This window comes from Amphiprion ocellaris, chromosome 12, assembly GCF_022539595.1.
Source record: "Amphiprion ocellaris isolate individual 3 ecotype Okinawa chromosome 12, ASM2253959v1, whole genome shotgun sequence".
Taxonomy (NCBI): domain Eukaryota; kingdom Metazoa; phylum Chordata; class Actinopteri; family Pomacentridae; genus Amphiprion; species Amphiprion ocellaris.
The window spans coordinates 23,512,946-23,801,303 of NC_072777.1; the positions used below are offsets into that span (position 1 = coordinate 23,512,946).

Below are 288,358 nucleotides of genomic sequence, written 5' to 3' on the forward strand. Positions count from 1 at the left end.
AAAAAAAGGTAGTAAGTTATTACTGTATCATTAAAAGGCTTTGGCCATTACAGTTCTTTCATTGAAAGCCTTACAAAATCTCTGAATAACTCCAGAAAAGCAGAATTGTAACCAAATTATCGCTGCTTCTATTCATTCGACAGAGAATGTTTCTCAATAGAGTATGATTATTGAAGAAAGCTGAAACCATTTATGTCCACCATTAGGTTGCATCAGGTTTTAGTACCACTGTGGTGCTGCTGGACCAGGAACTTAGCATCCTGGGAGTCTTTGATGCTTTGAACATTTAGTTGCACAACCATTAACTGTAGCAGCCAAAGTTTGAATTCTGTCCAGGATCTTTACTGGGTCTCTTCAAGCTATCTCTTAAATCTGTTCTTTATCCTTCTGTCATGTCTTAAATAAGTCAAATGAAAACTTGAATTATTAAACTTGAACTATTCTAAATCAATGCATTGTTACAAGATGGTACTAGGTTGCACAGACCAGCAAAGGGAGTGTCTTGAATAACCTCCAGGGTTATTCAAGACGGGATCAGAGGAAGGCAGCCAGAGGTATCAGTGAACTGTTTTCTTTGACCTTTGCTTATCTACTTTTGTTTTACAAAAAATTGTAACACCTTGTAAAAACAGAGAAAGCAAAGAAAGCATTATGCTGCAGTCAAATGATCGGAAATTTAAAATCCTAACAGATTTTAAAATTGTGTTGCATCACACACACAGAGAAACTATACAGATAATTCATCTGTCTGATCTAAGACATGCTCACACTACAGGATTCGAAAATAAAGACGCATCACACACTACAGGATATTATTCAAATTATAGTGCCAGAGGGAGCAGTCAGGAAGCAGCGCACCACTTCATGGGGAAACAGATACAAACAAAATGGAGATTGTAGTACAACAGCTCACTGTAACAATAATAGCTATTTGCAGTGAAGAAAGCTCAGTACATCTAGATGAGAAAATAGTTGGGAAAATGTGGTCAGCACAGGTTGTGTATTCTTCAGTAAGAACTGAAGGTGAAATTCTAACTATTAGTTTTATTATCTGCAGCTAACGTTAGCTTCAAGGTCTATAATATGGAGCGCTGCTTGGAAACAGTGTTGACTGCTCTGGTGCTAGCATGACAATCCATCCAGATTTTAAATACTAAATCTCAAATGTGATAAATGATATCATAGTAGCCCAATGAGTCTGAACAGTGCGGGAGGTTTCAGACTCGATCTGTAAACCCCTCACATGACCAAATAATTGATTAAGACCAAGATTCCAGGTAAATGGGAAATGAAATGGGAAATTTGGTCCAAAACTCCTCGAGCGTGAGGTTTGTTAGACCACCTGTTTCTCGAATGTTTTGCTTTCTTTCCAAATGAAAGCAACACCTACTTGTGTGATTACAATGCAATCATCAATGTAAAATTTTCTATTGTTTTCAGTGACACCACAGGACATCCTTTCTAGGTATAAAATGAACATTTGTTTTTTCTGTTACATCTTGCTGCCAAATAGAGCAACCAATATATAATGTTAACAAGTCTGCTATTAATCAACATTTTATTTCTGTATTGAATGCTCCAATACAACTTGGCTGAATTTTGCGACGGTCACACTTTAGAGAGAAAAAGAAATGTAAACATTGCTGTGATATGGGAAAACATTCGAACTGGAAGGATCTTTTTGAGTTCACAAGAGCTATTGAGCTAAGCTAATGAAAAACATGACAGATGACATTAGTAAGCAAAGCCATGCATGATGCAAAATCGAGTTCAAATTAAATAACCTCATATGCCTGTTTCAGTTCTTCAGGACTTTTTCAAAAGTTGACAGTCCAGTGAAGTTTGGTTTCGTGACTTGTGGTATACTGCACAACAAAATGGCAAAATTCCAACCAAGAAGTATAAGAAAACAATATAGTCAGGTCAACTGCTTTTACAGTCTTGTGTGCGTGACTGAAGACTTTTCTGAACAGCTCAGTAACCTTGGTATTTTGTAATGGTCCCTAATTCATAGTTGCTTCTTTTGTATCCCTCTTCAACATTGTTCACGTGCCCATTGATGCCTTTATCCCTCCAGACAAATCCCAAGCAACTGTGACCACATCCTCGCCATTCTTCCCCTGAAAACTCCAACTACAGCAATTAGCGTAGTAGCGTATGCAGAAGGCTTGGGAACATAACATTCATAGACCTCAGAAGAACTTTCGAAAGAAGACAACAATGCCTTCCCGGCATTCCTCAGAGAATATGTACATATGCCCTGGAGCAAGAAGGGGGGAGCTCACATTCCCGGTTGTACAGGGCCCACAATTAGCCACTGATGGAGTGCGACAGAAAGAGGTCTAAGAGGTCTTGTCGGGGATGAAAAAGCCCAATTGAGATTAACTGTTTAATTCTAGTCAACTGAATGAGTTCCGGTGATGTGTAGAGCATGGGGCACATGTTCAGCCTGTTTCCCATAAACCCAATGGAGAATAAGTAGCTCCAGACGTGGGATTAAATCCAGGCATGGGCAGCAGTGCATGTGTGTCACATAACGAAGAATTTCCTTCTATCCGTCAAAGAGAATTACAAGCGTGACGGGACATAATGTGCTCATTGTGCTCTACAGCATCACTTCTTATCTGCAGCGAGAGGAATGCCAAAGAGGAGTTTAGGGAGCTACAGCAACCGGGTCTACAGTTGTTTGAGCGAAAGACAAAAAAGTTGGTACAGACGCATCTTGTAACAAATCAACACAAGGAAAGTGTCTTGAGTGTGATGAAATCTGGGGAAAAAAATCAATTATAACTCTATAACGTATGGTCCCTCAAGAGACAATGCACTACTTTATCTTTCCAGCTGTTGTCCACATCGGTAAAACCTTTTTGCACTCTATCAAGATCAACAGAAATTTATCGTTTTAGTTTGTTCATAACTACAGACTGCATCATGAAAAAAATAAGTTGGACATCTTTCCTGATATTTCTGTCCACACCTAAAATGATACGTTTATCTATTTGTCACTCATCTCTGTTTTATATCAAATAATGTTTTGATTATATTTCATTTTTGTGACTATCTTTAGGTTTTGGACACAATAAGACAGACATTATAAACTGACCCAAAAAAGAACTTTCTCTAAATTCTGTTCAGACTTGCTCTGAGGTGAGCTGCTGATATTCTTGTAAACTCAAGAGGAGTTCAGAGAACTACATCTAAAACCCAGACACGTACAGTACACAGCATGATTTATAGCCCAGAGCGCAGCCTAAAGAAGCCGTCTATATTCATCTGCTTATGAGCGTCATAACTCACGATAAAGTCACAACCATTACGTGCAATTTTGATGTCGTAGATGTAGACAGATGTATCAAATCAGAGATCTGAGAGGAAAATGTCTTCTTCCAAATTTGAATATGCTGCACATTTGTAACCACATGTCAGATTGAAATTTGGGAGCATCATCCAAATTGTAATCTTATACTCTATGCCTCTGCTAAATTTATATTCAACTGAGAGCACTGTCATACTAAATATCCATTATTTACAAATCAGTCTTCAGGCCAATACCACATTGGCACTTTTGAGTGTTGAGTTTGGAAGGATTACCGAAAATCCAAACAAAGACACACAAAAGCATGTATGGCGCTGCAGTAAACACCATAATAATTACATACTGTGTGAATCACTGCATTCAGGTGTCGTGAATATAATTAAAAGCCTAAGCACAACAAATATTTGTTTGGCATGCAGCGTGATAACATGATGGACTTGTTAAGGCAGACACTACATGTTTTATTGAATAAATGAGCTTACATCACATCAAAACAGGAGAAACCTACAATGTTCCTACACCCAGACAAACAGGAGTGCATCATGGGCTAATTTGCCTTTAAAGTTTTCCAGTATGAATACTAGTGACCAGAGACAGCTTTAAATTTCAATTTTTATATATATATATATATATATATATATATATATATATATATATATATATATATATATATATATATATATATATATATATATATATACATACATATATAATTTCTTTAAGAGTGGATGATGATCTTACGTAATAGTTCTTAAGTGTCTTATTGTTCCCCTCTTCCTCGCAATAGTAATTTTTGCTTTGTGAAAGAGGACATCAGTTCATCTGTTTGTGAGTTGAATCTCGAACACAACTGGGTCACACAGCAATATAATGATCACAAAGAGGGAAGCATGGTGTTGGCATCATCACCAGTATCAGCCAATAAAGACTATGAAATATTGGCATCCACCCAAAGTAAACACCGACAGCCAGATAATGCCTGCCAGGCTAAACATTAACAGTTTTATTTGAAAATGTGGCGTTAAAAAAGGCACAATGGCCATGTAAGGTGAAGTAGTTCCCACTCATTGAAGGTGTTTATTTGAAAAGCATTGAATTTTATGGCTGCCCCTGCCACTGGGGGCACCATGATAAGATAATGTGTTAACTCCACTAAAGCAGAGACTTAATGTTTTCTGCAGTTTGGTGGGAAAAGTATGTGTATATATATATCCAAAATGAGGTGAAATAGTCCACCTCTGAATTGCTCAAAATGAGATGAATAAAGGTTTGAAGTGGCCTGAACACCATTGATGTACTTTGGTGGGACATGAACAGAGCAGGTCATGCTTGCAAACTCTCTGATGTGGCTGCAATAAAGCTGCTCTGCAAAAAAGAGTGGGCCAAAATTGCAGCCCACTGGTGTCAGAGACTGAACTCCAGTTATCAGATGTGTTTGGGGGCAGTTGTTGCTGCTAAAGGTGGCACAACTAGCTTTGATGTTCATTAGGTCAATTACTTTTTTCTTTGGTATAAGGTGGGAAGTCTTAGCTTTCCAAAATTATCCCTGAAGGAAAAGGTTTCTTGTGAATGAATCCATTGGTTACGGAGATCCTGTTGGATTAAATTGATTCCAAAAGTTTCTTGATTTATATTCTAAGGACATTTTGTCATCTGCAGCACATGTAGCAAAGCATGTTTCACAGCTGAACGTCAGTGGTGCGGAGTCATAGTGGGCTACTAACTAGTCTTTAAAATACACTGCTGGAGAGTCAAAAAACAATGACCCAACAATTTCCTTTTTCAATGTGACATACAGGTTGTATATGTATATATAAAGAATAGTGGCCAATGTGTCAAATTCAGAAGTTTTTAGCCCATAAAAATTAGAACTGTACTGGCATCAGCCTCAAAAGTACAGCATCGGTTGTAATATTGGATTCCAGTCTTCAACCTGCACTTGATTCCTTTACAACAGAAAAAATTCATTATTGAAAATTCAACAGAATGTCTAAACACAAAATACAACAAGGTGCAAGAGCAGTCTAAAGTAGTGCTCATCAGTTATGTCTTCAATCATGTTTGTTCACCTGCAAACAAAACCTCTCTACAGAATCTAATGCAGAGAAACACATTGATTTCAGTCTGAGGAAGGAAATCATTTCCTCCGGTGCCTACTGTTATCTAAAATTCTACTTAATCTTGGTTTTGTATTCATTATTTATGGTATCGACAGGCGCTCTGCTGGTGAGCTCTGTACATCCTGAATGTATGTCCTGGCTTGTTAAAATGTGTTGAACAGAACATGAATATACAGTATGCTGTGCTGTCAGAGCCTCTTTGATCCCTCCCTGTATATCTTCATAGATTAAGTCTTAAAAAACACTAATCAGGAAACATGCTGTGAATCACTGTGCAGGCAGTCAGTGCTTTTACGCTGCTTTTTTTGGAGTTAGATGAAGTTGCATTTGCCTGTCTGCGTGATAGCAATGGCATCAACATGAGTACTTGTCGTTAATGGAGACTAAAATCACATGTCCAAAGCAATTTATGCAATCTTGAATATGTATTGTGACCAACATCACAGAAATAAATGGAACAGTTTGAATAACGGGAGTCAGAAAATGGTTTTAAATTACATATTTTATTTAATTTGGTATACTTGCTGGTCACTGTATGTATAAAAGATGCAATCGACTGTCTGCTGGTGTGATGCCTAATGTGCACTTCATGCCCTGTGTCTTATGCAGTATCTTAAGGGTTTGCCATGGTTATTTTAGGTTGGAGATACTGGTGCCTCCTGGAAAACATGTAATAATCCCAGTTGTATATTTTTCACACAAAAGTGGACACTTGGATGGTAACATTCAAAGAAATTAGTCAAAAAAAAAAAAAAAACAGTGCCAGGTTCAGTTCATATATGCATTTATGGTGCTGAGAAGTGCTTTGGATAAAAGCCCCAATTGAATAGTATAGGGTTGGATAAATACAGAAAAATCCAATTAATTATGATTATTATTTAAAGGGAGCAAGATCAGTTCTAAATATCCAGAGATAAATTTGTGCAATTGTGACTTTTTGTGTTAAATCTCGTTTAAATGTTGGGTTAGACAGTAGAATCTTGTTGTAAGTGGGTCAGAGAAGGCTGCATGATGTTTGAAATGTCTACACTAAGGAAACCACATCATGAAAATGTGCTCACCAAACCTGACTATATTGCTCACCTTGAATCACAACAATCCTATAAACTGAGGTTAATAGTTACAGTCTGCGTGGACTGACTGCAGTTTACGGCAGTGTCAGCCAACTCTATGTATCATGTAGTTGATCCAGAGGTTGCATTTATAAGATAAATGAACTGAAGAAAGACTCGCGCTGATCTGAACTGTTTGTTTTTGTTGTTGAGATATCATCTCTGGCTCAGAGATAAGAAGTTGTGGAATTCGAGTAAACAATGGGTGCTTTCTATTTCAACAAACAGCCGTGACTGCATAGCTGGTGTTGTTTGCACCTTGTGTCTGTCTATGAGTGTGTGTCATCATCCACAAAGTTATGCAATTTAGAATGCAGTGTAGTTGGCTAAGAAATACAATTAAACTGAATTCTAAAATACGATTTGAGGGGAACGGTTTACTTTGGTTTCTAACGTATCACAAAAACATCTCGAATCAAAATACTTTTGCCATTTTTTATGGCCTTATTGTAGCTCCTTTCCAGCTAACCAATCATATATTAGATGGGGCGTGACTCATCACCCTGGTAACCCTAATAATAAAGGAGAAGCTTCAAACATGTTGTAGTAGGGCTGTATTTTAACCCAAACTATGCCATTTTCCTGACCCTAATCTAGTGGTTTTGATGCCCCATTAACCAAGCTTCTAACAAAAAGTTATTGTTGTGAAAGAATCACCCAAAGTGTGACATCTTGCTGAACCTAACAACATAGTTTTGGTGCCTAAACCCAATAGTGACTCAAAACGAAGCCTAAATGTAAGAATGATGGTCGCTGGTCTCCAGGGTGAAAGTCTAAATGTTGAGCTATGCCGACATCTGCACCTCCTACCTCTGTATGAGGATTTTATGGCTCTTTGACACTGAAAACATTTATTTCTTCCATGTATGGTGAGAAATCCATTTAGTTCAAAACAAAATCAGGTTGTACAGGAATTAAATTCTGTGGAGACAGGGTTGTTGTGGTAACACCTACTGTAGCAGGAACTATCACTAAGATGTAAAGATTTAGTCAAAACTATAGCGTTGCAACTGTGCAAAACATGCAGCCATGTAACTTTACAGTTGTGTAGTTGGCACTAAAATGAAGCCCAGGTTAAAAGATTGGTGTGGTCTGACCCATGACTTCTGAATACTCATGCAATCATGTAATAATGTACTAATAACTACCGGGTCAGCACATCAACACGTTGTTGGTTTTTGGGTGTTTCACATCATTTTTTACATGTTTTGCTACATATTTATATGAGGAGGTCAGTCGAATTTCTCCAATATTTATAAGTCAATCGCTACTGTTCACCACATCCTGAAAGACAGAGAGCAACACCAGAGAGTTATGAGCAGACAGCATATCTTATGAAGAGTTGCTGCAGCAGCCACAAAGACACAGATGTTAAATGAGACCCTCTCCAGGCTCTTTAAAGCCGTCGCTCTGTGATGAAGAAGAAGCTCTCAGCTCAGAAGCCAAGTACGCCACAAATGAAGCAGGTTGTTTCATAATGAAGTCACGACATGAACCAAGCACACAGATCTGTAAAAGTCGGCGCTATACACTATCAGCACAAGCAATTATGAAATGCAGCCCATTTTGATGAGAACTCAGATTTGTGCTGCGTACTTTGTCATTTTTATACGAAACTCGGGTTCAAGCACATGAAAGTAGAATGTAGTGGGGTTTTTATAGATCCCTAGTTTTTACTCACAATTTAAAATCATATGCCACCCAGCAGGATCCTTTATTTCAACTTAAAGCCTCAGAAACTGAATGTGCAGTCTGTCATAGATTCATGGCAGAAACAATGATTTTTATTATGACAGTGATGAAGAAAGCACATGAATCAATTTATTAAGCTCAAAACCAATTCAGTGGACTGGATTAGAGCATCTTATTTACTGTATTTGTCAGCCTAGTCTGCATTCTTGGCCTGTTCCAATTGCAAAACAGTTTTTCCTCTGGGATATCCCTTTGTTTAGACAAAAACACTTGTGTTTAGATCTGTCATACTTTAGCTCCTTATAAAACTTTTCCATATGGAGGACACTCCTAGCTTGCAGCTGATGTCATCCAGAAAAATACAGGATAAAACCGTATTGACTTACTGCCTCTCATATCATCTATCTCCACAAGTAATTGTAAGACGGGAAGAAAATATTCATATTGAAGAGCCTCCTTGTAATGTACACCAGAACTTAAAGGCACTCCCAACATATGGAATAAATAGGTCCCACACGGGCTGGATATGATTTAGCTAAAACACATGTACACCTGGGATCTTGTTTCTGGGTGTGACACAAAAATGTCGTGTCTTTCCCCAAATGACTTCTTGTCTTATTTTCTTTCCATTGCAACTGACAACAGATTTATAATCTCACTTGTTGTCCTGCACATGTTTACTGTGACAGTCCTGCTTGTGGTTTGGGTGGCTGGATCTTCATTTGGTTTTGTTAAATGTTCCAAACAATTTTTCACCCAGTCTGGCAGTTGTAAAGAGAAATCATGGAAATTCATCTCACTTCATTTTGTTCAAGGTCCATACCTGAAAAACTGGATTTACACCGTTAATATTCGTTGAGCTACACATAAGAAATGTGTCTCTTTGTACTGTGCAACAGGCTTCGGAGCGACTAGCTTGACTTCTTTCAGTTTCTATGGTGACGAAGTTCAGAAGAAAAGAGAAGCTGCTCTGATTTGCCCTGACCTTTCCCACTGTCTATAGACATTGTCCCTATTTCCACTTTTCATTGTAACCTGCATCATTCAACCCAAGCCACTAGCACAGAACAGTTTTTCAATTTGGATTTGCTCTCTGAGATGAGATTTATGTAGAATTTCTTTGAAAATCTCTAAAAATATGCCCTATCCCCAACAATCTGCCAACAGATAGCAGCTCAAATGATCTACAAGATTTTTATTACATCATTTTCCTCTTAATCATTTTACCTAAGACAGGACTAACAACATGGTGGGCTGTAAATGCGGTGTAGGTTGAGCTGAATTACAGCCACAATCACTGTTGGTGTAAAAATACCAGGTGCAGCAGGGCAGTGCTGAGGCCTGGAGCAGATATCCAGGAACTGCTGCCTCCAACACCCAAAACAACCCCTCCAAGGTTAGCACGCTGCCAGCTGGCCCACAGCCACACAGCCAAACAGCCTTCCCTTCCCTCTCAGATCCCCCAGCTGGCCTCTCTGTGATTATCTGCAGCCGATGAAAAAACACACGGACCTGCTCAGGAGCTCCGACACCCACCGCTCTGACCTACCTGGATCACGTCAACCCACTCAGCTGCCTCCCCAGCCGCCCCCAGCAGACAGGCCGGCCTAACAGAGGGCAGCGGCAGAGGATGTACAAGATCATGCCTTTGGTTGGCTTTGAATATTGGCTCTGAGTGCATAGTAGCAAAATAAGGTGACTGAAAAACAACCGTTGCAAAGACTCTGCATTGCGGATTGTGATTCTTTAATGTTTCTGAATCAATTCACTGTTTCCAAAAATGTATCTTTGTATACAGTTAATAGTGTTTTTTTTTTTTTTTTTTAATTTAACCAAAACAGTTTTACAGAATGAAAAGTCAGGAAGTGAAGCACACGGGATGTTTCAAGCGGAATTGTTGCACCTTTATTCCACATTGCTGTTCTTCTATACAGGACAGACAGTATAGACAGCATTGTTGTTACACCGTTAAACCGGTAGCGGACGTAGTCACAGTGCCAAATCAACGTCTGTGTAAAAGGGAGAGCTGGCGTGCTGGTACATGGCACACTATACACTATTGTGTTGCATGTCAAACCTCTGACTCTGGCATGCTACATGAAAGCACACACTGGAGTGGCACAACGCCAGCTTGTCTGGTTCAGTTTGAACATGAATACACAAGCAACGGCAGCATAATGAGGGGGTCTTCTTAGTGGCATTGGGTCTTACTTTCCAACAAGCAGTGTCTTAAATAAAGACAAGCATTGAATTTAATGGTGTCCGTTAGAAGATGGAGCTTAATGTGACTCATGTGACATGCAAACTTTGCAAAACGAAGCTTGAATATAGTACTCTTCTCAGACGTTAACATAAGCAGAAGAGTACTAAACTCTAAATGCACAGGAAATTTCCAGCCAACTGCAATCCGCTTTTCAAAAAAATCAGTGCTTCTACAACGTTGTGGATAACTGCGGAATTCTCAGTCCACATAACTGAGCACAGATACTATATATCATATCATCCTGCCAGCTTTTTACAGAGAAAGTAGTACCTCAGCTACATTGGGAGATGAAAGAAATGGTCAGCTTTTAGTGAGTAACCACAGCCATCTTCGCTGCTCACTACATTACAGATAATTGACAGGTTTACAGGCTAGAGTCACTTGTCAGTGTCATCCCAGTAAAAATGTGAATGCGTTGTTTCCAAATGTGGCACAAATTTTAAACAAATTCACAGAAAATATGTAAAAATCTGACAAATATGTTCAAATGACTAATTTGAGAAAGATTACAGATTCCTCACCACTACACACAGATCTGAAGTTTGTATCTAAAGATCAATTTGGTAATTCATGGTCTACTGGGCATCTTTTTCAAAGTCTTCTCCATTTTACAACATTTAGATTTTTAAAACGTTTCGGTCATTTTTATCCAGCTGCTTTATTGTGCAAATTAAAAAGGGACATTAAAAAAAGTTGCAGCTGCCTCGTCACTCTTAAATACCAGATGGAATACTCTTTGATATGTTGTCTAAAAAACATTTGAATCCAATCCTCCAAAGCAGAAGATGAGACAGAAGGTTCGTAGGCCAATGGAAGCTGCGATCAAAACCCAATCAATCTTACAAATACCCATTAAAATGAAATTGATCATTTTCCAAATACTGATCTGAGAATTAAAAAAAAACAAAAAAAAACAAGTTCTTCTGGTCCTCCATTTTTCAACAGAAGCATCACATGGAATGAAGACTGCCAACATCAGATGATTAAATTAAACCAAGCCTCATATTTCCTTGGAGAAACCTTGAAAACAATTTCTGTGTTTTGTAAGACTTGAGCATACTTGTTACTTCCTCATCTCCTCCTCCATTTGGAGCTGGCAGTGAAGAAAAATCAGATGGCCTCAATTTTTTTATCTACTTAGTGTAGTTGTCCGTGTGGGAGGATATGAAACACAAAACTATCAGTGAACATTTTCATGTTGGTGCTGAAATAAAAACCTAAGGCCACTTCCCTCTACATAACAAAAAGATGATCTGCTTTCTGTAATCGGCTCTGCTGTCTCCACACAAAGACAAACACAATGACAGAGCCGCTGGTCTCCTCTCCCCACATCATGATGAAGACAGCCATTAGATATCATTACAACATTTGTAGTTTTCTGCTATAAGGGAAAAACAGAGTCACTTTTCAACTCCAATTACCTACCTTTGCACCACTGCTCAAAAATTATTCTCAACGAGAAAGAGACTCTTTCCCAGCACAATCTAAGCAGTAGTTGCACTTTGTAGGAGGACCGTTGCTCTCTCCAGCTGTGCATCCACTGTAAACAGATGCAGGGATGGGTAATGGGTGATGCCAGCATGCATTAAGCTTTAATAGTGAAACAGGTTGTTCTTTTTGTGTCAATGCTTTGGGGTAGACTGCTGGGATGAAAACTGAAAGTGTGAAAATGAATCACACTTCATCTTCAAGAAAATCATAGACCAGACAGGAGGGGCCTGGGGTGGCCAGTTGGAGTGAATATAAATTTAAAATTACTCATTGTTTTAGAATCTTGAGTTCTAATTTAGACATCGGCCTTTGTTGCATGTCATTTTAATTCTTGTTTTCTGTTCAATAAAGGCAAAAATGCAAAACAAGCACAATAAAAAAGACATGGATTATCAATTACAAAGTTCTTCTGTGGTGAAATAAATCTAGAATCCTGAAAGTCCAATCTATTATTTTCCTCCCTGAGGGGTTTACCCCATGGAAACTGGTCAGTGAGCTTTGTTAACACTTTATTATCTATTTCTCTTGGTGAAAGTGGGCATGGTTTTTCTTTCTGGGTTGGCAGGCTGCCTCCATGGATCAATTTCACTGGTATTGTAAAATAGCCACTGCTGGCCAACTGTTAAAGATCCAAACATCCCTATGAATGGATCAAAGTTCTTACTCTTTTATGCCGCTTGCCATATCGTGTCTGTGTGCTATTATATGCCATGTACAGTTTGCCAGTTAATGATCCACTACATTATATTGTAGGTAGCTTAATATTCTCACAAGCTGCGCAAAGTGTTGGATCACTACCAATTACAAAGTACACAAAGCAAGAGATAATCGTTGATCCAGTCATGCCAATGTTTGTGGTAAAACAGTTCAGTTCAGTTGTTTTCAATGTAACAGTCGAACAATGACTACACCAGCAGTTAAATATTTGAACTTTCTAAAATATTCAAGAGAATAAATATTCCTTTTGTACTATTAAAGCCCAGATTTGGACACTGTGCCTTCACCTGCTGCATGTTTACTCAGAGCTTTTGTGTCTCACATAAATAAAAGAAGTAGAAGACTTCAAGCACCAAAACACAACAGCTGAGTAAACAGCATATTTTACTGAGAACAAACTAAATCTGAGAGTCCCATTTCTGATTTTTCCAGCCTCTGACACTACCATCATACAAACTTATCCACGTGAATCACGAAAAACTGCAGGAAGCCACAATTTTTAACAATGATGCAAATGAATATGTGTGACAGATCTGAATCCTAACACCTGCAAAAACACTACAACAATCCCATATTATCCACCTGAAAACATTGCATAAACCTCAGTTAGCATAGAGAATCTGAAATACAGTGGATCAAATTGCTTTGGAGCCTGTTACTCGCTTGAGTCAAACAGTTCAGGTATATTCGAGGGGATAAGTAAAGGTAAGAGGGAATGTGAGATTGAAAAGGGAACTGGTGTGGTACTGGACTTTCACGTTGGATTTTACATTAAAACCTAAATGAAAAATACAAGAAATTGAAATGAGGTTATGCCATTCTGAAAGTAGCAGAGGTCTTTAAAGGTTTTGAGATTGGTGGAAACCTACCTGAAAATACATAAATAAACTCTTTAAAAGACGTAATATGGCAAATTGTAGCTGCAGCGCCATGCACAGAGAAGCTTCTGGTCTCCGACTCAAGTTATGCAGCGTACTCAGACAGGCATGTAACCTTAAATGACTTCAAAAGACTGAAATAAGGCGTTTCATTGTCAGACTTATCCAAGTAGAGTGATTTTTTTCATATGGGCTGTTTTTTATGAGCAGAGTTTTCTATGAGAAGAGCATTTTAAACATCAATGCCGCAGTTGTTCAGGTTCATTTTAACTGTGGGAAGCCAAAATCATTACTGTTGTTAATATCTATCAATTTTGCAGTTTTACCACTACTATTAGAACTTTTTCTGCTTCACAGGCACCTGCACTCTCCTTATCAGAAGAAGAAAAAGCACTACTTTAAGCCCTAATGGCTAACAGTGCTGGTTGGAGGGGCACCAAATCAGCCTAATTATCATCATTTACTCTCATGAAACCAACAAACTTCATATGTTTTGAGACCCATGGCAAAATTCTACACATCCTATCCGAAGAGCTTAACAATGTACTCATGCATGGAAATACACCAATGGCAGCAAACTACTATCGTTATTCACCTGCTTTGGGGGTGCCACATCAGTAGGGGTCAAGCAAACAACTCCGCAATCAGTTGGCTTCCTGCTCTGTCTGCTGAGCTCCAGCCACTTCCTACATGTAACCTAGCTAAATTCCTCAACCCAGGCTGTGTCTCAGATATTGAAAATCGCATGGATTCTTAGAGACTTTTTCCATGATTAAAACCACTACTAGTCCATGGGCCAGACCAGATATTGGTACCACTTCAGGTGACCAAACCTAAGTGGTACTAAAATGTACATTGGGTTAATGTAAGTACATTAAGATGTGATAGCCTTTCCACACGGGCAGCTTTATCACTTATTTGTGAAACGGTCACATTCACCATAACCGCGACATTACACAATTCATTTAAATCTCACCATATGCAAAGATCAAATCTAATATAAGTCTATAATCAAATAAAACTGTTTGAGAAAGGATCGGTCCCAGATGAATGCATTCCTTGTTTGTCTGTACTTTCTTTTCATGCTTATTTGTTTTGGTCAATTTGTGTGTTGTTTTGTTATTTTGTGTCTCGTTTCTGTCAATTTGTGTCATGTTTTTATATTTTTGTGTATTGTTTGGTTACTTTGTGTCTTGCGTTTGTTGTTTTGTGTCTTGTTTTTGTCATTTTGTGTCTTGTTTTTGTCATTTTGTGTCTTGTTTTTGTCTTTTTGTGTCTGGTTTTTGTTGTTTTGTGTATCGTTTGTCGTTTTGTGTCTTGTTTTTGTATTTTTGTGTATTGTTTGGTTATTTTGTGTCTTGCTTTTGTCGTGTGTCTTGTTTTTGTCATTTTGTGTCTTGCTCTGTCATTTTGTCTCGCTTTTGTCATTTTGTGTCTTGCTTTGTCATTCTGTTTCTTGTTTTTGTCATTTTGTGTCTTGTTTTGTTATTTTGTGTCTTGCTTCTGTCGTTTTGTGTCTTGTTTTTGTAATTTTGTGTCTTGTTTTTGTCGCTTTGCGCCTAGCTTTGTCATTGTGTTTCTTATTTTTGTCACAGACAATCTTGTTACCATAGCAACAAAATCTTTCTCAGACTCAAGTTTTTCATAGTATTTTTCTGTGTTGGAAAGTTATTAACACAGATGATGATGTGTGGCGCTTCTTATTTTTTCATAACGAGGAATAATCCTATCGAATTCGACTTTTGGCTCAGACCCTTTCACTGTGTCCATTAAACAAGTGATAACATTTGTTAAGCTGTGAGTCAGCAAGGGCTATCATATCAAAATGCAAACTAGAGACATATAGCTAGTTAAAAATACCAAAAAGAATTGGTCACCTTGAGTGGTACACCGATACTGGACATTTTGGGTCCGGGCCCATGGACTATACATGTTCAAATTGAAAGGCAGATGAGGTGGTAAGGCAATCTAATTAGGATGCGCCACTGAAATAAGACTTTGAGGTTGAAGCAGTAAGCACTGCAGGATTTACAGAACCCATCTAGTCCAAGATCAGCATTGGTTATCTTAGAAGGAATTGAATGGAACTGTGAGATAGTGTTTGTTGAGCCTGATACCACAAGAATCCACACCTGAAGAGTGTCAACGAGACAAATGAAACTGGAAACGCCACACAAATGATTCCCCATTAGTGCAGCAACTCTGAATATTTGTTGCATGATTTTATAATATGCCGTCCCCACACAGCACACAGGCCGGCATGCCTCCTATTACCCTCAGACAAACGTAATACATCAGTAAAATGAATGTGATCATTAACAGTGATGGACGAGGCATATTTAGATCAATCAGAAGAGCCATTAAAGGGAAACAGGCCCTTAAGGAATCTAATAACAGCTCTAACTGATGGCCTGATGCTGTAGGAATGCCTTGTAGTTAAAATGAACCGTTGGGTGCTTCACAGTTGCGATGCTGGTCCGGTTCCTGTTGGCCCTTAAATTCCTGCTTTTAAACACAGCCGATCTGACGCAACACACTCAGCGGCAGTCCTGTTTACTGAAGCCAGGAGTCAGAGATTCTCACCATGCATTTGTCATTAATTGGGAGCAACTGGCCGAAAGGATGATCAAAGGGCCGGCTGCAGACATTTAAACAGTGTCCAGGCCTTTGAGGAGGGAAACTGCATGAGGTTGGAACACAACACTGACAATTTAAGGACTTCATATCAAATCAAGGACTATATCAAGACTCAGAATTGCTGGATTTCATTCCATAATGCCTTTTAGACAAGTCCCACCAAGTTTTTTTTTCATTTTTTAGAGTGTTTTGGCAAACAGGCGCCTATTTCTGTCAATTGTTCCTGGACATGTAGTCAACAGTGGGTTTATTTTAGCTGAAAACAGCTGAACTCAACACAGCGCAGATGACAGCAGCGTTTGCAGGCTACAGTGAGATTTAACAGGCTAAAAAGCTCAGTGAAGCTAAGCGTGAATGAGGACTCAGGTGATAACGCTGTATGGATTTACTGCTACGTGTAAACTCAGTAATCTGATCTTCAGGATGTCTTAGGTTTAATCTGATTGAAGTGCTATCAGGACTGGACACGTTGAAAGCAAATTTGTATTGCAGCCATGCAATTATTTCATAATTACAAGGGTACCCAAGAACTATGGTTTAAAGGGTTTTGAAGGTTCATATAGCAAATATTTGCAAAGAAAACTGGCTGGACTAATGCGACATCCAAGAATTGACTTCATGCATCCAGCACATTTTCTTGCTTTTCTCATTATCTGTTTTGTTTCTTACCTTTTGGCTTTTAGTGCTGGCTTTAGTAACCACAAGCAAAACATGTAAATCCTGACTGGTTCACACACCCTACAATACAAATCTCAACATTTATGAGGTCTTATGACCTGACAACACCACAGACAGAATGGAGAGACCAGTTCTGGATTACAGTTAATAAATGTAGGTTGGTGCAGCTGTTTTTTGATCAAGAGCTGTGATGTTATCCACAAACTTGTCAATACCCTTGTCAATACACTTACGCTTTTCTAAATACGCACTGATTCACTGTGACTGAAGGCAGCTAATCCAGACATCCTGAGTCACTGCAAACTGCGATATGGACGGTTAACTGATTCTGGTCATCTCGTAGGTGATCCAAGGAACACATGTACAAGAGGGACGGACTGAAGAAAAATTCTGCACATTGATTTCAGTCCTGTTTGTGTTTGTGTTTTTAGTGAAATGGAAACATTTGAGAGAAGTGTATGAAATTTACTTGTTTCAGTTTGTTGCTGCAAGCTAATGGTAGTTACCCAGTCATCTTATCGCTAAAGTAATCATCTGTATGTAGCTGAAGAATCTGGTACTGACAGTATATTCATAAATTAATGGGGCAACATTCTTTTTATTTTAAAATATGCATAATCATGTGATCTTTGCAAATGGTGAACCTTTTTTTTAAATTCAGATTTGCTAGGCTGTTTTGCATGTGTGGCCTAACAGAATACAGATGTATCCCATTTTAGACTTCTTGTGTATACCCACGAAAAAATCCACTTTAATTAAGATAAATTTATTTACAATTCAGTCTATAATGTGCATGGATATGATTATATGCTTTAGGAAATAGCTGAAGTTGCTAAACACAGAAGGAATTCAAGTTTTCAGGACAAAGTTTTGGGTGCACTTTGTGCTATTTGGCTGATGTAACGCAACAGTTTAGAAGTGAATGGAAATTGTATTGAATCATGAAATCAGCGCCAATATCCACTTCCATAAAGCAACTCTGTGATTAATGCATGACCCACCCCAATAAATAAATGTTATTTTACATTTTACCGCTGTATAAAAGCTGTAAAACTAATTGAAATCGGCCCTTTTTCTTCTACAAAGTGCCAAGTACTTACAATACAAATCAGATTCATGAATACAGAGCTGATGTACAGTATATTTGATCTGATAATGCTGGTTAAGTCACGAAATTCAGGGTTCACTTCGATAAAAATCTTGGTGATTATTATTATTCCATCTAATGAGTCAGAGACGAAAATGCCTTTAAAAGAGACGCAGTTCCAAATGAGTCATTTAGCCACACTGTCCTGTTAGACTCGTGCCAGAAGTAAAGAGCATCAATCTGTGAAGCATGTGGGATAACTTCTCTACAGCAAGCGCAACAAGGGGATTGTATTTTATGAATGGAATAGTGAGAAGCAAAATTTTATTTGCTTTAAATAATAAAAAACAAGATGCTGTCGAAATGTGGGGCCGACAGATTGATTTATTTTTGCAGCGTACGTGCTCGGCATGTGGTTCACTGGCAGACTAAAGATCCACTCTGCGAGACACATGCTGCTCCTGCTGCATCTGTCAGCCAGTGGCATCCCTTTGGCTACAGCCTGTGCTGAGACAGCAATCTGCCCAAACAAAAGTCTTATCAACGAGCACAAACAACAGTCTGACCGTCCCCCACCACCCCCACCGCCCTTCGAAACCGAGCAGAACGCAGACACAAGCCGCCATTCACTGTCTGTCTCTGCCTATCGGCCTGCTTTCAATCAAACCCTGAATAAAGGGAATCAACATGCAAACTTATCAGAACACGTGATGACCTCAGCATCTTTTGCATCAGCCGAATGTTTACTCTCGCTGCTTTTAATCGCTTCTTCAAAGCCCGGGTGTCCTCAATCAAGTGAAGCGCAACATGGAGGGTTTTTCACAAATCTCTGACCTGCTGTTGGGATGATAATGCCGTTAGATGGAAGGTTCAGAGGGAGGCCGTGCACCGCAGGTGGAAAAAATATATAAAAAAGCGGAGTAGGTGTTTAGCCTGAGGATGGGCTGAAGGAATGCAGCCGTGCCCACTCTCAAAACATGAGGGACTTTTCCCCTCACTAATGAGAAACACTTAACAGCAGTGTTGGAATGTGGGGCTACTATTACTTCCAACTGATACACTCGAGCTCACGAACACATTCACAGAATAGATTGAGGAGGTATACAGTATCTGCGGTAAACTGACATAGCTGCTCCAACTCACAGATGCAGGAAAAGTTGGCTTTGTTTGATGTTCAGAGACCGCTTGTTAAAGGAAATTTGCAGTTTATTACATTTTGGCTCTTATTCCGGCAGTTTTGGCATTCACCTTCGGTTTGTCTTCCAAAGACGCTTGGCTGACCTGAAGGTGTGCTTTAAGGAGATTTCTGGTTTATCGCATCTTGGGTCTTAGTTGTGTAGTTTGGGCTATAATTCCTAGTGACAGGTTTTAAGGCAAAAATGATGCTTCACATAAAATCAGACATTTACTTGTTTGGAAGAGAAAGCAAAAACCAGCCAGTCCGAATTCACTTTATTGGGGTTATTCCATCTCAAATCATCAGGGGTCTTCTGCTGGATCATCTTTGATTTGCTCTAAAAAAAAATTACCAACAAACTATGGATATTTAAAATGGTATTTGTGAAAATTTAGATTAATGTATCAAGTACTTTCTATGATGAATGCTGTATTTACCAACAACTCATTTTATTCACACATTGAAATTTCCGGCCATGTTTGAATAACAATATCTGAGGAACTATTAAAGCCTGAAATCTTCACTGTTGTTTCTCATCTTGCTATTGACTCTGGATCTCCAATATTGGACAAGTAGGTAAAATACTCTCTGAATAATAGTGAGTTGAAAAAGTCTCACCTTACAGCACACATTTACAAAACAAATTATGATGCGGAAATCAACTAGAGACATTTCCTGAACCATATGCAGCTGCATATCACAATAATACCGAAAAAAAACATACAGTATACTTTTTAATTTGGTCACAGAAATGAAAAAAAATGATGAGCTTTCATAACTGATTGAGCAAGTATGACAAGTTGTACCACAAAAAGAAAAATGGTTCTCCAAATATAACTAAGAAAATGCACCAAAATTAGACCGACAAGCAACTTAAAAATGAAAAACAAAAACTTGTAAAATGTTTGATATATCAAACTAAAAATTCCCAAACATCTTTATAAAACATCCATATATTATGTTGTAAAGATTTCAGGTGACTGCAAAAAGTAGGTTGGCACAGTTTCACATAAAGACTGAAAATAGGGGGAAACAGCACGTCTCCATTAAAAGTAACAAAATCTGGCTACCAGCTCCCCCAACACGTACTAATTTATTCGTGATGTCTTGTTTGTTTAATCCACAGAAATATGAAGTGTAAATGCTGTTTTGCGAGGGTTATATGCCAGGCGATTTCTTGGCATTGACTCCAGGAAGTTTCTGGTTACAGCCAAGAAATAGTCTGAGTCATTACCCCCTGTAAAACAGCGTTTTGTCTTTGTAATACTTTTTTTTTTTTGCAGGTTAAGCAAGGGACATATAAAATGTTGATGAGCTTTAGAGTGAATAACAAAAGCTTGTGATTACGTCACAGAAAACCATCAAATCTTGAGACACTGAATGCGTTTCAATTTTGCTTGATAAATTATTAATAATCATTTATTGCAACTAATGACATTTTATGAGTTGATCAATAAATCAAGTGACTACACATTTCAGGATTACTACAACATATGCTTGGACTATTTCTACTACAACAACCCTTGAAGACGAGACAAGACTTTCTGTTCTGAGGAAGCCTAAAACAAGAAGTCCAATCATCTTTTATTGAAGCTGAATTGAACTTCAGATTACAAAGACCGAAGTGACTGAGAATCTACATAGACTTGAACTGAGGTTCTTCTTCACTCAACTTCCGATCATCTGAGAGAGGCAAAGTATTAAAAAAAAATGTGCCAAAAACACCTCACCAGCTGACTATTTGCTTATAGACACTCCAGTTCATTGATGTTCCTGTCAGCTTTGCTCAGAGAAGCCTCTAGTCTCCACTTAATTATTGCAGTGCAGACAGATGTGTGACCAAAATAATTTCAATAAGAGTGAAATAAACCATTCAAATGTCTTTTACGAAAGTTCAAACTCATTTTTGTCTGTTTTCTATGAACAGAACTCATTTTAAACATCACTATCAACGTCAATAATGTTCCTAGAATACTGTGATTGGGATTAATATTCAACTAATTGTACAGCACCAGTTTACATTGTTTATATGGGAAGGTACGTGTCCTGAAAAGGCCAGAAAGGAGAAAAATAAATTCAGAGTTTGTCTGAGATCCTTGATAGAGAGGCACACAGAACTGTAGAGTCTATTGAGGGAACTAGAGGAGAGTGAACTTTGTAAAACGTTTTGTAAGAGCAACTTTATCTGCAAACTAAATGATCTGGATGGGAGCAGACACAGTGAGACTTGTTCCATCAGAGGTCATCATGTTCATGATTATTAATACTGTGTGTCGCTGCCTTTAAAAGATCTAAACTTATGGTTATAGGTGGTGATTCTGAAAGTGAGAAATAGATCATTTGATCTGATCTGACATGAAACTTATGTTATTACTGAAAGAAAAAGGATGAGCTAATTAAATTTAACTGATCATGGGTTTTTACTGAGTACAGATTTGGTATTTTGCACTGACAGATGTGGTGAGAGCAGGCTTGGTTTGGTACATGTGTGAGTATTGAGAGGCAGCTTGTTAGCTGGTTAATCATGAGTGAACAGCCACAGCAGAGAGGTAGAGCGGGAACACAAACCCTCCTGTTTCTTATCAGATTCTCCCCCCCTTTGGCAAAACAGCCTCTGTTCTGTTCAAACACATGGTATATGCAAATAAAAAACCTGCTGTGTGGAGCATGAAGTCACTGCCAGTGAAGTCACCACTAGCGATAAGCCCGGTGTGGTGTTTGACATGCAGGGTGCCTGAATCGCCATCTGTGTGGGTACAGAGGCACACCCAAAACAGAAGGAGATATTCCCTCAACGCTCCCAGCAAGGGTGGGGGACCTGAGCAGAGGAAGAAACAAAGCGACGGGAGCAGGAACAGGGGCCAGATCCACAGTGGGGAGTGGAGACCTGCAATTATCCAAGCCAGCGGAAGCAGCTACCTCTCCCCTCTCACACAAAACTCAGCCTTATGAAAAAGAAGATCACGTTTCCGCAGCTTTTGTGCGGCTCCGAGTGTTTGGTTCCTATACCTTTTGTATAGAAAGCACACAGACAAATCTCCAGTCTTAGCAGCCAGGTTGAGTCAGACTATTCCCACAAGGCACAATGGACCTGGCTAATAGCATTCCTGTAATGGCAGTAGAAAAAGCTGTGGACAAACATTTACGCTTGGCCAGATTGAGTTTTAAAGAGCCTCTTTTCTCCCCCTGTCCTTGTCCCATTCAGGCAGGTCAGGGGGCTCCTCCCTGGTGTTTTGTGCGATGCCATTCACAGCGTTCCATCACTCAGTACCTCCAACTCTCTCCCCTGTCCTCTGCTCAGTGAGTCGGACAGCCCTGACCCTGGGCAAATGCACTCTGGCATTCCTCAGCAAGGGAAAGTGTTTGGAGCAAAGCTTCTGGGCTGCAACTGAGGACTGAAATGTAAAAAACAATAGCAAGAGGGAAAGAAACAATGTCCATGTCAACGTTTTTAACGAGTCCAACGAAATCTTGCCACCAGTTCCAACTGCCTGTGGCCTAAAAGTGAATTTTGTGTTAAACTAATTTGCATCAGCAACCAAGTGGTGCCACTTGTCTCCCAGATTGAGAGAACAAAAAGGGAACATTCATTTCTGTTTGCAAATTGATGACATGTTTAGGAAAAATGTCAACATAGGTCATTTGTTTTCTCTAGTTGCAGCATGATTTAAGTTTTTATGGATATGATAGAGACATTTCAAAGCACCTGACTTAAAGACTACAAGATGGCGGCCTTGGCCAAGTACAAAAAATGTTTCAAAATAAAACCACCACATATGTGTTTTGTCGTTTCTCTCTAGAGGAACACATACAAATGTTTTCTTGTGACAGGGTAACACCATTTATCTGGTCCTCTAAAAATTGATACAAACACTGATCACTGAAAAACATTCTGACAAAGGTTTAGGAAAAAGTTTGGTTAAAGTAAGCAGCTTTGCAGAGACTAGGGGACCTTTATCGTCACAGTCTGACTTGTTCAACAGAAATTCCAATCATTTCCTGAACTTAAAGTCTTTTATTTGGTCAGAAGGTGTGCTATCATCAATTCTGATTATTGACAAATTGAAACTCGAGGCTTCTTGTGCTGTTCTATCAGGTCAAACATATTCTGTGTGGAAGTGAAATGCTCACCATATCAGATGAGCTGCAACATGAAGGTACAAGGGAGGCAGTGCACATAAATAGCAGAGTGATACTGCCTGGGGAAACAAATCCTGAAGAAAAGGACTGGGATGGGCTGTCAGAATTGACAACATGCTGTCTGCTGCTGGTGACAAAACAGAGGAGTGATCACAATACAAAGTCAGCACCAGTGTGCTGTTTATGTCATCTAAGGACACAAGACACAGGTCAGCTCCTGCTCCATGTGTTTGCCGATATCACAGATCACGTATCAGCTGAAGCTGATCAGGGATAGTGGTGTTTGTAGTCAGAGACATAGGACAAATACATCTTTTTTGTTTATCCATTGCTACTTCTTTGTGACTACCACTAGTTCCTAGAGACTTTCAACAGAGTCCAAAGCAAGCAGGTTCCCACTGATGCTTTCAATTAAAAGGTGCACATAAAACTTAAATCCTCTTGTGATTCACAGGCATTTAGTCTTGGATCACAGCAGGACTGCTTACTCAAAACACAGCTCAGTATTTTGTTGCATCGAGGCAGCTGCTCTAGAGAGGTTTGTACCTCTCCCACAATGCACTACACCCTGTTTGAATGCAACTCCAGAACAGGGTGTGTCACTGGTTATTGGATAACCAACGCAGATTAAATGGGCTTACAACAAAAACAACCTGTGGAAAAAAAAAAAAAAAAAACAGGTGGATGTGTTCTAACACCAAGACCTCAAAACTGTAGCAGCTACATGGAATTTAGCCCATTTTATTAGTTACATCTGGGCTTTTCTTACGGTTTCTCATACGCAAACTGTAAAAGAAAAAAGCATCAGTAAAGCATCAAAAGTAAAAGTATTCCTAAGTAGGCAACAATTCAGTTGTATAAAGGAAAAGCAGCATATTAGCCTCATCATGGCTCCAGAATGACTACTCCATTTACAGCACACAACATATAACGTATGTGCACCCAAAAGCATTGAGCCTTTTGGGTGCATTTAAATGACACAGTTGATATAAGATGTCTTGGAGGTTGGAATCTTTGATTTATTCTGACAATAACAAATGATAAAGAAAAAACACTATGTAACGAGTTATCCCGCTCGAGCTCCTCTTTCACAGGAGAATAGTTAAAAAAAAAAAAAAGACTTAAAATGTAGGAGCAGAGCTAGCAACAGGAGTTGATGGTGGGTTTATTACTGACTGGTCAACAGTACAATCATGATATTATAAATGTCATCATGACTCCAGATGAACTATTTCATTTAATTAGGTGTACCAGAACATAACTGAGGAGCATCCAAAAGCATCGAGCCTTTTGGTTGCACCTAAATGAAAAAGCTGATGTCAAGATGTCTTGGATTTGATCTCCATTTATTCTGACAATAACAAAAGATAAAGAAAAAACACTATGTCATCAGTTAGTCTGCTCCAGCTCCTCTTTCATGGGAGAATGCTAAAAAATAGGAGTTAAAATGCAGGTGTGGAGCTAGCAGCAAGGGTTAATGGTGGATTTACTAGTGACTGGTCAACAGAGCATTCACAATTACTGGAGGCTACTCGTGTATCCCACCCAAATGAACCAATCTGCTGTGCTAACAACAAACATAGCATGAAACCAGCACAGCACAAGAGCTAAGTAAATATAAGTAAATCCCATTTCCAATGTGTAAACACAACACCAAAGATCATAAATGAGAATAAAACATCAAAAAAAGACACTCTTTGCAATGCACTATTGACTCTATTAAGCCAAACAGAAAAAGAAAAATGTTTCTGCCAAACCAGCATGAACGAACATCACTAATATATGCAGTGCTCAACTTGCACACGCAGCATCACGCAGCTAAAATAGAACACAAACTGCAGTGATTTAATCTTGTGGGCCAACCACAAACTCCAGACACACCTGTGAGTCAAATCACAGGACACCATAGCGTAGATTAACGAAGCCGCCAGCAGGAGCTTCACAGCACCCAGAGGAGGAATCAGCTGCTACAACTCTCAGAGCAGATCTGCAACGTAGCGCAGAGTGCAGGTGGAAAAAAAACATAATGCTACACATATAGATGCATGCGGTGACAGAGCTGCTAAATGTCTGGAGCACTGGTGCGACTAATAAAAATGTTTAGTAGTTGACATAGTTTTGGTTAGCGAAATGGTTGCACTCTGGAGCCCTCATACAGGAGACAGTTGCAGTGCCACTATTTTATAAATTATGGGGTAGTTTCTTCTATAATGACATTAAATGATGACACTGGAAAGTAACTGATAACAACCTCTCAGTGAAGAGATAAAGCCAAGGAAAAAGGTACAATTTTTGTCTAAAAAAATCTAACCAACTTCAAGTATAAAGTGGCATCAAAATGTACTTTAGAATTATTTAATGACCACAAAAACTTAAATGCACTACCAAAAGTTATGATTTATATTCAGTTCCTTATCAATTTCCACATCCCCAACACTCACACTCATATCAAGCTGGTTAAATTTCTGAACGCATCCTTGTCTCTCACTGTTCCAGGTGTGTCCATATGAAAGTTTGGCATTTTTTATCCCACAATGGAGCCTTTCCAAAACAGAGTCAAAGCCTGAGTGGCAGAAAAGTTAAGATAATAACTTTTAGTCGCCTTGAGCAATTATATTGAATGTCAACAGTGTTGATGAAGAATCCCAGCTGTTGTCATTAACCTGTATTTATGCTGATTTTGTCCAACTTTTTCCCAGCCATGAAATAGAATTTGCCTTGCCAGCTGTCTGTCTGACTCCACAAGATGTTGAGTGTAATGCAGATTCATTGTTTGCCAACTTTAAAAAGTAGCCTTTTTTATGTTGTTCAGGTGTTTCAGGGTGGAGAGAGCGCTCTACTAAAATACTGTGGAAACACTGAAGCAGACTGATGTTGTCTGCAAAGTGTACTGAAATCAGGTGTTGACAGGTAAATAGTGTGTTTTGTTAATACATCGTCATAATTGTGATGCTGAAAGCATGGCTGCTTGTGAGAGATAGCACCAATAACTGCTCCAGACATGCTTATTTGTTTATTCATTAAACTGTCTGTCACTACAAATTAGAAACAAATAGTCTATTTTCTGTGTAACCATTTTCCATTATCGAGAAAAGGAAAATTTAAATTACATGAAGGAATAGTTTCTGAGAAATCACAATAAAAGCAATGTAGCAAAATCTCTGACAACTAATAACATTTTTTTCGTCCTACTTCACTTTAAAGCAGGGGTGTCAAACATAGGGTCCGTGGGCCAAAATCGGCCCATCAGAGGGTCCAATCTTGCCCGCGGGATGACTTTGCAAAGTGTAAAAATTACAGAGGTGAAAATGAATACTTACTGTATTGAAGACACTGAATATTGTGCAATATAATGTCAGTCAGCAGCTTCAATATGACTGGTAAGTCTGGTTTGGTGGAAGCCTGTTGTTCATACACAGCCATGACTTTTATATATTTATTGTATGTATAAATTTTATTCATTTACAAGGCAGGGGAACAACTTAACTTTTTCCTTAATAGTTCCCACTTTAGTTTGTGTGGTGGGTCAGTTCAGGTGGTCAGGATTAGAACACAGATGTGGAAATGAATGTAAATTTTTTTTTTAAATTCTAGATATTGACAAGTCGTAAAATACTATATTGTTGAGTTCCAGATACATGTGACTAAATGTTTTGTACCTTTGTAGATACACTGTGATATGTAACTTGTAGTACACAAATCATAAACTGAGGCAAAATATTGCTAAGTTTCACCTATTTTTCTTGAGAAATTTTAGGTTGTTCACAATGTTCTGCAAAAAGATTGTTCATTAAATGTGAAAATTTTCAGAATGTACTTTTTTGCACTAAAACAAAAACAAAAATATTGGAGTTGATGTTACTTGTTGGTTATTATGCTATGATTTTACTGGTCCAGCCCACTTGAGATGAAATTGGGCTGTATATGGGCCCTGAACTAAAATGAGTGCAATACCCCTGCTTTAAAGTATAAGAGGATGATTTCAGTTTATTTTAACCCTTTGATGCACAACATGGGTCAAAAGTGATCCAAATCCAATGGAAAATGGGTACCTCTTGACTATCACTGCGCATCAAAGGGTTTACCTGTTGTGGTTCCCATTAATTTAGCTATTTCAACTCTATGGGTCATGCTAACTTTGCAATCTGCAGTCGCTCAACACAGTGTATATCAGAGCAAAAAACATACACTTTCTGTTGCTTTCCCAGAAAAAAAACCCCATATGAACCATTTTTAATATTAATTTCCAGTCTGACTAAAAGTATACACAGTCTTGAACACTCATTCTGCAAACTACATTTGGGACTTTTCGCCTGAGTCAGTGAAGGTTATGGAATGGTGGACAATCTGCATGCCGACCACATCAGAAAGGCAGTAGTTTGCATACATAGAATACAAAGACATTGATCCACTGCGCATGAATGCAATGCATCTTCTAAATGGACAAGAAAGTAGCATATACTGTAGTAAAGTAGTATCTTCATTCAGACACAACAGTTTCTGGAAACTCAACAGCTAAATGCAAAAGTGGATCACTCTGTGGACCATTATGAGGATGTTTTCTTACAAAGTTCATACAATTTTAACCAAAGGAAAGGAAATCTACAAAAAAATGTGAATTAATTTTCATCTACTAGTGCTATGTGAACACCATTAGGACGAACAGATGGTGGCACTGATTTGGCAGTCAGCTGAAGAAGATAATGAAACTGAAAGAGCTTCAAGCAAAACTCAAATGGTGAAAATGAATGACAAAAACATGATGGCATTTCTGTTAGTTTCATGTGTTAATGTGAGGAAGGTTGCAGTCTTGTCAGTGCTCCACACAGATCTGACATTTTCATCTACTTTTGAGTTGCACCTTGATTTCCATTCCTTTGCACTTTGTCACATTTTACTTTTAGAAATACATCAACTTTTTCACCTCAACCAAGCCTAAATATGTTGGGATTTTTCCACATTTCCATCAACTCCTTTCAGCGTTCTTTTTTAAATGAATAATGCTCAGAAAAACAGGTGGATCGAAGCGTATCTGATGTGGATTTGTTGAGTCTCATCATCTGCTGTCGCTGATTGCTGCTCACCATTTCAGGATCGTCGGTGCACAATGACAGCCAGGTGTCAGAGCATCACAGAGCTTGTTAAGCAGCTGAACAGCAGCTCATCTCCTTTCTATCTGAAACTGAATATCCTCTAATTAGCACAACAATAAGTCATTATCCACACATTCCCTTTGAAAACTGCACCTCCTCGCTTACATCGCGAGTTCAGCTTGTAAGAAAATTGTAATTGCTCTGAAACTCTGGAATCACAACAGAAACGTCACATGAAGATCAATGAGAGCGAAACTGCCCCGGAGAAAGCGACTGAACGTGCTCCTCAAACATCGTGTTACTGTGGAAGTAAAAGAAAGTGCGTACAGCAAACATGAATCAGCTGAACCGCTGCTGCAGGCTGTTATTCTTGCCTGGGTCAAGCTAATACTGTTATTGTAGTGCATCTCTGTCTCCAAGGCCAGTTTTTTCTTAAGTTCCAACCCAACATCCTGTTAAGAAAAAAAATTGTTGGATCACAACCATCCACAAAAACATCTCATGACTTTGTAAGGTTGGAGAATGCTCACAGATGTCGAACTTCTCTGAGTTTTTGTGCCTGTAATCATCAATTTTGGATTAATTTGACTGTAACTACTGAAAATCAAAACACACTATTTTTTGTCTGGTTTTACAGACTACAGACTAACTGATGATTGTAAACTCTCTGATCTGCGTCTTATAACAGAGACAATACTGACAGGAAGTATCAAAGTGTTGGCCCGGATACTAGTTCTATTAAGGCATCTAGTCACATAAGGTTACAAGCCATGTTGCTAGCCACATTGTGGTTATTAATTCCATTAAGGTGACAGCAAGCCTCAATAAGGTTACTAGCTAAGTTACTAGTCACATTATAGTTGTCATCCAAGGTACCAGTCAGTTTAAGGTTAGTACTAGGCTACTAGTCACATTAGGGTTATTAACCAGTTTGCTATCCTGGTCAAGTTTATTAGTCCAGTTATTGTCTAGGTTATTCCTATTAGTCAGCTTACTATGTTAATGTTAGTGGTCACGTTACTCATTCCATTAAGATTACTAGTCACGTTAAGATTATTAGCTGAGTTACTAGCTACATTACCATTATTAACCAAGGTGCCAGTCAGTTTCATGTCAGTACTAGGTTACTAGTCACATTAGGGCTATTAACTAGGTTACTATACTGGTTAAGCTTTTTAGCCAGGTTGCTATCTAATGTTACTAGTCAGGTTACTATGTTAATGTTAGTAGCCAGGTTACCGTTTCCATTAAGGTTGGTAGCCACATTAATGTTATTAGCTAGGTCATTAGCCACATCATGGTTATTAGTCCAGTTTTTGGATTCTGATGTTTTTTTTTCTTTGCTTTGTCTTACACAAAGATCAGTGATAGGGACACTTTCAATTACTAATACATCTATCAGAGTTCTATACGTGAACTACTGTCAGTCCATCTATGGCACTGAACGCTCAGGAAATAGTGAGTGGACAGTGATTTCAGATTATTTTGTAAAAAGAGCAAAATCAAGGCATGAGTCACCGTGGCTGCACAACTTCAGACAATACTTTGGAACAGAAGCAGTTCCTGTTTCAGGGAATCCTTCATGAAGTTATTTATCAGGCAGACTATGAATGTATCTCACATCCTTTCGAACTCCTTGTGATTCCCCTTTATAGTGCAAATGTTTCCACAGAAAGAGAGTGTGATAGTCCCCTAACCACTGTCAGCATTGTCTTTTTTTGTAGGTTTCTACAGAACGCATCTGATGATTATTTATTTAATAATAAATAATCATTATTTGTAACCCTACATTACACTACCAAGTAATTTCCCTGTGATACCAGTTCACGGACCATCTAAATGACTGCCAGAATGCTGTAATTTACATTGTAGGTGAGAGTGGCCCAGCACTGCTGTTTTGCATTACTTCTGATAACATCTGAAAGCGAGAGACTGAAACTCCTGCAGGAAGCCCACCTGTGCCTGTACAGAAGTGGTTCTGTTGGCTCTGCTGCTGTCTCTGTGCAGCGGAGGACAGTTGACTCTGCCTCTGTGATGGATTTGCATTGCAAATGTGGGCTGAGGGACCTGTTTGAACGCTCCAACCTTCCCCATGGGGCACATCACATGGTCGTCAACAAGGCTGCACCGGGTTTGCTTCCCCCACCTCCACACAACCCCCGCTACTACCGCTACACACACTCACACCAGTACAGCAGCTGTTTTGTTAGATAAGTTTCTGAAACCACCCAAACCAGATTGTCATCTTTTAACAGACGCTACGTTTTCGTGAACACTTTGCGTTCCTGTCTCTTTTTAGACTTTAAGACATCACATGTGTATGCAAGTGATGCTAAACAAATGTGAGGCAAACAGTAGATTCTGATGTTAGCCATTGAAACTAACTACATTGAACGTCTATCTTAGAAAACATGCCGAGATGAATCACTAGAACAGCACCCAGAGAATTGTATTCCTGGGCAAATACAAGAGTTATTGTAATCAACACATTGAAAGCATTAAAATACATTTCAAATGCTGACAAATTCATGAATTTCACTCAAATACGTGGTTTGTAAATCAGAACTGTGGTGACCACAACAAACTGACTCTACATCTTTACTGCTGCATTCAAGGCACACTAAGAAAAGTTGTAGATACAAGTATCTGACTGGGAATAAGGATCATAAGACCTTTCAAATGGGAAAAAGACTTTAGTGTCACTCACTAAAGTGCTGATTTGGCACACAAAACCACAAGATAAATTATTTCATCACAGAAAGTATTTGTGACCAGCAACTTTTAGAAAATGTGATGTGAAACTACATTTTTGCTGTATTTGGAGAATTGTGATTACACAATATAACAGGTTTAATATAGCTAAACTCGCATCTAGTTCATGGGTCTTCATTGGCTCCTATTTAGAATTTCCCAAACCGCAATTCAAACTGAACCAGCTCAAATAACTGTGGAATCATTCTAATTGCAAACAAGAACGGTCCCAATATCTTAAATTCAGTAACCTTGAATAAAACCTGAACTGATGTAGTGACAAATCTTAACCTAACTCATATCACTTAACACACATCGCCTCAAGTCTAAAATTGCTACCATCTCAAAATGAGATTTACTTTAATTTTTTTTAACGTTTACGCGAATCTCCGCTAACTGTTGTGATAAAATTCAAAAATATTGAAACATTTTTCTACAAAACAAAGTATCAACTACATTAAATGTATTTTTAAAAAAAAACAAAACACTGATCTAAGTACAGTTTTGGAGCCACTCAAGTCCTGGAAAGTATATTTTCTTAATCCTACTTGGCATCTATCGTACAGAATCTGTATCTTGAGTGCAAAAACACATTTCAATGCAGTATTTCTTCATTTAAATTGAATTCAAACATTTTCCATTTAACTGCAAAACAAATGGGTCTTTGAGCTCTGGAAGATGTCACCCCGTGGATTAAGACGAATGTCGCTAATTTCAATTATTCCTACACACCTTAAACGCGGCGTTACAATCTATTGTTCACTCCCTTCTCTAAGCCCCGCCCACGCCTCGAGCGGAGGCTGTGATTGGCTGAATCTGAGTGCGGTGCCGTCATCGCTCGGAGCGCCCATTCATCGCTGCACTTGGGCGTTGGACTCCGCATCTTATTAGCAACAAGGGGAATTTCTCCATTTTGCAGCCTGTCTACGGCGACACGACCACCAATCTGGGATTTTATTACTTCTCCTTCACCTGCCAGCTTTTTCCCTGCTATTCTGAAAAATCCTCTTCACTCTTGCTGGACTTTGCTTTTCCATTTTCCCTGTGAACTTTTTCTTTGTGCACACACAGAGAGAGAGAGAGTGAGAGAGAGCGAGCGAGAGAGAGAGGGGCCAGCAGCGAAGAGCTTTGCGTTTCAACAAAGAGGCTTGTGGGTCTTTGTTCGTTTTTTGGATCGGTTGAGTTTCTTTGTTGGAGCGAAAAGCATGGGAGCGCAATTGACCAAGACAGCTGGAAAGGCTGAAACCGCGGCTGAAAAGCCCGGGGAGGCTGCTGCTTCACCCACCAAGACCAACGGACAGGTAAATGATATTTTAACATCCAGCTCTTTGCATCCATCAGGGGGAGAGAAGCTGCTCGTTGTGGAGGCGGCTGCGCTCTGAGGGCGCAATCCGTGCGTAATTGTGGATAGACTGAATGGAGATGCGCTGTGTGAGATTAAATTTAAATGGAAAATCTAATTTTTAAAATTCTGTATAGATTACACTTCACGAGCAACAGTTGATGATTTGATAATTCATTTTTTTCATGTAAAAACAGGGCGCAATATTGAGAGGATTTTGGTAGATAACCAAACAAAATACGCATTTTGCCAGGAGAAAATGGGTTTGGTTGGAGCTTTTGGTGATAAAGTGAATTAAAAGATTGGAATGAAGTGATTTGTTGAGGGGCACGTTGGTTGATTTAGCTTCAACTGGTGATTTTAGGATGATAATGAGCTGCTTTGGCTCATTTTGGAAGTTGCTGAATAAGACGAGATGCACGACGACCAACAAAGGCAGTGTGCGCTCGGAACACCACGCCTTTTGTTACAGATGCTCGACTAGAAAGAGGAGATGGCAGCGTGCTATCACACAGGAGAGGAGACAGAGGTTTGGGAAGCCAGCGGTGCGCCCCGGAGAGAAACTGGCTTCTGCTGCTCCTATAGTGGCTCCTGATTTCAGAGTTTGGGTTTGCGGTTGAGGAGAAGGGCCACCATAAGTCAGAACCTGGTTTAGTTGTGTGTATTTAGGAAATGCATCTGAACTCCGCTCTCAGTGATCTTCGGAACTAATGAGCATCTGCTGTTTTAATGAGCAGCTGCTTTGCTCCGGAGCGGACAAGCACCGACCCCTTGCGATCCAGTTGAGGCACTGCGCTCACTCAGATTCAGGATGTGAATGAAAATCCACGGCGACAAGATGTGGAAGCGTGTTGCTGTTTTTAGTCGAATGCATGGCTGTTATTATGCGTGTCCCTATTTGCTGTAGAAAGTAGAAAGTGAGCTCATTCTCAAGCGAGAGTCAGCTGCTGTGATCTGATGGTGTCTGCTGCCCCTGGTGTCCACCGGCGGCACTGTCCGGATCCTGTGTTGAAACCATGCCAGCTCTGTGCATGGCATTAACAAGCCCCTGTTTCTCTTTTTAGGAAAACGGACACGTTAAAGCGAACGGGGACGCCTCTCCTGCAGCAGCTGAGAACGGCAAAGAGGAGGTGCAGGCTAACGGCAGCGCCACCGCCGAGGAGACCCCCAAGGAGGAGGCAGAGAAGGCCGAGGACGCTCCTGCTGAGAAGGAGGCTGCAGATGGGGAGAAGGTAGAGGCAGCATCTCCAGCTCCAGCTGAGGGAGAGGCTGCAGCCAAGGCCGAGGACGCCGCCACACCTTCCACCAGCAACGAGACCCCCAAGAAGAAGAAGAAGAGGTTCTCCTTCAAGAAGTCCTTCAAGCTCAGCGGCTTTTCCTTCAAGAAGACCAAAAAGGAGACGGGCGATGGTGCCGAGAACGAGGAAGGCACTGCTGCTGCTGCACCCGCAGAGGAGGCCAAGGCTGAGGGCGCAGAGGAAGCACCGGCGGCTGCTGGAGAGGAGGCCAAACCCGCCGAGGGGGAGGCTGCACCTGCTGCAGAGCAGGCCAAGGAGGAAGTAGAGGCCAAACCAGAGGAGGCAGCACCAGCAGCAGCACCAGCAGCAGAGAAACCAGCTGAGGAGGCCAAGGAGGCTCCAGCTGCAGAGGAGCCGAAGGCCGAGGAGAAGCCGGTCGAACCTGCAGCCGAGGAGGCGCCCAAAACAGAGGAGGCCGCCCCGGCTTCACAGGAGGCAGCGTCAGCGGAGGCTCCAGCTGCTGCCACAGAGGCTGCAGAGTAAGGTCTGGAAGAGGAAGAAATTTTTAAAAAGGAGAGAAAAAGATAATCAAAGAACATTTCCCTGTTTGTACGTTGGAGTGACGCCAGGTCCTGGCTTTGAAGAACTTGTCTACGACCAGGGATATTTTAAAGCTTTTCTTTGTTTTTTATTTTTGGTTTCCATTCCCCCCTTACACAAAACCCATCTCAGTCCATTGTTACTAGCATTCCAACGGGCTAGGGAGGTGGGTGGCTTCAATATGTACAAGTGATTAAATACATCCACACTCTGCCATATATTTTTACATCAGTATTAAGTTTTTTTTTTTGTTAATTTTTATACAAAATGTAAACAAAAATAGTATGGACATGCCCATGGTATGAAGGAGACGGGGGTTGAGCTGTAAATGAAGGGTAAGGGAGGGGGTGAGGTCAGGGAGGGCGGGGGGGAGGGGAGCCTGGGAAATATGCCACAGACTATTATGGAAAAGAGTAGTCTTAAAAAAAAAACTATGAGACCAATAACTATACACACCATACGGTTTACAACACTAAGTCATTTTTACCAGAAGACAGCAACGAGTCCCAGAGTTAGATTTTTAGGAAGTCATATAAACTCATAGGAGCTTTTCACTTCTCATTAGCTGTACCAGTCGGTGATTCAGTAGAAATACAAGTTGTATAGGCTTTATTGTTTATTGTTGATTTTATGACCTTAATAAAAATGTAAGTATGTATAGGCGGGGTGTTTTTAACTGTGATTATTGTACAAAATGAAATCTTGATCTCAAGAAGCACATGAAGTTTGCAGCTCTTTTTTCCACCCGCTCATTTTTGTAAGATACCAACACAAACACACACAGAGAAAGAAAAAAAGTCATCCTGGAAGACCTTCTCAAGCAATTTTGAACTCAACAACCAAGCTGTGATAAGTGGAATGGTTAACTGTTTATATACTGTGGTATGTTTTTTGATTCCAGCAGGCAGTTCTTTTACCAGTGGTCTTTGACTAAATTTAAAGGAATCTATCCGATGCAAATGTTTGTGTAGCATCTTGTCTCTCTCTATCTCTCTCTCTCTTTCTTTTCCTTTTGTAAATACTGGAGAAGCTTTGACCAATTTGACTTAGAGATGGAATGTAACTTTGCTTACAAAACAATTGCTATTAAACTCCTCTGCTTAAGGTGTTCTAATTTTCTGTGAGCACACTAAAAGCAAAAATAAATGTGAATAAAATTTGAGCTGCATCTGTCATTTTTTGTGCATCTACGATGGTTTGGCTAGAAAAGGACTAATGTAGTTTATGTCATCTGCGCCTTCAAGACCAAACTCAAGGTACAATCATTTATTTTAACCCACAAGGACAAAAGTAACTACGAAAAACAATAAATATCTAGGAAACAGATCACATAAAAGCTTAACATAACGCTAGACTAGGGGCCAAAAGTATGGAGACACTGCAACACAGCACCTATATTTGATAGCTGTCAGTGTAAAGCCACGTTCACTAATGTGCTGCTCAGGGTTTTAACCAGAACCTGGCTGCAGGAATTTCTTCTGAGTCATTATAAAGGTTGTGCATGGGGTTGAGGTCAGGACTTTGTGCAGAACAGGCAGTTTCTTCCACATCAAAGTGGGAAAAGCAAATGATTGTGGTGCCAGTACACGGAAAAGAGACGAAAACAAACCACTGACCCATTAGCAAATGAACTCTATCTAAAATCTCATAAGTGTGATGTAACACTGGAATTAAAAGGTGACAAAGCTAAACAGACCAGATGTACACAAAAGTATGCAGATGTCATTATTTCATACTGACTGACGCCGAGCTTTAAACGCACTATTGCGTTTTAGATGTCTGTGCCTTCAAGACAAAACTCAGGGTGCACAGCATTAATTTCAACTACATTATTAAACATGGATTAAAGCTTAACTTTGAGCTAGTGCACTTAACTAAAACGATGTGGACACACTAACATGACATCAATATGTGATAACTGATGATGTTAGTCCAAAATTGCTGATACACATGCCTGGTTTCAGGTTTTCAGTGTGTTGAATGTGGTTTAGAAAAAAGATTAATTACAGACAAGCCAGGTTCTTACACTACAAACTGGGAAAACAATGTTTTTATGGAGCTGACTTGTGCACAATGGCAGTCATGTTGAAACAGGAAAGAAACAAATGCAAAACTAGAAGACCAGTGAGGCACAAAAGTATGTTTACAATATTTTCCATGCATTTGCTGTAAAGTCAAATTTATATTTACAAGAGCAAAGTGGAATGTGACCGTCCCTTTATGTCTTCCTTCTTTCACTACATGTCATCTGCTGCCAAGCCTGACTCATCCTCAGTGATAACAGGTTCAAAAGGGGGGAGTTTCCTCTCTTGAAAGAGACTTGACTGCAGTATTTTTTCATGCTGACTGCCAGATGGGATCAAAACAAAGCTTTGTTTCAAGCTGAGCAGTGTATAAAGAGACTCTGCTTAATATGCTTCATGGGTACAACACAAAGCAGACACAACCTGAGCCTAACATGCAAATAATTAGTCACAGAAGCTCAGGTAAGAGGGATATCTCTGATGGTTTCAAGTGAGCTAACACATCCCAGTCACTGGATTCACAATGCATCATTGCATGTTACTTTACTTACGTTTCTAAACATTATCCTACCTGAGTCATGGCTGCTGTTCATCTCATGTGGCTTCAAGGCTGACTGAGCAGAAATCTCTGCAGCTGCAAACAACAACAATAAAAAAAAAAAACATAAACAACATTACGCTGAAGGTTACAACTAAAAGTTCTTGGATTTTAGGCTGGTTAGCTTACCTCTTAGTGTGTGGATGTTTTTAGCGGCCTCAAGAAGGAGAACCCTTCCTGAGGCCGCGTCATACGCAGACAAAAAATCCCCGGAATTCAAACTTTGGAAGATACAGGGAAATTATTTCACATATTGCTTGATATATAGATAAGTGCAATTCACTTAGACATTCTTGTTAATTCGGCATGTATTAAAAGTACAAAAATGGCATAATCTCAAGCTAATCTCGACATTAAGTCATTGAAATTGTAGTTGCACTCGGAGGTGCTTCCATCGCAAAAGCGATGGTGAACGGTGAAAGCGAGGAGCATTCAGACCAATAAATTTAATTTTATTACATTTCAGTCGTCCCTGCAGGGCTTTTTGTATGCCGAATTAACCCAAATAAGCATTCATGCTGGAAGTACCGTAAATTACGCTGATAAGGCTGTTAGCGTTTTAACTAGTTAGCTTACCTTTCAGTTAGTGCACGTCTGAACGGGCTGCCTGCTACTCAGAGCAAACTCCATTGAAACATCCAACAAGTAAAAGTTTGTTTCATAGCCACGCAGGCAATATCCGTGATACAGCCTCTAAAACGGATATTTGCAAATAAAAAGGGCTTACGGGTAATTCGGCGTATCTAAAACGAATAAAGAAGCCGTTACCTGAGGCTAATTTTAATATTTATTCCCGTTAGTTCCGAGGTCTGCCTCCATCATACCAGCGATAGTGGACGGTCTAAACGATAAACGCCAACTGAGAGGTAATTTCTTAGCTTTTAATATGCCGAATTAACCAGAAGTAAATATTCTTATTGGACCCTATTTATATTATGCTTCAAAGTATACTGAAGCGCATTAAAAAACAGACTCTCAGCACTTTTATTTATGCTAACACGCTTATTTGCACCTGCGTGAGTCGCCATTCATTAGGTCACACCGCCCCCATGTGGCTGACCACTGTCATTACACAAACGCAACACAACAGTATAAAAGCTTTTTTTTATTAAATGTAAAATATCAAAAAATTTAACCTTGACATCATTATAGGTTCATCTACGGCTTCACCCACAGTATTTATCAGTATTTATTTATTTTTATCTCAAAACAAAACACGCTGATGTTTCCTTCAGAAGATCGAGCACATTGGAATCACATGATTTCAAAGAGTATCAAAGGAATGCAAGTCTGGCAAAATTCAAGTGGTGGATTCAAGATAGCCACTGATGCACTACACAAAAGAGACAGTTCACAAGAGATTTACAAGTAGAAAATGGAGAGTTGTAATAAATATAATGCTTCTGATGGCGTTTCAGTGAAGACCCTTGAGGGCGACAGCACCAGTTGAAGTTGATAAAGAAGATTTCAGGCACTGCTGGTCTGCTCAGTCTTCACACTGCTGGGAAAATGAGTTTAAAATGATAAAATTAATCATCTTAAATGTATTTCTGATGCAGTTATCATTAAAGAATAACACTTTCATACATTTTGAATTGCTATTTTCAATATTATTACATACTGAGCAGCATCCCACGGTTACTGTTCATTGTAACAGTAAACACACCACATTGTCTTTAAAAAAAAAAAAATCAATATTACTGTAAGTGTACACTCACTGTGTTAACCTAATTTGCTGTAAAACCTGCCTTTATGTGCAGCAAGTCAGATATTTCCTTGTTTCTTCATTCTAACTGGATGAGTATCTGATTTATTGTTCTTTACAATACCTCCTTCTCATTTCAAAAGTACTGTTTAACATATTTCACACCCAAAAATATTCATTTAGTCCAGACACATTTTGTTGAGCGGCTATAACACCTGTTGCACTGCAATCCTTGCACAAAATGTACAAGTTTTTGCAAACATGAATTTGCATTACTTTGATATAATTTGGCACAAAAGACTGAAAATATCATGACAGAAGCCTGAAGTTAAAAGCTTGAGCTGTAGTGGGATCTCTTTACTTAAAACGTTTCAAGTGCTGGGATTTCTTTTCTTTTTACCTTTTGGCCTGTAATGAGTTAAGACCTTTAAATGTACAGTAGTAGTTTCTTGAGGCCTCTGAAGGTTTTCAAGTACTGGGTACTGTCTGTGCAGATCATGCTAATAGCATATACTGGTATTGAGTGCAAGTGAAATAAAATCCTTCATGAGCTGCAGGCTACATAAAGCTGGAAATGTTTTTACTGAAATTACTGTGATGGAATTGTGTTATTTTCACAGTAAATTCTGTACATCTTAACACAACAGTAACAGAATTACAAAATGACTTGAAACAAAGGAAGCATCTACATAAAAAACCAAACCGTTATTGACCCTAACATGCATCAAAAGTTAAGTAAGTTAACTGATAAGCACACATTCAGACTTTTCCTGCTATTACAAGACAGCACCTAAGAGAAATGATTGGAAAATACTATGGTGAAGGCTCTTTACTGCTCTCATTTTATATTTGGTGACTAGATAATTATAGATATTCTTTTTGAATGGAGAGATTTTAGTTATTTTAGCATTAACCAGTGATAGAAGTGCTTGGTTAGCCTAGTTTACTTTCCAACTATCTGAAGGTATCTGAATGAAGGTATGCAATGTGTTTTGCTGCTGTGGACGAAATAATTTCATGGTAAGTGTACACAAGCTCAACAAAGTCTATTTTCCTGCAGAATCAAAAAGAAATTGCCAACTGTTTGATGAACTGAATTAGAGGCTGTAACAGGTGAGCTGCTTTTATAGAAACCTTAGTGTGTAGCCAAACACTACTACACAATTAAATAGCTTTTAGAAGGATGAGAAAGGTTTGGTAATCACGCTTGACTTTAGAACGTGAGCATATGGCTATTTCCTGGATGCAACGAGCAACAGTGTAAACTAGATTCATATCAAACCTGCAAAAATACCCATTGAAGCTACTCATTTGTTCATTTTTGGCTAGTACGAGTAAATTAAAGCTGGAGTTTGGGACTTCTGAAGTCAGTTACATTCAAGCCCTTGCCAAATAAGTTCACACACAGCCCATCAGTGGTAAATCTGTCTGTATTTTGCAGTACACTGGAGTTCTTAATGTGCTTTCTGTGGAAACAATCCCAAGCTGGTGCACTGATAACATCAGCCAGTAATGACTGGTTTGCCAGAGCTGAAAACTGCAGCAATGGAGACTAGTAGTAGTAGTATGGAGGAGCCCTTGATGGGAAAGCAGGGAGAGTATCCAAGAAAGGTTTCTGATGCTACCAGTCAAAAAGAAACTCAGATTACAGTCTGAAAAAGAAAAGATTCGACAGACATGACTTGTGTCATAAGCACACATTAACAGTGTTTAATTACTTTAACAAAGGGAGACCAAAGTTCCACACTGACTTGGAAATTGGATTTTTTTTTTGTCCAATTATGGTTTCCATGATAAAGAGTAAACTTTAACACTCCGGACACCCAGATAGCTCAACTGGTTGAGCAGGCGACCCATGATGCAGAAATCTTTAAAAAATCCGTGGATCCAGACTATAAGCTGCATCACTGCCAAAATTTAATCATTTGGTCCTTGTGTCATTTCTGACCTTCCCTGACAATTTCATCCAAATCTGTTAGTCTGTTTTTGACTAATGGTGCAAACAGACAAACGTACGCCGATTGTCACACAACTCCGTGGAGTTCATTGGCGGAGTAACTATCTCAGTACTAAATATATTAAAGCAGTTGTTAAACAATAAAGACGAATCACCTTTTTGAGTCAGTCTTCTCAGTGCTGCTGTCCTTCGTCTTCTCTTCTTCTTTTATATCTGGAGTGACAAGAAGGAAACAAAGACCATATTAATCACATCCAGCATCATTCCATTATTGCTGATAAAATGCTGAGTTTCCAGGTTCAGATCAACCAACCGGCTTTCTTCTCCTCGCCTTCCTTCTTGTCCTCGTCCACTCTGGGTCTCTTGGCTCCCTTCTTGTGATTGGCTGCGTTCCTCCGGCCTCCCTCCCCCTCGTCCTCGGAGTCGGAGAACTCCTCATCACAGGCTATCCTCTTATCTGTGGCGCGAACTGCAATCACACATCAAAGTGCTCTAATGAGTGACACTCCTTAAGGACAGCCTGGAGATACCCTCTGTCTCTGATGCCTGAGGACGCGCTCAGAGGATTTGTATTTGAAGGGACCTGACATACCATCATTCTTTCAATTTACTGCACAGTTGTAGGATTGTCAGTCCACTTTATAGCTGGTAATTGTTGCTTGACTGTTACATTATTATGTCATGTAATACAGTAGAAATGTTTTATCCAGCTTGTCTTGGAATGTCATATATTATTATTTCAAATTGTATTAGAGATGTTATATATTTTCTTGGCATTGTGTAGTAAAAACAACACTCATTTATAGCAGAACTGTTGCATCATTCAAACAACAGACTTTGCAGCAGATTTGGGTCAGCGAAAACCAAACAAGATGCTGTTTACCTGCAAGCTTTCAGCATCTTATTGTAAATATTTACTTCAATTCAATTCAGCAAAGGTACCAAAGACACTTGCTGATATTGTGCAGACATAGCTGGGAACATGAAAGACAAATACTATGTTAAATGTTTTCATTTCAAATAAGATACGCATACAGATGGCAGTGTCATAGCTGGTGCTATGATTCCTGACAAAAACCACATTTTCCAGTAACAAACACGCTGCACGGTTCAAATTTAAGCTTGTAGAAAGATAAAAGAACAAGTTCTGTGTTGGTAGAAATGCCCATCAGGAAGGTAATGTTGTCATGGTCTCAGTGAATTAGCAGTAAACCTTTTCATACTCCTGTTTACTGCATACAAAGTAAGTGATGTTGGGTCTTACTGGACAAGCGTTTGTCAGGATCCTCCGTGTCCTCGTCCACCGTGTCTTCTGGGATGGCGTCCTCTGGGATGGCCTGCATCTGAACTCCAGGAGCATGAGGAAGCATTCGAAGGTTCTCAAACAGCCGCTGCCTGAAAAGTCACATGCAGACAGTTTTGGCATATTAAACTACGTCGCATTTTTTTCAACAACCTCCTAAACTTTATTGGTACAGAACCTTTTTTAAATGTTAGAGCTAATCAGAAAGGTACATACATAAAGTTACAGTGCATTTATCTGCGTTTCATTTTCTTCATCAGTGACTTAATCACTCTGTTAATACAGCACATTTCGTACAGCTGAGGGCAATTCAAAGTGCTTTACAGATGGCTGACAGGTTAAGAAGACCCTTTAAATGTAAAAGTAATCAGGAAAGTGAAAGATTCTTAGATCAAAGCACATAAGAAATAAAAATGTTGGACAGGTAACTGATAAGCCAGTAGTAATAAGAAGTTGTACTATTATTATATCAACATTAGCAATAAACAAAAAATGTAAAACCAAAAAAAAAACTAAAGATAGACAATGTCAAATACAACTAATAAGAGGAAACAGGACATTTTCTGAAATTGATTGAAACAAAATATGTTTGCGTTTGTTGAATTTTCTTTTTTTTCACATACAAAATCCTTTTCATTGATGTATATTCAACATCTTACAGTCACCAACACTTATCTACACAGCCTGCATGTCACGTGTCATGTTTCACTATGCAGTTGCTTTGTTTAACTTTAGGAAGTGTAACTGAAATCTAGATCTGTTTTGCTTTAGAGCCCTGAGAAAAAACTAGAATGAGATGGATTTCACAGCCACACTACGTAATTAAAACTGTCCCAAATGGTACAAATGACCTTTGATAGCTTTTAGGAATACAGCTAGAAAGTCTCTCTAAAGAATGAGCATCTATAATGTCAGCTAATTCCAGTAGTGAATTTAAAAGTACTGGCTTTACCAGTTTGGAGTTAAGATACTTTCAGAGCTCCTCTGTGATCTGATGTGGTTACTAACACTGCACTCAGCTAGGAACAGTCAGTATCTGTGCAGCTTAGACAGCAAGACTTTATAAATGAGGACACAGGTATTCTGAAGCTCACTAGATGTCAGTGATTACGTCCAGCCTCTGACAGATGTCTGCAGTAATGAATCCAACTGCACTGTCACAAGAGGTGTAAGCAGCAGCAGCAGCAGCAGCAGCAAACAGACTATCTCCATAATCCAATTTAGACTGAATAGTTCTGTTTCCAAAGGAGCAACAAGCTGCTGTTTGGCTATAAAATCCAAATGCCCAACATGAGTGTTTTTTGGACAATCTGTCATCTAGCCAGATTTTAAGTATTTATAATGATGTTGATATAAATAGAACCATATGTTTGCATCCATAAAGACAATAATCATCCGTCACACTTCTGAACTACACTGGAATTTAGTTAGGAGCTATATTTTACATACTTGATCTTGTCCATGTACTCGTGAGTGTTCTGGTTGGTCATGTTGGAGGGACTGATGTGCAGCTTGAAGTCCGGACCGAAGTACTCGAAGTAGTCGTTGTATGGCAGCTCTGCAATAGAAACATCATTGGATAGAGTAAGCAAACCGTAACAAAGTGAGCCGAGATGAACACAGCTGGAGAAGATTTACGCTCCGGAGATAAAACTAAGTGTCAAATTATCAGTCGTTTGGAATGAAAAAGCAGCACTAACACACCTGTTAATATGATTTACTTGGGCTTTATAACCTGCACTGATCCTCACTGAAAGGCAGGATGAATTGAAATGAGTGGGGAGTTCAGTTAATGTCCTGAAATCCCATTAAGAGAACTGCTGGCCCATTCGACAGCCTCTGATTACATCCCCTCTCTTTATGTTGCACACACTCAGTGGAACAGACAGTCTGCTGATTCAGCTCCCTGGAAGGGAAGGTAGGAAAGCAGGCCGCTCCTTTCCAGAGGTGAAGTCATAAAAGATTAACCAGATACCTCATCACCTCCACCCTCCATCTACCCAAGGCTGCACACACACACACACACACATTATACATTCAATCACCGGCTTCGCTGTTTGAAATGCTCCACCTGTTCTACACCAGGATGCGGTCGACTGAATATCAAACACTGATGATCATTTCTAAGGGTCAGGGGTTTAAAACTTTTTACTAGTTTCCATATGGTTTTATTACATCTATGAAGACACTATGCACAAAGAATGAATTATCTCAGTTTAAGGGCTCCAAATTGGATAAACATGACCATTAAATATGATTTTGTTCTATGAGTTAACATTTCCACTTACAGATAAGATGTAGTGTGTTAAACATATGGCCTTGTGTATACCTACTCCAGGTTCAGACTAAATGATATCAGTCCGCAGAAAAGATATTAGGTATTGGGACCTACAGCTGGTGTTGGGCACAACAATTGATGATTTTACCCCCTGGCACCCAACATGTAGTCTTTCACATCTCTTGACCAAGTTATGGCAAAAATGTTTGACTTGATAATCAATTGCCCAATTTGACAAAGGGACCATCTAGTGTTGTTGGCACCTGGATTACATATGAGTGATTCCAGTAAGGTCAGTGGATTCTCTCTCTATCACATCTCTAGCCTCTTGGTCAGTTGCAAACCTAGAGGTCAGATTTCATCAGAGACTTTCAAGGCATCATCGCCAGAGTTTTTAGGTTGTAAAATGGGGTGACATGCCATCTGCTTTTCAGAGGAATCATACAGATTGTGTCATTAAATAAATAACAGCACTGTCAAAACTTTCCTTCTTCACCCCAACTAAGCAAAAGCTAATTGGTTGTGATACAGTTAGGATGACAATCATCGGATGTACTACACATTTCAAGGTGTAACAGCATAGCGGTGAGCTAGACACTGCAGACTGCAAATGTAGATAGTTAATGCTAATGCTACGTAAATTGTGTGTGCTCTGTCACCACTGAAAAGTTTACACCACCATACTGAATTAATAGTTTCTGTCCAAGTTGTTTTCACTTTATACATTGACAAATATAACTAATCTAGCCTGAGGCGCAATGTAGTGCATTTTAAGACTCTCATTGAAGCAATGTGTGGGATTAGTTGTGGCTGCGCATTTGAAAGTAGTCATTTAATTATGTCCGGAAGTACATTACCAGAGTTATGTTTATCCATAAATGATGCAGCTTAAGAGGAGGCAGTTCTCATTTCCATTTTCTGAGTGTTTTGATTTGACAAACCACCACTAGTATTCAAGCATTTGGGCAGCTAACAACTGTCTGGAATTATGTTATTGTTCTCTTTCTCTCAAGTAAAGACAAAGAACATAATTTGGTAATCATGTAGTTTGGTAATTTTCTAGTTGGTCTTAAAGGGTGAAAACTCAACAAGCATCGAAGGAGCAGAGATACGAATCACCACCTCTGGTCAGAACTCTCAGAATAAAATCAAAAAGCGAAAACAGGATGAAGAGCTTTGAGAGATGAGCCTAGTGAGACACAGTCATGTGATCAGGAGTTCAACTACACCTATTAAAAGAACTGTGATTCTTCTTTCACACATGGAGAAGTTCTCCCAAACAGTGGAAGTTTGTGTGTGTTTACTTTGGTTGTCTTGATTTTCACTTTTTACTTTGCTCCTATAAAATACATTTTTTAGCAATGCTACCTGTGGGGAAAAAAATGAAGAAAAAGACAAAAATATGTAAAACATAGTGTGGAGGACTCATCTACTGCCTGGGAAGAAAAGTGCTCTCTAAAATTCTCCTAAATCAACAAGACTTGCGACTCTGGTCACCATTCAGCTTCACAACAACATGATTAATTTTGCCTTTGTTTACATTGTTAGACTTCTGGGCCACTGTGTTCCTTCCCCTCCTTGTGTGTTTAAACATGTTGGGATTTTTTGGTGGCTGCGCTCAGACGATCTGCCCTTGCTTTTCGTCCTGCCTCCTCCTCTCCTGTCTCATTTGATTGGAAGAGCACCCAAACTAAGGTCCAATGCAGCCACATCAATCATCTTCTCATCTATTTAAAAGTGCTGTCAAATTGTCATCGGTTGGCAGCTGGTGTGTGTGGTACACAGCTTGCCTACATTTCTCTTTGTTTGCTACATAGGTTTACCATTTTGTGAGACATTTGGGTTAGTTTTAGAGACTGTTCTTTGATTTGAGGGAATCTGTAGCTTGGAAAACAGACACTAGATAGGGGTACTACTCGCATTTACATCTTTAATTTTGGACAGAGAGTCTTGGCAAGGCTAAGTAGGATTACAGTAGGAACTTTTGTTTTATTAAAACAGATTAGTTAAGAGGGGTCCTAACTTCTGGTAGAAATTCTCCTTTTGTTCATATTCATTTCTTCTTTATGTAGCATCCTCCACCTTCAGTTCCTTCATTTGTATAATCTGTGCTGTTTAATTTTGTTAGCCACCTTCTTTTATTAAATTCCAGATTTTGTTCACCATTTGGCTGTTTCATTTGTTACTTCCCTTGAAGTGACTAACCATCAGGGATGTCTGTGTCCAGAGCCACAGCTGTCTCATAGGTCCAGCAGCGGGCCACGTTACGGATGGTGTATCCTCCCCCACCCAGCATGAGCAGCGGGAGGTTGAAGGACTTCATGTACTCCACACATTTGGCATGCCCTGGTGGGAACAAGAAGCACAATTCAACACTCGCTGTATGATTTATGACTCCCATTCATCATTCATTTAGTATCATGTATTGTGTATCTGTACCGCGGATGGTGAGGTTAAAACAGCCGAGTCGATCTCCTGAGAGAGAGTCTGCGCCGCACTGAAGAACCACAGCGCTGGGCTGGTACATCTCCATCACTTTGGCCATTACCTGCAGGACCACAGCAGCAGAAAAGCACACTCAGGAATTGCTGAAAAATAGTGTGTATCACTGCTATCAACTCACTGACATCATATTGTACTTGCCTATGCCCACTGTGACATGAAGATAATCCCTATAACAGAGAAAAACAACTACCAACTTGTGGTATAGTCACATTTTTGTGCTTGTGTGTTGCTCTAAAGAAGTTTTGAATACATATGCAAATGTTTTTCAGTACTACAAGCATGTCCCTGTGTCAGTGTCTTAAAGGGCTCTGTCAGAACTGCTTGTCAGCTACTTGGTTGGATTGTCTTGGACACTCTGAAAGCTGCATTTATAGATTTTCTGGCCCATTTGAGGCAGCAAATAAACCTTCAATACAATATCTGAATTGTTATGGTGAACATGTTAGCAAACAGTTATCTACTTCCAGCAAACTTGGAGCAATATCAGCAATCACTTGGATTTGTGTTTCTGAACCGCCTGTAAATTAAAGTCCAATATTCACTCTCGGTTTAGTTTTGTTTTTGGTCTCCTCCATCTTCTAAGAAAAATCTGGCTCTAGCTGCTTACTGCTCAGTAGGTTTCTCAGCTAATTGCTAATTTTGACTGTCTGCTGTTTGGTGCTGAGCAAGTATTGTATGGTGGCCTTATTAAGGCCTGTTGGTTGAAAACTTCTTGTTGCTGCTGGAAATAGAAGCCAGGTTTGTGTACCAGAAAACGAAAACAGTGAGCTCAAAGATGCTAAAAGCTCATCTTAGCTGAGAGACAATAACTGTCTGTGGGTTTCTTGTGACAATATCTTTAAAAAGCAGATAGCAATGTTAAAAGAAATGTACTGCATAGCGCAACTTGAAGTCTCCAGACTAAGCCTACATATAATTATAAATATATAAGATATAAACAGTAAAGTGCAGTTGAAGTTTTCATCGAGGTCATTCAGGTATGAAAGTTTAAGCTTCTGACCAAACGTAACAGCTGTCTTTGCTGAGAAATGTATAAACCAGCTTCTGTGCATTTTGAAAAGGTCAATAATACATGCCGTGGAATAATAAAATAAGTTTCGACATATTCGTGATCACGGTTTATACTCACAGGCTTGAAGATTTGCTCATATGACTCATCATCAATGCCATCCCGCAGCGGGAAGTTGACAGCATAATATTTGCCTTTTCCAGCACCAATATCCTAAAGTAGAACACAGAATATTAGATCACTGAATAATGCAACAGATACACAGACTTCATCAGTTCATGAATCCAAACGTTGGTTGCAGCAAATGAACAAGACCGCTGTGCATTTTCATGAATAAAAAAAGTAAATCAATATTCAGACAAATGCAGAATGTGTTGTTTTATTACATTCATATCATTTGCTTCTACTTCAATGCATAAGAACTTCCCACTCGAACAATCTGACGTTTGTCTGTTTAAAAATTATGACTTTGGCAAGTAAGAGTGAGGATAAAGGTTGAGACTTACCCTGAGGTCTCCAGTTCCAGGGAAGTACTCCCCATATTTATGGAAGGACACAGTCATGACTCTGTCTGTGGTGTAGAAGGCCTCCTCCACTCCATCTCCATGGTGGATGTCTATGTCAATGTACAGCACCCTCTGGTGGTACCTGGAAGAAAGGGACACCAAACAGAGTGGGGATAAATACAAAAAAAACAGTAGGAAAACCGCTTAGAAATCAGGGCTCAGAGACTATATTTCTGCTCTGATAGAGAATGTCTTTTGCTAACATTCCTTTACTGCATTTTCATACAAAATGATGGGAATTAAAATGGAAAACTCTCTCACTTGAGTAGCTCCAGGATGGCCAGCACAATGTCGTTGACGTAACAAAACCCAGAGGCTTCAGACTTCTTTGCGTGGTGGAGTCCTCCTGCCCAGTTCACTGCGATGTCAGTCTGCTGTCGGTTGAGTTTCACAGAACCAGCTGTGCACAATCAAAACAAATTTGATTTGGTTGCATTTTTTAAAAAAAGCATACATTTGACTAATATTAATAATGTGGCTGAACTGTCCGAGCCTGATAAGTTGGCTATAATTGCAACAACTGTACAAATATGACAGGGCTCGTTCTTATTGTGAGTCCAGCCAGCCACAGGTTAGATTACAAAATATTAACAGAGCAATCAGATTCTGCACTAGGCATGCGCATTACAGCATCAAAAGTGGAAGTGAGCGCACTGTATGGAATACGGGCAGACATCTGCGGTGTGTTGTACATATATAGAATAGTACAGGTGTATTTTACACATGTAGTAGTACAGGGGTATTGTACATATATAATATGGTACAAGGATATTGTACATATATAGTATAGTACGGGTGTATTGTACATATATAGTAGCAGAGGGGTATCGTACATATATAGTACAGGTGTATTGTACATGCATAGCGTAGTGCAGGGGTATTGCACATGTATAGTATACATGTTCAACTAAAACTCAAAGCCATGGGAACAGGACATGTATTTAGTTGGTGCAGAAATCACATAAATATGTTTCTATGTTTGGTCCGTTTAAACTGCTGCTACTGCAGTTGCTAGAACACAAATAAGAAGCATTTTCGCCTTGCAGCTAGAACATCCCTGGTTCGCGTCCCGGCTTTCCCAGGATCTTTCTGCATGGAGTTTGCATGTTCTCCCTGTGCATGCGTGGGTTTTCTCTGGGTACTCCGGCTTCCTCCCACAGTCCAAAAATATGCTGAGATTAATTGATTATTCTAAATTGCCCGTAGGTGTAAATGCAAGTGTGAGTGTTTGCATATGTATCCCTGTGATAGACTGGTGACCTGTCCAGGGTGTCCCCTGTCTTCACCCCAAGTCAGCTGGGATAGACTCCAGCCACCCTGCGACCCTAATGAGGATTGATCAGTGTCTAGATAATGGATGGATGGATTTATTATAGGGAATATTCAATCAGTAAAATTAGTTTCACTTTGATTTGGCCACAAATTAAAGTGATGAGACACTGTCAGACCTACATGCACTTCAGTAAAATATCATGTTTGAATATATGAAGTTTTATTGTGCAGGTGTCTGTTAGAACTACTCAGCGGCATTGATCGGTAAAATGAATATATTACGCACGTTTAACAGTTTTCTACCAGCATTCTTGTCTTGCATAATTTCCAGTTGCAGCTTTTTACCGTCATAAATTTTTATGTTCCTCATTGTTCTCCAGTAAAACAACCTGTTCATGATGGGTTCATTTTGTGTGGAAAACCAGTCAAATGAAGCGTAAAATGCCTCCGTTTGTGTGGACGAGTTTTAAGCAGAAAGTCTGAGTTAACTAAGAAAGTTGGTAAACACTTTCATACCTGTTAGCTGTGACTGAGGTTTTAGTTTTTGTCAAGCTGACTTACACAAAGAAAGCCTGACTATGTCGAACTGCCTTTGTAGTTCAGCCTCCGATCTGCGAAACCAATGTATAAACACGAGAAAAGCTACGCCGGTTAAAACAGAGGCGTTCCATCAAATTTAATCTATATATGTCCCAGTCCATATTGGAGTAGTACGTAGTGGATTAAACAAAGCCTCGATTCAGATAATTTTGTCTCGAGGAATTTTAGTAATCAAATTACTGGAACTTGAGGAATCGTTTCAGCCCCTGTTAATGTAAAGCTACAGCATCTAAATTACAAATATGTGGTTTAAGAAGGGAGAAATTTTCTCTGTACAGAGAATGTAATGCAACACAGCAGAGTTTTCTTCCATTAGGACAAGAACATGCATGGTAGATGAAGCAGGGACTCTAAACCATCCATAGAGTTCAATCTGTGACCCATTTCTAACTTGTATCAACATGTGATCTGCATCTGAATAATGACATCTGATACATGGATATTTGCACTCTCATTAGCGTGAGTGTGGCCACAACTGGATGCAACTGAGCCTGTCTCAATATAGAAATTAGTCAGACAGACTTGTCAACAACCACAAAGTATCCACGTCAAAGGAGGCAATGCTGCTGTATTTTGTTCCATTGGCGAGCAAACATCACTTCTACTACCTGGAGATATTTGTACAGGTTTGCTTGCGTTCTCCAGAAGAGACAGAGTTAGTGTTGGGCAGGTATTTTTCTAGCAAAGTTTTTCAATTTTTTTATCTATGTAACCCATCTCCTTCTAACTTACCAGCAGAGCCTCCAGCGGACAGTTGGCAGAACTCAAACAAGCCATCAAACACAGGACAGTCCTCCCCAACGTTGACTGTAAAATTATAAAAACAACAAATAATAATCACCTTCAAATTCCGACAATGAACAAAGCAGGAAATGTACCTTGTTTTCGGTGTCCTAAGTAGTGTCCTTTTCCTAACCAGATAGGATGTTTTAACAACCTAAAAGTTGACTGCCTCCTGATTTGACAGGGTTATTTTGCAGGAATTTCAAATAGAGCAGCTTAGCAATTAGTTTCAGTAGGATCAATAAAAATTGGATGATTGAGGAGCTTCTCACACTATCCAAGACACAAATTTAGAAATTCTTTCATTTCCTAAATAAGGCACGACAACTTACACCGCTGCATCTGCTTGCTGAACTCGGACATGTTGTCTGGTCGTATGGATCTGAGGAACTTGATGTAGTCGTCGCTGTGGTATTTTGTCATCTCCTCTGCAGTGGCTTTGTGTGGTCTCTGAAAAACAAAACAAACTAGTTAGATGGAAACTGGGTCAGAAAATGAGATTAACTAACTTAAAGTTGCTGAAAACATACATAGATCTCCATTTTCCTGTACAGTCCATAGTTGAGAAGCAGGTTGTGAGTCATCCGGATGCGGTGAGGTTTCATCGGATGCCCTTGTCCATAGTAGTAATTTCCGACATCTCCTGCAAAGTCAAATGGCATGAGTTAAAGAACACATTTCCAGGGTTGACGACACAAATAAAAGACAATTTTACAATACGCTTGACTGAATATCTACACAAATTGGGGATGTGACATTTCAGTTCCTAAATGTGTTAAAGTTTTAAGCAACAATAATCAGCAATGTGGATATGTTAGACTGAGGGGAGCAACATTGTTTTTACTTCAGCTTCATGAGAAAGAAAATAAAACATATCCTGCCACATTTTTTATGTTTGGTTTGACATGAGACGTCCTTGGTACAGCACTCCCAAGTGAGTCGGGAGTCGATTTCTGTCTACCTACTCTCACTATTCGAACAAAACTTTATGAGCTTTAGATACACCCAGAATGTCGCTGAATGTCATTTTCTCTGTTGTACCGCTCTGCAAACTTTATGTACTGTAACAACCTGAAAATTCTGGTGGCACCTAGTTTAATGACAATATAATGATGTTATACCACTATATCATCATTATTGTGATATCCCATACTTTCATTGCATTTGCTATGCATTCCCATGGCTTCAAGGTGGGTAATAAGTGATCAGTACGTCATAAAATTGTGTACTAGCAGACAAAATATCAACTGGATTCATTCAGTTGCAAATCCAAAGCATTCATGTTTCACAAAAAGGAATATCTACACAGTTCTGGTTTCTGTACTCCTCTATAACAGTAAACTTGGCTTCTGAACAACACAAGACAGCTGAGGGCACCATTTTTGGTGTTGGGAGACACAATAGTGAATTTTTAAAAAACTTTTTCTGGCATATTATTAATCAAAGAACTCATCAATTAATCAAGAAATAATCTACAGATTAGTCATCAATGAAAATAATAGCTTCAACTCTAATAACACTGTAGCTAAATGATGTGTTTTTAATAGTTTTTGGAGCATCAATAAGATATCTACGACTATGACACAAACACACACAAACAACACTTGTTAGTAGGGTGCAGTCAATATTGGTTAGTCTTTCCATAGCTTCTGTTTAGAAATTATTTAGAACATTGTAGGGCTGAAACATTTCAATCTATTCCAAAATGAAATTCAAAACAATGCAATTAGCAAATTGCAATGGTTGAAATCTAGTGCGACTCTAAAAAAATGATATTACACTTCAATTTAATTTAAGCAGACTTTCATGGGCTGTTTGTGCTTGCCCATTGAGTAATGTATACTATGTGGCTGAGGCATTAATGCTGTAGTTCAACTGTCATTAGCCTGGTCTCATTTTTAAATAGCCACACCATTTTGTATTTTGCAGCACACCTGACCCAGAATTGGAACTTTTGTGTCAATAATTTTACAAATTCATATCTCCTCCTTATGAGATGGTCACGCTTTTGACGGTATCTTGTGTAAAAAAATGCTCTCTCTCGCGTGTAAAATATTGAACAAAAGCTTGACCTCGTAAATGACAACGCAAGTCACATTACAATATCTGTCAGAAAAATTGCAATTAAAGATATTTTCCCCATATCAGCCATAGAATAATCTTTTTCTTAAAGGCATTAAAATAGGTTGTTGTGACTGGTGAAAAACACACATGTAAAATAAAAACAATAAAATATGGCAGTTTTTAGTCATCCATTAAAACATAAAGAAAGAAAGTGACTGTGTACAGAGTTGTGTTGCAGTGCATGCCAGATGAATGAGGGACTATGTGCCAACGAACATGCAGCTCTGAGTTCCTGAAAAACTCACTATTAAGTGTATATAAACAACTCTATCCGTGCCAGCCCATTGTGATGCCATCAAGTGACACTTTCTGGCGCTGCTTCACGTTAAATTAAGAGAAGAAGCCTACTCAGCAGATAATTTGATTAATTAAGTCCTCACTGACCTGAAGTGCTGAGTGTAAAAATAAGGAACCCTCGGGGACAGACACCGTTTGTGGGTCAGGACGGAGAAACTGCTCATCTGGGCTCAAACACTAACCAAGCAATTAGGCCTGGAGCACATCGTGAGCGAAATAGTTGCACATTTTGAGTTTCACTATTGATTTTGGATTATAGTTTAACATAAATATTTCACATTTATTGAGTCACGTTCACAGAAATATCTCGGTGCCTTGTTCGCAGCTTGAATTAAGGCCCAAACAATGATGATAATGAGTGGTGGGGGTGTTCGGTTCATTAGTTTTGCTAATTAACGTTGATATTAATGTAACCGGAGCATGTTTGCGTTCTTTTGTTAGATGTAATACGCTAAGAATGGTAGCTACACACGTATTTAACAGTTAACAAACAGGCTGGGAAGAGTTAATCAGTCAATCAGTCATTCAAACGATGGTTATTAACGCTAGCGGCGGTTAGCTAGCTGGTGTTTAACGCCACACGTCCACCACCAGCAGCGGTGGAGCTAACGGCTAACGCTAGCCGGACGGATGCTTTCAGTTCGGGCTCACACACTCAGGATGTTCCGTACCGTCGTAGTAGTAGCAGACCTTCTTCTTGGTCCCACCCGCTGTCGTGTAAGCCATGTTCGGAGCAGCTTCGCCCTCAAAAAGTCGGTCTGGATGTTTTATCTTCGGCAGGCGAGGACGGGATAGACGGCATCAACACAGCGGAGTACGCGGCGGAGGGTTTGTGGAGATGGGAGGCGCAACGGCACCGGGGCGGGGCGGAGAGATGAACCAAGGTGGCCCCTCCGGTAGAGTCAACTTTACTGTCACTGCACAGAGTACAAGTATTATATGTTATTAATGTTAAGCAGCAAAGAGCATTACACAAGTATATCGAGTAAACCAGGATAACCATATTTACCCTCCTGACCATTATGCAAAGTCAACTGTCACTTTCGATCTTTTCTTGGAAGACTTCACCAAATCTTTAAATAGGATTAAAATTATTTTTATTGGTCTGAGGAAATGGTTTGAGGTAAACATGATGTGACATTCTTTTAGAAAATAAAAAAAATTATTATTTTACATATGTTTGTCAGATATTTGAAAGAAAAATATTCATATTAAGGATTAAAAATGCTAAAGTGAAATTTTATTATACAATAGAGTTTTATTATTATCATTATTATTATTATTAGCATTAGCATTAGCGGTAGTATTATTATCATAGTAGTAGAACTGTTGTTGTTTATTACTATTAGTAGTAGTAATATTGGTGTTGTTGTTGTTTTACTACTATTATTATTAATAATAGTTGTAGTAGTTGTAGTAACAGTAGTAGTTTTGTTATTATTTGAACAAATTTACTTCAAAATTATCCAAAGAAAACGTTTTGAGGTTTTTATTTTTATGTCATGAATTTAAATGTCAATGCAAACAACAAAAGGGTATGACTTTTATCTCGTTGGCCTCTTAATTGTAAATTAATTGTCAATAATCAAAGAATTTAACAAAGATAACATTAAAAATTCTTTTCATATGTGCTATTTAACATTCATTTAACAATTTTATACTGCAAAAAATATTTTTGGCAAATTAAATTTGACAAAATGTGAGAATATTTAAATGTACAGAGAAGTGAATTGGGATGAGAGATAATTCGTGATTAATTCATTTGTTTCTTTCTTTTTTTAATAAATTAATAAATATGCCTGTCATGGTTTATGCACATATCTTCATGATACAATTACTTCCAAAACAGCTCCAATTAACAGAAGGCATGAATCCATTGCTTTTAATTTACTGCTCTGATAAAACACTAGATGTCAGCATCATCTTTGTTACTTTCTGCTCTGCCTGCAACAAGTGAAACAGAAAAACACCATATGGCAAATATGACTGAATGTCACATTCAGTCTGTGTGAAACGTGTAGCTTGTGGTGATATGACTTACCTCATGTGCAAGGGACACCTTTCTCCATTTTTCATTTAGAGAAATTTGAAGAGGTCAAGTGTCGCTACCAAACAAAGCAGGTAGAGTTTTGCTAATGGAAATGGCCATAAACCTGCAAGGTTGTATTAAGGTTGAAATAAGGTTTAAGCCCCCAATGACACAGTTCCTCCGCACCTGTACAGTGTTCATTTATACTGTTGCTTCATCCATCAGGTACAGTGTGCTCTGCAGATTACAAATTATACTGAACTCCTACAGTGTCTCAGCATTAATTTGTGTTAGTAAATATGTCATAATTTGATTACACAGAAATATATCGTGCACAAGTCAGCCAATCAGCCATGTTTTTTGACTGCATCAATATACAGATTGATCCAAACAAGACAGAAGCAAGTTTGCTATTCACAGGGGAAAAAAGCAGTACTTTACTGCTTAATCATACAAAAAGAGGGCAAAACTGTAAATAAAGGTTACATTAAATCACTATTTTCACAAATAGTCTATTCTTTTAAAGCATTTGACTGGAAAATTTATTTATTTTTTTACTGCATTTAAATCAGCAAAAATATTATTTTGCAGATATTTGCCATTATTTTAAAAAAGAAAAATATGTATATTAAGGACTGAAATGTGATGAATGACTTTTAATCTGTTATTTTATGGATTTTTAAATAAGTTTACAATAGTTTTTTTTAAATAATATGCAACTGTAAAATCACACAGTTTTACTCCATTTAAACAGCTAAAAATATCATTATTTTAGATATAGCTGCCATTATTTTCCAAATTTTTTCAGTTTGTGAATGTTACATTATTTCACTATTCACCATTTCATAAAACATATTTTTCTGGCATCTTTTCTTCCAGGTTTTCAGGATTTGTTTGTATGTTGTTGTTTTTTTTTTAACATATTATCTGCTTCTCAAAATGTTAAAGTCTCCCCTTTAATAGTGACAGTGAAACCACAATACACAATAAGAGATCTAACGAATGTTTACATGTTCTTTTAATTCAACTTTTTTTTAACAACACACTTATGATACAGAATGAATATTTGCACAGAAACAGACAAATTTTGCTAATCATCGTAGAATAAACAATTGGCTTGACAGGAATCATCAGAGGATGACTTTTTTTCTTTTTTTTTTGTCTCACTATGGCTTTTTTGCTGGGTGTTCGGCAAACCAATGAGACAGCTGTAGGGGAAAGAAACCGCATAGTTACATTTAAAAAAACACAAGCTCAAGTCTTAAATGCTTTAAAGCTTTGGGATATGGTGACAGTCAAGCTTGAAACACTAGATCTATTCTGATAAGCCTCGTCTGTTCGTCAGACTCGGTGCTGTGTGGAGAATTAAAGGAGGCCACCTTCTAATGGACTGATCACAGCAGGTATTAAATAAAAGACCATGAACAAACAGAAGACAACTAACACAAGAGTCTACTATGTTATAATGGCATCTGGATTGCACATGCAATTTTGGTCAAGTAAACAACATGATGGCAAACAAATGAACATTTTTGTTGTTTATCAGATGTCATTTTGTCGTCTTTGAAGGTGTTTTATCATGAATAAAAGCGCCACACTTAAAGCTTATCTTAACAGCATGAATGTCAGTGTTTGATAGTCCTTTAAAAATAATCTCTTTAGTTAATCACACAGCTCAGTTTTTTTTTCTTCACGGGGAAAACATTGACAGACAGATGAATTAATTTGCGAGATCAAGTGCTTTGAACTGAATCTTTTAGTCAAACCATCAAACTATTTTGTATTTTTCACACACGTAAAAACAAACTTACATCAAGTTCCTTTGATATTTGGTCACACTGTCATTCTTGTATTAAATTCAATCAAAGTGCTATTAATATCGTTTGAGATCTTGTAACTTGGCGTTTATTTCTTTAACAAAACACCAATCCAAAGAATCTCATTGGAGGAGTTCAGACTGATCATGGCCAGTTGAATGTCCTACCAGTGATCTGGTAAAACTTCTGATTGAAGGGGTGAAAGAACTTCTGCAGTTTAGTCACTACTGACGGGTCCACGTCTGGGTGAATCCGGCCCTTGCTGCCTGCCAGGCACTTGTTGAAGACAATGTTAAATCGCAGACAGTAAAATCCCCTGGTGGCATTGAAGTACAGGTTATACTGGCTGATTCTGGAGGGGAGGTTGAGGAAGCGCTCGACAAGCTGCAGCTCCGGCAGCGGGTCCGTAATCAGACGATCCCCGTCCACGATATGGAACTGCTCCACGGGAAAATACTTCAACCAACGCTCCAGGTGTTTGGTGTAGATGCTGGTCCGCACGGCTTTGTACTTTGTGTTCACCTCACAGGTGTTGGTGTCGATGGCCAGCTTCTCAAACTTGTGGTAGGTCTTGTTTTTGCGCTCCTTGCCCTCCAGCACTTGGGTGTAGTCGGACACAGCTCTGGTGGTGGGCTCGCGGACGATGATGAGCAGCTTGATGGAAGAGTTCATCTTGAAGATGCGTTCGGGGACCTCCTCCGTGATGAAATAGGCGGGGCTTTTCTCAATGGTGATCTGATGAGGGAAGGAGAAGGGCATCTTGCCCCTGTACCAGTCGATGCCCCGGGCGTAGTTTTGGTCGTTGTCGAAGAAGTGGATCTCCTGCGAGGCCTTGACCACTGCTGGATGCAGGTTGAGCATTTCCAGCAACGCCCGGGTTCCCCCTTTACGCACCCCAATGATGATGGCCCGAGGCAGCTGCTGGACCAGGTTGTGCAGGCGGATTTGCTCTTTGGTGGCATTGCCCTTACGTAGTTCATGGAGCAGGCCACGCTTAAACTGCAGGGTGCGGAGAGGGATTTGCTCTGGGTCTGGAGGGGGCAGTCGGCTCTCAATGGGACAAATGGGCTGTAGCCTGAAAGAAAAGAAAAAAAAACAGACATCCTCAGTCTCAACACATGTAGAGAAGAAAGACTTCTCTTTTAATGAGCTACATTTTGGGAGGTTAAATGTTCAGAAAGTGATGAGTGAAAACATATGATTCTGTAGTTGGTGCTGTGCCTATTGAGCCCTAATGGCCATTAAAGTCCAAAATACATGTCATTTTTTTCCATCTGATTTGCACAATGATGAGTCAAAACATTACGACCACCCTGTCGAATAGGCTGCTGGTCTTTCGTGTGCTGCCAAAACACCTCTGACCTACAGAGACATGGGCTCTGAAGTTGTGATATTTGGCTCCAAGAGGTTAGCAGCAGATCCTTTAAATCCCTTAAGTTGAGAGTCGGAGCTGCTGCAGATCCGATTCGTTCCAGCACATCTCCCAACACTTTTTCACTGGTTTATGGTTGGTCCATCCTCGTACTGCTGTTGGTAGGAACTCACTACTGTTAACTGGTAACACCCCACAACCATCCCATCTCAGGGACGCTTTTATGGAAGTCACTCAGCTCTTAAACATGTCAATTTATCCCACATCCAACACCACACACATTGACTGTTAGCTAAAGGTCGATTCATGGTTTCCACATCCGTAGTTGCAGATTTAAACTCAAATGGTGACTTCCTGATGGCAAGAGGAAGAGTTGCTTCATTTATTGTGATTGGCTGGAAAAACGGAGAACATCAAAAAGACAAAACAAGAACAAGAAAGACAATGTGAAATATGATACATACATGACATACATGGAGTCCATGAAATGAGCGTCTGGTTTAGTTTTCTGGCAAATTCTCACTTGGCATGCCGCCCTCGCAGATATAAGTGCATGTTGAAGTTTACTTCACACTCAGCCATGTGGAAACCATCAACTGGCCTTTACTGTTCAATATAATGTATACCAGACGTTGGCTTGTGTTATTCCCTTCATCTGTAACTGGACATTAAGCTTTGGTTCATCTGTGTAACACCACAATAAGTTGACATTGTATCAAAAATGTTTGAAAGTAGGGTTTGCTGTAGTGCAGAGAGATTAATTTATATCAAGAATTTAGCCGAAATTAGGAACCAAAAAGATAAGGCATAGAAAAGCAAAATGACAGTGATTTTTTGTAAATTCTTGATTTGTATTAAAAATATGTTGAAATTGTTTAAGGATCAAAGGTGTTTCCAGTGCATGGGAAGTGCACCATATAGTCTCACTGAGGGTGTTTCTGAAATAGAAAGATAAGCACCAACCAAGGTGAAATCTCTCCCTGATTCATTTACTGCTTCTTATATAACAGACACTCTGCAGTCCACTCTGTAGTGAGCAGTAAATAGATTCCCGAGACTCACTGATTCAATATTCTTTTCCATCATCCCTGACAAGTGTTATGTTACACAGCAATACTTTTCATCTATAAAATGCAGCACATGGCAATACTGATTTCTTATCATTACTATTTGTTCTGTTCCACTAAATCATAGGTTTGCACATTTTTTGAGAACATTATGAAATTGAAAACTTTACCTTAAAAATTCACTCAAAGAAAACAGTACAAGATGATATATAATGGAGGGAAAAAGGGAGTGAGAGCAAGATTTACCAGAAGTGTAAAGGTATAATTTGACATTTTAGAAATGGCACAAAGCAAAGCAAATTAGACTTTTCTGTTATGTTTGTTTATCAGGAATAGCATTGATGTTCCTGGGTCATGCTTAATTATCCGAAAGTGTCAGAAACCAAAAAACCTCAATAAACATTGTTTATATCTCATTATTAACAATGGTGTTCTTTACCTCTCACAGATCATGGTTCAATGGGGATAATTGACTCGTTTTTCATAAAAAATGCATGTGAAAACTTTTTGTAATGTACAATGGAAAGACCCACATATAAAATACAGTGGTTTTACATGACATTGATTTTAAAAAAGAAATGTAATTTACATTTTGAAATGTTTTCTTTTTTTGGAATGATGTTGACAAATTAACATGAGACACCTCTTCTGTTCAGGGTTTGCAAATATGTGAAATGAACCATTTTCATTTTATAAGCCATTTAAACTTATTAAGCCAAGCAGAAGAAATGTCATACGGAGAAAATACTTGTAATTGCTTTTTTTTTCTTTTTAAAATGGGTCAGTTTGTCCCCCAATATGACAGGAGGGTTAATTAGTTAGCATTGAGGTCTTGGATTAATTGGTTATTTGGATTTCTGTTGTTGCGTATTTAATTGTTCATACAGAAAAGTATTTTTGTATAAAAACTGTCCAAAAGTATTGTTTTTTTTTCCAGTTTTTTTCTGCTCTTTCCAAACAAACTGCTATGGCTGCTCCTCCCATGGGAAAATTTTTGCCCCAAGTGCAGTCTCTTCGGAAGATTTTTTTTGTTTGTTTATGCACAGTAAACCTCATTCAGGACAAAAATGCAGAATTTAAGCTTCAGGGTAAATGTCAGTTTACAGCAAAAATATGTCTTAACCTCTGGCTGCCAAATCTGAAAACACATATTGAAAAGTTACACGTGTATGGAGGAGCACATTTAAAAAGTTTCACTAAGTGGAGGGTTACGTAGATTAAAAAGTTACAGACTAAATTTAAAAGAGCTGCTTGATGCCAGATCACGACTTCAGCTGCTTTAAATAAAAGTTATGTATGTCTTGAAATTCACCGGTGATGACTTACCTATCCAAAGTCCCAACCCTGGCCACAAGATAGAGGACACTTCCGATAGCGAGGCTGCCCAAAACGAAGAGCTTCTGTCTCAGCAATGCCTGCTGTTTGAATAGCATGGCCCTCCATCAATCTTCAGGACTGCGTCTTCAGCCTGCAGAGAGCCGAGCACATAAACCACTAATCACCAGGGGAAGAGAGACAGCCTAATGTTTATTAACACACACTCAATCAAGGCTTACAAGTGATTAAGCCACACTCACGCATGCCTGCAAAGTGCTGCAGTGCCATTAGAAGGAATGCTCACCCACCAACTGCCACTTTGTCGCATTTATTTATTTATCTGCTTTGGACAAGTTGAGACTCAGATCTAAGCTAATGTATGGGCAGGGGGCCTGCTGCGAGGGGCCGCAAATTAGGGCATCAGAAGAAAAAGCTGTTCAACTCTAAGTGAAGTTCTCTTGAAGTTCTGCAACAAGTTAAAGCTGCACTAATCAATATTTCTACATCAAGAATCGATCAGATGACAGTTTGCTTTCTGACCCACATCAAACTATAAGCCAACTCCACATTGATCCTGAACTCTATGTAGCCTTTTAGCCATTTTAAGCTAACTGCTGGGTTTTTCACCCTGCAACTTTAATATCTATTTCCTGATAAAAACCCACTGGATGTTGCTAGACGCAGTTAGAGACTAGCTGGTGAATACAGAAAATCATTTAGCACCTAGACAGAAAGAAAGTTTCTCAGATAGATGGAGGAGAAAATAACAAAAACAAATGAGCACGGAACTGAAGTGCATCAGGTAGGAAGAAACATGAATTCAAATGATTTACATTGTTTGCTAAAACATTCAGCACATTAACTTTAGAAGGTAAATATTCAAGAGATGTTTTGTTTACATCTTGTGCTGCTTCCTCGTTGCCAAATATTAAATGCAGCTTTAAAATGCATAAAAGAAAGACATTCAAATGATGGAATAATATCAATAATATAATAATAATATACAGTTATGAGCTTATAATTATTCCATTTTGTTCCCCAGCTTGTTGATAACTGTAGGCAGGTAGTGTGAAGTCAGTTGATCTCATGAATCAATTTAAACAAGTGAGTTGAGTGTTGTGAAAACCAAAACAATCAGCTGAAAGATGTTAATATATAGTTCAGGACTGCAGTTTTTATGTTACTGAAAGTGAAATGGTGGAAGTTAATTTCCAAATAAGAGAGAATCGCTGTCTCAGTAGTAAAAAAATGCAAAAATATGCCCTTTAATGTATAGTAAATAAAAAATAATTGTAAGAAGAATTACAGTGCCGGCTGTTCTCATTCTTGCAGCTTCATATCTTCTTTCATACTGTTTTTTTTTTTTTTTTTTAATTTTCAGTTAAAAGTGTTCAGATAAAAGGAACAAAAAGGGCCTAAAGAAAGGTTATGTGAATGGCCACATTAAATTGATGCTTTTTTGACCTTGAAAGAAAAGGAAATAATTCTGCTCTGCATTCAGGAGAGGCCACTACGTCTTCAAACAGATGGAGCACAGAAATTTCAGTCTCTGTAATTAAAGAAAAGACTATTTTTTTCCAGATCGATATATGAACCCTTTCTGCATCTGCAAGCTTAGCACAGTGTGACTTAGTAAATCACATTATGGAGTAACAGTTCCATACAGAAGTCGTAGGACTATTACAAAAGGCCAAGTGCACTCTAATCCAGCCTTTAAAACTGCCCACCATTACCAGCAGAGAAGATCTCCCTCAGCGTCTCATAACACAGAGAGCTTCTGACCCCACTGTGACTGGAAAACATTTCGCTCATATTGCCTCATGGTGACTTCTGAAGAGAGACCAGCAGAGCAATTGCAATTTCATCCGTCTGACAAAGCAGAAGAATAAAGCCAGTTAGCCAGGGGCCAGCCCCGTTTTTGTGGAGTCCCATTTAGAAAAGAAATGTTTTTCATTACAGCCTGTATCACTGAAACAAGTGGGAGCCATAAATTGAATGGATTCCAATGAAAATAAAGTCTGCTCAATATTTTTAGTGGCTACATACGACATTGCAAATCATCAGCAAAGTAATCCAACTTCTTTCAGAGTGTCACTCAGTTCAAGAAAATCCTATAAAACAGTAACTGTTGCACCAGTAAAGAGAAAAGACAACTGAGATGATCCAGACTTTGTATTTCTTATTGTGGAGTCAAAACAAGTAAGTTTTTGGTCTTTATTTATCTGCCTAATGCCTAGTGCCCAATGTTTCTGTAAAGTTAGCCAATGCTAGCCTTCAAAGATAGAACGACACAACTGTACAACTGACATTACTAAGTCAGTTTGGTTAAACCTCTCCAATGAATATCAAGTTTTCAACCTTTAACATGTCCTACAGGTGTTTTTTTTTTTTTTAATATGAAAGTAGACACATCATGAGTTGAACAAACAGTCAGTGTCATAGCATGTCCGCCTTGGAACTGCAGTGTGACAAAAGCAGTCACAAAAACACTGATTCAGTTAGATAACCAGGGTTTCATATGTAACAAACCTAAGGAGCCTGAGGAACCTGAGACCTTGTGGGGTTGGATTTTCCATATCAGAGGAGAAGCAAAGTAAAAGCCATATATATATATATATATATATATATATATATATATATATATATATATATATATATATATATATATATATATATATATATATATATATATATATATATATATATATATTAGTATAATATTAGTATAATAAAATATGGCACAATCATCAAAAATGTTCAGGTACCAAGGAACACTTTAAATCCACATGAACACCAAGCCCCATTTGCTAGATTATGATGGTACAATCATTGCTTATTTTGCTACTTAAGGCCACAGTTCCTACTGTTCAGCAGAGGTCACATAAGCTTGCTTTGAAGACTAACTAGTTAAACCCATTAAAATAGATTCTGGAATGTTAGACAGTTTGCAATCTGCAGATTCTGCAACCTGCACAGACTCATAGCAGCTCTGAGCAGATAGTATGGTACTAGCTGCACTAATGAATAGAAAGCAAACACTGGCTGCATGTTCTTTATGACTTATTTATAAGCATGCATGGAAATTGTTTGTCCTGTCAAGGAGTTACAGCTACAACACCTGTGCCTGGCAGTGAGCACAAGAGGGGGCCTGTACAGAATTATCTATTATGGAGCAGTTTATTTCCAGAAACTACACTCTGGGCCAGAGCCACTGCTTTTATTTAGAGAGCTGAGTGAATTTACAGTGGCCCTGGCTGCCTGCATTGTACCTTACAGTTACAAAGAATTCCACGCTTTACAGGAAATATAACTCCACTTTTCCTCACGCACGTTGATGTAAACTTCTCGGTGAGGGTGTAGTTCCGATCTACAGTTCTGGTAAAACGCCTCACGCTGCTCCCTTCTGAAATGACACCTGTGATCCCGTCACTCACGGTTATTTATGTTGTCTATAAAGGAGATTCTCATGCAGCGTGACCTAAATAAACTCTGCTGTTTCTCTCCTTGAAGGCTGAGGAATGTTTTGATAGAACAACCAGAGGGTGACAAACATCACTGGGAGAGAAAAGACAAGATGGTGACAATCTTCTTCACAGATACTGGGCTTGATGCAGCGAGCACTAAAATGCTCCACACAGGGAATAAAATTTGTGTTGCATACACTGAACTCAGGGGGAGTTGGTCAATTAAATACATGCCGACGTTTTGAAGCGACTTGGTCTGGTATGAACTTCATCATTTGTTGACAATGTCCAGTAAATTTTAGTGAAATAAGCAAATGTTATCTTTAGGATGGATAGATATTACTATATAAGTCACATTACTGTCAGTTTGGTGAGTTTTCTTTACTTGTATTACTTCACTGTGTTTTTGCTATTATTTTATAATTGACATTTGCTAATGTTAATGTTGCATTCATGTCATGTAGTATGGGTAGAAGAGATGGGAAAGCCCTGTATATATAAGATTGATGTAGCCAACACTGCGTCAACCATTGCTTTGAAGCCAACTGTTATGAAGCCTTTATTTTAGAATTTGCCCGATGTCATGTTACTCTTGTGAAAGCGAATGTACATAGTGGTTTGTGGATTTGACTGTAGTGATCCGTCAACCACGAGGAAGCCTCGTCCTAAAGCACATCCTGCTTTATTGTCTATTTTCCTCTAAATGGGACATTAATTTAAAAAGTGAACATAACGCTATCTTTAAAAAGTCTTTAAACTAGAAATTGAGACCATGAATTCATTAGAAAAATGTTCACTGAGGTAACAAATCAAAGGACAAGGAGGGTAATTTTCTCATAGAGTTCAATACGATTGGAGTCTCCTTCTGCTATCCATTAGGGAGAATGCAGGGCTAAAGCATTTCTATGTTGACTTCACCTTTCAAACCTGGAGGATATGTCCATCTTTTATATACACTCTGTGGCACCCAGCCTCATATAGAAATACAGCTGAGATGTTGTACATCATATGTAATAAAATATATTTTGGCTGATGCCACAACTGTTCAGCAAAAGTTACACAGGCTTGCCTTACATCTATTGCAAGATGGAATGTACAGTATTTACCCTAACTGGATCATTTTCTTTTGTTTTTGTAGTTATTAATTTATTTTTGGAATGATATAATTCAAGTGTTTGACCAAAAAAAAGGTTCTTCCTCTGGGGACCATAAAAAACCAATTTGTTTTGGAATTATCCTCTGGAGACTATGAATCTTTATCCAAATATGGTCTGTTATTGTCGTCAAACATTACACATCTTGAAAATCTTGAAAAGCACTATGACATTTCTGACACAAAGTTGACAAATATTGGACCTGATTGAGCAAAGATCAGGAGGAAATAACCACAGAAAGGATTACTCCTCTGAGGACCACAAACATACTTAGTAAGCTGGTATAAAACATTTTGAAAAAAGGGAGAATTTTGGTAGCAGGAGACAAAAATCTTGGAGAACAGAGAAATTAACATTATATTTTATTTCTTCTGCTTCCCCGAGAGACCTCAATTGAATAATTCAGTCCAATGCATTGTATCATAACGTCCCTTTCAGTCACTCAGTTTGTCTGATCATAATTTGTTGCGTAGCAATTAAAATAATGAGTACCAGCTGGATGATTCTGTCAAGAAGCGCCACATTAGGGTAGAAATGCCAAACATGCAGCCTTAAGACTTTGATATTCTGGTCCACACCAACACAGATCACACACCTCTGTCGGTTCTCTTCATTTTCTCTCATCTCGACCTTTCCAGTCATGCTGCTTTAATCCACGTTTTCCACACGCAAAACAAGGACGAAATGAAAAACAGGTAATGTACTTTTTCCCCCCAGACCCACGCACTTCTGAGTGACACGTGTCACGAGCAATCACTCATACATGAACTCACAGCCTTCTGGGCTAATGGGGCTGAGTAAGAGCGCAGCAGAAAATGCTTTTATATATAAAAAAAAAAACAACAACACATTGAGCGATTAGAGAAATGCTGACTGGCCTTTGCGTGTGTAATTAAAACACTGAAAAGCGTTGCTGCTTACAGCCTCGATAACAACTATAATTAGTTTCCAAATACTGGAACGTGGAATATATGAGCTTGATAAAAAAAAAAAAAAAAGAAAAAAGTGCTTATTTACGGTGACACTGCACAAAAACCTGTTAAGTTATCAAGTCACTTGCTGTGCTGTGCTAATAATTTGCACTCTGGTTTCATTTTTAGTGGAGCGCACGAGGGCGACGGCAAAAATAGAGCTCTGAATCTGAGCTCACATTAGAGCCTGTTCTGTCCATTCATTGTGTTAGTGTAGGATTAAGACCACCGGTCCCTTCAGTATAACCTGAGGGGCCCTGGGACTGACTCATCAGGTTGGCAGCAGCAGGAACAGCAGCAGGAACAGCTGGATTGTGTCACAGGAGAACCTTCTCGGGGACTCGTGCCATATTGCACCAAGATCTATCAAGTCAGATCAACGCCATTTTCTACACTTCACACAATTCACTGAGGGTCTGCTGGTGCGTTCTCCCTTTTCAGTGGGCTGCTGCTGCTTTTTTAATGTTGACAGAGGCACGAAACATTGAGACAGATGGACAGAGACACCAGAGACCTGACAAACTGTGTGACTATTTTCATGCCCAAGGCGTAAAAACAGTTTTAATATTGATCCACTTCAATTCCGTTCATTTTTTCTCCTGTATTGTGTTAAGTTAAAGGGATTTTTCCAATCTCACTAAAACAATACTCATGCGCCCACATGCACATAAGTCTCACTAAGCCTAATTAAGTCATATTTAAATGTTACAGCACATTTAGTACAGTTTATCTCATTTTTATTCCCTGCAGAGCTGTGGCAGAAGGATACCCTCTAAAAGTTGCATGTAGGTTTGTTGAATTCAGCTCTGACTCAACTTTAAGTGACTTTGTACTTTGCCGATTGTACAGCCGGAGTATTTTTGGAAGATTGTGATTCTGGGACACAAATTATCTGACAAAACCCCACTTTGAGTCTGTGTTTGGAGAATATTTGCGACATCTCAGAGTAGAGGCAGTTTTTTCTCGTTTTGTGTGTGAGGTATGCGGATACTCTACTCGCTTATGCAGTTTCCAGGGCTTATAGAGCATGTATCATAATGTCCCTTTCAGTCAAGTTGATACAGAAAATACGCAACCAAGGCCTGCCTGCTGACTTCCTGTTAGCTACCTGCATGAATTTCTTTGAAAAAGTAAAATAATCCTTTGACTTCTCTAGATTTTGCATATGTTATTAGGTCAAGTGAATCATCTTCTGATGATACAAAGAGTTATTTTCAGAGGGTTTTAATGCTTAGAAAACTGTGTACCTCTTTTACAATGGCTGTGTGTAGGGCAAAATGCCCTTTGGGCTACTGGGCATCACATGATGAATGTGAAAGTTGTAGTACTGCACTTTGGAAAGTACACCAGAAAGGCCCAGAATTATTCTTGCAGGTTTGGTTTATCCAAGGAGTAACTTCTTCTAGTTTAAACAGTGCTCTACAGCGTCTATGCCCACCAAGATCAGACCAGCTTCGGTCAAACTTCTGCAAATCTGGTGCACCCGCTGCTCTGCAGAAATCTGCAAAAAGTTGTCACAACACACCACAATAATGCATGCAAAAGCTGTTATAAGACACTATTTTTGATGTTTTCCTTCAGTCACCCTCAGATATTGCAGTTCCAGATGATTTGTGCTCAAGTTTATTGTAAAGCTGTAAGGAGGCTGTGCAAAATTCTTGCCCTGAGTGACCAAAGTTTGCTTTTCCTACTTATCTACAACAGAGGAGTCGAGTACACTGATATTATGACTTGTAGGCGTAACAGATAAAATTACAAAACATAAGACCCTGGCTGAAAAATATCCCAATTTTCCTTTAACTTTATTACTGAGTTTTTGCGGATAGGGCATTCATCTGACTGCTCATCTTTTATTTGAGGAGGGCGCCAGGGGGCCGACTATAAATGGCAGTCACCACAGTCTACTTCACACAGCCTCACAAATGTTATCCAGTGACAGAACTGGTGCACACTACTCACGCTGTCTGCGATCACAAGATTAGGTTATCCATTCATCAAGTCATTTACATGTAAGGAGAAACAAAGCTAATAATATGCATTCGGCTCCTTTGGTGGTGGAAATAAATTCTCCAAAGTTTGACGGAGACAGACAACAGCAGCAGCAGCAGTGTTGAGTCAGCTGAGGACATTGTGGAGGGAGAGGAGAGAGGGCAGAGCGTTGATGAATTATTCACCACTATGAGCTTTATTATTGTTATTGATCTTTGCTTATGCACAAGGGAATGATTACTGCTGTTCAGCTTCGAGCTCCGCCCTCCTCCGACCTCCACTCCGCTCCTCTAAACCAGACGTCCATTTTGTGATATTACACCTACATTATTTATCACCCATAGCAGCAGATCTCCTTGTCTACAACTCTGCCCTGCCAACGTCTTGTCCTCGTTGTGACTTTGTGTATTTTGTCAGAAGCATCCAGTTAAGAAATACATGGCAAATATCAAGTATATCGGCACATGTACACATAAACTTATATAATCAACCTGCAACCAAAGCCTTCACTATTCAAGCTTTAACATTTCAAAATAACGTGAGCCACACAACAAAGCTTCTCTTACCTTTGGCATGTGTGAAAGGCATCATATCTTTAAAAAAATGACCAAATTTATCGGTCAGAAAATCCAAAAACTGAAAGAATTGTCAGATTTTTACTTCTAGTCCTTGAACTAATAATCCAAAAATCCTGTTCTGTTGGTGAAAACAACTAAATCTAAGCTTAGAATTGCAACATTTTGTCAAAATCACTTTATTCTACATGTTTTATTCAAAAATGTGTCAAAAATAAACAGGTAGGAGGACCCAGATTCTGGAAAAACAAAAAAAGTTTGCATTCTTGTCAACAATTGCAAAGCCATTACTGATTCAGCTGCGACCAACAGCCACATGACAAAAATTCAGGGACATTTTGGCTCAACTGAAGGCTGTGTTTATGCAGAGCAAACAGGAGAGAAGTATATAAATACATTAAAAATGTAAGTAGTTAAATGTCTATAGTATGCAGAACCAGGTGTTTGATATTTACTATTGGTAGCACCACTGGACACTGGAAAAAGGCTGTACATATTGATTTAAGTTTTTCAATGTCAATTTCAAGTAGTTGTAATTTCAAGTACTTAAAGAAATTCAACATTTTAAAAAAAATGACTTATGGCATTATGAATGTGTTTCACAAGACATTTCTGAGTCCTCTTTCTTTCTAGTCATAGTTGTGGTGTTTCCATAAAGGTGCAGGAGTTTATAGTGCAGTGAAAAATGAGCCCACAGTGAATAAAAATGTGACCAGAGCAAAAAAACACCCAAAAAGTGCTTGGAGGTCAGAGGGTTAAGAACAAAAACACATAAAAGAGCCAACAGTTTGAGTCCAAGTACCAGCACACTACATGAGTCACACAGCTCTACCCAATATAACATAATGTATTTCCAAAACGTTTTCCTTCCAATAGGAAGTCAACAGCTGAAGGCCAAAGGAAAAGACCATCTTGTTGTATAGTGGGATGTATGCTTGATGGTATCACTGCATGAAACCACTGTGGCAGAGACCTAAACTTATTTGCTTTGGAAATGCTTTTCCAAGTTTTCAACGCAGCTGCTTTTAGTTCATGTTTGTTAGAAGGTAAAATATTTCACAGAGTTTAAATCTGGTCAGACGTGTCCAGTCTAAGACTTCTCTATCACTGATGAAAGCTTTGCTTGAGGGACAGTGTGTTTGAGCTTACTGTCTTATTGCAGACTGGAAGAGAACTGCTTTGTACAAACCCAGACAAAATGTCACAATTGGTCCAATGCATGAATTACACGTCAGCCAGTCATTTACTTACATTTGCACAAATGGAAGTGGAGAAAATCAACTTAGCACAGCCCTTGTTGTGATTTTTTTTTTTAAATTTCAAATCAAGTCTTCACACCAAATGTTACTCTCTTGTTAATATACTTTTGGAAGGCCAGTACAGCGCCATCAGACTGGCGTCTTCTCTGTAATTTCATTTTTTTCTTCCCTTAACCATAGTGGAGAAACTTCAATACCTTTCACAAGGACACACCATTACACTGTAACTTTGCCGTTCCACTTCCTGGTGACATGAAGTCTTTTTTAAGTGCCAGATTGAGAAATCCAAACTGAGTTTCCTTGACGATTGAGCGGGGAAGTTGAAAAGATGAGATTCTGGCAGATTCGAATCATGAAAGTCCAGAGCTCCAATGATCAAGTCGGCCCTACTGAAAAGTGCCCTGAAATCCACAGACCAATGCAGTCCACCTTATCGTTCTCAACTGCAGGGTGAGGTGGTGGTTGTTTCCCTCATCCCTGGAGTACAAATGAAAGCACAAGCCTCTGCAGTTAGGAACAAAGAGTGGGAAGACGAGTCAAGTTCTGGGAAGTCAGGACAGCAGCATTTATCAGCAACAGACTCTTGGACTTCTTATGAACTAAGGTACAGAAAAATGTAGAGAAAGAGGATTAATGTGAGGCAATTGGTCTTGGGGAGTACAAGAGGGGAGCAGTTACCAAGCGGAGAAGCTAAATTTAGAACACATGCAGGTCCAGAAGACTTATCATCCCAGCACTTTGCTATTCGGGGTCGTCATCATCAAGCTCTGGGTCCAAGACTGGTTTGAAACTATCCTTAATTTACTGTTTTGATGCTTAGCTACTTGTGATAAATTATACATACATAGAATGACCACAAAATAAGGAGCATTAGTGTTTGATTCGGTGGCTTTTTAAGGAAATTCCTTTGAAATTACGGTTGCTGCGGTCAGTGAAAGAATTCCGGTTTGATAGTTGTGCAATTATGACTTCTTCTTCACCTACATGCTGAATTACAAAAGAATAACTAATGCATAGAAAAATAATACCAGACTTGAATTTGGTATCATCTTGATTGTTCATTATTTCATCCATTTGTTTTAATTTTACCAGTCTTCCTTCTGTTCAATAATTATTACTGCTTATTGTTTACTTCAACTGATTTTATTGATCTTTTATCGGCCGTCTGACTTGATCTTTGCCAAAGCCTGACATTGCTGGTTTTTGATATTCACTTATTGAGATTGTTTGGCATTGTTTGAGCTGAAAATGATTACCGAAGCTTTGACCTGAGATTTAATTCCTGATTGTTATTCAGCTCTGAATCTGAATTGCTAAATTCCGACTGATCTATTGATTGTGGGTAAGTCTTGCATTTTAATGGCTCATTCTGTTTTACTGACACAGATCTTGGTTTTGGTCCATAAATCGCTATTCAGCTCACGAATGATGAGCTACAGAATGAATTTGGGATGATTTTCATTCCAACACTCCATGCTTAGTGAAACAATTTTAATTCCTCAAATCCTCTTGTTTTCATTCTTGTCTCTTGTAATTATTTTTGTATCGGTGAAGATTTGCTGAGTTAGATAGTACCAGTCGGTTTCATTGCATGTTCTCCTACAAGGATTTTCTTAGTTATTTTAAGCGTAGGACCAAATTGAGGACATTAAAACTATAAAATAACACATGGAATTGGGTAGTAAACAAAAAAGTGTTAAACAAACCAAAATTGGTTTTATATTCTAAATTTCTCAAAATAACCACTGTTTGGCTTGATGGCACCTTTGCACAATTAATTATATGTTAAACAACATCATGAGGTCGTCATCTTTAATGGCTTCCTTGTGGTCCTTGTCTAAAGTTAACTAGTGGAGTTTCTTACTTCTTAATGAGACCACAGTTGTGTTGTGCCAAGGTATAGCGTCAGTATGCAGCAAACAACCTTATTTTACGACTAAAATTTTCTTTATTATGGCAAGAACTGTTCAACTACGTAAAGAAAAACAATAGTCTGTCATTACTTTAACACATGAAGGTCAGTGGGTTTGAAAATTTCTTCAATTGCAGTTGCAAAAACTATGAAACGCTGTGACCAAACTGGTTTTCATGACAACTGCCTCAGGAAATGAAGACCAAAACTTTGTTCTGCTGCAGAGGAGTTCATTAGAGTTATCAGCCTCAAAAACCAACCTCAGATTAGAGCCCTCATCAGTGCTTCACAAAATTCGGCTGCAGACATATCTCAACATCATACAGTGAGAATCATGGTTGAACTGCTGCAAAGAAACAACTACTGAAGGAGACCAACAAGAGGAGAACTAGAACCCGGACAACAACGTTGTCTAACAGACGTTAGACCAGTGGAAATCTGTGAGATTTCTGGTTTCAGCTGCTTGTCTTTGTGAAACCTTTGTGAGAAGGTGAACAGATGGTATTTGCATGATGTGATTCCCACTGTGAAACAAGGATGAGGGGCTGTGATAGAGTTGGGAGCTTTGCTGGTGTCACTGTTGGAAATGTATTCAGAATTCAAGGCAAAATTTAACGAGCATGGCTGCCACAGTATTGTGCAGCAACACACCAGCTCATCTGGTTTAAGCTTTGCGGGACCATCATTTGTTTATCAGTAGGACAATGAGCCAAAACACCACCTCCAGGCTCTGTACGCACTGTTTGATCAAGAACAAAGTGATGCTGTCCCGCATGAGATGATCTAAACCCAACTGAAATGGTTTTGGATGAATTGGACTGAAGGAAAAGTAGCAAACAAGTGTACAGCATATGTAGGAATTCCCACAAGATTGTTGGAAAAGCTCCAAAGTACGACCTCATGGAGCTGGCTGGAGAAAAAATAAAAAAATAGAAAAAATCTGATTACTTTGAAGAGTCATTGCTTAAACTTTTTTTTCACTACATAATTCCAAAAGTTTAGAATGACAATTTTAAGATTCTGTCCATAACAACCAGTCAATGGGGATATCGGCTATTCAGCTAGTATTAAAGAATATAAGATACCCCATATAGAAACAGAGCATCAAGCTGACATGATGGGGATTTATGATGATACTAAACCGACTTATGTTGTACTGTTAAAATCAGGGTATTAAGACACCCCTATTAGGGCCTAAATTGTGTTCACATGTAGGTTTTGTTGGACTGAATCCCTGTGCCAAACTCAAGGATCTCTTTTATGTCCCTGTCCATCCCCGAAAGAGAGAACAACAAGTTGTAGGCGCTCCAGCTCCGAGTGTAGTTGACTTTGTGTGTAAACCCTAAAAAATCAGCAAAGCTAAATTTCATCCCCAATCATCCATCAGCTATAAACTGCTTAATATTCATTAGGGCCACAGGTGGGCTGGAGTCTATCCCAGCTGACTTAGGGTGAAGGCAGGGGACACCCTAGACAGGTCACCAGTCTATCACAGGGCTACATATAGAGACAAACAATCACTCTCACATTCACACCTACAGACAATTTAGAATCACTAATTAAACTCAGCATGTTTTTGGACTGTGGTAGGAAGGCAGAGAACACGTGAAAACCCACGCATTCACAGGGAGAACATGCAAACTCCACACAGAAAGATCCCAATCCAGGAAATTTCTAGCTGTGAGGTGATGGTGCTAACCACTGAGCTACTGTAATTAGTTTTTTTAAGGACCTAAAACACGACAATGCAAAGCTGACACTAAAAGACTGAAACATTTCTTTGCAGTTTTTTCAAAAACTCTTGTCCTCTTCCAGAATCTTCTATTGAACCTCAACAATAAACAGAACAACTAAATTTGGATGATTAAACGTTCAGTCTCTCTTGTTGACAACTAATCATCAAATCAGTTTATTTTTCCTTTATTGAAACTTCATTGCAGCCGGAAGAATATGTCAGCCTAATTGAAGGGTGTTTTATTTGAAATCTGATTTATTATCTGATTTAGTGTTTAGTGCAGATAAAGCAATTATAGTGAGTGACATTCATCATTCATGTCAGTGTACTAACGACAGCTTTAACATTGCATTTATTCAGTATTAGACTCTATTGATTTCTCTCAAACTGTAAATGAACCCACTCGCTGTTTCAATCACAGCCTCGATCTTGTTCTGACATATGGCATAAAAATTTAACATCTAATAGTTTTTAAACTTATTTGGCAAAAGATTTAACAACAGTAGATGTCAATCTGATGATGCTGAAACCAAAGTGGAGGAAATGATTTCATTACTATTTACTTCAATGCCATGTGTCGATACACTGGAAGGCAGCTACCTACATTTTACACCCACATATGTCCATTATCTTGTTAATAGCACTGCAGTCTCATTACGAATGACACTCGAAACTGGAAAAGCAAAAAAAAAAAAAAAAAAATCAAAGTTGGCAGGAAAGTGGTGTTCCTCTAATACTTAAGAATTACGCCTATGGCCAGAAAAATCTGATATCATACAAAGAAATCTCTCCATGATGACAGAACAAGATATTATTCAACCTCAATAATAAAACAAGATCAACTCCATGTTTGGTTTCAGCTCTGTAGAGCCATGTATGCATTTATCTCTCATTCATAACGACTTTGAGCGCTTCTTAAATAAAATTGCAAAAATTTGAGGAAAAAAATCATCACCCCCTTTCCACAATTGTTAAAGATGCATCATTAAGTACAGTGGTTTTATAAGTGTTTGTAACACCTGACATATTATTATTGTTATATGACTTCTCTCCTTTAGATCCTACTGGACTGACCTCAACAACTGTGCCATCTAAACCATCAGCGTGTGATTGACTACATCCCAACCACATTGCTCAAGGATGTTTTACTCTTAATTAACACGTCCATATTAAATTTGACGTACAGTATCTGTCTTTATTAACAGGCCACTTACCATAGCATTTAAAAGCTGCTGTCATTAAATCTTACTTTGAAAAGCCTGCCCTTGATCCAAGTGTTTCAGACTTTCAGTATAACCAACCTCCTCTTTATTTAGAAAGTTCATCAAAAATTGTTGCAAATCAAATATGCAGCATTTGTACAAAAAATGGCTTATTTGAAGAGTTTCAGTCGGGATTTATAGCACATTTTAGCACAGAAACAGCACTAGTGAAAGTCACCAACAATCCTTTAATGGACCTGGCTTTGTTCAGCTGGATCTGAGTGCTGCATGTGACACCACTGATCACAACATTTTACTATGGAAGCAGAACGTGTCGTTGGGATTAAAGGAACTGTACCAGGCTGTGCATTACTCATTTTTGTGAAAACTGGGTTGGTGGAACCAGCTCCCAGTTTTGGGAGGGAGACACTTGGTATGCTTTCCTCTTTGATTAAGCTTGTAGTTAGGACTGACTCAGGTGACCATGAACCATCCCTTAGCTATGCCACTAAAGGCCGAGGCTTCTTTCCAAGATGCACTGAGCACTTCTGCCCTCCTATCTTTCAATCTCCATGCATATATCTGCCACCATCGTTTTGTCTTCTCTCTCCCTTGAAAGTTTCAGCTTCGTCCTCTCTGTCTTGTCCCTCCTTATACCTTCCTGCAGGTATCTCTGTCTCTGGAGGTGCATGTTTCTGATCTGCACTTACTGGCTCCACCAACCTACCCGCTGCTTATTGCTATATTGTTTGTTCACCCCAACTGATCGAGTCATACAGCCGCCCACCCTGAGTCTGCTTCTGTCTGAGGGAAGCTGTTCCTCTCCCCTGTCTCCAAGTGCTGCTAAATGGGAAGCTACTGGCTCTGTGATATTGTAAGGTCTTGACATTACCAGGTAAAGTGCCCCGAGATGTCTTACGTTATGATTTAGCAAATAAAACTGAATTGAATGTCGGAATATAGCAGAGGGAGTGAATGTTGTGGATCAGAAAGCAATATCCAACTGCTGTGTGACCTTCAAACACCAAATAAGACAGCAATCATAAACTTTGAGCCTGGTGACAAACAAGAGGAGATATACCCACAAGTTTGTTTTTTTGCTGTTTTATCTCACTCCCATTTCAAGCAACTACACACAAATACACACAACCACAAAAAAGAGGCTCCTTTGAGACGTTCAGATGAATGACAAGATATATCCTTTCAAGAGGTGTGACAGCATACAGCTGAGTACATATCACTTCAAACATTTAACTGTCATCATAATCTTCTCCCCTCTTTACTCTGTGTTTTTGAGCACATGCCAAAAGGGAATTTAATAGCGTTCCCAAAATAGGCCAGGGCTGAGCGGAAACCAGAAAAGTGCTCGAAACAGCTTCAGGAGTTCATACATTCTGCACAGGCAAAATTAGCAGACTGTATATTAAAATATGAACCTTTTTACCCTCATTACTACTGATATAGACTTAATCTGAATGTGAAAAGAACTTGCTCTGCTATCTGTAAAGTTCAGAGACGTTATTAAGGCAGTAGATGTTATTAAGGCAGTAGTAGTCAGCTAAAAATGAATGAAATGACTACGCATGATGTGAAAGGTGGCACTCATACTGACAAACCTGCAGAAAATTATCACCAGCTCTACAGTTTCACTCAACTTTTCAAGTCACTTTCAGTTCATTGTTTTGGTTTATCAGCCTGTAGCTTCATTTTTCTTGTGAATTTAAGCCATTTAGAACATTACTTACTATGGCTAGCTGATCATCTGTAGAATAGAAATATGGAAGGAAGTATTTCAAAGCTTGGATGATTGAAGATACAAAACCTTTATACTTCGATGTGAAAGAGGTTGTTTGTAGCAGTAAACCTCAGCTTTACAGAGCATTTAGGTCATTTTTTTGCCATCAGGCCCTAAACTTTACAGTTTTGGTTCACTGTCACTGCTCTCAAAGCACTAATAAGTCACTGAATGTTAACTTCCCAACACCAAACAGTTCATAAACAAAGATGATCGCTATCTGGTAGCAGCTCCCTCAGTGGTTGGTATAAAAAAGTACTTCTAAATGCCTTGGACCACATCTGGAGTGAATGGTAAGTCAATAAGAACCTGGCCCATACCTTGAATTTTCTTTTAAATATACAACTATAGTGTCTGAAGATGATTGTGGTTTTCACCCTCTGATAATGTGCCACCTTGTCATAGTGTCCCTAAATGGCCCAAAAAATCAATTAATGCAGGCAAAATGGAATTTAGACCAATATATGATTCCACTGACTTAATTTCACATTAGTTGCAATGCTATAAACTCTTGCTCACTAATTTCCCCCTAAAAATTTCATATGTGATTCAAAAACAACTGTACCCAATTCAAATTAAGCAGAAAGTGAAATTTCAAATTATACTGATGAGCACAAAGTAAGCAACGATCTTTCCTAAATCATGATAAAAACGGCGATGTGAAAATGGGCGATTCACACTGAAACATGTATTGGAAAGAATTTTCTTTGAAAAAATGGCACGAATAAATGAATTATAGTGTAAACTATCAGGGATCGACCGATTATTGTGGCCAATATTTGGCACCTTTCTGTCTACTGGTATCGGTACATTATTGAACAGTTATTGATCAAATAAATGTGCTACTTCAGGTGTGATGCAGCCACCTCTCTGTGTCTGTCATCAATAATTAATGCTGCTTTAAGATGTAGGCCTTAGTGCGCAATAAAAGTGACAGAACAATGAAAGACGAAGAAAACAGAGAAGAACAGCAGACATAACTGCAGGAGACAAACTGATCAATCTCAGTTGATCTCACATAAATGGAGAAGAGCATCCTACTTTAGTCACTCCTATTTCTATTTCACATATTCAGTTATGGTCACAATTATTACAGAAGAAGCCTAGTTATGAATGACAGGCTCTCTGCTATATCGTGCAGTTAAAACATTTTAGCAACTTTTTTTTGTTTTTTTTTTAGAACTATAAACTCCAAACTACAGCAAAGCAAAGGTAAAATTGTTGCTATGTTGTGATGTTGATCTGTTTGTCCTCAATTGACCTACTTTTGGGTGTGGGCGGGGCTACACACCGGTGCGCAATTTTCAAAAAATGGCTGCAGCTCATTCACGAAATCGTAGCATGCAGGCCGAAAGTAATATCGGCTTAGTGTGATGTTTTTCCTCCGTTTTACCGGCCACTCCAGCTCTTACACAAGGCATGGCTGCGCCAACAGGTTATGGGCCCAGTAAAGAGTTCGGGAGCCGATGGAATCGTTTATGTTTTGACGGAGATGAAAAGCATTATGAACTGTGGGAAACAAAGTTCCTGGCACATTTGCGTCTGCTGGACCTGAAAGCCACCATCCTGGGTGCAGCCCCCGTTGCAGATGCAGACGGTGCTGAAGAAGACGCCAGGAAAAATGAAGAGGCGTACGCAGTTCTACTAATTCAGCTGTTGGATGGCAAAAGTTTATCTCTTGTAATGAGAGACGCTGCCGATGATGGCAGGAAAGCGCTGCAGATCCTGCGCGATCATTACGCAGGGAAGGGGAAGCCGCGCGTAATCAGTTTGTACACGGAGCTGACTTCTCTCCAAAAAGATGTGAATGAGAGCGTCACAGACTATATAATCCGTGCAGAGACTGTCATCACAGCGCTGCGTAATGCAGGAGAGACACTGAGTGACGGTTTGTTGACCGCAATGATTTTAAAAGGCCTGCCTGATGTATTTAAACCATTCTCTGTTCACGTTACGCAGAGTGATGAAACACTGACATTTGCCGAGTTTAAAACCAAACTCAGGAGCTATGAAAGTACAGAGAAGTTTGGTGCTTCTAGCTCAGGAGAAGACAGTGTGATGAAGGTGAAAGGAAGAGACAATTGGAGCGCGAAACTCACCTGTTTCACCTGCGGGCTGAAGGGGCACAAAGCCGCTGAGTGCGCGTCAGCTGGAGAGCCCAGGGAGCAGAGACAGTGGTGTAGCCTCTGTAAAAGCGTCACGCACAAGGACGCAAACTGTCGGCGGAGAAAGCGGGACAAGGTGAAGCAAGCGGTTGAAGATGAGAGTAGCCGTAGTGCTCGTTACCCAAAAAGAGAGAGGAAACCCCCACAGTATTATACTGATTGTGATTATGAAGTGAAATTTGAGGAAGACCAATCATTGACTAATATTGACTACTGCTATCGTTTGACTTGTGATGTTCCCCTGACACTGCAGGAAGCTTTGAGCTCTTCAAAATCAGAGCAGTGGGCTAAAGCTATGAAGGACGAGATTGACTCTCTGATAGAGAATGATACCTTCATATTAACACCCTTACCTGAAGGGCAAGCATGCAGTGGGGGGCAGATGGGTCTACGCAGTCAAAGAAAATCCAGTTGAGACAATTTACAAAGCAAGATATGTGGCAAAAGGTTATAGTCAAGTGGCTGGTATTGATTATAATGAAACTTTCTCACCTACAGCTGATATGACTTCTGTACGTATACTAATGCAGCTTGCAGCTCAGTACGATTTAGAGCTACATCAGATGGATGTTAAAAGTGCATATTTACATGCTCCTATAGATTGTGAAATTTATATGGAGCAGCCTGAAGGGTTTGAGATGAAGTTGAAAACAGGAGAGAAATTGGTGTGTAGGCTCAACAAGTCACTATATGGTCTGAAGCAGTCAGGACGAAACTGGAATAAGATGCTCCATGATTTCCTAATTGAAAATGGTTTTGTCCAGAATATAGCAGACTATTGTGTTTACAGTAAGCATTCAGAAAGTGAAAGCATCATATTGATCATTTGGGTTGATGACCTCATTCTTGCAGCGAGTCATGGTCAAATACTCAAAAGTGTGAAGGAAATGTTGGGTGCAAAATTCAAAATTAAAGATCTTGGGAAACTAAGGCATTTCCTTGGCATTGATTTTGCCCAGACAAAAGGGGAATTAATAATGAATCAAAAGAGATACATAACCAAAATTTTGGAAAGATTTGAAATGACTCATTGCAAACCAAGAGTGACACCATGTGAAATGAAAATGAAATTTGACAGCGAGGGTGAATCTACTGATCTGAAGAAGTATCGTGAAGTGGTTGGCAGTTTAATCTATCTAATGACATCAACTCGACCAGATTTGAGTTTTGTTGTTAGTAAATTGTCACAGTACCTTTCTGAACCGAAACAACAACATTGGGTTGCAGCTAAGCATGTGTTAAGATATTTAAAAGGCACTGTGGACCAGGAATTGTGTTACAGGAAACAAGAAAATCTTGCACTTTTGGCTTATTCCGATGCAGACTGGGCAGCTGACCAGAATGACCGGCGCAGTGTGACTGGTTACCGCTTTACTTTGTCTGAGAGTGGGCCTGTTATTTCCTGGAAGTCAAAGAAGCAGCCCACAGTAGCTTTATCCACATGTGAAGCTGAATACATGGCTTTGTCAGCTACAGCACAGGAGAGTCTATACCTTGTACATTTGTTGGCAGGAATGGACAATGAGACAGACTATACTCCTGTTACTGTTTTTGAAGACAATCAAGGTGCTATTGCCCTTTCAAAGAACCCGGTATGTCGCCAACGTTGCAAGCACATTGATATTCGATATCATTTTGTCAGATCTGTTGTTGGTGATGGCAAAATTACTCTTCAATACTGTCCTACAGATAGAATGGTGGCAGACATTTTTACGAAACCTGTAACTAAAATAAGAATGGATAAATTTGTACCTTTTCTATTTGGTGTATAAAGATGTGGTATTGTAAACGGAATTTGTATTGTATATGGATTTGATGCACTGTGATGTACCCTAGTCAATTAAGGAACAAGTGGGGGTGTTGTGATGTTGATCTGTTTGTCCTCAATTGACCTACTTTTGGGTGTGGGCGGGGCTACACACCGGTGCGCAATTTTCAATAAATGGCTGCAGCTCATTCACGAAATCGTAGCATGCAGGCCGAAAGTAATGTCGGCTTAGTGTGATGTTTTTCCTCCGTTTTACCGGCTACTCCAGCTCTTACACAAGGCATGGCTGCACCAACATGCTATTTCCAATATTTTCATCATGTTGTTGCTGGGTCTAACACAGAGTTACAGACATTTGTTCTACACTTCTGCAGGATGAAACTGTGCCTGAATTCCACTTTGAACAGAACCTATTAACCAGGTTCAAGACAGACTAACACATGTCAGATTCCATCCAGGAGGCTTGAATCTGTCTCTTTTGAGGCTGACGTGAGAATGCTTCATGCCACATCTTTGCCTGTATCACTGTACGTGGTGACAACTAACAAGATTAAGAAAGAAGGCCTCTTTCCAGCTTTAAGTTTAGCGCACTAATGAGATTTGCCGATGCATAAAAGGAGGCGCTGAGGAGTGTGAGTGTGTTATGGGAGGGGTTCTCTCCACCTCTGGGAGAATCCTCAGTCACATCAGGTACAAACACCTGCCAGCACAGAGGCCTCCACAGCAGCTGTCTGCCTGCTGCTGCTGCTGCTGAACCTCCAACCCCCCCCAGAGGAGACGCCGAGTGCAAACAGCCATCCAGCTCCGGGTTGCAGGAGGAGCAGGGAGCTGCTGGTGCCTGTGTTGTGGCCCTACAGGCAGACAGACGGACGCCTGTCGTGTCTCCGCTCAATTCCCACAACTCTCTGCAGCAGCCTGCCTCTGCGGTTTCACATTTTTTTGATTTCCTTCTGCTACCCTGACATGCCGTTCCCAAGCCTCCCCTCACCATGTACAGGCAGGATGAGCTCAAAAAATGGGCATCCTTCCAAATGCTAGCTTGTCAGCTGAAAACATCTCTATCCAAATATCCACAAGTCTGATTTACTCAGGAAGACAAGTTCAGAAAGGGTCAGTACACTCATTGAGCTTCCACACTGTGGTCTCGATGCTGAGTGCTGTTTTGATGAAGCCTGTGAAGTGTTGTAAGCACTCAAAACCTGGAAAGTCTGCCACCCACACAGATACATGTTTCTTCAGCTAAGAGTAAAACGATCCAATGGATGTTTGACTCTTTTTTTCTGCACAAGTGGTTCTTCACTTTAAAAAAGGCTCCATTACAGGAGCTGTAACATTTATCATTGTGATTTTCAGTGTGGCACAGCAGTAAACACTATTGCCTCACAGTGATAAAGTTCTGGGTTAAAACCTACTGTTCGACTGGGGCCTTTGCAGTTCACCTCTTGCCTACCTGGGTTTTCTTCCTCCTAAACACATGCATGGCAGGTTAACTGGTTCTAAATTGGTCCTATGACCCTCAACTGGATAAAGCACATGGATAGATAGATTTAGGGTAGGGATGTCAAGATACAAATCCAAAGATCAAAACTGGGGCTGATCTGGGGACATTCAACTGAAATTTATTCTGCAGAAAGACAATGAGCTTGAACAATCAGCCAGAGTCATAAAAAAAGTATGTTCAGCCTAAAGTACAGTCCCTACAGAGCTCTGATCTCAGCATCATGTGGAGTCAGTCTGGCATTACACGAACAGACAGAAGACACAGATGGACTAAATCCACAGAAGAACTCTGACAAGGTTTTCAAGAGGCCTGGATAAATCTGCCAAGTAGCTCAAAAAACTTTGAACAAGGGTTCTACACTATTCAAGGTTTGGCCTTATAATGTTTCCCAGCAAGGCTTACACAGGACTAACTGAGAAGCATTCAACGCAAAGTACAGATAGAAGTGATGGGGATATTACTGGCTAAAACCAGAATATTTACCAAGTTAAAATTTTGACCTGATGATGGTTCTTTAAAATGATTGTAGTTCACTAAGTCGATGAATGTTAAGACAATTTACTCAAAAAATACAAAGTTCACCTCATGGTTTTGTTAGGTGTGAAGATGATGTTATGGGCTCACGAAAGACAGCGGGATGATTATCTGGAGACCATGAATGTCATTACCAACTTTAATGACAATGTATCCAGTAGATATCAGTCTGCATTCTGTACAGCTATGCAGGTAGTATGACTACAATGGGCTCTACAAAACCCAAGAACTACCAATAGGTGCCATACAGTTCCGCTGATCTACAGATTGCAGTGTCATGCCAAGATACACAGCAATGAAGGATTGAAGAAAGGAGGCTGCAAGCTAGAAAACATGGATGCTGATGTTGGGTTAAAAGCCCTTTAAAATTTGGCTTTGCAATTGTTGTTTGAGGAGGAATGTGCTTGCATTTTAGTGATAGCAACAGGGTACCTACAAAGGAGCAATTATAGATTTTTTGGCCACTTGAAGGCAAGAGCAACAGGTGGTCAAAACAACTCTAAAATACACCAATCAGCTACAACATGAAAACCACTAACAGGTGAAGTGAACACTGATCATCTCCTTACAATGCAATGCTCTGCTGAGAAATTTGAGATCCCGGCGTTCATGTGGATGTTACATTGACACTTATCACCCAACTAATGATTGTTGCAGACCCGACACGTGTTTCCAAACAGCAGTGTCAGGAAAATACACCCTGCCACACCACAAAAACTGCTCAGGAATGGCCCAAGACATTTACTTGGCCTCCAAACTCCCCAGATAATAATCTGATCAAGCATGGACCCAAAGGATCCGCTGCCAGACACAAGACCCCTCCGAAAGTCTTGTGTCCAGCTGGTCAGAGCTGTTTTGGTGGCATGCTGGGGACCTACACAATATCCAGCAAGTGGTTTTATGTCATGGCCGATTGGTGTGTTGTCACCTAATAGTGTTAATATGGCCAAAGTTTACACACCCACCAGTGACTGAAGAACATTAGTATTCATCCTGAATCATACTCTGGGTTTATTAGAGCCTTTTTCACTGAAGACAGCTGCCCGCCGCTCCTGGAAATAAGGCCAACGAGGGTGAGGACACGCAACTAAAAGAGTTGCAAAGACATGATACACATCACACATTATAATCAGATCTTTTGTCAATATTAAAATATTGATTAGTGCAGCATAGAGATAATTCACATAATAAAGAGGTTATTTTTACACCAACACTTTACCTTTAAAACTAATCAGAGGACACAGCTAGCTGAAGAAGCCAAGCTGCCCTTTTAAGAACTTTTAAGAGATAAAAGAAACCGTGTCTCATCTAGAATATCTTTCTGTGAATCTGTTTCAGTCAGCACACCAACACCTGATCATCTAGCCGAGCAGTGACGCTCTTTTTTTCCCCCAAGATCCAGCAAGAGATAGAAAAACACACCGGGTGCTTTTCTTTAATTCATAGAGATGAAAGAATGGGACCAGATACTCATATGCAAATTATGAACACATACACACAAATAGCAACATCAGGGGTAAACAAACACCATTGTCCCCTTAAGGCTGAACAAGCTCTGTCCACACAGGAAAAACTTTGTCATGTCATTTCATCGCTGGAAAAGCAGAGGCCCTAGAGGCAGAATAAGGTGGCAGGCAGAGGTTAAAGCTGAGTAATGTGTAAGTGATGAGCGTCTGAGTCATGAAAACACTGCAGGGATTTGCTGAGGTATCTCCCTGCTGAACCACCAGCTCGCACCGCTCACCTCCTCAACCGTCAGCTCGGCTTCTGATCACCTCCTCTTTGTTGACTCGGAGAGCAGCAACCTTGGGCCATCCTTGCAGTGTACTTTAAATCAGGTGGATGCTTTATGCGTGCGTCCTTCGGAAAAAAATAAAAAAAATTGCACCAAGAGCCAAGGTGCATCCATCCGCCGCGCTCAACTGTAAGTGACGCAGAGAGGATGTTAGCGGGGGTTTGACAGCCTTCGTGAACGTCCTGGGGATTGTTGAAGATGAAGGCATAGGGGAGGTGGGGGGGACTCGAGGAGGCTCTAGGTGTTGGGGCAGCCCTGCAGCGGGAGTCGACATATGCGTGGAGCTAATTAGCCACGCAGCGTTTGTGGAGAAACCTTTTAACTGTTTCCACCCATCAAGCACCTTGTGATTCCCTCTGACAGCCCCCCCGGTCCTCTTTGCATAAAGACACCGGCGTGGGTGTTTAAAATTTCATCCGCCTCCCTCAGCAGAGGCCTATCATCGCTGCCTGGGATCATTCCTCCATCAGGCTGTCAGGAAGCAGCGCAGCTCAGCAGGACATACTCATCATCATGTGTTGCATTAACCCTTGGACACATTGTTCGGCTGCTCCGACACACTTCTTTTCCACTTTTACACAAAAAAAAAACTACATGAGGACTTGTGCTATTTCTATAAATCATCACACACTGAGAGCACTGTTCCCTCTAAGCTGCTCGCGTGCGCAATTGCGCACTGCTGACACGGTCTCCGTGCACAGAAAATCTGCGCTGCGCACAAAAAAAAAAAAATCAACCTAAATTGTAAATAAAATAAACACGTAACAATTCATTCTGTGCTATTTTTCAATGTGAGTCAGTGAGTGACCGGTGACTGGCTGCTGCAGCCAATGATACGATTCACGTACATATTTACCATAGACTGTATATAATGGTATTTACGCAGCTAATCAACGTCAGGCGTCCTCATGTGCAGTCACCGTTGTCATAGATATGAATGAGTAGATAGGACACGCCCCTTTGAGCTGCGTGCTACTGCGAGGCTAAGCTAGTGCGGGCAAAGTTTCAGTGCATTCAGGTGATGTAGACGGCATGAAAACGGAAACAAGTATGCCGTCTCACTGTGCTGCATACAATTGCACACTGCGTCGTACGATTGAGACAAGGAAACTTGGAATGACTTTTCATAGGTAAGAATAGTTTTTGACTCTTTTTTCATTACGAAATCTTGTTGAAATCCAGTCTATGAGAGCTAACTAGTTAGCCACTAGCAAAACGCTAAGGCGAGCTAGCAGTAGGGCTGGGCGATAAATCGATTTTATCGATTAATTCGAGTTTGTACTTAATGTCGATTTGTTTTTATGAAAATCGATTTTCTCATCAGCATCCGCCACGAGCGCCTGCCTAATGGGCTCCCGTAGTTCAGAGTGCGCGGCCCCTTCCCCCCGCGCTTTATACACAAACAACATGGCGGCGAGCGGTGCAAATGTAAAGGTACGTGTCCACTAGATGCTATTTTCCCGCACAGCAACGCACCGCATCTGAAAATCGCACGGACGGCGGTCACGAGCGAACCACAACATGGTCACATGACAGCGCTGAGCAACAGCAGGCCGCTACATGGTGACGTCACCGAGCTTTCAGCTGGACAGTCCGGCAGACAAGTCGGATAAACACAGCGGCTCGGCCGCAAACTTTCCCTTTTATTTCAAAAAACACGTCAGCGAAAAGTATTTCTGAAAGCATTTGAGGTGAGAAATAATCTGCAGCAGCTGAATCTGTCCTCGTTTTATGTCACCGACGCCTAGTTTAGAAGTTTGAGGACAGTTTCACGATGCGTGAAATCTCCGCACGCTGCATGCAATTTGAATAAAGTGGAAGTCAGTCTACTGTATGCAAATGAGCTGCAGCCCTCTCCAGGTAAACACACCGGATCACACCTGGAAACGCACTGCAACCGGACCAGCATGCCACATGCGGCGCATTTCCAGCTGCGATCCGGTGTGTTTACCTGGAGAGGGCTGCAGCTCATTTGCATAAAATAGACTGGACTCCGGCGTGAGGAGATTAGGTAGGGGGTAAAAAAAAAAAAAAATCGGATAACTCGTGAATCGGGATTTTTTGTGAAAAAATCTGAGATTTTTTTTTAGGCCATATCGCCCAGCCCTAACTCATGTCTATCCAGATTACCATCTATGTTCTTCCTCCAAACCTATTTTATGATTGGGATTACAGGCTGTTCTTTAGGACTGCTCTCAAATAATTGAAATGTTACTAAACAACGTTATACTTATCAAATTAAATAGCTCTGGTCTCCAGTATATTGGCAAATTCGGTTCTTTGTGCTTAATTTATTAGCATGATTTCTTTTTTAATATGTTGTGTACAGACTTAATTACTTCTCTGTCTACTTTTCTTACTCCATGTAGGTTTCCCAGAGACTATGGGTTGAGGAGGAATTGGAAGTTTGTCGGCTTAGACCTGGTGTCATTCCATCAGTGTTAAACTTCCCGGCTCATCTTGGAAGAGTACGTGCCAGAAAGACCACGACCAAGCAGCCTTGAGATCTTAGGCAGCGTCTCCCTCAGGTGGGTGTCAACGGTGTTCACGGTCAGGTCTGTGGTAATCCCGTCAAAAAACAAAACAGAAAAAAATCTAGATTATAAATCAACATGTAACTAAAGCACTCTGTGTATAATGCCATAGTATAGGATGTAGTTCAGAAAATGTCAAAGTATAGTATGCTTTACTCAAGAATAACATAGTATGGCCTGTAGTTCATAGTACAGCATGTTGGCAAGAAAAAAAACAAAACATAGATTATTATGTGGTTCAAAAAGCGCAAAATGATAGCATGTTGCCTAAAATTGTCATGTATGATTTGTGGTTCAAAAAATGTCATAGTGCAGTATATTGTCAAAATAGTATGTAATTCAAGAAAACATCAGAGTATAATATGTCATCTAAAAAATGCCATAAGATAATAATTTCATTGCACAAGTAAAAGTATAGTAACTTTTAAAACTGTTCAAATTCTTATATGTTGCTAAAAAAAAAATAAAAAAACTAAAACAAAAAAAAGTCACAGTAATATGTCAATTAAAAAAGCCTATAGTATAGCGTGTCGTCCAACAAACATCATAGTGTAGCATGTCGCTCTAAAAACGTCACAGTATAGCCTTTAGTCCACAGCTGTCAGTAGGTGAGGAGCAACACAAAAACAGTCCAAACGCTGGTTTCCAGAGGGTTAGACGAGAATTTATTTGAAAGAGTAAGTTTACAACAGCACACCATGTGAGGGGGTTAAAAAAAATGGGTGTTAGTAAAATAAAAATAAATTAACAGAACTAAAAGTGAACTTCATGTTGACATTGATGGGCATTCCAACCAGGAACAAACTAAAAGATAATCAATATGAAAAAAACCTCTTCCTGTTCACCTCTTAAAACCCAAAAACACACCGCAGTAGCACCCTAAACTAAAACTACCAATGGGTTCCCTGTTTTCCTTTCTGAACAATTCAAAGGTCCCTCTCTATCTCCCCACACATCCACCAACCACTGGAACACATCTCCAAAGTTCTGACGGGCCAGCTCAGCTTCCCCTCAGAAGAAGTGGCGCCACCTGCCAGATGAAGGAGCCTTTTGAGAGGCAGCTGGCATCGTGATTGGACTGTACTTTGGTCTGTTCCAATCCAGCTTCAGCTCCAGAGACGGCAGGCGGGACGAGTCAACGGAGGCCGGATGGACGAAGGCATGCAGCTGAGAACAATCCAGAAAAAAAAAGAGGAGGAGTGCAGTAGCCCAGGACCAGAACAAACAGAGTAGCATCGTATGTTTCTTAGAAAATATTATAGTATAGCCTTTGGTATGAAAAAACGCCATCATATACATCATATATTGTACAAATAACAATTCAAAGGAAAGAGACATACATTGTAGAATTGTAGTAATTGTGGGCTGACTGATTTACTGATTATCAGTATTTTATTTTTTACTGATTTGCAGTAATAAATACATTTAAAAATGGTGCTACTTTGGCTCTGAACCTTTATCTACCTGTGGTCGCTCTGTCTTCTGGAGTGATTTGATTGGTTATACGTAACAAATAAAACTCCTTTAACTTAACATCTGTAAACAAAACAAAAACGTATCAACAAAGTTTTCTGTTAGTTTGTGTTCTTCTAAGTTTAACTCCAAGATTTTAAATACTTTCATTTACTGCAAATGAATATCTACTCCAAATATCTCACGAATAATCATTATCAGCCTTAAAAACCCACAAAACACCCCTCTATACTCAACCACACTTAGTACAGTCTGGTTCCCCCTTCTATAAATCTGCTTGGAATCTTCCACTTCCTGTTTGTCAAAGTGGACTTCTACCTGGACAGGTTTTGTTGGAGCTCATGCAACAAACATTTTGGGTAACTGCACTTTAATATGGATGGATGACACTGAATTAGAGTCTGTTTTAATGAGATTGAGTTAAGATGTGTAGCTCTGTCATTAAACAGGAAATTATTTCTCAGAATTCACAGAGAAAAGTCTGAAATGTTTGCTAGGTTAGCATCCCACATGTTCCTTGGCTCAGCTAAAGCTAACTCTCTCCAACTTCTGGATCTCTTGAGTTGCTTGTTGTTAAAATATCTTGCTAGAGGTGCTGAAGGTCAGAAAGTCTGAGATGTTTGTTCAAAATAAGCTCATTCTCAAATCTTATCTGAACTGTTCTCTTTTGTTTGAACTTTCCCTAAACTCACAAGTTAATGACAGAGCAGCACATCCAGACTCAGTCTCATTTATGTAGAGGTTAAACTTCAGTGTCATTCCTTGATGTTAAAGTGCAGTTTTCCAAATGTTTGTTGCACATGCTCCTGACCAAACCAGTCCAGGTGGAAGACGATGTGAAGAGAAAGCTCCAGAGGATGAATATCACACATTTACATTGGAAATTAATGTCCTTTAATTAGACATTGTCATGCAAAAGTTGGATTTTCCTTTGTTGATGTTGGTTTCTAACTGTTTTCTGACACTCGGCCCCAAAGATTAAAACCTTCTACGGCTCACAAGCTGCACCAGTTCACACATTATCAACTATCTTTCTGATTAAACTAAGATAAAAAGTGAAAACTGCCTGATTCCTGCATCATGAATGTAAATCTTTTTGGTTTTTATGACCGTAAACTGAATATATTTGGGTTTGACATTTTATAAACCAAAACAAGAAATGAAATACTGGAGAAAATGACACATTAATGGACAAAGAAAATGTGTTTTATAACATACATGGCTGAATTACTCCAACATTACAGGATACATACAATTTTAATTCAATTTTATTTATATAATGCCAATTACAGGTCAAATTGTCTCAAGATGCTTTATTTTTATATTTTTTTGTCATATTTAAAATATGACAAAGTAAGAAATTCAAACCTCTTGAGTAATCCAATTTATTATTTAGTTTTTAAGAGACTAATTGACAATTCAAACTTTCTCCACTAAAACTAATAAACATGAGGTCAAATAGAAGGAAGAGTTTTAAATACTGCAGTCCCACGGCGACAAGAATAAAGTTTCTCAACAAAAACTAAATCTGCTGGTGGATTCCATGAAAGTCCTAATAAAGGATAATAAAGTGTGATACTAAAGGTTTGTGGGGCTAAAAATCTCAAAGTAAAGATATGAAGTTGAACATCTGGATGGAGGCTGATAAAAGTTGACCTCCCTTCATTTCTCTGGAGCGACTCCATGGATTTTATGGATGCTGGTTAAAGACCTGCTCTTCTAGTCGTCTTTCTTCTAGTCGCTGTAAAAAGTCAGTCCATCCTGGCCGACTCCAACACCTCTTCATGACAACTTGTTCTGCCTCCGACCTCGTGGAAACTCGGGAAAACCTGTCGAGACTTGAGGAACACATCGAGACTCGAAGAACTCGTCGGGCGGGGGAAGTTGTGGTGGGCAGTGGGGGAGTAGAGGGGGGAGGCCACCACCCACCTCCCCGCCTACTCTCCGCCCTGACTCCACCCAGACTCCGCCTTGGCTCCTCCCGTGTGGTCACTTGGAAACTACGATGTCAAAGGGACGACGAAATTATTTCTTTTTATCTGATCTGTAGCTCAGTGAGTTAAGGATTTGCCTATGGAGCTGCAGGTCGCTGGTTCAAGACCAGACACTTCTTAAATTTTCTCAAAATTCTGGCAAAGACAAAGAAAGAAAAAGGCCACTGGCAGGTCTTGAACCTGCGACCCTCCGCTCTGTAGTCTCTCCTCTTATCCCCCTGAGCTACTCGCTCAGATACTAATTCTTCTTTTTTTTGCGCATTTATCATCTATTTTTTGCCATTTTCAAATTTTTTTTTAACTCGAGTCTTGACTCGACCGTTTTTCTCAGGAGGTTGGGCTTCAGCCTTTGTGCTGGAGGGTTGAACCCTCAGTTCCAAGACTTTCCAAAGCCACCAGACCTCCCGAGTCCTCAGGACCTGAGCTTTCACACAGTCTGAGGACTGAAATTTTCTAAGTCCCACAGTCGGTCTCTGTTAGAGTTAACTTTCACAGTCCAAGGACTGATATCTTCTAAGTTCCACAGTACTTCTCTGTTCGTTTGAACCTTCAGAGAGTCTGAGGACTGAAATCTTAAAAGTTTCTCAGTACTTCTCTGTTAGTTTGAACTTACTGGTTAACAGAAGCCTTAAAACCTGTGACCATGAGTCTTGATTTCACATTTAGATCATCCATCTGAGTTCTTCTCAGACCTTCACCTGTGGGTTTTTTAGAAATCCTCAACAAACTTTGATTCTCTTCACTGAACAGTAAAGTTTGTGGAGATCAGAAGGTAACATTAGTTTGATCGATGCCTTCAACCTCTAGTAGACTTTATCTAGAAATCAGTTTTCTGAAATGAGTTGTTAGTAAATCTGTCCACAATCAAACCAAGAACATAGAAAGAGGAAATGTTTGAAGAAACAACTTGATGTTTTCATTTCAGACTAGAAAACACTTTAAGGCCATTATCTGTTTTTGCTCTTTTGATCATTTTATTGTTTCTTCTGTTTAATTTGATCTTCTAAAGTTTAACTGGTGCCCTTTCAAAGGTTTTATCTTTAGTTTGATTCTTCTTAAATGCTTAGTTTTGCTCTTTTCTCACCTTTTATTCTGTTCTAATATCTGATCTGATTTCAAAATGTTTTGTCTTTTTAATGTTTAATTGTTATCTTTTCAAATGTTTTATCGGCTTGTTTGAAAAATTTCCGTTTCTTTCCCAATGTTTAATTTTTCGATTAAATCTTTGTGAAGGTCTTTCTTTTTAAATGTTTTACCACCTTTTAATGTTTAATTTTCTTTTTGAATGCTTCATTGTATTTTCTGTTTAATTCCTATTTAAAGTTTTATTGTCTTTAAGATTTAATTTTCTAATCAAACATTTCATTAAAAAATTAAATGTTTTGTCTTTTAAAGGTTTAATAATCTAATTAAATGTTTTTTATTTTTCTAAATGTGTAATATTCTTGTTTAATTGTATTTTTTAAATGTTTATCTAAAATATTTCATCTTTAATGTTTAATGTTTTTGTTTAAAATTTTTTGTTTAATTTCATAATTACATGCTTTGTATCTTCTGTTTAATTATCTAATTAAATATTTTGTCTAATATAATTTAATCGTATTTAATGTTCAATTTTCTTTTTAACAGTTTTATTATATTAAATGTTTCTTCCTTTGATTTAATTGCTTTTTTACTGTAGTTTAATTCTTTAATCTTGTTTTGTGTGAAGATTTTAACCCCAACCTTAAAAATGAAACAAACCCTTAAATCACAATGAAAGTACTTCTGTTGTCACCGTCATGAGTTAGTCAATTATTCAGTTTATCAATTCAGCTTTATTTGTTTAGCACCTTTCACACAGATGACAAAACTAAACAAGCAAAGAGAAAAAAAACTACACTAAAACTGATTAAAACTCAAAAACAAACAAAAAAAAAAAAGATTTAACATCATAATAAAACATGTTGTGTCCAGGGGATGGAGGGAGTTTATTGAAGTCTTCTTGGGCTCACATGGTACATCATTTAAAATACAAACTTAATATTCAGTCTAAGGAAACTGCAGAGTGACAGAAGAACCAACAATATCTCCTGTTTTTTCCTTTAATGAGTCGACTCTTCTTGATCTTTCAGACCAAAGAACTACAGACTCTTCACAACCTGCTCAAACACTTGGTACAGGACCTCACCACACGGGTCAAGAAGGTTTCCGTCTCATTTCTACTCTGAAGCTCACTTTCTCCTGCTCCAACTGCTGATAAATGTTTCTGCTGCTCTAAAGTCTGGTCTCCAGAACTTCCTAAAAACTCTCAAAGTCTCTTCTGCTGCAGGTTGCTTTGTAGAACTGTTGCAGAAAACCTCACTAAACCACATGGAGGGGCCTCAAGATAGTCGTCCAAATGAAACCTTACAAAAACCAAACTAGTACAACCCAAATGCTAAAGTCTCCTGCAGCCTACCAGAGAACCTCTGAGAACAGAGAATCAGGACAGGAACTCTTACCTTCTGGACAACCAACATTGGTTCACAAACAAGAATACAGAATGTGTCTGACCAAAAACCTCTAAAGACTCACTACAGCCAAGATAAAGACACAACTCAGCTGTACCAAATCCATTAATCACTGCACACATTAGCACCATGTGCTAACTGTGGCTAAAGAACCACATTTACCAAGACAGCTATCCGGTACAAAGCCCTAAAACACACCAAGAAACACATTAAAGCCTATTTTACTGCTGGAAGCTGCAAGCCAACACCTAAAGAACAACCTAAAGCAATGGAGCCAAACCCAGTTCACTGGTGAAGAGAAGCAGAGGAAATGTTTGTCTGCAGCTAAATAAAGCAGGAAGACACTGAGCTGCTCAGGTGTTCCTGATAACACCAAGCTGCTCAGGTGTTCCTGATAACACCAAGCAGCCACCTGGACAGCCAATAGGAACACAGCTTACTGGAAGTCCAGAGGGCTGGTTTAGTGAAGGAAATTTAGTTTAAAGTTGAAGCAGAAAGTTAACAAAGAAAGTTGAAAACCACCTTCTGATACCTGAAATCTCTGAGTTTTCACACAAAGAACACCTGAACATGTCAAACTGGCTTCATAGTAGAACCATCATTGTAAAAACGTCATAGTATGGTGTGTTGCTCAAAAAACATTAGGACCCGGCTGTCAGGGGACAAACATGTAAGAAACATGAGAACAGAGAGAACCCAACCAGTAGGTCACAGTTTATCATCCCCCAGTCATCTCCTGAAGTCCATATGGTGAGAGACATCAGTATCTGGTTGTTAATTTACCAGAGGATGCTTATAATCATGCTGATGTGGTCTGTACTCTACAGTATTTTAGTGACTCAATAAATGCCTAAGTTGTTTTTTTTAAAAATGCTTTTCAGTTTTTAATAAACATTTAAGAGCCTATATGTAATCAATAAATGGCCTTTGCCTATCTTAAGAAAAACTCACTCAGAACTCTGATATGTTAACAGTACTAAATAAATCAATAAATACATGCATACACACAAAAATAAGTTAATACATTAACTGTGTTAAGATAAGATTTAGATTTTTTTTTAAAAAGTTGTTTATGTTTTTGCAGAATCCAGTATTACTCACTGGTTGGTCATTACATTTTGTTAGTTTGATTTCACTGTTTAAAATGATGCCACCTCTTTTCAGACAGAACCTGTGATAATAAAACAATACAAAATTTTTGGTTCCGTGTTAATAAAGCACTTAAAGCTTTAAGTATGGCTAAATGCTTTTTTCAAAATTAAATATATCACTCCTTAGGTGGTAGTGGCCCCAAGTTCAGTAAAGTTGGAAAGATATTCACAGATTCGGACTTCCAGCATCAATAACTCATTAGATATAGGTTGTCAAAACATAAACGGTGCCTCTTTCCCATTGTTGCAAGGCAGACAATGTGCTACAAGCCCAGTTTTATCAAAAGTAGCTGTCTTTCAAGCTACAGGAATAACATTGGTGTCTATGGAGTGAACAGGGTCCGTCTGCAATTTGCAAAACTGCTGCAACAGTAATGAGAGACAAATATTCAATAACTTCACTCTTATACATTGTAGTGTCACTAAAATCACTGCAGCCTTCAACTGGCTCCTGTTGACAAAGTGTTTTAACAGAAATGTAAATGCTGTAATTTGATTCTTTTAATGAACCATGTAACTTGAATGGATGTGATGCTGGTGTGACCACAGTGAACACGTCTGATGTTGCTCACAGTGGTCCAAGGGACGCTCAGGGAGTTTGTGTGTTTGCTCACACTCATGAAAAATTAGAGGGAACATTGACTGAAAGCAATCTCAAATGCAGACCAGAGGTGGTCGGCATTGCTAGAGACCAACCGGTTAATGGGCCATAATGATTTGGACCTTGGTGACTTACTGTCTGATACATCTCATACTGTTATTAACTTCCGTGAGTGGTCAGGATGTTTTAGCACATCATTAGAAGACATCAGCATCTGTCTACACTGTTTCTTTATTTTATTTTGTTAAACTCATCTCCTCGAGGGATAAAAAAAATCTGGCTACCTGGTGTCAAAAGAACAATATGAAGTTAACGGTTGTTTTCTGTACAGTTTTTGGTTGAAATAAGTGAAACTGCAGTTTAAAGAATTACAAAGACCAAACCAACCCAAATCATAAAGAAACTAAAAAAAAGTAATAATATAATATACAATAATAATAACTTTTATTTATATAGCACTTTCACGTCAGTTGAAGTGCTTTACAGGGCAAGCAACAGATAAATTACAATAAAATAACAACTGATAAAAACAATGGCTGAGAAGACATAATAACAATGATAAAACCGACCAAGATAATATCCTTCAAAGAACAATTTTAAACAGTGGATTCACATGGACACTGGTTATGATCATGGTTTTGAAGTATCAAACTTTTCTGTTTTTTTTTTTTTAACCATAGAGATTATATCACAACTTTAGAACCCCTGAGAAGCTCTTCCTAAATATGCTAGTTGAAGTTAGTGTTTCAGCAGCCCATAGATGACCACACATGTGAACCAAGGGTAAACTGCAAAGTTTAACCATCAAAGTGTGAAATACGATTTTACTTAAGCTTGTGCTTTTTAAAGTAACTATAAGGGCACTTGAAGAGTGCAGTTGTTCACCAAGGTCAACACCCTATACCCTACCATTTTAAAATATGGTCTGGTTATTTTTGCATAATCCTGTGTGCAGACAGTCAAAACATACCTCCACCTTGGCAAGGGACCCTAAATCTCCATGCAGAGTTGCAGTGACAAGACACAAAGCAGTTGTGTGTTGAAATGAATGGGGCATGCTGAAAGTGGTATGGTGACAGTCTGAAAATGAATCCAATCCTTGACTCAAAAGTCGTGATACAATCTGGACCATAAGTCTTGTGATCCGCTGCAACTGAAGTTGGAGTTTTGTGAAACAAATCATGGTACTGTTGAATGAACACATCTTTTTCAAGTTTCTGAGCTACACATTCAGCACTTCAGCCAAGTTGGATCAACAAAAGAGAATTTATTGTGTGGATAATGAAAGAAAAAATATAGTTTTATTAATATAGGTGGAAGAAAGTATCCAGTTACTGGAGCAACTTAAATTGGTTTCAGTTGGCAATTGAATTAAGTTTATCCAAACTAAGCTAGGAAGTAACATCAATGTGACTGATTTAAGTTAGGTGTATTTAAATCAGCTGATTCCTCTTAATTGAATGTTGCTGCAACTCAAAGTTAAGGAAAGTCAACTTAAAGAATTTGCTTCATCAAAACTGTAAAATGTAAAATATGATTTTGTCATGAAACGTACAACTCTTTCCATATCAATTTTTTTTACTCTGAAATCCTACTTGAAGAAAACAGTGGTTGAGTTTTCGCAAAGAAAAATTCAAAATCTAAAAAGATGCACAGTGCTAAAGGAGCGGTAAACCTAATTTTCACACTTTCTCTGGAATTAGAAAGCCAGTTTAAAGGGAGAAAATGCAATTTCAAGTTGGTAGAATCTCAAAAAGCAAACTGTCTTCAATTCTTCATTCAACTCTATAAAACACTAGATTCCCAATATACGCAGATGTCATGTTCATTTTCAACAGCCAGTGTCCCCTGATCGGAAAACTACACCTGCTTTACCATTAATAATGCCAGTACTGAGATTAACGTGTTTCGAGACCCGAGTCATACCATCCTAATTACAATCTGTCGAGTCACAACACCGTCCCCCGTCAGTCGTAGATTACCTGCATGATCACCGTAGCTTCATACTGCACTGATGTTCAGCTGATCCACAGGGACGGACGGTGAAGTGAACGGAAGGCAAAACACTGACTTGCTCAAGGACACTCTGACAGCAGCCACAGCTGTTGATAGATACGCTGTCAGTCGCGGGAATCAAATCACTGACCTTCCTGTTATGAGCCTGAATTAATATCAGGTCACTGGTAGGGGACTGGACTGCTGGGGATGTGGTGCAGGGTAGTGAAGGGTCACTCCACCTGTGCAGTCAATTCCATTGCAACGCCATAAAAGCTAAATGTAGGAGTCAGATTGAACTTTTCTATTCCTTTGTATCTTCATTTATCAATTCAGGATGTAGTTGCTGTGTATCTAATCTGAACCACTGTGGTCAAACTAGAGATTAGGTTCGGGTTGGATGCTTCTGAAAACTGCATTTCTTGACCTTTATTGGTCATAGTTCAAATTCATAGTCATATAAACTTACTGCTACATTATATAGTTCAGGATTTAAACTGAATTCAAGGAAATTTTTGGATACAGTGGGAAAGACTCAGTTTGATTTTACTATTACTAAATGTAAATAAATGTCATAAATTGGGGGACTTAAATGATGAAAGAAAGACAAAAACAAAGCAAATTTCTGAGTGATGTTGACATTAAAATGCTGCCTATTAAATTTCTGGCAGTCATGATAGATAATTATGTTGGAAACCGCATTTAAATAACATCAGAGACAAGTAAATTGCAAAGGATTCTTGTAAATCAAGCTTCAACGACTTGCTGTGCAGAAAGAAATGTAAACAAATCCATTTGCATAAAAAAACTCTGTTTACTAAATTAAAGACACTAAAATTTGATTAATTTTGTTGGCTATAAAACAGCACAAATAGGGAGTTAAAGCCAATTATCGTCCAAAAGAATCTGACATTATTACTGAAAATGCAATGTAGTCTCACACCAAACTGTGTAATAATGGCATTGGTGGTCCAAAGTCTGTAAAGCACCTACGTTTATTTGAGTGTTTTCTTTTCTATTGACCTGCGTTCATGTCACATGACTCACAAGTTTCATTTTACACATAAAAACAGTCACAAAATCAATACTAGCAGGCTGGAGGTTTAAAGGAGACAGAAACTACAAGACTTTGACCCAGATGACTGGGATTTGAGTCACATGAGGGACTGTTGTTTTGTAGTGTTTTCACTCACTGTATACTTCTGTTTTCAGTTGCTTTTTGCTTTTGTGCACTACTTAACTGCTTATCCACCGAAACCATTTGAGTGCATTCAGGAAAATATCACTAGTTAAGTTAAAATACACCAGTGCAAATGTTTTTTGCCACTGTTTATGGTCATTTTCAATCACTGTTTGCGTTTGTTTATGCTAATTGCTTGGCTAAGTTCACCGCCAAAAGTGCTTGGTTACGTTTACCAAAAGAGACAAACTCACTATGTTTTTAGGGCAGTTTGCATGTTTGAAACACAAATTGGGAGGACCAAGGGACGCTAAAAGCAAGCATTTATGGAACTGCTAAAAAAAAGCATTGTTAACTGTGTGTGAGTCTTGCAGAAGTCTTTTCCCTTTACTTTCTTTCCTAATGCTAAATTAGGCAAACTGTCCAGGCCTGTATGTATTGCAAAGTTATAAGAGCAATATTGAACTCCCAGCAAACCATATGTTAAGTTATTAGTGCAGCTTATGATCAGGTCCTTTAATTTCCCTTGTTGTATCACTAAACAATCAAGTAAATGATTGTGGAACATGGACATCTCACAATACAAAAAGATTTGTAATCGCTGAAAGACTGACAAAACCACAAGAAGAACTAACATTACAGGATTGTATACATCTAAACTAGCATCTACTGAAACACCATAAGAACTTCAGCCTTTTACTGTGGGACTTTTCTTTTCAAATGGTACATATGCTCTGCAATAAAGTCTATTACTCATCAGATATTAAGACAGCATGGAGGTTCAGTTGTAGGGCTCTAATCAGAAGGTTCTGTGTTTGGACCTACTGGTCAGCTTGCATGTTCTCAATGTGCTTGTCTGGGTTTTTTCCAGGTTCAGCTGACTTTGGCTTAAGCCCTTGACCCTGCGTGCGTAACAAGGATAAAGTAGCTATAGCTGATGGATGATCAGATACCTCTGAGTAGGCTCTAATGTGTGTGTAGGATGTGGGTAAACATTCCTCGTTTGGGCATCAGGGTCGTCATCCATCCGCTGAAAACCTGGCAGCCAGTTCCCCACTCAGGGTGGAGCACATCTGGAAGCTGACTTTTACATGCACACTTTGTGGAAAGACACTCAAAGTCAATGTGTGCGTGAGCTCTGCCAGGTTCCACTCTGCATCAGTGAGAAGAAAATGTAGCTCGGAGTGGCACTCGAATGGAAAAACGGCCATAAATGCACCACAACAGCATGAGGAAATGTGGGCAAAAGCACAGAGGGACAGAATCAGCTTCGTGTTGCCCAGAGGAGGCAGTCAGTCTGTCCGTAAGATGTGCCTGAGAGCTGAAGTGTACTCGGCATCTAAAAATAGTTTAAGTAGGAGGTGAAATGCAAAGGTAGTCAAAAAACAGAGAGATTTTTTTTTTCAAAGACACTGCTGGATCCCACTTCAGTGCAGGAAGAGTGGAGGAAACGGCAATGAGCTGCCCATCATCTGCTCAGGGAGCCAGTCAGCTGTTACCAGTCGGGGCAGGAGGCTCTGCTTGATTAGGCTGATTCCTTCTCGCATGTCCATCTGACTGTGGCAGCACTGAACTATGAACTGACATGGCCACAGAGGTGTCAGTGAAGAGGAGAGGAACCGATGTGTCACAGTTTGACTTATTCTAGGAATCATTTTAATCTATATGTAATTCTTATAACACCTTATTTCTATGTTTGTACATATGTGCACATATGTGTGTATATATACATATATGTCTGTGTATTTATGCATGGATGTGTGCATATATGGATATACATCATACTTTAATTGCATTTTCTATGAATGATGTTGTTTACTGCTTTGCTATCTTATATTGTATGGTATTGTACTGTAAAGAACTTTTTATTATTATTATTATTATTATTATTATTATTATTATTATTATTATTATTATTATTATTATTATTATTAATAAAAATCTTTGAATATAAATGGGTGTGGCATTAATGCATTTTTACATCTGATTCTAAGTGTTACGGATGTAGAGAGGGTGCACCACTGCTGAATGTCCAAGTTATGTTTGAAGAGGTCTTCAGAATTATTGGGATTTTTGCTTGAAATCTGGTGAAGTTGTAGCTAATCACTTTGTGCAAAACTGAACTGACATCAACTTTGCTTCACTAGCAGAGAATTTAACAAATTCCTTGATATAAGAAATTCTGCTCTCATTATCAGCGTTTCGTCCAGCAGCAGGCAGCTATTCATGAAAAAAAGGAAAACCTTGATACATCCACATCAAAGATAGCAATTAGTGGACAAAGTCAGACATTTAGAAAGCTAAAGTTTTCTCTAAATTCAGTGAAGGGACTTTAAGGAGTTGGAGTTTTTTGTTTTTTTTTATATATATATACTTATGGTTTTTACCTTTTATGTGTAGCATCTTATATATTTAAAGGTGAACCCCTCTGTCCACTATGCAGCTATACATTGTCCCAGTGCCAGTTTCAAGATGTTCCACTGGCTTAGGTAGATATTTTTTTGGTTCTATAAACATTCTGAGAAAGTTCTGTAATTCTAGGAATGTTTTCAGTTAGAAGTTTATCCGTTCCAAGACTAAATGTAAGATACCGTTCTTTAAATGCGCTTTAAAGCTGCTTTGTGATAAAATTATTAGTCTATAATACTGGAAAATCCTTTAAAAACTTTCTGAATGTTGTATTAAGAATGTCTTTCCTTTGTTTTACAACATTGTGCAACATTTTGGGAGGAACATTTTGTAATTTGTCACCTCAACAACTACATGTTCATCATAACATATTGAAAACATTTTTTTTGAATGTTGGTTTTACAATGTTTCTTTCTCTGTTGTGATACAACATCTTCAAAACATCCTGCAGTTCAATGTTATGTTTTCTGGTAACTTTTACACTCATAGGACCATTTTATGAAATGATAAATGTTCATAAGATGCTCAGTAAATATTAGATTAAAGCAACTTCTTTGAAATATATTAGTACTTGTAGGTAATGTGGGAACAGTTCCTGCTGGCCGGGGATCCACAGCAAACTGCAGCAACACATCAAGAAAGGCAACAATATGCCAACAAAAAGAGGCCTCGAGGATATACACAGTGGATTTTGATAAGAAACACTATGTGGAAAGAGAAACTCAGCAGGACATCTTCAAGTTCACTGAGTCGCCAGAATCACAAATCCAAATAAATGAAGTGAAGTTTAGGCCTTCCAATATCAAGCCAAGCTCACTACCTGAGACACTGTTAGCTTTTTGAATTCACTGATATCTTCATTTCTGAAAGTGAACAATGCTGCTTTAATAATATGAACAACGAAGCATAATTCTAACGGCCTTATAGTTTACTTCTCACCACGAGTTTATAAAGAAAGGTTTTTCTGGCTTAGAGGAAGTTTTGCACCTCATCAAGAAGCTTTGTTTACGTCAGTGCCCACAGAACATCAGCAGCACCAAAACGATGAGAATTAGAATACAAATTACACTAAAAAATCATTTGGATCAATTTTGCTAAATGGGATTGACTGACTCAAGCATATCAAGCACATTTTTGTTTTGTCAAATGGTCAGAAATATCAGGAAGATTAAATGTTAAGTAAAACAGTACAGATTTATTTTCTTTGCTGCGTGTGGATTCATCATGCTTCCTGCCATGTGTAGTCACACCTCAAAGGTTAATTCTGTGCAAATTGATTAAAACTGGCTCCACAACCAGCTACAGCAGTAAAATGTTGTCTCCACATGACCTCATCTGCAGTCAAAACCTAGTCAAATAGTCCACCACTCAAAGGGGTGCATTTTCTAAATAAGAGGTAGTCTAATCACATTTTGCATAACTTTTACCTGCAATCAGGTATTTTTAAACTTCAGTGTTGCTGTACTTCCTTTACCACTTATCAGCACTGCTGCTGTCTGTCGGTGTAATGTGGCTATCTGTCCTTTGCATCGTATCCTTCTTGAGATTCATCTCCCTATAGCTTGCAGCAAATGTCTGTGCAGATGTGTCTTTTCTTGTCAACAAAATTGCATTGATGTGTCAGTTTAATATTTCTATTTGTGTGACTTAAGAAGCCTGCGGGTGTCAGAAACGACAAGTGAAGGGACATTTGTTCCTAGAGTTTGTCCTTAAGGCAGCGCTTCTCCACAGACTTAGCAAAGTTTTATGTTGCCAGAAAGAAGCCGCTGCCTTAAAGGAAAAAGTCAGAGATATGAAGTCTTGATGATCAGTAAACACCACAGATTACATTAAGGACTGTAACATGACTGACTGCAGCTGTAGTCTACAAGATGAGCACTGATGTGTAAATGTGCTGCTGCACAGAGGAAGGACATACTGTGTATACACGCCTGCTCCACTTACGCTTCGACTTTTCCATAGAAGGCATGCAACTTCTGTTACATTTGAAAGAAATAACAATCAGATATGTTTTTCCACCATAATACTAAACTGTAAGGTGTTCTTCTGTAGTTTCCAAGCTGTGTGCATGCATCTTCAGAGGGTAGATATTGCAAATTTTTGCCTTGGACTTAAAGTGTCCTGTACAGTATTTAGCGGTCAACTGCTTATTTATACTCTGACTCACCAGATGTAGACTTCAGGTATAAACCTACAATTTCCTTTGTACATCTAACACTGTTTTCTCCTCCCTTCCACTGTCCATATGCAACCTACACTACGATTAAAAAGTTTGGGGTCACTCAGACAATTTCATGTTTTCCATGAAAACTCACACTTTTATTCATGTTCTAACATAATTGCACAAGGGTTTTCTAATCATCAATTAGCCTTTCAACACTATTAGCTAACACAATGTAGCATTAGAACACAGGAGTGATGGTTGCTGGAAATGTTCCTCTGTACCTCTATGTAGATATTCCATTAAAAATCAGCCGTTTCCAGCTAGAATAGTCATTTACCACATTAACAATGTCTAGACTGTGTTTCTGTTTAATTTAATGTTAGTTTTCATAGAAAAAAATGCTTTTCTTTCAAAAAAAAGGACATTTCTAAGTGACCCCAAACTTTTGAACGGTAGTGTATATGCTAAAAATTTTGAGTTTTGACAAGGATTTGCACCATGCAGCAATACAGGCCTGCTTGATTCTTCAGGTGAATTAGCCATCCTAAAGACAGTGCTCATCTCCCTACAAATGTTCCACCAAAACAACCATGTCACTAATTTTAGGAGACACCATTGCTGCTTAGCTCCACTCAGTACGACTGTGAATGGTTTAAATAAATACTACTCATTGTTAAGACATTTTCTCCCCTATACGTACCAGACTAATGATGAGGTGAAACCAGATCAATCTATGGAGGATGGTCTTACTAAAGAAGACTAGCTGATATCTAAAGCTTTTTCTGAATTGTTGTTAAAATTAGGTGGAGCAGATAAAGTCTGGTAGCAACATTTATCATTTAAGCCAGAAAAATAAAGAAATGAGAAGCTTTCTTTTAATGAACTACTGGAAATCGAAGATAGCTATAGCTACCATGACATCACCTGCTGATTTGGGGATTGCTGTTTTGAAGCCTTGAGTTCAGAATTTCACTGTCTGTATCTCTGTAATTTGACTGTAGTGATGTCAATCGCAAGATGGCGACACCTACAACACACCCTGCTTTGTTGTCGATTGTACCCTAAATGGGGCCATCATTTACCACACGAACACTAAACCTAAAACTAGAAGTTGACACCATTTTCTCATGCACTTCTACACAATTAGACTTCTTTTTCCAATCAATGAAGTCGCTCCCTTGCTGGCTGGTAGAAAGAATGCAGGTTTAAGTCACTGACTCCACTTTTCATACCGAGTCTGCATACATCTTTTATATACGGTCTATAGATAAATTTCAAGGGGAAATGTGCCTATCTGTTATTACTGAAAGCTGCATAATTGCAGTGCTAGAATGGAAAGCTTGACACTTGCATCATGGTAATATTGAAGGTCAGGTATTATGCCTTAAGCTTGTTGTGGGGTTCTTCTGTACCAAAGGTCCCAGAAAACAAACAATTAATGCAGCATTATATAATATATCTGAAAGACTCACTCTGAGTCATGGCATCGACTTCTACACAGTGTCCTTCCAACATGAAAATGTTGCTGATTATTAATTTAAAACTAAACCTTCAAGCCTTACGTAATTCTTGAAAAGGAAATTAAAACTGACACAGTGTGTATTCAACAGAATCCTGGAGCCTGCAGCATACAGTTTACTACATACTTCAAATAGTGATTCTCTATTAATAATGCATCCAAATATAGATACACCATGCTTTGCTTTTCTTGGAATGTCACTCAAGCTGGAATAAAATATTTATTCATCCTGTCTGTTTGTGCAACTACCAAGGGAAGTCAGACTTACTCGCTGTCTGCATCGTGTCTATCTGACCCTGGAACTGTTTCTTGTGTTTTCAAAAATAGTTCTACTCAGTGTTAATCCATGCGCAATATCGGGATGGTGTTTTTGTGGCTCTCTCAATAGCTTCTTTAGCTGAGAATTATATTAGCTTCAGGAGACCCAGCAAGCGAGAGCTCATTTATTAGAGAAGGGTAATAAATCACAGACTCTGCTTCAGATCCAAATCAGTTAGGATATGAGGTGGAGGTCCCTTACTTAATTATAATTTCTTTTCAAAAATCATTTATCGATGTGACAATAAAGGGAAGAATTCATCTAAAAAACATGGCACCTGCTTTATCTTCACAGAATGACACTACAGATGATAAAGGACATATTTTATAGGCAACACGTTTAAAGACTTTCACTAATTTGCATTGGTTGAAGCTCTACACACAACGGCTTTATTTGGTGCAAATGACTTTTGCACTCTGTGAAGCATTCTTGTTGCCCTTAAATAAACACATCATAAGATTATAACGCAGGGGTTGGAGGGGGAATCCATTAAAACGCTCCAGATCCCACACAGCCAGACGCTGGAAGCCTCGTTCAAGTCAAGAGAAAGGTCTGGAATCACGGAGGAAACAAAGCTCAGCATGGTTATTAATGGCCTCCGTCTGTCTCGGACACATTTGCCATTTCTGTAATGTCACAGAGCGGTGAAGGAGGACGCAATAAAGCACAGAGCCTGGAAGCTCCACTTATTACAATTAATAATTCATATGACTGCATTAACTAGCCGAAACCTAGAATTTTACATCACAGGCGTGGAGTGTGTGGTGTGTGTGGTGTGTGTGCAGGAGCACCACCATCAGAGCAGAGCAAGTCAGAACCAAAGGGCTTGTTACTGCCAATGAAGACTGCAGCAACTGAACAGGGCCATGAATAATATATGGGATATGCTGAATGATTGTCGTTTGTGTGCAGACATAGTGATCGCTAAACATGCTAAAGGCACATAGAGGCTGTTTTCACACGATGTTCCAGGTATTGCTTGAAAACAGTCAGGATGGAGACAACAGGCAACAGGAGAAAACACACTCCACAGGACATCATATCTTTTCAGAATGAATATTGCACAATTTCCTTACTTCTGCCAAAGATGAGATGAGAACACTTTGTTCGGACTGCAAGAAAGTCTGCACAGTAGATCAGAAAGAAAACTGGAAAAGTGATGCAGACTTAGTTCAAACATGACCCTCGAGTGAATTTGCACATTGTTGTGTTCTGGCGTATGATACCTGAAAAATCTATGTCATTTCTGCACCTGGTAAGATGGCCATTGCCAGATCAGGTAATTTTAGAGATCTTGCTGTGATTTGGCCAAGAGAAAAGACAAACTACAAGTTGGTAAACAACAAATCATAGCTTGATATCTTTTATGAAGGAGGCAGCAAGGACCAACTACTAGAACAAGAAATTATGGACAGAATGGTATTCAAAGTGGTGTTTATGATACTGACTGTCTTGTCTTTTGAAAAGAATCTTAAAAGACGGGAAAAAATCATGATGGATCTGTCTATAGGTTGCACTAAAACAACAGAATGGGTTGTTGGTTCCACTATGTTGTGAACAGAAGAATGCTTTTAGATCAATGTGTGAACATCACGGACACATTGAAGAAGTTGTTTAATCCTCCCCTTCAGGAAGTTCCACATCCTAAAAGTCATCTCTACTTCCTGTCAGCCCCAAACACAGACCATGGAGATATATATCCAGAGTGTCCCCACTGCTGGGATTACCAATCCAGTCCCTCTTCCTGGCTGGAGATGGGTATTTGTTTATTGACAGGAAAGATTTGTCAGTGGTTGCTCAATGATGTGCTCCAAGACATGCTCAGCTAGCTTGTGTTTCTGTATTTTGACGGCAATCTGATTTTGTCCAAGACTCATCCAACATGTCCACTGTGTTCTCCAGCGGTTCCTGGAGGAACAGCTGTTGGTCAAAGTGGAGTAATGAGACTTCTATGTCTAGAAGGTGTTGCTCATGGGTTTCACTGTGGCTGTCGACAGTATCAGGATGGATCCCTCTAAGATGAGTCTCTGACTGGCCACAACCTAAATCCCGTACAAAGCTGTAACCGATCTTGAGCTTTACTATTCTAACATATGGTGGATTCACAGCTACTGCTCTACCTTAGCCCCAAACAACTTTTTAGTGGATTTCAGCCACAAAGCAGGCTTTTCTGACTCTCAAGTGGGGCTTCAGCTCTCCTCTTGTTCTCATACTCCCTGATCTACAGTTCATTGTCGATGTCAACACCTCGGATGTGAGGAGTGGGGGCAATGTTGTCCCAACAGTCCACAGCTGACAACAAGATCCATCCTTGTGGTTCCTTTCCTGACAACTATGATGCGGAGAATCAAGAGATGCTGGCTATCATCCATTCTCATGGAGTAGTGGATGCACTGGCTGGCGGAGATGTAACAGTCACTTTTGATTTGGACAGATCATAAAAACCTGCTTAATCAAGAGACTCCACTCCTCTCAAGTCAGGTGGGTCTTACTCTTTAATGAATGCATCTTCTTCTTGTCATATTGCACAAGGTCTCAGTGTTGAACTGGACAAACACTTATTTTGCCTTCCACCTCTGTCTCATGGTGCATCAAGAGTAAGGTGGAACAGGTATTGAGGGGATGCAACTCACTGAGGGCTGCTAACCAAACTGCCTCTTTGTTCCTGAGTCCCTCCTCTAGACTCAGATGAATTTGCTCTGAGATTCCTGAGTCAAACCTTTTGCTGCTGGACCATAGGGAAGGAAGTTGTAAAAGTTGTTGCTGCTTGACTTGTCTGCTCACAAAACAAGTTACTCTGTCATCCCCCAGCTGGACAACTCCACCATCTGCCCGATCCTTGTGACCGTGGCCCCACAAAAATGTATTTTTGTGACTGGTCTCCCCATCTCAAAAGGTAATTGAGTCATTCTCTCAGTCGCAGACCATTTTTGCAAGATGGCTCACTTCATTCCACTGCCTAAATTACCCTCCGCCAAAGAGGCGACAGAGGGCCTCTTGTCAAACATGTTCAGGCTTCATGGTTTCCCCCAAGATATTATCTCTGACTTAGGTCAGCTCCTGATTCTGGATGGATTTCTGTTTGCTCATCAGGGCCATGATCAGCCAGACATTTGGGTATCACTCACAATGATAACTAGCCTTCTCTAATATAAACGTGTTTTGAATAAAATCTCTGGCTCTCTTTGTAGTTGAGCTGAAACAATAAGGTGCACACATCAGTGAGGCTGATGTCATGTCTAGCTGACTGTTCACTCTGCTTTAAGTGCTGCAAAGTGGCATAAAGCACAGCTGGAAATCTGATTAGAGCAGCCAGTCTGAGGCAGGAAGAATCTCTAAAAAAATGACTTTAATCACATTTTAAAGCTGTCTACGGAACAAATGTGGCTAAAATCAGATTTTCAAAAACTGCATTTAACTTTACAGAGCAAATCAAATTGTTACTTTTTTAGAAAAAGTATCTGCTTAAGAGTTAATATGTGATTGTACTGACTTGTAAAACAAAACATTTGTACATTGCAAGTAGTCTTGCTTTGAGCGTTGAGCTGCTGGAGTTGGATGACATTAGTAGCCCACTATGACAGATTACAGTGAACCTGCTTCACCCTCCTCACAGCTCATGATCCTCAAAATAGACTAAGTCAGAGCATCATATGCTGCTGTGCAATGCAAGGAGTGCAAAGATGTTATTTTCTCTTTGGCCTTGGAACTGAGTGACTATAGGGATTACACTCAGCATAATTCATTATAAAGTCAAAGACATTGTAAAGCGTCCCTGTTTATATACACCTGTTGTGAACCATTTCCTATTTTGTGTGGGAATCATGTCATCAGCATGATCCAGGCTGAAATGAGTATGGCCAAAAATTAATGTTGCTGAAAAATGATGGCTGAGGGCTGTAATGTCCACCAGGTGTTTCAAAAATGCAGCAGTTACCCTTCACGTAGCATACAAACAGCGAGGTGAGGTTGATGTCATTTTACTCCTGTACGTTACTGTCCTGTGAGCACATCTTAAGTGGTGACAATGCCATTATACCAAAGCAGTGAAGTCAAGGGCTTGTGTGAAGGGCAGTGGTTTATGTTTCTTTGTCCCCCTCCTGTGTAGCCTGGTAAGCAGCAGTTTGTCAAGTATACAGGGAAGGTGACTGCAGTTACACCAGCGTGTCATTGGGCTGTGATGACCCCGTTGCGTTCCTCTTATGACTTACGCATTGCTCCTGTCTTTTAATATCAACTTCAATTATGGCCCAACACCAGCGGCTCGTCGGAGTTGCCACCAGCGTTATGCAACAATAATACGCCACAAAGCCTGAGGCAGTGGCTCTGGATTATTGCTTTTGTGCAGCTTTTATCACCGTATTTCTGCCATTTATTTCACAGCTTTGCAGAAGGTGAGTAATTTCCTCAATAACAGTTTGCATGTAAAAACAAACATAAATAAATAATTTGAAAGAAATCAAAAGAAACATTGGATTATGGGTATGATAATATACACCGATTGCCACAACATGAAAACGACCTGATTCGTATTGTGTAGTTTCTGTCAGAACCCATCTTACCCATCAGGCCATGGACACAAAATCTTCAGCGGTGTCCTCTGGTGCTAGCGCAAGTCTGGAGGCTGAGTCAACACCTCCGGCTCGTTGTTGTATTCTTCAAGTCATTCCTGAGCAGTTTTTGCAGTGTGGCATGGAGCATTACCAGGCTGGGGTTGGTCATAGGCAGTGTCAATGCAATGTAGGGTGCACCTGGTCTGCAATAATGTTTAGGTGTATCAAATAACTAACTACATGAATACCAGGACCTAAGGTTTACCAGCAGAACATTGCATTGTACCAAGATGATCAATGTCATTCCCTTCTTCTGTCAGTAGTTTTAATGTTGTGGCTATTTGGTGTATGATAACTGATGTTTGTTTGAAGTATTCTTAATTTGTCTTTGCTGTACACCCCTGTTCGATAGCAACATTGTTTGAGGAAACTGGGTATTGCTGTATATGGAGCCATTTTGTTTAACTAGTGAAGAAAAACAAAGTACAATAAATTCTATCATTATTTTACAAGATCTGTTGAAGAATTTTGAGAGTATCTTTAAAAGAGAAACTTCCAAATGTCATTTTAAAGAGTAGAAAATTCATTTCAAAACCTTCCTTTTTGCAAAACAATCATAGATTGGTGGGTAGTAGAGCCAGTTCATGGCCACTGTGGAGTTATCAAGGTAAACACTTTCCACTGCCGCAGTCATTTGCACTCCATCAAGCATTACATTGGGTCCAGAGTATTCAGCTATGGGGAATTCATTCAACCTCTATGCATTAACACTAACAAGGCCAGAAGACACATTGAGCACCTAACAGCTGGCAAAAGTAGGAGATAAGGCCTGACAAGAAAAAAAAAAGATTTAACCTACATCCAGAAACTCTGAAAAACTCTCCTGCTCGCCAACCTTTAACCAGCCGCCTGTTATACACAGTGAAATACATTTAATTACTGGACTTCTCTGTTGGGGCTGTTCTCAGTGCATTGCGCTGGGAGCAGCTATTGATTTCAGGTTGTCTTCTGCCTCATTAGACCATGGCAGAGCTCTGCCCCGCAAGCTAAAAGGGAACAGCGTCAATCCATAAATAAGCCAACTACACAAAATCTCGTGTAAAATGGTTCAGTCTTTTATGGTTCCTCTGGAACATTTAAGCCACAACAGGATGGACACCTTTGATGCCCCACGGTTGAATGGAGCCGCGGGGGTTTAAGGTTTGTCAGGTTGCAAAATTTGCATTGAATTGGAGGTAATTGTGCCATTATAGTTATTACCACTCGCTTATGCCACTGACCTGCATATGAGGCAGAGGCTTGAGAGAGGCCAAGCAGGAGTCAGAGCCACAGCCAGGATCAAAATGATTCCTCTGAGGACGTGCCACTATTGATCTGCTTTCAACTCCAGGGCTGCTGGGAGAGAGATGCAACTCTCGCCCATGGCACAGTCAAAGACCCATGGCCCTGGCTGCTCCTGCGTGCTTGATCACTTAATTAAAACACTAATACAGCTGCAGGGATGAATGACTTCTATTTCATGGAAAAATGTTTGAATGATCACAGTGGATTAGTCAAACGAACCCATCCAATAATTTTTACTTCTCTTACTGTAACCTGACAGGGCCACACTGGTTCTGTTCAGAGGAATGGAGAGTGTGGAAAAGAGGGGAAGAAACATGTGCAAGCAGGTTGGAACAGGTGGAGAAAAGTGTCAGGTGTAAGATGTGATTAAAGAGTATCAGCAAGAATGAAGGGAAAGGTGTACAAATGGTGGAGAGACCAGCGATGTTGTAGAGTTCAGAGACATGTGCATGGATATGTACAGAAGATTTAGAGCAAATATGTTGGTAGACGGATGCTGAGTTTTTAATGGAGGCCTCGAGGAAGACCAAAGAGGAGGTTTATGGATGTAGTGAAAGAGGACATGAAATTAGTTGGTGAGAGGAAGAGGAGAAGTTGGGTTAGATGAAAGCAGATGATTCGCTGTGGCGACCCCTGAAGAGAAAAGCCAAAAGGAAAAGATGGCCATCTTGGTTCTCATTACAATAGATGAGTCACAACTTAATTTCATGCAGACATCAGCATGAACTCTCCCTGCGCCTGTCTGGACAAATATACTTGCTTGCTGCCACTGGTCTTTTCTGAGATGTCAAAAAACTTGGCAGCCGCTATGTCAGAGTACTTCCCATTAAAGTCAGTTTACGAATAATGGTGAATGTTCTGCACTTATGCGGCACCTTTTACCTTTAGCTAGGCCCTACAAAGTGCTTTATGAAGTGTTTTTCATTCACATGTTTACACACGAATGGCAGCAGAGCTGCCTCTATTAGTGACTGTGTGTTTTTCCTGCTGTTCTACTATCTCAGTCACTTCCATTTTTTCCATGCTGTCAAAATCCCTTCATTCAAAGTTTCTATGTCACCTTACTTGTCCGATGATCTTTCTACCCATGTTCTTCGAGCCAATTAGTCCCTGTTCTTTAAATGTCAGTGTAATTCTGTAGTTCTCCCTTTCAAACTCACTATTGCACAGCCCTCCTCTGCCCATTACCACCTCATCCTCCTGGGAGTCTTAACTGAAGTTTATAATATCCATCTGATAACTCTGCTCCACCACCACCAGTGTTTAAAGTCCGGGGGGTCCTGTCCAATGTCCTACTTATGGGATGCTAGTCGTCAGTGAAGTCTGAGCGCAAAAACTTTTCTCTTATTACCTTTTTAAAAATTACTCTCAAATGATCCATCATTATTCAAATAAGGCTTGGGAGCATATTATGTCTAGGGATGTCCTGAGCCTGATCCTTGGATTGGGATTAGGGCTGATCAGGGCTACTTTAAACTGCTTGCTGTTGACAAGAACCTTAGTTTTATTTATGTACACTGCCACTTGTGTTGTAAATAAAAAAAAAATTAGGAATATGTGCAAAAATCACTTAAGGCAGCACATTTTTTTATTGATCATGCACCAGTATTGTTGGCAAACCCACAAACAAGTCATATAGGTCCTTACATAAGCCACAGGAAAGTAGAAACCACGTCCTAATTAATCTCAACGTGATTCAGTACACAAGCTCTAGCCAGAGTTCATTAGGCATCAGATGACTTTGTCATGGTGCCCGTTTACTAGTTAATTTGTTACAGTGCTCTCTGATCACCAACACAAAAGTAGCCACCTCCTCTGGTCGCAACATTTTTAAACAGTAAAAGGCACTGCGGATTCTACAGCTAATCTACAATATGTGACATGCACTATCTGTGAAAATTGCATCAGGTATCAGCAGATACTAAATAATAAATGATCAGAGGCAAAAAAAAAATGATCGGGGCATCCCTAGTTGTGTCGTCATCTGACCATATTTAAGTGTATTCGTTCCAAACTTCAATTATATAATAAAGTCGAAGCATGTGGCACAAGATGAGCCAAAACATTAAGAGTAGCCTTACATAATATGTTGTCTGACACACCAAAGTCTGGACTCTACAAAGCCTCTCATGGTTCCCTGTGGTACTCTACACCAGGACATCAGATCCTGTAAGATATGAGCTGAAGCTGCTGTGGATCAGATGATTTCAGTCACATCCTACAACACCTTGTGGCTGCTCCGCCCGCTGTCCACTGTCAGCAGATACTCATCACCGCTGATCAGAAGCACCCCACAGGCTTTGTCACTTCACAGATGCTCTCAACCAGCTGTTTGGCTGTAACAATTTGGCCCTTGTCAAAACTGTTCAGGTCTTTGCATCTGCCCATTTCTTCCACATCCAACATGGTGACCATATGAGAACCGGCTGTTCACATATCGTCTAACATACTCCAGACCTTGACAAGCACCGTTGTTATGAGATAATTAATGTTAACGGCTTCATCTGTTAGTGTGGAGGTACAGTGTAACTGTGTGAAGATAAAAATATGTTAAGGCTAAGACAGGGTTGATTTCAGGGGAGTGTCCAAATATATTGACAGTATGCTTTTTTTTGCCATGCATTTCTATTTTTCTGTGGCTCATGCTTCATATAAGGTTATTATTGAAGTATGATTCATACATCAGGGTAAAAGTATTGATTCCCCTTAGCCTCTTGACGCGTATTGTTGCAAATTTGCAACATACCACTTTCATTCAGACTGCAGCCGAGAAAACGCATCCATTCCTCCAATGCCGGTTTGTGCATATTCAATACATACCTGGGAACCTTTTGTAAGCACCAGTTTCTCATAGGACCAGTCGGAGTGGGACCTAATTATTATATATCTGTTATTATTATTATTATTATTATATATCTATGTGTAATAGACAAGTTAACAATCTCCACTTATTTTAGCATCAGCTGGAAAGCAAAAACATGCAGTTTTTTTCATTTCATTGTAAATAAATTCAGGCATCAAGGGGTTAATAAAAATACTGGCATCTATGTTGCTGTTTCCATCACCATCAAAATGTAGTGATGCAACATCATAAACATACTCTTGACGCCAACTGTCATAAAACAAAAGGACAAACTAAGCCCTGTGTGGTGCTAAAAGTAGGCAGCAGAGGATACTTCTCATTCTTTTTTTTTTTAAGCTAAAATCTAAATAAAATGATTTATAAATGTTGTATCTGTTGTTTCTGACCACAAAAAAAGTGAGCTCCCCTAAAAGCCACGGTGTAGTTCACACACTGTGGCAAACAGTTTGCTCTGTGTAGTGCAAGATTTGTCTGCCTGGGTTAAAAAACTTTTCAGCTTAGGTGAAAATGAAGGAGCCTAAACTGTGGCTTTATTGCTGCACTTTATGAATGTACAAAAACAAGAAAAGAGAAGAAGGAGGACTGGGGTAAAACACCAGAGAGGACCAGTGCTCCTAGAAGGTTTTGTGTTTAGCTTGAGCATTTACCCAAAAAAACGCCAGCTGATAGTCCCTGAACACCATGCCTGTACATAAATATCCTGTATTTAATCAGAAATTATATCATAATTTGTATTTTTTACAGGGCTATAAATTCCTTGTTGTATATGAGTGAAATGCAGACTGGTTCACCCACCGTCATAACTGGCCTTCACTGTTACAGATGAACCCAACAATGCCTTGCAGAATTACTAGGAGGGTTAAGAAAAAACGAAAAACTTCTGCAATCTCGGTCTTGACCAGTTTCATTGGTTAACATTGGTTCTGACTGGAAGAAACATCACATCGTCACACAAAGTGACATCTTCAGTGTCCACAAAAAGACAAAGTTTTCACTTTCTGCTTGGTTTTTCATTTATATCCTGTAGGTAACACTGTCCTGTCACATCTGCAAGCATCTCACAGTTACAGCTAACATCTATACTGTCATTATTTTTATTTCTTGCAGCAAAAAACAAAAAAAGTCAAACTGAATATTTGCTCAGTAATAAATCTGAACGGACCACGAGAGAACGTCTTCATGAGATGATAGAGAAACTATCTTCATTATTTATCTATAAATTAATATATGATAATACATTCAGCGATTTGTCATGTGTGTCAAATTTTGTCCAGCTGACAGCCCCTTTTTGTCTCTCAACGTCTTTTTCATCTATAGCTACTATGCAGAGCTGTTCAGTAAAACCGAACTAAACCCCTGTGATCTTAAAAGGAAACGAGGAAAAATGAATGGCCAGACCTCCGCTGCCTGTACTTTATGATGGATGACAGCAGGAGGAGGGGTGGCGGGTGATTTCTACAGTATGGCGGGTCTGAAAATTTAAATTCCAGCTCCTTCAGGATCAGGCTAAATTTGTGCTGACAGGTGATAATTTAAACGCAGTGGAACAGCTGGTGTCGGAGCTGCGCCGTACATCCGAGTAGATCGGCGTCTGTGTGCGTGTTCATGTGCATTATCTTGAGCCCGAATGTGCACGCCTGTACGATGACGCTTGTCATTTTTCCTTTCAGCGACTTCCATCCGCTCGCAACGTTTGACTTCATGCATATGCAGCCGAGGCAGCCTCAGAAGCCGGTGAAGGCTTTTCAGTGAACTCAGGCTGCACACTCACATCTCCAGCTCCACAGATATTTTCCCTCTTTTCCCTCCACATTCAAGAGTCTCACTTCATCTACAAACCTGCAAAAACTTTCTGTGACTTCAAACTGACAATTTTTTTTTTTTTTTTTTTTTTTTTTAGCGCTACTCCTAAAGGAAATTTAACATAAATCATGTCTAGAAGATGCTGCTCTTGTTGTTATAAATGAAACTCCAAATAAATTAGCATAAATATGTCTCAGCGTTTGTTTTAATTTGTGACTTTATGTGACCATAACTGTAATATAATTTACGTAGTTTTAACATGAAGCTCTGCCAACTTACTGACTTTGTTGCTGGATTTGGCAAATTTTATGATCCCTTTAGAGACTAAAGCTACAAATCCAGCAACTTTTTGGAACATTCTAACTCTTCTTCCTCTGTAGACACTCCAGAGTTTCTCACTGAGTGTATCCGTATCTCTCCTACTCATGAAACTTCTCTTTGACAGTGTGTGCAATAACCTTCATAAAATATATATTTTTATAAATTTAGAAGTAGACATGGATGCATGCTGAGAAGAAAATAGCAATTTATTAAAAAGATGCACATCAGAGTATGAGCATGTAACATCTAGCATATACATCTGGTTGTAAACACTACAGACAAGTTACCAGCTGGGGCTTGATATTGTTAGTTTATTAGTGATTTGAGCCCTTTGTGCATCATAAAGTAAAGATCTGTACACAAAGGAACAGTCAGGCAGCAATGTGCTGACCAGAGACTGTGGAATACAAATAGAATTTAGCAGCATGTAGCGATGACAAAGGAATTACCTGATGGAGCTGAGAAGTAGGCAGGTAACAAGTCAAACTAATGTCAACTATAAAGTGTGATGACTGGGTAAACTAGATGTTGTCTTTATTAGATAATAAAATCATATTATGTAAAAGTAACAGTGTCAACGGACATTTTCTTCAACATCTGCACATCTCTGAGGTCTAAGAGAAACTACGACACACCAAATGCTGAATATTAAGAAGTTGTAAATTGCTGCAGGTTAATAAGCAGTCTGGAATACAGCATGTATCAACAGCAGTTAAAGCCTCACAACATTACTTTTTGACAATGGTGACTTTTACTTTGTGTAAATATCACTGCTAGATGACTTCTATTATTCTCCTGCACATAAATGCAATCACAAGAGTGAAACTGCCTTTTTAGATCTACCGTTTTCCCATTTATTTGTGACCCATACTATAATAATTCCACTTGTGACTGACAAAAATAATTTCTCAGGAAGGAAAACACCCAGAATCACAAGTTTCATCCATCAGCTGAGAGATGACAAATGTCGAATCAGCTGAAAAAGCTCAACCACACAAAGACAACCTTTAAATATTACAGGGTCAACAAAGTTTTAATAGGAGAGGAAGGCTCTGCCCTCCGTTTGATTTGTGGTTTTCGGTGTATATTTGCGTTGTTTACACATGCCAGCGGTCTTAATTTGGTGATATTTCAGAGCGGACCTGTCACTTCGTTTTAGACTAAGCCTATAAAGCAACGGAGGTGCTGACACATGAGAAGAGATATGAGAGGTAGGATTAATCATGTGCCACAGAATGTGTATAAGCAGGGACGCAGCTCAGCTAAGCTGGAGGGAAGAAGGCAGCGAGGGAGGGAGCCCAGACACCAACACATTGATGGATGAGTGTGGTGTGGATTTACTGCTCTGTCTACCTACGCTCAACTCTACACCCAGCCAGCTGAGGTTGGTACTAAACTAACAGTACGTGCCAGGAGCAGCAGCAGAGGATCTCATCAGCCGTCTGAGCAGCACAAGTGGGCAGGAGAAAGTGAAAAATCAAGGTCAGGAAGGGAAGCATCATTTCCTGATGTGTGCCAGGCAGAAGAGATTTTATTAGACCAATACAATATCCTATACACCAACAAGTGAAAAAATTACAAATATTGCTTTACCCAAAAAAATTGATACAAAATATTATCTTTTAGAGTTTATCCAGTGGTTCAGTGCATCTGCATTTGTAGTTAGTGTACTACTACTTCACTGGTATCAAACTACATAACCAGTACGAGTGTTTAACAAACTTTATTTCTCGCTCCACAGGGCGCCGACTGTCCAGTACATCAAGCAGATCATTTAGCATTCTGATGGGATTTACTTCTTCAGGATAGTTTTTTAACTTATCAGCATCACATCTCACCCAGCAGCCAGAGTGTGTTGGTCTGAGCACACAGCTGGGGATGAGAGGGTGGTGTGACATGAGGAGATCTGTACGTACCCTCTATTCCTCATGACTGCCAGAGGTGGTGATTTGCACCTGGATTCTTCATGCACACGTGAACATCCGGTATCTGCAACACAGAACGAGAAATTCAGCCTAAACCGAGTGGACAATCACTAATTCCGATTCAATTTGGCTAAGAGCATACAGAGCAGGAAGTTAAATGAAAAATGTCCTGCCTCCACCCATTTTTGAATTACAAGGCATCACACCGTGGAAACATCCGAACAAACCCGCTGACTGATTTTCAGCTCCTGAGCCCAGGGAAAGGTTCATCCACTTTTTAGTTTGCATGACAAATGGAAATCAGTGCCTGGCATGCAGCAGCGAGACTGCGTGCTCAGTTCAAGTATACCCACAGATGAGAATAAAACACAAGCCGTCGGTGTAAAATTGTTCCTCTCTTTGGTTGATTAGAAAAGCACCCTGGTGAGTGTGTGGATGCTCTCGAAAGAGGAAAGTTTCACATTTGAAAGTTGGAATTCAGGTCGATGTAAACATGACCACCATGGTGCACAAACTTCTCTAATATACAGAAAGCACTAGTATCAGAAATAAAGAACTTTATCTTATCTTATCTTATCTATCACAAAGGGCAATTCCAGTCTGAGGACAGTGATGCTAAAAAACAACTGTCATCCATTCACTAACAATACGACTTTCTTTCTGTAAAGTGTTGGAGCCAGTCGTGCTGAGCACTTAGATAAGTGGGTCAATATCAAAGGTCAGTATTAACTTATGATTGAAATATTATTAGAATCCTCAAAGATGTAAATAAGGTATATGAAAGTTTAATTTGTGTATTTTGCTAACAAGCATATTTTTTAAACCGTAAATATCCACCTCAGTAGATATCTTGGTCATAAAAAGTCTGACCAAAACAAAATTCCGCTGTATTCCGCAATACAGCTTATATACAGTCTTTTATACAGGTTCTGAGTTCTGGGTACTTAAGCAGTTTCAATTCCTATACACAACACAATACCATCAAGGAGCCATCTGATTGCTTTAAAATTTAGAAAAACTGTTTTTTAACCAAATCAATGACTTTTTAAACACAATTAACATGTAATTCTGCAGCAGAAAAACAAACCATGAAGAAATATGTTCAGCCCTAAGAAGCATCAGATGTCCTTTAACTGATTGTATGGTTCCCATAAATCCCTGATCATGGAGTCAGTCTGGGATTCTATTAAGAGATAGAAAACACTGGGAGAGACTAGATCCACAGAACGCAAGTTCTCTAGGATACCTGGGAAAACCCACCTGCCACTTATTGGTGGTCACACCAAACAGATGTGCTTTTCAGTGATGCTAGAAAGTTCAGAATGTTGCATCTTTCTACATGCAGTTGACCTAAAAATGGGATCAGGCCCTCTTTTAGGTCCAGAATCCAATTGAACAAATGACCTGAAAAACACAGGTTTTCAATTCTGCTTTTACTTGTGAATTTCCTTCTGCTTCTACTGTGTCTTAGCAGCCAAGCTTGTGTGTTCATGGTCGTTATCTTGCTATAGCTTACTTACTGTTGAGCCTCAGTTTGTTCATAGAAACCCTGACAGCGTTTCGCTGTCATTCACTGCTAGTACAATGATGAATTTGTGGATCCAAAAGAAGCCATAAAGTTGAATTTTGGTGTCCGTTCACAAAACATTCCCTTATTCCCGATTAGATGTGCAGCAACGTTCTTGTTGCAGAGCAGTGGATTTCTTCTTGTTTGTTTGCTGCTCCCACCCTTCATGCTTACTGTTTGTCTGATGGTGGACTCCTGCACAATGACATCAATCAATGCCTGCTTGGCTGATTTGCTATCAGAGTGATTTGTGTTGGACAGTACTTCCTGTGGAGAGCAGAAATGTTCTCCTTTTGTGCACAATCTGCCTGACAGTGGATTGTTAGAGTCCACACTCTATAGAAATGTATTTGGAACCTTTTCCAGTGATGGGTATAAGTCACAGCTTTTATTTTTAAGTTTGTTTATGTTCCTTTGAAATCTCTTTTGATTGAGACATGATAAACTTCTAAAAACTTGCATGATGAGGATCAAAGTTTGTGTTTTTGAAATAAAGCAACACCGTAATTAATGCTGGATCATTTCGTTCAATAAAGAAATGAAAAGGTATTCCTATTTTTGCTATATTGGCTTAATTTGATTATTTTTTTTTGGTGTAGTTTTCAGACCTAAATGAGCATCAGAACTGTATGTAGTAGTAAAAAACATTTTAAACATTCTTGCACTCCTGTAGGAGTCATCTGTTCACTGCATTAAATGAATTGATGAACGCAAACAATGAGATCATTAAAAATCTGAACCCAAAAGGAAAGAATTTGTACTTAAATATATTTAAATCTATATATTTGTTGGCTTTATGATGCTGTTAGTCTTCTTTTTGTGGAGATGGAAACGTGCCAGTCAAATAGCTTCATTGTAAACAACATTTGTATAAAGCAGTAATGTCATTGGTGCTCAAGCAGCTTGAGTCAAATCAGCCCAAATTAACTTTCCTGCCAATGTGTCCTTCATGACGAAAGAGTGGAGTATGATTGTCTGTGCTGAATAGAGATTTACATGGACAGAAGCCAATAACAATACATGCAACACTCAAAACAATAAATGTATATGTACATTTACTGGAGCATAATTCAAGCTTAAAAGGGCCCATGGAAGGAAGAAAACTAAATATTTCCATGTGTCCCAAAGACGTGTTAAATACCTTTCCTTCCTCATTAAAAAAGGTTATTAAACATTTTCCATTCTGCATTATTTGTATGCATGTTTTATTACTAGTACTCTTCCTTTTCCCTGCAATTGTTAGTCCATTGCTAATTTTCTTGTAGTATTAGCATCTCCTACAGGTCAGTGGAACATTGTGAAATCAATGACAATATATCAATAATCTCTGCTCCATGGAGCTACTAGAGGTGAAAACCTGGACAACTGATGGAATAAACATCCAATGTTACTTAGAAAGAGAATTTTCTAATTAGTCGGTATCTTTCAGAATAATTAACAACTTATTATTGTGTCTGCCTTTGTTCTTTCAATGCTGATGTGCTCCAAACAAAAACTCTTGGCTTGTGGCTTCCAACTTGCACTGAAAACTACAATATTAAAATGCTATTTGCAATAAATTCAAATATATGTGTTTTTATTGATTCCGGTTGGACTTCAATAACATCTAAAGGATCCATTATAAAGAAATGTTTCTTCTACAGAGTTGCTATAAATGCTATAAATATCAGCTGATATTATATTACTATGGCAATCTCTAAATTCTCAAACATCAATATCAGAGCTGGCCTCAAAAAGCCAGTTTTGCTCTAACAGACACAGCATTTGTGTAGCAGGAAAGAAGACTACCACGAGAATATATGCCTTCCAGGTCCATTTACCGAGGACATCAGCAATAATTCTGCCTCTAAGGAAAAGAAATGAAATTACTGACACAATAAATAATCTGCCGGTCACTTCTTTCCAATTTTCTGCATTAAATCAGGCCATAAGTTATCCCTATGCCCATCCTATTTACTGTGGCAATACTCAATTATGAGAATATTATAGCATCAATTTTGAAGTCAAAGCACTACAGCAGCCGGTAAGACTTATTGCGCTTCATCTGCTCAACTTTAAAGGAACAAGGAGGGAGAGCTGGTGGTGCTGGTCAGGATCTGCTGAAGGCTAAACCAGGAGGCTGCAGGTCGACGCCTCGCAGGCCGACTGCTTAAATCGTGCAAAAGACGCACTGCATGGAGAGGCAGCCCGCTAAATCACAGCTGAAAAGGTCACACATGCAGCGGTGAACCCCGTCGCTGCCGCAGTGTGCAGATTACAGCTGCTGTAGGACAACAGACTCTGCCAATCATGACCGTGCTTACACATGGCGGTGACAGGAATGCGTTTGCCAAGCCTCGCAGAACAAATATTCATTTAATTTATGTAAATATGCACAAGAATAGATTCATTTTAATTATTTAAATGAGACAGCTCTGTGTGCAACAGATTGCTCTGCTGGTGAATCGGCGGCGTCTTACACCTCCTCTCTAATTATTAACAGCACCGTCGTACTTGGATGAAACAGAACAGAAGTGGGGAGAGAGCAGGATTCCCTGTGGCTGGAGCACAATGTGAGTCAAAAGAAGATAACAGGTTTTTTCACACCCTCTGATGCTGCGTTGATATCTGGGTCTCTATATACCTGCTTGTCTGCTTCTTTCCCCCTCTAACTGTCTGTCTATCTTCCTCTCCTCATCCTGTTATTTAATTCTAATAAGTGCACAGTCAAGCTTCAACTTGTTGGATAATTCGGTTTATTACAACTCAGGCTTGACTTTCATAGGTTTAGCTAATACTGGGATCTGGTGGCATTGCTAAGGTTTGTTCCCACGGGACAAGAGTCGTCAGACAGGTTTCAAAGCGGCACTTATAAATATTTTATATTTACAGTGGCTCCAATAACAATGTCATGTAAAAAAGGTCACTCATATCACAGAGAATTGTCATCTGACTCTGCTGCTCCTGCATGAAGTGTTGTTCAGCTCATTGTTTTGGTTTTATGGACAGAAAATGTGTTGTTTGGTTCAGTTCTCATCAACCTCATTTATAGCTGCAGCTAGCAGTTGTTTTAAAGAGCCCTTATTATGTTTTTTGAGGTTTTCATGTTTCCTTTAGTGTGTTTTACAGCAGTTTCATGCATGTAAAAAAGTGTGCAAAGCAAAGTTACCTTTTTAGTGCGGTCTTGTCTTCTGTAACTTATCTACATCACCATGTAACATATTTGCATAATTCCTGCCTACACCTTACAAAACAACATTTTTTAAACCATTTTTACCTGTAACTTTTTAACAATTTACTGTTATTTTACTTAACCATAAAAAACAGTCCAAAACCGTAAATAATGTCCACATCAAAAATCACTATTTAACTGTATTTAGAACAGCTAAAAATACAATTATTTTATTTAATTATTTTCATTTTTATTCACTTTTATTGTTTTTTTAATTTATTTTTTTTACATTATTATTTTACAGTTTTCAGAGTTACACTCTCCACCTTGTTTTAACATATTTTTTCTGGTACCCTTGGTGGATTTTTTTAAAACACATATTTACAGCTAGTTTGGCCTCGCCCTCAAGCAAAGAGCACTCAGCTTCCTCACAGTCTTCATTTATTTCATTGCTAGAGCTGCTTCCGTTAGAGCTATGCCTCACTGAATTTCTACAATACATTACAAACATGACTGGAAACAGGATTACAAACCATTATTATAACTCTTAAATCCACAGGGCCCATTTTGCAAGCATTATTGGATTCCTCAGGTCACTCTAAACCTAGCTTATAAGACAGATCCAACAGTGTATTGAAAAGATATGGCTTTATTATTTATATTATCAACATAACACATGAAATAAATTCAATATAGAATTCTTTAGAGATGTTAATAATGTGTGATTTCCTAAAATGATGAATATTTGTCAGTGTAGACTCACATGTTTTGTGTTTACACTCATATCTTTCACAGAACCCAATGGAGCTTCTCATGGAGTGAGAAAGTCAAATTATTCAGCACCGTAATCACACATCACAGTCACATGCTCATGATTACAGCATCATGGTTGCTGCACTGTGTGCACTGAACACTGTTTTGTGAAGCACGGATGGACAGATGAGGCATCTGTGTGGCTGTTTTTTCAAGTGAAACTGTCTAGATTCCAGCCAAACAAAAGACTTTTGGGGCATCCATCAGCTTTTAAAGTCTTGCACTTCATTCTTTTTCTCCAGCTGTCATTACAACAACTGTAGGCCAACATTTTTCAAGGAAAATGTTTGTATAAATTCTCAAATTCTGATATTTCCCTTAACTTAACCAGGTAGCTCTGGAGCCCTGACCGAAACAAACACACAGTGAAAATGAAACTGAACTCACTACCACCTATCCAACCTTCTAAAACACACTGTGCAGCTCTTTGAAAGCAGAAACCTTTTCTACTGTCACACCTTTACTATAATGAGTGAAAAAATAAAATGTCAAAATGTATTTGAGAATCTTGTTAACTTGTATAAGAATGCAACTTTTGGGAGACAGAGTTAACACAGAGTTAATGTGGCTTCAAAAACACCTCAGTTTGCCAAAAGGTATTTTGAAAAGTAACAAAGGTGAACTTTCAAACTATTACCCAGTCTGTCTGTTGTTAACAACCATCAAAGTTTATGAACCTTTTTTATTTCCCATAGTTGTGTGCACACACTGTTCATCTGTGTACAATGGGGGACTACTAGAAGCACTGTGGGTGGATTTAATTGTAGTTTTACCTTGAAATTACTTTAATTAGAAAGCTCAAAGGCCTGAAGTGTGGGTTTGTTTACAACCTACATTCTTGCCCCGTCACATTTTGTGGAAGCAAAATCACTGAGATGAGAGAGACGACATCAGCTGCTTAGTGACCTCCATCAGCCTTTGCTGTCGTTCTGGGTGGGACTTTTTTTCTCATCATTAGAAACACAAGAATATGGGAAACAAATGGTGATATCGATTGTCTCTTTCAGTCACATTCTTCTCATGTTGGTCATTCCCAAAGCTTGACCACAGATTTTATCCTGACCTTTAAAAGTTGTCCAAACATGACCTTTTGATGATACTATAAAACTAGTGTCACCTTGAGATAATAGCAACACATTAGCCAACTGTAATCCCAAATGTGTTTCTCAAGAGACAGAACATGGAGGCATCAGATAAGACAATGTTAACATGGATTGTTTTTAAAGGGGTTGGTTTTAGACTTGTCATCATAGCAGACAGAAATGACAGAGACAACTATAACAACAAGACCAAAAGTTAAGTGTAATAATCCTTTAAGCGATACATACATCAACTGTCTTTATCTTTTAATCTGAGCACTCGGTTGAGCTCTCAGACTCCTTCTCCCGTAACTAAGTCTCATTATCACTGATACTGAAGCACTACGGATGAAAGAGTCAGCAGTTGAGGGAGATAAAGTGATCCAGTGTGAGAAAAAGAGGGAGAAAAATAGGACAGGCATACGGATGAATGATCAACAATGCTTGTGAAACAACATGCTCACTGTTACAGTGCAAAAACAGTTTAAAAAAAAAAAACATGCCTGATATTACTACGAGCAGCATTAGATTAATTTGACAAACACATTTCCCGGCTTCACAGTGGCTCTTTACTTAGAGGAGTCCTTTAAAGGAGCCTATTGTGCTGATGGGGATCTTACATGATGAAAAAAGGCTCCCACTGGTGAAAATAACAGACTTTATTGCATGCAATCACATCAAGTATTGGAGAAACTATCCTGAGAACAAAAGCTTCTAGATTAATTAGCACCCTTTAGAGTATTAGCTGGTTGAATGAAACATATTTGTCAAATGTTACACAAAGGCTTTTTTGCAACGTTTGTGCTAAGGTCCAACTCTTGTGATTTAGCCTAATTCTCTCATTGGGGGTGGTTCCTTCTGCTATTTAACAGCAGCTTATACCAATGAAACAAACACACCTTCTGAACTTATACTTGGCAGCAGGTGTTCAAGCAGAGCTCACTTGTTTCCCTGATAGTTAATCATGGTGGAGATAATTAGTCTGGAAGTACGAGTGTCCTTGGCCAAAGCACAGAATCTAGAACTTATTAAGGGAGTCTGGAGTGTCCACAAATTACTAAACTGTGGATGTGGAATAAACAGATTCTAAACAACAACAGGAATTTTTGCAGCCTGGAAGCTTGGAGTAATGATGAGAGCTAATTTTGCAACTTAAAAATTCCATAAGGAGTGCAACAAATGATGGACATTTATGACAAAACTTTACCAAATTGTTGCCATTACATAATTCTTCTGGTTGGAACAGATGAGTATCAACTATCTTCCATCTTTTTCATGTTGGTGCTGGAATACTGTGTAAGACTCTGTGCTGTGCTGCCATCTAAGCGCCACTTGCCAATTATTATGAGCTTTTCATGGTATCCACTGAGAATTTCACATAGCAAATGGGGCTTGATCAGGTGTAACATAAACAGTATTTAACTAAACAGGACGGAAAGCTGACATTCCTAGGGATCTGCATTTGGGGGAAAGTTTGATCAGCATATTGGTTGTGGAGTCACTTCCACAAAAAGAACATCTGATCAGTGAGGACAGAACCAGGGAGCTGCTGCATGTCCCAGAGCAAATCCAGTAGGCTGAAAGGAATTAGGGATCAAAAAGCTGCCTTTCATATCTGGACGTTCAGAACATCTGGCATGACTTTTCTCAGACTCACATTTGCCACAATCCATTGAACACCTTTAGATCATTGCCTTCTCAGAGGAAGACTGGATGACACCATGTCAACAATACATCAGCGTAAAAGCAAGGAACCGTGAACGAACGTCTGAATGCACACAACTCCCAGAATCCAGCAGAAGGAGATCAGAGAGCGAGTTACTCAGAAAATGGAGCGATCGATGATAAACCATGACCCGGAAACAGACTGTTGGGGAGTGTGCTGAAACAAACCTCGTCTATCGCAGGATTTTAAGGATCTACTGCTAAAGTTTTGGCGTCACATACCACCAGACACCTTCGGCGTTTAGATCTTAGCTGGTTGGAACTGCTTTGGCGGAATATGAAGGACCGGCAGCATGTTATACAAGGGTAGTCATAATGTGCATATCTGGTATTGTGCGGTTATAATGCCAACAGACACCTCTCATACAGATAAAGAAAACTAATTTAAAAAATCGTGGTGCACAATGACACACTGTATATTAATCTCCTAAAGTTACTCCTCTTTATTCCAAGCAGAAAAAATAGCTCTCTTGAGATTAGAAATAGGATTATAAAGTTGCAAATTCTGTTCCCAGAGTACTTGAAAGTTTACTTCATAAAGTCATCCAGTTTTGTGGAGTCCAACTCTTTCCCAAGAACGTCCAAAGCAATCCCCAGAGTTACTGCGTCCACGATGTCCCCTGCTGCTCTCCTAGTTGTGTTTGTTAATTAGTTTGGATGTCTTTTGTGGACCTATAGCAGTCAAATAATTAACAATGACAAATAGCTCTCGTGTCCACTGGCTCTTATCCCACCTCCACAGCTGTGGGGATCTCGTTCTTCTGCAACCTGTTTTTATCAGGCCACGGGAGCAGGCAAACCAAAACTGCTAATGCGTTAATTTATAACATGACCTGGCATGTGGCCGAGACCGGCGCTTGGAGAGAAAGTGAGAGAGGTTGCTTACGGTGAAAAACTGCAGTGTCACCACATGAGTCCACTTTTAGCCCTCTTGCATCAAGTTACTTTGTATATGCTGATACAGCCGCAGGAAACAGATGTCCTTGTGCCGAGGGTTGTAATTATTAATGGGTGAGATCTGCTGGTTTCATCAAAGCCTGAAATGTACGGCGCCAGTTGCAGTATGAGTTTGAGCTCTTAGTGACAGCCAGAAGGACTCGACATGACAACACAACACAACACAGTGAACAGAAAGTCAGGATGGAGTGAAAAGCCGGCCATCAAAGAAAAGGGGAAAGAGCAAAATATACTGTAATATGATAATATTTTGCATGGTTTCACACACGAAAAGAGACAGAAATAGAAGTGTTAGGAGTGGAAAAAGAGAGCTGAGGGAAAAGTTTGCACAGCTGCTTAGTCAGAGTGAAATGAGTGTAAATGTCAGATTGTTGGTGTGAATATGAAGTGCCCTTCAGATCTAATGTATTGGGTGTGTGTGTGTGCTGTTGCCAGTGTCTGCAAGAGTCAGTGTTTTCCTAGATTTCATCATCTGCCAAAGTCTGGGCCTCTGTGGACGTCCACATGCAGCCATGTATTTGTGATACACTGCATCATGACTGATCTGATCTGCACCAGGAAAAGTAATTGTGCTCAAAGCAAATGCTTGTTGTTAGAGAATCTTCTTGCTCAGCCTTTCCTAACATCTACATTTTTATACTTCACCGTAACAAGAGTTGGAATTAAAGTAGTCACTTTTATGCTTTGATTAGTACATGCTTTCCAATGATGGTGCCCAAACAGAATGGGGAGTTCCAAATTCTCCAGAAATGTCATGATATATCCATCCACTCGGCTTCAAACGGGACGGCAACAAACTCCGACAGCAGGTTGTTTTAGAGAGCTTGGCCATCCCTGTTACTAAACAGCTAAACTGCATTCTCATTTACGTTTTAAGGCAAATGTACTCTATGCTGGATAACATTTGTTTGTTATAAATCACAAGTACGTTTCAAATGTATTTTAAAGACTTAATTTCATTGCTTTACTGTCTGTCCTCTTCAGCTAACCCATCTTGAACGTAGATGAGGCAGGACTGATAACCCCGGAGATGGAGAAGAAGCTTCAAACATGTAATGAATGGGCTCACATCACGTTTTTTGCCTAAACCTAAGCTTAACCAAATTTCTAACATGTACTTGTTATTGTAAAAATGTGAACCAAAGTATGTTATTCCCACAAACCTAACCAAACAAGGAGTGAAAACCAAAAGTAAATAATATATGATAATGAAATTTAATACAAAAAAATGGGCCCAGATACAAACATGTTGCTGATACTTACTTGGTGGCTCTTTGACTTGGGAATGCTTTCTGAGTACGTCTGTGTAACTTTAAAGTGAAAAAATGCATTGGAACATAAATGACAATGAAGTTTAGTGGAATAGAAACTTCCTTTTTAGGGGACAGGATTGTGCTTGGCTTGGTACAACAGCCCATTCTGTAATCAGCTGCTACATCCTGTAAAAAACATAAAGTCACCTTTCAGAAACACCCACCAGAGCCACACCTTATACTGTGTACAGTATATTGTTGTATGAATGGAACCATATGTCTGTCTGCTCTCTGTGGTAAAAGTTCACATCAGTTAGCATAGAGAGATGCAAAAACCACAAACTGGCCTTTACTGTCAACAAAACTCAAGAAAAATCTAATTGGTCAATTGGTCCAAATACCATCAGACGTCCTTCTCCTCTCTGTTAGACCTAGTGGTTCATACTGAAGCTGTGCACTTGAAGAGAAGAAGATGATGCATTTCTGGTGGCTATTTTCAGTAAGTATGTTTACTTCTAGCAATCAAAATAAATTGTGCAAGTTTATCTGAATGTGGAGCAGTGTGATCCTAATGATGTATTTCTAATAAGTTTGAAACAATGATAGAGCTCTGTAGCACAGAAGACGAGGCTCTGGATACAAATTCTTAATCTGATCAGTGGTTAGTTTGGGTCTTTTCACCACAGAATTTACTAGCAATAAGTAAAATTCTGAATGCTGTTAGTTTTATCCTTTGACGTTTCACACTTTATTAAAAATTATCATCAAAATTTTGCTAAATTTAATGACAGTATAACAATTTATTACACCATGCATTTTGAAAATCACTCAGCTTTTTCCACACACCTCACTTTGAACTCTGCAAATGAGCATGCCAGACTCTAAAAAAGTCATTCTAGGTAGCAAAATGGTTTTAAAATTGCAAAAACATAACCACTGTTTATGTTAACCACTTCAGTCTGTGTCTGAAAGTGGCTTATCAGTGATGTGTGCAATATTCTGGGATGTGTGGCTACCACATAGTAAGTGAGTGACTTACAGGAGCAGTAAGAGTGGCAGAAACCAGCAGGAAAAGTCTGAAAAGCAAAGCTAAATGTGCAGCAGACAAAACACTGGAGACCTCAGAGCAGAGTTTTAATAAACACCTGTGGGGTCATTATGGATGCCTCTTCCCTCTGCCTCGGGGTAGAAGCCATTTTAGGGTAGACAGCTTGTCAAGATGAGCGACAAGTGTCAGGAGAGGAGCTTGACAAAGTGAGGTTAAGGAGGAGCAAAACAATACAGATCCTGCCTCTGGGTAAAAAAGCTGTAACAATATTTTTAGAAAGAAAGAAGAGCTCCTCAAATACAACTATATGTATTGTTACGTGAGTTCAAGTCATGTAAAGGATGATCCTGAGGAATGTGGATGTACATTTGGGTATCTGGTGCAAAAGTGCCTAAGCTTTTAATGGGCTTGTTCTAACAGAGATGTTCTGCCAAGGTGAGTGTGAGGTGAAGACATTTGAAAGTAGGTTTTGAGAACACTTTCGAGAAGGAATACTGCCAAATTGTAAAATCTCAACGACCTTATTTGTCACAGCAGTCTGTCAAAAATGCCTTTTGCTCCCTCCTTGCACTGATCCAAGTGTTTTCACTGCCTCTTGCATCTCCCTGAGTGAAACAGCAGATCAGAAAAGCCAGTCTTAAGAGGCATCAGTACACAAATCAAAGCAGTGAGCAGCTTCTCTATTGTGAGCTCTTTCAAAATGTCAGAGGTGTTTTTTAATGGGCAATACATACCTGGTTGAATAACATATTTCAAAACATCCACACTCGTCATTTTTAATGTATGTCTGCACACTATAGTCTCTTGAATTTTTAGGATATCCCTGGTCAATAACTCTCACTTCTCTGGGCTTCCTGGCTACTCAAATATTTCTTGCAACGTGGTCAGCATGTGTTGACTTAAAAATGAGTCCAACCCCTGCGAAGGAAACTCATTTCCTTCGCTTCCAGTCACACCTTAAAGCTCATAATTACAGGTAACAAAGGAATGATGATCAAATTGAGCATGTTTTGACTTCAGGTTCAGCTCAAGTGGCAATTCCAGGGCTGAAAAATGAAGCCAACACCAAGTGATAAAGATTGCAGTTCATCAAATGGCCACTTGAGGCTGCTCCAAAAGTGAGTCAATCCCAGTAGACCCCCATGTTAAAATGCCAAACCATACAGCAGGAATAAACATTTTTGCAGCATGATAAAAAAAAAAAAAAAATGGTTTTGGTCTCTATAGCTAATGTCCCCATTCATGACAACTGCACAGTGGAGAGTTTTTATATAAGTTATCCGTTTAAGTTGTATTAACGCTAAAAGTTATGGATAATTGAGTGACAAGTGTCCACGGTCCAGAGACACTGATATGGATTTCTTCACCTAAATGTAGGCTCCATCTTTATCTGGATTAGCTGGGAGCTGGGCAGAATCAGACAATGTTACATCGTGACATTTAGAGCTCCCCTAGCCAAACTAGAAAACCACTCTTCAGGAAACCTATATGTAAAACCATTAGGAGTTTTCCCATCTTTTTCTACAGTCCATGGTTTGGCTCATCTTTCAGCACAACAATCTGGTCCAACATCATACATGACTGATGAAAAACTTCATGCCCAGATCTCATTCTTTTGATCACTCTTGAAAGCTAATCTCCGTTGATGAGCAATGAAAGGCATTTCAGTTGGTAAATTAAAAGCTTTACCTGGGGTTTCAGTTCCCTCTCAGTTTGGTTTAACTCCCACAACACTGGCCAAAAACGTCCGATCGGCAAGGTGTCTGTGTGTTTAACAAGCAACAGTAATAAAGAGCTGATACATGATTGAACTACCTCTCCTCCATTTCCCCATGTTGCCAGCAGCAATACTTAGAGAAGATTTGAATATTCAGTATTAATTATTAGCTATTAAATCAGCTAACTGCCATCCTGGCACCCTGACAGAAAGCAATGATGCCTGAGGTAATGAGTCAGTCAGTCTCAAATTGCCTGTGAAACAGGTACCATAAATTGAAATAACTGTTAAAAATTAGCAGCTTTTTAAATTGTCAACAAATCCCATGAAACAACCAAATTGAACCGACTTCCCTCCCTGTCTGTTACACTCAAACCCAGTGGGTCATATTGAGCATGTTAGTTTTTACCAGCTTGTAACAAATACTTTTTAAGGTTCAGTAATTTCCTAAAATAGCTTGGCACAGAAGTTCTTAACAAATGTTACTTACAGGAAGAAGAAATAGTGGCTTTGTTGGGAACTAATTTCACTCATGGATTAGTGCTGATTTGGTTCACTAGCAAATAGTTCCAGCAGTCAAAATAAACTGCAGTGTGTGTTCTGAGCACTCACACAGAAAGTAATGATGCCTCAAGTCTCCAGTCAGTTGGTCTTAATGTGCCCGTGAAACAGGTAACATAAATTGCAATAAGTGTTAAAAACTAGCAGCTTTTCAAAGTATTAATTTCCTCTTCACATAATTGGATAGGACACCAAGGTGGCTGGCAATATTTTTTATGGGGCTGCCATGTCAAGAGTGCAGATTGTCTTCTGAGGCAGAGTGATGGTTGAGTGCAAAGTGACAGTGAATCTTGGAAATGGGACTCCTTAGAACATTATTTGCTATAAATTACTGGGAGGATCTCTGCTCAAGGTCAGCTGTAAAAGTGACAGGCTTCACGTAAAGCCCAGTCCGGCTCACCACCGTCAGCTGAGGCTCCATCAAAGAACGGCGTCCAACTTTATCGGCCTGTCCTGGTTCCCGTCCTTCTATCGGCCAGATGAGGAAGGAGCATGACCCAGTCCTCCATGTGAAGGCCTTTTAAAGCTGGCCCAATAAAAGATGGTCAGTCTCCAAGCAGATATGGATAAGACTCATAACTGGAGACAGCCAATTACTTGGCAGCTTCCATAAAGACTTAAAAGGTCTAAGTTTAGGATTGATTTGCTCTTGTGTGGCGCCTGGTGAAAGGTGCCGCTGAGTTTACTGATCCCCCATGAGAGCAGAGTCCATCTACTGTATAGATCCAACAAAGACAGTCCACTTTAACTTAGAGGTTGTTTAGGAAGGATGTGAAAGCAACATTTGCAGACAGCATCAGAATCATGAAACTTATCAGTGGCGGCTTCACTGACAAATATCAACATTATTCTAATTTATGAGCTGAAATCACAAAGACAATGATAAAAAAGCCTGCCAGTCCAATCAACAAAGATCTGCCTGAGTTTTATACATGCCCTGTAACTGAGGTGAATGGCTGGCATCATTTCTACAAGCTGTTCCTATCAGGTATATGACACCAGCTATCAGACAGACTGGTCTACGGGGGATTAGCCAACTCTGATTGTCCAATCTAATTTATGAAGCAGAACATATGAGCAGCTGTTAACCACAAAGCTGGATGTAGCTCTTGCAGGACTTTCATCTGCAGTTTAATGACACCAAAGCTGTATTATACAGCAATGAAAGTTCCTGTTTATCCATTTACATAGCAATCACTTCAAGGCGAGTTCTTGTTGAAGGGAAACTAACCCTCAGTAATGAAACTCTTCATGCAGTCAAAATCAACAATGTTTTAATGTCAAAATTGGAAAAATCGGTGGCCAAACAAGCAACATTGGCAAAAAAATTAGCAATTTACATTCCTCAACTGAGGAATTAGGCATAAGCTGAAGCTAAAAGTTAGAAACAAATTGCATGCTTTGAAATATGGTTGACAGGAATGCAAATGTATTGTAGTTAATGAGTAAACTCCCACAAAATCTTTGAGAAAATTTGGAAACATAAATAAAACTAAATCCTTATCTAGCTTATTGTGAAAAATGTAGGTTTAGTGACTTTAATCTTGCCAAATTTCCAAGACTTTTACAGTATATACATTGACTGAATGAGTTTCAAAAGATACACAAGTTGTCACAGATGCCTTTCTGTCCTCATGGCTGGACTACAACTACAGTTCACAGGTGGGATCCAGAAAAAACCCAAAAGGGTTCAAACTGGTATCAAACACGTTTATAGACTTTTAACTAAAAGCAGCACTACACTGTTTACTCATTTGTTTTATGGCCAGGCTCCAGATTATTGTTCAGAGTTGCTTTCTGTGTAACAAGCTACAGGCCTATAGGGGCTTTGGCTTGCCAAATCAGTATCTTCCTTCTAACCAAATCCTAAAATAGTACTTTTATAAAACAGCTCATTAATTTTTATATCCTTTGTAACTGATATCCTAGTGTGTGTAGTGCATAGATTTTGGCCTGTTTTATATGGTGTTCACCATGTTGGTGGATTTAGGGATGGTGCTGTTGTCAAACTAATTTGGCCCAGACTTAAATATGTCAACAACTGCTATATAAATTGCCATGAAACTCTGCACCTAAATCAATGATCTCCAAAGGGTGATGACACTCTATATGTAATACATCAGATGTGTTCTGTGTTAATTGCATGGTCCCTGATCAAAGAAATGAATAAATAAAATAATTAAAATGGTTTATTACTTTGGTGATTTTTGGACTTCCCATGTAGCTCCGTTATCAAGCCTAAGTTTTTCTTTATCCGATCACTTTAATCTACGGCAAAATACATTCAAACTAATGACATTCCCATCAACTTTAGCTGCATCTTCTGTTTAGCACTAACTAGAAGAGTAAAGGTAGAACCAACACAATTACTGTACCTTTACGCTTGCAGGCATCTTCACAATTAAATAAGAGCATAATTTATATTTTCTCCAGGGTTCACCGAGAAAATGATTCTACTGTGAGAAATACCAAAGCTGCAACCATCAAGTTGCCAACAAATTACCATCCATCTATTCAAATATCAGTCATGGTCCAGTTAAAGTCTGATTAAAGTTTTAGTGAAGTTGCCATTAGTGGTAGACAAATGGTTGAACAAAAATATCTTAAGAAGAGTTAGAGTTTTCTCCATCACCTTGAAATTCCAGCATGATAATTCATTACATTTTCAAAGCTGAACACATTTGTACTTCACAAAGACACACAGGTAACAGTAGGGATCTCACAAGAACTGATTTGTCAACACAAAAATGCCAAAACTCTGAAAGACGTGACAACTCTCAGTTTTCTGCAGTACTAAAGGTAGGGACAGTTTGGAGATGCAGTGGGTGAGATGCTGGGCAATAACAGTATGTGGAATGGTAGCGACAACCGCAGGTGTAGCAACAGGTCTGCTGAGACGTGGAAATAAAAACCTACGCAAACCAAGAACTGTGCACGGAGATAATTAGAATTATACACTATAAAAATAAAAAATGAAAACGGTGTCACAGAGAATTTCGAACAAAAACAGGAAACACCTCAAACTCTCCTAAACTGCTCAAAGACATTCATGCGGATCTGTTCACAGAATTCAAAGTCTTCAAAGAGTTTTTGTTGTTAACTTCTTATTTACAATCTTCACATGCTGAAAAGCTTATTAACACATTGTCTGTATTGCGACCAACAATGAAATTTCTGGTATTGTGCCATTTTTAGGAATCTGGCATCAGTGCTTTCCCTCAAGCATTAAAGAAGCAAGCTGCTTTTTACTGCACGTTGACAAGATACCAGTTACATCTGTTATGTTGAGTTTCAACACAAGATTTCTGATGAAGAAATTCAATCAGCCTTCGAAGCAGCTTTATGAAAACCTAAACAATATATTGAACAGATGTATGCTTTAATTTTCACAGAAGAACAATGGAGGGAATAAAAACTGACCCTATGGTTGGTCCGAATTTCTGTCCCCTGTTTTAAACCTTCTAAAGTTATATTCAGTCAAAAGCTGCAGTCTCTGAACTATCAGCGACTGAGAAAACTCCCGGCTGACCAGCGTCTGACCTTTCACCCCTCTTGTGCCTTTGTGTTCTTTGCTGTGCAGCCGGTTGTGTAAACTCTGCGAGGAGTTTACCCACATCACACTACAGGATGTGGCCTCTCGCTGATGTGCAGCGCAGCTAACATTCCTGGCTGCCTCGTGCAGCTTTAATGAAAAATGTAATCCCTCGCTATCTCAGACGCCACAGTCGCATTTGCCCAGACGGTCCGTCAGACTCGGGTGACACGCGTATTCCTCCGCACCGGGGATGGTGACATGTGATAGCACCGGGCTTATTCTGCTTTATTCCTGCAGCCCCCAGTGATAATTTCCACAGGGTGTGCAGTCAATCACACGGCGCTGCCCTGTCGCCAGCCTTCAGTCGGACTGCACCGCCTTCATGGAGAATAAACACCAGCAGCTCTCCTCTGCTGCCAGAGATAGGCCCGGCTCTGAGATTCCCCATAATCATCCTCTGCTCAGCCTTTTCTCTCTCATCCCTTCATTTTTGCTGCGTCAGGCTTCCGCACTGATCCACGCTAATGATTTAGCTGATGCAATTTGTAAGGCACATAGACGCAACCAGTCAGAGCGCAGTTATGCTAATGTGTTTTCCCTTTGTTTGTTTGCTCGGTGTCTATTCTCAAGTGCCTTGTTTGCCGATAGAGTCTGAGGTTTGAAAGGGAAAGAGGCATTGTTAGCGAAACAGCTACACACTGGTGTGCAAGGACAAGCGCAATCAGGATGTGGCGAGCAAATGAACACAGACGCTGTTGTAAGGAATCAATACCTCTCTAATCTACCATGCAGCAGATAAGACCGGCAGCTTGAATATAATGTGAATATGTGTTAATTATGTGTTTGTTCTTTAAAGGGTCAGTTCACCTCAAATACAACACACCATATTTTCTCTCTTATCTCTACAGGTATACCTTTGTTTTTCCCTGATAGTTTTGTTTTTGTCTAACTAGAGTTAAAGCTGCACTAATCAGTACTTGTAAGGCTACAATGAATTCATAGGCTGTGTTTAACACTAGTGATAAACTTACATACTTTCCATTAACTCTATGGAGAATCAGCACTCCAACCTGATGATTTCAGCCCTTTTTAGCTTCTGGAGGTTCAATGCTTTGGTTCTACAACATACAGCAGCAGCAGGAAGCTGTTTACAGTAAAAAAAAATAAAAAATACAGACAAGTTAGTGACTAGCTGGTGAACATAATGTAGCATTCAGTAAAAAAAAATAAGTAAATAATGTTATCTACCTAAAGAAAAACACGCATACATGACAACATTTTTATGAATCTTGCTCGATGCCTCACAATATGTAAGTGATGTGTTAACAGTTTGTTGTGCTGCCCTCTTGTGGCCAAGAAGTTACGCTATTTTCTACTATCACAGAATTTTTGCAGAATTTTTTTGATGCCTTAACCTCAAAATCAAATCAACATTTTGTTTCACTTTCAGCCTGATGTTAAAACATTTCTGTTTTAGAACTTGTCAGCATTTTTTCTTTGTTTTACCCTAATCAGCAGTGAGTTCTGTTTTGTCACATCCTTGAAGTGGAAGTCAGGGTCATGCCGATTATGTTGATTTAAGAGTTGTAATTATGGTATTTTACAACTACCTGTGCAGCTGAGTCAATATCATTCACACCTCTTGACATTTTTGTGGACTTGTTCCTGTCTTAAATTTTTACTGATACAGCAAAGTAGCTACAGCTGCTATCAAAAATTGCTCACCTTGCCTACAAAGCTCTGATTTGTTCAACCAGAAGAAAACCATTATTGGCCTGCTGTCATCCACATGTCCAGGATTTGGTTGCGGTGACAGCAGACTAAACAGACCAGTGCAGATATCTCTTTCCTTAGCAACATTTTCCAGTTCCTCCTGCAGGATCCCAAGGCATTCCCAGGTCAGACGAGATATGTAATCCCTCTGGATTGAGCCTGGTGTCTCCTTTTAATTGAGCATGTCTAGAAAACCTTCAAATGGAAGGCACCAAGGAGGAATCTGATGCCTGAACTACCTCAGCCGGCTTCTTTACTCCAAATTTGCCACCATACCTCTAAGGCCCAGCCACAGTATGGAGTAAACCCCTTTTGGTCGGTTGCATCTCATCTGTGATCGTAGTTGAATCGCTTAACAAATCAGTGACGTAGGAAGTTTTTCATTGATCTTAAAACCATGACATACTAGTGTCTGGGATGATCCAACAAAATACTTTTTTCAGCTACGTTCAGAATGCTGGTCCAAAGAAAGGTGCGGCCCCATTCCTACCTGGTATTAATCTGGTTCTGGACAGTATCTGGCTTTTACAACATGTCATTATGCATACACATGATAAGCACTAGTGGTAAGGGAATACATTGTTTTCTGTAGTTGTTACTTTAACCGTTGTTTTGTGGCATGGAATAAGAGAGCCTGCTACATCAACACAGATTTATAGATTATAGCTTGGCAACCAAACTTTGTTTTCCACCTTTAACAAACCCTCCAGAGTACCGATCAACTGTTTGCCCACATTCTCAGAAAAAGACTCAGATTACTGAAGCAGTTCAGAGAAGACTGCATGATTGCAAGAGACGACTGGCATCCCCTTCGCCCTCTCCGCCCCACCACCCTCCTCGCCAGGACAGATGTGAAAGCTTTTAAAGCGACGGCAAGTGTTCATTAGAGATAAGGGAGTTTGTCTGCCCACGTAATTGCCCGGCTCCTCTGGCAGACTGTATATGCCAGTCAACTATTACCAGTATGTCAGCAACCTGCCAGGCTCCAGCAGCTGCTGTTGTTTCCTGACATTTAGACCCATTTAGGCTCATTAGAACCGAGAAGCCAGCAGGGCTCTTTCTGTATGCCTGTTTTGCTTACACAGAAGATGAATGAGTGGCAACTTAAAGTGCTTTCTTAACTTGTCCCTACCTGTGGTTCAATCAGTCTAGAGTGGCAGGAAGGGCACTTACGCTACACGGATACAATAGTAGAAACAAATTTTATGTCTCACTGGGGTCGGGCAGCCGTCTATGTTGTCATATTGTGCTATAGTCATTTCCAGATCAATCAAAGTCATTAACCTGTAATTTCTTACAACCAGCGAGACCGTGGAATCCTTAGAGACAATCAAATCCATTTACCATGCTTTGGGTGGATATTTCAGAATTAAGGCAGGTTTTCTTCCCAATATGGCCAAAATTTTCAAAAAGAAATCTGCAGAAGAAAATGTGCATTTCAGGTCATGTCCAGGTGAATTTTAAGAGTTGTTATATTGAGATAAAGAGATTGATTGTGAAAACAGCTTAACAAATTCACATACAGTTACTAAGGCACAACAAAGTAACACATGAGAGCATCCATGAGTGAAGATAAATACAAACACCCGGCACATGTTTGCATCAATCATGTTGCAGGATGTATTGACAGCAGAGGAAATCAGTGACCAGGACAGAGCCGCACATTCATTTAAAATGACTGATGACGACTAAATGCGGTGTAATTTTGAGCGGCTTGGAGAATTTATTGGAGGGGATGTTAGATTTCTTCTTGCTATTTTCAGCGATAACATTATCACACACACACACACAGCTTCAGACTACATGGTTGTTTACAGTCTTGTTTCCAGACATCTGTCACTGGCACCTCACTCTCTTTGACATCTTGTGACAGGTTGTGAAAGACAGAAAGCTAAGATTGGTCAGAAACCAACATGGAGTCTATCATGTCTCTGGGCAAGTTACTGCAAGGATTTTTGACTCTACAGTCACCTGATCTGACGCAGTGACCGAAAGACTGAAATACTGCAGTTATTTCATCTCAGATCATCATCGGCCTTCTGCTTTGCAATCTGTGATTTGATTGAAACTTTTTAATCATAAACTATAGGTACTTCAGATGGTATCTGTGGGATTCCAGATTGATACCAAGTGCTTTTTGGCATTTTCTCCAAAAATTACCAGTCAACCCAGTGTTAGCACACCGTTTTGTACACTGAAATGTGAGGTTATGTTTGGATGACTATATTTTAGGAAGTATTAAAAATGCAATCCTGAAATTTCCCCTAGTATTTCTCATGTCATTGATTCAGAATCAGAAATACTCAACAAGTAGATCAAAAAATGGGTGAGTGAAAATATGGAAGAAAAAAAATTTTACGCACACATTGTCAAAAAAGCTGATAATTCAGAAATCAACTAGTAATATTTTTTTTAACCACATGTAGATGCAGGTCACAATAATGCAAAACAAAAAATACAGAATTTTTTTTTACATGAAATACATAGTCACAAAAATGAAAGAAAGTTATTTTTGTTGACAAGTTGTACTACAAAAACAAAAATACTGGTAGATAGCCTAATCTAAGTGGAACAGAGTTCTGGAGTTTCAAAGTGGTTCTCCAAATATAACAGAAAATGCATATATTTTTTAACATAGGCACATTTTTTATTTTAAGATCTCACTTTGTAGGCTGTGGGATTTGGCTTGTAGGTGTGAACTGTTACCTTACCTATCATACTTATTTTTTATTTTATTTATTTATTTGACATTTATTTTACCAGGTAAAAATGTTTGAGAACCAGTTCTCATTTGCAAACATGACCTGACTTATTGAACTAATTTATGTACATCAAATTTCATTCTGCAAAATAACATGCTAAAAGTGGGTCGTTGGGAAATTTTTTAGATAAAATTATCCTGGACGGTATTTGATGTCAAGCTAAACCTTCACAAATATCCTTATAAATATCCATATTCTATGCTATAAGAAATTTAAGCAAATCTGAGACAGTCAAGCAGAAATTGTACTAAAAATTTGATGACCCTGTAGAGTCTGAACCAGAATTAGTTGGATCTGACTCAAAACTGCTGTACCGCTGCCCTCATGAAACCAAGATTGAGTTAAAAATATACACATCTCATTCATAATCAATAATTAAATCATGAACTAAAACCACTTTTCTTAGCCAGTGAAATCCAATAAGATTTAAACTGAATTGTGGTACAGGCAGGCTCAGAGACCGAATGTTAGTGAGGATAGATTATGCTTTGTTGAGTTATATTTGGTCTAAACAGGGATATGAAATGCCTTTAGGTGCTGCCATCATGTGATCCAACATCAGACCACAGCCTGATATTAGAATAGTTCATCTCCACGATGACAGCGACTCAGCAGCACCTCCACTCAACCCTCTCATTGTCATGAAAGCAGCCATGGAGGCGACGAGCCACAGGACCTAAAGATATCAATCCTCCTCTTTCATGCTGCCTTTTAGAAAACAGTTTGTGTTTTGCTCACAACAGACCACATCTGTGCACATTTCAGCCTATTAACGACAAATGATGCACACTTACATAATAGCTGAACATTAACTCAATCTCATCATGCCATTTTAGGAAGATTTAGAAAATGGGGTTGTCTTTATTGTTCATAGTCAAAGTTATGTTTTTAGGAGAGGGTAATGTAGCAGCGAGCATTCTGACAGTCTACTTTTATAAAGCTCAAAATTCTAATGGTTTCTCTCAGAGGGATTTTCAATCTGTTCAATATGTCTTTCCCAGTTTCATATGTACGACATGTCAGCAGCATCCATCCACTGCTGCTGCATCGCTGTTTTCAGAACCAGCTGTTCAACGAGAGCACAGAGTGGTGGCCTAAGAATTGTTTTCCCAGCTAACATCAGGAACGCAACGGTTCACTGAGGTTATTTTAGAAGATACACCCACCAACCATATGCTCATACTAAAGCTTTAAAACTGATGTGCAATTTGAATGGCTACCTGTATAATTTACACTAAATTCACTAAGTTTCCTGTTTGAACCGCAAACAGTTTCTGGGTATTTTTTGCTCCTGTCACATTTTTACTCACTGTGGGCTCATTTTTAACTGTGATAGAAAGTCCCACAACTCTACAGAAACAGCACAACCATGAAAAGAAACAGAAATGTCAACAGAAACTCAAAAATGACTCCTATGCAGTACAACAAATGTATATTTCCATAACTCAAAAAAATAAAATTAAAAAGTTGAATTTCATTATGAATTCATTTTCCAAAAACTGAAAAACATGAAATCAACACTTACAACACGTGTAACTAATACTTAAAAAAATAATGGCATTACATACTATAGATATTTCCCTTTTAATTTGTTTCCAGTTTTGTGTCCTGTCTGCACTACGTAAACACATCCTGCAGTTCAGCCATCGTCCCTGAATTTTTGTCACATGGCTGCTCATCAGAGCATAGTCACTAATGGCTTCATGGTTTCACTAAGGAATGCAACAGCTTTTGTTAATTACAGAGTTTGGTTCATGTAAACTCTTAGTTTTTGGAGAATTTTAAATGAGAAACATAGAATAAACCAATTTTGATGAAATATTATGATTTTTAGCTTAGATTTTGTTGAATTTTCTGACAGACTAGGATTGCACATTCTATGACTCTTTCTGTTTTTACAGTTTCTAGGGCTTTATAAATGGTGTCATTTTTGCTGATTTTTTAAAGATAACATGTCTGTCAAGACCGTTTGTGGGGTTTGAAGTTCGATTAGTTATCCACTGGAAAACAGAATGGAATTTGTGACCAAGTGATATCTGTCTGACGTGTGATTTTGTTACCACTAAAGTATAACTGTTTGGTGAGGAAGACAAACAAGAAATGTCAAGAGACACCAAGTATGCTGCTATCATGGACTGTCTTGTAGATCCTCAACTCAGCAAGGAAAAACTCCACACAAATTTATTTCACACTGGGGAGAAAAGATCGGAAAGTTGCCTTCAAATGAGAACACTTTTCACTTTGTCATTATGGGTTATTGAGTGTAGATTAGTGGGAATATGGTCAGACTTTTTCAATTTAAAATTAACTTTACAACACAATAAAATGTGAAAAAAGTATGGTGGTGTTAGTACTTTCTGAACCAAATATACGGAAGGTGGGACTTGTCAGCCAATAAGACAACAAAGCAGCTTTATTTCTGTAATGTACATTTTTTGCTGGCTGACTGAAAACTGAGAGGTAGATAACAACAAAATATTATAAAATCCTCTGTCTGGTTTCATCTTCATATAGCCTGTCTAAATGACATACTGTACAGCATAGCTAACTTTTTCATTGCATAATTTCAAAGAGAATATTTTTACTGTTTTGAGACAGTCTGGATGTATCCTCCAGCTCGGAGTCTCCGGGGAGTGCCAATTAGCTTGTTTTTCTTGTCTTTGATCATCCGAGCTGAGATGGTGCAACATCATGCCACACTCAGGTGAAGACGAGATTATCTCCTTTGTGTGTCAGAGACAGACAGTGAGGATAGATCACATCTGGCTGAACATGTATGTCCAGGTGATGCATGGCAGCAGATGACGGTTCAAGCAGCAAATACAACACGAGCTTTCCGAGGACGTCTTTATCAACCTCACTGTGCTTTCAAGTGGATTAAACAGACAGACTGACAGGACGGGGCTGGCGTAAAGCCACTTTTGGGAGGGGAGATAATTTGGCCCTGACACTAAATCCCCTCCAGAGGACTTCTCAGGCCTCCTGCACGAGTGACATCCATAAAGATGACAGCAGCCCTGCAGGAAGCGACGCTGCAGGGGACGCCTGACCTAAAATAACCAAGCTGTTTGGAGTTGACGGTAGTGGTCCTGTTGGCGGGCACCGGGCCCGTTTGGCGTAACTGCGCTCTCTGTTGAGGTGGTGATAACTTCAGATTGCTGAAATCATCAGCCGTGAGGCTCTGTAAATGGACATCAACGGGGAAGATAAATGGTGACGAGTGAGCGAGCCAAAGTCGCTGCCCTGCCTGCCTGACTGATGCAAACATGCCTCTTAAGTAACACCGTCTCCTCTAAAGAGGGCCAGCACACATCATCAGGTGCTGCTGCTGCTGCTGCTGCTGCTGCTGCTGCTGGCGAGCGGCACCATCCTTTAAAGTTTGATCTCGCTTCCTCCGGGCTCTGTAATCGGTGGCGTGTCACATCCTGTGAGCGAAATGGAGTAAATATGAGAAATAAACAACTCCAGGTTTCAGCTTGACAGAGTTATTTCTCACCGGTGGGAGGAGGACGAGCGAACTCCCCTGCACGGTCCCCAATGAGGTGTTATGACAGTAAGTTTAATAAACCATGAAGAACTCATTAATAAGTAATGCTCGGCTGTGTTGACAAATAATGTGGAGAGCATCAGCTGGAGGCCCGGAGTAAATCACATCAACACAGGCAGCCGATCATCAAGTCGCCAAAGCCAGATCAGGAGTTATTCCAGCGAGGGGAGCTCAGTCTGTGTAAAGAGATGCATCACTAGCAGAGGAAAAAACTCACAATATCCTCCTGAGAGCTGCAGCGAAGATGGCTCTATTTCACTTCCTGCTGTGACATCTACAAGCATGTAAATATAACCCCCTAATGCCATAAGCTACAGTGTTTTTAAAGGAATAGTTCAACATTTTGTGGTCTGACACAACGAATGTAGACTCTGGATATTACGTCTGTCATTGGTCACTCATTTCAGGTGATTTTCTCCTCCCCTCCTCCCGCATGCTACCGTTTTCAAAATTGCTACAGAAACCAACAGTCTCCAAGCACCAACTTACACACTGAAAACGGCAAGTTTTGCTGAAGATCTGGCAAAAAGTCAGGTGTGCTTGTTTCATTCAATGAATAGTTGTAAAGATCTACAAAGATGTTTACATCTGCTTGAAGGTTGCAACTTTTACCATTGCACTGAGATTGGAGTTTATATTTCAAACTGGATTTTCACTCTTTTGGACAGTCACCATGTGGTTAGTAGTAACAAGGCTGCTAATGCTACTGTTAGCAGCCATAAAACAAACCAGGAGATTCTTTCTTCTTTCTTATTTTCTATGCAATCATTTCGGGTTCTGTGTTGTTGGTAGTTGCAAAGAGGAAAATGGAAAGTGATGTGTTTTTTTTGCTGCAGTGTCAACAACCCTAAAAACGCTTGGAAGCATAATGTTGGAGTGGAGTCATGAGATGGTTACTCTAGCCTAAAACCAACTAACTCAAGGGTACCTCTGATGAAAATTTCCTTATCCACCCAAGTGCTGGGAAAACAAGTAATTTTAAAACAAATTTTTTGTTAAGAGGAGAGCCCATGGGAGAATATTTGTGGCCATCTGCACCTTTAATATTCATAACTGGAAGTACTATGATTTGTGTTTGTTTTCTATCGACTGAGCCCAAGCAGTGAAAAGCCTTAAATTCTCCAGAAATCCCATGTTATGTCCATCCTTTGTACTTGGCACACCTCAGGAATATTCACTGTAACGGTGCTGAAGTTTAATCTGTAAGTTGCTCCTACATCCTGGGTGTTTTTCTGTGTTTGATATGAGGGGCAATATGATCATCCATGCTGATTATTTAACAATGAAAACCATTATTAGCTGCAAATGTATTCACTCTGACTACTGCTGAGGTTTCACATTAGACAGTCTTTTCAAACAGTTCTTTTGGTATCTGCAAATGATTGTCATCAGTGTGAATGAACTGGATTTAATTAAAAAGTCACGTTAGTACTAAGAGTAGGGAAACCTGCAATGTTCATAGAGATACTGCAACTTTACCACATACAGTAAATGAGCTAAAGAGGATTGTTTCACACACCTTTCTTTATTCGAGATTCATAGCAAAGAGCACCAGTGTTTATGTCACTTTGCCATGTCACCGTCCTTTGACGCCTGCAGCAGGATGGACATTTGCAAGCTAATTGTGTGGGACACACTTGAACTCATACCAGTACAGACAAAAGGCGGAAACAACTGTGGTTTCTTTTTATTTTTGCCTATATCGCTACCTGCATATCAACCTGTTGTCAAAGCTTAGCTGAGGTTGCATCTTGTTGTTGAGCTTGTAAACACCTGACAGCACAAAGTTTTTTGACCACAAGTGCTCAGTAGGTAGAAACTGGCCCCCAGATAAACAACAATAAATTAGGCATCCTTCATTATGGAGTTTGACACTGCATGGTAGCTTTAATGCAGGACCTCAGCAGCATTGGTATGAGCATACAACTCATTTGTATAATGCATGGGGAGCATACAAGTTAGCTATAGAGCCACAATAGCTGCATTGATGGGGAATACAGCAGGATAAAATTTACCAGAATCATCCTTTAACGTGACAAAAACACAAAAAAGCATTGCTCAGCCATTGAACCAGGCTGTCATTTGCCAAGAAATGGCTCCAGCTATAATAACCCCCTTTAAAATTATTTGTCTGCTTGCTCAAAGAGAAAACAAACATGACATTTATTACGTAATCAGTAACCTTCAGAGGTGTTGCGAGGTACATTTTTGAACTTGACAGAATTGGGCTAACTGTTTCCCCTGCTTCTAGTGTTTATGCTAAGCTAGGCTAAGCTAAGCTAACCGTGTCCTGACTCCAGCTCTGTATTTGTGCACACAGACATGAGGTCAATATCAATCTCTTCATCTCACAGCCAAAAATAAACTGAAAGTGAATCAGCACATTTCCCAAAAAATGAAAAAAAGACTTCTAGTGTGTTATTTGACAGAAACCCCAAGATACAGGAGGAAAATAGATGATGACAGCTGATATCCGCTGGTAGAATATCAGTGTACACGTGTGCGCCGCTGTGATCTATGGCTTGTTATTGCACAGGCCGGTGTTACTACACACAGTGTAAGGGAATCCTGCTGCCCAAAGCCAAGCAATGGACCATGAAAATAATACTGAGTCAAGCTGGCCTAATAAAACATGGCCACTTTTGTTAAAAAAAAAAGGGAAAAAAATAATGGGATTCAGCTATTTTACAGAAGCTCATCTGCCCATGGCCACTCGTTCCATTGGTTTATTTACAGCAGAGGATAAAAATGCATCCAGTGATCACAGAGCTCATATAAACCCTGCCTCATAACCCAGACCTTGGTTGTCATCTATTTGTTTTGTGCCACACATGCGACCACGTTAGAGCTGCAAGCTTTATGGGCAGCTCGTGTCACATCTTAAAGGATTTATTTACATCTTTCTGTTCATGTTTAGGGCAGAAGGGCTCAGCAGGATGCTTCATACAGTGCAGAGATGCGCCTTCTGCACTCTGTCCTTGTCCAATTCAGTGAGCATTTCCTGCAATACTGTAATATCCAAAGCTGGTACCGGTATTTATTTTTCTGTGGGTCCTTAAAAAGTATTAAAATTTTAAAGTCCAATGATCTGAACTTCAGGTCTTAAAATGGCTTACAAGAGAACCAGATTATAACGTTAACATTACTTTTATGGTCTATTATTGTCAGCTGAACAGCCTGCCTTGTGTTTTGTTCTGTTTTGTCTGTCAGGCTGGATGATTATTGTCCCACTGAATATGGGAAATATAGGTTTGATATTATTATTATTATTGTATGATTGTTAAAAATGTTAAAAATGCTATAAAAATTTGAATGATAAAAAAACATTACTTTTTTGAAGATGCATTAAGTTCAGTCTAACTTTTAAAGGTGTTGTTGGGAAATATTTGTATCGATCATGCTAACAAAACCAACATGGAACCAGTGACTATGAACTGAAACTATGCAGCCAGCCCAGAATAAACACCAGATAATTTGTTTGAAAGTGGTGTGTTGGCTAACATAGCATCTCCTCTGATCTCAGGAAAAATAGCAACTTAGAGAAGATAAAATTCCTTGTGATGATGTTACTTTCATCTAATACTGATAAGTGCAAATTCAAGGAGTTATGGCTCAAGAACAGGGCGTATAGTGCTGGTTTGAAGCCTGCTGAAAAACGCTATTTTGAAGCCCATCGAGAGTTGCGGGGGAATAAAATGCTGAGTATAAAGGCATTCAAGTTGCATGGAAAATCAGAAGAGCATAAAAAAGCAGCAAAAAGCCACTGACAAACAGCTGTCATCACCCAGTATTGATCAGTATTGAAATGCGGAGCATCGCCAAAGTCCAGCCACAGCGATACCCACTCTGCACCAACAATATAAACTCTAGTCAGAGACCTCGAAGTAGTGTTTAAATAAACATTGAGGTGTTCTGGATTGTACACACGGTAAGCCTAAAGGAAATAAACACTTTGCAGTTAGCATTTTAGGTTGTTAGATACTAAAGTAAAAATCACCACTGACTTGTGCTGTGTTTTTTCAGTATCAATGTTAAATAGGTCTCAAATTGTATTCGCAATCTGCTGAAAATCCAGTTTTTAACCTTGCTAACATGTTAATGTGGTGTTTTTTATAAGCTGGAAGACACAATGAGCTGGTGGAGTATTTGCACTTTGGAGCTGCTCTCGTGTTCTCTCAAATTCAACATAAAACTGACCAGTCCCATACAAACTGAGGAGGCTCGTGGAAACAAAGCGGTGTTAGTATTCATTCAAATTATCGGCTTTGGGTATAGAAAGGCCTTGGTCCTTCACGATGTGCATTTTGACTTTCTCCATCTCATGTTTGATTCGATGCTGCTCCTCCAGAATCTCTTCAGTGGAGACCTGCTGCAGCACCATGTCGCAGGGCTTCTCTCTCCAAGCAGCATCACACTATCTCCTGACAGTCTAAAAGACAGGGATTCAGACATCTAGGGTTTCCTACACAACAAACCAAGGAACTCAATCCTGTCAGTTTGCAAGACACAACTCTCCACATCATAAATCTCTTCAAGAATTGGTGTCTGGTTCAAACATGAGGTTGAAATACTCTAATATTACAACTTTCTATTGTGTGGCACAAGAGAGCTTTACAGTGTTTGCACACTTGAAGGTGAGCTGGTGTTCTCGAATTGCAGAGGGGTGGGTGGAGACAGAAGATGGGAATTTAATAGAAATTCACATTTAAAAGGAGCAATGGTGAAGAGTTACTTCTAAGACATTTGCAGTCATGACATGATTACTTTTATGGGGGAAATTTCTAAATACATTACCGTTCAAAAGTTTGAGGTCACCCAGACAATTTCACGTCTATTCATGTGCTAACATAACTGCACAAGGGTTTTCTACTCATCAATTAGCCTTTCAACACAATTACTTAACACAATGTAGCATTAGAACACAGGAGTGATGGTTGCTGGAAATGTTCCTCTGTACCTCTATGTAGATATTCCACTAAAAATCAGCTAGAACAGTCATTTACAACAATAACAATGTCTAGACTGTATTTCTGATTAATTTAATGTTATCTTCATTGAAAAAAACTGCTTTTCTTTCAAAAATAAAGGCATTTCTAAGTAACCCCAAACTTTTGAGAACGGTAGTGTATTTAATTTTGATGCACAGAGAAGCTTTTTTGTAGGGGTTCAATCAATGGCAGGAGAGGGACTTTAAATAAGTCTTAAATTTAATTAGTTGAAACCTACAGAAAACCTGCTGTAATGTTTTTAAACATTCAAACATCCAATCTTGACTTTAATCCCTTCAATCCAGCATCTGCCGACACATCCTGAGCTAAAAAACTTAACTCTCACAGATGAGGGGAATAATGTCAAATATCTCCTAAAAGCTTCAAAAGTCAAGGTCTGAGCTAAATTAGACAGTTAAGGAAAAGTCTGTTTTTGTAGTCAATGTGATGGATGAAGAGTGTAAAGAACTGAGCCACTTCGAAATGGGCCGAGTTGTTATGGAGAGATGGCGGGGTCAGAGCATCTTTGTCATGGCAGCAACAGTGTTGGGGGAACAAATCTGATCTAAACAGCAACAGCTTACGGAGTTTACTGGGTTTCTTGGTGCTGTCTTGATAGAACAGAGCACCATGACAGGTCTGCTAGAGTCTTGGCCTTGGCGACTAAAGGCTATTTTGGCAGCACACAAAGGACCAATGGCATATGAGGCCAGTGATCAGAGTCTGATGTTGTATTAGCGTAAACACTGACACTAACATAACTGCAATGAACTGCTTTCAGATTTTTCTGTCTAACCAAAATGCAAAGTCTTTCCTTGAAATAAAAATTGCATAATAAATGCTGCTTATCTCACAGATCTGACAGCAAATGTATCAGCAACTTGCAACTTCATTATTAACTACTATTATTAAAACGCTGCAGACACAACCTGCTCCGTACACAAGTAACTGACATTTGCCGAAACACGCCAATGCACTCTGAGTTAGGATTACGAGTATTTTCTCATTGCCTGTATAAATACCTTTCTGTCAACAGAGATAAGCAAAAAATCATCACATTAATTTCCTTAAACGGCAAAACCCATTATTGTGACAAAAAGCCAATGAGCACGCTGCCCTCAGCCCTTATCCTCTCATTGTGTGTCAGTGTGCAGTGTAATCCAGCAGAAGAGGCTGATTCAGCAACACGGACAGCAGCTATGGGAAAACATGATTCTTCCTCCACTCGGACAAAAACCATTATCCTCAGCAGCCGCAGACACTTCAGGACTTAGACGGGGCTTAAGTTCTCTGTGGAGCTAATTCTGACCAGTTTAGATTGTTTGGATCTCTATGATGCAACTGGACCAATGAGGCTGTTCACAGTTTTATGGAAGTCAAGGGTTTTAGAGGGGCGGACTTATTAAAAGACAGAAAAACCTTTAGACCCACTGAGAGATGCATCTTAAAGGAGAATTCAACTTTATTGTAATTTGGATTATATTTTGTAGTTTTAGCCATCATTTCTATCAGTTACAGTAGGAATTAGTTCTATCTGGCTGCAACTGATGATTATTAACATTTTTGTTCCATCAATCTAATAGTTATGTAATCATTTCATATGTAAAACAGTGCCAAATTCTATCCTTTCCGACGCTGAAAGCAGTAAATTTGGGCATTTTTGTTCAAAAAAATAGCACAAATAAATCATCAATTATTCCAATATTTGCAGATTTATTTGCTGACCTTGGCTTACCCACGAAATTATTGCAGTTCTGAATAACAGCTGCATTTTTCATTGTATATTCCTGAGTGAATAGACTTTTTCAAAGACCTAATTATATATATAACAAGGTTTGGTTAATACTAACATTGTTCTTTTTTGTTTCCTCTTACTGATAGGCTCCTATTTGTTGCTATCTTGGATGTTTCACTGATTACGAGGAAGGAAGCACAAAGGTTTGTCTTCAGCAATGAGGCAAACAAAATCAATGAGAGGTGGTTCTGGAAATAAACAACCCATGAACATTATTTTGGTAATTTATTAATGTAAACTGAGCAAAGAAATTCTTACGATGAGGCTGGTTCTGTTGTTAAAAATATTTGCAGTATATCAAAAAGAATTGCGTGTAAATCATCGCAGAGCAAAAAAAAAAAAAGAATAAACTACACCTTCTCAAAAATTAATTTGCTCCCACATTTACTGTAGACTGCACTTTTACCGTGTTTTGCTGCTTGTTTGTCAGAAACATTGTTTCTAGAACCAGAATGGCAACATGTGGATCAGCTTAAATTCCTAACAATTTTTGTAAGAAATGTTTTTATTTATGTCTTTATTTTTATGGAGATTAGAAAGAACCAAGCAAGATGGCAGAACCCAATTTACCTGCAAACTTTTGCCATCCTATTGCCAGTGATATCATGATGACTTCTATGAGGCTTATTGACATCCAGACAGTAAACTTCATATGCACGACATATACAGTATATCAAGAATAAGGACTTTATTTCCTACTCAAGTTGGAGCAGCAAAAAGCAGCATTCCTTTGGTGGCACTTTCTATTAATGCAGTAAAGGGTTAGGCTTCTGTGTAGAACCGTCAAATATTCAAATGATGCCAAAACTCTTATGAATTCACCAGTTTAACATGTGAAATCAACTCTACTAAGTGTAGAATTCAGGGAAATTCGTCGTGTTTTTTTTGTGTCTCTTTGTGGTCTTGCATGTGTGGAAAGGCAGCTTTCATTCTGGGGCTTTTGTGTTCTCAGTTGACTGTCCAGCTGCATTTTCACCTGTCTTTGAGACCTTCTTTTTCTTTTTCTTCCGTGTCTTTTGGCTGGAGGATGCAACTGGTCGAGACAAGAGAACCAATCGGAGGGCAGAAATGTAGGACGGATAAGGACACTGACCAGTAGCAGTGCCTTTTTTTTGGTTGCCTGTAGAGCCAGTCAGATCTTTCTTTAACTTGATTTCCAATTCCAGTTAGGAAAATCGGGATATCATGCTGGGAAGATGGGCATGCCATTCCAAACACTGTTTGGTTGGAATGGATCACATTGTGGAAAAGGACACAACTTGTGGGGCACAAAGGATACAGTCTTTGCCATGGTGCTCCTTTACTAGCTGAACTCCCACAATGCTCTCTGTGTGCCTGCGTCGTCGGGCACAACCAGGTACTACAGCTAATCTACAATAATTGAAGTGTGTGTTGTCTAACTAAATGTATCAGATACTAAATATTAAATGGACTGGGAGCAAATAAACCCTGATCAGGAAATCAATACTTGTTTTAATAATTACTTCAGCCCAACTGGGTTACATAAGTCAGTTATAGAACAAGCAGTTGCAGGATAAAAGAAACATAAAATTATTCATTTGCAGACCTTTTCCATTGCTTTTTTAAAAATAAGATACAATGAGTAAAAACATAATTCTTGCTTCACTATTTTTAGTATTCTCTTTTCAGGGAATCTATCTAAGGAACTATAAAGTATCTCTTGAAGCGTGTATCAATAGCAAACAAACCCTACTTCAAATCACGCTTAATTTCTTTGACACAGACGTAATACTTAATGATGTCTTCCTCTCAGGATGCATATCATCCCATCAATCCTCACCGATGAAGTAGACTGTACATTCTGTTGCCTGAGTGGCAAAACCTGGGGCAAAAGAAAATAAACCTAAAAAGCACTTGCTGAACCACTGCACTCGCTTAAAAAGCTCATTGCTGTCAGTGCACAGTAAAAGTGAGTCAGAACAAATAGGTTCAGAGGGGAGATTTCTTTAAGAGAATGAAACTGAAACCGGGGGCGAAAAATAAGAGTTTGACATGAGGGATGAAGGCCAGGACCATGAAAATAAGCCTCAGTTTGGAATAAACTAGAATCATCCTTTGAGAATTTGAGTATTTTCCCAGCTGAGGAGACTTTCCACTATACTTCCCACATTTGCTCTTTTGTCAAATGCTGCCAGCACCGCTAGCGTGGATTTATACTAAAAGCTTTTATGATGTGTTGATAAGTTCAATCACTGTTATGACTTTTTTGAGCAATAAGACGCTTGTATAGAGAAAATGTCACAGATTATTACTTCTGTATAATGTTCAGGAAAAACTACATTATTCAAAACAGGGACGTCGAGCTGCATATAAACTTTCTTGTGCCGAATCTTGCCACGAACCAAATGTGTACAAAAGTCAGTCACCTCAGAGAAAGTGTCTGGCATACATTTCTTCTTTTTTGAGGGGAAACCGACACAGACAGACAGAAAGAGCAGCAACCTTCTGCATCCATCTCCCTCTGAAGCTCTGAAACTGACATCGCTCCTCTAATGGCTGCTGCAAACGTAACGAAGTTGAAGTCACGTCCCCGAATGCACGTCGAGCACGGCGCAATGTAAATGATGCAACGCAGCGGCGCATATTTCCCAGCCACATGTACAGGCTGAGACTGCATAAGTTAGCAAAGTCACAGGTGGGTTCATTATGTGAAGCGTGAAGGTGTCAGCCTCATTAAACAGAAGTCGGATCAGCGGAGTGGAAAATGATCATACCACTGGGACTGGAGGTGTTCGCCACGCAACATATTTATCACAGCCGCACGAAACAGAGGTGCAAGTCAGTTTAGAGAAAACTAATCTCTGCAAAAATATGATGAGGACGATGCCGGGAATCGACAAGAGTTCAGGACTCTAAGCCTCAAACTGATATCAAAGATTAATTAGTTTTACATATATTAGACAAACTGTTGTCTCAGTGACTTTTGTGTACAGTGTATTGAACATATTGATTCAAGTGTGTTAACATTTCATACCCAATTTTTTGTCTGTTTCCATACTTGTCTCTCATCTGGTTTGTGTAAACGCAGCCTGCAGTTCAGCCTAGTTCACCTGAAATTTTATCGCATGACTGTTATTCACAGGTGAGTCATCAATGGCGTCATGGTTTTCTCAAGAAGCGCACAATTTTTCATTGTTTTGCGGAATCTGGTGAGAGCAAAACAGTTTATTTTTGGCAAAATGTTTACATGAACACATAGAGTGAAGTAATTTTAAGCTGAGTTTTTGTTATTTTTCCCAACAGAACGGCATGCCACAGATTAGTAGTTGAAAGACATGTCTGAAATGTAAAAAAAACATCGAACATATTTTTGTTTGTTTTCACAGTTTCTTGTGCTGATAAATTATTCAATTTTGGTGATTGTTTTTAAAATGCCTTTCAAACCTGCCAACAGGTTCAAGACCATTTCTGAGTAATAATAATAATAATGACTGATAAGGGCCTTCATGAAATTATTAAACTAAAAGGCTGAACACTTTTGTAAATTGGAGGTTTTAATTTTTGTGGTTTTAGTGAATTTAATTGAGAAGTTACTTTGCCATTATTGATGGGGAAGTGTGCAAAAAGTGAAAGAGTCTTCACACTCATATTCTATGTTCAAGTTCAAGTTTACCTACTAAAAGTGATGCAACACGATCTGAATGCAGCTTTTCTCCACACTAACCGCCCTCTCACTTCTATTTAGGATGGAGTCACTTCTTGTGGGTGGAAAAGTTTTCCCGTGACTGATAATGCCCGCAACAAGAATTTAATTTGGGAAATTAGGGCAAGTTCTATTGGAGAGACTCAGATATTCATCGCTGCTGCAGCTCGGCGTTGTGATTCAGCTCTGTGGAACGGGACTATTTTTAAAATAATCTTCATACAGAGCGAAGCTTTAAACACATCTGGCCGAAGAAAAGAGCGATGTGCCGGGTCAGTGGTCTGCGCTCCAGATAACCACAGAAGGTCGAGACGTTCATCCACCTTTTAGATGTAGTGATCTGGCTGCCGGTTCAGGATGGATGGCCCTCCCCTCCCACTGCCCTTCATTCTCCCACCGTCTCCCTCATCTCCATTGTGCTTGTGAGGCAGAAGCTGCACCTAATCATGGAAAATGCCGACATGTCCTCAGCTTGATGGAGGCGGCGGCGGAGAAGGACGACACCCGTGACCTGCGAATATATTTGTTAACCCCGAGGTCAGCTGCTTCAAACAAACTGTTATTTTAAAACGCTGCTATATTGTCTTCTGTCCTGCTTTCACCGCCCCACCAGTCAACCACCACCCACACATCCCTCATTCATGCTTCCTGTAAAATCTGCAGGTGTACTTTTTTTTAGTGTTTAATTCTGTATTTATGTACTATTTACTTGCTCTCTGCCTAATTCTTTTGTGTGATGTCACCTTTAATTCTTTAATTTTTGAAATTCGAACATTTAATCTTCAGTCTTGTTCTTCAATTTTGAAACTGCCTAGTTCCTCTGTTTGATCTGGGCCCTAATCTAGGTAATCATTCATTCAACTTATTACAATCATTTTTACTATTTATTGCACTTGACTGCTCTGCCTTGTCTCTTTATGTCTTACATCTTGCTTGATTGTCTCTGTATTTACATGTTTTAACTGTCAAAGCAACTTGTGCTATATTGTGTGCTATAAAGTTATTATTATTATTGTTATTATTATTATTATTATTATTATTATTATTATTATTATTATTATTATTATTATTATTATTATTATTATTATTATTATTTTAAATGGATCCACTTGCCATTTCTGCAAGGTGAAAACACGCTTTGGGAATTTTTTGACAATTTATTAAAAAACCTAAAACAGACATCTCTCATTAAAGAGCCCATATTAGACGTTTTGAGTGTTTTGTTTGTTTGTTTGTTTTTTAAGCTTTTTTGCACATGCAAAAGGATTCAAATTGGACCCAAAGTCCATGTTTAAGTGAGTTATTCTCTCCCACAGAAAGCACTGCTACTTATCTGATTCAAACGACTCATTCAAGTCCAGGCTTTTCTTCTGTTACCTGTTTATGTCATCATGTAACATATTTGCGCAACACCTGCCTAGTGGCTACTTTAGCATGCCCCAAACCAATGAACATCGTCCTCACAGTCTGCCATTATTTCCTTGCTACAGCTGCTTCTGCTTACAGTAAATCCCTACACTTAGGCATCTGGGATTACGGTAAGTAACCAACACTGGCTCACTTTGTCGGGGCAGCTGACTAATCAGAACACACTGGGCTTTTCAGGAGACAAGAGACAGGAGCTAAAATGGACTGTTTGCAGCAGACATTAGGTATAGGTGCAGCAGCAATGCACATTATGAGGAATATGTGGGGTTTTTTTGGCTATTAATCATCAAAAAAATAAACAGTCCCAGAAACTAGAACATCAGCTTTCTGATGAACATTGAACATTCTCATTCGATCAGAAAACATAACCACATCTAAGCCTAAAAGCTTAGTATTTCATCAAAATCACTTGATTCTACATGTCTCTTTTAAAAAATTTGCCAAAAATAAACCATTTACATCAACCAGATGCTGTAGGAAAAAAAAGATAGAAAAGAAAAACAGTCGTGGCACAACAATGAAGCGACCAACAACACGCAAGAAAAATTCTGCTACTTTTTGACCGAACTGCAGGCAGTGTTTAGACAACATGGCATTTCAATGTAAGAATTTTGTTGACTAATTGTTTAGTTTCACATAGTACGGCTGTGCTGCCAGCATTCAGATCAGAGTAGAACGTAACTGACTTACTGTCAGGTCACAAGTCTTATATTTTACATCAGCTGATTTAGAGATAATTGCATCTATGTGCATGATAGTGTTGCAAAACTAAAAACATGCAGCTCTCAATACAGATGATGAAAAATGTTAAAACAACATTTCTTAGTATTTCAACTATTCAGGGCTGGACAGTGGCTCAGTGGTTAGCACTTTCGCCTTGCAGCTAGAAGATCCCCGGTTTGCGTCCCGGCCTTCCTGGGATCTTTCGGCATGAGTTTGCATGTTCCCTCTGTGCATGGGTGGGTTTTCTCCAGGTAGCTTCCTCCCACAGTCCAAAAACATGCTGGGATTAATTGGTGATTTTAAATTATCTGTAGGTGTGAATGCGAGTGTGATTGTTTGTGTGTGTAGTCGTGGGATAGACTGGTGACCTGTCCAGCTGTCTCCTGTCTGCTTAACTGGTGTATAGATGGTGGATGGAGTTCACGTCCAAAGAAAAGGGTTTGCATTACTCTTTGGTTGATGCTGATGGTTTTGTACACGTTTTCTATTGCTCTGGAGACACAGTCTGAAAACAATGACCCTGATGATCTAATCTAGGTGTTTTTGGTTTGGTGACGACACATTTTGGGGCTAGTTTAGCGTTTCGTGAGCAGCAGCAGCTTGATGACAGATGCTGCTTAGCTGCAAGTTGAGAAATGCAGGATCCAGTGTTTTGGATGTTCTCATACCTGAGACTGTAACAGTCCAGATCTGCATTTCTGCAGTTTCTAACTTCTGTTTTGCACAGTGACTCACAAGGGTCAACTGTTTGATGCGAGAGACTCCAATTCTAGCACATGAATAATGATCTTAATATACTTTATGTATATTAATATGTCTTAGTTGTAAATTAAAACAAGGGGATGAAGTGCGATAAGTGTGCCGAAGGAGCAAAACCGAGGAAATGGCTCATTGCTGTACTTTGTGCATGTGAAAGTGAAAGAGGAGACTCAGCAGAACGGCGCTGAAAAGTGAGATCGCTTGCCTCGCTGTGTTTCCTTCAGCGCTTGTAATTGCAGCCTCAGAGATTTTAGACAATCTAGCACACAACTGCAGCTGCCCCAGGAGGAGCAGCGTCCAGGCAGACCATCTCCAGGTGTCCAAGTTCTCCCACGTGAGCACATACAACCTGAAAGAAACCAGCTCAGAGGTTACTAGATTTCTTTCTACAGGCTAATATACATCCTTCTTTCCTATGTTCTCCCCAAGGTCAAGAGAGCAGCAGTACTGAGTCAGAGATATGGCAGGCATGGCAGCAAATCTGTGCAGATAAAACATCTAGGTTACATCCCAGAGGATGCTCTGTACCCTGACTTGAAACACATTTCCACCTCATTCTATCCTGTGACAAAAACTCTTGAAGTATTGTATGTGATTCTGAGGAGAAAGCCTTGTCCTGAGGGGACACGGAAACATTTCCCACCTGTTTGTCTATTTTGAATTCTAACAGGTTGTATAATGTCAAATCTTTTTTTCCCCGCTACTGAGGCTTTCATGGAGTTATGGTAGAGAGTGACAGCTTGTTATAGCGCAAACTGACAGCTAAAGACATTATTGTGCTTTTTTGGCGGTGGATTTTCCATATTTCAGAAAAGTGGAATCCAGCTGGAGTTGGCTGTAATTTCGAAAAGAGGATTATTTGTTGACTATTTTTCCAAAGAGCACTCAGGAGAAGAGGCAATGCTAATTTGGGGGGAAAAAAGCACTGCTTGCCTCAAAGTTCTGTGAATTGTGAATTACAGCTGAGGATTTAAATTATGAGCAAAAACAGTTCTCCTGCAAAAGTGCCGGCAGCAAAGTGTACAGAGGTAACTTTTAAAAGCAGCTCTTAAATTGATCACGTGATCACTGCATAACTCCACAAAAGTTACTTTGATTTGCATGAATTTTTAAAAGTATTTCTGGTAAAATTAAGGTTTGAAATGACAGGAAATCTGCATCAATCCTCACAGAACTCACTCTTAGAAACTCATTCCTTTGTGATTTTATCTGAAGTCTATATGCTGATGCGTTTCCCTCTTTATTCTACACCCACTACATCCTCATTCAGTCAGGTAGCACGATGCTGCACTACTGAACATGAAACCAAATTCTCTGACGCACCGTCCTTTATCTGCTTAACATCCATGAAAACCGAGACCGATCCTCACAGCGTTGCGGCTCCTAAAATCTGCTATCAAGCAGGTAGATCTGCTTCATGATTGCAGATGACACAGCTAATTGAGAAAAAAGGGGGAAAAACTGTCTCCACCCAGCTCTGCCACAGCAGAACACATTAAATATTAATAGGATTTTCCTATTTTGACTGCAGAATATTTCCAGTTTTACAGCCTTTATGGCCTTTGACACGTCCTTTATTAAATCCCTTTGAGCATTTAAAAGCTGACCTGAATACAGAGTTGGAGGACTGACCTGAGACTGCAATAAACCTGTGAGGATTGCTTCCCTCTTTTGGAAAAAGACTTGGAGGCTGGAATTGAATCCGCAGCAAAGGGAAAGTCAGTGCTGGCTCATGAAATATTACTTTTCTTCACAATCGGTGCATCAAAGGTATGTAAAATACGGTTTGTGGTTAATGCGGAAGCTAAATATGTTCAACCAAGAACAAAGGAATATGTTACCAGAAAATATGCAGGATTAAAACCATATCATTAATGTTGCAGTAGCACCCTTACAATGAAATTAAATGTTAATAGTCCATTTATCCCTTTTTAGACACTAAATGTGACTAAAACTATATGTTTTTAAGATAATTTTCAAATCTTCTTACAATATCATAATAAGAAGCATGTTGTTGCATTACAGTTTGCTTTTCCAAAGAACTGATGGAGTTCAAATTTGATTTACATTCCTCTTTTAACCCCATGTACATAAGCAAATCAATAAGAGTAGAAATCTGTACTGCCTTCTCATCATTACTTTAAATTTCAACACTTCTTTTAGGTAGTAAGATAATACTACAACACGTCATTACTGAACCAGTTGTACGTTCAACCTTTCAGAACCTTATTCCCATATCCCATTTCAACCCTATGACTTTTATCTGACCATGTTTTGTTTACTGCAGGTAGATTTTCCTGCTGTGAGGATGAAATACCAGCGTGCAGCCACTAAAATAGCCTATTTTTTGATTGCATTTTTCATGGTGCTCACAGCTAGAAAACAGTTGCGGATGACAGTGTAATGGCTCAGTGATACCGAACCTCATAAAAATTAAACTAGCGAAAGCTTTTAGGCCAGAAAAACACTTTTGTTAGAAATAGACATCGACTATGGTTTTTTTAAATTTATAGCAGGGGATGATGGTTAGCATTGTTGCAACACAGCAAAAAAAACGGCTGGTCGGCTCTGGCTTTGCTATGTGGAGCTCACATTTTCATTCCTCTGCCTGTGTGGGCTTATCCAGGTGCTCTGGCTTCCTCCCACAGTGTAAAGATATACGAAGTGGGTCAACTGGTGATTTGAAATTGGTCGTAGGTGTGAGCTTGCATAAGTGTCTGATGACTTATGCTGGGTCTAACCCAACTTTCACTCAGTGTCAGTGGAATAGACTCCAGCTCCCTGCAAACATCTACAGGTTAAAGGAGGCATACCTAATGATTGGACGGATATTTACTGGGTAGACCCTGCATAAGACCCGAGAATGGAGGAGGATGTCCTTCACTAATACCATGGATCAGGTTTGCGGCTGATGACATTTTAAAAGTAATACATTTCTGCACCAACCTAAGCAGTAGGTTTCAGTTCAGTTTCAGGAATAGAAAGCACAAGTTGCAACGGGACATTTTACAATAAGTACAGCAGTTCTGATTGGAGGGCATTAAGCGTCATAGAAGTCTCTGTCATGGTGCCCGTTCCTAAACTTCCACAATGCAAACCAACACTGAACTGCCCATAGTCCAAGTGACCACCTCCTTGGGTCAAAATATATACAATATTATACAGTAGGAGGCTCCACCTATTACTATAGTTAAAATTCAGTGCATGCTGATAAAGAATACACATTTTTGCATCTTTTAGAGCTTGTGAAGCCACATTACTCATTCATATTTTAGTGGACAGGTCACTGAATTCAAATTTTTTTTAATCAAAATAGGACTCAACATAAGGTTCTTCCTCATCTGACATCAGTGCGTCTCCTAGAGGCAAAATAAAATAAAATTGTAGCAAAATCACTTCACTTGCTGAACATGTGTTCATCAACAGGCACAATTTATCAGTGTTCCCTAAGTGCCTCATGTGCCGGCTAGTAGATGCTAGCTAGCGGCTGTGCACAGGGAAATATCCCAGACTCAGTTACTGTCGGAGCACAGCAGCTCAGGCACCAAAAATGAATTTGTAAAGTGTGAAATAAGGTGTTCTATTGTCAGATTTACCCAAATTGAAAACAGATGACTTTATCTGCATGGGCTGGTTTGCTATGAACAGAACATGTCTTTTTTTTTTTTTTTATAGCAACATAGCAGTTTTGTAGCCCAACTGTTCAGCTTCCAAAATCCTGAGATTGGAAAATATAAAAACTCGTAAAAATCTTTATCACCTCTTTAATCATCACTGGGCATTCACAAGCAGTATAAAGTTTCTCAACAGTGCTCATTGAACTTTCTTGACTCAGGGTTTCACCCACAAGGCCACATGCAGCACAATTCTGATTAATGGTAGTTTTGGACAGCTGAATGCAGCCTGCAGAAACTACTCAGAGCTCAGAACACCTCACACAAGCAAAACTAAGCATAAATTCATTACATTTATAAGTGATTATTCTAATTTGACACTGCAGCTGACCATCAATCAAAGCGTACACAACAAAGCGTTCCAAAGAAAAGAGCAGATTTAATTGTGTTCCACTTCTGAAACCAGACCTATGCCCTTGAAAGAACATAAAGCATCTTTAAATCTCTATGTAAGAAAAACACAAAAAAGAATTTAAGGTGAACACTGTTGGATTATGACCACTTTAAGGAGAACTGGATTCCACATTTAATTCCCACAAAACTTGCTCAATGGTGCATACATGGAACAACATCTGCTACGTCTCAGCAGGCTTTCAGATCATATGCACATTAGCTTTACACTCAGTAATACAAATATTATAATGTATCTTCAACATTTTCTTATTCTTTTTGGACCGCTATTCATTTTGCTGTGTATTTGCCTTGTGGTCTCATGTTTCCAATGACTGTGCATTGGAAAAACATGCATTTTGGCAACATTATTAAAGTGAAAGTAAAACCCACATTGGTCTTTACCATTACTGGAGGCTTGTAGTAAACTCAGGGTTAAAGTGACAACCATGACTAGCCAAGGTTGTCAAAAGACATTTCAATTTCATCACTCTACTGCCACTGTCAAATAAACAACATTAATTTAAATGGACCAAAGTCAAAGACAGGTTTAAAGTGACATGAAGGACTTGTATCTCTCTAATCTGACTCACCGAGTTCGACACGCTGCCATGTGTCGTCTCTCTTTCTAATGTTTTCTATGCAGCCATAATTAGGCGACCCTTACAACACATGTAGGTTGTAAGGGGGAGTATCGACCATTTTGATCAGAAGACGAGCCGTCGCTGATAACAGCCAGACATCAGTAATTCTACTGAAAGCGTTTGATTCGCTCTTATCGTGTGAATAATTCAGCTTGGCATTAAATGAAAGTCACTCGGGCACTATCTGAGACAGACGTCATAAGAGCGGCAGAAACGGCTCCATCCTGTGGTTTTATTATCCCCTGTGGCAGCCAATCTGACGGGATTCGCTGACCTTTGACATTAAGCTGATAAAAGTCGAAAAAGATCAGTTATCTACTCTGTCATATTATTTTTACACTTTTGACAGTTTTGGAACAAGCCGCTAAGTGCACAGGGCTTTTCTTTTCCTTCTTTTTTTTTTTCATTATGCAACACTGTCATATCCTGCTTGGTCACATTACTTTATTAATGAGTATAAAAACCCCTCGCTCTGACCAAAGACCTGCACATTAGATCTTTCATCGCACATTCCCAACAGACTCCATAGAAAAATGAAAACAGCATGAATTAAGGAGGCTGGTGCCGGCTGTTAATTTCTATAAATGATTATGCTGCCACTTTTACAGCAGTATTTTATCTCACCATCAGTTTAAAGAAAACATTCATCTCCCCAGGCGACAGAAACCAATAAAGCATTAAAACTTTTAAACTTTTAAACTGTGCTGAACATTTCTTCTTCAGTGGCACACATGTGAAGGCTATTTATAATTGAGTTTTTGCTCCAACCTGTTTCTTCCAACTGCATCTACTTGAACTTTAATTACAGGAGTCTGCCTGTGCAAGAAAGCAAGGTAATAGAATATGGCCGCAGGTCATCACATTTAATAGTATGACTCATCATTAACACTTGGCAACAGCGATCGATCGGGCATAAGTGAAAAGAATACTTGAAAACAAGGCTGGGCTGGAGACTAAGTGCTCCATCAGATAAAGGAGAGCCATAACTCACAGCGAAGATAGAAGGAAGCTGGTGGTGTTTTTCTCACTCACAAAGACGGGTCAGGTTACTGCTCATCAGCATCACCGTCCACAGATTTAAATGCTTCCTTCCTCTTGCAGGCTGGCTGAACACTCTTTATCTGCTGATACCTGATAGAACCATAGTCAGAAGATGAGCCACCCAAAAATAAGTAAAACACTGAACAGAAATATAAACGCAGCAAAATCTAAGGTTGAAATGTTTCACGGTTGTTCAACTGGCGTCAAATCCATTGAGTTACTCCACACTCTAGTGTAGGTGTTTCAAGGACAATTATCATATAGTGTGATCAGTACACAGACACTCCAGTGACTATAAAAGGACGCCTTAAAGTGCAGCTTCCTTCAAATGTCACGATGCCACAAGTGACAAGAGAGAGACCAGGACAGGCTGTTGGAATGATGGATGCTGGCATGTTAGATAAGGCCAGACATTTGAATGTCCACAACTCCTAAGTGCAATGACAATAAAGTTGAATCTAATATAATGTAATCTGACTTTAGACAGCATAGTAATACAGACAATCTGCCACATGATGCTGTGGACTGACAACGTGAAGCTGTCCACCAAAAAATATCCGTCAACTTCACCAAGCCCTTCAGGAATAATGGCACAATATTCCACAAGCAGCATCAACAACCTCAATAACTCTTAACTAGTGACGTACGATTCCTATTCTATGGCTCCGACTCTCGATCTGCCAATTATTATATCCAGAATGGTGAGTTTTTGCTTATTTCATGATGTCCACTGTGGAACAGAGATGCCATCTGTCTGAACAACAAATACTTATTCCCCCATGTTCAGAACAATGAATAGAATTTTTTAAAAAGTTGGATGTTGCATTTATATTTTTGTTGACTGTATTTCATTATAATTTCTGGAAGTTTGCTTTCTGTCTTAAAGTGTAAACATTATAACAAACTGCTAGAGTGTATTTCGGTTGGAGAAATAGTTTACATCAAGTGGAAGTCTGAAAACTATAAGATTTAAACAATATTTAGTCAGAGAGTCAGGATTTGAAATCTACCAATACCAGTTCAAAAGCCAGATTTTAGAAATTACTGGGAAAGTGACAGAAGTATTCCCACTTCAACAATTTGATCAGAAACTAAAAAGAATATTATCTTATTAAGAGATTTTTGCATTTTGTTTTATTTCCCCACAGAAAGGCCTAAATGATTTAACCAATACACATCAAAGTACTAACAGAATATTAAGACATATGGCTACATTGATTGGACAGTATGGACACGAACAAACAGAACTTTCACTGTTCGGTAAATCCAAAACAAACACCCCTCCCAGACCGTTTATATTGTATTGACATTGAAGAAAATGCACTATGTCAAACAGGAGCACTTAATTTAGGTGGACCAAAATTTGTTCCCCCGAATAATACATCATAAGCATTGCATCTCTGTCATTTCCCACAGAGATAAATAGTTTCCTAACACATTGTGTAAATGACTGTAATCAGGCATTAATATACATTTAACCCAATGCTTCTACTAAAAAATAATCTGTGACTTAAAATCTGTAAAATGTAGCTTATCTTGGGCTATATTATAAGCAGTAAGACATTTTATCTTCATTTTTGTATTTACAATTTACCCTTCAATACCTCACATGTGATGCTGCAGGCAGCTGTGCACAGAGAAGCCTCTAGTCTCCACTCAGTTAGACAGATGTGTGACCAAAAATTAGTTTGAAAAAAGTGAAATTCTGAGTTTTTCCATGTCAGATGCTGAAAGCCGGTCATTTTATCTATCAATCCAGAGACATACACAGACAGATCTGCTAAATGTCAGGTGCACTGCACACATTTTTGCTTGCAAAAAAAAAAAAAAAAAAAGTTCAGATTTTAGAGTCGTGGAAATATAACAAGCCTATGAGTGTTGATGCAATTGAAGCATTTAATGTCACACAAAAACAAACAACATTAGCAGCTGAGGGTACTTCAAAAGTACACCCTCAACAATAACTAAGGCACTGCACTGATTTAATTATGACAAGTGACTACATAGGATTTTTTTAAAAATACCAAACATAGATCGATGACGCTGGCCCAGAGATGAGGAGAACAACATCCACTGATTAGCATTTCAGTAAGAATTTCACCCTCGTTGGGAACTACCGTTTGTGTGGCTGTAAACAATTTCTGGGGTATCAGAATTAGTATTTTTAGGTAAATACAGGCTGATCCTATCTCTCTTTTTTTCAAATTATAAAGACTCAATACTAAGCCATTCGAATTCTTCAACAGCATCCAATCCTATTAAATTTAGGCTAAAAATATTTTTTCATCACAGCTGAATCCTTTTGAAGTGGATTGTGCCCTCCTGTAAATGAATCGTTTCATATCAGATCAAGTGTTAAGCATCACCTTATGTACAAATATTCTGAGAGGAAGCGACTAAATGCTGTTTCAAAGCCCTCTCCAGAATGTAAGGATAAAATTCTAAAAAATATTGGGAAAATACTGAAACCTAAATTTGTTTTTCATTGGCCTGAAGGCAGTTAAACTTAAATATACTAAAACACAGGAACCGTTTTGTAAAACATAAACTCATTTCAAGTTTCTAAAACAAATTTAATTTCTTTGTCTAAATGCAGAGGACATGACCTCTGCATCTCCAATGGCAGTTTTGCCTCTGAATCCCCACAGTCAACACCTCTTGACATTTCATTTGAACACTCATAAAATTCAGCGGTAAATCCAAACATTTTGAGAAATCAGAGCAGGACTGGTCATACAGGGTGTTTTAGAAGAACAGCTAGTTTTTAACTCAAATGTTTTCATTTGACAGAATCCTAAAGCAGCTTTTAAAAGTGTGGAAGCAGGTAATTCATAAATATATGCTGTAGAACTCTGGGCTTGCTTCCAGTATATTACTGCTTCTGCCTGCTAGACACTTTCACAACTTCCTTGTCAAAGCTACCATTAACATTCGACGAGTCACACAAAAGCCAAGACATTGAGAAGAAACTGGATCCATGAAGAGTCTGCCAACACCACCAAGTACTTCATGCTTTTTTGTTTTTGTCCCCGGGCAGGGAAGATTTTGAATCTTTAAAACGCTCTGTGCAGTGATACTTGCTAGCGCTCCATCCACAGCCCTGCAGGGGATGCAATGCACTGCCAACGACACGGGTTGCCATAGTAACTCTGACAGCACCTCCCCATAAAAAAGCTCTAATTGATAGCAGCAGATAGCTGCAGAGAATTAAGCATCGCGCCCCGATCTCTGGTTCTACATGCAGACAAAGCACTGACGGGCCACCAGACAAAAAAACCAATGCGTGGCCAATCCAAGCTTCAGATGGACGGGTGCTCTGCTGGGAAAAATCTGCTCACACAATCCGTACATAACCCACATTTGAAGTCAAACCTGCTTTCTCTCAGCAAAAACTCGCTTTTCTGTCATTTGTACAATACATACATTTCAGAAAACAGCATGTGGAATCAATCACTTCTCAGCATATGGGAGAAAAATGGACTAAAAGAAGAAAATTAAGATCCATTCTGTCTTTTTTCCCACCATTTCTGAATTGCCCCAAGGGAAAGCACTTTCTGCAAAACATGATGAACCTGCCTCTCATTTAGTGTACAGATGCCATTGCTCTGCTGAAATGACTTGGGGTAAATGAGCTCGCTGCTAGAAATATAATTATGGATGATTTTTTGCATTTAGTGCGGCGGCGTTATGTCCTTGCATGTCAATAAAGCTTGAGTGGTAAGTCTCTTTTATGGCTGCATTTCAGCAGCAGCAGCAGCAGCAGCAGCAGGGCCGATGCTGAGAGAGAAAGTATTGAGCCATGATGCAACAGAAACCAAAGTTAGGAAGGGAAAAAAAATGTTGCCTCCGCATCTCAGTCTGCAGACAGCTGGAGCAGATAGACATCAGCTTTTTTGTCAACACAGTGGGCTGGATGAAAAAGCTTGCACAGACAGCAGGGTTTTTGTCTACAGTTCCCTTTTTGACATCTATATAGAAGCTTATGCTGCATATGACAGGCATACCAGCACAAAATGCAAGATATGAAATGTGAGTCATCCCCATAACGGTGATGAAATACTTCAAAATACAATGAAGTTCAGGCATGTTAGCTCCAATCCGCTGGACGTGACGCAACACTGAGCACAGAGTGAACAGACATCAGGAATGAAACCTGTCACCATACACTGATTCCAGCTCGGTAACGCTGCTTCTTGGTTGATTTTAGCTCACAGTTGTACTCAATCACAGCATACAAAGGTGGATTACAAATGGCCAAAATGCTCCAGGTAACAAAAGGTGTCTAAAGCTTAAGAGTGGAGGCTTTTCATTCATCTGCTTCACATGTCTAATAAACCAGACGTGCTTTTTTCCACTACCACTATATGTAAAAACAGCCTGGATGAATAACCACCTACGTTTGCATGCTTGTAAAAAGGCATTAGATTGGTTTTGAATTAAAACATGGTGAACTGAGTTGCGTTAATGCAGCGACTCACTAATCATTACTTTTAACACTGACAAAGAGTAGAGTGACCACACATGAAAAGGGTTACCTGTGGAGATAAAGGGAATTAGCTTCCATCAGCTCGATTTAGTCGTTTTCAGTGAATTGTGCTGCTTTTACATTCAGCAACTTTTTTGTTTTACTTTCCTCTCACCCTCATTTCCATATTTTTACACATTAAGTCTATCTTCTTCCATTTCACGCATGGACCCGCAGTGACTGTGTTGTTGTGGGGTTTGACTGCAGGCAAAATGTGGGTGACCTACACTCAATACTGTACCTGAATGCACCAATGAAGGACTGATGCTGCATTTGCGACACAGTTTGTGTACATACTGTCTAAATTTGAGTGTGTTTTGTGTTTGCATTTGATTGAACATACGTTTTTGAGCATCTCTAATGTAGCTAAAACGTCAACAAAGGCTGGGTCTGCACCATTACTAGGGAAATGGCAAGACTGTGGACGTATTAGCAAAGTAAAGGCTACCTAATTTACCTTATTCATTCAACTAATTGTTCTGTTCTGACATACTATTTCTGATTCATTTCCTTTAATTCACAGAAAAAATAAATCCACCTAACCACCCGCTGACTGTAACAAATGAATCCTTGGAGTTTAAATGTGCACACGGCAGCTCTGTGAAACAACACAGCCACCATTATTGTGCTTTTTTCCAGCGTGTGTGTTTTTTAATAGCTGGTGTTTTAGTTCCTATAGTGCTCACACACTGTATATTCCTTCCACAAATTAAATGACACTCAGAAAACCTGGGGCCAGCACAAAAGCAGTAATGGTAATGGGTCTCTGGACATATAAGGCGGCTGCTACATGCAGTAGGCTGTGTGTGCTGTGCTTAAAAGGATGGCGTTATTCTTTATTTTTATTATCGTCAGCAATTCTCGTGAAAAGACCCAAAGTAACAATCAACTGATCTCACTATAAGATCTACTGCTCCTGCTATTGTGTGTGTGTTTCCAAAGTCTGATATCTTATTCCTTTGAGCTCCATTGTTGTCCAAAAACTGTGAAAAACACGAGTTGGCTGCATTGCTGCACTGCCTGACATGTTCCTCAATTACAATGAACATCTCGAGCCATTAAACAACAAGAAATAGCAGCAAAGAAATACCAAAAATAGGTTTTGTTCAAAGGAGTTTCTCAATTTATGTTTCATCTGTTGACATAAAAACTGATAGAGTCCCAAAGACAAGAAAATAGCTACATATGAAGAGCAGCACAACACAAAAGAAAGTCATTAGTGTCATTAGTGGAAGCCTATTTTAGCATTTTCTTTTTTAGCTGATGTGTATTATATATAGGCATGCATTATTAAAATGCTTATTCTCTGACATTTTTATAAGCTTTATATGACATTTTGCATCTGTTGTGGCTGTATTACCTTTATTTCATACTAATGTTAATTTTACAAATAATTATCATGCTTATTTTGATCGATACTGAGATTATTTATCTCAATTATTTGATTTTATGTACAAAATATTTTTGATGCACTTCCACAATTAAACAACAGAGTAGACGATCACCTCCATGTTGTGTTTTATTCCTGCTAATGTACGTACCTTTAAAATGAACTTAAACAAAACCTAAATGACTACTGAATGCTTGCTCATCAACAGAAACTACGATTTACCAATGTTCGTTAAACGCTTCATATGCTGGCTACAGTAGCTAGCCAGGTAGCTGTGCACAGAGAAGGCTCTAGTCTCCCCAGTCAGTTATTACAGTGCAGAATCTCAGACAGATGAGTGACCAAAAATTGTGAAATGAGGCCTTCTAATGTCTAATGTGCTCAAGCTGAAACCAGGCTGTTTTCTATGAATGTAGCACACATTCTAATATCACAGCTGACCGTGTTCATTTAATTGAGGTAAGCTTCTTTTTTTTTTTTCTTTTTTGAAGTAAGCTAAAACCATGACTGCAATTAATACTGAAGATGTACAGTTTAGTTTGAAGAAGCTACATTTCAGTACCAAAATGAACATTCTGCAAACATGGACCATGTTATGTATTCAAAAGTCCTGGAAAAACTACCAACTGCACCTTGACTGAACATTAAATGTCCTACTCAGCATTGTGGTCATCTTTTGAAGCCCACATTTAACAGATCTCATACACTCTGTTGGCGGTCTACTGGTTACACCTACACGCTTGAACTATTCCTTCTAGTTGCAGTTTTTGTTGAAAGTGTCTCGGAGAGGCGTTCAGTAAACTAGCAAAACTCTGGCTTTATCACTTTCAAAATCTGTCCAGCCCCAGCTGATGCAACAGCGATAACTAAACAAAGCAGCTTATGAAACCCTGAGTGTTTAAGCATGAGCGACGCCTCTGGGAATTTAACCCCTCACCCTCGATCCACTGAGCAGCACGGGCCCGTAAACAATCTTCACGGCTAGATGGGAGATAATGTGTTATTTCCAGACACATCCTCCACCTGGACTACAGCTTTGTTTGCTCCATGTTTCAAACTTATTGCTCTTTGTTGGGTTGTAGAGAGGAGGTGAGGATGGACAGTCAGAGAGGGAGGGAGGGAGACCGTGAAGGGAGGCCATAACTGCTGTCATTATTTATGTGTTCAGAAGTCAATTACACAGCAAAAACAGCAGCGGTAATAAATATGGATCCATGCACAACACCAGCGCAATTTCTATCAAAAGGTTTTAAAATGCAAGCACTGCAGAGAGTTATCACATTGCACTGTTCCACACAAAAGCAAAAATAAAACATCAAACATGGTGCAATCCTTCGCATACACAAACTATTGCCTGTCACTATATCGCCTTGTTTTCCAACAGAAATTGGTTTATTTTTTGAATTTATTACAGTAAAATGCAACAATAAACATCAGTATCTCTCTTTTCTGCCCTGAATAACATGTAATGAAAACATGGAAGCAGGTTTATTCTGAAATTTCCAAAAAGCATTAGACACAGCTGATTAAGGTTCTAGTTTTTAAGCTTCAAAGTAATGGAATTCAGTTGATATGGGGGAGGAGATTACCACAAAAAAAGTTGAAAAACAAAAGTAGAGTGAGGGTTTTATGATATGGACAAGAACAAAATATAACAATACAAGTATCGATGATTACAGCAAGGTTAACCTGTTTGGGGAGTCTTGTAGAAAAATTAACTTATGGGCCAATATTGTGGTAATTACATGAAAGGCAATATTATTTACCAAGAATGACCATGTAAACATAGGGTTCCATGGAAAAACAGCACCACAAAATTAGCTACAAATGCAGGTTCAGCCTTAGTAAATATTATAACTGGGTGTTTTAAGTCTTGCAGATTTAATTAAATTACCAAAAATCAATTTAAATTTCAGTAACTCTGGGACTTTTGATGGTCTGGGGTACTTGGGTCGTATCCCCATTTGCCTCAACTACTCTGTTATGCTTGTAGTCTTTTCATGGAAATTATAGTTTTTTCAGTGCCCATGAAATAATTGATGTTTACCTTAACAATTTCATTATCTGAAAGCAACTCCTGCAGTGACATTTTTGGAATGATTCTAAATATTTGTAGAAATTTAACAGCAGCTGGTCTAGTTTTTGACTACTGGCAGCACACTGGGATCTTCAGTGGGTCATTTACTAGATTTTTTCTCAGAGCTTTCAGTCACATTTCATGGCCCTAAACCATCTCCAGCAGTTACACCTTTTTCTGTCAAACTACTATTCTTGCTCATTAAGCAATTAGTTGCTCATCAGAAAAATAACTGACAACGTTGATCATCAATAATTTAAATCAGTTTTTAACCATTTTTACCCACAGCCTCCAAAATGTGATGTTGCTCTCCACTGTATTTTATTCCTGTGAATTGGACAGTATACCATTTTGAACTCATGTTACGGAAAAAAAAAATACTGATGGACTGATTGCCGATTAATCACCAAGCAATCATATAAATACTCCCCAGTAGCAGCCTTTACTCTAATTACAGGACAGATACAGAATGTAAACCACCCTTTGGGAAAGGGTGTGAAAGTCAGAGGAAGAAAACAACAACAACATCTAATTAAATGAATCCCAGTCTTACACCATGGCTGCGCTGTGGGAGGACGTGGAAATCGCATCAAGCAAATCTGGGGAATGGAACCCATATGGCTAATGGATGTGGGTTATGATATTGTTTTGGAAGGCTCCACAACACGCCGTCCTTCAGATGCTACAGTAACACAGACCTCCACAAATCATTACTGCGGGATAATAGAACACACTTGATCAGACTCAGGAGGAAAGGATGCCAGGGAAAAAGGAGAACGCCAGTCTGTGAATAATGATTACGGTCACCTTAGTCATATATCACCATCTGCGAGAAGATGACTTGGATAAGGGTGTCAGCACGGAGGGCTGACAAATTTCTGCACCATGCTCAGATTTCAATCCCGTAGTTGCCCTACCTCCTCCTTCTCCTCTCTCTGCCTCCTCCTGCTTCCATAATTGCTTGCTAAGCCACAAATTAATCCACGTTGCAGCGACCCAAACACGTCTTTGTAAATTGGACATAGGTTGACCACTTTGAGTGTGGAGTGATGACACAGCACGCCGCGAGGCCTCACTTCCACTCAGTTGTCTTGCTCAATAAAGTTATCAGGAACCGGTAACCAAGGTCAACTTGGTACAGTAGGAGGGTCGTTGCCTGAATATTGGATGCATTCAATTAGCGCTTCTGCAAAGACGAACGTGAGCGAAATGTAGTAAGAGGCCGGACTGATGCACTGGAGAGGCTGCTGTAAAATCAGACTGACAGACTCACTCTCTCCTGCTCTCTTTCCTTTTCACAGTTTTACTGGAGTTGGCAACGTGGCGGGCCGAGCTCGGTCGGATCGTCTGCCAGCCACGAGGCGCTCCATTTGTTACTCTCAGAAGGTCACCGGAGACGGTTTTCAAAGCCCTTCCTCAACGTCCGCTGCCGCCCTGCCCACAGGAGTCATTAAGATGAATGGGGCAATATGCTGTCCGGGCTGCTGCTAGTTGTGTGCCATCATGACCTCTGATAGCTCAAATTAGACCTTCGGGAACACATCTACTGTTATCCCCCTGATGAGATCCATACTCAAAGAGCGTGATGCATGGGTGTCATTCTGAGGTGATGCTGAAGTTGGCTGCAGGTTGAGGTGAAACTGGAAGTAAATACAGATTGCAAAAGTCACTCAGCCTAAGAAGAGTTTCTCAGTGCCAGCTGGGGACACTGAGATCACAACCTCAGTGCTTTTCTCTGGGGAATTTGTCAACTGGAAGGGGTCTCAGATTTTAGACCTTCATTACTGGAAATGAAACGGTAAGTCTTTACTTTAAAGGGGCCATTTTACATGAAAACACAGAGGAAAAAACTACTTCAGTTCTTGTTGGGTGCAAACATTTCATAGTTGACACCAACATCACTGAAATTCTACTATTTTTGATAATAATTTTAATACCACAGCAAGAAAAAAAAACAACTGATTGTATTTCAGCATCAACTCTTCAGTGAAAAAAACTCAAGATGGAGGTTTCAAGTCATAAAAAAGACATGACTGTTATTTCAAACACTATTGTGCCCAAAAACACAGACGACAACCCAGAAAAATCTAAATCTCCAGTAGCCTCCCTATGACAGCTGTAATACTTTCTGTGCCTTCAGCACCATACCTTAAGTAGCAAGATGTTTTCAGAGTTTTATCAATTTGATAGTGAAGTAAGTGTCCTTCTCATGACATCTCTATCACATCATGAGCACTTCATCACAGCTGAAGAAATCACTGATTCTAGGTATTATTAGTAGATCAGTGCTGTTAGCTACAAACCAAGCAGACACAAAACCAGAAATATTCTTGGATGATCACTGTTGGGCTTCTCTGTCTTTTTAATGGATGTAACCCTTTGATGCACAGTGTGGGTCAGGAGATGCCCCTTTTCCATTGGATTTGGGTCACTTTCGACCCATGTTCCGTATCAAAGCGTTAATGAACTGACAGTACACAGAGGACACAGACGATTGGAGTCAAATGGTTAAGTTTCTGGACTACTGATCCGAAGGTCAGGGTTTCAAACCCCGATGCTGCCACCTGCTCCAGGGGTGCCGTACCATAGCTGACCCTGCACTCTGACCCCCCCAGTTGGGGGATATGCAAAAACTGCAAATCTCCCCTCATGGGATAATAAAATAAAAATAATAAAATAAAAATAAAAACACAACAAACAACCTTTGCTCCTGACTTTGGTAGAGCAAAAATCTGTGTAATCACTTGCCGACCAATGATTTACATTTGCATGACTCATCACCTCTTGAACAGCTGACCAACGTGCATTTTGCTGCATTTTCTCTGAACAATCTCAATCTAGTTGTTTGTTCTGCACCAGGATTTGATCATCAGCTTTCTCACCAGAACAATCAAACCAGGAAACAGGATAGAGTTCATTTTAACTCAAACAAGTTAGTTATAAAACACAAAGAACCTCTTTGTTTAAACAAAGTGGTCAATAAGATTATTCAAAAGAACTACTAAGTCTTAGAAACAGTATAGAAAGCAAAGTAACTGACCTATCTTTATCTATCTATTTTACAATATTTTGTTTTGGAGTATAGGAGTGTTCACCTCAATTCAGGAGCTTGATATTTCTAAAATCTTGACTGTGACTCTGGTCAGCAGTAGAAAATTATTTTAAAAAAGATTCATATGACCATTTCCTGATCTGCCAGTAAAACAAAACTGGTTGAAGCCCCTAATCATCTGAAATCGGAATCTGTTGGTGTGAACTGGTCACTTCTGAGGGATAGTGACTTAGCATCATGTACAAAGATTTTAATCAGTGTTCCGCTAACTGCTTAAAAACACAGGTCTAACTTTGGCAGAAACAACACTTTCAGTTCAAAAGGTCTAAAGGATCAAAGGCTGGACTCCATTTGACCTTGACATTTGTTTAAATTTTTGATGTTTTAGATTACAGTTTAACAGCAGCAAGTAATGGCAATGTTGAGGTAGATCGTAAGGGCTGTAAATTAACACCTATATTTAGACTGAGCCAAGCTTTGAAAAACCTCTGGTCTTTACCAAGCTGTCGCTACACCTGATAGTTTCTTACTTGCTGCATTGAGCAGAAGATTAAACTCGGCATTCAAGACATTTTGTCTGCTTTCTGATATGAATTGAAAACCACATCCACCCATCTCCAACTGTGTCTGTTGGGTTCTGTAGTGCAGAAAACACTCTTCTTGCACCATTGCTACTCAGATATCATTATTCATATGACCACAAGAGGTCGCTCATGAGGACGATGTTAGCATAAGTGATCAAACAAACAAATCTGTCTTTTTCTCTTGAGGACAGTCAGATCACAAAACAGCTGCATGCTTAAGCAGCTGCACCAACAGAAACTGCTGTTGCTTTCTTACATCCGAGTCTTTATTCCCCATCGACTCTTTTTATTCAGAGCGTTTCCAGAGCTGCTGGGTCCAGTGGTGCAAACGATAAACAGAATGTTGAAGCCTGAAATGTAACGTACACTCTTGCAGAACTCGGGAGAAGCTGGTACACTGAGGGGCTTCCATAATCAGCAGCATCATCCTGTTGGTATTTACACCAAAGCAACATCACCTAATATCGCTCATTACGCCTGCACTCCTTTTCATCTTCATTCTTGCAGCCTGCCACAGAGCTTTAGGCACTTAACTAACAAAAACCCTATTAGAGAGTTAATGCAGAGTAATGATGACAAGCAGCAGCACTGAAAATAGCACCTGTCGCCTGAGACAATAATAAATGGCCAGAGACGAGACTGATGGGGCGCCGACGCAAACACAAGTTGAGGAAATGTTGGACGCAACCTCAGTGCCTCCTCACACTGTGACAGAGTAAATGTCAGGACTGACAAAGAGCCAAAATTGGAATCAGAATTAAACAATGGATTTGAAGGGAAGTTCATGGAAAGCTGATTAACTGTGGCTCAGAATGAGCTGATCATGCGTGCATTTGTTGAAAAATACATCATGTTTATTGCAGCAGTGAAACAAATCTGCAAGAGGCAAGTCAAGTTTGTTGCACTGGAGTGAAAGAATTTAAAGGAGTGTTTCATCCAAATAATGAAATCATACACAGCTGAGTCTCTGCTGGAATGTTACCCTGATTTGGCAAATCACAAAGTGAAATAACATCATTGCAGACTCACATTATCAGCAATATAAAGATGTTGAAGGAATTTGAGAAAACTCTGTTTTAAAAAAAAAAAAAAAAAGAGAGAGAGAGAGAGAGAAGCTTCTGTTTACCTGTTCAGCATCCTCCTCCGGATCCGGATCTACCCTTCCAGCCGGGCGCTCAGGAGGACCAGCCGGGCTGCAGCGGAGGTCACACAGCCTCTCCACATCCCCCTCTGAGGCTCGCAGGTTCGGCTTATCTGCGGGACAATCAGCGGCAGGTGTGGGAGTGGAAGTGGAGCTCCAAAATTTCGGGATGTTTGGTTTCAGCGCGCGTCGCTCAGGTGCGTAAAGAGAGGAGCCGTTGTTGCAGAAAGAAGCCGCGCGTCCTGCCGCGATCTCTAAAGTGTCACCTCCTCCTCTCCCGGTTCACCGGTGCAGCTTCCCGCGGAGGTAAACAGGAAGCGGGTACGAGGCTGTTTTTTCTAAAGTCCACATGTATCGGAGCGCTTTCCTCCTCCTCCTCCTCCCCGCGACGGGAGACGCGTGGAGCTCGCTGTGGTTTCTGCTGCCTGACTGGTGGGAGCCGCACGGGGGAGAGAGCCGGGGCGTGTTCCTGGAGGAGGGGGGAGGAAGAGGAGGAGGAGGAGGAGGAGGAGAGAGGGAGGAAGGGGGAGGCGGAGAGGGAGGAGGAGAGAGGGAGGAAGAGGGACGGCGGATGCAAAGATGCTCAGTGTGAGGAGATCAAAAAGTTTCTAAAAGTGCACTAGAGATTCTGACAGCATGAGATGATTTCACTCAGGAGCTTAGTTTGAACAGTTGAGTCACTTATTATTATTATTATTATTATTATTATTATTATTATTATTATTATTATTATTATTATTATTAATAATTTTATTATTATTATCCATATCTATCCATTTTCTACTTTTTAAAAAAAATTGCCGATGAAAAGAATTACAGCACTGTAGGTAAAAGAAAATGACATATTGATTCAATTTCTCAGTTTTTCTGGCCAGTTGATCTTTTTCATATTGTTTTGTAAATTATTGAATCTCAGTAAGTTTTGCATGGATGAAAGAAGGCCAATAATAAATAAAATAATAAAAAAATTTATTTATTAGACCAATTTGATTTATTTTATTTTACTTTTTTTATTTTTTAGATATGTTCATATTAATACTAAATGTGCATTGTAATTTTAATTAAATTAAATTTAATTTAATATTATCTTAATATTTTATTAGGGTTTTAACTTGTAACATGCTTCCAATACAGTACAGGCAGTGAAATACAAGAATGCGCAAGACATGACTGTTTTTAAAAGCATTCCTTAATTTAATTTAATTTAATTTAATTTAATACTGAATGTTAATTTAAATTTTATTTTATTAAATTCAATTTTTCTGATATTCTATTGAGTTTTAGTCTGTTACATGGCCATACATTATGTGCAATGAAATACAAAGTGATTGCTCTATAAGACTGTGCAAGACATGATTTTTAAAGCATTCCTTATTTTATATTATTTTATTTTATAATAATACACAATGTTTATTTAAATTTAAAATTGAAATTTAATTACATTTAATTATTTTTTTTATATTTGACATTGTGTTGAGTTTTAATTTGTGACCTGCTCAGACTGTCCGTGCAGTGAAATGCAAATTGACTGTTACAAAATTGTGCAAGACATGACAAAAAAACATTCCTTAAAGATAGAAGAAAAAAAATGTCATAAATAACGAGGCGTAAAGAGATTGTGAAACTAAAGTGCGGTGTACATGTAAAAGTTGCAGTCATGTATGTGCATACGTCTTTATGTTTGCTACATATTTACACTAGAAGTCTTCTGGAGTATTTGGGCATCGACTAGTTGCATTGCTAAAAAAAAAATTCCTCCTGGCTTTGAATGACTCTGGGAGGGCTGAAGAGTTTAAAATCATACTGCAATTCTTAAGGGAAATTAAAAAGTAAGGATTTAAAGAAAGCCTAAAAAAATGTGAGGCAGGAATTTTTCTATCCTTTCTGCTTTTCAAAATACAGAGACCCAACCCACAAAGATGAACCTCATATGAGACTGAAAGCTGCTGTTCACTGTGCAGTGTTTTGCTCTGTTCTGCCAGTAACTGTAACTACCACTGATGTCACAGTGTACAAACACTGAGACAGAGGTGCAGAAATATTTCTACACCTCTGCAGCAAGCAGAGACGTTAAACCACTGGAGTATAAGCAAAGTAGTATTCATAACGTGTTAGCACATTACACATGCAGCAGGCACAGAGCAACATTAGTATTTATCTTTAGTCATGGCTGGTTAATGAGAGCATTAGGCATACAAAACAGATAAAGGAAGGAGCTACAGATTCGGGTTATAATTCACTGTGTTTGCTTTTTTTTTGTTTGTTTGTTTTTTGTTCAAATTCAAGACATTCATATGAGCCCAGCCTAATGTTGAAATACTGGTTGGTGCAGCTTTAATAATATAAAGGTGATCTATTCGTCACCTTACAAAAACAAAGTTATGATGTGCTTCACAAAGAAAACAGACATCATTAAGCAAATGAGATCCAAAAGAAAAAATATTACAAGATAAAATAAATGAAACAGCAACAACAGCTGATATGTTAAAACTGAGTGATTAAAGTGAGTGTTAAGAGGTTTGTAAGAGGTTATTGAGTTTGCCTCCCTGAGATCTCCAGGTAGGTAGTTCAGCAACTGAGGAGATCTTGACTGAGACTTGTAAGGCTCACAGGGAGATACAGGCAGCAACCTACAATCCTACAATTTCATTTAGCAGATGCTTTTATCCAAAGAGATGTACATCTGAGAGTAGATACAACCTGAACATTCAAGTCCATAAAATCAAGCAGTGAGATCTTAAAATCTATGCTAAAACCCAATAATAACCAATAAATGGCAGCAAGGATTGGAGTAATATGGTCACTTCTCTACTTATGTACAACAAGCCTGGCAGCAGCATTTAGATTTTTAGACTTTTAAGTTATTGAAGATGTTTTTTCTCTCTCCAAGAGACTTCTTCAGTTCTGTCTTAATAACCTAAAAGCAAAGTGTAATTGCTGTTTACTGAAGCTCCTTGGAATACAACGATCTGAATAGTAGAAAAGGTCTTCATTTCTGTCTTTCAGGACACAGTGTTTAAAATCCAGCAGATTGTACTGGTTTAGGCACTTTATAACTGCATTGCCTTCCATCATGACTCTCAGGTAACTAATATTACATCAAGGTTTTGGATCTTTTGTTTGCAGATGCTTGTAGCTGCACATTGAAATGTGTTTCCTGGAAATGTATGCATATATGTGTGATGCATATACTATTTTGATGTTTGTGCAGCAGTATACATTATAGTATGCATGCATATGTAAGCTTATATTCACATATGTAACTCTATGTAGATTTTTCTTTCATTGGTTTCTGTTTTGGCTTTTACCTGTTTCAGATCAGATGGGATACGATCGTTGGTTGAAGAGGAAAATTATGGATTCAGCAGCACAGAATCGCACAAAAAAATGGTGTGTAGTCACATGGGAATATCTATGTTTTTCCCTGGAAATTCACAAAAGACACAAGACTAAGACTAGTCCTGTGTGCTTAGTATCATGTCAAACAGTCAGAGTCAAAATGACATCTTTGTTGCTGAGAGTCTGCAAACTCTTGACCAAACAGAAGTGGCTAAGAGAGACTTGACATTTCCGCTGATGTACAACCCAAGAGTCGAGTGAAAATGGACTTTATGTCATATCAACAATATTTGAGCTCCCTCTCTGATTGCCTCTATCCTCTCAAATAAGCCATTAGTCTGACACAGCACATTCCAGTGTGCTGGTAAGCAGCTCAATCTGCCTGCGCTGGAGTCCTGCTGGTTCATCCAACGCTAGCTTTACAAAAAAGCTATTTGAGGAAGGCTGGTGTTTTGCGCGTCTCCTTTGGGCTGCCAGATGGTCCTGCGTAAGAACTTTGAATTATTCAGCCATCCCACAGCAGACTGAAGCTGTCATGTGTAAGACAACTTGGCTGGCCTCTTCCTGAGTCGGGAAACACCAGCGGATGAGTGTGTACAGCTACTGCAGAGACACGAGCAAGTTACACAACTCAAAATTCAAATTCCACTAATGCACAATTTGGGCCTGGCTTACAATTTACTGCAGTGATGGAACGCTTTTTTTCCCCTTCTTCTTCTTCTTTTTCAGATCAGACTCGGAGTGTGTTATGCCTTCATAGAGAGGGATGAGAATCATAAATTATTCACCTGATCCAGCTTTTATGTGTGATCGCTGAGCTTACAGCGGCACTGGCACATCTAGAAACAAGCAGTTAAGCTTTTTAATAGATACACAGTATCTGTTTGTGCCATTCTCTAATGCATCACATTAAGCCAGACTGTGTCAAGCACAATTATGGAAATGACTAAAGTTGGACAAGAATGTGTGTACAGCCATAAACCAAAACATTGTCATAAATTTTCTGAAAGACATCATGTGGGCCCTTTAATGTGCTACAATTACCATATTGGCCATTAGTGATATTAGAGTGAAGCTTTACTGATGGCAGGGATCATGATTAGAGCCATAATTTAGCAGGATAACTCCTGTCACTTTAACAGAGCCATTGACACTATGAATACATGCCATTACAAAATACTGCTGTATAATATATCACCACATTAGAGATGATATATGTTCCATATTTCACTTTCTCCTCATACCTCCCTCATTTGCTTCCAACTAAAACCAGACTCACTTTGTCAAGGTTGAGACGGTCTGAACCAGCCGACGTGGGCTCATCCCTATTTTTGGTGTTTGTTGGTGGGGGGTGGTGGGGAGCTAATCCTTTCAAAACAAGAGGAAGAAATCCACTTCACATGGAGGGCCGCTGTGTGTCCACCTGAGTGTGTGGTGTAATCACCCTGAGAGCGGCCCATTAATCCAGTTGGGGGTTGGCGCTTTGATCCCTGGCTGAGTGGCTCTACAGGCGAAGCTCTTGAGCTCACCTCCTCCGCTAAGGATCACTCAAAATTAGTAAGGAGACTTCTTATTATGTGAAATGGGTTAATAGCGCGTCTTTAGTCAAGAGGCCTGTCCTGCCTGTACACACAGCTTAGATGGGAGGCTCATTTCGAACAAGTGGTCCAATTTCGGATGAGGGTCTCTCCACAAGAGGGAAATAAGGCAGTTATGTACTCTACAGAACAACCTCTGTGAAACAAATGTAACCAATCTGAGATCCTTACACTGTAATTGCAGTCTGTAAGGTCTTTACTGCAAGTGTCTGCTAATTGCATATGACTGATACATGTCTGTGCTGTTCATGTGTTGACAACAGACTGTAAATGTAAAATTGCATGTTAGTGCTACAGAGCTGTACAATCAAAGCAACACATCACATTTTCTCATAGAAATAAGAAAAGTGAGGGAAAAGTTTTAATAATTTGCATTTTTCTTCAATCATTACTAAACTTCAACCGCATTATTCAGTTAGCTTTTGCATTTTAGGGTAAAATACTATGACTAATTAGTTTTTCATGAATTGCAGCTATAAGCACCTTAAAGAGGAACTCCACCTATTTTCCACAAAGAGTCTATTTCCTTGTGTTGGAAAATATATGTCTGCAAATATATATATAAAAGAAAGAAAGAAAAAGTTAAAGGTCCCTCCTTTCAGCAAATAAATTAAATCCTCACATATCCTCAGAATGTGACTTTTAGTTCCTAGCTCCAAATACTACAAAGACTGTTAATGTCACCACAACTGTATAACCTCTGGTTAGTCCTGTTCTTAATGGGCTGTTTTAGTGTCTGTAGCTTTAAATGCAACTGAGCTTTGGCTGCCCACGCCCCCTTCAGGAAGAAGACGCTCTCTGTGTCTAACAGTTTGTAACAACAGTTGACCACAAAGCCACTGACAGACATGAATGAGTGTGTAAGACTTAGACATTCTTTTGCTTTAAACCTTCAGCTGTATTGAAGTACAGTATATGTGAGCAGGTTAGAAGAAAATACATATAACCTGAAGCACAACAGGTGACATAAAAACACAATAACCCACCCATGACTTGTTGATTGGGTTCAAATCTGTCAAAAAGCTCCCACCATCGCTGAATGGCCCTCAGTACAATTTCCACAGAGCTCTGACCTGTGGGCATACAATCAAAGCTAGTGGTAATGTTAGCCACAGTAGCCACACAGCGTGCTAACACTAAAGCTTTTCCTAAAAGTATTGTGATGACACCGACAGAAAAATAAAAGTAATTCCACTGGATCTTTGGCACCTCAAATGCTGGAAGTGCATGAAGCCTGTTGTGTTCACTTTTGCAACCAACAGCACCATTGGTTGTGTTTTGCTTGTGGCTGAGACAAAAAGCAGTTAACAGAAACAGCTCTAGAAAGTAAATAAAATGGGTGGACTATAGTGTATGATGGAGTATATGATGTTTGAGATAGATGAATATTAGTTTATTAGCCAGTGAGGAGTTACACGACTGACTTAAATAGTAACCTTGTTTTTTCAATTTATTTGGTATTATGTTGGAGTTGCCAGTTAACAGAAGATTAGTTATTTGGAGGTAGCATGTGGATATAAGGGGTGGCTGTGGCTCAGGTGGCAGAGTGGGTTGTCCACCGATCGCAAGGTTGGTGGTTTGATCCCTGGCCCTTCTGCAACCTTGTTCAAGATATTGAATCCCAAGTTGCTCCTGAGGGCAGGCAGGAATGTGTGTCTGAATGGGTGAATGTGAAACATTGTTGTAAAGTGCTTTGAGTACCACAAAGCTAGAAAGGCACTATATACTGTAAGTGCAGCCCTAAAAAACTACTCCAACTTTTGTGATTTGGTACAACCCTTACGACTTACAGCAGCTAACGTTAACAAATGCTACCAAATTATAGATCTTCTCTCTTCATGATACCATTACATTTTAGCATGTCACAAAAAAAAACTTCTGTGATTTGACCGCTTCAAAAGTACAACAAGAAAAAGGCATCCTGCACAAAGAAACATGTTTGTGCTCTTATTCCACTTGATCTGAGTCAGTTTGCCTGATAAAGACATCTTTACAGCAAGTGAGTTATGAGAAACAAATAATAAAAAAAATGCATCTTCAATGTTGCATTATCCTTTAGTTGCAACTTGTGACCACAGTGTCCACTGTTCAGCAGAAGCTACATTAATGCAAGCACCAAATTTGGTGATTTTCAGAGCCACTTATAAAAGTGAGCGAGTATAATCTGCAGAAGTGGACATTTCTCTTTGAATTTTAAGGTTGTGTTAGTGGCTCAAAAATAGTACCAAAGTTGACTGTTGCTTCATGAACTCCAAACAATACGCAACAGTCTGTTTTGCTCGTTAGGACACACATATTGACACCCGCATACATAGCAGGCTGTACATGTCAGACTTAAAAAGGAGAGGGCGAGTCGGGCTCCTGCAGACACTGAGAAAGCCGAGGCTGTAAATATTCATGGCGGAGCTGTCAGCGTGTCGGGCCTCTCTGCTGGCTCCTGTCACTCCATTGATCTCTCATACATGACATTTACGTCCAATGACCGCCCTGCCTCACCTCAATCATGTGGGAAGAGGTGCCCTTTCTCCCACCTGCTTGATGTCAGTTCCTCCTGGAGACGGAGGCATACTGATCGACCCCCTACATCATGGGCTCACACATCCCCTCTGTCACTAACGTATGCACATCGGAGGAGAGATCACTCTTACAAATCACCAGGCTCTGACTTTCAGAAGTTGCACTGTGCTAAAATATCAAAATGTACCTTTTTGCTATGCTTTTTTAAAGAACCATGCCAGTGCTCTTGCATGTTCAAGCCAGATAACTTCCATTTGCAGACAGTTACTTCCCAAAACATGCAGCCATTAACTACCTTTTGCAGTATTTTGCAAGATTATGCAAGCTTTCAATGTACAATGCTTTGTCAAAAGATTGCAATTTGAAACGAAAAATGATCTTTATAACTGGGACTAATTATGTCAGTGGCAGTATACACTTACTAAGGTCCTTATTAGACAGTTAGACAATCATATGCCTGCTTTTTCCATTTGATCATCCTATATTGTAGTCATGTGACAGCAGTGTAATGTATTGGATCTTGCTGATACAGGTCAGGAGCTTCAGTTCATGTTCACATCAGACAGAATAATGAAACGATCTGATATCAGTGATTTTGAGTGTTTGTAGCTGACAGGCTGGTGTGACTTTTCTGAGTCTCTGAAACTGCTTATCTTCTGGATTTTCACCACACCAGTCTCTAGAGTTTCATTCAGATTAGTGTGGAATAAAAGGCATCCAGTGGATAGAAACACCCTGCAGAGTGGTTGGAGCTGACAGAAAAGGAAGCAGATGGGCGATAACAGAAGAGGACCACGTCACGTTCCACTCCAGTAATCTGAGGCTGCAGTGGGCACAGACTCATCAAAACTGAAAAGTTGAAGATGAAAAACATGGTTTGGTCTGATCAATCTTCATTTCTGCTGAGGCTGCAGATGGTGTACTCACAACTTGGTGATGACAACATGAATCCATGGGTTTTGTGTCTAGCAGTGTGTACTGGTGTATCACAATGTTGTCTTGGTGCACTTTCAGCCCCTCCTTAAATCTAATCCATCACGATTTGAGCACCAAAGGACTGTCCGAACAGTGGTGTTGAGCATGTTGATCCCTGTAAGGCCACAGTTTACAATTTTCTAATGGCTACTTACATTGGGGTAATGCACCATGTCATGCAAAAGGGTTAATGAACATGACGGTAAGTTTGGTGGACTTCAGAGGTCACTTTAATCACCAGATCTGAAGGCAGTAGAACACCCTCAGTATGTGGTAGAAGGACAGATTGACAACATGAATGTGCAGCTGACAAATCTGCAGAAATTATGTGATGCAATAATGTCAACATGGAACAAACTCTCAAAGGAAAGTCTCCAACATCCTGTGTAATCCATACCATGAAGTATTCAGGAATACATGCTGAATGACTCAGTAATAAAAATAAATTTTATTTAATGCCCAACTCACAGGGATCTTCTGGCACAATCTTAAATTATAAAAGTTTTAGTGGCTATCTTTTTAGTTCTTTTAGTGGCAATAAAAGCTGAGATCTAAGAAGATCGTGACAGTAATAAAAAGTAGGGACGGGGATACCTGAATTGAGCAGTGTAGATTATTACAAAGAGAATTTCAAAGTTAAGAATTCAGATCTGAAGAGACAAGCTTATCTTTTTGATTTTTGCCTTGAGGCAAAAGTGTCTAAACAAATTTCTGAAGTCAAAATACCCCAAAGTCTTTAAACAATAGATTTGACTTTGCCTGACAAAGGTGAAAAGCCTGAAGTTCACACACGAATGACTTCTGTTTGATGTTCCAGCTGACTTTAAGCTTCCCAGAGATTCCATTAATTCAAGGGAAGTCCTCATTATTGAAGCCTTTTCACGAGTAGAAATGAAATGTGCAACACAGTAATAGGTAAAGCCTCCATGTAACTCTTCTTATCAGTAACAGACATAGGCTCGCAATTCTTGCCTGTCTGACAGATTTTCTTTCTGATTCATTTTTTAAATAAAAGCATTGTTTTCAGTGGTTATGAATTTCCTCAGCAGCAGCAAGACACATTATATGAACCTCCACAAATTCCTTCTGATTAAACTGTGATAACCAAATCCTTTTAAGAAGGACTGACTCTGAAAGACTCACCATAAATAGACTAAAGACTCTTGCAAAAATATCAACTTTACAGCTGGAAACAACCCATAATGCAGCATTCTCCATTCAAAGACAACATCTGTTGTTGTGAACCTGTAATTGTCAATGCCTCAACTATGAGAAAACAGCCATTTTTCAAACCAGAAAAAAATCACATCCAACTTTCAGTCCAACACTGAAAGAATTCTACCATGCTGGGACAGATTTGTTGATCAACTGGGACTTTAAAATAAAATGAAAACAACACATAGTCCACAAAAGTGTGTGAACAAAAAAGTTTAACCAAAGCAGAATTACTTTTAAATGCTTTTTGATTTTTCAAAGTCATCACCTTTTCATTGATTCCTACAGTCTCCTACTTGAGCTTTGGGAAGCATTGATGTGGGCTCTGATTGGAGGAGCTGCTAATTGTTTATTTCTGAAGCTAGTAACTCTAATGAACTGAGCAGGGGGAACTTTTGGGTTTCAGCCAAATAGTCGTTTTCCTAAGGAGTCCTCACAGATTGACATGATGCGGAAGTATGAATGTGGTAGCTATATTAATGTCTGTTCAAATTCTCTAAATGCTAATATAAGATGCTTCAATGCTTCCTTTCTTATCACCATTAGGACACATCTATTGTCACATCATTATGTAGCATAGTGCATTGCTGTATTTATTGTACCTCTGAAGTCATGTAATTTTTGACTCTTGTGTGATCAACACACAAAGTGAGAAAAAAGTCATCATGGCTGCCTTTAGGTTTGCTTTGTTGCTTTTCTATAAACAACAAATTCTCACTGACATAAATTTGATTGACTTACTGAAGAAACAGATGAACAAAGGTGTCAAATTTAGACATTAAACTCATTAAAAGCAGAGATGCTGCATTAATGGACAATTTACTGTGTTAGCTTCTATTCTGGGGAATGACTTTAAATGCAGAAATGAGGTTAAGGAACCTTACCAGAGTTGCAGAGTAGGAAATCCTTTTTCCGGTGCCGTTTATGCAGAGGTTTCCTACTTGGATTTTGGAAAATCCAAGTTCCCAGTTGCTACCAAATGCACCTGGATTCTCTGAGCACCACTGTTGTGTGCTCATAAATTCTCCTTCATCTTTCCTTGACCTTATGATGTTTTCCGTCGAGAGAAGGTGTTTGGAAAACAACAGAGGATGCAATGTTTTTGACTACTCAGTCACAAACTTGGTCTTCCTTTCTCTCAGTGATGCCCAAGAGAACCAGTTTCATACAGCGTTTGATGGGTTTTGCCTTTAGCTGGGCAGTTCTTGCCATTATATGGATTACTACAGCACTTGAATAGGGCTGTTTGTTGTACACTGACACTACCTCGGCACATCAACTGATGCTCTCAATGGCACTAAGAAGGTAAGACATTCCACCAGTTAAGTTTAGCCAAAGCTCATCTATTAACTGGAAATCATTTCAGGTAATGATGTTGATAAGCTAGTTACCATGGTGTTGTTTTATTTGCTTATATTTTTTGGTTCTTGCTGCATTTCATCATTTGGATTTCTTCAATTTTGTCTTACATAGATGGAAAAAGTAAAAAAAAAAATAAACAAACAGCCTTCCATTAGTAGGCGTGTCCAAACTTTCTGCTGGTACTTTAGCTCTGTTGTCATTATATAGCACGATGTAATCTCATGTTACACATATTTTATGGTAACCCGACAATAGAAGTAACCTCCTGTGATGTCAAGTTCCAATTTTTCACTCTCTATTTCAATTATCTGTATAATCTTGTACTGTAAATAGACAAACAGGCTTTTCCTGAGGAGGAAAATGAGTAACTGGAATGTGATTAAGACATAGCCTGGAACCCTATCCGGTCGTCACTGTTTCAAGTCTCTTTTTCTGTTCCCCTCCAGGTGCTTTTGAACATTTCCCCTCTGTGTAGCTACAGAGCAGCAGAGTGTCACATCTTCATAGGGTCCCTGCTGATTTATACTTTAATAAGAGCTTGGATTATAATATCTATACTGTATGTAACTACATTTCAGTGCTTATGAGCATTGATTTCCTGTGCGCAGTGCTGCTTTTCCCGGGCAATAATTACCTATCCTCACTGAAAGGCACCAAGCCCACGTAATTACTTTCATAAGACCTTTATATACTCTCTTTCAATGCGTCTTCAGAAGAACAATCAATACACTGACAGAAGAGAACCTGTATTTACTGCTGCTTGGCAAAGATACTGAAGATACATGCACACGTAGCTGTAGTTCTTTTGCATTCAGTCGGCAGAAGCAGAGCCTAAAACAGTTTGTTCATCCTGATGTTCCTCCTCCGGCGCCTCTGGCCTCTGTTCTGGTCATGCTTCATGAACCCGAGCTGATGTACAGGTGGATGTCAGGGATTGTGGAGGGAGGGGGGATGTGCAGACAGGGGCCATGGCCTGTTTGCTGAGAGGATGAAGAAATCCGTCATTATCCTCTGCGAGCCATTCCTCTCACGCTGCCCAGGACCTGGCTGTTAATTGCCCCGAGAATTCATCCAAACAGAGACGCCGAGAGGAAACACCGCTGACGGAGGGCTGCCGATCGATCAGCTTTCATAAGGCTTACGGAGAATCCTCTTTTCTTTATGAAACAAATGTTAAAGCATGATTTCCCACAAGGTGTCGTGATATTAGAGAGGATGGAAACTTTGTGTTTCTGTGCAGTAATTCCATTATTCATCCAGGCAATGCCGCTCAGTTGTAGTCTGCAAAACAGGCTTTACCATTTGTCAGAATATTAGATTTTATGAAATATGCTTGTTGTAAGCTGAAACTCAAAGCTTGTTTTCACGATTGACTGTTTTTCCAGTTGCTAAATAGCTAAATTATTTTCTTAATTATATATTTGATGGAAACTTATTTTCCACAAGGTTACATTACAAATCAACATATTTTTTTCCATTTTTTCAATTTAAGGTCGCTACTTCTCAGCTAACCAGCTAATCACATGTTAGATGGGGCGGGACTCGTCACCCTGATAACCCAGAAAATAGAGGAGAAGTTTCAAACATGTAAGGAAAGACTTGTATTTTAGTTCAAGCTTCGTTATTTTCCTAAAAGCAACCAAATAATTTTGGTGCCTAAACTTTAAAAGCGTCGAACAAGTGTTATTTTTTTGTAAAAAGTGTCAAAAAAAATTTAATATTTTCTTAACTGTGTAGTTTTCAGGCCTAAATCTAACCAGAGTGTGAAAAATAAAATTAAATAAAACATTTTTGAAACCTAAATAGACCTGCCTTATGCCCAGGTGGAGATATTTATGTGACCCAACTCATACTCAGCTCAGTCTTCTTCATGAATGCTAAATGGAGGAAGGGATAACTGGAAGATTACAATATTTCACCGATTATAACTGAGTCTGAGTCAGTAAATATTTCCTCTATTTGCATCCAAGTCAACTTGAATATGTATCTCTCCCCTTTTCCCTCACGTCAACCAGTGGCAGCAGATGGTCGCCCTCCTTGAACCTGGTTCTGCTGAAGGTTTTCCTTTCCACTGTTGCCAAAGAGCTTGCTTGAAGGGAATAGTGTGGATTTGTTGGGCTTCTTTCTATAGGGTCTCAGAGTGCCCTGAGATGACTTGACTGGACTGAATTGAAATAAATGTTTAGGCTTACAGGGCTAAACTGTCACATTGGCAACAGCAGCCCTGGAGGGAAACATGTATCATCAGTGACCGCCGATGCTGCTCAAGGCTAAACCGTGTCACACAGTATTTAGGTGACATCGTATATCCTTCCATTTGCATGGCTTCTAAGTCACTGGTCTTATAGCAGAGAGAGATAAACTTCTTTCTCATGACTTGAGAATGTGAGCACATAGTTTCTGGGGTCATTCGTGTTCATCCATCACAGGTAACATTTTGGTTTATATCTCAGGGATCACAAATTTGTGTAAACTGTGAAATCAGCCAATCAGTCCAATTCTGGTCCAGAACATCCTCCCTTAATAATCGAAGCAGATTCCTGCTTGGTTCCTGATCTGTTTTATTTGGCTTTGGCACTTAGTTTTGGACTTCCAGGTGCAGTGAGACTCAAAGTGTTGTGTTCACACTCTAGCCCTGCTTGTTGAGAGTCTAAGACGCTGCTGTAGGAAAGTTTCAGTGTTGACTTCAGGCAGTGCTTGTATTGCTAAAGATGTCTGGCAGAGACCATGTGTTCTGAACTTCTCAGCTGAGCTGTCATGTAATATTGGACATTTCTGCCTGCTTCAGCACTTGTCAGTGTCAGGAACCTTGTCTTGTCTCAAGTCGATCAGGCGCCTCAGGCAGCTCAAGTAAAAACAGTTAAGCTTTTCGAGATGTGAACTCCCTAAAAGTGGCTGCTGCGTCACTCAGGAGGCTGCTGGACACTGAGCGGCCACTTTTCCTGATGTCACACCTTCCACAGGATCCTCACCTGCTGCTCTCATTGCTTTCCATCACCTTAGGAAATGTGTGAGTAAGATGTAGTGGACCAATATCTAGCTTTGATTAAAGTAAGAAAGGGTTGCAATGGGCTTGCCTCACTCTCTTGTTCTTTTAAAAGTTCCAGAGGCAAGATGAAGGTTGAGGGGTCTGGAATTGGATGCAATGTGCAGCCTGCAGTACCTGTTGCTGATGCTTTAAGCTTGGCAGTTTGGATGGTCAGCAAATCTGCTTGTATAATGGTTCAGCACTGTAGACTTGGGTTTTCTTGCAGCCAGTATGTAGAAGTGTAAACCTGATATGCACGAAACCCATAAAAATGAACCATATTTCACACAAAAAAATAGCATTCTTTTATTAATCTTTTTCATCGTTGACAAACCCCTGACTTCACTTTTTTACAGCCACCTTTAATTTTGCTTAAGTTTAAAAACCAGATCGTGGCTTTAATTTATCAGTTTCTTAAAAATTATCCAGTCAGCACAAAGAAAAAAAGAAGAATTTTAGGGTGGGTGCAACAAAGTCAGGAGGGCTCTGAGCTTAGCACAAAGAAACTTAATGGAGTAGAGCAGCTCCATCAGGGAAAAGAAAGATGGCTGTGCAGCAAATCCATCAGCGGGAGGAAACAGTACCGAGGCCGACTGAGTCAAACCAGGTCACAGGATGAAGACGAAAAAGGCAGAGAAGAAGAAATCTGGCTACAGGGAATTTGGGGTGCAGATTTTCTCTTAGTGGGTTTTACTCATTCTTCACAGCTTGAGGGTCTGAGATTGAAGTTATCTGCGCTAAACTTTTTACCGGATTAGAGGCAAACAGAATTTGATTCTTGCAAATCTACTTCTTCTATCAGTCTCACCAAAACTCAGCAGACAGACAAAGCCTCTGTCAAACTCATGCACACGGACGGCATATAGTCCTGAAATTGCACACACAGTCAGCATGTCGATACGCCGATACACCTGGAAACATCACCAGGTGCTGAAAAAGCAACTATACAAGCAGCTGTTAAGTGCAAAAAGTCGGGAATCAATTTCCATGATACAAGTTGAACCCATCAGCAGGTTTGTCTTTGCAGGAGTAAAGACAGAGAGGAGAACTTCAACAAGGACATGTTTGAAGGAAAGGGAGGTTGTGCAGAAACAGGTTCAAGAAGACATCTGACAATCTGCAGTGCCTAAACCAGCTTTATGCTGTGTGGACTGTGTAGCTACTTTGCAGGGCTTAAAGACAGTCTATAAGAGGAAAAGGTTGAGGTGTCACAAGCTGACGGAGCAGGTAGAGCAGCATGGATGAAAAATCCAGAGTGAAATCAAAGTTAAAGAGAGCAGGAGGGTCAGGCAGCGAACAATCTGCACAGTATTATGTATATTTCTTTTTGCAAAAATGAAGTGTATGTAATTTCCAGGAGACAGGGTTGTGTGAGCACACATTGTCCGTTATTTCATATTCCTCATTCATCTTGCTTTTTGACGGGTTTTCATAATGCAGGTTTATGGTCCCGTTTTCCACCTTATGTTAATATATGTTGTATGTCGATATGGTATCAGTATACAATTCAGGGAGCATAGGATAATCTGGATGTTCTGTCAAAGTTTAGCATCGGTGAATTTGTGAAGGTCTAAAAACAAGTCTGCATCCAGGGCTTTTTGAATTACAAGAAGAAACTACACTGATAGAACTTTCAACCTTCTGTTCATTGCTCATTATTCTGAAATTCTCAGTCTATACACTACTGTTCAAAAGTTTGTGGTCACCCAAGCAATTTCCTGCTTTCTATAAAAACTCATACTTTTGTTCATGTGCTAACAGAATTGCACAAAGGTTTTCTAATCATCAATAAGCCTTTCAATACAACTAGCTAACACAATGTAGCATTAGAACACAGGAGTGATGGTTGCTGGAAATGTTCCTCTGTACCTCTATGTAGATATTCCATTAAAAATCAGTCATTTCCAGCTAGAATAGTCATTTACCACATTAACAATATCTAGACTGTATTTCTGATAGATTTAATGTTATCTTCATTGAAAAAGAAAAGATTTTCTTTCTAAAATAAGGACATTTCTAAGTGACCCCAAACTTTTGAACGGTACTGTATATGAGTTTAAGATCTCGTACCACTGGCAGTTATTGTATTTCCTGCGTTATATTTTTCTTTAATTGTTACTGAACCGATTTTGCACGACAGCAAAAAGTTGCAACTATTGCTAAACTCATATTTCAACGCATTCTCTGCATAAAAAAATCATTGAAATGGTCAAATAAATAGTTAATATTATTGGTAGGGGGGCTGCACGGTGGCACTGTTGTTAGCATACAGCTAGAAGATCCTGGGTTTGCATCCCAGCCTGGGATCTTTCTGCATGGAGTTTGCACGTTCTCCCTGTCCAGTGTGGGTTTTCTCTGAGTTCTTCGGCTTCCTCCCACAGTCCAAAAACATGCTCAAGGTGATTTTAAGTTGTCTGTAGGTGTGAATGTGAGTGTGCTTGGTTGTCTCTGTGTAGCCCTGTGATAGACTGGCCACCTGTCCAGGGCGTCCCCTGCCTTTGCCCTAAGTCAGCTGAGATAGACTCCAGCCCCAACACGACCCTAATGAGGATTAAAATTACTGGATTGTTGGTAGGCTTTAGACTTATTTTAAGTTTCATTGCATGCTGGAATATATGGAAATGACAAGAAGGCATGAGTCTGTACAGACCCAAGAAGAACCAATGCACAACATGAACAGGTAAGTTGTAGAAACAAAAGGCAAACTGTACTTCCAAGAAGATATGAGATTACAAAATGTCCAGAGTCCAAAAACTATGCAAGGAACAAGCTGAAAATGCTGGAAAGTAAAGCTACAATGAATAGATAATCTGACAATTGAAAGGGAGAGACGATGAACTATCAACCAAGAACTGATCAGAACACAGAACACAGGTGACGCAGAAAACTGGCGGGAAAACACAAAAGCAGAAAGTATAACAAACATGGAAACAAAATTAAAGAGGAAGTAACTTAAACCAACTTAAAAACTAGTCTGCTCTGATTGGTCAGCTGGCCTGACAAAGCAAGTTAATGTTGGTTCTGCAACACCCGGCATGTGACTAAGCAGAGAGACGTCCAACAGTGGCTCTAGCAGGGAATCACAGCAAGGAAGCTGCTCATTCTTCACTTGTGGGCAAAAATAACTCCCTTTGACTTTGGATTTTGGAAGTTGTAGATGTTTTACACAGACAAAACAACTCTATAACACTGAAAAGCAAATGGAAAATGGGAATATAAATTACAGAATACATTTAGCAAAAACAAAAACATTCCATGAAAATTGTTGGGCTTTTTGATCAAGTAAACACTTGTTCACCTTTATAAGAGTGTCTACTAATAAAAGTGACACATTCAAACAAATGCCACAAAAAACACATTTTAAAAAACCCACATCATTGATGCAGAAAACATCAGTACATGACTGCATTTATTACACCTTCAAAGCTTTCATTAGATTTAGGAGTCCAGATTGGGTGTGAATCATTAGAACCTCCTCAAAGAGTGACAGGTGGATCCTGTCTTATTAAACACTGGTTCTTCTGGTTTCTTTACTGCTGAAGTGTGGTGTCATCATGCCAAGATCTAATGAGCTCTCTCAGGCCTTCAGAAAAAAAGGTTGTGGATGTTAGTCTGGCAAAGGATTTCAAAAGACCTCCAAATTAGATGAAATAAAACATTTCGCTGTAAATAAAAACATCCTCAAGTTTTGCAAATTTCAAACCTCTGCCAATTTTTCCAGGAGTGGTTGCCCAAATTCAAATTAAGCCAACTGTCCTCACAGGATCTGCAGGTAACTCGCAGCTGTTGAGATTAAAGTGCCTCTATAGCAAGAAAGAGATTACAGAAGTATGACCAGCATGTGAGGCATGCCAAATAAAGGTCTTAGCCGTGTGTTTGCTTTGACAAATAGACAAAGAGTTTTACATTGACAGTCTTGTACAGATGAATCAAAGATGGAGTTGTTTGGCCACAGTAACAGCAGTGATGTTCAGCACAAACCAAAGACAGCTTTTCAAGGGATGGACATGCTAATTGCAAAGCATAGTGGTGGAAATGTTACGATTTGGGGTTTGTAGTTCGTGTAAAGTTCGTAGTTGAATCAGGGTCACTGATTCCACTATGAACTTTACAAGGTACCACAAATGAAGCTGAAGGTAACGTGAGGTCATTTGTTGGAAGCTGGAGCTGAAATGAAGCGGACCTTCCAACAGGACAATGATTCTGGTCCACCCAGTCTCCACAAAATTACCTAACCACGTAATTAAACTGCATTCTCAAGCATTATTTTGGATGGAAACATGTTTTCTCCTGTATTATTTTGTTTAATTTGATTATTTTTTGTTGTTTGTTTGTAAGGTGTCACAAATGTGTTTCTAATCAACACATATTTGCAACATAGCATCTTTTAGGCTGGGTAAGACTTGTCACCATCCTGGTAACTGAGAAAGTGAAGGAGATGCTTCAAATGTGTAGTAAAAATGTTGTATTTTAACCCAAACCATGATATTATGCCCTACCTGAAACCAAGTAACATGTAAAATCGTCTAAAAAAGCATAATATTTTCCTAAACCTAACCGCGTACTTTTAGAGCCAAGACCTAACCAGAAAGTGAATGAAAACTGAAAGTTAACAACAGATTCTAATTCTGAGACAGATGCTCTCTCGTTCATGATGGGATGTGCTGGTTTTTGCCGCCCTTTCATAACGCCCTTGGCCACTTTTCTCATCATGTCAAAGGTTATTTCAAAACAAAATTACATTCTCCTTAAAATTTAAACCGTAATTTCACACTAACTTTCCTTAAAATGTTGTTCAAGTATACCAACTTTACCTGCAGGCAGGTTTTAATGAGGATTGCATGTTTTCTTCTTGAAATACATCAAAAAAAGTCAACAATTTACATGAGATGCATTTATTTTCTCATGATTTCATGTTCTTGAGTGACTCACTAGTGGGTCTGTCCTGCCAACACCTGTAATAGATTTTGATGTAGAAAATAACTGGATATCCCCTTGAACAACATGATAACACACGCCAATGCCATTATCAAGTGTGTTAACCAGATTGTAGACTTTCAACGGTCAGATCGAATAGGTTTCAGTGCTCCGTGACACTGTTTAGGACAGCATTATTGCCATTTCACTCTATCTCTCTCCTGACAATTCAAGATTTTCATTGTCGCCTATTATTTTATATGTAGTATAATGCTCAGTTGCAGTTCGCTGCTCCAGAAAACCAAACTGCCCTCATTAAAGTTTCATTGTATTATATTCTATGTGTTTGTAAAGAGAAACTGTGTGACGGCGAATCAGTCACCTGAAGAGATACACAAAGACTTTGGGCCCATTATAATATCACAGCGAAAATGGAGACGATCAGCAGGTGACTGGAGGAGATATTTGCTTGAGATCACAAATAAGGATTTCGGCGGGGTGTCATTTTGATTTATGGATGTCAAATACACGTTAATAAGTTACAGCTTTGGTGAGTTCGGGTAGCCAAGATCCCATCTTCCACCTCCTGTGTCTTTCAACGAGGGATTTCAGCTCAATGGCTTTAATAACATGCATGAATGGATAGGCATTTTTTTTAAAGAAAGAAATTTGTTGCAGTGGCTTTTTTCTTCCCTCCTCTTTCTGCTATTAGCAAGCAATCAATGGCCAATTGCCTTTTTAATGCCTTCTCCAGGATCTTGTTGAAAGTCAGACACACTTCAAGGTATCCGCCTCAACTTCCTCCACGGCTGCCCCTTCATTTCTGCTCAGAAGTGGGTACAAATAATAAAGATAATGTTCGCTGAGTAATGATTTCCCATTTTCTCCTTACTTGTACCCCGTTATTAGTTAGATCAGTATGGCAGTGAAAATTAATTTTCTTTTCACTTAGAGGGGACATTACCATGATTAATTTCAGCATGGAGTGGAGGAAACTGGAGGATTGCTGCAATATGAGGAGTGAAATCAATTTGCTGTGATGTGAGAAGAGCCGGTGAATGTGGGGTATAAACAAGTATGAAATTACCCTCTCTGTCTTCTCCTCTAATAGGAAGAGAGCATCATTTGGCAAGGCCCCTTTGTGCCGGAAATGTGACCCTCTTTGGCCTTCATCGTGATGAAAAGAACTTGGAAATGAAATTCTCTCTATCTATCGGCCATTATTTCAATATCACACACAGCACTTGTGTGGCTAGCAACTGGAAAATCAATTTAGGGGCGAAGACAAGAACAAAAAAATTTAATTCAGTGCCGGTTCTCTTTGATTTTTACACTGTTGATTCTGTGCATTTGCTGAATGGAAATATTTTTAGAGTTTCTGCTGATTCACCTGCTCCTGGCCTTGTGGATTCAATACAACCACCAGGTTTTACCCCAAACTAATGGCAAAAGACGGCCCAACTTTACACCTATTTGTCATGACACCACTGGTATTAATCTGGTGCTCTTCTAGCAGTCCAACCTGTTTGTATTTCTTTAATCTAACCACTATCATCATTGGTCGTGCAAAGCCCAGGATGCAGTGATGGTGCCCCTATAAAATAATGACAGGAGGAATTGTTTCGGTGGAATATTTGTCATTAAAAAGCTTAATACTGCCTGTGTGTTGATCGCCTGAGGAAAGCGTAAGTATTACTAAATAAACATGTTTACCTGAAGTTAGGTTTGTTTAACAAAGCTCAGTTTCCTCTGCATTCCATCTCACCTCTCCAACACGATTTTTCAACAACTGGCATTCTCTCTGGACTTGTCTCTGGCTTGTCTACTGCTAGATCTCCACCAGTTATTGAACAGTGGTTAGGTTGTTGTTCAGTGTATTTACAAAATATTCTCATGGCTGTAAAATAAAAATAAAATAATAATAAAAATATTGTATTGATCTTTAACCATTAGAAGCCCATTTTTTATGGCCAGTCTGGCAAACAGTCGTGACACTTTGTTGCTGATCACTGTTCTGCATCATTTTTTAAAATTATGCACATGTATAGACTTCTTATTTTAAGATTTTTGTATCGTGCAAAAACTGAAATGAACTTCTGCAAAATACAATTTAGACAAATACTACACATCTACGACATATGAGGATGATTCAAATAAGTAAAAATACAAATAAAATGATAAAGAGAAGAAAAAAAGGATTAAAAATGGAGAAAACATTACATTGAAACTGAAATCTAAATGAAATACAACCTATAGATAGGGATGTGTTGTGCTTATGCTCATATCAGTGTTTGGAGCAGATAGAAAATTCACATTTTCTGGATTGTCCAATAAAAAAAAAATCATCAGAAAGAAGAGTTGATGCGTGTCATTTTAATCTGCCTCCATCAAAATGGATGAACACAGCGATTGGTCATAAAACTCTAATCCTGACACATACAACTAGATTACTTCATCTCCAAGTAATGTAATTCATTTATCCGACATATGGGGAATTTTCTGTCAATAAAACGCTTTATTTTGCAGATTTATTAGTCTGTCTAGTGTGACTTCACTGTAAACTAATTGTATCGCTAACACAGAAAAGCTAACTAGCACCCTGTGATAAGAATACACACTTCACCATTGTCATCCTCTCTGCAGGCGGCCTGAAGCCAAAGATCTCCTCTTTTACTGTCCTTCACTTTTCACAGAAGTGTGGAAAATGTAAACTGGTTTCATTTAGTTATTGTTTGACATGCAGAATGTGACAAAGCAGCTTTTAGGCACTAAATTTTCCAATTTGGCACCAGAACTTTTAGAGCACGCAAAAGTATTAATAGTCATTCTGATGTCAAGGCGGTGACTCCACTCCACTCATCCATTGGTTCCTTTGGATTCTTATTAATCTGTTTTTTCTTGATTGATCAGTATTCAGATTCTTCATTGTGAGCCGTCCCAGATGCTACCTAGGTTTATTAAACATGCTTGTTTTTTCCCGCAGCCAAAAACTCAATGCATTGGCAACACAACTCTAAATCATCTATGTCATCCTTGGAGTCTGTTTTTTAATTTATTCTTTCCACCCATGATAGCAAAGCTGGTATGGATTTCACCTTGTAAGTCCGTTTGTACATATGTATGTGTGTGGGATCATAGCAAAATATGTAGCAGGAACTACCACAAGAGCAGTTTGAAGAACTTTTCAGTTGTTTTTACATCTGCTTTTCTGTCTGTGAACACACAATAGACTGTGGTGAAGTCAGGAAACTATACAGTTGTGTAGCTGGGATCAAAATGAAGGCCAAGTAGTCCGACCAATAAATATTGTAGTGATGAGTGTTAAAGGACTAATAGGTTTCAGCATGTTGAGAGGTGTCGTTGTTGTGGGTTGTTGTGATGTCTTCATAAGATGGTTTTTAGTTTATTTTTTAACTAATTTGCTATAAGTTGTGGGGTGCTCACGTTGTGTTTGATTTTTACGGATATTTGGATATTCTGCACGAACAATCTGCCCTCCAGAGCAACAAGTCTTGAATTTTAGATTGAAGTTTGTTCATAAATGGAGCTCAAGGGTTTAACTTGGTTTGGATGTTTTGTCCTTTATTTAGCAGATAAATTTAAAGCTTTAATTTAATACAAAAAAAGTCAACCGCTAACAAAATCTGCCTTTTCTAACCTGACACAACTGGTATCTGTGATTTTGGGGATAAATGTTAAATATCTCCTTGGAAACCTTTGAGCTTGAGGATTGTAAATCCTCACAGCCAAGTTGGAGTCCGGACACTGGACATGAAGGTTGTTCCGATGTGAGACAAGTGAGCGTCATCCCTCACGCTCGCTGTGAGAGGCGTGAAGGCCGGAGAGGAGGCTCCGTCCTTGGTTACCAGCTGGTATATTCGAGCGCTGAAAGTCATCGCACTTGACAGATCAAGATGGATGGCTGAAATCTTTGTCTTATCTTGGCATGAGGAGCTCTACTCTGAGTCCAATGAAGACAGATGGGCGCTAATGTGGGCTGATTTTGGGGACACTTGCCGCCGTCCCTCAGGCCAGCAGAGGCAGCGCTGGGGTGGACGGGCCGGTGTCCTTGGCAACTGGGGCGACTCAAGCTCCGTGTCTTCGGGGAAGGACCCTCCGACTGATTAGAGGAGGAAGGACAAGATGGGCTGCCAGTGTTTTTCATCAGCGTGGTCTGAGGCAGAGCGTTGATGTATGACAGCAGCGGGCCTCTAACTCTCCCTCCGCTGGATCAATAGTGTGAGAGGACGGGGTGGGATCTCGTGAAGCTGCTTCAAACTGAAAATGATGGTGGCTCTTCCACACAGGCCCTCAGACACCAGGGAGTGGCTGAGGCTGTGATTACATGTGGAACACTACACAGCAACCAACAGTCGTCGCTCCTCAGTGGGCTGAGCTACTTTTTGCAGAAACATGAAAACACTTGAGTGCAGCCCCTCTCTCAACTGAAGTCGCCCTCGTTGCCGTCAGCTCAACCTGCTGCTCTTTTCCTTTGTGTTTTCGGATTTGGCGATTTCTTTTGTGGCCTCAATCACCCACATTCAGTGTGGTCTAAACACAGAGAAGAACACAGATGCCAGAACTAGTGAAGAAAATAGTAAAAGACCTCATTAATGTTTGAGGACTGAGTTATTAAACAAAGCAATCAGTAAAAGTCCTGCATTAAACACTTGATTTGTGTCTTATGGTTTTACTTTTACTTAATGCGGGTATTTGGACAAACACTAATACTGGTGATGGTCGTGCTCATATTATTATTGTTATCATTACTATTGTTAATAGCATTGCTGATTTAATGGGTAAGAAGCATTTTACTGCTGCAGTACGAGCAAATTTTTCAAATCTTATGTATTTTACATTGTAAAAAAAAAAAAAAAAAGCAGTTTAACAGTTTTCAAGTTTAATTAAAAAAGAATTATTTCACTAATTTTTTTAAACTGTTTTGTTAAACTACAGGTTACCGGTAGCCCAAACACTGTAAATTTACATAAAAAATATGTATTTTCATAAATGGTAATTTGTTCCTTTTTATTTGACTGTAAAAGCGAAGATTAACAGCAACAGAATCATTATCATTATAGATGTTAGATGACAGATGCTTGTCCTCATTTGAAAGAAAATGTATATCAGGGAATTAAATAAATAAAAATTGATGATTATTTTACAGATTTCCTCTGTCCTGTGAAATAACAGATATCTAGTAAAACCACAGAAAGATGTGTTCATATACATCTTCACTGTAAAAAAAAAGGTAAAAAAAATTCTAAGATTTTTTAAAACTGGCTGCAGATTTGAAAAAAAAAAACATTTGCAGTATTTTTTTTTACAGTGAACTTATTATTTATGCATGTTATACTATAAAGTAACTAATAAGAAATCCTTGAAATAGATGTATTGTGAAAAGCACTGAGAATGTGTATTGGAGTAAATGTGATTTGCAGTGGAACGTAATGTAGGCTACTTTCCACTAGTGGGTTTCACCAAGTGTTAAAATGGAATCATACTTGGGCATTAAGATGTTTTATAGCAATGGAGCCTGCACACACACTGCAACATGTTGCTTGGGGGCGAACATTGTACCTTTGAGATCAGCTCAAAGATTATCAGGAGATTACTGAGACGCTAACATTGATCTCCACAAGCAGATGCTGATAAACCTAACAAACAGGATAAGAAACAGGAGTACTGAGGTGTAAAGCGTGACAGGGAAATGAGCAGGGATTATTCTACAATCGGTAGCAGGCAGTAAGCTGGTGGGCAATAAAAGCAGAGTCATAGGTACAGCAGATTACAGCAAGATCTCAGTGGTGACACCATTGTTTTCCCACCTTGTTGGACTTGTTACAACCAGGTCTACAGAAAATACCACGACTATCTAAAATCGTCAAGAGAATACGATAAAAATAACAAAAACGTAAAAAAGCGTACTACTCCATTCAAACACTAATTATTTTGGCAAGATTTTTGGTGTCTCTCACTTGTGATAAAATGATCAAACATTATGTTTCAATCCTCAACCATAAAATTAATTAAATGGACTCAGCTTTTCCCCTCGTGAGCATCTTCAGACAGTAAGTCCACTATGACCAATAGAAGCAGAGAGACACCATTCAGTCACAGTGTAGCTCTGCTCTGACGGCTCCCTCACTGCCGGATAGTGAACTGCTAACCTGGCAGAGCACACTTGAACCTTGACACAGACGGAGTGGAAACAGTGCAGCTCGGAGGATCGGCAAGCCATTTAAACTTGCTGACTTGTATCATTTTTAGTGGAATGTCGTGAAAGGCCTCAATAAATCAATTTGATTAAAAGAAACATATCTGTCATGTTCATTTAATAGCATATTGGACACTGTTAGTGTTCGGCGTGGGTGTCGTAACATGGATTGATAGAGCTGAAAGGCATTCGGGCCGATTGATGGGGTTTCATTTGATTTCATTATTCCAGATCAGCGTTCAAAGGGGCCAAATGATGTGCAAGCACCAGTCAGTGAGATTATGTATTTTTAGTCATCTTTCTCGTCGGCTGACTCAATGCCAGCTCATCCTGTTTCTATGGCGTGTAAGCATGAAGGACAATTAACTTGATAGATTTTAAGACCAGCAGAGCATTTCTCTGATGGAGTGCAACGTGGAGCAAGTGTGTCAGAACATGTACAGTGAGAGCACAGACAGATGGCCACTGCATCACAACGATATTGCTGACATTTCATTTAGAATTCTGAACCCCTCTTCTTTCTTCTCTGTTTTTCCCATAGCAGCCAGTGGGCTTTAAATAATTTTATTCTATCTTCTTGACTTCATACCATTTTGATTTTCAGACACTTTGATGGTGCCAAACATGCAAAATGACAGACACATCTTAGAGAATATGCAGAAACTCAGTACATTTACGTAAACCTGAAGTACAATTTTGAAGCACTTGTAGTTGAACTGAGCATAACTTCCTTATTCTACATTACACATTTGATTTTACTACATTTTAACATTGAAATATTGTAGTTTTAACTCCACATGTAGCTCTATGCGTGGTTAGTTACTCTTTATACTAAGATTATACTTTAAAATCCAGCAGCAACTATCCAGGCTTGAGGCTGAAGCCAATGCAGAAGTGCAGCGTGCCATTATTATTGCATAAACTGCCTCTAATAAGTGTGCTGGTGGTCATTTTGGAAGTGATTACTCTGTTAATAAGGTCTGAAGGCTTATAGAGGGCTTTGATATCTGCTGAGTTCCCGCTGACTGACAGCTGTGATTGACAGTTGGCTCTTTTCTTGCTTTCTCCAGCTCATGAAATCGTCCTGACTTGGACTTTTGGAGCTTTTGCTGAAAAAAAAACTAATCTGAATTTTCACCAGATCCAGAGTTCTGTTGTGTTTGTGGGTAAGGAGTTACTCTAACAGACCCTCAGTGGATGATGTTAAGCAATATTTCACTAGGTTTCATTAGTCGATGATGGTATGGACTTGTTGGCGTTTACTGTCAGCTAAGGTTTGCTTTCATAAGAGGTAGTAAGGTGTCTTTCCAGACTGTTAAAGGCAAAAGTTAACTGGAAGGTCCTAACTGCAAATGGAAAAGATGGCCTCAACCAATTCAATATAGTTCAATTCAGTTAAACTCCTTTTAACTAAATTCAATTCAGTTGTATTTCTGTAGTGCTAAATCCCAACATAAGTCATCTCCATCCTATTGTAAGGTCAAAAATCCAACAGCATATCATTTAGCAGCCTTTGGCCACAGAGGGAGAAACAGCTCTCCTTTAACAGGAAGAAACCTCTGACAGGACCAGACTCAGGGTGGGAGGCCATCTGCCTCGAGCGGTCGGGGTGAGAGGAGAGCGGAAAGAGAAGAGATGAGCGCCGAGGAACAGAAAATAAACACTGAGCAGGTGAGTGAGGCCAGAAACCTCAGATCAGAAAGGAGCCGGAGACACCTGCAGAAATGTGCAGAGAGGACAGAGAGGACAAAGGTTGTTAGCTACAGGAGAGAGAAGATGCAAAGTCAATAGTGGTATAAATACATGGACTGAAAGAGGGGAAAGGTGCAGCATATGAGGTTCTCCAGCAGGCTGGACTTAAAGTAACGTAACTAAGCGTTGGTTCTGGGTCTCCTAAGCCAGCCCCAATTATAACATTTAGCAAAATGATAAGTTTTAAGTCTAATCTTAAAAGTAGAGAAGACGGCTGCCTCTGGAATTCTAACTGGGACCTGATTCCACAAAAGAGGAGCCTGATAGCTGAAGCTTCTGCCTCCTATTCTGCTTCTGGAAACTTTAGAAATCACAAATAAACCTACAGTCTGAGAGTGAAGTGCTCTATTGCGATAATATGGGACAATAAGGCCTTTAAGATGTGATGGAGCTTTGCTATCAAGGGCTTTGTATGTTGGGAAAAGAGGATTATAGGTTCTGTTCTATTCTTACACAGAGCCAATGAAGAGAACTTTCTTTGCAGCATTTTAGATCAACTTAAGGTTTATCAGAGAGTTATTTAGGAGAATACTGTTGTTAATCTCCTAGTAAGATATTGCAATAGTCCTAGAAACCAGAAATGCATTGACTAGTTTCTCTTACTCTATTTTTTTTAGACAGATTAGAATTAAAGTACAGGATGAACTTCTAAAAAACATTACATGTCAGAGATTTCTAATCTTTTTGGTTCGTTACGGTTTATAAAACTTCATTATGCAGTTGACGCCTATTGCCATGTTTCATATCTTTGTGAGTTGTTAGCAAACTCACCAAAACTTTCGAATTTTTTTTGAATACAGGACTTTTACGGTAAGATTGTATTTTTACAGTGTTGTATTGTATAGAAAATGCACATGGCAGCACAAAACTCATCTGAGATCCTGGATCACAGCAGCATCACTACAAAACACATGATCAGACTGACAGATTCTAAACAAATCAAAAATGAGCATACTTATGTAGCCACTAAAAACTGTTTGCATCCATTACTAAGACAAGTGCAGTGTTATGGTGGAGATTATCAGACAGACTTTTCTAGCCTGCAGTCTAAGGGCCCCATGTCTATATAAGACAAAATTCAAACTGTTGGATAGAGGTTCAGGATCAGCAGAGACTGACCACCCATTCGTCATGCTGACCAGCAGGACTCTCGCATTTACTCAAAGGGAATTCATCTTTCAGACAGTGTAGTTTCAGATACTGGAACTTTGGTTTTGTTTATTTTTTTGGCTGTATTTAGAAGTGAAGAGTAAAGAGATGACAGGAATGTTGAGAGGAGAGCAAGAAGTATGACATGCAACAAATGTTCCAGATTGAAACTGAAGATGTTCGCTGTATTCATCAGCCTGTCACTGAATTATTTTGTCCTGTCTGTTTTTGTTATTATGGGATGGTGGGGGGCAAAAATGTGTAGCCCAGAGGTCACTGACTAATGTACCCATGACGAAAGGTTCACAAAATGAGAAATGTTAAAATTCCTTTTCCTATCTTGCTCCATTTGACATTTTTTTTCTGCTGTTGCTGTGTTCCCAGATGTTAGTGGTTAACTTGCTGAGTGCAATGATATTGATGCCAGGAATGATGGTTATCCAGATCGCAAAATAACCCTTCTGACCTACATATTGCATGCGATGATGTCCCATGGGTGGCCAACTCTGTGGCTGCCAAATGTCAACCACATGGAGGCCACAGCTTCACCAAATGTCAAGCACAAGTCAACAAAAATGAACCACAAGTAACTCTGATCTGAGCCAGAACGAGAATAAACTGGTCATTTGTGGAGATAAATTACATCCAAATCATGATAAACTAGAATTATCCTTTCATGTCTCAGAACGCTGAATATAAGGTGAGCCAGAACACATTATGTTTAACTGAGTCCCAGGTATTCATTTCTCAGTGTCTCAGTTTGTTGGTCACTGTTCACTGTGATACAGAGTATGTAATTCATCCGATAATTATCTACAGAGGAATTAAAGATAGAAATTAATTACAGGCATGAGTTCCTTCAGTACTGCATGCTGTCATGTTTGGTGCATCACGTTCCACAACAGCAGGTCCTGTCACCAAGAGTTATTGGTGTCTAACAATATTAGAGAGAAATACGACGCTGGGAAATTGGCAGCAGAGCAACAGAGCGTGACAATCAAGATCCATTTCCCTTTACAGTGGCCTTGTATACCAAGTAACCACACCGCCGCTTGGTGAGGCCAGTCGTGACCTCATGAAAAATGACAACAGGAACCTTGTGTGGTCCATCTCCCAGTGCCCTCTAACACTGAAACCCTCTGATTTATACTTTTCCATTCCAAGCAACAGAGCTCAAAGAAGAATGAAACCGATTCATAACTGATGATGTTTGGAGCAAAGCTTTGGGTTACCGGCTGGGTTTGACCTTTGTTTAAGGGTGTAATGTAATTAGTGTAAAAGCCAGCAACTGTTGCCACTGCAATGACGTTTTCAAGCGCAGACTTAAGAGATGGAGAGAGCCGATATGAATATCAACGTTGTGCAGAAGTAACAGCAGGTATGTGACTGCAAAATGCGACTGATTAAATCTGTGTTTTGTAGGATCATATTTCCCTCTGGAAATTTGTTTTTCTTTTATTCATGAGCACTGAGGGTTTGCCTGTTGCTTGTAAGCTTATTAGGACCAGTAGCAATGATAAATAAAATTTACAATGGAGTAAGAGCAAGGTTAACTAGTGATAATCTTTCTTTAATACATCCAGTTTCACAGGTGAACAGTCCAATCCTGAACCTGGACTGAAATACTCTGGATTGCAAGCATAGATGCACAATCAGTTACACTTATCAGCCAGAACATTTAAAACCACTGACACTGTCATATCATGAAATTGCATGTAAATAACACACAATTTCTGGAACATTTTTGCATGTCATTTCTATGCTTTTTGCACTTTTTGCATGTCATTTATGGCGTTTAAATAACACATGAGATGGTTATGGTTTGGGTAAGTAATGTCATTGGTCGCAACTACATGCAATAGAATGTAAAAAAACTCTATCCCATTAAACACTCCTTTTCATGATATCAGGCTGACTGACAGGCGAAGTGAAAGAAGCTGATCATCTCGTTACAATGCAATGTTCTGCTTGGAATTCTTGCATCCTGACATATGTGTGGATGATACTTTAAAATTTTAAAATGTACCACCATCTAAGCATTGTTGCAGTCCATCTCCATCTCCACGTGGCAATTGGCATCACAAATGGCAGCTGCCTCCCTTAGCAGGACAAACTGACCTGGCACACAGCAGAAACTGGTCAGAAGTGGCTCGAGGAACATGACCAAGAGCTCAAGGTGTCAACCAGGCCTCCAAACTCCCACCATCATAGAATACAATGAACTTCAGAGTCCACTCTGAACTAAGGAAGCCTCTTGGGTCAGAGGTGAAATGTCTTCAAGAAAAATCCAATTGCTTTCTACTGAAACTCCTAGGATAATCATGGCATGGGTGACTGAATCTATGCAGATTCATCCACACTGTAACCTGCAGGAGCCAAAGAATCCGATGCCAGACAAGAAAGGACACCAGAAGACCTGCATCCATCCCCCCATTGACCAGAACTGTTCTGGCGGCACAAAGGGGAACAGCACAATGAAAGCAGGAGGTTTTAGGGTTGTGGCCGATGCGTGTAAACTTCACCCTAACCACACATTTTCAACAGCAAACCCCTAATATCTGGACCCTAAGTACTCGACTCAAATACCCAATACCAACTATTTTCCTCGTAGGTAAAATTCCATCCTAATCACTAGCCCAGTGTTTTTTTTCTAACCCTAACTTTTCAATTGATGACTCCTAACCATCTTCAGTTGAGGTTCAAGTTAAGTTGTTGGAGTCTATCCCCAAGATTAATGCATTCGAAAACGTGCTAAATGGGTTTTCCATACACACCAGGTTCTCCGTCTTCTTGGGTTTCACATAAAACTACTTCTGGATTTACTTGTTTGCACAGTTTTCCACATTGTTGAGTGGAACAAAGGCTACTTTGTTGTTCTCTGGACATTTTTTATTCATATTCATATTTCAGATTCATCCGTTTTGCATGTTTTTCTTCTTCACTGTCTCCCTGGTGGATAAAAACAAGTAGAGATAAATGAGATCTCAAATCTCAACTACTACTTTTCTATCCAGCCTATACTTAAACCAAGTCATCACTCTAAAATTTAATGATTCATGTTATGGGAACTTTTGGTTCCTAAAAGAAAGTCGAGTTGCATAATGTGACTGCGTAAACAGATTTATGTCCCCACAACATGAGTAATAAAGGCAGCCACACACAACCCAGAACAGACCTCCTAGCAGTCGCTTGTACTGTTAAACCCATTTCTGCTGCACAGTTTCACATTAACATAACAGTCACTTTGTGAGCAGCGCCACATCTGCTCAACATTTCTTTCAAGTTTAGTCCAGTTAACCCATTTCCATAATTCATGAGTTTATTTGCATCTTAATTAGCAAATAGACTGAGATGTGTCGGGCTTTAATTGCTAACGGGGGCTGAAAGGTCAGTTCAGTCACGAGCTTTATGACAGTGTGTGACAGCCAGCCGGCACACACATAAATAAATAGCATGTTTGAAAATGATTCTGGGTTCGAATGGCATCCCTGCAAGCGTCTGTCATTTGGAGAAACCTTTTAACACGAGGGAGCAGAAAGGTGCTTCATTAGAGGAAAAACTCATCTTCGTGATGTTTGCTTTTGAGTGATGCACACAAAATTAATTTGAAGTTGGAATGTGTTCTTGTGATGTGTTTGTTGAGTGATTATCCAGTATTCATGTAGTGTCTGCCAGGCAAGATCATCTACACAGTCAGTTAATGCACTGAAAATGAGATTTTACACAAAATACCTTAAAAAGAACACAGATTTCTGTAACTGTGTGCTTTGCATGTATAAAAATAGGTGGTAGAAAATCTGAAATCCCTGTAGAGTACAATGCATTTTAGTGAATATCTCTGAAGAACAAATTCCAATCTTTGGCCCTGTGATCTGACTCTGGAGTAAATCTGCATATGCTTTACATCAAAAGCTCTGGAGGGAAAGTGAAACCATTTAGAGGAGTAGTGGAACAACTCACAGGGAACAGATTTAAAGAAAAGAATGATGAAAGCTGAAGTGTACCCCGACTTTTAGCCCCAAGTAACAGTGACAACTCCAAATGCATGCCTTTGCTATGGTCACATTTGGCCTACAGATGGGATATATTGAAGCACTTAAGATATTTTTCATCGATACTAGTCCATAGTATGGAGCAAGCCCCAGAAATACTGATATTTTCAATACTGCAGCCAAAAGCATGCTCCATTACACTCTAGCAAAGTTAGAAAGATGTAGTCTGAGAATGATTTATTCAATCCCACATGTACCATCCTGATGCCATAGAGACTCACTAAAGCAACAAGGGTGGGTTAATCCACTGCTGCAGAACAATCAAACATCACACTACATCATAAATAGTAATGTAAATAAAAGTAAATAAATTAAAAGTAAATTACATATATACATGCAAACCTCCATGCTTGTTTTAGAAGTTTGCATACAAAAGGAGCTTCTGCATCTGTTCAGTATGTATTTCATGTTTGTCCCACCTGCTTCCATAATTCATGAGTTTATGTGCATGTTAGGAGTTGGGTTAGTCAGATAGTGTCTTTCCTCCCAGCAGGAGTCGGAGCTCCTTCATCTTCATGCTCTCGCAGCTGTAAAACTCTATCAGTGCTTATGAATTCTGGATGCCTATTTAGAATCTGTTTGACGCAGGGTTGCAAATATTTAGTCAAAGAGCTATCACAACACGGTTAACACAATGGCACAAGTCACAGAAAAATCAAACGTGGCAGCAAGTAGGCAACTTTTCATTTTGAATGTTGATATACCTCACAGTTGCTGTCAATTACCTGCATGTATAGTGCCATTAGCACTATTTGAACAGGATGTATATTATGGGGGAGGTGTGAGATAAAATATTCCCTGTGGTTCCTTGTGACTCTACTCATTGTTCTTGATTTGAAACTTACACAATATGGTCAAACTAAAACAGACCAAAAAACGTCTAGAAATCATATTAAAAAGTAGGTTTTCTTCAGTGTCACAGTAGTCATAGTCACAGTTGTCCACACATATATACATACTTTCAAGGAAAAAAAACATTGGTTGTTGTCAGTATTGATGCATCTCAGAAGATAAAATGCTTAGTTGTTGTATCCAGTCATGCTCATTTTCTCTTCTGGCACCCTGTCTATCAGGTCATTTTCATACTAATGTCATGAATTTTCAACCAGGCTGTACAAAAACACTGTATTAAACAACTAAGGGCCACAGGGCCTCCATGTGGAGTCTCACTCAAGAAGCTGAAGAAACATGATTTATGTGGAAAACCCATTTTGACTGTTTTAAGATGCAACATTCCAGGGGATAGCACGCGATAACGGAACTCAAGCCTCAAATGAAAATAATTTGCCATGTCCATATGTGGCAAAAATGCCTTATCCTAATGTCTCAACGCAAATTTTTTTTTTTTTTGAGTGATTCTGGTAACGCAGGACGTTAACATATAAAAAATAAAATGGCAGTAATTAAACATAACAAGCAAAAATGAGGATAAAAGGGACATCAAAAGCTGTGGATCGTTATGTGCTTTTTTTTTCTTTTTAAAAATCAGGAATAGTTGACAAAATAACAACAAAAACAGCCCAAAAACAAGACTAAAAAAGAACAGCAGTAAACACCTGCAAGTGACATTGCAGAAGCACAGCAGGGAGTCGCTCACATGGTGGCTTTAATTTTTTAACCTTTTCTGTATCCACTCATTTTTAATGTCAATACAAGCAATCTAACACAGCTGCTGTTATTAACTCACACTTCTGCTGATTTCTCAGATGAGGTTGCAGTTGTAAAATACTGATTTGAAGCAGCACATTATAAAGACTTACTCTGAGATGCTTGATGCAGCCTGTACAGGTCTGGACTCTGCATCATATCCCATCATATTTAAGGAAAGATGCTTAATTTTAGGTCAAGTACTGCAGTGAATTTATGTTTTAAAAAAAAAAAAAAAAAAAGCCAAAATTATGTTTTTGCAAAGATCGTAACTATGAAATCTCCAGACTGAGTCATGATGAAACTTAATGGCGGCAACAGCTGTGCTATGGGATTGCAGATAAATTCACAACATCAGTGATTAGTTCCCATGCGTGTCTAGGAAAGAGTTAATGCGAAATTCTGACTAGACTACACAATGTAATGTCCAATAAGACGGCCAATGTGTCAGATTGGATGATTATGATGTCAGAAATTTAGACATTGGAAACTGACTAATCATTACTTTCATGATCCGTACAGTATACTTTTTAAAGACTTCCTCTGCTGAAAATCAAGTGGATTTTTTTCTATCTTCTTAACATGACCATATGGTGCTTTTTATATGGTCAAAGACACATCAAGAGTGAAAAACACAGTCTACATCATGGCTGAGAATTTCCAATGACAGCCTTAGAAACACAGACGCACATGTCAGGGGTTTTGTAAGTAACAAACTTCAGGAACTGATCCTGTCAACAAGCAGAGGGGGTGGTTTAGGTGTAGTTTCTGATTTGACTCTGGATGGCTGAATTACTCCAGTATTACTGCTGGTCATTGCAGAGTGCAGAATAGCTTTACAATGTTTAGGCAGAGTCTGCAGGTGAGATGATGTGCTGGAAGTGCAGGGAAGATTGAGAAGTGAAGAGACTTCATAGATCTGCACATTCTAAAGGAAGCAACAGTGCAGAGCTACATCGAAGCCATTTTAAAGCAGGAAGGGATCACTTTATGGAAAAAAAAATCTAAATATGTAACTTTTGTAGACAGAGAGAAATTTTAGGGGTTTAATCAATGACTAGAGTTGGACTTTACTCTGTCTTTACTATGTTGTGTAAAAGACTTTTGTAATACTAAGGGTCAAAGACAAAACTATTGGTCATTGTCAGTATTGATGCACTACAGAAGATAAAATGCTCAGTTGTTGTACCAGGTAATGCTCATTTTTGACTCCAGTGCCCTGTCTTTGTATTCATTTTTATACCTTTATCATGTATTTTAAACTCTGCATAAAGACTTATGTGGAAAACCCATTTAGAGTGTTTTAGGATGCAACATTCCAGGGGACAGGATGCAATAAAGTAACACAAACCGGAAATGAAAGATGGTTTGACATGTCCATATGTGGCAAAAAAAGCATTATTTTAATGTCAGATTTCAACGCAAATGTTTTTTTGACTGATTCTGGTAACACAGGATGTTAACATACAAACAGTATAATGGTTGTATTTAAACATAACAAGCAAAATGAGGATAAAAGGGGCATCGAAACCAAGCACAAGTAGGTGAATTCATTGAAGTGAACAAATATAAACTAAATAAAAAGTAACCTGGCTGTCACTTCCAGACCAAACTGTCCAGCGCTCACTGCAGTGTTAGCGAACATGACAGTATGGTGGGACGTCCTTCTCCCACAGGCTGTAAAGCATCGTGGGCTCGTCAAGGACACAGACGCTCCGTTCGGCCTTGTTATGTCGGAGTCAGAAAATGGCTGTGATCTCTCCGGTGGCTGGATGAGTGCTGGAATATCCACTTACGGCTAAGCCAATCTCTTCCTTTTGCATATCGCTGAAACATCACTTAACATTTCACCTCAACACTTCAACTTCAGCAGTGTTATAAAAGTGACACATATTACCTACTAAAGGAAATGGGAGCATGAAATGGCCCATAAATCATAACAAGCACCGCTCTCTCCGGAAACATGCTGATGAGTTCTCCAACTTGGGTCTAAATATTATGACTTGGTTAGTATGTGTGTGTGAGTGTCTATTTGTGTGTGTGCTACTGACAATCCATAGTGTCAACTATTTTACAAAACAGATAATGTCATGTTGTGGTGGGACGTTGCATCAGACTGACTGGCAGGAAGGTGCTTTGGGACGGCGAAGGTCAAATTTAATTGTCAGAGAGCAGAGCTTCCTGAAAAAGGGTTAGAAGTTAGAAGATAGGGTTTGTTTTTGTCTTTGTGGTACACCTCAGAGTTGTGCAACCACTTGTTTTAGAGCCTAATGTCACCCTAATAACACATTATTTTGATTTTATTGTTGAAAGTAAAAAGAAATTAGAATTCTTGAGCAGCAAGGAGGTGGAACATCTGGGACTGCAGCAGCTACAGTGTGTTTGCTCCGGGATTAATCTTCCATCCAAACCCTCATGCTGTTTTGATTGCTGCATTCATATTCATTTTGTAGTTCCTAAGTTGTTTTGGGCATTTATATTGAATTTAATGTGCTCATTAATTTTACCAGACCATGGTTTTGCAAGCACCTCATTATTTTTTTTTTTATCACTTTCTTATCCTTTGGGCTCCAACATGAAGTTGCAAGCAACTGTTATATCCACTCTTATCTGTTGCTTTAATCAGTAAAACAACAAAAACATTAAATTGTTACTTTTCTTTTTAAAATGAGTTTTTTTTTCTTTCTCAGAATCTCAATAATAAGTTTGGAGGATTTTGTCATTTATTGAACTGTGACTACAAACTGTTGATGACAGTTCCCGAGCTTATAGACTCAGATCAGAGGAAAGAAGCCTAAAAGTAAGACTTAAAGATAGAGTTAGATAACAAGAAAAGTGAAAGATATTCCCATAATACAAGATAATTTCTTTTAGTGATACTGAAAATTTTGAGGAAGTCATTTAGGAACTCCGCTCTCCTTGGATTAGTCTATCTAAAGATGTCTTTGTAGTACTTTTTTTTTCATTTTTGTGACCAAGCATTTCATATTAAAAAAAACATTCAATATGCTTGTTTTGTACTACTGTGACACTCAAGTGCATGTGGTTCAGAAAATATCACTGCTTGACTCATGCATTACCATTTTTTTCTGTAAATGTGTTAAGAGATGGGATTTTTCGTGATGGCTTAATTTTTTAAATCATATTTCAACTCACCCATCATCTGAGATTAGTTGATTTACTTGTCTACGATTTAGCAGATTGTGAATTAATGACATAATGAGAAATACCAGTGAAAATGTATTTCTTCAATATTTATCTTCGATATTTGATGAGACATCGTCAATCAAACACTGCCTCAAATTTAAAAAAAGAAAAATTAGGCAAAGTGGGTAAAATTTAAAGTTATGATGTTATTTATCATGCTACCTTCCAGGTCCAGCTCTCACTCTCATTGGCTGCCACTCACTGCTGCTTTCAGGTTTTGTCCTATAGCTGCTGAAACTCAGAGAACACTATGAAATCTGTGCACATAACTTCAGTCATTCCAAAAAATAAATATCTACAGCTCTGGAACAGCTCCCAGAGCAGGTCACAGCATGTCTCTGGCTGAGGTTTGGCCACAATCTATTTGGGTTTTTTGTCTTAGACCTCAAAAATTTGTTTGAGAGTTTGGCATCACATGGCACTTTATCAAAGAAGTCAACATCTGGATATGAAAAAGTGCTGTGGGCACGCAAAGGTCAAATTGAACTCTCTGGACGGTCTCCAAAACTGTGTTTAGAGTTTTTGCCAGCTTTTTGGAAATTATCTGAAGTTGTGTGGCAGCCAGGAGTGCAGGAAACACTGCATGGAGAGAGGGAGGAATGGATTCCACTGAAAATTCTGGGAGCAAATGTTCTGCAGTCAGTCAAAAAAGCAGGACAGTGATCAAAAGCAGACCTCAAAACCAACAACTTCAGAAAATATAAGTTAAAGGTTTTCTAGTGGCCTGACCTGAACATCACTGAAAGTCTATGGGGACCTTTAACATGTTGTGTGAGCAAAAAACCCCACAAATATTAGCTGAAAAGCAGCTAAATGTATACTGCTCAAAGTACATTTGTGTATTGCTCTAAATTCCATAATATGATGATGATGATGATGATGATTATTATTATTATTATTATTATTATTATTATTATTATTATTATTATTATTATTATTATTATTATTATTATTATTATTATGGTCAGTATTTTGAAGGAGATATGCATTCTTCTGAAGTTGCTGTTGAACTTCCTCTGTAGTATTCAGGGCATTTTTATTAATATGGTAACAATGTGAGACCCTTTAACATCTTCCCGAACATTCTTACCCAGAATAAAAAATGAATAAATAAATAAATAAAACACAGAGGGCTCTGGAATATGGAACAATACACAGCTGGAATTCTTCATGTGAGAAACACATCTACCCATGAACAGCGTCCCCCTGCTTTTCTCTTCTGTTGCATCCCAGTTATCAAAGGGCCAGAGCAAGAAAGAATGGATGTGCCTGAAAATGAGAATCAATGATAACGATAGAACAGCAGTGGCTAATTGAGTCCGATCTACAGCAGGCTGGATTAATTAAGGGGCAGGGGAGAGGACCTATAGATTCAGCTCCTAAAGATCCTTCTAATTGGACAACAAGATTGGTAACGATTGGGGCGTTGCTGCCACTGTTGGTGCCCCTTTACAGAAATAACATGAAACAGGAAAGACAGATGCGTCGACACTTTTATAAAGTTTTCATGAATTTTGAAGCTCTGAGTATTGTGAATAGAATATACAATGTTGTGAGGCTTATATTTCTAGAAAGTCTGCCCTTTGACATCAGTTTGAAAGTCTGAATCTGTCAGAAACTTACATAACAGCACACACAGAATGAAGGGCGAGACCAGTAAAATGATTGTTGAAGTAAAGAAGCAGAACGTTCTGCATCATTTCTGATGTTTTTCAATTAAATTATTTGGTAAAACATGACAGTTTTCTGAGAATAAATTCAGTTTTGTCAGACTGTGTAATCAGCTGATGTAGCAAAATTTGCACGTAATTTAGCAAATACAAGTGCAGGCATCTGTAGGCAAAAGAGAAAGGAAGCTCTAACAGCGTGTTGCTGTATGTTTGAAGGACAAACAGTGAAAGCCAATGAATCATGACTGAGTGTGGGACTCAGAACGTGGGTGTCCAAGTAAACAGCTGGTGAAGAGAGTAAAACAGGGACCAGGAAGAATCAGTGCTAACACATGGAAGAACAGGACTTGAGCACACATGAACACATAAAGATCAGCGGCTTTAATCTTGATGGTGTAAAAACCTGACACCGGACATGCAGTATAAATGATGCCTACGCATAAAAACCGTGCATGTGCTATTTCCCCTCACATAAAGTGGTATTTATAGAAACAAGATGTGCAGAATGTGCACACTTCATTCACCTCCGTTCAGTGCACACATGGTTTCTGCAGCCTGATGAAATCTTCCAAGCAAAACCATAGAGATGATTTGTCTCTACAGTTTGATATGAGCCATATGAGCATGACGACGGCAGTAGATATGCCACAGATAAACTGATAAATGTCACTGCTGAAAAGTAATTCTTCAAACGCCGCAATGCTATGGTAAGGGTTTGGTTACATTGTGACATAAAAACCATTAGGATAAGGTGTGGGTTGTGTTGGCCATGGCTGTCGTCAGAGTTAAAATAGTAAACATGGGGTTTAGATTAACACTATTGTTTAGAAACTGAAAACAAACAGCTGAAAACAAACTCCGGTGTTTTGTCAACCCATCCATCCAGCCCAACTTCCTCTTTACAATAACTCTGTAGCTCTACAACTACAAGGCACTGTTCCTTGGATGTAAGATTGTTTTGTGGCATGTGAATCAACTAGTGCTGCCTCTCTAGACTGCCAAATGTTGCTTAATAAGAAAATGTGACCATTGGAGACACTACTTTTGACACTCCTCAGGGCAGAAAACAAGAATACATAAGACCTGGGTTCTATTTGCAAACAATATTAAAGAATTTTCATTGGCATTTTAATTCATCAGGCGGACGGTATACTGTTTATGTAGATAAACAGCTGAAACATGAAAAAACATTGATCATATAGGTATGTACCTGTAAAATCTATGTGTAAAGTGAGGATCTGGAGTAGTATTTACAAAGCATTTTAAGAGCAAAGAGATCTCATATTGTCATTATCTGCCACTGCCTATCCAGAATCAGGAGGCAGCCGTCTGAGCACAGGAGCCCAAATTGCCACTTACTCCAGCTCTCTCACGAGGATTTCATGGTGTTCCCGGGTCAGACAGGTTATATAATTTCTCCAGTGTATTCTGGGTTTGTTCCATGGCCTCCTCCCAGTTGACACTCAGGCTTAACTGACTTTTTTCAATGCCGAAGACAAGCAGTTCTACTCAGAGCTGCCTAAAAAATGATGCCGTGTCAACACTAATTTTAATACTGACTGAAGTTTTTGGTCAAAACTAACTCACAAAGTATTAAAAGTAAAGATTCAGGAAAAAAATCAGATTTTTTTTAAACGCTAGAAGAAGAGCCAAATACACAGTCAACACTGTGGCTGAGAATTTCCACTTTGATGCCGCTGTGTAAGAATTCTTCAGAATCAATTGCTTTCCAACATGCATGTCTGAATTACTGCAACTTGCCATTGTGTAGCATAAAGGAGTTGTAGAGTGTTTAAGCAAAGCCAGGTGGGTGTAGATAGAGGTATGGACTTCATAGATTCACACATTCTAAAGGAAGCATTAGTGCAGAGTTACATCTAAGCCATTTTAAGGCAGGAAGGAATTTTTTTTTCTTAGAAAAAATAAAGACTCAAAAATACGCGATTCTGACACATGGAGATGAGTTTTAAGGATTTGATCAATAACTGGAGAGGAACTTTAAACGAGTGGCTTCTCAGTCTGACAGTAGTTAGCGGCGGTTCAGTAGACCTGCACATAGTCTGTACTTTACTGCAAGAAATAAGCCTTGTCACTTCAGCTTCGAGTAAAAATGCAACAATAATGAACTTTTGATCCTCATTTTGATGGTGGCTATTTGATAAGAATTCAACAATCCAACACGCCTGCAGAGGACAGTTTGCATAACTCTGCTGCTTAGACAGTGGAAAAACACAGTTTGCAGCACTGCTGATCTCATCCTAAGCAGTCTGACAGAATTAGTCATTAAAACTAAAAAAAAAATGTCCTTTTCAGACCCCAGCTTGGTTGACAGTTCATTAAGTCCTCATCAAATAATCACCAACTGAAGTTAATACATAAATAAATGTAATTTCAAGGCCATTGCTGGATTATTCAGTAAAATCAATGCCATATTGTAAGCAGAATCACTGAGTATAATGATTTTATGCATCACTCTAAATTTCATTCTCTACCTATTACTCCTGTATTACTCCTCTACCTATTATGTCTGTATTTGCTAATACAGACAGGCCACCTCTCAACTAGCTACTGTAGACATAATGTCACTCTTCAAACTAAGGCTAGCCCTGCTCATTCTCCTACTGAAAGTGTCTCTCAGCAGCTTTGTGAAGAGCTCTTATGAGGAAACGTTTAGTTTGTAACTCATTAGTGCCATTGTGAAGAAGTTTTTTTCTTCTTCTTTGGCAAATACAATATCTGGTCAAATTCCTCCCCACATGACATCAAAATATCTTCCTTGGGAATGTCCAGATGAAAAATTGCGAATGTCCACTGACTACTTATGAATTGTTGATTCACGGTTTTAGGGATGAGTTGACTCCTGAGGATACAATGCTGTAATATTGAGATTATAGCAGGAAGAAAACGTGGCTTTGATGTTATCATTACTGTCACTAACTACAGATTTGGCTGCTTACCTTCCGTGAGATCCTGGTACCTCACTGTCAAGAGCCTGCCTTCATCTTGTAGATGGTCCCCTGTGTTTGTCTGTGAGACAATCATTTCAGCTCTGTTCAGTGAAGGTCCAACTTTCACAAGCACCACAGCAATGCAGACTTACACATTTACAATTTTGTTTTATTTCCTTTAAGAATCAAACAGATTTATAAGACTCCTGTTGTTTTACAAGATAGATGTGAGCTTTCCAGTTCAGTCAGTTTGGACTAAGCATTGCTGTGGCCAATGATATGTGGCAAAAAGCAACTGGTCTTTGTTGCACTATAAAGATTCAGATCACTGCTGATCTTCTAATGTTACAAAAGGTCATCAGTCCATGGTTTCGCTGGACTATCACTTATATTTGCTGGTTTTAAGGTGCAAATCGTTGATGTTTTAATTGAGATTAACATGAGCCTAGTATTTTATGATGCAAACTAAACATCAATAAAGGAGAACAGATATATAAGTTGGTGTTGGGTGTGGGGGCTCACACACAAGCAAAACTCTGAATGGATGCAGGATACTGGCATTATTGCCCAATTAAAATAGAATGAGGAATCACTAGGTGGTCACCATTGGTAGTAGTAGCCAGACAGACAAAGCATCATCTACACTCACTCAGTCGTCGGGAAATCCAAGGAAAACACATTATAGTAGGGATTACTCTGTGCAAGGCAGAAATTACACCGCTAAGCCCAAGAACAAGAACAATCTAATGAGGAACTTTTTTTTCCTGCTGTTATTCAGTTGCAGTCAGCGGTGTTATCACTGTTACCCAAGGAGGAAACATTTTGCAGCGCTTTGTCCCTGTTAAACAAAGAGGCAGCTGTGATGGCAGGAAATAAACCTCGGGGGTCAGCGGCTCACCACAGAGACAGCCTCTCTGTCTGTCCTGCTGCTGTGCAAACTCCAGCGGCTGCAGGAAGAGATGGATCTGCACGGCCGCGGTCTCCGAGGAAGCCCTCATTGCCATGGAGCTCAGCCTCTCTGAGACACCTGATCTGAATCCAATCACGGCAGCCGTCTGTGCGTGCTCTCTGTGAACAGCAGCCGCCCAGGAGACTTTCTGCTGGCCTCACTGTCCACATGAATCAAATGTGGATCCATCTTGGCCTTCTGCCGCCAGCCTCCTCCCACAGGCTGACTGGTATTTTACAGCAGCAATTAGAACAGCATCAATGCATGTAGGCTATTCTGATTGTGTCCCTAATTCCTCGATGTTTAAAAGTCCTCACTTTCTTTTAATATCCATCAAGTATGTTCACAAAACAACATTTCCTCCCCCCCAAAACAAGGCTTCTGCAAACAGCTTTTTAAATGTCTGAATCTGAAAACACTGGTACTGTATCAGTGTGAACGGTGTAAACATTTCCAAGTCACCTCAGTGAATAGTTGGGGGAGATGGCTAGGTAACATGTAGTGTTTATGGGCTTTTAGATCACTATATTACACTTGTTCTGGTGCCTGAACAACTAGACTGTAAATTTGGTTGCATTAAAACACAGGGGAGCTCATCACAATGAGCAGGACAACATTCTGTTAATTTGTAATTATGTTGACTGTCAGACAGCGTCCATCCATTCATCCATTAGCTATACTCTCTTTATGCTGTAAAGGGTCAAAGGGATCTGACATTGGGTGAGTTGTGGAGTACAGCATCTACAGGTTACCACATAATTCACACCTATGGCAAATTTTAGAAGCGCTAATTAACCTACCATACATGCTGTAGCACCCAGAGAAAATCTGAAAAGCCATCACACCAGCCCTGATGATGTCCTGACTGTAAAATATTAATTTAGTCAGTTGACTGTCTTATTATAGCAAAGAGTTGGCTGTGATGTTGTTTTGCCATTTGTTAAGATTTTTACCGTTTTCACGTTGCTCACATTTGAGGACGCAGATTGTTTATGCAAAAACTGCATTTTATTAAAAGTACACAGCTCAAATTAGAGGCGGTCGTGTGCACACAAAGTATTTTTAGTCATCCGCATTCATTTTAATCAGTCCAGCTGTCTACACTGGTTGTGAAATGTCATACGCCTGTTATTGTGACCTGCGGCATGTTTTTATGCTTTCAGTCTATTTTCTTGCATTTTACGTGCATATCATTGAATGTGTATCGGGGCTAGAGTCAGCAATAAATAAGCATTTTTATCGAGTCAACGACAACAGCAAAGAAGCTAATCAACTACAAAATGTATTGCACATCTGTGATAAGGTCTGTTATTTCAGATCTGCTGTCAAAACACATGCTTGTGTCACATCAAGGTACCGCTTCACTGAATGTGATTTACTGTGATCTTGTTGAGAAAAAATACAGAACAATACACTATGTCTTATCGAGTATGACAGGTTGTCTTAAATATCATGCTAGAGCTAACAGGACATTTCTGGGTTTAAAATGATGATTACTTCAAAGAACTGTTAGGTAAGGGGTTAGTTTGCATATGACACTTGTCCCCAATTTGATTTCTGTCCAACTGGACCTTTATCTCATATCAATCCCCTGCTCTCTTTCCTCACATTTCCTCTCTAATTTTACTGCACCATCACATAAAGTCATATATGCCCTGAAATAAAATCTTAGAAAAGATCCTGATTAATTTTCTGTCAATCCACTGACACTTTCAGCTTTGCATCGAAGCTCCAGGAGGGTTCGAGGGAAGATTCAGAGGCCTGTGGCTCAATCATATCTGCTCATAAAGCATCTCCTGCTCTGTGGGGGATCCTTCACAGACCCGGGATAAATGGTAGCAAACTGCAATAGAAATGTTTAGACACAGATGGTGGGTGTCTAGCTCCCCAGTTATCTGGCACAACTAATCTGGGTTTGTCAAATCACTGGAGCGTTGCAGAGTATGACGTGCGTTTTTTTTTAATCTTGTCATGTTTCTAAGTTATTAAGTATTTGGAAGAATCTTAGTTTTGCGTTTGAAATAAATACAATAAGCATTAAATTGTGCCTCCGCAGAAAAATCTCACTACATGACCACCCCCCTTCCTCACCTTGACTGTACATACCGAAACTTTCTTCCATGTCATGGTGTGAGAGGAGTTTCTAGTGTCACAAAGGTGGCGCTGCACTATTATAACAACCTGTTCTTCTTGACTGAGGTGAACAGCACATGATTGATTCATTTTGTGTGGAAGAAGAGTCACCAGACACGGTAAACGCCCCATGTTTTGTGTCTATGTGAAGAGTCTGAAGAAGGAATCCTGGTTAACAAAGAAGGCTGACAAGGACAGTTGTGATACCCATTATCTCTGACTGAAGTTTCAGTGTTTGCTGAGCTTCATAAAGAAAAGCCTGGCTATGTCAAACTTGCTTTGTATTACAACCCCCTGCTTATGGACACATTATAGTTAGCCTAGCTGTACATAATAGTCACATCAACGATAAAATGTTATGGTAATAAACAGTGATACATGATTAATGATAAAAATTTAAGTAACAAGAAGGAAGAGAGTCACTTTAGGCTTTATTCTAGACCAGTGGTTCCCAACCTGTTTGGCTTGGAGCCCCCCCTATGAGCTGCACTCCAGCCCCAGCGCCCCTAAATGTTAAAACGTTCTGTCTTAGTTCACTTTTAACCTCATAGGAACATTAATTTAAATGAGAAATATCCATGAAATGTTCTTTGGGACATATGGGAAGATTCCCTGCTTTTTGGGGAACCGTGGCTTTGCACAGAAAGAAAAGCGAAAACATCACTTTATGACACAAACTGTTGACTCTTTCTGCTTTTTCTTATTGATAAATCCGTGGTCAGATTCCAAATACTGCAGACGTTTCTGGTCATGTTTTCTCCAGGTGTGTGTTTGGCTTCTTAAACGTGTGCGTTGGGAAAGGTGGATCTTTTTTCATCACCCTGAACGTGCTGTTATTGCCTCTATTAAGGAGACGAATGAAAAAAACTAGAAGCGGGCCTGAGGGAAACTTATCGGGCCTCGGCTGTTCATATCGCTGTCAGAGGGCAGATGAGATGCACTGAGAGGAAAGCGAACCTCTTTGATCTGTGAACGCCTCGGGTGCATTCGCATCCCTCAGCCCACAGATTAATATGTCTGTCGCCATTATCATTAACAGCGTTAGAGGGATTGGCTGGTTCATCTCGTGCTGCGCATTATGGTGGGTTTTTTTCTTTTGTCTTTAAAGATGACGATAGAGCAAACAGAGCGAGTGTGACTTCATAGCAACTGCCGGCAAAGTTTGCAAAGATGACAATAAATACCATTTGTCTTCATAGCAGCAGGTAAAAAATGAAGTTCAACTAAGAGGCGATGGAGCTCATCGGAACACACACACTCCGGCATCTCGTCCCATATCACAAACACTTCGCGCTCAACCATTTTTCACCCCAGACCCGTCATGCAGGTTTATTTTTTTGCTGCGAATATGAAGAAATCTGTTGGCTATACAGCTCTGTATCTGTTTCTGTGCACTAACGTGGCTCAGGGTGATTAATGTACAGCTCTACTTCTTGCCTGCTCAGACCAGATCTGGGAAAACCAAAAAAAAAACAATCATCTTGTGAATCCAGTTCGTGCTGGGCCCAGCAGACGAAGTGATGGATTACTCCTATATGTGAATGCAAGATGGCACACATTAACATTTGCACTGTTTCTAGAAACATGCAGCGATATTTCCATAAATGCAATCACACCACAAACCGCACACCCTGGTTCTGTGTCCAGGCTGCTGGAGTCAGCGTCTGCTGCTTTGCCACGTCACATTCTGCTGCTGTTCACGCTCGGTCTAGGGGAAAATCTGCAATATTTGATGGTGATTTTGCAGTTGCAAGCACAGTGAAGTCCACTGTTCCCTGGATATTTATTGACATAGCTCAAGATGCTTTGTTACAGGCATTTAGATTACAAAACAGTCAACTAATGATTAAATACTGGAGCCACATTGTTCCTTTATATTAGTAAATGTCATATGACTGACTACTAATGCCAGTGTGTGTTAAATATGCAGGTAAGTACACTGATTCTGAACGTTACATCTGTGAAATCATGTCATATCCAGCTATCAAACCCAGTGCCTGAGCTACTTTTATTACAATTTATTCATCTTTTATTGAATAAAGGGCAATTCAGTGTATCATACTATTGTGTTATTTCAGTGTTTGAATTCTGTGTGTGTAAATCATCCCATTATACATTAATGTCCACAGTGGAATGAAAATGGGATGGTCCAAGGGGTGTACACTATTTTATGCCAACAATCCCACAAAGTACTACATGTTACATACGCAAAAATGACCAGTGTGTGACTCGACAGCTGACGTTTCTTTATGCAAAATCATGATGATTGGAAATATACAACTTGTCAAGTTTTTTTTGACTAGTGAATGTCCATTATGAGTGCCCTAGGAGCTGATTTTGGATGCAGGGGGAGTATTTCTCTTGATAGTAGTCTTGAAATTCCAAACAAGTGCCTACTACTGCATCTTACAGGTGGAAAAAATGACAAAGTAATGATGATGAGCAAGTGCCTGGTTGTACAAGGTTGCAAAGCATGCATTGCACCCTCATTTGAAAGTGGAAAAATAAACGTGTTGTTATTGCAGACTGTGAATGGGAACTCTTGCTGAGTGCATTGCAGGATGGTTAAAGTAAAAACAGTGAAAAGGTCAGTTGAGCTGTCTCTATCCCTCTAACTGCTGCTGGACATCTTTAGTCTACTAGCGTTTGCTATTTGGTCAGGTATTGTTACAGAGACATTTGAAATTGTTTGGTGAGACTGAAGTCAAGCACAGATGGAAACACAAATTCTACATCTGCAGACAGCAAGACAATTCATAGAGACAATAGTAAAGTTACCAGCAGCAAAGTTCTCTTAAAGATTCCTGCCAAAGTTAGTGAGGTTTAGCAACTACACTATCAGTTCACTTCCACCGACTGACTTACTAGTTTCCAAATACAGACAAAGTAAACAGGGATATTTGACAAACTAAACACACAGTATCACCGTCGGAAACTAATCACTAAATTTCTGCTGGATTACATTATAAACTGCAAATGCGTCCTTGGCTTTGAATATTACAAGAAACTTTAAAGTTTCACAAGGACATACCTTTGCTGTTACCACAGACGGACATGGGTTATGACTGATCCAGATAAAAGAAGCTGTAAATGCATATAAACAGTCTGATAATCCCTTTATGGCAGACAACAATCACTGTTAGGTATTTGCACAAACACACCCAGATGAATTTCAGAGGCATCGAAAGTCATGTCGTCCTGGAACGAAGTCTTGTCTGAGAGAATGAATGCGTGAACAAAGAGTTGATGTTGGCTCAACCAAGTCTCCACAGCTATGCTAGCAGCTCTGTCAGGCTGTCTATGGTCACATCATGTTGGAGTTACCATAATAACCAGTTACAGTGTTCACGCCAACATCCATCATCATAATTACAACTGGGAAAGTTCAAGTTTTCTAAATATTTCCAACTGGGCACTAAAAAGTGTGGACGTGCCAACAAAAAGAGGCAAACATAGATGTCTTGTGTCAGCCAAACCCTATTAAAGGTGGTGAAATTCAATGGAACCAGCACTTTTAGCTCTCACATGTCAAATTTTGCAATAAAACAACCATCACAGACGTCTTAATCTGTTAACATTTTCTAACACAGGACGATGGAAATGTTGGTTTTGGCCTCGATCTATCAGCTCTGCAACTGTGATCTAATTCCCAAACACCACTCTGGATCTACGTTGCAACTCCAGAGAATTTACATGTAGATGGAGGTCCAAACGTTTGAACGCTTCACCGATATCATACTATTTAAGTCCATGAAACTAAATCTAACACTTGAAGAAAAGCTCATTTTGTAATGTGTGACTGCTGCGGGGGTAGTGTAGGTGCCTTTTCATTTGCCCATGGGTGACCAAACTCTTACATGTGACAGCATCACAATGGTATTTAGAGGCAAAAGTGCTGCCTCGGCCTGTTAAAACCTCCACTAGCTGCTACACTGTGGGCTACTGAGGGCCGAGCAGCCATCTGTGGCCTCCTCCATGCTTTCTGCCACTAATGTGGACTGAAACATCTACAGAGAGGTGGGGGATTAGTAAACAGGGAAAAGGGGAGAAAATAGGACTTGGGGGGGGCTGCTAATATTCAGCGGTGTGAGTTGCCTGTAGTGCCGAGTCTGCTTTTTGAGATCTACTGACATTATCAAATGGATTGACATTTCAAATATTTGCAGTGCTCAGCGGGTCCAAATGTGGTATAAGTGAACCGTGGGCCTCCTCCTCGCCGCCCAGCAAGCCATGCATGGGGCATTTCATCACAAGCACAGCAATGAGATCCAACAGCCTCGGCTTCCCAGACCTTTGCAGTGCAGACAATGCAATCTGAAGAGCAGGTACTTTCCCCTAAACAGGCCATTGCCCCGCGCCGACTCGCAATAGCTTAAGTGCAAGAGGAGCGTTTGGAAGCACGAGCTCTGAATGATTAATTTGGGTCAGAGCGGTAAAGCGGCGAATCTTCTTTCAGCCACAGCAGATATTCCTCGTGTGCGCCCCAACATCTGCACCCCGTCTGAGGTGACAATGTAACGCTAATCCACGCGACGCCGGAACGAGGCTGCAGTAATGACAGCAAAGCCGGTGGTGTGTTTTCCCAACGTAAAGCTCATGTGAACGCTGTCAGAACCACCTTGGAAAAAAGACGAGCGCTGTGAAACTAATCTTGCCAAAACAGATTAAGCGCCATGAGTGAATGTGTCCCAGTTCACCCGCATGAAACGACATCTTGGCATGGTGGCGATATTAAAAGAAAGCTAGAAATCCAGATAAAGGCGAGACAACTGACTTGACTCGCTTGTGTAACACTCAGACGGATCACAAGAGCGTCGCTGATTGAGGAGTCGCAAAATGAAAGTGTTTTTTTTGTTCTAAAGCTAGCTCAAAGCCGCCTCTGTTGTCAGATAATATGAGAGTAAAATAGGGCTCATGGCTGCGGCTGCTGTCATTCTGATCAGTTTTACATGCTGTTTCCATTCCGCGTCCACTTTATAATTTGTTAAAGGCTCCATCATGAGACCATTCAACAGTAACAACTTGCTGTGTTTTATACTCGCTCAGTGTCTTACTTTTTACAGGTTAAAAAAATAAACTTTTAAAACTTACACGAATGGATTGAAAAATGGCAGAGACAGTAAAAACGTCCTCCCATCCCTCCTGTATGGGAGACCAACATCAAGACCTAAACAAGCTTCAAACTGTATGAGTCATTTTGTATCTAATTGTGGCTGATTTCTGTCATGTGGTGGTTTTGCATTTCCGTGTTTCATTGAGGTCATCATGTGTCTCTTTATAGTTGTTTGAGTCAATATGTGGTTGATTTGTATCCACTTGTTTTCATTTTGAGTTTGCTGAGTATGTCTCTTTATGATGGTTTTGAATTTGTTTTCACTGATTAATTAATTTTTAGGGGTAATAAATTTGAGCTTCTTTGTGGAAGTTTTGTGGATGTTGTGTGTCAAAGTATCCTTGCGGTCTTTTAATCTCTCTTTGTCAATGTTTTCTCTCGTTCTTCTAGATTTTTCGTCAATTTGTGCATCTTTGTGGTTGTTTTGTGTCTCTTTCTGGAGATTACTTGTCTCTGTGGAACTTTTGTGTCTCATTGCTGTCATTTTATGTCTCTGTATGGTAGTTTTCAATCACTTTGTGGATGTTTTGAGTCTCTTTGCTGTGTCTATCTTTGCTATTATCTTTTTAGTATATGAATACTATTTCTAGAATCTTTGTTTTTTGAGCCATTTTGTGCTTTTTTTGTGCTTGCTTCATGTCTCTTACTGAATGTTTTGCATCCGTGGAACTTTTGTGTGTTTTTGCTGTCATTTTGTGTCTTTTAATGGTCGTTTTGATAATAATTTTGGACTTCTTTGTGAACATTTTTTTTCTTTCTGTGGTTGTTTTAAGAAAATTTGTGTAGCGCCTTGTTTTGGATGTTGGTGTCTCCAGATAAGTTTTGTCTCTTAATGTTGACAAAGAATCTGAATTGTTTTTGGTAACAATTTATGGCGTCTTTTTGTGGATGTTTTGAGTCACTTTTTCAGTTTCCCTGTGTTCATTTCAAGTCTTTGGATATTTTAAATCACTTGTTGCCATTGTTGGGCTTTCTTGCTGCCACTTTCTGTTTCCTTCCTTCTGTTTTCTTCTTCCTCAGTTTCATGTCTTTTTGTGGTGATTTAGCATCTCTATAATTCTCTATAGCACTTTTTTAAAAAATGATTGTTGTTTTTGTCTCTTTGTGGTCACTTTGAGTTCCTTTGTAGACTTAAAACGGTCCTGGTGACCTTCTGTGTGGTTATTTCGTATTTATGTGGTAAATTTCTGTTTCTTCATAGTTGTGTGCTTCTCTTTACAGTAATTTTGCATTGTTTAGCCATTTTTGTGAATGGTTTGTTATTTATTGCAATTGTTTTAGGTTTCTTTGTGATCATTTTGTCTTTTTAAAGACATTTTGTCTTAAAACTTTCATTTGTCACTTTCATTTGTTATTTTTCACAGAGGTTCTGGCTCAGGGCACTCTATGGCTTCTCAAGCGTCTGGATGCTTGTAGACCTGCTAAATCTGTTCAGTAATCCATCCTTGCACACCTAGAAGAGTGTTCAGCTCTTACTTCACCTTCAGACTAGTTACCTCTGTGACAAAAGGGTAATGTAAAGTCTGACATAGCAGCACTAACGTTCAGGAGAGATCGTGATTTAATCACTCCAGCACATCAGCACGCGGCCTTCATCATTGTGTAAAGGATTGGTGCGAATCTTCCAAGTCTACTGCAGCACAACACTCAATGCCACGTGTACAATGAAGGTGTTATTAGTGGCTGTAATCATGTCTCCTCAGCACAATGCCCATTAAGTGATATCCTTCGCTGAGGGACAAAATCCTCAGTCCTCGTTCTGTTCATTGCATTCTAAAGTTCAGCTAAGGCGAATGTGAAGCCTCAACAGACAGAGTAAAACAAAATGAGTGCCTATTTTCCAAGGTTCCTGTCTTTAAAGAACATAATTCCTGTTTGTGCTTCCAAAGAAACTGTTTCCTTGATGAGCTGTGGCAGAAAGATGTCCTGGTAGTGACATGCAGGCCTCACACGCCTCACTGTAGTTTCAGCTAGATAGAAATTATCAGGACTGTGGATTTTATTTGTGCAGTAAACACAGACAGGTTAAAACATTATGGCCACTCACAGATGAAGTTAAAATCACTGATTATCTTGTAACAGTGGTGTGTATTAAGTTTGAGGATGTATTAATCTGCGTTTGAGGCTCATCAGAGCATCCAGAATCTTAATGTAATCTACTCTACGATGACAAACTGGTTAACGTCTGTCATAATTTTGTGAAGAACAATCTTAAATAGGCAAAGTAGTAACTTTAACGCAGAGAATTTTTTTGTCACATTTTGTCATGTGATCTTCTAAATAGAATGATACAGCTGAACATTAACAGGTTTTTAATTTGGAGTTAGCTGGTGGCTACGTAATTGATTGAGTTAAATGAGTTACTTCAAAGAAACACAGATATAGATTGACTCAAAAGGAAAAAAAACACGTTTCTTGTCATTAATTTGTAGGTTTGTGACTGTATGTTTCCACTAATTTTAGCCCAAAGCATAATCCATTAATGGTGCTTCTGTTATTTAGAGTTTAGTCAAACTGAGGTATGCATTTTTGTTGCTAGTTTTATAGAGTAAAATCCAGTTAACTGATGAATCAGATCTGTGACACTGAAGTGATTTTAGTAGATGTTTTTCATTATTTTAATGTGTCTCCTTGCTTCCCTCAGTTGCGTTTCTTCAGAAAGTTTTAGCTCCTCCTGGTGAAGATGTGTGGAGGCAACATGAGAAGCTGCGAAATAAGAAATTCTTCATTTGATATCATCAGTCTTAAGCAACACCAGTTAATCATCACTTCAATCAAACCCAAAGGATGCAGCATTTATACGTTGTGCTACTCGCTAAAAGACTTCTAAGATACACGGTATTTCATCAGTCTGTGATCTTTCTGAAGCCTCCTGCACCTTACCTGCTCTTTGATGTGCATTTAGGTTATTGAAAGGCCCTCCATGACATCAGAAGATTGTTTTCGGGTTACAGGGGGAGAGAGGATGTGAGGAAACATAAGGCGGCATAATGAAAAGCAACTGTGGATGTCTGACAGACGACTCTTCTCCTGCAATGACTCAGCGCCACCAGCTGTTCCTCTCAATGACTCATCTCTTAATATTCACAGAACTGTAGTTGATGAAAATGTGCAATAATTTGCATTTTATTTTGGTGATTTTCTCAAAATATCGTTAAAATTCTGTGCTACAACCAAAATGTAAATATGACTGAAAAAATTATAAATTTGTATATGAATAAATGAAATATTAGAAATAATGCACTACAGCTGGTGTTTTTTTTGTTTTTGTTTTTGTTTTTTTACTGTTATTACAGCATTTTAAGTTCTTGTTGGCCATAAAACTGTACTAAATATGACCATTCCAGCAGAGATACAACATAGATATTTTATACTAATAGATGTTAAGTATTAGGCAACGTTTTGGGACTGTTCAAGCTTTTTTTTTTTTTTTTTTTTTTTTTAAATATAAATGACTGTATATTACTCAATGAGTTGGGACCTCAACTCAGAACTGCTGTGTTCCAAAAGAAGAACCCTTAAAAGTCCGTATTTACACCGCAAGCAGCTGACCCAGTATCAGTTAGACCCAAATGTACAGATGGACAGCCTTTATGCAGCCACTACAACCACACAAACTAAATTAAAAGCATCAAATTGTAATGATATAACTATAAAAGAAAACTGTGATTATACTGCCAGATAGACCATGCTGATAACCATCAAACCGAAGCGTTACGTCCTCTAAAAAAAGGTTCCTTGTTGAATAACTGATATTTTTCAGCCATTTTACGGTGTGTAGGTTGTGCTTTTACTCATTGTGACAGATGAAGGCCATGCCCTGAAAAGCTGCTATAAACATACCCTTCGTGAACATCCGCTGGAATCCAGCATCTCAGCTTAAAGAGAGAACTGTAGCGATAAACAGCTAAAATGTAAATTGCGGTCCCTTGTAAGTTTGAAGCGAGACCATGTAACCTTGGAAGGAGGAGAGAAAGATGTTTGTTTAGTTTGTTTGCAGCGGCCTTGTGGGCTTCACTGCGTCTTTCTATTAGGTTTTACTTACAGCAGACATCAGACTTCTTCATGATGTGTTTACTGAGCAGCAACACTCAAGGCTTTTTTAACTTTTTTTTTTTTTTTTTGCACTGCTGGGTGTTGTGCTGAACAACTCTGTCCTTCCAGTATAAGTTGTGGTATGTATTTGCCAACAGCTAGTTAGCTCACTATGCTTAGGATGTAATCTAGAATGAAGTAGGAACATAACCAAGATCTTGGCTCGGGCTGTTGTTTGTTTTATTGCTCCGTTTTTTTCTTCATAGCCTTGTCCACTCTTCTCACAACACCGAGTGTAATATATGAGAAAGTGGCACTTTTTGCAGCGTTAATCATATAGTGTGAGGAGGACAATGGCTTGTTACATTGTTTACATGTTACAAAGACTCCCAGATAAGGGGCATGTGAACCAAAGTGCTTAGTCCTTGGATCAACTTCACCATGAAACAAAATATTGGATACATCTTATCCCTCTAAGCTGTGGACCATAAGCTCCAGCCTTGTGGAACATAAGTGGAGCCTATTATTGGGCATGGTGTCATGAACTATTGCAGTTTATTTCTGTTTTTATTTTGATTAAATCCCCTTTCCTTATGTCTTTACTTGCTTTACTTCCTCCCTTTGCGTTTTCCATCCTTTTAAATTGTCGTTCATTGGTTTCACTCCCATCCCGTCTCGTCAGTCAACCTCTATGTGCCCATAAATGGTGCGCTCCAATAACCGTAACACCTTCATCTGTAGTATCTGACAAAGGCATTGTACGTCAAAGATTAGGTTACGATACGCAGTCAGGATGGCCGAGCGGTCTAAGGCGCTGCGTTCAGGTCGCAGTCTCCCCTGGAGGCGTGGGTTCGAATCCCACTTCTGACAGCAAGTATTTCTTGACTTTCTCCAAGGGGATGAACAAACTATGCAGTGTTTTTCTGGCCATTCCATCCCATAATCCTCTACAATGCAAAGTTCCACCATTGTACCTTGAGTGACTATAAACAAGCTTACCCACCCAGAGTGCACAGACAGATTACAGACCATTCCTCACTACAGACTGCAAGAGTTGAAGGTGCAATATTATGACAAAATGATATTTCTTGGTTGTGTGCATACTGCATGAGACAGGGTGTACATTGTGAGGACAGCTGTAGTATGTACAATAAGGAAAAAGTGCTTGGTTTGAAACTCAGTCTTGTCGCTCCCTGTTTTGGTTGCCAGTTCATCTGTTTACCTTACCTTCTTCTTGTGTTCCTCATCTACATCTGGTTTGTACAGTTAGTTTTTTTTTTTTTAAAGCCTGTTTGTGTTACTTTCTGTCTTGCTTCAGTTTGTTCCAATGTATTTGTTGTCCTATGGGTTTTTGGTTAAACTTTGTCTGTTCCCTGTGCATATTTTTTAGTGTTACCTTCTGGATTTTAGTTACCTGCTTCTGTGATTAAAGCTCACCGTCTGCTTTTTTTGACATATGGAGTGTAAATCAAAGTCTTCACAACTGCATATGTGGAAAAGATAATAACATTAAAAATTTAACACTGTTTGTCATTAATTTGTTTGAAGCATCCCCTAACCACTGGTATTTCATAGATGTCTTCAACATGCATATGCTGTCAGTCAGCCATGTTGATGATTTAGATTTGGCACTGAGAGTCTTGGAACTCATGGAGCAAGAAATTTAGTACATTAACCAAAACTGAAGACAGGAAATCAAAAGCTTTAAAGCAGCTGCAATATTTTATAATAATGTCACGACTAAAAGTGTGAAAACACTCTGACAACATGTGAGTCACTTGCTCTTTCAGGATGAACTTAGAGGAAAATATCAGCTGAATCTGCAGCTCTCTTCTGCTTTACTCAGATTTATAGTGAGTTTCAGCTCATTGCTTTGGTGTCTGGCTACAACTTTAGAGGTTTGGTTCAGTTTCATCGCTCTCATCGCACTGTCTTCTGCTGCTGCAGGCAGGGAAAAGGCTATAAAAGCCATCTGTAGCACTACCTGCTCAGCAGCAAACAGACACATTTGGGGACTAGCTGGTGAACATATTGTGGGTATTTAGCAGCTAAGGGGACAGATGTTTCCCTCAGGAGCTGGTGTTGACCAAAAACGGAGCTAAAAGAGCGTGAATATTGGACCAAGGTGACCGGAAACATGACTCTGTAACTTCTGCATATATAAATGGGCAGCAGTTTGTTAACAAGGCTGACATTAACTTAAAGGTGTTCAGACTATGTCAGTGCTGTGTCACACCTTGTTTCTTCTAACTCCAACCGGTCAAAAATAAATGATTAATATTATTATTATCATTTTAAATTGCAGGTTTATTCCCTCAACACTCGGAATAAACCTAAGTGAAAATTCTGTTGCTATACCTTGAATGTCATTGAACTATTCTGAATTAAACATTTGCAGCTGATCAGGTAGAGTACAGAAGTTTGTTTTTTTTTTTTTTGCAGCCATTGGATACAAAATTGCTGAAAGTCAAAACAGAAATCTGAAAGACTGGAAAACCAAAATGATTAGCTGAAAGATGCTTAAAAAAAAAAAAAAAAAAAAAACTCTGTACAACTGAAGGGGAGCTGCAAATTTTGGTAAAACTTCTCTATGGTTTCATCACTACATGGATACCTTCCAGATTTTATGTAGCAATTTCATCAAATTTGAACAAAAATAATATTTAGCTCAGCTTTAAATAAAGGTTGCAGTTACATATTTTGCACTACTTTAGACTTTATTTTCATTCTGTATACGACAAGTGCACACAGAACGAAATTCTGTCACAACTGGCACAGCACAGATTTAGAATATAAAACTATGTTTTAAAATATATATAGATATAGATTAAAATATAAAGTACAGCAGCAAAATACCATGAAATGCATTAGTGAAAAATAGTAAAAGTGACCTGTGGAGTTAACAGTGGTGCAAAAAGTGTTTGTATTTAATAAGTAATTGAAGAGGTATGGAGGAGTGCACGAAAGGCATGTATGAGTGGCATATTTTCAGAGTTCCCCTTAGAAACAACATGAACATGTATGACTACATGACTTTACCTTGATGAATTCTGTTCAGTAATAGAGTCTCTTATGTCAGAACCATTTGTCAAACAGCTCAAACATATCCCACCTCTGTATGCTGATCAATTCTGGACTCATCAAAGTTATGAGAGGATTATTGTCTTCCAGCCATGAGACATTTTTATCATCCCACATCTTCGCTTTTGCCGTCTGGCTTTGTTGGTTGACTTAATGCAACCTTTAATCCCCCCCTGGACTGCAGACTGGACTGAAAAGTGAGTGAAAGCAAAGAGAATAGCAGTATAGTCATCAGGACAGTGATTCACTCTCACATTATTACACTGTGTTCCAATGAATAAATCAAGACATAGCCTGGTCCAAAATCAACAGTATGCAGAAAATTCCCCCCCTATATTCGCCCTTCACATAGCCTTCACTACTACTGCTGCTCCATGATAAGGAGTCTTACACAATTAATGCAATAATGTGAAATTAAACACCTTTACCCTGAGTGCTCATCTCTGACTAATGTATAAATTGGCATTTTGGTGCTGGATGAGACCCGGAGGTGTAATGGCTTGGATGGGGTTGATGATAGAGATTAGTCTTAACAGCAGGCAGGCATGGTCAGATCAGGCCTGGTCAAGGAGAAGCTCATCGTTAAATGCCGCCTCTGGTTTTCAAATGTCCTGCATTGTACATTTAAACGCTCATAATGAGGATCTTTAAAGACTGAGACGGTGTTATCTCCTCCCTCAGAGGCGCTGCCGTCTCATTGTTCACGTTGCCTGGCATGAGAGAAATCCATCAAATCTGTTGCCCCCAGGCTGTGGTATACAATTAAAATACTTCAAGACTCTGTGTGCGATTTATACAGGAAATAAATGAGCCGTGCAGAGCAACACCTGAAAACAATTACAGCCGAGACTCTGAGCATAGTGATAGTGATATCTGTGCAGTAGCAAGGTGGAGCTCCACAATTCACCCCGGGGCACTCTTTCTTTTATTAATTTTGTCTTTTATTTTTCTACTTTTGGGGCTTATGAAACATGATTAATATATCACAGAACACTGCAAACTGGAAGGAAGCCACAATATTACTGCATGTGCTCATCTTTTCTGTTTGAATGTGCCAGTGGATGCGAAGAGAAATCTGAAAAAGACGTCTTTAAAGTCTATTTTAGATTTCAAATAATTACAAGCCTTCATGCAACTGACATTTCTATATTAAATGTATGCATAAAGTTAACAATTTTTTGACACGAAGTAGTAAAAGTTTCTCACTGGTTGTTTAATATTAACTGACTGATGTGAACAAAATGAACTGCAGCACATCGGGTCGTAACTATGCAGCAAAAAAGTGTAAAATATTAAACAACGTCAATGAAAAAACTTTGCAATACATCAACATAAAACAAAGCTTTGTGAATTTATGTAAGAAATCATTCAGACTTAACTCATTAACATGAAATATTTCAACTTTCCTACTTTCATAACATTTTTATAGTCACACATTTTTTTAATTATTTGAGAAATTTACATATTTTTTTTTACAAAAGCCTGTTTTTATTTTTTAATGGCATTTTCTCCAGTGACCATTACTTGAGACTGCATTTTACTTACATTACAATGTATTTTTTTTCTTTAATGTGGCTACTTTTGATGACAACCAAGTCACAGCCCTCAAGAGTATCAGTCATTATGAAGCAACTATGCTGCATGTGTGCTTACCTTAGCTTTAAAAGTCTGCACATGCTAACCCTCTGCACAACTTGGAATCGGCAAACATAAAAGCAGTCGAACAAAAGTTGAGTTGTCCAGTTGGCAGACTTCAACTTTAAGTTGCACTACGGATATTATAGGATGCTGTCCTACTTATGAGTCATTTTTCTTTGGCCAGTACAGCAAGTCAGATCTACTGGTCACCAAGTATCTCCACTGGAGCAGTTGTGGATTATAGCTCAGCTAGATTCATGCCATTTTGAAGCATGAAACCTGCAACTTTTTGCTCTCAAAATCCAGAAAAGTTGATTTATTAAAAGTACGAGAAGCCAGTAAGTGGAGGGAGTTGAAACTGTTTTATCAAACTGAACTGATCCGACCTTTTCTGAGATTAATTTCTTAATTTACTTCCTACAAACCAGGGAATTAACAAACTATATAAAACAAGCATTAAGAATTCAGTGCATGCTCTTCACACAGACCTCTATCACCCACTTGTGCTGTAAATTTGCTCTGATGCCTCTCTAGTGTGGTGGCTGCAGGTCTGACAGTGGCACTTGTGTAATCACAGAAGTCCAGGGGGCAAATATTCAGACGGCCATTTGTTAGCTGACTCAGCAGCTGGTTGGACAGGAGCTGGCAGATTGGTCGGTTGATCGCGGGGTAAGCGATGAGGCGACCGGACAAAAAGTAGGCGAGCATCTCCTGTGTGATTAAAGACTGGAGCTCCTGACATGCATGATAGCCCTGTGACTCCTGTGACCCAAACCCAGGAGAGATAAAGTGATGGCTCTCCCTCCTCCCTGCTGCCGGATCCTCGGCTGCAGCCGTAATTCACCGGCTGAAACCTTTTAACAACTTCCCTGCAGTCCCTGCACCCCGTCCCAGCTGCACCTCTCAGTGAGGTGTGTAGGATGCCATATAAAAAATAAAAAGAAGCCAAAAAAAATGCAGATTACAGCAAATAAACCTTCAGTGAAGAGAATACAGTTACAAGGTTCTGCTTGGCATTCCTAACAAGGGCAGTATGATGAAAGAATAAAACATTAACTCTGCTCAGAAGACGGTTTAGCATCATTTTTCAGACTTAAACCTGCAAGTGCAAAAGGTTTATGCACTCAAATCTGTTACAGTCGAGGGTTTACTGTATGCATAGTAATACCTCATGCATATTTCTCAGGGCTTGTCATTAATTCAGATTTAGTTCAGGAAATTAATTGCACTGTAAATGTTGATCAACACAAATGACCACTGTTTCAAAGAGGCCATCAGTGAGCCATTTATCATCTGTTCCTCTGCTGCCCAATCCACTAGTCACATCCACGCATTATTACTGCTCTGCAGCTGGACTGAGGAGCCAACTCCCTGGAGTCTGCTGCATGATACACTATGTACATGATGTCATATAGTGTATCATTTATAAGTAATACTATAGGAAATCAGATATGTGCAACTATATGAGGCAGTATGGTACATGATAAGCAAGGAAAGCCCTTAAGGCACTTGAGAACAAATGCTTACATGCACTTGTAAAAATTATGTAAATAGTGGCAGTCTTGAGTTTCCAGTGACTCCTGTAACTCCTAATTATATATAATGGAATCATTGAAACCCACGTGTCTTTGTCACATAAACCAATCATGCATTTTGGTCCTTTCATCAATTTATTATAGGTCTCCTTGAAATATGACAAAATCTGCTGGGTCAAAAATATACACACAGTATTGCCTATATTTGGTTAAATCTCCAGTGGCCATTTTGACATCAATTAATTATTTCTGATAGCAATCTACAAGCTTCTGGTTGCATTGTTGACTGCTTCTCTTGACAGAATTGGTGCAATTCAACTAAATTTGACTTGTTTCTTCATCACAGTCCACAAGTTCTTGAAGGGTTTACTTGGGACTTTGGGGAGGTCAGTCTAAAACCTTAATTCTATGCTAATCTAGCCATTTCTTTACCATTTTTGATGTGTATTTAGGGCCACTGTCTTGTTGAAACGCTTTGTCTAAAGTGTGTGTGTAAAGCACCAGTTCCACTGGTACCAGAGCACAATGCTGCCACCACCATGCTTGATGATAGTTTGTGTTCTTAGGGTTAATGGCCTTACTTTCTTTCCACAATGTATTTCTTGTCATTGTGGCCAATATGTGTTTCATCTGACCACAGAACTTTATCACAGAAAGTCTATTCATTGTCCATGTGATCAGCAGAAAACTTCAGTTGAGGCTTAAGATGCCAATTGTCTCTCAGCACCAGGTGATAATTTGTGTTTTCTTTCTGATCGTGACAGTGACATGGCGTTGAAAGTCCAAGTGACTTTCCTAGCTTGTTCAAGTCCATGGTTTGCTTCTTCAGATCTGTACTCTTTACTCTGTACAAAATATCATACCCTATTACATACTGTATCCAGCAATATTGAATCGCAAATGCTTTTGCATCATTGTAGGACAACAACTTTAGGAAGCTTAAGTTTAGTTTAGTTCAACTCTCCATTGAAATAATGGCCTTCTTGTGACAAAGTTGCACATTTCACAAAGCTCAAATATTAAAGTGCTGCGAAAGGTGAATGGTCAGTCACACTCCTCTTATTAAATAGTCTCCTGTGAATCGCTATGACGACCAAGGTTAATACTTTGTTTAATTTCAGTGGGAATCAGGAGAAAAACACCTCCAGGCCATGTAATGATACCACTGCTTTGTAGCAACAGGCTGAAAGTATTTGTGTGTGTTTATGACATTTGCACCTGTCAGGAAGACGGATTTTAGTACACGGGAGAGCAAAGTATACAGACATTTAAATGCATGAAAAGGAAGTTAGCACTAGTAAAATAAAGAAAAACAGGCAGCTTAAAGCTCCCTGCAGCCGACATATGAGCCCTGTGCCTTAGTGAAATACCTATGGCAGTAATCTCACTGGTGATCCAAGAGGAAAGGTGAGATGATGGAATAATGCATTATATTTTGGAGAGGAGAGAGAAATGGATAGGTCTGCATACACTGACAAGTAGAATGTATGAAGAGGCGCATTAAAGGAGAGTGAGAGCAGAATACAGAAGCAGCTTAAGTATCAGTTTGCACTCCTCCCTATAGTCCCACCAAGGCCCATAATTCCCTCGGAAATCAAGTCTTGTGAAAATGGATCACATCACCGTTGTTTGCTCATTAGACAGAGGGGAATTCAGCACAATGTTAACAACCCCATCACCTTGCTCCTGTGTTTTTTTTAAGACTTGTTTATGCAGCAGACATTTATTTTGGGGGTAGAATGAGAGGGGGATGATCCATCAGGAGCTGCAGTTAATAAAATTACAGCTCACAGTGGCTCGTACATCCCCTTGATTCATCACCTGCTGCCAGCGGCTTCCTGCCACACCCTATCAGTCTTGGCTACTGAAAAGTAGTACCGAGAGAGACTTTGGGGAAATCAAAAGCAAAAAAATCCGTAATGGGATTTTGATTAGCAAAAGCTTTGCGGCGGCAACGCTCTCCTGTGATGTGTGACAGTTGTAAATGAAAACCCGTCTCCTGCCCGAGGCAACAGGCGGATGTCGGAGCAACTGACCGGGAGGGCCGAGCCGGGTTGGCCGGCGTTCAGCACCAGCATCGCAAGAGGGGAAGGTGGGCGAGGAGCAGACGGAGGCAGCTGCTGCAGCCTGGGGGTGACCTACAGGGAGGAATAGCACATCTGTAACAGCTGACAGGCCAATAAGGGCCCAACGGCCTATTATCATCAGCAGCAGGAGGACGCACCGCAGCAGGACGCCTGCACAGAATCACACTCAGGCTGAACTGAGTCTCATCTGCCGTAAACAGCGGGGCAACAGCCATGCAGCTGGCACTTATTCCACCACCCCATTCTCTCCAAAGCTCGTTTTACTACACTAATAAATATAACATGAACATTATCATATCTGGGCTATTTTATTTGTCAGTGAAATCAGGAGCAAAGAGCAGCAATTAGCAACAAAATACCGCAGCATAAAACTGCTATTAGTTTCTCCCCTCTATGTGATGTGCCATGATTTATTGAACAGTGTGATAATAATGTGCGAGGACAAGGGAGGTTTAAAGCACTATAATGGCAACGGCAGCATTTATTATGGGCTATAATGGCAGCAATTGTCTTGTATGAAAATGAGACATGTAAATCAAGAATAAACAACACTCCATTGAACATGATGATTAGCATTCCACTGATCTCATCTCGTCTATACTTTTTGCAATCTTTCTTTCTGTGTTTGGTTGGAAAATTCAATCTGCTACACCGAAGATGTTACTGTTCAGTTTTTTAGATTAAAATTTTACATTCTCCTTGGTAACTTGGAAATGTGAGAGAGTGATATGTGAAAACTTCAAATAAACCTGAACTATCTGCACCAACTTGACAGAGGGAAAGATTTTTATTTTTTTTGCCATTTGGGTGAACTTACCCTTAAAAAAGCCACATAAATAGACTAAATGTATGTCTGCGCTTTAGAATGATGACTATTGCAATTGGAAATAGCCCACCTGCACAGTTGAATGTTATTCTCTTATTTTTTCAGATTTCAGGAGTGCACTACTGTCTACTAAAATATGAAAATTAGAAATATTCCAGTGCATATTTGTTACAAAAATGACTTATTGAAGAACAACTGGAGTCTGGTAAAGCAGATCCTAAATATCTATTTCCTGGTGAATTTTTAGACATAGAAATAGAATTTGGCAAATTTCCAGCCTATAATTGATGGAGTTCTGGAGGATTTTACATCCTGAGGTAAACCAGTTGAGGTATTGTTGGGTCAGACAGTGTGATTCCACTTCACACACCAGCAAATGCATCAGGTCAAATAGTAGCAGTGTTTTTGCTGCGACATCCTGATAAAGCCTTTGTGCTGTAGGCAGAGAACACTACGATCATCACCCTGAGATATTAGAGAAGAACTGTGTTTAAGAGGAGGTGAATGCAGCGGGGAAGAGAAGCCAGGCAGCTCCATTTACAGTCTCATTACTGGGAGAGAGTCTCTGTTATGCTCTCAGAGATGGCTGGAAATGGCTCCCAGCCTCTCTACACTCACTGTGCACTGAAGCACGACGGAGCAGCCGACTGCCAGCACCGGGATGTGTCGACGCAGACCAATGATGACGCTTTGTTCTCTCCATGTGTGAAGTTTTGTTGCCACACAAGTCGAGAAAGAGAGGGAGTTTATGAGCGCTAAAGGAGGTCTTACAGAGTGCCGCTGAGGCTTGCCAGGTTATTTCCTGTTCTGTTACTGATCAGTATTCTGCTGTCGAAAAAGAAGAAGAGTAGAGGGAGGGAGCCACCACAAATCAATGTGAGAGAAGCTGATGAATAGATTTCCAATTCAAACGCTCCCGCAGTAGCTCTGCTAATGACCCAGAGGGCTGTAATCCAAGGTGTTGGACACGGGAATGCACTCACAGGGCTAGGTGCTATGATCAAATCATAGCCCAGATGTCCTCCTCTCTCACTCCGCTCACATTCTTCAGAAACATTTTAAACAGCCATTAATCTCCATCTCCATAGCTGACATGTTATTTCTTCTTCCCTGTCACCAAGGGAGGTGATACTTACCGCTCTAAACTGCCTTTGTTTGACAAATAAGAAAATATGAACTTATTGTCTGAATAAGGCCGGATGAAAAGGTGGGACTCGTTCTGGGCACCAAAGTTACTCACGTTACCTATAATTTAGACATTATCAGCCCATTAGGTGGCCATCATCGTCACACTTTTTTCTTATACATATGACCCAGTAGCGATCTCATCCAAGAGAAAGTAACCCTGATAACCTAGACAACCTCTAATGTATCATCGTGATCCTGGAAATGCACAGAATGGATCATTGTAACATGTGGTTAAAGTGTTGACAGTGATCCTGTTCTCTAACCAAGTAGTGCTTAAACTTAAACACCAGCTGAACACGACAAAATGAGAAAAGCTCAGTTTCGTGTGATTAACATCTATCTTGTTTTGTATTTAAATTAGCTTGTGTAAAACCCCTGTTTTAGACTGGTGTCTGCACTCAAATGCTGCTCAGCCCATCACTTTGACTATTTTTTCCCTGTCCTGAATCCTGCCTTTACTGATCGGACCGGTACCCCACCACTGCTCTCCAATCAAACCTCATTAGTTATCCCAGCACCTGTTCAAAGTCTTGAGAAAACTGCTTGGGACGGCTGTGATTTGGTGTGAGCAGCTCGCCATTGTGTCTTTTTGCTGTATGTTTCTTGAATTTTGTTCATAGCAGATCTGAGTATTGTTTGTACATGTAAGAAACATGTTTTGTCAAGGGTTTTGGTTACAAACACATTTTGCTAATCTGCAGTTCAAGCAAACGTTAGACATCAGGTTTAGGGGTGCTACTCGCATCTGTAACTTTTGTTTGGGTTGTGAGTAGAGGCAATGCAGGGTCGGATTTAAATGTTAAATTTTGTTGTTAGTGTAGGATAGGTTCTTGAGTTTACAGCTTCTAGTCAGAAGTCCTTTATATGTCTTCCCCACTCTTTGTGTTACCTGTGTTGTATATTTTTCTCATCACAAAAATTAGGGATGTCTTGATCAAGTTGTTTTGCCTCTGATCCAAGTCATTTAATATTTAGTATCTACCAATACCAAGTCAAATCCAATACCATTTTCCAAGATAATATATACCTCAAGTATTGCAGATTAGCTGTAGTTCCTGGTTGCATCAGCAGGCAGTACTTCTTACTGTTAAATACTGTAGTAACAAGAAAAGGTGGGCAGTTTTGTGTTGGCAACCAGAGAGCATTGTAGGGTTTACTTTGTAAAATGGCACCATGAAAAAGTCTTCTGTGACACTTAATGACCTCCAGTCAGTGGCCATATTAGAAATGAAGTTGTGATGAAGAAAGATACCATTGTTATATTCCAGCAGCATATGTGATGGGCACTACTGGGGCCGGCATTATGCGTCAGTGGCTTAAAATAGCAATATCAACATAGGACAAATGTAAAGCGCACCTTATCATACAAATTATTTAGTTGTTGATTGATAACCCCGAATTTATCAAAATATTTTCCTGTTTTTGACATCTGAGTGACAGTGGATGCAAACAAGTGATTGGGCTTAGGTTGGTGCTGATATCATTCTTAGGATCAGGATTGTGACATTCCTGGCAATAACCTATAATTCATTTAAATCATAATTAACTTTGGTACCCCCAAGATCATCTGGCTGTTCATTGGTGTTTCCCTTTCCCTGAACATGCTGGGTAATAATAGAGATTTAAGTCTGAAGTGGGACTGGAACTCAAGTCCACTTAATTATTCCACTACCAAGCACTCAAGGTGGAGCAACATGAAATGAGAAGGATTACTGGAAGGTGGAGGATGTCCCTATTGGCCCATATGTATAAGAATGATATGCGAGGACAATGTTTATTGAATTGTGTCATAATTTTCAAAATGGTTGCTCAAGAACGGCCCATGACAGCTCCTGTTGATCCAATGATCTAATCAACAAAATGCCCACTTTAAGAAAAAAATCTGGCTTTTTATCCACCATTTATGGGAAGATCTTTTGTGAGTGCTTGGATTGATGCTTGCACACTAAGATCTAGTCCAGTGCATTTCCAAAGTGAGGCATCCACTGAAAGTGTACTAACATTTCTTTGAGGAATCTACACTGTCATTCACCACCTACTCCCCGCTGTGCTGTATGAATGTCAAATTTCCTGCGTCAGAGCAAAACTTTGCCAGTGAAATTAATCAAGGCTGCAATTAATTAACAATTTCCTTCCATCTCAGGTAATGCATATTAATTTTGTTAAGCGATAACATAATGCATTGTGGTTATAAATGCTTTATTCACCAGCTAATCTCTGTTGCTGTCCAGAACAGAATTTATTCTCTAAAAACATCTGCCTGCAGCTAGAAATGAGATTGACAAGCATGGTGAAACATAACCAAACAGTTGGCTGCGAAACCAAAAGAGGCTAAAGCACTGTGCAGAGCTGAGGGCAACTGAAGAGTGAGTAATCATCTTCTGTGGGCCATTACTGCATAATACAGCTGTTTACCTATAGTGATTAGATCCAATGTTTTTATTAAAATGCAAATTAGCCAAATAACTGCACTGTATTATTGTATATTAAAAATATACTGCATAGGTGAGGTAACAGAAATAACACTAATGCAAATATAAAGACAAAGACGGACAAAAATTAGGAAATAACAATGAAGTATCAAAAATTTGCATGGGTGATTTTGAGATTAGACAAATAACTGAAATCAAAAGCTAAGAGCAAAAGTAAGGTTTAAAGTTTTCTGGAGACTCAATCTCAATATCCACATGCACCCACACTTTGGGAAATTGAGGCAAACGCCTGGTAAATGCTCTGATGCCGAGTTTTTGGGACCCTTATATGCCTGTTCTGCAAGCCTGCCTGTAGCTCAAATTGGTGGTGTATAAGTGTGATTGCTCTGTCCCTCAAAATGTACACAAAAGAAGCATGGGATGGTGCAGGGAAAATAACTGCTAAGATCTAACAGATCGCTGGATTACCAGACAGGATTTGCAGATGTTTATTGCTCCCCTGACTTTCAGTGGTTAGTTTTTAAAAAGCATGCACACTGTTAAACTATAAATGGTACACAAATCCAAATTCACTTTGCTTAAAATGGCAATGTGTTATTTTCAAGCAACATGTGCTGTCACCATTGTGTGTCCCATTTCTTCTTTTTATACCATTTCAAACTGTCTCAAACTCACACTCTCAAATTGCAGCTGTGATGTATGTAAGGGTTTAGTACTCAGGCCTCAGGGTGGAGATTGAGGTTGTCCGTCCATCCATCCATCCATCCACCCATCCATCCATAAGCTATACCTGCTTAATTCTCTAGAGTTTTGTTGAGAGCCTATTCCAGCTGACATAGCTGCACCTTGGACAGGTCGCTAGTCCATCACAGGGCTAGCTCAAAGACAGACGCAACCGTTCACACTTACAACTATGCCCAATTTAGAATCACTTCCTTTGGACTGTGGAGCACCCAGAGAAAACCCAACTGCAAACTCCACACAGAACCACTGCACCATCATGCTGCCCACAAACGGCATCATCATCATTACATTAAAAAGTATAGACAAAAAATGGATGACAACATTTTTTTAGGCACAAAATATCAGCGGCTAATTTCATTCTGGGTGGTTTCATGTTATAAAGGACTAATGCTTTAATAAATACATTAAACAATACCTACATGCTTACAATTAGGGCTCATTGTCCTGCTTTCGCACAACATTATTATGGTTAGCCACATGGCACAAAGTTAATTGTTAGGATCTGTGAACAAGACAACATCCAAACCATCAGACGGGCTGTAAACAAACCTTCAGGTAAGCCAAACTTATTTATACAAGCACACAAAGGCGAACAGGGAAGCTAAACTGTCTCACCGTGTCACCTTTGACCGGCTGTACTTACTGTCATTCTGTGCAGTTTCCCCACCCAGTGACAGATAATTAGTGATCTTTCAGACGTGCTTTCTATTTATGGTGGTTTGGATAATCTGCCTGAACTGTTTTCTTGTTTGCATCCTGCCTGGGTGTGACGGCTCAGGTTTCTTGTCCAATTACCGCACAAACACTGGCAGATCTCAGCCATTACTTTTACGGCTAAGGTGTTGTTGACAGAAATTATTGCCAAAACTTTAGACACACAGTGCAATGAAGTCGAATTACCCTCAAACAAGGCGTCTTTTTTCAGCTTCTTAAAGCTGCTAGCTGTAAGTTAAATTGTGTTAAGGGGTTATTTAAACTCAGCAATCATCTGCAATATTCTCAACACTGACTACACTGTTGTAAGTGATAAACTGAACCTCATTTTGTCACTTATAAGCTGGTTTTCGCTTCTATTTGAAATAACTGTGATTCTGCTGTGGTTGTAGAGGGCTCCTTGAGCACAGTAGCTTTAGTGAAAACAGACTGAGAGCCGGTTGATTTTCCACATTGCTTAGCCTCCTGTTCAGCCCTGAAGAATGAGAAAAGATGTTTAAGAGAAGGAAGTCACGGCAACTGGCTTCTCTTGTCTCTCAGCATGATTCCACCCGACTGAGATCCCCCAAAATACCTTCTTTCCCCTTTTTTTCTCCTTCCCACTTCTTATCCTCTCCTGACTTTTTGCCATCTGTCTGCTTTGCTCCTGGCCAGCCTTCCCCACTTGACTCCTCTAGCTGCTTATCAGCACTCTGCTCTCCCGACCATCGAATTGTGCACAACACAGTCAGAGAGCAGGGAGTTTGAGACGTGTGTGAACTGGAAAGCTGAATTATCTAGAGTCTGTAGTCTGTGCACACAGCATATAGTTTATTAATGAAGAAGGAGCTCGGAGGCTTTTCTTGTTTTTGCCAAAATTAACTTTACTGACAGGCTTTTGTTGCTATTGTTCTAGACTTTTCAGTTATTTTTACATGCAAATAGTTGGAGTTTTTCCACACGGTCAGCTTCGTGTAAATAGTTTGAACTGGAGTTCTCATTGTCGAAATGTACTCCGTAAAGAGGCAAGGCTCTTTTAGTTATTCTCTCCAACTAGACACAGCAAACCTTTTAATATGCTGTTAAGGACACAAAGACACAGTTAGGTGTATATTATTCAATTTTAAAACTGTAAAAACAAGTGTCACTGAAGTGCCACTTGTAATAAAATGTGAATTACATTTATTGCATAGTGGATATTATGGTAAGGGAGAATTTTATTAGCATTAAATAACACTCTCTACAGCCCACACAAAACATTTAACCTCGCCATTAAGACATCCAGCTATATTAAAACAATTGCACTTAAACAGTAGCCGAACACATCTGTCTCCATGAAATTGTGTTTCTAAACATAGTCTCCTATATTACAATACAATACAATACAATACACTAACTTTATTAATCCCCGAAGGGAAATTCAATTGTCTGGAGTCTCATCTGTTTACTTTAGAATTAATTAGTCTAATTGCTGATGGTAAGAGAGATTTTCTGAATCTTTCTGTCCTGCAGCGCAGAAACACAGTTCCCCAGCCTGACAAACTGTGGCCTTCCTGTCAGGTAATCTATGATCCAAGAAACACAGGACGGATCCACTCCCATCTCTGTGAGCTCGTCTTTGAGTATGGTGGGTTGGATGGAGCTGAATGCATTTGAAAAATCAAAGAACATGATTCTCATATAAACTCCAGGTTCTTCCAGATGAGACAGGGGATGGTGAAGCATGAAGAGGATGGCATCATCCACTGCAATGTGCTCTTTGTATGCAAAATGCAGGGAACTGAGTTTGTCTTTGACCTCAAGCCTCAGTAGGCGTAGAATCAACCGCTCATATTGAATGAACAAGTGAAGCAGCTGCATCAGAATCAGGAGGAGGTGGTTGGGGTGGATGGTGGTTGTACAAAACACTACATTATCATCTGTTGGGTGACGTGCTCCGACTGACTAAACACAACAAATATGCCATGACTTCTCACCTTATACTTATGATGGAAGTGAAGGATTATATCAGAACTGACTGAGCTGAGATGATAGAAAAGGCACAACAAGTGAATATAAAGCAGCGCCTACACAGATATCGCTTCAGTTACGTGTGTAAAAAGTGGGAAAACAGTTAAAGCATGAAAATACACTTCGGGTAGTGTTTACAGGTGTATAGTATGTACAATGCTAACAGTTACTTAGCAAAATAAATGATGAAAAATACATCTGAACCACTTTACCACCTGCCTGCATTAAACGTCCAATTACTGACAATTTCTTGCAGTTGATGCAGCATCTGTTGAAAGGACTGTCGTGTCCAAAACAGTTCTTCCCATGCTGACGTAAACCTATTCAAGCCAATAATGGGACTAGAGATGTCATTGTAGTAGCCACCATTTCTCTCAAATTGGATCTCATGAAGCGCAGACACTGAAGAACAACAAACGTGTAGCTGTGCATATACGCAGTGAAATTAGCTTAAATCTCAAATGATCCTTGTAGAGTGTCTAGAGACATAGATAAAAGACTAGGCAGTTTATATTTCTGACGATGGCCATATTGTTGTCACAGTCACAGCTACTGGCTGTGACTAGTGGCTGTGCTCGCCCCTCCTCCGGCCCTGGTCTCTCTCTCTCCTAGGTGTGCGTTGGCAGAGGCTTGGCGGCAGGTGTGGCTGATTAGTGATCAGCAGAATGCAAGCAGGTGGGAGTCATTGAATCATCTACTCCTGTCTCTCCATAAAACCAGACGCCACTCTGCATTTGACGCCAGACTGTGATACGATATCCAGTTAGTGCCACACACTGTTCAGTCTGAGCCTTTTGTTCTCGTGCTTTTAGTAATCCTGTTCTCTGTTTAGAATCGGCTCCTACCTGCTTGTGTTACCTGGCTCTTCTGCTCTCACCACCTGCCTGTGGCAAGATACCTCACCATTCCGGATTCCCTGGGCTCTTTGATCTCCTGAATATCCTCTGTTCACCTGAAGAGCACACCTGCCGCCTGCCACACCATTGTGTACACCAGCCACACCACCTTGTAAGCCAGCCACTAGTCTATCCACCCTGTATGCCTGCAATTCCACCGCTGGCTAGCTGAACACCTTGGAGGAACTCCTTCTCTCTGGACTGGTCAGAACCTGGCCCAAGGTCTGGACTTCTCCCCCCCAGGACAGTCAGTTAAGTCTCCAAGCACAAGCAATACCAGACTTGTTATTGTCAGTCTCGTGTTTTGTTATTCTAGTCCTTGGGGTTTTAGATAACGGGATTGCTGTAGCCAAGAATTGGTTAAATATTCTGACCTAGTTATTCTTTAGTTGTACTCCTGCCTTGGTTGTACCAAATGTGGGTCTACGTATTTTTTGTGTTTACTAGTTCTTGTAGTTTGTCCGCCTACCCGCTAGAGGGCATCTAGTCCTGCTCCGTCTTGGGCGGAAGTTCTACGTCTGTTTCCATTTTTCGTATTTCAGGTATTCTGTTGTAGTTCTTTGTATTACTTCCTGTGTTGTAAATAAAAGCATGTTTAAACTGCTCTCCTGTCGGAATCTCATTTCCTGCACCTGAGCCTCTGAACCCGCCGTAACAATTGTTAGGTAGGTTAATTTTCATTATGTGTTCAGTCACAACATGACACCTACCTACCTAATATTGAGTAGGTCTCTCTTGTGCAGCCAAAACAGCTCTGACCAGCTGTGACCTGAACTCAACAAACTTATAAAAGTGTCCAATGGAATCAAGCGCCAAGATAATAGCTTTTAATACTTTAAGTATGTATGAGCACGTAAATATGTGTAGGTGCTATGTGTCAACGCAACATCCACAATAATGACAGGATCCAAAGTTTCCCAACAGAACATTGTCCAAAGCATCCATCTTTCTTCCACCTCTTGTCCAAGTAAGACCCTGCTGTCCACATTATGTATAAGAAAATGGAATTTGCAGGCACTTTTGGCAGTAGACAAAAGACGTGTGCATTCTGACTGGTCTATGATGGGGACATCAGTCTATCATAGCCACCATTAAGGTTTGCTGTGGGTTTTTCTTGGTAGGTACTAACCACTGCACACCAGCAACACTCCACAAGACCTGCTGTCATGAAGATGCACCGACCCAGTTGTTTCACAATTTTGCCCTTGTCAGAGCCGTTCAAATCCTAACAAATACCCATACTTCTGCTTTCCAGCACATCAAGAGCTGGCTGTTCACTTCCCACCTAATATATCTCATCCAATGACGGGTGTCATTGTAACAAGATAATCAATGTTATTCACTTCACCTGTCATTGCTTTTCATGTTGCGGTTGATTGGTGCATGTCCCTTGACAGAACTGTGTTGCATATGGAATATTGTTTGGAAGACCGTTATTAATTTGACAAGTTATTTTAGTCAAAAGAAGCAGCAGGTAGAAGTGATGAAACCAACACTGTTAAAAGTATAAAAATATAAATGTCTGCCAGCTGAAGTCACCTTTTCACTCAAAATTAGGAATTATGAGTGTCCATATTGGGTTAATACATAGAGAACACTAATAAAAGCTAATAATACTTTTATTTTGAGGGGTTAGTGTCCTATTCCTGGCCAGTAAATGTTTATTGTGGAGTTAGCACACCTGTACATAGTGTGACATTTACTATTTATGCAGAACACAATCAATGCTTGCCAAGAGACAATCTCCTGAGTATTATTAAATTGGCCCTGGGTAGCGTGGCAGATTTATTCCCTTGCAGGTTGTGAAGGCTGTCACAGGTAGGGTTATTTAGGTTATGATTTGAAAGCATTGCAGGCTTCTTGCCACTGACAGCACAGAATATGTGAAAAGCCCTGGCGCTGGAGAAACAGCAACAAGGAAACAAAGCGTCAAAATAAAACGGGTCCTGCTCTGTTTGGCGAGGATTAACGCTGACGCTGAAGTAACCTTGACCTTTCTGTTGACATCCTCTAATTTGGCCTGAAAGGTAATTGGGCAGATGATGGATGTTTTGCACTTTTATTATGTTGATTCATCCACTGGATCTCAAAGTCTGTCATGGTACTTTTACATAAAGCTCCATCAAGGGCACGTTGAATAGCAACAATCTTTTCTAATGACTTTAATCAATGCTGGGAGGAGACAGTTCTGTGGGAAAAGGCTGGAAGGTTGGATGCTGTTTCTCTCCAAGTCGTGTGATAATTGACCCTGAAATGTGTTGATAAGAGGGTGCTCAAATCAGGAAAAAGTTGTCATGAAGACTTGTGCAATGTGTTATATTTGCAAACATTTAGATCACTTTGTATTGGTCTGCTTTAATTTTCACACTATAGGGCTTTGTCCCCTGGTGACTCGATGTTATTAGACCATACAACATGAAAACTACCAGGGGTATAAACACCGTGAATCTTGTTCTGAGCGGCTTTGCATCGAAACAATGTGCAAAATACAACCGGATAAAAGAGGGCTTTCATTTACCAGCAGCAGATCTTCAGGTGTGACTCAGTGTTCCATCACAGACCACTGTAATCCTGCTCATAACAGAAAGCACTGCATTCAATTTCCCGTACAGAGATAGGCGCTGCAGCCTAGAAACTCAATAACAGATGACAGTGTCCAGTTTCCAGTAGTGTGGAAAATGAAGGCTGCCTGTGGAAGTGAGAAAAATCCGCTTGCTGTCCCCTGAGTGCGATGAGCCAGGCGGGGAGGGTTGGTGTCACTGTGGCGCCTGATAGCTGCTGCTGCTGCATTAGCATAGCGACAGGTTCCTCTCTGGGTCTGCCGCTCTGTCTGCCTCCTCTGTGTCTGTCAGTCTGCAGCCGCCCGGTGGGAGAGGGCAGGTCGAGACCTCCCCCAAGGTTGGACATAAGAAGATGGAGCTGACAGACATGACCCCACTGCTTCAGGAGGGGAAGAAGGTTTTTTTTTTTTTTTTTTTTGCAGATTTCTAAAATGTCGCCAAGATGCATGGTCCTGCCAGTCGTGATGATTGAGAGCGGAAACCGTCTCTGCCTTTCTGTGTAAATGAGCTGAATTTATTTCTTGCCTGGCCTCTGCCTTCCAAAGATGGACAGGCGAGTGACCCCCTACATCAACTCCCCTAAGAGGAGGGAGGACAATGTCATTGAAGGGGAGGGAGATCACTGTCAAGGTCAAACGCTCTCCTCCATCTTGTCTTGAAGGGTTTCGGGCACATTATTTTTTTCTTCCTTTAATATGTCTGAAATGAAAAAAAGTGTCCTTCTTGCATGGTGGACTCTGAAACTCTCACATGAGCAGGTTGAGGACTAATAGTTGGCTGTTGAGTATGAGTGCAGTGACCTGAACTGCTGTACCGTAAGCAAAAAAAAAAAGACTGCAGAAATGCAAGATGACAATAAAGGAGGACAAAATACTACAAAGACATAATTTGAACAGGCTTAAAACAACACAAAGTAACAAAAATGGTACTAGGCATCTATATGTTTACAAAGAGATGCAAATTCTACATGGAGACAGTGAATCACCACTACAGCGATGAAACAAAGCAACAAAACAACCACAAAGAAACAAATAACTACTTAAATACAATCAAATCAAAAGCCACTCAAAGAGAAGTAAAGACTACAAACGGATTCACAACCGCAGAGACAGAAAAAGACACAGACAGCTACATCAAAGAGCCAAAACAACCACAAAAACATTCAAAATGACTACAAACAGACAAAATAACTTTGTGACTCCAAACAATGACGAGACAAAATTACAACATACAAAGAATCTTATGACAAAGAGATATAGAACAACCACAAACAGGCCAAAAATTAATACAAAGAGAAAATGTGACCACAAAGAGATGCAATTCAATACAAGGAGACAAAGCTGCAACAAACCAAACGCCGTTTAACAGACAACAAAATAATGCTACAGTACACCACAGACAGGCAAAATAAGTACAAAGTAGGGCTGCTATCAATCAGATTTTCCCAGCTGACTAGTTGTCAGTGCAAGTCATTATTCATCTACATTATGGTATTAATTTTATAATTTATATGAGTTGTGGCCATCAGAAAATGGTGTCAAGTCAGAGGTCAAAGTTTGAGAAGATTAAAAGAAACATTGTTACACTGTTAACGCTGTGCTTCACAAAAACAGAAACAAAGCTGCAATAATGAGTCTTTAAAACAGACATGTTGAAACACATGCACAAACTGAGCTGCAGCAACACTGACTAAAGTAGTATTACAACTTTTCTTAGAGGTCACCGCTACCTGAAAGTGGCTCAAATGACAACATAGAGACAAAATGCTCCTGTAAAGCTACCAACTTTTCATAAGGAGATACAAAACTGCTACAACTGAAAGACTTAACCACAAAGAGATGAAAAATGTCCACAAAAGGAGACAAAATTACTACATGGAGGTAAAACAACTGCAAAGGGATTCAAAGTTATTTCAAAATTACAATGAAGAGTCACAAAAATAAACAATTTTTGCAGAAACACAAAAACAACCAGACAAAACTGCAAAAAGACCAAATAACTGTGTGCCTCTAAAGGACAAGAGAGGCACAACAAACATAAAGAGGCACAAATCAGCCACACAGACGTGAGACAACTAAATAGAAAACTGTGTGACAAAGTGCAATTTGCTACACTGTACTACATAGACACAAATGTTTCTTTGAAGACATTGAATGAACGTTGCAGAGATGAAACAACTGCAAAAAGACTTAAAATGACTACAAAGAGACAAGAAATTATATAAAAGCACCCATATGTCCACAGAAGACTTAAAAATACAACAAAGGGATAAAACATACAACCTCAAAAGAGACACATTAACTGCAAAGAGGCAAAATAACAGCATGACTCCAAACTACTACAAGGAGACAAAACAACCACAAGGAGATACACATCACGAAAAACGACTAAATAGTGACAAAACAACTGCTACGAGGTGTTTAGTTGATGCAGAAAAACTTACCAAAAAAAACTGCAGCAAAGCAACCTAATATCCATAAAAAGATGCAAAATTACTACACTTTCCAACACTATACTACAAAATGGCAAAATAACATGACAACGTGGAGACACTGAATGACCAACAGAGACAGAACAACCAATGGGAATATCCACAAACAGAGTTAAAATCACCAAGAGATGTGAAATTAATACAAAATGATAACAATGATGCAAAATCACTACGCAGAAAGAAAAAAAAAACATCACCACATGGACTCAAATCACTTACAAATAGGAGAAATTACTAGTAACAGCCAATACTAGTGTCTTCGAGTCTGGGGATCTTCCTCCTATGCAGAAAGAATCCTAATCATGGTCTAAGCTTGGCCAATCATGTTCCCTTTTGTCAGTATGGGGAACATTGGAGAAGGAAATTTAAAAAAAAAAAAAAAAAAAACTACAGTGAGGCTGCTTTGTCACATCTGGACTGTTTCATAATCAGGTAAGTATGAACTGGACGGGAGCGTATGAGTAGAAAGACCCTCCACCCATCTGCTGCTTCCACTCGGCAGGCCTGGCAGAACCTCCCCACTGGTTTCAGAACGTCAATCAAATCCAAATACGGAGGAGGAGAACCTTGCTTCAGCATACCTGTAATTCAAACCCTGCCCCCCTGATGCCCAATTACAGCAGTTTCCATTAACATACACCTCTGTCAGAATGGATTTTCCCTGTGTCTCTCTCCACATGTATTAAATTATAAGTTTTTTTTCCTGTCTGATCAGAAAACCCTCATTGCATCTTCATGCATTTCCAATTCTAAAGAGACACCTGTTTCCTGCATTGGTACCATGGAAACGTTCTCTCAGCCACATCTCAGTGGTATGAGGTCAGACATGGGTCAGGTGCTCCAGTTGTTCAGTTTCGGACACATAAAAGATGTATTTAGGTACGACAGAAGAAGGACTCTCAGGTTCGGAGAATTATATTACTACCACTCAAGTGTTCATCAAAGTCAGTAGGTGTTATAATCTGCAGATCGTAAATGTCTCCACAAATCTGAGTCTAAAGCGGGCAACGTGGCTAAAAAAAATTCATGCTGGCTTGATTACACAAAATTCATTGTGCTTCTTTCCTTGACCTGTATTAATGTATTGAATCTATCGCAGCAACACAAACTCCAGCGTCCTGTCTTTCCAACATTTACCCATCCAATTCAGCCTTCACCCTGCAACTTGTCTACAGTAAACAAACATCACTCCTTCATACAAAACTGTCAAAATCCAGGCAGCAAGGAGAAGCAGTGCAGTATTTACATGTATTTCAAACACTGTTGAGCCAAAAAAAAAGTCAGTAGACGTTACCCTTTCTTCTCAAATACCATATTTCAATATGAGAAGATCAAATCGAATACATTTTTAACATCTTCAAAGTGTCTTTTCGATACATTGTACTAGCTTTTTGGATGGCGAGTCCACTCACCTCACCACCTTCTGTTTCTTATTTTGAGAGACAGTGAGCCAGAACACTGTTGTGATGAGGCCAGTGGGGGCTCAGCTGTTATTCCAGAGGAAGGAGATTTATCCGTCCACTATGTCTGGGCAGGCCCATCTCAGCACGTACTTGAGGGAGGCTGATCTGCAGGAGAAGTTCAAAAATCAACCCTGGAGAGCAAAGGGATGAGAAAAAACATTCAGTTTGGAATGCCTTTGTAAGTCTTAAAAGATACTATGGACTGACACTATTGAAAAGCAATTTAGCTTAGTGCGCATTTCATAGGATTACTGGATGTTGTTGTTGAGGTCTTGACAATGAGCTAAAAAAGTGGAACATACGAACCACTGCATTGCACCACTGAGACTAGCAGTCTGAAAAATATAGTTTAGAATGTACATCCCGAATATTTACTAAATATCCATGAGAAGTGAAAAGATTTACGAAGAGTTTTGGTACAGAGGGAGGCTGGCAAACTTTTTGTGGTTTAGGGAGCAAAATTTATTACAGCACATTTGTTGTGGTTCGAAATCAGGACATGACTGTAGACACGTAGACAGACAGGTAAGGCCAAAGTAAGTTAATTTTAATGAAACTTACCAGGGATCAATAACAAGGCATTGCAGGGTTTGGACGGAGAAAGTTCAAAATAAGTGCGGTAAAAGAGAATCCAACAGAGGCGCAAATAAGTGAATCCAAAAAGGGGCAACTCAAAAAGACAAACAGGAAATAAGGCAGGTGAATAAAAACAGGCCAAGGACACAGAGGGCTAAATACACTGAGGTAATTGGGATCATGTGGAAACAATCAGGGAATCTCAGCGGCGGCATAAATACAAAGATGGAAGTAAAACCAATTCAGTCACACAAAGAAAGTAATTATCAAAACAGAAAGTGACAATAGAGAGCGGCTACAATATGGATAAAAGGCAGGGAGACAGACAGGAAAGCACAGAAAACACAGGGAAAAGTAAAACCATCTAGAAACATAGCATAACAAATATTCCCAAGAAAGCCACGGTTTCTTATCCATTCTCCCACAGAAGGAGTGACAGCAGTCAACAGTAATGACAATTTTAAAATCACAAAAAGTTAATTGCATTTGAAGCAGGAAGTGTTACAAAAGAATCCACTTTACTGGCAAAATATTTGAACACATGCGAGGAATATGACTCCAGCGATTTCTTAAATCTCAAAGAACTTGCACAATGTAAAACATGCTCACTCAAACCAACACAGCAGCTTACAGAGGGAAAATAAGCATTTACCTACTATGAACAGCTATAGATATATGTAAAAGTGTGTTCAAAATGAACTAAATCTGTCTCTGTGTGCTTGCAGTGATTTTACCAGCCTGTTTCCTGACAGTGGACATGAATAGATCCTCGATGAAAGGCAGGTCGGCCCCAGCGACTTTTTTTCCTGCCACCATAATTATGCTAAGCCAGCAAATGCACAGGCAATTTAGTGAGATCACCATAATTGTGGTCTTGATTGTGTCCTTTTGGTCTGAGGCCTAAACAAGGATAAGTAAAAATGCAGTCAGGTTTGACACGAGTGTTGTGATTTATGAGTAAATGACCCAAATGCAGGCACTATCAGCAGGCATTTATTGAACAAAAGACTGAGCTTTAATCAAAAAAGCTGATACACGACAAACCACAGTCCAGATAAATCAGAAGCATGAGGAGCTGGTAAAAATTTACCAGAAATCCAACAACTTAACAAAAGCATGGCATCAACTGAAGCACGAAAGAAAGATACACAAAAAAGTTCAAAAAACTAAATTTACAAACCAGAGGCAGTTGAACACAAGGAAGAACTCGGGCAGGTGAACAGGAGATCCAACATGAGGGAGGCAAACAGGAAGTATTGAGAAAGACACGAGAGACAAGACTAAACACAGAGAACTGATGGACAAGACTCAGGTGAAACTAATCAAGGCAATCAAGCAGGAAGGAAAAGAAGGACAAAGTACAGGAGTAAAAACCAAAGTGATGCACAAGGGCAGGCAACGTCAAAATAAAACAGGAAGTAAGTGAAAAGAGACATGAAAACCACTCAACAGAGAAAGAGGAAAAAGAGAAAAGGAAAAGAGATGAGAAGGATTCAACAAAACAAAAACAAAACGCAACTACGTTGACATTTAGAGCTATTACATTTACTACAAGATGACAAAGCAACTGCTAAGTGACAGAACAACAGCAATGAGATAAAATTACCATGCAACTCCTAACAACTACAAAACAACCACAAAGAGATACAAAGTTTCAGACAACAAGACCTTCAAAAAGTCGTCTTGGCAATAATTAATTTTCTTTACAAGGTACAATCCACCCTGGTAATAGGAACATACTTAGTTTAAGAAATATCAAATAATACACTTTTGAGTCAAAACATTGTGACCACCTAATATGAAGCTGGCCCTTCATGGAGGTTTGCTATCTACAAAACTTCTGAAGACATTCTGTGGTGTCTGGTACCAAGACATTAGCAGCAGATTCTTGAAGTTCTGTACGTTGGGCGTTGGATCTTCTATGGATAAGTCTTCTTTTAGCACATCCTTAAACACCAGCTTGCAGTGAGTTCATAGTGTGTCCTTTCTCAGACCACTCTGGGTTACCAGTACTAACTGGGAGCACAACAAAAATGTCAACGTTTCTGAGATACTGCAATCCAGTTATCGTGCCATAACAGTTCGTTTCTTGTCAATGTTACTTATGTCTTTATACCTGCCCATTTCCCCACATCCAGCACACTGGCTACAAAAATGTACTTTTCACTTCATGTCTAATTATCCCAGACCTGCAGGCCTGCAGCTGGATTGCTCAATGACTAACACCCCTGACTTTGGCTTTTAGGAGATTGGTAGTTCATCTCCTGGTCAGGCCACAATAGTCCAGTGAAGACCCTTAGACAAGGTGACAAGGTCCTTAGTGCTACCCTGCCAACAAACCTTGTGTTGTGTATCTACTTGCAGATGTATGTCGCTTTGGATAAAAGTGTCTGCTAAATGAAACTATATTGTAGACATGCCTCGTTTTTATGAAATAATCAGCATTATTGTCTTTATCTGGTAGTGTTGTACCTCACTGGTATATATCTTGGAAAAGATTTAATTTCAGCGTCTTTGAGTTATTGGAAAAGCGCTTTATAAATAAAATGTATTATTATTATTATTATTATTATTATTATTATTATTATTATTATTATTATTATTATTATTATTATTAATAATAATAATAATAATAATAATAATAATAATTTGATTTCAATGTAGAGAGGCTTCATTTTCTAACAGACTTCCATTGTAAATGTCTTCATCCAATTACAGACTTAAGTTCTTGCAGATTTTGGACATCTCTGTCCTCAGCTTGGGAATTTCTTTCCACAGAGTTCAACAAAGGATGTGGGAGTGTGGTGGAATTGAGAAAAATGTGAATAAATAAATGAACAGTGAGCGAAAGGGAGAGTCCAAGAAGAAGGAAACAAGCGCACAAATAAAATTCAAGGAGGAACTCTGCATAAGATTTATTTTCAGTCTTCATCCTCAGACAGCTTGATGACAGATGTACCAGATTTTTCCCCCATCTGAGTGTTCGATGGGATGCTTCACTTTCCACGCTGTCAATTTGGCCTCCTAATATCTTCAAAACACTGAATTAACACCTCTATATGCATTCACTCTGCCAGCAATTTTTTAGCATATAAAATATTCGTTTGGCATTTACATCAGAATATGAAGAAATGAAGTGAGCACGCCTTATCGACTCGCCAGGCCTGTGCCAAATGGACCATCAGCTGTCGTGGCAGCATCCCAGTGCTCTCGGACACCTCGGTTCCTGCTAAAGATATTGCACACCTCAGCTGGCTGTCTAATGAGAGAGCACTTTGACTAGGTTGGCCAGCAGAGATGTGCACTGTGTGAGACAGGAGGAGCTCTGATACGTGAGGGCTTTGTGTTTTTCTGGCAATAGACAATGGGCCTGTAAAGTGCAAACAAATTTGTTCCTTAGTGGTGAGTAATTTAAGAAAATGTGTTGCATTCACCAGCATTCTCATATTTAGTCCAGATTCATGGTACCTAATGAACAAGTCTGCTTTTATGAATATTTTCAGATGAACAATGGATAAAATTACAATAAACAGTTTGAAATTAGTTCCTCATAGTGATAAATTCACAGATAATTATTCCATTTCTATAATTCCTATCACTTTTGTTGCAATGTTGGTTCAGTGTGACTGAACTCTCACTCTAATCCACTCTATTTTCTTCTACAGCAGGCAGTTGTTTTTAAAGATAACCCCACTGTACATTACATGCTAAGAATCATGGGTCAGATAGACAAAGTTAGCAACAACATATTTGAGCATAATGGAGCATCGAAACTATAAAAATATTAAGATTCCTTGGATTTCCAACTTTTTGACAGTCCTTGAACTATTTGCATGATGTGGTGTCCGTTGGGAAAATGATAAAAATCTAAACTTAAAATTTAGTATTTAATTGAAATCACTTTATTCAACATGTCTCATGTTAGGATTTGCTCAAAATAAATACTATACAGATCCTGAAAGAAACAAATGAAAAAAAATTCCACATATCTCAGGACAAATGAGAAGTTCTAAATGACTCAGCTGTCATCAACAGTAAAAATTCTGGCACTTTTCAGCTGAACTGGCCAAAACAGCAGACTGTGTTTAAACAGCACAGAACAGGAAAGTAGGGAAAGAAATGAAACAATGTCCATAGTTACATAACTATATTAAGTAAAGATGCCATTGTTGGTATGACTCATGGCACTTGGAAAACTGCTGGACCAGTTGATTTCAGGTTTTTAATTTTTTGGAAAATAAATCAGAGTGATTTATGTTTTGTTTTTGCCTTTTTTGTGCTGAAATTCATACTGCAGAAAAAATTAGCCAACAATGAGTAAAAATGTGCCAGGAGCAGAAAACTCAGAGAAACTGCTACAGGTACAGAAGGTTAAGCATTGTGGAAGCTTGTTCCTAAGTGACCAAAGAGAGGAAATGCAGCTTTAACATGACAAAAATGACTTTCTGAAAGCAACTTGCCCAGATATGGAGTTCAGCGGGAAACTTTTCATCACAATTAGGGGCTAATGACTACTTTTCCCACAACATATGGCCTTATGTGCAGGTGACATTCATGTTGTTAAAATGAGAACTTTATGACAAGTTTAAAAGGGTTTGCTGAATCCGACTCGTAAAAGTACATTTGAGCTGAACAGCTGAAAGCAACAAATGATTTACATCTATTTTTGGTGAGAATCATTAATCAAAGCTGTTTTATTTTTATGAATATTTCATTTTGTGGCCTAATGAACTGGAAATTGTAGAGCAAAGTCTGCGAGACAAACTGCGTTAAGTGTGCTCTAATATTTTTAGTTGAAATTTGGTACTAAAATATGGAAAAGGGAATGAAAAAAAGTCTCCCAATTTGAAGTTGTGTTGCTTGTTTATGTTACAATAGGGTTCAGAATTGTGTCATCTTGAAAATGATGCAGAAATATTATTAGGTGCAACCTATTAAGACTGATTTTTATGGAAAAGTGACCAGAGCGTACATTCAGACATTAAATTGCTGTTAATCTAACAGAACAGAGTGCATGTTCAAAATGGGCTAAAGGAAAAAAGAAAGAACTGAAGTAAGCAGTTCAGGATCAAGGCACCAGTATGCTTCACACAAACCAGTTCCATACGAAGTGCTGTCTGAACACAGCTAAAGTGAAAGATAATGTGAAAAGGGGGCGAGATAACGGCACACAATTTTGGAGTGCCTTCCTTTAAAGGCATTCATGGTGTTGCATTTCGTTGTACATTCTCACCTTCTAGTTCTTGGCTAATGGTTGCGTGAAATGGGCAAACTGTTGGATTGTTGGTTTGAAAAGTTTTAAATGCAATCTGAGGTAGATTCCCAGGTTCAGATGCCAGACATGTGTTGTGCAGAGGGAATTTCAAGCACTGTCCAACTAGTAATTCATTCCACACTGATGTCTTGGATCAGGCCCAGCATCTTGCTATTGCAATTCTGGAGCTCGACATCTGCACCAAGCAGATCCAGGTTATGCCCTGACCTCTTGTTTCTCCCGTGAGGATGTAGTACAGCCAGGCCTCTTCATTATATTCCCTTCTCTCTCAGCTTAAGTGCTGTATTAGCATGAACACTGCACAAACACTTTTGAGGAATTGCAATCTTCACATTTGGATCCCTCAGCCACGGTGTCAGTGTCTGAGATTCCACCCCTCCTCCCTCCCCTGAGCTGGTGGCGCTTACTGCAGGGTGTCTGCTCCCACTTTGACAATCTCCTTCCTCAGACAATCAACACTTGACCAGATGGACGTGAAGAATGGGCACTCTGCTCCATCACCACAGATTGGAAACACAATGGACTACAGCAAAGAGTGGAATTAGGAAGGGCATTGTCACCCTATGGTTGTATTTGGATTCAGACTGTACTCTGTACCTCCTTTTATTATATACATTTATGTGATTTTTGCTTTCTGAGAGAAATACAGCTCTCTGACATCTTGTGCAGCTTGCGATCATTAGTCTTACTGATGTGTAAAGAAAGACAAAGGTGGAAAGAATCCGTACTGAAGTAAATAAGAGAACCTCGCAGGCAATCTGCATTCCACTCTTCAAGTAATGAATCATACCCTGAAAGACTCTCTTTTTTTATTGTCAATAGCCGGTGAGATATGACTATGGGGTGTGAGAATGTTATTTATTCCTGTGGTATTGTCTGTGTCTCTCCCCTCCACCGATCTCCAGTTGAATGGGGCTTCTAAGAAAAGCTTTTTCAGGCAGAACAAAGCGGGGCATTAATCATTCAGAAACGGCTCGCGCTGTCCTCGGGGATCTGACGAGGCTCAATGCAAAATCTGTTAAAAGAAATAGTTTTGGAGACTCCGCCAAAGGTCAAGTAGATGGATTAAGTGATAAAAGTCTGATGAGATATAAGTCAACTACACAAAAGCAATATACCTGGGGTGGAGGCCTTGAATCCTCACGACCTTTTCCGAGTCCCCCAAGAGGACACATGGGTGCCAAAAATGAGTACAATCCAGTATGACCTTACCGGCTACTCTGAGCTTATCAACCGCAAACTAGATAATCTCATAGGTCAGCTGATGAGACTGCTGATGCTGATGCTGTAGGGGGAGTTTATGGACAACAATCTCCTTCATAGCCTCCTCTCAGTGAAAGACAATGTGAGGCTACAGGGAAGCAGCCACTAAAATGAGTTTGGTAAAGTTCCTTTCATCAAAAGTGCACTTAAGGCCAGTGCAGTTGCCAAATAAGCCATTTTCAGACATGAGATCTATAACTAGTGCTGGGCGATATGACGATACATATCGTGAGAACGATAGAAAAGTGTCTATCGTGCCATTTCTCTTCTATCGTTTCTTTAATTTCCATCCTAACTTTATCAATTATTACAGCAAATATATCATTAAATAGCCTGTGACGATTGTATTAGTGTTTTCTTGTCACTATGCATACTCTAAGTTTATATAAGTGAAAATAAAGAAAAATTAAAAAGATTTTTCGCAAAGAAACTCCGTCTTGTGGTTTTGTGACATGACGCTGCTTTACGTTCTTTGATTCTCACGCGGGTTTGCGACATGCTTTACTTTACTTAACTCATGAGTGCTGAATGATGGACACACAACAGGTTGAAGTTTCATGCCCGGAGTCGCAACAGACAGAGACAGCTACGCAGGCAGCCCAAGAAGAAGCACTTCTACCGAAAAGAGGAGGGACGTCTGTGATTTGGTTACATTTTGGGTTCAAGAGGTCTGACACGGAGCAGAAGACGGCCATATGCAAACTATGCTACAAGACTATTCCTGCGCCTCATGTCACCACAACAAACCTCTTCTATCTCCTAAAGAAGGTCCGTGAAAAAGAATACATAAGAATCCAAAAAATCTGAGCTAAACCAAGTTGTGGAACAGCGGGGGCAAGTTGCGAAAAGAAAAACTATAGCCAGCTGAAGATAAAGCAGTCTTTCACACAAAGCACGCTGTATGAGAAAACGTCCCAGCGCCATAAACAAATCGCATGCCATCTTGCGTTACATTTGCAAAGGCATGGCTCCCATGTATGTAGTTGAGAAGGACAGCTTTCAAGACCTCATCAAAGTATATCGTGATATAAAACAATCCATATCGTGATATATGATTTTTTCCATATCGCCCAGCACCATCTGTAACATTGCTGGTTTCGTCATTCCAGTAAAGTGACAGCATTCAGTCATTCAGACAACTTCACTTTTTTGTTAATGTTCCTCACAGTTTCGTGCATACAAGCCCCTAACAGAGGTGGTACATGTGAAGTATTTGCAATAAGACATGTTTGGACCACATCAGGGTGCAAGGAGGTACGAATAAACAAATCTATCCATCCTTCCATTATCTATACCCTGCTTAATTCTCATTAGGGTCACAGGGGGGCTGGAGCCTATTCCAGCTGACTTAGGATGAAGGCAGGATACACCCTGGACAGGTCGCCAGTCTATCACAGGGCTACACAAAGACAAACAAGCACTGTCACCTTCACACCTACGGACAGTTTAGAGTTATCAATTAACCGCAGCATGCTTTTACCTTGATACCACATCTCTGCTCTTCGATCACTACTGTACTGACTATGGAACAGTCGTCATTTTTGCGGTATTTTGGCTTCATTTGTGTTAAGTAGGAAGAAGGGGCGACCTTTTTTGCATCTTTACACTATGTGCACTATTGTCAGGTTCATCATTTTCCTCAGGATTCATTATATTCTTGAACAAATACAATCCAAAAAATTATTGAATCCGAAACTTGAATCCTGAATCTGTTAACCGAAGGAAAAGTGACTTTTATTGTTCTCACGGCAACATTTAAGCATGGTGGGGGTCAGGGATCATTTGAGGAGTAGTACCTTTCCTAGTGGCCTTTAAATGTGTCCTAGACTGGTCTCTCCACATCCAGCACCTTGTGAAGCACAATATATGATCACTCAAGAGCTGACCATACTAACCTCTCTATGATGAAGACCAACCATGTCATGCCATGTCATAACCACTTGTGGTGCTCCTGTTACCTCTGCAGTACATGGCGGTTCCAGGCAGAGGAAGCCCCCAAAAATAACCCACCATCCAGATGGTGAGAAAGCACGGAACACATGTGGAATGTTCGGTCCCACTTGCAGTCAATCAAGCATAGGGCATTTTTCCACTGCGCTAGACTCACCTCCGGTTGTCTTGGACTGCTTGCCACTGGATCCAGGTGAGAAAGAGGAGAGGGTATGGTAGCTGGTGCACAAAGGCTACATCACCATTAAAACAAGTCTGTGTGCAGGAGTTTGGTGGTTTTGATTTTAAGTATGGAACAGTAGTGACCTGTCAATCACAAGATGGCCCCGCCCTAAAAAATGCCATGCTTTATCATCAATGTTACTCTAAATGGGATCAGAATTGACAAAATGAGCATCATGCTGAATTTATAGTCTTGAAACTAATTGAGACCATGAACTAATTCAGGAAACGTTTACTGTGGTGTCAGATCATGTGAGAAGTAGGGTTCTTTTCTTCACTATCTTCACGATCACACAATCTTTTTCAAACAAAGGAGTCACCCCTGCAGGCTGTTACAGAGAATGCAGGTTTATGTTGTGTCTGAATGGCCTCACTTTTTCCACCAGGAAACTACATCCATCACTTCCATACAACTTATGTCATGTAATGACTAGTCTGACAACTTTTGCTGAAGAGTAATCAGTTATTGGGTGTTTTAAAATAGTTTTAGGGGATTTACACATCCCTGTGAACAAATCAAAACTTCTGTTATCACCCAATGCACGACTACGTCCCTCTGTCATTGTACACAAGATGACAAGCATTGTTTCATTTCCAAAAACACATTTTCCACAATCCAGAGCAGGGCTCAGCTCTACTTGTTTCTGAATACTGAATGCTGACTGCCAGCTGTTTGCTAAACTACTTCGGAACCAGATCAGTCTGGTTCTCTGTTTCTTGTTCTGGCATCCGGTGGTGCCACAGCTGACAGCGCCGTTTAATCACCATTATAAAAACTGATAGGAATGACAGCCGGCACTCAGAAAAGCACATTATAATAAAACAGAGTTATTCTTTGATGGAGAATAATTTGAAGGAAATTGTTTTGAGCTGGTGCCACTTTTTAGAAGTGAAAGAAACTTCCGTTCTGCTGCTGCTTGCACCATTTTCTAAAGAGATTACAGACAAGTTGAGGTAGATTCTCCGTGAAAACATGTTACTGCAACCCACCGGTGACCTGCCCTGCATGTCCCTCTACCTGGCATGCTGGGAAAAGGCTCCACATAAATCCTATAGGATCCTTATAAGATGTAGCACTGACATCCTTTAAAAATATTCTGCAACTATAAATTTCACTGCTCCTGTATCATCCTTCTCTTTCTCAGTCTATAGCAGTGGAACACTGATTTGAATTCTGCACAATCCTCCCAGAATGATTTTAGCGTTCGTGCACATGCGCGTCCACGACTAAGTGTGGGTGTGGACATGTGCACGACGTCTCCCTGCGAGTCTCCCGTTTCCCACTCTTGTCTGCTAATGAATACTAGTGGAATGAGGAGCTCTAATGGAATTACACTTTAATGATGTTTGCTGTTTTTATGACGGTAATTAATTAGATCAGTGTAATATCTTCTCCCAAAATTCCTCCCACACGGAAACCATAAGCACCGAGCACCGCGGCCCCCGCTCCCCCGCAGCATATCATAAACAGCGGTAATGGCGTACTCCCTGGATGAAACTCCCTCCCTAAATGAACTCGGAGCAGACGCAGAGCAGCTCGACAGATTCTCAACTGCTGGAGATGTTCACAGACCTATTACCCGCTGTGTACGTATGCATTTTAATTTAAATTCTCCACTCAGAGCTCCAGACTCAGCCTGCTTCGTGCATCCCAAAACACCTCTTGAGTCTAAGTACTGCACACAAATCCACATTCAAATGAGGCTCTCATCAGGCTTTTATTGTAGCTGCATGTCGTATAGTGTTAACTGCCAATCTTTCACATGACAGACGTTTGAATTTAGTAACAAATGCGTGGATTGTAATAGGAAAAGGAACCAGCTGATGACTTACTGGAGATGTAAAGAGGGGAAAAAAAGGAGGTTGGATGACAGGCAGTGAGATTTGTAAGCGGGAGTCCAGAGTAAGAGGAGGCAGAAAGTCAGCCCTGTCTTTAAAAAACTCCAAGTGACACATCCGCTCACCCTGCGCTTTAATATGAACCGCATACTAACGCTGGCTAGTGCTCTCAGAACAGAGTCAGTTCTTCATGGCTGGATTCCACAAGATGCTGGGAACATCCTTTTTGAGATTCTGCTCCATGCTGACATGACTGCATCCCATCATTTCTGTAGATTTATCAGCTGCCAATCTCCTGTTCTACCACAGCCCAGAGACATTCTGCTGGACTGGAGATGTGGTGACTTAGGAAGTCACTGAACTCATTGTCATGCAGCTTGAGACAATTTTTGCTTGGTCACACTGGAAGTAGCCATTAGAAGATGACCAACTAAGGCCTTAGCAATATTTAGAGAGGCTGTGGATTTAAAAAATATATCAAATACATCAGGAGACCCAAAGCACATTGAGCAGACAGCTTTAAGCTACAATTATCAACCTGGAATGTTGACACAAAGCAGGTTGGGTTCATAGATTCATGCTGTTAACAGCAAATACTGCTTCTACTGTCTGTAGCGTTACCAGAAATGGAGATTTACCAGACCAAACTATGTTTTTGTCAGTAACAGTCTAGTTTTGATGAGTTTGTGCCCACTGCACCCTAAGATTTATTCCTGGCTCACAGGAGGGGAACCTGATGGGATCTTCAGTCACTGTAGCCCATCTAGACTCACATCTATGCAAGAAGTAGATGTATGAATTTTCTCCACATGTTAACTTAGCAGTATTTCTACCAAAGGATAGGAATTTCAGACATTTGGCCAACAAATTTTTTTTACGAAATTTTACTATTTATTACTTTTATTCTTTATTGTATTTTAATTGTATTTTATTCTATTTTAATATGCTAATGCTATTGTATAGTTGTTGCTATCGTTCTGTGTCCAACTGCTCGACATGCCCCCAGAGGACGAATACAGTTTCTTGAATTTGATTGAATTAAAATCCTACTTAATATCAGTTCGTTATCTACTTGCTCTTTCACATCAATTTAAAAACATAATAGTAACTATCCTCAAAAAACTTAGTTCTTCCAATTTTTTTATATTTAAAATTTTTTTTTAAAAGGGGGGGAAACGAAGTCTGTTGCTTCTTGATTAACTTCTGCTGCTATTGCTGTTCTTTTATGAAGAACAGCACTATTTCTGAGTGATATAAATCAGGATTCTGCACCCAACACAGCACAGAAACAGCTCTCACAAGATTACAAATGATTTACTGCTCGTCACTGAGTCTGGAGCTTTATAATTATAATTCTGCATCATTTGACTTTTCCTTTTGATACGATACTCTTCTAAATCTCCTTGAATACTGGGTTGGTATTAAGGACACTGCTGTAGTTTGTTTCACTCTTACTCGACTGATAAATCTCATGAGGTGCTCCCTGCTGAAGGTTTGTTCTTTGTAACATGTTCTTTCCTATTTGTAAGCTTCTTTTGGATCAGATAATCCACAGGTATGAGAGTAATTTATGCTGTTATGAGAACAACATGCAACTTCATGCTGTGTTCACTGAAATGTAGGATAGTTGCTAATGACGTTGGTGATCCTGTTGTGAAAACCTCTAAGTTAACAATAAATCTGGATAGAATAACTGAATGTGCATTTCTATTCCTTTCACCTTCCTGTAATTTTATCACTTTTGTTCAGTTATTTCCTATGTTAATCTAAATTTTAAAAGTTAAACAACAATAAAGGTAGCATCTGTGAAATTACAGTGATTATCAGTGTTTTCAATTATAAAATATGTCTGTACTTTGACAGATTACAATCATTGTTGTTATAATCATTCTAATTATTATGCCCTGTAGAAAGAAAGTCAAAGTGTTCAAAATGTTAGTTGTAAAAGTGTCTTGACAGACTCAAGAATTGCAGAACTAAGACTTCTTTTTTGTTGTCTCTGTGTCTAATTTTAGAAACAGTTTGGCTATTCCTCTAGCACCATAATCACATCAGAACTGTGGATTATGATCAAATACCAACAGTAGTGAAGTTTCTTTCATACTTGGCTGCACTTCCCGGCAAATATGATCAGGTCTTACATTTCAAAGTTGAGTACAAGTGTGGGGTAACATGAAATTGTAATGCTTGGACGAAGTACAAGCACCTCACATTTGTACTGAGGTTCATTAAATGAGTTACTGTTTTATTTCCATTCTTACCTGATGCCTGATAAATACAGGCCCTGACCTGAAGTTAGGCAAAGGAATCCACAGAGGCAGCCCTCCTCTATTTAAACGTCTTGTTTTTCTCAGCTTGCATTGTTCCATCTTTTCAATAAAAAAACAAAACAAAAACACACCAAAGATAAACTTGACTTGCTTCTGGTCAGCTCATCAGATAGCAGTGCATGAATGTGATAAAAGGATTGACATAGCAGTTTTCTTGGCACTGAAACAGATAGTGACTACAGCCGTCCACACAGCGTGAATATATATGCATACTGATTCACGGTCTCCTGTTTTCAATTTGCATTTACAATGCAGCTGTCAAGTAGATGGTCACCCAGGAAAGTGAAATATCTGCCCCTCGTTCACACAGTTGACATTGCGAGCACCGCGCCAAGGCAAGTGGAAACAAACACAGCAAATGAGTCGGTCACATGGTAAGAACGACCTTGCTTTATGACTTAAGTGCTTCCCGCCTTCTCCTGTCTGATCTGCCACTTCCATCTATCAATCGAATGATGTGGCAAAGGGCCAGGTTAATCAAGCTCAATTACTTTTGCTCTCATTTGAGACCGACAGTGATACAGCGCTGTCCCAGCTGCTGCAGGTTTGACCAGACAGGCTGTAGTGTTTAGAGGAAGGATAAATCATTTTTTAGGATATCCAGAAGGAGCTTTTGTTCTGCCTAAGATAACCAATGGGCTGCACTGTGGCAAAAGATGATTGAAGGAGATTTTCCTGCTATCTTAAAGTCGTTGGTCATTAGACATCCTACTACAGGCAACAAGTCCTCCAACCCGGGCATTACATTTTAATTTCATTTAGCAGACCCTTCTAACCAAAGCAACATACATCTAAGAGTAGATACAAGGTAGGTAGGCAGGACAGCACTAAAGACCTTGCCTATGGGTCTTCACTGGACAACTGTGCCCTAACCAGGATTTGCCCTAACCCATGCTAAAGTCAGGGGTGTTAGTCACTACTATCCAGCTGCTAACTGGTGGACATGTAGGTGGGTTGTTCCTGCCCTCCGAATATAACCAATTTCCTGAAATACCCATAATGGCAGCAGATAATGTAGCACACATATAGGCGTCTCAATGAAAATCAACACAAAGTTGTTCATAATTATCTTTATCCTGTGATGAAGCATTTCTATTGTGATAGGAGCATCATGGAGTTGGGAAATCCTCCACCTTTACACATGGAGTCAATGAGTGGTTTGATGAGTATGAAAATTATGTGAATTATATGGTAGGGCCTTTGCAGTCGCCAGTTCTCAACCCAATTGAAGATTTTGGACCAATCTGTTCAACAGCACTCCCCTTTACCACAATCAAAACACCTAATAAAGGAACATCTTTTGGAAAAAAATTATGTTACAACCTCAGAGAAGAGTTCCAGAGACTTGTTAAAGGTACATTGAAGTTGCTCTGGTGGCACATGATAGCCCGACACCTTCCTCAGGAACTTTATGTCGGTTTTTCCTTTAATATGTCACCTGTCTGTGTTTTTTCACGTTTGTTGGGTTAGGATGTCTCACAAAAGCAATTTGGTTTGGATTGGGGTAAGGAAAGAGCAGGATTTGGGTTAAAATGGAGGCTCTTCATTCGCAATGGTTACAATAATTAACACAATATAAGCATTATGGAAAGTTCATGATTAAAAACGTGTTGGAAAAGAACAGCATTTAGAGTCCTATGTTTTACCAATCCATCCACCCACCCAGTCATCCTTTCTACATAGACTTGTTGGCTCTAAAACTCATTTCCTCCTTTGCTCCATTCATAATTTCTATGGCGTTTGCTCACACAAACAACCTATGGAGTTGTTTTTTATGGGATTGCTGTTTGTTGCATCAAATTGTTTATTCTGTGAAATGTATTCCTGGTTTTGTTTGGCCAAAGTAGCTAAATTTTGCAATGACAAATAAAGCAAATCATGAAAGAAGGGCATTGTCCAACAGGTGGCAGAAAGTTGTCTTTCATGTCACAGGTATGAATCAAGGTCTAAACCAGTAGTTTTTGCCCTCAAGTTCTAAATAAAGTTGTATTAAATTTAGATGAACAGCAATGTTGCAGTTCATTTCTACTCTTTGTATCCAAATGTCAAGATTTAAGGTGTCATCTCATCTGTTTGCTGCTCCACACTGCAGCCGACGTTGGATTGATTCAAACTGATTCTGACTTGTTGTCAAATAAACAGAGGTGATGGACTGCACACTTCTTTCTAACCGGATTTTCTGAATCTCTGGACCCAGGAAAAAGCATTGAGCCATTTTCAGTTACAGAAGTAACAGCTCCTTTAATTTATGTCACCCAAAGTCATCAAATTTATAACTCACATCCAAATCATGGTGCTCAGATCTGTAGTTTTTGATTATGACAATAATCTGATTCCTGTTTTGCATTGATCTCAGCTACTACAAATAAATAACAGAACATGGAGTGTGAAGATTGACAGTGTTTACAGGATAGGGATATTCTAGTGAAAATATTGTCAAGTTACATTATGAAAAAGGATCAAGTGTCTTAAAGTGAGGATACTTCAGCCTCTGTCATTTTTTGATTAGTGAGATCCTCAACTTTGTGGGAAAACTACATGAAATAAGTGAGAAACTCTATTAACGTTAATTTAATGCAACAAAAGTAAAATGTCATCCACTGATTTTCTTTCCATCATAGGAAACACATGGAGATAAAGGCTGCTGTTAAAACCTGACAGTATACTTGATTTTGCTGGTAGGGATTTGATTCCAGTGTTTTATTCTGTCTTTGATGATTCCTCACTGAAAAACACAGACAGCCAGACCTAAATTGGGCTTTCAGTTGGATTTTTAATGCATATTGACTGATGTGGTTACCTTGGTTGCCTGCTCCTTTCAACTCTATTTGAATCACCTAACACCCAGCGTTCCCTCTTACATTCTTTATTCTTTATTCCTCTACTTTCATGTTTTGATCCTGTTTCCCTTTTGTTCTCCTTCCCTTGTCCCCAGACAATCTAGCCTCATTAGTTAACTGGTGACCCTCCTAATTTGCGTTTGGCTGCTACAGTCTGCAAGCAGAGAGCACCCAGAGGTCCCTATCAGCTGGCCAGATCATTAGCAAGAGATTCCTGCCTTCCTGCTACACATCAAAACATCTCTGCCTCTGTCCTTGAGCAAAGCCAGACAAGGAGAGCATAAGGTTCAATAAATATTGCATTGCGCTGTAGGCCTACCTTGAAACAGAAAACACTGAGCTGTGAGCACCGGTTGTGGTTAACAGATGTTGGTACATGTTAAATTTTGCATGTTAAGCCTAGCCAACTGCATGCAACCATGACTTTCAGACTAATAACTCCTAATTCCATTAATGCAAGTCTACAGTGTGCTACTATTTCCATTGCCAAAGCCACAGTTTGTTTGCTCTGTGGTTTTTTCCATTAACTGAACCATATTTGCTAGTTGCAGATACAGTAAAAAATTAAGTCATTATCATCACACCTGAAGTGTAAAAAGACAGTAAATTGACAAATCCTTGTTGATTTTGTGGAATCAAAGGTTGCAACTGTGTAAAATGAAGTAGATTCTATCTTGATAAGCAACTTAAACTCTCTCTGCAGTTGCTGTTTTGTGCCTCTTTCCACCAGTTTTACAAACCTGTCTTCAATTCTAAATAACTCAAGTAAACATTACAGAACCATGGTTAACTTCCCAAATTTTTGTTGGTGGAAAAAAATTTATTTAATTTCTTTAAATGAAATTTAATGGTGCACTTGTTACAAAAATGTAAGAAGTGTCATAAGGTGCTGTTACTACAGAACAACAGTACACTATTTAAAAAAAATAATAATAATAAAAGCCTGGAAAAACAAACAAAGAAACCACACAAACAAGAAATCTCATTCAAAAAACAAATCTGTAATTTATCTTGATTAAAATACAATTTCCAACCTTAATTTTAAATATTTTTTTTTTCCGTTAAATCAAGGATATTCACGTGTAAATACAATGAAATGACCTTTAAATATGGTTAAATATTGTTAGAATGCAAAAAAATATGGCTTAATACTGCAGAAATGTGACAATATTGTTCATTATTATGTTATTTTATGTAAAAAATATGAAAAAAGTGAAAATATTGCTGTAAAAGTAGAAATTCAATTTCAAATTGCAGTAATCTACTGTTAATATATGATCATATCAAGTGTCTTTTTTATATGTATCTTTACATAAACACAAGCTGTTTATGTAAATGTTATTTATAAATATATGAATTTACCTTAGAGACAAGTAAAATTGTGGTTATTAAACAAACACTATTTATCATAATTACAATAATAAGCTGCTTGTTTTAGATGACCTAAAGTATAATCTGATCTAGTGTTTCCTTTATACAGTAGATAATATAAATCCCCACTCTGTATGTTATTTTATATTAGACATTAAATTCATAGTCTATTTGTGTTATTGATATTTTTGTGTATTTTAAAAACTGGGGGGTTACACTGTAGCTGTCATGGTCCTGGCTGTGCCTCCTCCTTATTCTCAGTTCTTTTTTTTCCCCTCTTTGTGTTTCTTGTTGGCCCTTTGTTTGTCCTCTCTGTCCCATCTTAAACATCTGACATTCACTCACCAGTCAAGATCCTGCAGCAAACACACAGTCTGGTTCTGTTTTCTAGTCTCTGCCTGATAGTTCAGTTCACCAGTGTGGTACTAATGCAAAAACTAAGCTTCAACTCAGTTACGTTTCCTCTTGTTATTTGACCTGTTCAGTAATCTCTGCATGTTCCTGTGCCTCAGGCCTATTGTCTGCAATGGGCCAGCCTCGCTCAGCTCTGTTCTGCTACCAAATCAGCCTGTCCTGCTCTGCAAAACCAGCCATTTACACTCTCTGCTCAGCTCAGCTCAGCTTTCCCTCTACCATCTACCACAACTCAACTCCACCATCAACATCTCCACCCAAACAATATCCTTGTCTCTTGAATTGTGTTAAACTTCTCTCTGCTTGTTTTCTGAGTCCTGCTTTTGCACTCCCTTAACAGCAGCACTTGAAATTCCTGTATTTATAACTTGTAAGATGCCAATTTTTAGAGCTGAATTTTCATGATGCAACCCTTACATTAGGAGAATGAGCTTTCCAATTTTTATTTTATTTTTTTACAGTTCAGCACACTGTGTGTGTCCTACAACTAGGTACTCCATCCATCATGCCATAACTGTACTTATCTGTATGTACATTTATCATGCCACATCTGTGCATGTGGAAGGTGCACATAGGTTTTATTATTGCACTTTTGTATTTCTTGTTTTGCTTCTTGCTATGCCACTTAGGTCTCTAGCTGCTGTAACGTGAATTTCCCTGGTGACAGATCAGTAAAGTTTATCTGCATCTTGATATAAAGGTTGATGAATCCTCCATGACGTCACTCACGGGTGAGTGGTCTCAAAGCTCAGTGTGGTGGCCATCTTGGAAATGTCCGATTCCTTCCTAGTTGCAGCCTAATCCAAAAATAAGCAAAAAGGTGGTGCATGAGTGGTGCTGAGGTGGTCCATGGCCTGTTCTGTGACGTATGCAAGTAACACTTAAAGCAGCCACATCCTTAATCATGCATAACTTTAAGTCCTAATACAATTTAAATGGGTGTGGTATATAAAAATGAATCCTGATAAGAGTTGGTGTGAATAGCGAAACTAGCGACAAAGACCAAAACTGTTTCTTGTTCCAAGTTATAAACATGTTTATTTCTGCCGCAAAGTTGGCCATTTTAACATTGAGGTCTATGGGGATTGACTCACTCTTGGAGGCAGCCCCTAGTCGCGATTCAAGGAACTACACCCCATGCATTGGCCTCATTTTCCAACCCCAGAGATTTTCACTTGGTTAAAACCACCTGTGTAGGATTTGAATGCATGTGGTGACTTCAGCTATACTCATACATACAGAGAAAAAATACACGTGATCAAAATTATCAGAAGGATTCCATAACCACAAAAAAAATCTACACATGTGGGCCTTAAATATAAAATCTATATTATGCCACAACTTTAAAAAGACAATCTCCAGTTAGAATGTAAGAAGGGACCACCTACCTAAACATAGCCCTGCATGCATTAAAATGAAGGCAATTAGTCATTCAAAGGGTGTCAGTGAGGTCTCTAAGTGGCAGAGCTCCAAATTAATCAGGCTGCAGAGGTTAGACAACTGTTGTTTCCAAAGCCATTAGCCTCACCTTAGCTACTCAGTGGTCCTCCCACTCAACTCGAAGCAGATTTCTAATAATTACCATTAATGAAGTGACCCACCACCTGCAATACTTGACACATGCCAATGTTTGAAAGAGGGGTAGGAAGATGAAGGGGGGCCACAAAATGAGATAAAAGGTCCATTATTATTATTTCTAGCTCAGTTGAGCCCGGGTGTTTTTGGTTACATTAGCCTGGTTGAGTGAAAATTCATTGTGGATGATATTTTGCCCAGCAGAGTCAGATGACGGTGAAAATAGAGTGATGTGGACATCTGCTATGTACACCACATGCAGCTCTGCCACATCTTCATTACCGCCTTGTCAACCTCCGAGGTCCCTCTCTGCCTCGATTCTGAACAGGGTCAGAAATGATTTCATGCTCATTCTGGTTAAGCCTCTCTTCCATCAATTATTTGAAATACATCAAGTTAAGCTTCTTCCAATGGGCGAAAACAACAACAAAAAAGTCTCTGTTGAAATGTTTAAGCGGTTGTAACAAAAATAAATGAAGTTCATTAAAAATGGAAATCTTGCAGGGGATTAGCGAGGGTGAGCTGCTCGGCGCTGGTGGGACTCGTCTATGAAAACCCTGCTGCTCAGGATCAACACACAAAACGGTGTCAATGCTGTTAATTGCCCCCAAGTCCCTGTCCCGCAGTGTGGCTCTCAGCCGCCTCTCAGCTCTGTCTGACTAATCTGCACATGGTGTTAATCAATGCTGCCGCGATTTCCATAACAAGGCAAACTACTCGGCAACTGTGTTTGCAAAGAGGATTTCACATTCGCTCCATTCCGTCATTCACAAGCTGAAGGCCTGCTGATGCATATTTGCAGAAGCTTTAGAGGGACAGAAGTTCCATCTTGTCTGCAAGGAGACAGTCCAGGGTTGTTTTGAGTACTCACTTTTTGCTTTTCTGAGTGACAAACTGGCCTGTATTCCACTATAGGTTCTGGATAAGCACTTTTAAAGGCGTAATTCTATTTGATGCACTTCGTTCAATGGTGCAAATTCAGCAGAAGCACACAAATGAGATATGTTCAGCACAACGACTAGGTACTGTTCTTTCTAAAAAGTGAGACATAATTCCACCTAAAAAGTTACCACAACTATGCAACTGTACAAATAGACACTGCAGGGACAGTAGTAAATTAATCACTGGTCCAAACTGGGGTCAAACCCGCAACTCGAGCCAGATAAGCTAAATGGTGATTTTCTGAAACTTCACACAGAAAAGACGTGTGTTTGGAAGGCAGAAGGACATTTTTTATGCACAGTGACACATTCTGAGGCCCCTAATTACCAAAAGTGTCAATTTATAATTGAGGAGAAAAAACATACACTGCTGTTCAAAAGATTGGGGTCATTTAAAAGTGTCCTTATTTTTGAAAGAAAAGCTGTTTTTTTTTAAATGAGGACAACATTAAATTAATCAGCAATACAGTCTAGACATTGTTAATGTGGTAAATGATGATTCTATCTGGAAACAGCTGATTTTTAATGGACTATCTACATAGGGGTAAAGAGGTCCATTTCCAGCAACCATCACTCCTATCTTCTCATGGTACATTGTATTAGCTAGTCATGTTTAAAGGCTAATTGATGATTAGAAAACCCTTGTGCAATTATGCTAGCACGTGAGTAGAAGTGGGAGGTTTCATGGAAAACATGAAATTGCCAGGGTGACCCCAAACTTTTGAATGGTAGTGTATATTTGAGGAGAAAAAATATAAATCATAGGGACCATGTGCTGTGTGTGAGCTATAAATCATAAATATAACATAATAAAGAGTATTTTCTGACTAGGACATCTTTAGTTCCATTTCTCCAGTAGTGTTACAGAGACTTAGAGAATCAACTCTAAAGTGCATTGAAGCTGTTCTGGCACCACCTCACAGCCTAATAACTTTACCAAGACTCTATATGTTGTTTTTTATGTATGTTTTTGTCTCTAAAAGCCTTTGAAAAACATTATTTAACATAAATTGCAAATAATGATGGAACTTATACTACACATTAAAAAGATATGCTTGTAGTTTTCATTTCTACAAAAGTTTGTTGATCCTGTCAAAACATTCAATACACTCCTCTATTTTAAGAGCTTTAAGTTTTCGGATAAGTACTTCTCTGTTAAATGTCAGGTTAAGCAAGAAACAATGTGTAACTAAGGCAATTTTGGAGTCACTGACACACATATTGTTTCTTTTTATTTTTATGAAGGTTTCAGCATGCATTAAACAAGACACAAGGTCGAACTTACAGTAGACCACTTTGGATGGTTTGGGAAAATGTTTCAGTGGAGTTACATGGGCAGTTTGCTTTGTGCTGAGTTTGGCTAAAATATTCCACTTACTCTCTCTCTGCTACTAGACACAAAGTGATGAAATGAATATTGACCTTAGTGGGTGAGAACATCCAAATTTCTCAAACAGTCAGACAGCCTATCGAATATACAATTCATCCATTATTTTCTTTCAAATTGCCATTTGTAAACCAGGAAATGCCCAAAGAGCTTACTTTAGCACTATTCCTGGAAGGTTTGAAATCAGCCTGTGGCTTTGCTCATCATTCGCTCCAGCTAAGTGCTACAGGCCAGAGGAGAACAGATGTGCTTGTCACCATATTATCAAGCAGAGAAAAGGCATGACGAGGCCACTCGCGAGAAAGGAAGCTGCTGCAATATTCCGAAAGTCAAATGATTCATCCAAACCGGCCTGAGCCATTTGTCTGTGTCAGAGTTTATGCGATGCTCCCAAACACTTTGCCTAGCCTCCAACTTTCCTGTCTCCCATCCTTGAAAGCCAAATCAATCAAGCTTCCCCATGCAGGAAAGTGCCGAAATAAAGAGACAATGAAGTGGAATGAGCGAAAGCAGGATTGATAGCATTAAGAGGATTTGGGACAGCTTGTGAAGAATTTTCTGGGCTGCCGTCTTTTTGGGGTGGAGTAGCACACTCCAGTCCACACTGCTGAATAGGAGGTATGCAGATAAATGGAGTCAAAGCATTGTAATCATATATTCAGGCCCTGGGAAGCAGTCATTGGCGCTGGTCTGATGGATGATTGCCTATCTTCATTTCTAGGGGCTAGAAAGACAAAGGTCCACTGCATAACGTAATCGATCATTTTTCTCAGTGCTTTCAGGACAAAGCGGAGGCCCCCGACAAACTCAGAATACAGATTGTTTCTTTTTTAAATCATGCTCGGGCGGGAAGATTAGTGAAAGTGATGTGTTCAATCTTTCCATAAGCGGACAGAGAAATGTAATATTTGATGTAGTCATAAACCAGATTTCATCCACTCTGTTATGTGTCACTCAAAACCCCGAAAACAAGCTGCAATTTTAAGTCTGATTTCACCTTGTGATCAGGTCAGCTTGTGTCCCTGCATGCTGGAGAAAGTGTGTGTGACAAAGCGTTTGTTGCTGGTTCATTAATTTTACATCAAAGATGATTTGAAACACAAGCAGGTCTGTTAAAAGCGCGTATCCAACAATGTCAGGTTCTGCTCATCCAAGCAGAAGGAAAAAGGAGGGGAGTGGAGGTGCCCAAGTTGAAGGGCGAACTCTTTTTATTCAAAGTCACAAATACCCGCAGCAGATTACAAAATCCAAGTGCTTTCTTGGCCAGCGTCGCCAGTGGTCACGGCAGTCCTTGAACACCATTTGATAGACTTGGACATCTGGACCAATGTCAAAGAGTACTTGGCAAAGCAGATTCTTTATTGTCCAGAGGTGAGAAGGGACATTTCTGGCTGTTGTTCAGGCATTTAATTTCTACGAGAAACACAAGCATCTGTTGTCAAGTTCATTTTTCAAATTGGTAGAACCTGATTAGCACTTTACAGAGAGTCGGTGCAGCCGAAACTCCGTGGGGAAGCAGGGATGCTCTGTCAGGCTTTGAGATTTTGGGCCAAGATTTGTTTCAGTAATGTTAATGATTACTTTGATGCTAATCAGAAAGAAGGGAAAAAAAAGAATCTGACTTTGAAGTCGAAGGTGGGCAAGAAATAGAATCATTTCACGCCGTTTTCTTCACGTTCTGCACAATCTGGGCTTCTGACAAAACAAAGTGGAGGTAGCCTCAGTCTGTCTCTTTCGCTACACTAATCGACTTTTATCTGTGGGACTTTTGCCTTTGATCTCAAACAGTTAGCAGCAGACTGTTCCTCGACGTGAGCTTCTGACAAAAGGGGTGAAGCATATGGCCACACAGTGGGATTCTGAGTAATTTAGCCCCCTTCACAACGACTGCTCTGCATGTGAATGAAGCCTTGACAGAAGAGGTGAGGAAACTGGGCTGAACTCGAACTTGTGTTTTTCTAACATGGCGTCACTGATGAACAGTGTGGCCTCTGATAAAGCCAGCTGAGTCCAACAACACTGTCAACATCTGTAAATCATTCCAGGCTTGGCCCTCATTACCCTCCACCTTTAACATCTAGGTGATGGAAGAGTTTTAGGAATATTAATAGAGCCGTTCTTTACGACTTTCCGTGTAAGTCCTGTACCACAGATTTATCTATCAGTGCCAATCCCAAAAAGGATCTCAAGTTGCAATATATTCCTTTAGCTGTATGTTGTACATGCTGGCAATCCACTAATAAAGATGTTAATAAATGTATTTTTGATTCATATTCTTACAGGCCTTTTCTAGAAGTTAAGAGATCTGGTCCGATATGGTTCTCTGGTTTATAGATTAGTAATAAACTATCTATAATAAATAGATTTGGTTTGCCAGATTGTGACAAATTTCTTTGTGTTTATCTGTTCTATTCTTCAATAATACATGCATATATGCCTAATAGACACTTTTTAAATAAGTTTTGGGTTGGCACACGGTCCATTCATGCACGACCTAATAAATCAGTTGAAGCCAGTGACAAACAACAGTATTTGGGTTGCAAGGTGGAAAAAAATATCCTTATTTTTAACAATTTTACTTATTAGTTATTATAAGAAATTGGACCTCGTCCATAAGAGCTCAGACAAACCTATGAATTTCTGCTTTGTAAATCAGAATTTAGTCAATATTAACTGCAATGTTGTCCCATTTCACGACGTATTAACTGCTTACTAAATTGTTAACAGGCAGGTATTTTCCAGAAGCTAGTTTGTCATGTGATCCAATCCCATAACTCTAAAGTTGCTCTTCAGGGTATGATTTAAAACTGACCTATAAAGTTCTTCTAAATGATTTATGAACCACTAATACGTTCATTAGTTGCAGCTGATAAACACTTCATGATGAATTGCTTTAGAAATGCCGAAAGATGAAACAAAGTCAAAATACCATAATTAAATGAAGCCAGTTCTACACTTCTACACACAGTACACAGAATTAATATTGTTCTGCTCATTGTGGTGACTTCTAACCACTGTTCCCTCTAAGCTGCGTGTGTGCGCAATTGCGCACTGCTGACACGGTCTCCGCGCACAGAAAATCTGCGCTGCGCACAAAAAAAAATCCAACCTAAAATGTAAATAAAATAAACACGTAACAATTCATTCTGTTCTATTTTTCAGTGTGAGTCAGTGAGTGACCGGTGACTGGCTGCTGCAGCCAATGATGCGATTCACATACGTATTTACCATAGACTGTATATAATGGTATTTACGCAGCTAATCAACGTCAGGCGTCCTTATGTGCAGCCATCGTTGTTGTCATAGATATGAATGAGTAGATAGGACACGCCCCTTTGAGCTGCGTGCTACTGCGAGGCTAAGCTAGTGGGGGAAAAGTTTCAGTGCATTCTGTTAATGTAGACGGCGTGAAAACGGAAACGAGTATGCCGGCTCACTGTGCTGCATACAGTTACACACTACGTCGTACGATTGAGACAGACAGTCTGAGGACTGAAATCTTCTAAGTTCCACAGTGGTTCTCTGTTAGATTGAACTTTCAGACAGTCCAAGGACTGAAATCTTCTGAGTTCCTGAGTAGTTCTTTTAGTTTGAACCTTCAGACAGTCTGAGGACTGAAAACCTAAAAGTTCTTGAGTAGTTCTTTTAGTTTGAACCTTCAGACAAGTCTGAGGACTGAAAACCTAAAAGTTCTTCAGTAGTTCTCTGTTAGTTTGAACCTTCAGACAGTCTGAGGACTGAAATTTTAAAAGTTTCTCTGTAGTTCTCTGTTAGTTTGAACTTTCTGGTTAACAGAAGCCTTAAAACTTGTGACCATGAGTCTTGATTTCACATTTAGACCATCAATCTGAGCTCTTAGACCTTCACCTGCGGGTTTTTTAGAAATCCTCAACAAACTTCCTCTTCACCAAACAGTAAAGTTTGTGAAGATCAGAAGGTAACATTAGTTTGATAAATGCCTTCAACTACTAGTAGACTTTATCTGGAAAGCAGTTTTCTTGAATGAGTTCTTAGTAAATCTATCCACAATCAAACCAAGAACATAGAAAGAGGAAATGTTTGAAGAAACAACTTGATGTTTTCGTTTCAGACTAGAAAACGCTTTAAGACTTTTATGTTTTTGCTCTTTTTGATCGTTTTATAGTCTCTTCTGTTTAATTTGATCTTCTAAAGTTTAACTGGTGTCTTTTGAAATGTTTCGTCTTTAGTTTGATTCTTCTTAAATGTTTAGTTTTGCTCTTTTCTCACCTTTTATTCTTTTCTATTGTCTGATTTGATTTCCAAATGTTTTGTCTTTTTAATGTTTGTTTTTTTAAATGTTTTATTGGCTTGTTTGAGTTTCTTTTTCTTTCCCAATATTTAATGTTTTGATTAAATCTTTAAGGTTTTTCTTTTTAAATGTTTTACCACCTTTTAATGTTTAATTTTCTTTTTAAATGCTTCATTGTATTTTCTGTGTAATTCCTATTTGAAGTTTTATTGTCTTTAAGATGTAATTTTCTAATTAACCATTTAATTTTTTAATAAAATGTTTTGTCTTTTTTTTGGCCTTTTTTAGCTTTTTATTGGATAGGCGTAGTGAGAAACAAACAGGAAACGGGGGAAAAGACATGCAGCAAAGGGTCGAGAGCGGGACTCGAACCCAAGCGTCAGAGACCAGCCCCTGTACATGGATCACCCACTTAACCTGTTGAGCTATACAAGCACCCATGTTATGTCTTTTTAAAGGTTTAATGATCCAATTAAATGTTTTGCATTTTTTAAAATGTTTAACATTCTTCTTGTTTAATTGTATTTTTTAAATGTTTAATTCTGGAAAATATTTTATCTGTAATTTTGAATATTTGTATTTTAAAAATTTGTTTCATTTCATAATGACATGTATTGTATATTGCTGAATGATCTCATTCAATATTTTGTCTGTTTAATATAATTTAATGTAATTTAATGTTTAACTCTATTAAACAGACAAAAATATTGAATGAGATCATTCAGCAATATACAATACATGTCATTATGAAATGAAACAAATTTTTAAAATACAAATATTCAAAATTACAGATAAAATATTTTCCAGAATTAAACATTTAAAAAATACAATTAAACAAGAAGAATGTTAAACATTTTAAAAAATGCAAAACATTTAATTGGATCATTAAACCTTTAAAAAGACAAAACATTTAATTACATTATTAAACCTTTAAAAAGACAAAACATTTAATTACAAAATTAAATGTTTAATTAGAAAATTACACCTTAAAGACAATAAAACTTCAAATAGGAATTAAACAGAAAATACAATGAAGCATTTAAAAAGAAAACTAAACATTAAAAGGTGGTATATGTATATATAATTTAATTGTATTTAATGTTTAACTCTATTAAACAGACAAAATATTGAATTAGATAATTCAAGAAGATACATGTCATTATGAAATTAAACAAAATTTTTAAAATACAAATATTAAAAATTACAGATAAAATATTTTCCAGAATTAAACATTTAAAAAATACAATTAAACAAGAAGAATATTAAACATTTTAAAAAATGCAAAACATTTAATTGGATCATTAAACCTTTAAAAAGACAAAACATTTAATTAAAAAATTAAATGTTTAATTAGAAATTACATCTTAAATTTCTTAAATCTTTTTAATAATAAAACTTCTTAAAGGTTTTATTGTATTATTTTTTTTCCTTTGATTTAATTGCTTTTTGTTATGTAGTTTATTTCTTTAATCTTCTTTTTCTGTCAAGATTTTAACCCCAACCTTAAAAATGAAATAAACCCTTAAATCACAATGAAAATACTTCTGTTGCCACAATCATGAGTTAGTCAATTATTCAGTTTATCAGTTCAACTTTATTTGTTTAGCACCTTTTACACAGATGACAAAACTAAACAAGCAAAGAGAAAAAACTATGCTAAAACTATGATTAAAACTCAAAAACAAACAAACAAAAAAACATTTAACATGGTAATAAAATATGTTGTCTCCAGGGGATGGAGGGAGTTTATTGAAGTCTTCTTGGGCTCACATGGTAAATCATTTAAAATATAGACTTGATATTCAGTCTAAGGAAACTGCAGAGTGACAGAAGAACCAACAATATCTCCTGTTTTCTCCTTTAATGAGTCGACTCTTCTTGTGCTTTCAGACCAAAGAACTACAGACTCTTCACAACCTGCTCAAACTCTTGGTACAGGACCTCACCACACGGGTCAAGAAGGTTTCCTTCTCATTTCTACTCTGAAGCTCACCTTCTCCTGCTCAAACTGCTGATAAATGTTTCTGCTGCTCTAAAGTCTGGTCTCCAGAACTTCTTAAAAACTCTCAAAGTCTCTTCTGCTGCAGGTTGCTTTGTAGAACTGTTACAGAAAACCTCACTAAACCACATGGAGGGGCCTCAAGATAGTCGTCCAAATGAAACTGTACAAAACCAAACTAGCACAACCCAAACACTAAAGTCTCCTGCAGCCTACCAGAGAACCTCTTTAAACAGAGAATCAGGACAGGAACTCTTACCTTCTGGACAACCAACACTGGTTCACAAACAAGAATACAGAATGTGTCTGACCAAAAACCTCTAAAGACTCACTACAGCCAAAATAAAGACACAACTCAGCTGCACCAAATCCACTAATTACTGCACACATTAGCACCATGTGCTAACTGTGGCTAAATAACCACATTAACCAAGACAACTATCCGGTACAAAGCCCTAAAACACACCAAGAAACACATTAAAGCCTATTTTACTGCTGGAAGCTGCAAGCCAACACCTAAAGAACAACCTAAAGCAATGGAGCCAAACCCAGTTCACTGGTGAAGAGAAGCAGAGGAAATGTTTGTCTGCAGCTAAATAAAGCAGGAAGACACTGAGCTGCTCAGGTGTTCCTGATAACACCAAGCTGCTCAGGTGTTCCTGATAACACCAAGCAGCCACCTGGACAGCCAATAGGAACAGAGCCACCTGGACAGCCAATAGGAACACAGCTTCCTCGAAGTCCAGAGGGCTGGGTTAGTGAAGGAAATTTAGTTTAAAGTTGAAGCAGAAAGTTAACAAAGAAAGTTGAAAACCACCTTCTGATACCTGAAATCTCTGAGTTTTCACACAAAGAACACCTGAACATGTCAAACTGGTTCCATAGTAGAACCATCATTGTAAAAACATCATAGTATGTTGTGTTGCTCAAAAAACATTAGGACCCGGCTGTCAGGGGACAAACATGTAAGAAACATGAGAACAGAGAGAACCCAACCAGTAGGTCACAGTTTATCATCCCCCAGTCATCTCCTGAAGTCCATATGGTGAGAGACATCAGTATCTGGTTGTTCATTTACCAGAGGATGCTTATAATCATGCTGATGTGGTCTGTACTCTACAGTATTTTAGTGACTCAATAAATGCCTAACTTGTTTTTTTTTAAAATGCTTTTTAGTTTTTAATAAACATTTAAGAGCCTATATGTAATCAATAAATGGCCTTTGCCTATCTTAAGAAAAATTCACTCAGAACTCTGATATGTTAACAGTACTAAATAAATCAATAAATACATGCATACACACAAAAATAAGTTAATACATTAACTGTGTTTAGATAAGATTTAGATTTTAAAAAAAGTTGTTTATGTTTTTGCAGAATCCAGTATTGCTCACTGGTTGGTCATTACATTTTGTTAGTTTGATTTCACTGTTTAAAATGATGCCACCTCTTTTCAGACAGAACCTGTGATAATAAAACAATACAAAATTTTTAGTTCCGTGTTAATAAAGCACTTAAAGCTTTAAGTATGGCTAAATGCTTTTTTCAAAATTAAATATATCACTCCTTAAGTGGTAGTGGCCCCAAGTTCAGTAAAGTTGGAAAGATATTCACAGATTTGGACTTCCAGCATCAATAACTCATTAGATATAGGTTGTCAAAACATAAACGGTGCCTCTTTCCCATTGTTGCAAGGCAGACAATGTGCTACAAGCCCAGTTTTATCAAAAGTAGCTGTCTTTCAAGCTACAGGAATAACATTGGTGTCTATGGAGTGAACAGGGTCCGTCTGCAATTTGCAAAACCGCTGCAACAGTAAAGAGAGACAAATATTCAATAACTTCACTCTTATACATTGTAGTGTCACTAAAATCACTGCAGCCTTCAACTGGCTCCTGTTGACAAAGTGTTTTAACAGAAATGTAAATGCTGTAATTTGATTCTTTTAATGAACCATGTAACTTGAATGGATGTGATGCTGGTGTGACCACAGTGCACACGTCTGATGTTGCTCACAGTGGTCCAAGGGACGCTCAGGGAGTTTGTGTGTTTGCTCACACTCAGGAAAAATTACAGGGAACATTGCTTCTAACATATTTTTTTTTGTCATGCACTGTTCAGCACATCTCACTTGTTTTCTCCATATTGACAAAGAACAACAAAAGTGTACTTTACTAGAAGTAGAAAGTAATCCAACGTACATATAGTTGGTTTGTTCCCACTCTCTGGTACAACCCATAGGAGTCTACTGGTAGCATAAGATGCACAGGACTGTTATTAGTTTTGAAAAAGTAGGTATCTTGCAGAGGTTTGGTCAGATTTTGACAAAAAATCTCAATTACTAGGAAGGAACGATAATTAAGCAAGCACTTTAAGGTTAGATGACCTGCATGGCTAGAATGGACTGATAAGGATATGCGCACTGATGAAACAATCAGTTAAAAAGAGTAACAGACAGTTGAGTCCATTAGTTTGCTGAGAAATCTATCCACCCCGACCTCTTCCTTACATGGTCTTTGTGGCTCTTTAATGTCACTTGATTTTCTTATTTGCTATGGCCACTGAAAAAACCTGATACCACCTCACACAACCGCTCTAGTTTGTAATTAAACTCAGCTACCTGTACAAACAACATATGGAGTTGTCTTAAACATGAACAATCTCATACAAGGCCTCAAACAGATAATGCATTTTAGGACTCCGAAAATGCAACACAGGGCATAACCTTTCTGAATTTTCATGTAAACATCACAAATGAGAACGTTTGTATTTTCTCTATCTCCAAACAAGAGATAAAAGGTCAAACGATGTTAAAAGTGGTATTGACAGTACATCGAGGGTGAAAACGACTCCTTAATGTTCATTGTTGTTCTTACAGTTACAGGATACGGGGTAATAAACAGAGACACAAAGCAGTTACAAGCATTATAATCTCCCAGGAGCCTGTGGATGCTCAGTGGCCCGTACATGGAGCAGGTGGCCACGGTTGCACACCGAGGTAACAGCTTGACTCGGCTCTCATGACCTGGACTAGTGTCACCAGGTCTGGACAAGTTACAGCTTTCATAGCTCAACCCCAAAGTCACCTCACCCATTTAACCGCAGTGTCACCGGGAGACGTTCGCACAAAGATGAATCCTGTTTTGAAATTATGGATAAAATTTTAATGACACAAGACCTTAAATGGCCTAATATAAATCCAATTAAAATGCATAGATTCTGATCTTTAATTGAGGATCTGACTGAAAGGAGCGGATGCTCTAAATGTTTAAATAGAGAGGGTTTCTGTGAGTGGGAGGAATTCAGAAAAAAGACTGTAGGCTTATTACTTCTGTATCTACATTCATCAATCAGAGTATGAATCTTTAAAGCCGTGCTTTAAATTACAAAGCATGGCTGCAAAGAGTGCATATAGAGTGTGTGCTGTTGTGTTTGGCAGGTGGAAAAATTACTCAAATTAGGTACAGGCGTAGTTTTGAGGTACTTGTACTGGACTCACTACATTATTTATGCGTACCTCCTACATTTCAGAGGGAAAAACTGAGCTTTTCACTCTACTACTTGTATCTAGGTATAGTTACTTTGGAGGATAAGTTTTCCAGCACATATGATCAGCTCATAAAATATTAAACATGTTTATAGATGAAACTTCCAGACCAGTCTGAACCTTACAGCAGGAAGCACAAAAGTGTGATTTACTTGGTCTGATTTTAAGGCAAACAGGCAGAGGCAAACAAATCCAGAAAAAAAAAAGGAGCAGGAAGGCCAGCAAACAAGAGTAAATGCATAACAGACTGCGTAGGAAGGAACAAGGGAAGCTCAGTTGATGTCCTGAGAGGCTAATTTAGGATAAATGATTGACAGGTGTGTCAGCAAGGTGGCAATCAGCTGAATTGGGGCCCAAAAGCCAGATTTACTTTATACAATCTGTAGCCCGTCTACCAGTTAAATAGGTAGAAAGGGGCCCTGAGTTCTTTAACAGTATTTACTTTTCTAGAGTAACTCAGGTTAATTCAATGTAATATTAGTCTTAGAGCAGTCAGTACAGTTCCATACCTCCAAACTTTGTACAAAAGTTGCGGTTTTTGCAGATTACATTACTAATAATCTGTAGACTCACTTTACTACACTTTAGTGCAAAACTTCTGGAAAACTCCGCTAAAACGATCCACTCCTGTAGGCTCCTCTCTCGTCTCTCATCCACACGCGCGCACCCACACACACTCACCTCATGCACGCACGCGCCCTCACTGCATGCCCTTCACGTGAACCAATTAACCTAAAGTAAAGTGCATTCGTGACCACATACATTTCTCTAGAAAGAGCTACCATTTCCTTTTGCAAAATAAATGAAATAAAATACTTTCAACCATTTTAAACATTCTTATGAACTTTTATACACACAGTTTTAACAAACCAAAAATATGTATCTAATCACTTTTTAATACACTTTTTTAACTCTATTTATTTATTTACCTATTTTGCATAAACAAATATTTATTAATATTTTTCACTGGGCTACAAATCTGCTACATAATTTGGTTAAATGCAAATCTGCAAAAAAAAAAAAGTTGCACAACTTTAGAATAGAATAGCTCTTATTGTCATTGTGTAATGTTTGACCAAAAGTAGTTGCCTTGTCTTTTATCAGGAAATATCCTCTTCCCCAAAATCCTTGTGAGCATGAAACCAGGCCATCCGCCAGCTCGCACCACTACAACTCTTCTACACACAGTCCTCGTTAGTATAGTGGACAGTATCTCCGCCTGTCACGCGGAAGACCGGGGTTCGATTCCCCGACGGGGAGTGTCAACTTTTCTACGTGTTGCTGTACCTTTACCAGGAAATACAAATGGAAAACGTTTGTTACCTTTTTACACTTACAATTCGCTGATTGACTGTGTCAGAACTTTGACGTCCATATTTAACATTGATCCATTGTCTATATACCGCTTAATCCTCCTCAGCGGCAGCCTGCAGTCTATCCCAGCTGATTGAGGAAGAAGGAAGAAGACAGGCCACCAGTTTATCACATGGCCACAAAGAGAGACAAACAAGCACATTCACACCTACGGCCAATTTAGAGTCACCAATGTAGCTATAATTTCATAATCAGCATTGTAACGGACCAATAAGGATGTTTCCGCCCGGTGACCTTTCGCGTGTGAGGCGAACGTGATAACCACTACACTACGGAAACTACGCTGGCTGTTATCTGACCATTGATTTTCAAGGGGACACGTCATCGCACTCACAGTGATTTGGACGTGTCATCATGGGCCAACCAAATTGTCGAATGTTGCTGCTATTAACATAATAATGCTGAATATGGACATCAAGCTTTTGACTAAATCAATCAAGACATTGTAAGTGGAAACAGTTTAACATAAGACTGCATCAAACATTTTCCTTCCTCGGTAAACACACTTCGACTAGCAGAAAACCCAATGTAAATATGTATATAACAGATATATGCACACACATGCTCTTATGCATAAACATACAAACATGACTGCAACTCCTCCACAATGTACACATTATCTTTACTTTTCATTCTCTACCACCTTTTCTATTTTTAAGGAATATTTTTTATCATATCTTGTTGTTATTGCACAGTTTTGTGGAACATTCCCTTTGCATTTAACCGTCCATAATATATGAGCATGTAACAAATTTAACTCTACAATCTTGAATCTTGATCTTGCACCCTTGCATGTCATTTTCTCGCAGGTGTTGGCTTTCAGGATCACTGAGGCAGGACATGACTTTGTGTGTCAAAATTATTTTTTGTGCGCTGCTCTGAGGTGTGAGAAATAATCAGCAGATGTCGTCTTGCATCATGACTGAAACCCAGACGTTCAGGTCCTCGTGGGAGACTTGATCTCTTTCACCTCCTCGGAATATGAGGTGTGGAATCTCCTGGTGTGCAGTTCCAATATGAAGCTGTCTTCAACTGCAAGAAGTCAGTCACTAATTACAATGTAGCTTTGAAAATGTTTAAAAGCCACAAATGCAACACAGATCATTTGCCATCAACATTTCACTTGTATAATAATTCAGAAACTCACTGCATTGACATCGGATCTCTGTAGAACACTGCACTCCATGATTCCAGGAGGTGATCCTTGAAATAATGATGGACTCAGACAAGATCAGTAATGTCCAGTGGAACAAGTCCTTCACCTGAGTTGGAGCAGCTGCACATAAATCTGTATGAATTGCCGTGTAGGAGCAAATGTCAGTCTCACACTCCAGGATGTTCGCTCCGTTCTGCATTGGGTTGTAATACTAAAGTTGCAACACAAACTGCAGTGTAGGATCTAAAACAGTGGACAAACAAGATACTTTACCTCTTAAATGCACAAAAAATGTCAAATTGTTCCTTGCATCACAACAAATCTTGCATATGAGAGTAAACATAAAATGAAACTGTAAATTAGCAAGTGTGAATGGATTTTGTAGTACATTTTGTCAAATGGTGGATTGTTTGTTGAAAATCTGTGACAACACATGCTGGTCTAACTCAAATCTAAGAAAATAGTATAATATAGTATAATATTTACCTGCCCATCTAATAATCGAAAAATGTTTTGTTTTTCTCCTTCTGGAGAGCACATCTGTCAGTGAACATGTGTTTCCATACTTTTTGTTGAGGAAATGACAAATAATTTAAACTGGATGCAGCTGTGGAGTCTTTAAAGAACATAGAAATTGTTCATTCAGATCTGAAGCCTGACAGTAGCATCATGTTTGGCACCTAAAGTGAAAGTCAACACCCTTCAACCTCCCTGAGTTCACGGACGGATACAACTCTTCAGGCATGGTGATACAGGTAAGACAGTCAAGAGAGGATCTAATGTATCAGTCTTTAAAATCACAATGCTGGTAGCTTCAACAAGGCCATAGATGTTTGGTCTCTGTCCTGGAATTGCACAGTTGTGTTCCCTGGCAATGATTCATATGATATAGTTACTAATTTACTTTGCTTTTTCTTAGTAATGAAAATGTTTGGAAAGCACTCTTTTACTTTTTAAAAGATGATGAATTTTAAAATCATTTTATATTATTCACTGTGTAAAACATTAATTTTTAAAAGTAACTAGTGAATAAAACCACCAAATAAATGTAATGGTGTAGAAAGTACAATCTTCCCCTCTGAATAAAGAAATGGAAATACTCAAGAATAGTACAAATGCCTCAAATTGTTTCTTCACTACAGTGCTTAGTTATTTTCCACCTCTGTTAATCGGTAAATTTTGGATGAACCATCTGTTTTCACTGTTTCCATCCTTTTTTAAACTAATCGACTCCCGGCTGTAACTTCATAGTACAGACTGGATCAAAGATAGCTACTCGTCTTTTCCTTTAATTCCCTTCAAAAGATAAACCCATAATGTCAAACTACTGCATGAAGATTTAAGAGATCAGGCCAGACATGACTCCAACAAAGTCAAGGGAGGAGCGAATGTCTGGATGTATCACAAACAGACACTTTGCTGCTCCAGAGACAGAGGGATGATGCTGATCTGTGCATTACCTCAGATGGCAGCTCCCCAGAAAAAAGAAAATAAAAAAAAAAACTGATGGAAAGTGTAAACCTGGTTAAAAAACTGACAGACAAAAGGTAAACACACACACACCCACTGTGGATCAATCTGGCTTAAATCAGTTTGGGTCTTTCCTGTAAGGAAAAAGTGTCATGGGAATCTGTACTTGACCTATTCCTAGAAAATCTGACATCGGAGGTATTTCATAGGAATTTAGACAGGATTACTGAGCAGCACAGCTCAACCCAGGCCAAGGAGAGGAAGCTTTGAGGAGGCTTCAGGCTCAGACTGAGCCTCTCTGGACCAGAGAAGAGG

General features: G+C 39.3%; 3 protein-coding genes and 2 non-coding genes across 7 annotated transcripts; 3 read left to right on the top strand and 2 right to left on the bottom strand.

Annotated features, from left to right (window-relative positions):
- The first annotated feature begins 32,014 nt into the window (after nt 1-32,014).
- Nucleotides 32,015-35,494, top strand: marcksa (myristoylated alanine-rich protein kinase C substrate a). The gene is made up of 2 exons (XM_023296975.3): nt 32,015-32,453; nt 33,559-35,494. The coding sequence occupies exons 1-2, from the start codon at nt 32,358-32,360 to the stop codon at nt 34,273-34,275; spliced, it is 813 nt and encodes a 270-aa protein (XP_023152743.1). The 5' UTR covers nt 32,015-32,357; the 3' UTR covers nt 34,276-35,494.
- A 2,552-nt stretch (nt 35,495-38,046) lies between these two features.
- LOC111587130 (histone deacetylase 2) lies at nt 38,047-54,204 on the bottom strand. 2 transcript variants are annotated; one of them, XM_023296953.3, is made up of 14 exons: nt 54,025-54,204; nt 51,463-51,575; nt 51,265-51,382; nt 50,882-50,956; nt 48,539-48,677; nt 48,218-48,359; nt 47,832-47,924; nt 46,637-46,745; nt 46,403-46,543; nt 43,369-43,477; nt 41,881-42,011; nt 40,930-41,085; nt 40,772-40,829; nt 38,047-38,452 (listed from the first exon to the last, which is right to left on the bottom strand). In XM_023296953.3, exons 1-14 carry the CDS (start codon nt 54,077-54,079, stop codon nt 38,422-38,424), a joined length of 1,470 nt encoding a protein of 489 aa, XP_023152721.1. In that variant the 5' UTR covers nt 54,080-54,204; the 3' UTR covers nt 38,047-38,421. The 2 variants fall into 2 exon arrangements, with proteins under 2 accessions (XP_023152721.1, XP_023152720.1); XM_023296952.3 differs by having other exon boundaries at nt 38,047-38,455; nt 54,025-54,203.
- Nucleotides 54,205-56,382: 2,178 nt separating this feature from the next.
- LOC111587138 (heparan sulfate glucosamine 3-O-sulfotransferase 5) lies at nt 56,383-175,225 on the bottom strand. Of its 2 annotated transcripts, XM_023296969.3 has the most exons (4): nt 174,763-175,225; nt 117,406-117,478; nt 60,965-61,106; nt 56,383-58,274 (listed from the first exon to the last, which is right to left on the bottom strand). In XM_023296969.3, exons 3-4 carry the CDS (start codon nt 61,069-61,071, stop codon nt 57,344-57,346), a joined length of 1,038 nt encoding a protein of 345 aa, XP_023152737.1. In that variant the 5' UTR covers nt 61,072-61,106; nt 117,406-117,478; nt 174,763-175,225; the 3' UTR covers nt 56,383-57,343. The 2 variants fall into 2 exon arrangements, with proteins under 2 accessions (XP_023152737.1, XP_023152738.1); XM_023296970.3 differs by lacking the exons at nt 117,406-117,478; nt 174,763-175,225 and adding an exon at nt 79,111-79,213.
- Nucleotides 175,226-229,387: 54,162 nt separating this feature from the next.
- On the top strand, nt 229,388-229,470 carry trnal-cag (transfer RNA leucine (anticodon CAG)). The gene has a single exon. It is a non-coding gene; the product is annotated as a tRNA-Leu (tRNA).
- A 55,761-nt stretch (nt 229,471-285,231) lies between these two features.
- On the top strand, nt 285,232-285,303 carry trnad-guc (transfer RNA aspartic acid (anticodon GUC)). The gene has a single exon. It is a non-coding gene; the product is annotated as a tRNA-Asp (tRNA).
- Nucleotides 285,304-288,358: the final 3,055 nt, after the last annotated feature.

What these genes read in the sequence shown, in the direction of transcription:
- marcksa (XM_023296975.3), top strand. Translation starts at nt 32,358, where the DNA reads ATGGGAGCGCAATTGACCAAGACAGCTGGAAAGGCTGAAACCGCGGCT. An exon ending in CCACCAAGACCAACGGACAG is followed by an intron (nt 32,454 to 33,558) that starts GTAAATGATATT and finishes TTCTCTTTTTAG; the next exon opens with GAAAACGGACACGTTAAAGC.
- LOC111587130 (XM_023296952.3), bottom strand. Translation starts at nt 54,079, where the DNA reads ATGGCTTACACGACAGCGGGTGGGACCAAGAAGAAGGTCTGCTACTAC. An exon ending in ACAGGAAAATGGAGATCTAT is followed by an intron (nt 51,383 to 51,462) that starts GTATGTTTTCAG and finishes TTTGTTTTTCAG; the next exon opens with AGACCACACAAAGCCACTGC. An exon ending in CTGGAACTGGAGACCTCAGG is followed by an intron (nt 47,925 to 48,217) that starts GTAAGTCTCAAC and finishes GTTCTACTTTAG; the next exon opens with GATATTGGTGCTGGAAAAGG.
- LOC111587138 (XM_023296969.3), bottom strand. Translation starts at nt 61,071, where the DNA reads ATGCTATTCAAACAGCAGGCATTGCTGAGACAGAAGCTCTTCGTTTTG. An exon ending in AGGGTTGGGACTTTGGATAG is followed by an intron (nt 58,275 to 60,964) that starts GTAAGTCATCAC and finishes CTTTTCTTTCAG; the next exon opens with GCTACAGCCCATTTGTCCCA.